The sequence below is a fragment of the Pelophylax lessonae genome, assembly GCF_965119305.1.
Source record: "Pelophylax lessonae genome assembly, chromosome: 3".
Lineage (NCBI taxonomy): Eukaryota > Metazoa > Chordata > Amphibia > Anura > Ranidae > Pelophylax > Pelophylax lessonae.
This window is the reverse complement of record NC_138770.1, coordinates 290,849,399-291,137,756: the sequence shown is the minus strand read 5'-3', so window position 1 is coordinate 291,137,756 and position 288,358 is coordinate 290,849,399. Positions and strand designations below refer to the sequence as shown.

The window sequence follows — 288,358 nt, the reverse complement described above, 5'->3', positions numbered from 1 at the left end:
AAATATACATAATCGGGGTACCTACATCCTAAAGGATATAGAGAGAGAATGTATTGAGGCATATATGGACTTTCATGGTACCGAGTACAAGCTTCACCCAGATATTGTATAAAAAGGTTTTTATTCAAAAATATGTTTTAAAAATATATACATATTAGTCTAAAAACATCAGTACAAACATTTTTGTGTCTATTTGCTCAATGAAACATGTTGAGTGTCCAGCATCCAGATGGTATCCACCACAATTGTTAATGGATATGACTTTTGGTCAGCCCATATGTGAATTAACCTTCATTGAGCAAATAGTCACGAAAAAATGTTTGTGCTGATGTTTTAAGACTAATGTGTATATATTTTTTAATCATATTTTTTAATAAAAACCTTTTTAAACAATATCTGTGTGAAGATTGTACTCGGTACCATGAAAGTGGATATATGCCTGAATACATTCTCTCTTTATAAGTCGTAATAGCTGGTATCCCAATGCGGTAGTAAATGCAGGTTAAATGAATTTCAGGGTGCGTGAAAAATTCCAATAGTACAAACACCAATACTAAGCTGTTAGATAAGAAGTAGATAATACATTAATCAAAGATTTTGGACAGAGGCATTTATTGCTTTCATTGATATCAAGATTAAAGTTCCTGAAAGAGAAGAGGTAGTATACTCACCCATGCCTCCCCTCCATCCCAGCACTGTGGCCTCTGTCACTATCTTTAGTTCCAGGAGTGTTGAATGCCTGTGTCCTCGAGGTGAGGGACATTCCCAGAAGTAACAAATATAGCACTCCAGAAGTAACAATTATATCACTGGAATGGAAGGAAGGTAAGTGACATGGGTCACCAAGGAGGTGAATATACTGCTTTTTCTTTTGCATAAATCTTTAAACTTGATATTTTGTTTTAGGCTTGCGGGGGTACTTTTAGAAATTAATTGTAAGCCTCTGAAATAAAGTCAAAGGTTTTGCCAGCATCATAACTGACCAAGGTGTTTTGGTTTTGAGCTATGAAAGAAAAATGTTTCCATGTCTACTCTTTTAGTCCCCGTTCACACTAAGGCGACCTTTGAGGCGACCTGGTCGCCTCACAGGTCGCCGTAGGTCGCCTTCCATAGGGAAGCTGTGGACCCATTCTAATAGGAGCGACACAAGTCGCTCCGACTTAGAAAAAGGGTCCGGAGCTTCTTTGGGGCGACCCGGAGCGACCGTCATAGACTTCAATGTTATGAAGTCCGTGCCGGCCGCTCCGAGGTCGCGGCGCGCTGCTCGCACCGCGACCTCGGTGGTCGCCCCCCCAAGTCGGATCGCCCCAGTGTGAACGGGGCATTAGAGTTGCACACGGTTGCTTTTGCACATTATAAAGTTCCTTGCTGTTTGCATGCATCCTTTGTGCATCCATCAAGTGTTTGTATGTGTTTGAATTTGATGTTACTACGAAAGCTGGCAATCGGGAGTCAGAAATTGTAATCATTAATTTCAGGAATGCCTTAGCTGAGTAAAAGAGAGATTCATGCAATGTTTGAGAATTCTAAAGTTTTGGGCCTGTAATGTTTTAAGGAGTTTAGATTCTTCACTAATCTAGTAGTCCTCATTGTGGGTTTTGGTGGTGGTTTACCAGGAGAATTGGTGTATACTAGAAATGTATATTTTGGGTACTAGAGAGCCATACTAGAGAGCCACCAAGTGATATAAAAGCATTTTGCATAAACAGAACCTATATGGTTACATAAAATGAAATATGACAATATATCTTACCACTGTCTTCCCTGCAAAATTTAATCACCATCTCAGGAGCTCCTTTCATATATACTACATGTTTATCTTGGCCAATCTCTTGTGTGATCACAGACATGCGCTGTAAACTAGAGGAAAATGGAAACTGGTGGATGATGGCTATTCCTTCTGCTGGACCCTAAATGATTGAAAGAAATTATGAATGATAACTATTCAAATTTTGTAGACTGCCCTACAAATATAACATTTTCATAACTAGGACCAGCTAACAAAGAACAAAAATTTTTAAACTCACAGAATTGCATGCTTGACCACGCTTTAAAACCAAGCTAGATGATGCAGTTTCATTATTTTCAGAACTTGACTGCTCAAATACCTGTAGAAAATGTAAAGTTATAATTCTAAGACTCTTTAAGAAGTTAAACAAATAATAAGTATGTCTGTCAAAGTGGTTAGTGAAGCATTATAAAAAGAAATATTGTCAGCATTGATCAGGGAAGTAACTGTGAACAAATTAGAATGAAACTTTCCTATAGTCAGATCAGCTTAAATAATATGTATAACTTGTAGAGAATATCATCTCTTTTCTCTGCCTAAAACAGAGTTGTCAAACATTTTAGGGACATATTTCCTACACTACACATGTATAATAATTGCATTTGTTTATTCTTAAAGAGTAACTAAACCCATTGATTTACCAATTTAAAAACACAGCTTCATTCCCAGCACATGCCGGGATTATAACTGTCACATAGGTTGTTCTCTCAATCAAACTGTCAACCATCAAATGGTTGGTGTCATAAGTGATCACATTTGCAGCACAATGGCAGTTGAAGATCAAACAGAGGCCAAGATGGAAGATTCCTTGGCTGAAAACGACAGAAGGGTTTAGTTCCACTTCAAGATACATACTTTAAAGAGATTTTCCAGCTTTGGAAAAAAAAATTAAAAGTCAGCAGCTACAAATACTGTAGCTGCTGACTTTTAATATATAGACACTTACCCATCCAGGGAGCCTGCAATGTCAGCACCCCAGCCGATTTTCAGATCAGCTGCTAGGTGCTGCCACCACCATTCACTCTAAGGGAAATCGGCAATGAAGCCTTTCGGCTTCAAAGCCGTTTCCCTACTGCGAATGCACAAAGCCCACTGCTCATTCTCATTGGCTCTCATTGGTGGGAACGGCGCCACAGCAAAAACAGGTACCCATTCCCCCCTCCCCCTGAAAGTTGCCAAATGTGGCACCGGAGGGGGGGAGGAAGCAGATGAGCGGAAGTTCCACTTCTGGGTGGAACTCCACTTCAACATTAATATCTTGTAAATACACTGTGCAGCAAAATAGCCACTAAATTAAAGCTGGCCATAGATGAGCCGAAAGCTGAATGAATCGAAAAACAAAAATGGTGCATACGATTGTGCCATCATTTGTTTTGTTTTTCTAAAAAACTAAAATCCAGCATGTTGGATCAGTCACTTTTGATTGTTGAACGAAAATTTCATCGCAGCTGGTAAACTAATGATGTGAAAAACAAACAATTTAGTGGGAAAAATATTTAGGGAAAAAATACACTTTATTGAATTATGAAAAAAAAAAACACAATATGTTCCCCAATTTTTTTGTAAAATGTAAAAGATGATGTTACACCGAATGAATAGATACCTAATATGTCATGCTTTAAAATTGCCCACGCTCGTGGAATGGTGAAAAACTACAGTACTTAAAAATCTCCATAGGCAACACTGAAAAAATGTTAGAGTTACAGAGAAGGTCTAGTGCTAGAATTATTGCTCTCAGTCTAACATTTGCGATGATATCTCATATGTAAAAGACCCCTAATCTCTCCTTTACCTTTAAAAGCAAAAGATCAAAAAAAAATTTTTTGATCTCTTGCTTTAAAACAAAAGTAGTTTACTTCCACCCTGTGAAGTGACATCATGACCTCGCTCTGTAGAGGCGATCAGAGACAAACTGGTCTTTGTTCACCTCTGTGACCAGCCGGCAGCACCATTGAATTGTTTCTCTGGCACGTTGGTAAGAATGATAAGCCAAAGAAGCACCAGGGAGCAGCGGGGGGATGGGGGGGGGTCGTTCCCTGGGGATCTGAAAGAGATCCATCGGCTAATGGGGTGTAGCTTCAGCCAAAACTCCTACAAACCACTTGCAAACCACAATGCATATATATGTATCGTGGTTGGCAAGTGAATAATTGAACAAGATGATTGACTACCATGCACAGCTGCACCGCAGTTTTGCACCCTTCAGTTTTGGTAAATTAACCCCTATGCGTACAGACATATGTTTGTAATGTGTATACCATATACTGCAATATTCTCCTCTCTGTAAGGAAAGAAGATACCTTGAACTTTTGCTTGACATCACTCTTAAGGCTTGTTTATTATAATTGTTCTGCTACTACTTTCTGTACATTTTTCTTCTTTCATGTATTCAAAACCCAAACAAAATGATATGGAAAAAATATCCTTACCCATTTTGTGCCTTCAAACATTTTTAGATCCAGTGGGTCTCCTTGAAGTTTTCCATCAATTGCAACTAAAGAGTGGCAGCAGCTCAGTGCTCCGAGAAGGGGACACCAAGGCAAAGTGTCATCTAAAGCAAAACTATGAAATTCCTGGAAACTTATGGAAACACATAAAAAAAAAATACGTTCAGTGTCACTATTCACTTTCAAAAAACATTTGCCAACAAGGTAATCTCTGATATTCCATTTTATCTCACTTGACCTGTTCAATATTTTTTTTTCATCCATAAGTTATCCATTGTTAGACTGACAGTAATAGCTGTTAATAAAAGAGGTTTCAGAAAAGAAAAATGTTGTCATGTGTAGTTTACTGTGGTGGCTAGTGGAGGACCGGGCATTTGGCAGTTGAATAATAGGGGCATAGCTTAACTCTGGGTTTAATAACCCTTTGGTGCAAGAGCCATTTTTTTGCACATATGTTATAATTTTCAGCCTAAAGATTACTTAAAACCACCAAAATAATATATATGTTCTGAAAAGAGGGATCCTGGTTAATAAAAAGGTGGTAGTTACAGTTTTTTTTTATGGTACATAATATTTGTGCAGTGATTTATTAAGCACTAGTATTTAATTAAAAAATACACTAAAATTAATTTTAGGGTAAACAAACGCAACCTGATCTGTGAAGGGGGAGATTCTGATCAGTCTTCATCTTCCCTAATCACAAATTGTGTTACAAGCAGTATAATCAAAGAAAGAACTTTTTCAATGGAGGAGGAGGAAGCTGAGGGTGTCCCCATCAGGCCATTAATACTAATGTTCTGTCTGAAGACCCAAAGCTGTTAACCTTGGCAGCACCTGAAGTGGAGAGACAGGAAGAAGACAGGCATTCCTGCAGTGAAGATTTCTCCAGGATCCAGCTACCTTCAAAATGTGAGCAGAGTAAGGAAGCCTGCTTAGCCTCTGAAACACGTTTTGATTAGTCGTTTCATCTTGTGGTTTGACAGGTGCCAACTGGCCCACAACTGCTCATGTTCACAGTGTCCTTTTCTATTGTTTCACAGATGCAGCAGAGACTACCCCATGATCCCGTTCAGGATCTTCACCAAAGCCCATCTGGGCACGGACTGTCATTACTGTCATCCTGTGAATTGAACCTATTACTGGTTTTATATATTTTTACCCATTAAACTGTGCTACACTATTGGTTGCCTGGCACTTCTCTCCCCTCCCTTTTTCAACTTCAAAATGTGAGACTTCTTCATTACAGGTAAATAATAAGACTATACAGTAGCTGTGGGAATTTTTTAAAAGTAAACTTTAAGTCACATTACATGTCAGAGCCACAAAAGAAGTCTAGCTGGAAGATGTCCCTCTGCCATGTGCTGTAATAGCAGGTCTGATTAGGGAGCCGATAGTTACTCTATATGTATATATAAACCCAGGCCACTAGCCCAACATTTATTATTTGAACTGTCCCAGGAAGGCAAATGCCCCCCTACCCCAAAGCCAAGCCCTTCCATGATATAAAGAATGATACCTTTTTTATATACATAATATGCAATACTTTCTGATGGTATGCCAAGTTGAATGGGAATCCAAAGTGTTAACATGATTTGAGCATAGACATATTTTTACCTCTTAGAGATTGACACCTGGGAACCTCAAGTTGTGGCAGGACATAAGAAAATTGATAGCTTATAAATATGTGGACACTGTGAATAAATGTTGCCATAGATGATTGAAATAGACGATTGGATACTGCAAATGTCTAAACAGAGCAGAGACATCTCGCAATGCACTAAGATGTCAGCTTTACCAATCTTAACACCTATCCTAACCTATCCTAACATCACGCATTGTTCTTATACTTCTGTTAGAAATGTTCATCATTGTATTGAACCTACCAGTTGCCTTTTGAAGGCAGCACTCCCCAAAGGTCTAATCCATCTTCTGTTAGGGTACCCGTCTGTTAAAAAAAAAAAAAAAATGTTGTAAAATACACAAAACAGTTTTACTATTAATATTTGATTCCTGCTATAATATTTTATTTAATTCACGCTGTTATGTGCATTGCTTTTCAATAAAGAATGAAGTTGCTTATGAAAACAATCATGAAATGATTATTGAATAACTCAAATGAACACAGTATATACTTAAAGACAACAATGTGTAATGTTGTGGAAATTGACTGCAGCCTTACCTTATCAAAACAAATAATGTTCAGCCGACCACATACATTGATCCTTTGAGGACTGATGCAGAAAATCATTTGGTTTTGAGTCTGCGTTGAGCGTACATAATTCCTGTAGACAAGGCAGCTGACAGTGCTGGAGGGACAGCGGTGGTGATAATGATCAAAGCTTTGACCACTACTTCAGTTGGAGATTCCTGAAATACAAATAGATGTAATATTCTATAATACTATATTGTATAATATTTCTAATCTGTTTTACTGTTGATCTTGTATTACTAAATATCCACATGATTCAGCATCAGTCTGATATAAATGATGCATCCCATAAAATTAGAATATCATCAAAAAGTTAATTTATTTAATTTACTAATGTAATATTCTAATTTTTGAGTGTTGGGTTTTCACTAGCTGTAAGTCATAATCATCAAAATTAAAAGAAAGAAATGCTTGAAATATATCACTCTGTGTATAACTCATCTACTGTATATACAATATATGAGTTTCACTTTTTGAATTAAATTACTGAAATAATCTAACTTTTTTTATGATATATGATATATTAATTTAATGAGATGCACATCTGTTTGTTTACCAACTGATGTGTGCTATATAGGAGACTACTGGACACACTAAACACATAAGGTAGCCATATCCATTAGCATCTCAATACTAAAATTTCATTGCAACTCTCTAATCCACAGTCATTAGGCTTTGTAATAAATACATTTTCAGATATTTTGTTATGGGATAGGCCACCTAGAATAAATAATCTTCACAAGCATTTCTTTCTTTTTTTGGGAAGGGGGTGTTTGCTCAGCAGCCACTGCATGCAACTAAATTAACTCTGCTATGCGCTAACTAAATCTGCGTGCTTTACTTTACACATTCTTCTATTTAGTTAAAAAGGAAAAAAAAGCATACGCAGGACTATTCTTTAAAGGTATTATCATTTATACAAATTTTTTCCTTGTTCAATTATTTCTATGGCAATATTGATTATTTTTAACACTAACATAAAAAACACTAACTTTCCAATAAAATTACCATTAATGTCCTTTTTTTTTTTTTTACACTAAGGTTGCAAAAACGTCATTTTATCTGACATAAGTTAATTTGTTTGATCTTATTGTTATACAGGTGCTATTGCTATCATATCTTACCCCCCATAAGACAAAAACAGCCACAGTGTAGATTGTTCCAATGACTGCAACTCCGGCTAAAATCATTAAGAATCTGAAGGCATCTCTATACAATTTGAAATTCATGGGTTTCGGGTACAAGATGGATCTGACCAAATCCCCCTTAGCGGTATTAAATCCTGCACATACAAAATAAATTATTTTAAATGAATACATTAAGAAAAAAATGTTGTATAGATCCATAGATTAATACAGACATGCAGAACATTAATACAGTATAAGGCAGAACTAAACCAATTGATTTAATTGTTTCTCAAACAGTTACATTCAAGGCATGCTGTAAATAATAACTGTCACAGGTGCTTATGCTCAAACTGTCAATCCATCACATGGCTGGTGTCATAGCTGATCAAACACTATAATACCAAGAGCATTGGGATGCCTGCCTTTACATGCACATGAACTTTAATGGCATCCCAGTCATAGTCTGTAGGGTTTAATATTTAGTTGACCCACCTTTTACAGCTATAACAGCTTCCACTCTTCTGGGAATGCTGTCCATAGGGTTTAGGAGTGTGTCTATGGGAATGTTTGACCATTCTTCCAGAAGCGTATCTGTGAGGTCAGGCACTGATGTTGGCCTGGCTTGCAGGCTGTGCTCTAATTCATCTCAAAGGTGTTCTATCGGTTTGAGGTGCAGGCCAGTCAAGCTCCACTACCCCAAACTCACTCATCCATGTCTTTATGGACCTTGCTTTGTGCACTGGTGCACATTCATGTTTGAACAGGAAGGGCCAACCCCCAAACTGTTCCCACAAAGTTGGGAGCATGAAATTGTCCAAAATGTCTTGGTATGATGACGCCTTAAGAGTTTCCTTCACAGGAACTAAGGGGCCAAGCCCAACCCCTGAAAAACAACCCCACACTATCATCCCCCCCTTCACCAAATGATTTGGACCAGTGCAAAAAGCAAGGTCCATAAATACATGGATGAGTGAGTTTGGGGTAGAGGAACTTGTCCTGACCTCAACCCGATAGAACACCTTTGGGATGAATAAGAGCACAGACTGCGAGCCACGCCTTCTTGTCCAACATCAGTGTCTGCCCTCACAAATGCGCTTCTGGAAGAATAGGCAAACATTCCCATAGACACACTCCTAAACCTTGTGGACAGCCATCCCAGAAGAGTTGAAGCTGTTATAGCTGCAAAGGGTGGGCAACCACAGATCGAAGAGAGCCTAAGATGACATCTTCCTTGGCATAAGATGTTAGGAGGGTTTAGCTCCATGTAAATGTTTAAATAAACCTAAAAAAAATCATACTTGTGAATTTCTTAATTTCAAATTTTTCAAACTCTTTACTAACCAGTTCTTAGAACAACTGCCTTAACTTGCCCGTGGCTAGCTGGCTTTGTCTGAATTACTTCTGTTCCACAGAAAAGTATATGTCTTTTGAAATCCTCTCCACTGTGCGCCTTCCATGTCATGGTATGGTTATTGTTAGGTAGAGGAGTTTTACAGACAGGAATACTTTCACCTGTTAAAAAAAAAAAAAAACAGCACTCCTGAAATATTAAATGATAAAAAAGAACAGCAATGAAATCCTCCAGTCTTGTTGACATGATCATCTGTAAGTTTCAAAGAAAATGAGGTAGATGTATGGCTTCCCATGTCCACTCTGAAGGATCAACCTTGATGGCATTTACTGTGCAGATTGCAACAATCTTTAACTGCAGCATTGTTTAAGGTCAGGAATGAGCTCTCAGTTTAGTTCAAATACAGATTAAGACCAAACTTTGCTTGTTCAGACTCCCACTGAATGTCATACATAGTAGCATTTTTTTATCACTACTATATATGACAGTTTCTTCTGTCAGTGGTTGTTAGAGAAGCAGCGGGTGCTGGCACCCCCCACATTCTTAGCATCCAATGACATCACCCTGCCTAATAATTTGTTGACTGGTATACTGGGCCTTGTAAACAAAGGCACATGGATAGCGCTGATAACACTGACCAAATATGGCCACATGGCCATATTTGAGCAATGACCATGGCCACTGCATTTTTAATGTTGCCTTTACGCATCATTTAAAGTGTTGCTCACCGCCAAATTTAATTTTTTTAATTTTTTAAATGTTTTACTTTGCACATGTTACCCAGGGCAGTGCCCATCTTCCCATGACATTTTTTTTTTTGACAATCCCTTGCCTCATAGCCTATAAAATGGGCATTAATGTTCTTTAACATTTAGCTCCCGTTGACTTCAATGGGGTTTGATTTCGGCACTTAAACTTCCTTTTTCCCGGACCCTGCTTGAAATAAACCCAGGTAAGTTTGAAACATATTATAATACCAATTTATGCACACTGGGGCTTTAATAAATGCTTTTTTAGAAACATAACTTAAAATGGCACCTAAGTTGCATTTAGGCATATTTAGACTTGTCATGTGCTTGGGCACTTACTTATTCCATTGGCCAGAATATTAATTTATTCTGGCCACTGAAATGAAAAAATGCTCAAGCGCTAAATTCACCTAGTGCTTAGGCACATTTAGACAAGTTTACCCACGCATCAGGCGGTTTTATGCTCAATAGCTCCTGTCCTGAACACAACTTTGGTGAGGGGTTTTCTCTGCCTCTAAATGCTCCTGCCTCTAAACTCCTCATAGTGTGCTTGGACATATAGGCTAACATGGAGGGATTACTGCAGCAGCATATCTATAAAGCAGTATAATCTGCAATTTACTACAGGTGAATCTTTCAAGTGCATGTGTTTTAAATGACAATATTAGATTCACCACCAGTGAATGTTTGGTGAAAGTCATATTACTGTTTAATAAATATTTCCCTTTTAGTCTAACCATACACAATACAGTCTGGCTATACGATCAGGCCCCTGCACTACATATTTCTTGGTGGATCTAAGGCCTGGCTCAGTGTGATTTTAGATCTGCAAAAAATTCACACTCATAGGCGGGCACACAGGGTGTGCCAGGTGTGCCTGGACACACCCTAATCACCCTATGTGGCACAGATTGCCCCTGTTTAGGCCCCTGATATTTTACCAAAGCGTGTTAAAGGGGCTCCTAAAAATATTGTAAAAAGAAATTGTAAAAAAAGAAAACTGTAAAAAAAGAAAATAATAATAATAAAAAAAAAAACCAACAGACTTGGTCCACTGCCCTACTGACACTGTCAGTAAATATACACAGGCACACACACATATGTGAAATATATATAGAGAAGATTCAGCGCTGAATAAACAAAGACATAAGACCAGCAGCTAACACTCAAGGGTAATCCAACACCTTCAATAAATAAGTATATAATAGTGTAGCGCAGTCTAATACCAATAAATAACAATCTTTTTTAAAAGCCAATAATAATAAAAAACATATAATGAATAAAAAGAAGTTCATAAGGTGATAAAAAGACGGTAAAAACAAAGTCCACTAGTGATCCGGTGAATAGACAATAAGTGTGACTTCAGTGCTCATAAGATCCCGTCACCCGGCATTATCTGCCTCTCACCTCCAGAACTTGACCCCACAGGGTCAAAAAGCATGAAGCAATCTCCACGATGTAAAGCCAATGAACTCAGTAAACCGGACTACAGCCTCCAGCAAACGCCTGCACTGATGACTTATGGGGTAAAGGGTACACCTTCCCAATCCACTCCGAATCATAAAAATAGAAGGAAACAATCTAGTGCTCTCTGTTGCGGCAATAACACTTTATTTTGCTCAAAAATATTGCACTTACATGAATCCCGAATATTGCAGGCATAGATAAGGAGAGCGAGCAGCGTGCTGGATGGTGCCTGGTTCCTGGTTCCCGAGTAGTTTGTTGGCCGTAGGACCGTGTGACCAATCCCCCGTACGCGTTACGTCAAGTGGGCGTAGACTTCTTCAGCGGGGAAGAAGTCTACGCCCACTTGACGTAACGCGTACGGGGGATTGGTCACACGGTCCTACGGCCAACAAACTACTCGGGAACCAGGAACCAGGCACCATCCAGCACGCTGCTCGCTCTCCTTATCTATGCCTGCAATATTCGGGATTCATGTAAGTGCAATATTTTTGAGCAAAATAAAGTGTTATTGCCGCAACAGAGAGCACTAGATTGTTTCCTTCTATTTTTATGATTCGGAGTGGATTGGGAAGGTGTACCCTTTACCCCATAAGTCATCAGTGCAGGCGTTTGCTGGAGGCTGTAGTCCGGTTTACTGAGTTCATTGGCTTTACATCGTGGAGATTGCTTCATGCTTTTTGACCCTGTGGGGTCAAGTTCTGGAGGTGAGAGGCAGATAATGCCGGGTGACGGGATCTTATGAGCACTGAAGTCACACTTATTGTCTATTCACCGGATCACTAGTGGACTTTGTTTTTACCGTCTTTTTATCACCTTATGAACTTCTTTTTATTCATTATATGTTTTTTATTATTATTGGCTTTTAAAAAAGATTGTTATTTATTGGTATTAGACTGCGCTACACTATTACACACACATATGTGTATGAGCTTTGGGGTGCACACCCTAATGTAATAGGCTGCGCGCACTTATGGTGACACTACATAATTGTAGTGAAAATCGGATCAAATTGAAGCTTCAGTAGTGTAAACCCAGCCTTAAAGAGCATGAGTTTGCAACGAGTGTGATGAGGTGATGTAATAAAACTAATCAAACAAAAAAAGAAACCACACACAAAAAAGTAATGCATAAAATAAAAGAGTTCATTTAAAAAAAATGGTAATCATCTTTTTTAAAACTTCATTTAGTTGTTATTCTGTGATTTAGTTTAAAGGTGCAGTATATGACACCTCTCTCTTGGTAAGCTACAAAAAACTTACCACCTCAAAATTTAGGTTTGCAAATTTTCAATCATTTAGATGTAGAGATATTAGAATGAAAAAATATGTTTGTTGTTTTTGATTTTTTTTTCTTTTTGATACGTGATTAAGATAATGTTATATAAAAATGAACTATCGGATGCATATCAGGTGTATCTATACACCTTAGGAAAACAACAATGTAAACTATTGTGTTTTAAAAGGATCCTTTGATCTAAATAGAACACATATCAGTCTGTCTTGCACTGTCTGTCTGTATACCTGTAAGCATGCTCTCATTCACAATACATCCTCCATTGAGAAGTATGGCATCACATGGCAAGAACTGCCTCTTTCCTGTAAGAACGAGTACATCACCGGGCACCAAGCAGTGTGATTCTATCTCTTTACATTCTGCAAGAAAATGTATAAAATGGATGTACTTCATACAGTAGGATGTAAGCAATTGTACCACGTTTTTTTTTAGTTTTTCTGTTCTTCTTTTTGTTTAACAAAGCTATGTGATCACCACGTCAGCATTGACATGGTAATTAACCTCTTGCTGACTGTGTAACACATACTGAATATGCAGTGCGGGAAAGGTGGGCTTTAACACCCAGCCGCCGCACATATACATTCATATTGGCATGAAGTTGCATGCTAAGAGCCATAGATAGCCCTTATTTAATGCTTCTGAATGGGAGCCAGCAGGATAATCTCCCGATCATATGTCCGCCGTGAAAACCACTCAAACTGGTCACATGATACAGAAGCTGTGCCACCTTCTGAGCATTACACCCTTCTTAAAGGGCCAGTAACCGCTTAAGTTCCGCCCTATAGCAATTTTACTGCTACACCGCGGCACCGGATCATGCATATATACATGATCTGGCGCTTCCGGGTAGTGGACAGGAATGCGCGCTGCCGGCTGTGATTATACACAGCAGGAGCTGAGCGGTGGGTACCGCGGACTCAATGCCCACTGGCACCTTTTTATCCTTTAGTACAGTGGTCTGCCTATGTAAACAAGGGAAGGGGAAGGCATAGATCCTGTGTTTCTGAAAAGCAGGGGCAATAATCCATGTCTTCCCCTAGTGAAAGCACCTCCGATAGTACACAGAAACACAGGCTAGGCACACAGTTAACCCTTTAATCCCCCCTGATGTTAACCCCTTCCCAGCCAGTGTCATTAGTACAGTGACAGTGCATATTTTTTAGCACTGATCACTGTATTAGTTTCACTGGTCACAAAAAAGTGTCAGCTAGTGTAAGAATATCTGCCGCAATATCGCAGTCCTGCTAAAGGTTGCTGATTGCCACCATTATTAGTAAAATAAAAATATCCCATAGTTTGTAGATGATATAACTTTTGTGCAAACCGGTCAATATACGATTAATGGGACTTTTTGTTTACCAAAAATATGTAGCAGAATACATATTGGGCTAAATTAACCACTTTACCACTGGAGGATTTTGCTGTCTTACGTCTGGGCCACTTTTTGTGATTCGGCACTGTGCAACTTTAACTGACAATTGCGCGGTCATGCAACGCCGTATCCAAACGCAATTTACTTCCTTTTTTTCCCCACAAACAGAGCTTTTTTTTTGGTGTTATTTGATCATCTCTGCGATTTTTATTTTTTGCGATATTAATAAAAAATGCGACAAATTTGAAAAAATAACAATATTTTTCTACTTTGACAGTTAAATAATATCCAATATATTCAATTTTTGTCATATATTTAGGCCAAAATGTATTTAGCTACATGTCTTTGACAAAAAAATTCTCAATGAGCATATTTTTAACCGCTTTAAGACCGGAAGATTTTACCCCATTCCTGACCAGGCCATATTTTGCGATTCGGCACTGCGTTACTTTAACGGACAATTGCGCGGTTGTGCAATGCTGTACCCAAATTAAATTGATGTCCTTTTTTCCCCCACAAATAGTGCTTTCTTTTGGTGGTATTTGATCACCTGTGCGATTTTTACTTTTTGCGCTATAAACAACAAAAGAGCGTAAATTTTGAAAAAATAACAATATTTTTCACATTTTTTTATATGAAATCCCCCCCCCCCCCCCCCAAAATGTAAAAATCAAAATTTTTTAACATTTTAGGCCAATTTGTTTTCTGCTACATATTTTTGGTAAAAAAAAATCGCAATAAGCGTATTTTGATTGGTTTGCGGAAATTTACGTCATTTTTATTGTTTTTTTTTAACTAGTAATGGCAGCGATCTGCGATTTTTTTTGCGGGACTGCGACATAGCGGCGGACAGATCGGACCCTTGACTGACATTTTTGACACTTTTGGGGGTACCAGTGACATTCCTACAGTAATCAGTGCTATAAATATGCACTGTTACTGTAAAAATGACACTGGCAGGGAAGGGGTTAACTTTTATTGGTGATCAAGGGATTAATGTATGCCTGGTGCTTACTGACGTGTGTGGGGGAGGTGACTGAGTGACACAGGGACAGATCGCAGGTTCAGCTATGCTGAACCCTGCAATCTGTCCCTGCCTGTCACTTAGGAGATCGCCCGCTTTGTTTACACAAGCGGGCGGATCTCCACACTCTATCCCCGATGATCGGGGAAGAGCAGCGGTGATCACCGCCGCTCCTCCCCTGGCCCGACTCCCGCTGTGACTGAATACAGCGGGAGCGAGCCTCCGGCGGCACGCGAGAGGGGGGAATGTCTGGTGACTTAGGTCTACGCCGCCAGACGATAACGAGCCACTGTGCCACAGTAGCAGCACAGTGAGCAGTGTTAAAGTGGTTAATGAAAATATTTGGTTTTTTCAAATTTTTTTTATTGTATATGTTTTAGTACATTTTTTTTTTTTTTTTTTTAAATTGTCGGTCTTTTTTTCTTTATAGCGCAAAAAATAAAAACCGCAGAGGTGATCAAATACCACCAAAAGAAAGCTCTATGTATGGAAAAAAATGACAAAAATGTTATTTGGGTACAGCATCGCACAACCGCACAATTTTCAGTTAAAATAACACAGTGACGTATCGCAAAAATTAGCCTTGTAATTTTCCGGAGATTAAATGGTTAAGGGTTTAAAGGCATTGTTGATAAACAAGACCATGTCATTATCAGTACTGACATGATACTTACATGATTTTGATTATAAACAAAGCCATGATATGATCACTATGTCAGCACTGAGCTTGATCATATTGCTTTGATCACAATATCAAACACTTTAATTTGTGGTTATGCTATTACATTGTTCATAATTTTTTATTACATTTGTATTCTCATTTAAAAAAGAAATCAATATTCTGAGCCTGGCTTTAAGGAATATTGTCTGGCCCCATCTTTTTCTTAGCACATGCCATTGATCTATGTGTACACCTAGATGATGGCAGATGTGGTGGAAAGTGGAAAACAGAAGCAGTGCCTGGTCCAGAGATAGGTCTCAACAGACACCCATAGCCCAGCCAGGAAGGGGAAATCTCATTTATGAGGTTGAAGACCACAGGATCCTAAGAGAGTTTCTAAACCTTCCTTCCTCTGCTAGAAAATATGTTGGGTCATTTGTCCCAGTTGGGGGATATTCTCTCACCTCCTATTTTCTATGAGACACGTAAAAAAGACAAGAAGTGAGGAAAAGCCTCTGAAAAGAGGATCCTGAGTGACAACAATACAACTTACAACTAACCCATTAGCAATCTAGAAAGAAAAGGGTATTTAAAGGTTCCTCCAATACTTTAAATGTTTTACCACTACAATATTTTTGTATTGTTATAATGTAACATGCCTCCATTTTTCTGGCGTATGGTCACCTTGACACTGTTGTTGGATTTCACCAGATTATGAAGCTTCACAGATTCCTGTAGAAGAACAGTGATATATTAATCTATATGAATGTATTATTTATCACAAATAAATATTAAAGAAAAATCCTAGATTGAGTAAAATAACATGTAGGGAAGAAGAGAATACAGATATTAAGCCTAGGTTTACACAGGTGAATTGCTTATGTATCGTACAGGACCCGCAGCACATTTTTGCACAATTCACATGTGATTCAGTGTGTTATGCAATTTTAGCCTATTCATTTTGAATGGGCTCAAATCACATCACATCTGCAGCAAAATTGTGCATGCAGCAATTTTGGGAACATATTGCAACCAGATCACATGGTCGTTTTGTACCATGTGATCCAGCGCAGGCAAAAGTAATGCATTTGCGACCTGCATTTGGGGTGCCATTAAGATTGCACTGAAACAAGAGCAGTGCAATTTGAATGTGGCAAATGAACACAGATCACAGATTTCTCGTACCGCATTCTGGTGTGAACCCTGGCTAAATCGGCGCTACAAATATAAAAAATATATAACTATAAAATGTTGTAAAGCAGTATTTGGTTTAATGATAAGATGTCACTGTAAAATTGCTAATAACTTGCCTTTCTTAGGTCATGAACTGTAAAAATTATGGAAATGAGAGTCATTATAATAACAGCAACTGAATATTCGATGAACCCCACTGCTAACCACAGCGCCAGACTGCAAGCTTCAAAGGCATAAAAGGGATTTAAAACCTAAAATAAAGGACAATGCAAAAAAAAAAAATAGAATTATAGTAAATAACAAGTAAAATGCCATCCTCCTACAAAATAAAAGCGATAGAAATTGTCCATGCAACAGTAAATGCGCACTGTCAGATCTCTTAACCTCCCTGGCGGTATGATTGTTTCCGATTTTAGGTGCTGAAAGCGGTACAATTATTTTGCTAGTAATTCTTAAGGATGAGCAGCCCAAACCAAGTATTTACATATGATTTTTTTTTTAATGTGCGTTCTTCTTTATTACATCTATATATGTATATAAATGTATATATATATATATATATAAAGTACAGTAAAACTGCAGGAAAGGGCACTGGGGGGCAAACTAATGTCAATTTATTTTATTTTGTAATGTAATCCAATAGGATTACAATATATCAGTGTGTTTGTGTGTTTTACTTTTCAAATTTGCCGCTGGTTCCACCCCGCTGCGAACGTTACGCCGCAGGAGACAGAAGCCGGGGCTCACAGCATAGAGTGGAAGATCCGGCCGTCGTATGCTGCAGTGACACTGGATCCTGGTGACAAGGTAAGTAACCCTCCACCAGGATCCAGCGATGCTCCCTGGCGGTACCCCGAGTGTGGCTCAGGGTTACCTCTAATGGCACTGAAATTCCACCCCGAGCCACACTCGGGAATACTGCCAGGGAGGTTAATTATATTTTAACTACAGCCAAACCACTTCTTTCGTTTTAGATGGAAAGCCTCTGTCAGGTTTTTATTGTTGTCTTTGCTTCTGTTGAGATGATTCACCCTCACAATGGGGTGTATTTATTAAAGGCAAATAGACTGTGCACTTTGCAAGTGCTGTTGCACTCTGCAAGGGAATTTTCTTCAGAGCTTAGTAAATGAGGGGAAGCTTCACTTTGCATAGAATACCCAATCACATGCAAGGAAAATTTAAAAAAAAGCATTTTTGCTTCTACATGATTGGATGATGGAAGTCAACAGAGCTTCCCCTCATTTACTAAGCTCTGGCCCAAATTCGCTTGCAGAGTGCAACTGCACTTGCAAAGTCTATTTGCCTTTAGTAAATCAACCCCGATATGTCCAAGAGACCATTGCTTATTGGCATAAGGTGAGGGGAAATCCAGCTTTTTACAATTATCACTGGCACAGGAGTAGGACATTGTCTAAAGAAAGGCCTGTTCTTTAGCCACATACTAATACTGTGATTTCCCCTTACTTTGCGGAGATATCATTCACTTCCTGTTGTGTATTCGGGGCAAGAAGCTAAGAAAAATCTATCCATTAGGTAGACAAGCCACAATTAGAATCTGAAAAAAATTTCTAACCTAGCTAAAATAAAAAGAGGAATAAGGAATCTCAGAACCTAAATTACTCTATAATTATTTTATTTGCCCATGGTGCCGAATAAATATATGCAGACTTGGGTTTCAATATGTGTACTGAATGTTCATGGTGTTAATTAGTTTATTCCCACTAAAGAAATAGCATAAAGCTTTGACAAAGCATTTAATTAAAAAAATAATATAAACTTAAGTATATCTATAAAAAGTTTTGTAGATGTGCTTTTGAAGTATATTTTCAATACACTAAAAGCATCTTGGTGAGCCTCCTGCTAAAAGGATAATATAGCCTCAGCATGTTATGGGATTTTTCTCAGTTAACTTTAGCTCCAGTATATAATACCTCTTTGAATAATAATTTCCAGATTGGGTCAACATCAACTTCAATAGCATTTGATCCACAAATTGTTCTTCTGCAGAAAAAAAAAAAAGTTTATATTTTACAAGATATGTATGTGTTTAATATAGGTGGTTGACAAGAGTATCACATGTGGCTCTTATGCCTTGTTTGCACTGAGTGGTACGGTTCGGTTTGGTACGGTACGCAATTTTTGCAGTTTCCATTGTCAAAAGTTGTGAATGGTACCCTAATTCCGAACCATACCGTACCACTTTTTTGGGACCCTTTCATTGGGGTACCAAGCACATTAGTACCATACCAACAGGGTGGAGCTACACTGTTGAGGTACTGTTGAGCTGAGGTACTGTTGGCAGTGGAAACGCAAGCCTGATCAAGTGTACCATTCTGAACCGTACTGAACTGTACTGAACCGAACCTTACCACTCAGTGCAAACAAGGCATTAGCATTATGAAAAGTAGTTTTCTTCTATGATATGTGTAGACATTTTTCTTCAAGTGGGTATTATCTTCTGACAAATAGAACCAAAAACCCCAAAATGCACTAAAATATTAAAGGGAACTTTTTCTTTATCGATAAAATAACTTTTCTTTACCACTTGCTAATAATAGATTACTTTTCCACATTGTGCAAAATATTACTTGTCCTGCAATATATGTAAAATCACTACACCCTCATTCAGTGTTTACATTCTTTCTGCATGTCTTACACAAGTACAACGCATATAGTTTGACACATATACAGTATGTATTTTCAAAAGGCAAATGTAAATCCACCTTGTAGGGATCTTACTAAACACTTGTTAATCTTGGACAGACGGACTAAAAAAAATATTCTTCCCTGTGTTTTTACTGAACTTTTTGTTTCTTCACTTAATTTCACAATTAATATTTTAGATATTACAGTTGTTAGCAACATCCAAAAACATACAGTGGTTCATTGCTTAAAGTGTATGTACACCGTAGCAAAAAAACTTTTATATTTGATGCCTTCTGGTGTGTTGAAAGATATTTGTTATACCTGTTCCATAATTGCAAAAAACACCTGTTGATCTTGTCAGATATTCAGAGTTGTCCTGTGTGCACACACCGGGGATTTAACTAAGCGTTCTGTGCCCTCCCTGTGTCTGTGCAGTGAATATATTGCACAAGCAGAGCTGGAAGGGATAACAACACACTTTCTACCTCCCTCTTTCAGCTGATTATGGGGCAGGGACAGGCAGAACTATCAGAGAATGTAGCTTTTAGGTGTGGCTTTCAGGTGCTCTTGCCAATGGGCTGAGTGGTGGGAGGTACCAAGCATGTGGTACCCAAATGGCTGATGTTTTTGCCATGCTTAATTTGCTTGCGGCAGAGATTGCAAATTGCAACAGTGTCCATGCTTTGGCCAATCACATAATGCACTGCCAGTACGCAGTGCATTATGGATGTGGGAACTCAAAGTTCATTTGTTTGCCATTCGGCGAACGGGCTGTGTTCGAGTCAAACTTAGGTTTGACTTGAACACGAAGCCCATCCCTATAAGTGAACACACTAACTTGCTAGTAACAAACTGAGCCCTGTTCTATCTATCTCTACTCCAACATCACACTGCAAAAGCTTAGTGTGGGAAGGAACCTTTTAAAGTGCGGGGTGGGACTATGAGCACTGATCAGTGATTGGACAAAGTCATCATCACTTTGTCCAATCAGGGCTCTGACGGTGCTCTGTGCCCTAATTGGGTCAGCGTTCAGGTGCAAGGCGTCATCCAATTGGGCCCTAGAATGCACTGTAAAGCATGCAGTGGTTTATGGGGAGAATATCCCGCCAAGCACCCCGAAAATTCCGGTGTTTGCCAAATGGGCAAAGATGTGACATTCGGGCCGAACTTTTGCTCGCCCAAACTGTTCACCCAACACTATCCAGCAGACCAGCCACTGTCTGCCCATGTACAGGCGGAAACCTGTGAAGGGAAGTTTATTATGCACTAGGTTTACATGCACTTGAATTTTTTGTCTTTCTTTCTCCCTGCAGTGAACTTTTACCTGATGTTCTGCTCTTCCCGTGTTAATCCAGATCCAAATTTTGAATGAATGTCATAGCAGGTCAGGCTGTCTTCAAGAACCCTTAAATATAAGTCATATGATTTGGTATGATGCTCAAAAAATTACTATTCAGACATTGCACATGAGTCCTTTACTTACCCAGCTCTCTGAAAGTGTTGTGCCTCTTGATCCCAAACATGAGTAACTTTTTGTACTCTTATCAATTTAACCTAAGAATGGCAATGAAGAAAATACACTGCTTTAGCATTTTCATGCAATTTTCCCACAATAATGTTGCTGCAATGCTTAAAGCTTTTTTTTTAAATTAAAAACCTGGGATTTTTAGAAATACATTTAGCACAGTTATACCGGCTACTTATTTGTACTAAAGATGCCCAGTCTGTGAGCGTCTCAAAGTGTATTAGAAGTTGAAGCAAGTCAGATAGTATCTGTCTCATTTCCTGGCTGGAGGACATCCAGCATCATCTAGCCTTTTTCTTCACAGATTTACTGTCCCTGGCCCACACCTTTCATTCACTGGATTCAAATTCTTCCAAGTTTGGAAGCTCAGCGTTACAAAGGGTGCTACCTAGGATAGTCTGCATGCAAATGCAACTTGCTTAGGAATGACTACTCCTCCACAGTGATATCCATGGCCATCAAGGCATAAAAGATATGTACAGAAAGCATAGGGCTGAAGGCTATGTATGACACCCTGTTGGCTTCTCCCATCAGCCACGATCTACATACAGAAGCACAGAGACCCAGTGATGACATTACTGGGTCTAAAATAAGGTGGTTAAGGAAAACTAAAAAATTGTATTTAAAAAGATGATATTAATATGGGGAGATAGGAGAAAGCAGGGGAGTCAAAATATGAACAGATTTATTTCAGATTTGAAGTAAATTGACCTAGATTTGGACAAAAATTTCACTAACTGGGTTGGAAACTGTTCTTCATTGTTTTCCACTGTCATTGCTGAGATAAATTGTGCACCATGATTGCCAGTTGGACTTGCAAGGGAATATTATCTAAACAGAAAGCTTGATTTAGACCATCTGTATCTTTAACTGGCCAGTGTATAGGTTACCCCAACTTTAGATGCTAAGGTTTTTCTGCTGAAAGATTGATCTCTCTGCTGAGAGACTGATGGGCAGTATGGAGCATGCTGTCATTTAATGGCTGTATTAACATGTGTGTGCAGCTCTTCAACTCAGTCAGTTCCAGTAGAGATGAACTTGGATTTGGACCTGAACTTGGGACTGGGCCCAGCTCAGAAGATAGCTGTCACTCCTGCCAAATGCCGCTCCATCAACTGTGGCCAGGGCATTCCCTACCCTGCTAATTCATGTATAAAAAGGGGCATGGATGCTTGTGACAATGATAAATAATGATGACAATCATCCCCATTGCTTTGTGCCTGTAAAGGTGCAGGGTGGGAAATGCCCTGGCCACACTTGATTCTAACCCATCTCCACTGTATATTATAGGGTTAATTTACTAAAGGCAAATAGATGTGCAGTTGCTCCAGAGCTTAGTAAATGAGGTAAAGCTTCACTTTGCAAAGAATACCCAATCACATGCAAGGAAGATAAAAAGAAACTGAATTTTTGCTTGCACATGATTGGATGATGGAAATCAGCAGAGCATGTGCTCATTTACCAAGCTCTGGGGCAACTGCACTTGCAGAGTACACAGTATATTTGCCTTTATTAAATCAACCCCTTTATGTCAGTGTCCCTGATGGAGGGATTTACCATCACTTCCTGCCTTTACAAAAGCTCCTCAATAAGGGACAATAAAAACATTTTAACTCTTGCATATTCTATCCAAAACCAAATGAAAACCTTTTGAATAGAGATGGGCATTGATTTGTTTGTCCTTTTCAGGAGTGCAAATAAAATTAGCTGGCCTGTTTATCATCAGAATATGTTTGTCCTAGCAAACAAAAAATCATGAATGGTTTCCACACAAAGAAAGTCAAAGTTCCTTGCATTGTTTCAAGCTTTTCTGTCAAATGACACAGCTTTACTTCTGACAACCCATAAAATACAGCACATGGGATAGTTTAGTACAGCTGCAGGTTAATTGATGGAATTGGTTTATTTTGTTATAGGGCCAATTGGTTTGGGTAACATTACATGCAATGGTGCGATGCAGTGCCGTTGTTTCTGAATAGCACCCCAAAGCACCCTTCTAAATAATGTGCATTGCGGTACGCTGCCAAAAATTGTACATGCTCTGTCTTTGGTACATTTGGCAGTCAGTTCAAATAAAAAATTGGGTGTACAGTGGTGCTTGGGGAGCGGCAAGGTGAGTATTGGGCAATAAATGTATATTTATTCATGGGTATAAACGGTTAAAAGGACATCTACTGTGTTCAAAATATAAAACCATTGATAAGGGTAACTGGGACCCAAAGCAAGACTGTTCAATGTAGAAAGATTATAAATAAGGGTGTCATTAACACATGAATAGACTGTTCAATAGTAAAAAGTTCAATAGTCCTGGTTTACTAAAAACTCAGTAAGCGCAGCCAGCTGTTAAAGAGGAAGTGGCTTTTTGAATATAAAACAGGAAGACACGGCAGCGCTCATCTGAGTGTAGTTGGTCATGCAAAGTGCATGGTTTATTGGAGGATAAAAAGTGACAACTCACAAAAGAGGAATGGATAAAGACGTGTCACGTGGGTGGCCTCCCAGTGTAATCCTAGTCCAGATCGCTGGCGATGTATGACGCAACTGGTGCCTCACTTGCTCCAATGGTTTTTAGGGCTCTAAGTCAATCCAGCAGTCACCTCCTCTTCAACTGTGATGTCATTGGGCATGCACCATGCCCAGTGATGTCACAGCTGATGAGGAGGTGCCATTTTTTTGTGAGTTGCCAAAAAACCATGAACTTTGTTAACCAACTACACCCAGATGAGTGCTGCAGCGTTTCCCTGCTATAAGTTCAAATGAATAGTCTGTCTTAACACATGGCACATGAACATCTGGCATAATGGATATTTACGCACATTCGTTAACACACCGCAATGGTGTGAATGAGCCCTTAAGGGTCTAAGAAAATTGTACAAAATATACAGTATTGTGTGCCATTTTTGGACAGGGGCTGTATTGCTCTGTATAAATATATCCAAGGTCACTCAACATATATGTGAACAAGTGCCATATGGTTTGAGTCAAACGCAGCATCCAGAATACTTCAGATACAGTTAAAAAAAAAAGTATAACTAAAGGCAATTTTTTTTGTTTGTTCTGGATATAGTGCAGGAATTTGAACCCATGACATTTTGTATTGCTGTCTGAGCCCCCATTAGGGAGATTCCACTTCTCTGTTTGTCCTGTTTACCATTATCATTGAAAGAGAAAGTAAAAGAAAATCCCAAATTTTGGGTTGTTCCTAGAAAAGTATTAGTGGGGAAATCTTCCAATGGGGACACTAGTTCTAGTAAATTAATCTAATTCAATTGCAAACAACTGCAACAAAGGAAAAGGGGTGCCAAAATGTGTGATAACATAACAGCCTAGTCCACTAACTCACCTAAGAAGGTGTAAATTTAAGTACCCAGTATATAGAAACTCAAAAATCTGTATCAGGTAACATACCTTCAGGTCTTTTTTATGGATGGCTTTAGTAATGATAGACTTGCCATCGGCAATCACTGGCTGTGCAGTTTTTGTGTTCATTGATATGTTTAAGTCTTGCAACTGAATCCATTCTATGCTTTTCCTTAAATAATGTTCAAATTCATCCTGGAAAAATAGTAATCACTGAATTATTCTGAAACAGATATCTAGCAGAGCATGCAGATATGTACTGGAAAAGGGGTTTTGATCTCTAGGATGCCCTATAGTAAGGTTTTGCCACCATCCCTGTGAATATGCAGATATGTACTAACATTTGTTAGTTCCCTGTATACTATTTAAATATATTTTTAAATACAGATATGTGTAATATTCGTTTTATGCAAAAAAAAAAAAATACAGTTTAGTAGAAGTATTACCATATACATCTGATTCTGTATTTTTATTAAATGTTACTTTTGTTATACTTTTATTTTGAAACACAAATATAGATTTTGCTATAATGCTCTCTTTCTCTCTGGTGCTGTCTATGTGACAAGGTGCATCTTTGTTCCTTTTCTGGATGTTCTGTTTACTCAACCCAGTTTGTGTGGGGTTAGGTTGTGAGGGACCCACCCTCTGGGGGATGTCACAGTGTCAACCTGAGCTCAGTACAATACTGTATAAAGCAGGGGTCTCCAAACTTTATGAACACAGAGCCAGTTTACTGTCCTCCAGACTTTAAGGGGGGCCAGACTGAGGCTTTAGGAGTACAAAATGTCCCAGCATCAGCAATCGTAAACAATGCCCCATCATTGGTGTCATTAGGAGGAATTGTACCCCATCATTGGTGTCATTTGGAGGAATTGTGCCCCCGTTGATGTGATTGGTAGGAGTTGTGCCCCATCGTTTGTGTCATTTGGGAGCAATTGTGCCCCATCATTGGTGTCATTGGGAGGAATTGTCCCCCATCATTGGTGTCATTTGGAGGAACTGTGCCCCACTATTAATGTGATTGGTAGGAGTTGTGCCCCATCGTTTGTGTCATTGGGAGGAATTGTGACCCCCGTTGATGTGATTGGTAGGAGTTGTGCCCCATCGTTTGTGTCATTGGGAGGAATTGTGACCCCCGTTGATGTGATTGGTAGGAGTTGTGCCCCATTCTTTGGGTCATTGGGAGGAATTGTGCCCCACCATTGCTGTGATTGGTAGGAGTTGTGCCCCATTGATTGTGTGATTGGGAGGGATTTTGCCCCACTGTTGATGTGATTGGTAGGAGTTGTTCCCCATTGTTTGTGTCATTTGGAGGAACTGTGCCCCACCGTTAATGTGATTGGTAGGAGTTGTGCCCCATTGTTTCTGTCATTTGGAGGAACTGTACCCCACCGTTAATGTGATTGGTAGGAGTTGTGCCCCATCGTTTGTGTCATTTGGAGGAACTGTGCACCACCGTTAATGTGATTGGTAGGAGTTGTGCCCCATTGTTTCTGTGATTTGGAGGAACTGTACCCCACTGTTAATGTGATTGGTAGGAGTTGTACCCCATCGTTTGTGTCATTTGGAGGAACTGTGCACCACCGTTAATGTGATTGGTAGGAGTTGTGCCCCATTGTTTGGGTCATTGGGAGGAATTGTGCCCCACCATTGATGTGATTGGTAGGAGTTGTGCCCCATTAGTTGTGTCATTTGGAGGAACTGTGCCCCACCGTTGATGTGATGGGTAGGAGTTGTGCCCCATCATTTGTGTCATTTGGAGGAACTGTGCCCCACCATTAATGTGATTGGTAGGAGTTGTGCCCCATCGTTTGTGTCATTTGGAGGAACTGTACCGCACCGTTAATGTGATTGGTAGGAAATGTGCCCCATCGTTTGTGTCATTGGGAGGAGTTGTGCCCTTCATTGGTGTCAGTGAATAAAAAAGTTCCCCAAGCCCCAGATAAAAGCAAGCAAGGGGCCGTGTCCGGCCCCTTGGCCGCAGTTTGGAGACCACTGGTATAAAGCAATGCTGTTCTCTTCAGTATTAAAAACTGGTCATCAGCTTCACGGGAAGAAGAGGACCTGTTTAAAAGGATTTTTTTGTTTTTAAATGTCAGAGAGGTATTTAGTTCTTGATAAATGGAAGATGTGCTTTAGGATTTAGCCTGTAATTAGATAATGAAATAGAAAGAAGACTGATGGGGCTATCACTCTGCCCTCTGCTACTATCAGCAGAGCTTCACTGGCTAACAGTGTTTTTCCTTCCTCTCTGGAGGCCTATGTGAACAGACAACTTAAGAATTCTACTTAAAAATTCTTTTTTATATCCTAGCAACAAGGAAATGATCAGTGTGTCATTCAATGCAACTTATTGATTTGAATAAAAATTTCTAGTCAGGGACCTTGTGTTCAATTGCATTAAAGAACTGCTGATTGAATTCAACTCTGCTACATGAATTAGCCAGTAGGAGAGTTAGTTGATTGCTTTTTATCATTTGAATAAATATCTACATGTGTGCTGTAAAATTGAACACAAAACAGGTTTTTTTTATACAATCAGTTTTAGTTGATTGGTTATATTTAATATTGTTCATATTTTCAGCTAAACATAAAGCAGACAACAAAACGTGTGTTGTTTGATATTATAATCAATGATGACTCACTTGTTTGTTATCGATTGATCAAAAATCACTATGGGGTCTATTTATAAAACATTTGTTGTATATATGTCAGAATCATTTGTGCAAGCCGAACAAAATGTCACCGTCGTTTTTTCAAGAGATTAATTCCTGTATTATCAGCTCCATCTAGTGGCCAAAACGTCCTATAGTTTTTATACTGAGGTTTTTCAGAAAACTATACCTCATTTTGGCAACTAGATGGAGCTGTTGGTTCAGGAATTAATCTCTTAAAAAAATTATAGTGACATTTTGGTTAGCTTGCAGGAATGCACTTGACAATTATGATATGATTTTTTTTTTTTTTTTTTTTTTTATAACTAGATCCCTTTGTGTATGGCTACCTTTAGTAAAAAGTTACCGGTTGAAATGTTAAAGGCTGAGTTATGTGTTTGGACTTGAATAGGGGTTTATGTATTAGGGTCAACAAAAATGTTATAGGTTAGGGGTTATGGGTTAACGTGTGTAGGCTGCTATTTATGTCACTTTTTTGGTGATAAAAGCTCCTCTTATCTCATCACTGATATCTAATGTCCTGATATTTTACAGTAAAACAATAGAATTTATAACTGTTAGCTTGGAATATATCCAATTGTTCTACATCGTGGTACAGCAATATGAGACTTACTGTGGTTTTCAGAAGTATAATGTCAGCTTCTTGCAGGCTGCATGGAATGCAGTGGGCCCATACATGCCATTCTGGCTTCCAATAAAACAAAAGCCAAAGAAATCCACAAGAAAATATATATCCAATAACACAGGCTGCTCTTTTGTAGGGCTGCTGTTTGTAGCCATATGTTTCCTATAGAAATATGAAACAATAAGCAATACACCTTGTTTGAGATCACTATGTATTATATTCTACCATTATGGAACTTCAATACTATATTCAGACTACCATTGAAACTTAGCGGTTACACCAGGATATTTGCCTATATACTTTTTAATATTGTTCATGTTGTACACACTGTTTATATGGCCATTGAGCTATGCTATGTGATATACATGCTACTATTACTCGTATTACTTGTCTATACAATGTAATTAAATTATATATTGTTTTACATTTCTTTTGTGCTATTTATTTCATCTCCAGCCACTAGCACCCACCTCATATAAAGTCCCGCGGGCCAACCCTTTGTTGTTTCTATATATATTTTGGGATGGAGGCGTGCTTGGGTGGGAATCAGACCATTGCCTTTTCTGTATACACCTTGTTTGCTAACCTTCTTCGCTGTCTCACATTCACATCCCTCTTAAAGCAAAACTTTCTGAGATTTCATATGAAGGGGGGGGGGGGATTGAAGGGTATATTAGCAAATATCTTCAATACAGAAGCCAAATAAACCTATTAATCATAAATATTTGGAATCTATTATTGTTTCAAGGACCACCAGGCATATTAACCTACCATGCTTTATGTAGGCCCATTGGGGAACTCTGGTGCCCTGGGTTGAATCTTTTGTTTGGAGATCTAGTATTGTAGACTGTAAGGGGCTTAATTAATTAAATTCTAATCAGTATTTTTAGATTAACATCAAGGAGCATGTGACACACTGGGATTTTCTGTAGCTACATCTCTTAATTAAGTTAAATTCTGGTTGTGCACAGTCTGCATAGTAATAAATGTGAAAGTATTTATATATATAGGCATTGTAAATGCTATCTATGAAAATCGAATCTGCCAGCACTACATTTGACATATAAAATTGTCCGTAAATCACATAAAGAGAAAGTGCAGTGCTCAATCAATATGCAATCAAAGAATTGTGCATATAACTGTGAAGATCGGTTAAATAAACAAAAAATTCATGTCAAAATATGTTAGTCCATAGTTCATGTAACACATGTAAGAGTGTAATAAAAAATACTGGAAAACCAAAAGTGAAGCTGAAGTTGTCCAGATTTTCAAAGTTGTCATTGAGAAAGAACCCAGCACCAACATAGAAGGCATATGCGCTCACCAGAAAATATGGACCCAGGTACCTTATAGTAAATGGGTCAACCAAACCATGTAATCCTCATAGAAGAAAGTACAATTGTGAGGGATGGCCGATCAAAGTGTATCCATATACTCCTGGGTTTTGATGGCTTTGTTTCCCGGCAGCACACCGATATATGGAAATAAGCCAAAGTGCACATACATAGTGTGAAACTGCTCAGGAGACATTGCTGGAAGTGGCAGCAGAGGAGCAGTTTCACACTATGTATGTGCACTTTGGCTTATTTCCATATATCAGTGTGCTGCCGAGAGACAAAGCCACTGTAACCCAGGAGTATATGGATACACTTTGATCGGCCATCCCTCACAATTGGACCACTTTCTCCTATGAGGATTACATGGGCTAATTGACCCATTTACTATAAGGAACCTGCTTTAACAAATTAACATGGCAAAATAAAAAAAAACTTTCCCAAAAAAATCCAAACAGTATTGTAGTGTTACTTTGCAAAGCTTGAGATCTTGAGCTTTTCCAAGATCCCTTTGAAAGGCCTAGTGACATAAGCGACAGTATGAGGCACTCCAGAGTATTTCTTGTATTTTCTTGTTTTGTTAACAGGGGATGGGGGACAGCCTTAAATGCAGATCTTGCGTTTTAGAGGCTTGCCCTAAAGTGGTTATAAACCTCCGACAAGAAATATGAACCATTCATATCCTTCTTTAGTGCTTACTTGGTTCAATTAGGAGCACTGAGTGTCATTTTTGTCTCCTGCTTGTTCCTCTGCTATCAGCATGAATCACTTCTGAAAAGTTTTCCTGACACCAGGAGAAATAAGGTGACAGTGGAGGGACCTCCAGCAGATTGACAGCCTTAGCTCTGTTCCTGTGTGCTGGGTAAAGGGGGGTGTGTCCCTTCCCTCCAATTGGCTCTCAGAGCTCTACTTGCTCAACTTCCGACCCCTGTTTTCTGACAGCTCAGACAAGCTTTATATAGCATAGACTTTGAACAGATGTAGAGAAGAAATGACAGCTGAAAAATCGGTACAACTTGTAGGAGGATTTGCTTAATATCTGGGTCTCTCCCGAGGCCAGTCACTTCACTGGATATATGTAAGGTTTTACAACCACTTTAAGGCCCCCCTTACATAACAGGCTCAACTCACAAAACTAACACTTCAGGATATTCAGTATATGCTTTTTTTCAAGTGACAGTTATTTTCAATTGAGTCCGCATGACCTTATCCTTGTGGTAAAGTGGTTGCAAACCCCTACATATACCCAGTGACTGGCCTCAGGTGATATACAGATACACAAAGATAAAACAAATACTCCTACATGAGTTGTACCTGCTTATCGGCAGTGTTCTCTTCTCTATAGCCCTTCAAATTACAGAATTTATCCAGCATTTCTGACATTTCAGAAAGCAGGGGGGAGAAGCTGAAGTTACACTCTGCAGAGCTCAGTGGGGACAGCTGACAGCTGATTGGAGAGAAGGTACACACCCCCTTTCACACAGCACACAGAAACAGAGCTGAGGCCGTCAATCACAGGCTGTGTGCTGGAGGTCCCGTCCCTGTCAATTTATTATTTCTCGGTAACAGGAAAACTTGTCAGATGTTACTCATGCAGATATCAAAAGAAGCAGGCAACAGACAGAAATCACACATACACTGTAAGGGGATATGCTTTGTTAATATTTCATATCAGAGGTTTACAACCACTTTAAAAGTTTCTTATTTTATTCTGTGAATAACACACTTCCTGTCTCTAGGTGTCTATGGTCACTCACTCCACTAAATCTGTGGAGGTAGGCATGGTGACACAGGTAGCAAATATGTCTGCCTTTTTTCCCATGTCCATTACATGGGGGAAATAGAGGTTAGCAGTATACAGGAGAAAGATCAGATTGTTTTTCTTTCTGTCCAGCTCAATGTATTCTGAAGGCAAGAATAAAAATAATGCAGCCACCACAAGGACTTGTAAGCTGCAATATATATTTTTTTTTTCTAGGATATAGTTATCCAATAAATACTGAAACCACTCTGAAGAACATACTGAGGTTGATTTACTAAAACTGCAGAGCGCAACATCTAGTGCAGCTGTGCATGGTAGCCAATCAGCTTCTAACTTCATCTTGTTCAATTAGTTCAATTAAGCTTTGTCAAAAAAAAAAAAAAAAAACTGGAAGCTGATTGGTTACTTCGCAGAGATGCACAAGATACTGCACACTCCAGTTTAAGTAAATCAGCCCCAGTGTCACACAGTTCATCATTTAATTAACACAAAGGGAACACATCCAACCCTTTTCCTGAAAGCAGCTTCTCTGAACTAAAAATGTCAAGCCCATCACTATTATTAATCCTCCGTAGAAACACTTACTATCAATTTTCTGGTCTTGCCAGCACTGTGTGTGGCTTATTGTTCTGTTAATTTACACCTCTTTAATCCACTGTCAACTCTAACCTGTCAGATTATCATTAGTTATAGCTTTATACACACAGCCAATATACTATATACATATCTACATACAAATCACAAAATACTAAGAATGACATAAACTCATCCCTCAGGCAATTCGACAGTATATTGTAAAATGCATTAGTACATTGTACTGTACTTGTAGTCATTCATATTATATTATTTATTAATAAAGGTGTGTGTTTTTAATTTGCCAATATCTATATAAATAACACGTCATCTGGACTATTATCCTTTGGATTACCTTCCCATAGAATCATGGTATACTACTAGTTATTAGTCATTATTACTAACAATATTATATTCATTCATACATTAAAAGACAAAATCTGCTAAATAAATTATCTGTAGGCAAAACTTTTTTTGGATTAAAACCCATGTCTGATTTTTTTTTTTGTCCTGTTAGATTTCAGGTGTCCCTGTGGGAAGATTATTACCCATACCTTTTGTTCTGACAACAAGTGTAAATTTTTGTTTTTAATTCTGGTGGCAGTGGTCACCTGGAGAAGTTGAGAGTATGAATCTACCTAGTAGGGAACAGAAATAAAACCTGACAGGGTTTCTAATTCTTCCCTACTCTATCCAAACATACATTCACTTTCAACCAGCTCTGATGCTTCTTACCTTTCCTGCTGGCCACACCACCGAACACCTTGCATATTGTGAAATATGTTCTGCTAAGGTCTGCAGAGAACCTAACACTTCCTGTTGAGTTGAACTCTAGGGACATTTCCTTGCAGTGCCATAATCTTTAGGTGCTGCAGAGGTTAATAGATCTGATGGACCTGTGACGGGCAATCATCAGGCGTGTAGACTATACCACCCTTTCCACCCACATCCTCCATTCACAGAAGCCATACTATGGCTTCTATGAATTAATATTGAAGGGGAACCTTTCAATTATCTGCTTATTTTCCATTCATTCTCCATTCATAGTTCACATTTCCTATATAAAAGCTATAGTGCAACTACTATGAAAGGAGGAGGTGGGTGGAAAGGGTGGGCATAGTCTTGATGAGTTTCTGTCACAACTCCCTTAGTTCTATTAACCTTAGGGCGGTGGAAGTAGAGGGCATCGGTGGATTTTAAGGAATGCAAGAGCCAGCAGCACAAGGGACACATCAGATAACAGAAATTTCCCTTGTGCTGATTTCTTTTTCTAAATTTTAAACAAACCTTGGCTTTAAGCAGATTTCTCAGAATCGAGGCAGTGTTTGCAGTATTGGCAGAAGGAAAGTATTTACACAATTCATCTATATACAGGTATAGCTTGATTACAAATGTTTACTATAGGGATAGAGTCTTTTTAAATATCTGGCTATATCACGCTCATTTAGTAAGAAGTTCAGTAATATTTAGTGTTGTAACCAATCAGATGTTAGTTTTCTAACGTTATTATAAATAATGGATACATTTATTTATGATGTGGTTTACCATTTTTTGCACATAGCAGTTTGCTTTAATAAGGCTAAAATCATGGCTATTTACTATCATATCTTAATTTCTAAGGCAGATATAAAATGTTGGTAACTGTTGGTTACTGGGCAGTGTCAGTTGAAATGCCAATGGTAATAACCATTTCTGCAACCTTTGAAAAGAAAGCTGTAGAGAAATATCAATATTGCAGCTACTGACCTTTCCTTCTAAAAATCCTGACTGCTTGGCTGTTAGGCAGATGCCTTAGCTTTAGTACTTTTTAAGATCAGGAGGCTCGACTTTACTCTAAACCCACCCTGGACTGTACTTCAGGTCAGTGATTCTAAGCATTAAAGCTAGAGGCAGCCAGGCATCAAGTATTTTCAGAAGGAGGACTGCAGCAATGACTCCTGCATTTCTTTTAGCACATGCTTCTTTTGAACTCCAGAGGAGTTTAAAGGAAGAGGAGCTCCAGGGGAAAAAAAAAAGATTTACCCTTGCGGTGGGGACTGGCCTAGCCCATAGGCTAGTTTTGCTTAGGGGATGATTAATAAGGTGATATACTTACCTTGTTACTCACTCCCACAGACTTCCTTCTCTTTATGGGATCATTTCCCAGAATCCTCTTACCTTTGCTGCCCGACCAGTCACAGTTTTCCAACGTCATTCCATACAATGGAAGGGCTATCGATCCTGCATTGTATGGGTGGATAACGAGGGCCAGCATAATTTCAGAGAGAGGTCAGTGGAGGAGATCATTGGCTGCTGTGGGAGTGAGAAATAAGTTAAGTGTACTAACCGTTCATTATCCCCTAGGCAAATTGAACAGTGGAGAGGGGGACCCACTGCAAGAGTAAATCTTTTTCGCTCTACAAGAACAAGATACATGTGACAAATTTGACTTCATAGGTAATATCAGATGAGAGTGTTATGATCCACAAATGAGAAACAAATACATAGAGAAACAAATGACAGAGCCGGATAATCATCCAAAATTAAACATAATGCCTGCAGAATATATTCCAATAATAATAAAAAATAAATAAAAAAAAAAGACCACCAGTATGTTTTCAGACAGATTATTGGTAGATCCAAAGAAATTAAATAGAAAAATATGCAGAAAGAGATATTTTTGCTATTTTTTTTCTAAGTATCTGAGCAAGTGAGTTTATCCCTTAACTTCTAAAAAGAAAAAAAATGGAAAACTGCCTCTATGATAACAGACCTGTATATATTTTACTGATGGAAATTTAGGAAAGTGAAAAACTACAGCTTACAAAATGTAAGGAATTCTATGCACAACACCCTGGGTTGGTGTTAATGAAAGCCAAACATCAGAATTTTCTTTTTTCTCGCTCTCCTTACACCATTATCCTTGAAACCAATATCTTCTTAGAAAAAGATTACACAGAATAGTCTCACCATCTCATTTTCTTCTCCCTCGTTAAGTAGCGCATGATCAACATATCTCTCCATCAATAATGAAATCTCTGTCTTCTGCCGGGTTTGCTAGAAACTAATAAAAACAAACTTTCCTGTTCTATAATGTGTGTATATATGGCATATCGACCATTTATTCCCAATGTGCTTTATGTAGCCTTTGTCCTGGGAACACACCCCTATCATCAAGTTGGCATCCAGCAAACATTGTAAATTGCTCCACAGTTTTGAAATATGTGGACTGAAATATCATTGTTGCACACTGTAGCTGTATGCAGGATATTTCCTTGTTTGTATAAACTACCTTGACATCAGCAAGTTATATGACAAACATGGCCAAAAAAAGCACGTTACACAGTGAAACAAAATCATTCACTTTTCAACACACTCTACTAACCCCAATACAACTAATTACCTACATCAGGACAGGAGATGGTAACTTAAATACTAGGAATGTTGTATTCTTTGGTGCACATCTAAAGCTGACCATAGATGGTTTTTGTCTTTTTGATCAGTAGCATATACAGTACAGCAGTCAGGTATATGTAATGTACAAATGAGGGAGCAGTCATAAGGCAAAGGTTAAGACTATGATACTACTTTAATACTACACAGCACAGATTGCATAGTGCAATGGACAGAAGTAATTGTCCCTGTTGTGTTGGTGATCAGTGTGGTCTCTTACACTGGGAGGTGGTCAACATCCCTCCTTATACTGGTGGTCAGCACTTAGTGCTTCCCCTTACATTGGTGCCCAGTGATCCACATTCCCCATTACTTTGGTGGTCAGAGATTAGTGTGCCTCCATACACTGGTGGTCGGAGTTTAGTGTGCAAAAAACATACAGGAGGGTGCAACCACCTTTTGCATTACCATTGATACATTTTATTAAATCTGCACAGACAAATTGATACTCACATGCCAATAAAAAACATCAAGCAAACATGATGTTCTCCAGCTTAAACGCAGTATTTTCAATATGAAACCAAAATCAAGAGCACGGGGACATGACCTCAAACTAACTGGAGGATGCATGGAATACACTTCCAGCAAGAGGTAGTGAGACAGTCAACAGTAAATGGCTTCAAACCTGCTTGGGACAAACTCAGATCTATACAAAAAACAAACATAAACAAAAAACAACATAAAAAAAAAAGAAAATGGGCAGACTCGATGGACTACACAGCCTTTTTCTGCTGTCACTTTTCTATGTTTCTAAAGCTGGATACACACTATCCAACTTTTGTGGATAGATTTCCTTCAGATTTACCCTTTCTACCGTATGTAGTGCAAGGGCCTGCCAGATTGCATACAAATTGAAAGTGTTTAGGTGTGACCTCATATTATCTGGTTTTGGTAAGTCTAAAGGAAAAATTCTTCAGAAAATCTTATAGTGTGTATGGCCCATAAGTGTGCCCCTTAAGTTGGTGGTCCATGTGCCCATGTATGGTCAGAATCTTTCTTTACATTGGTGGTCAGTATGTCCCTTATATTGGGGGTCAGTGTTCCCTTGAAATTGGTGGTTGGTGTGACCCTTACATTGGTAATCAGAGCATTCCTTTCCATTGGTGGTTTATGTGTCCCCTCACATTGGTGATCAGTGTGCCTTTACAATAGTGGCCAGAGCATTCCTTTACATTGGTGGTCGTTGTGTCCCCTTAAATTGGTAGTTGGTGTGCCCATTACATTGGTGGTCAGAGCATTTCTTTACATTAAGGCTCCGTTCACATGTCAGCGTATGGATCGCGGGCAGAACCGCCGCGGTTCCGCCCGCGATCCGGAGATTATTGCAAATCGTGGGACACCTGTGCGTTGCCCGTTGATTTGCAATAGCCCCCCAAACGCTGAGCGATATTGCCGCAATTTCGCCTGCCGAATCGCGGTAACATCGCGCAAAAAAAAATCGCGGGACGCATTACGCCCAAAAAAGTACAAGAGCTTCTTTGGAGCGTATTGCGTCCCGCGATTTTTTTGCGCGATGTTACCGCAATTTGGCAGGCGGAAATCGCGGCAACATCGCTCAGCGTTTGGGGGGCTATTGCAAATCAACGGGCAACGCACAGGCGTCCCGCGATTTACAATAATCTCCGGATCGCGGGTGGAACCGCGGCGGTTCTGCCCGCGATCCATACGCTGACATGTGAACGGAGCCTAAAAGTCAATGTGTCCCCTTGCATTGGTGGTCAGTGTGCCCCTTACATTGGTGGTTAAAAAATGATCTATGGCCATGCCTCATTGGTTGCTAGGAAGCCAGTGGCAGGGCTGCATAGAATCATTGTTTGTTATGGTGTAGATGGTCACCTGTACCATAAAACCAATGATTCTTCTGTGCTGACCCCACCTTTCCTCCATAGGTGCTGCTTAAGGTTGTTGCTTCAATTGGCCTCATGGGAGGCACAACTCTAGATGCAAACCACTAGCAGCTAAGAAAATAGTTAGTATTCTGTATACATAATTATAGGAATAAGAAAAATATTAGAGAGACATAGGAACCCGTAATAGTTTTGTTCTGTGGCCCTATTAAAATGGGGAGCTTATCAGTGCATATTGCTTGTGTCATAACAGAGGATTCCCCATGTGCAAACACAGTAACTAAAACTCAAGTACTGTACAACAAAATTCAGTAAACTTGCTGGTTTCTTGTTTACAAGTTTAAAAATATAAATATTTCTTCCATATTTAAATACTGTACCTCTAAGAGCCAGTTAACGTCAGAATCACACAGGAAAGCGATCGCATGTGCGACTTAGTTCGGTGCAATTTTCAGCTAATTCATCTGAATGGGTTGAAATGGCACTAGATCGCACAAAAAGTAGCCCACGCACTACTTTTCAAAAACGCAAATCTGGTGCAGGCAAACGCACTGCGTTTGCAGTCTGCGTGTGGGATGTGGTTAGGAATATACTGACACTGGCAGCAGATTGCACACCCAATGCATTTTTAACGTGGTGTGGGAAACGCACGTGGAATGCAGGTTTCTCGCTCCAGGTTCTGGTGTGAACCAGCCCTCAGACTACTGGTTCCACTTGAACAACAAACTATTCACTAACAAATTGGCAAATTGAAGCAAATTTGAAAAGGAAGCTGATTATCTGTTCAAATTATAATTTACAATTTAGCTACTGTGACTGAGGCAAGAGTCCAAATGTTGCAACAGGTCACGTTTATTCTTAATACTAGACAGTAAGGAGAATTACAACTGCCTGCATTTATAAAAAAGAAAGTCATAAAGAAGAACCATTGTATGCTTGCTATCCATTATATTGCTGTCAATAATTACATATTAATAATAATAAAAAAAAGTAATAATAATAATAATGATGAAAACGGTGCTCACACTGAATATCCGATCGTGGCCAGTAATATTAAAAAAATTGGCTTTTTTAACATGCTTTATTGTATTAAAGCCAACAAAAACAGTCTTTATTAATTACTAGTATATTAACTCTGCTAAAGAAGAATTTCTAATATGGATATTTTGACATAGTTACATTGGTCCAGCTTGGACCCAAAAACATCAAAACAATATTTTTGGTAAAAATACTCTAAAATCATTAGTGGGCACAAACACAACTTAACTTACTATTTCTGCTGAATATAAAATATAAAACTGTATTGAGTTAACCACTTCCCGCCAGGAAGATGCCCATAGACGTCCTTGGGTTTTAGTGGTTATACTGGGATGATGCTTGAACCTACAGGCATCATCATGGTATGCATCTTTTCAGCCCGTGATGCCCTTTTTAGGCAGCAGTGTTCTGAGTGGCTCAGCCACTCAATCACTTCTGCAGGTGGGGGAAGGGGGTCCCACCCCTCCCACGGCCACCTTTCCTGGACTCTACGTCCTATTGCGGAGCTCGTAAGTGATGTGGCCGGCCACGATTGCTGCCTTGAACAGAGAGAGAGGAATATACATTGTTCCTCTCTCTTTATAATCCCATAAACCGAGAGCAACAAGTAGTTTGTCACTTACAGTTCTGCCTCTTTGTTTACCTGGCAACCAGTGGCCAGGAAAGCAGCCAATCAGATCAATCTGTGTCTGATCGACTGCATGGGAGGCTAGTGGAGAAATTTTGGGTCTAATAGACCCCAGATGCCTCAGTAAAGAGGACCGATCACAGCCCATGCTGTCACAAGGGATGTTGTTCCCTTGATGATAGCAATACAGTTTTTTAACCACTTGCCGACCACCGCAAGTACATATACTGCGGCGGTCAGCCCCCCTGGGCAAAGCGACGCATGGGTACGTCACTCGCCCGCGAGCCAATAGGGGGCGAGAGCACGCCGCCAGAAGCGCGCTCCCGCCCCTGCTCGTTCACTGCCATCCCTGCGCGAGTGACCGGCCGTTCCGATGTCCGCCGGTCACTCGCGATTTACCGCTGGAGAGGGAGAAAGGCAGGCGGCTAATGTAAACAAAGCCGTCTGTCATTCCCCCTGGTGTAATTGCAGAGATTATACGATCCAGCTATGTAGGATCGTATGTCTCTGTGGTTACATCAAAAACCACACCCCTTTACAGTTAGAAACACGCCCCTAGGGACACACTTAACCCCTTGATCTCATATAAAGTTAACCCCTTCCCTGCCAGTGTCATTTTTACAGTAACAGTGCATATGTATAGCACTAATTACTGTAGTAATGTCACTGGTACCCCCAAAAGTGTCAAAAATGTCAGTCAAGGGTCTGATCTGTCCGCTGCAAAGTTGCAGTCCCGCAAAAAAAAATCGCAGACCTCCGCCATTACTAGATAAAAAAAAAACAATAAAAATGACATAAATCTTTCCCGTAGTTAGTAAACGCAATAACTTTTGCGCAAATCAATGAAAATATGCTTAATGTGATTTTTTTCACCAAAAATATGTAGCAGAAAACAAATTGGCCTAAAATTTAAAAAAAAATTTTTTTAATTTTTTTAAAAAACGGCAGATTTTTACATTTTTTGGGGGGAATTTCATATAAAAAAATGTGAAAAATATTGTTATTTTTTCAAAACTGTAGCTCTTTTTTTGTTTATAGCGCAAAAAGTAAAAATTGCACAGGTGATCAAATACCACCAAAAGAAAGCTCTGTTTGTGGGGAAAAAAAAGGACGTCAATTTCATTTGGGTACAGCATCGCACAACCGCGCAAATGTCCGTTAAAGTCACGCAGTGCCGAATCGCAAAATAGGCCCTGGTCTTTGAGCAGCCAAATCCTCCGGGGCTTAAGTGGTTAAAAAAAAAACAAGTGTAAAATAAATAATAATAATAAAAAAAAAAAATGTAACGTGTCCCTGTCCCACCGTACTTGCACACAAATGTGAACGCATACGTTACTCCTACATGTATATGTAAACGATGATCGCACCACATACAGTCAGGTCCATAAATATTGGGACATCAACACAATTCTAATCTTTTTGGCTCTATACACCACCACAATGGATTTGAAATTAAACAAATAAGATGTGCTTTAGCTGCAGACTTTCAGCTTTAATTTGAGGGTATTTACATCCAAATCAGGTGAGCGGTGTAGGAATTACAACAGTTTGTATATGTGCCTCAGACTTTTTAAGGGACCAAAAGTAATGGGACAGATTAACAATCATAAATCAAGGTTTCACTTTTTAATACTTGGTTGCAAATCCTTTGCAGTCAATTACAGCCTGAAGTCTGGAATGCATAGACATCACCAGACGCTGGGTTTCATCCCTGGTGATGCTCTGCCAGGCCTCTACTGCAACTGTCTTCAGTTCCTGCTTGTTCTTGGGGCATTTTCCCTTCAGTTTTGTCTTCAGCAAATTAATTGCATGCTCAATCAGATTCAGGTCAGGTGATTGCCTTTGCCATTGCATAACATTCCACTTCTTTCCCTTAACCCTCCTCTTATGTTAGGGTCAGAACCGACCCGTTTTCAGGTTTTGAATGTCTATAAGTATCACATAAATTTGTTTATTGCATCAAGATATTTTTACTTTGTCAGGAACCTCTATTTAAACAATGTAATAGAAAAAGAATCCTTTTTACTAAATTATAAAATACTGTGGTGAAAATTAAGACGTTCATGGTGTTAGGGTCAATTCTGACCCAGTTATAATATAGGATTTTAGGACACTAATAAGTTCCAAAACTGAAATCATAAACACTCTCTCTGCTTAGTAACACTGACAGCCAATCCCCTCTCAACCCTGTGAGCTGTAGTTAGGGAGGGGCCTATCTATTTTCCTGCTTGTCTGGTTCTCTAAATAAAGTGAAGAAACATAGGACAAATACATTTCAGAGTTGCTGACTTTATTTTACCATTTTTTAAATTTGAAAATGAGAGGTATGCTATCAAAAGAAAGGTCTAAGGGGTCACACCAAAAATATTAAAACCAATCTTTTCAAGGATAAAGAAGCCTAACAAGGTAACCAAGAGGTAAGAAACAAATTTGATGATAAATAATTATTCAGAGGGTATTTTATGGCTGATTTAAAACATGAGTCAAAACCGACCCTAAACATCATGGATAGTAACGGAATTCTAACATAAGAGGAGGGTTAAAAAGATCTTTGGTTGCTTTTCGCAGTATGCTTCGGGTCATTGTCCATCTGCACTGTGAAGCGCCGTCCAATGAGTTCTGAAGCATTTGGCTGAATATGAGCAGATAATATTGCCCGAAACGCTTCAGAATTCATCCTGCTGCTTTTGTCAGCAGTCAAATCATCAATAAATACAAGAGAATCAGTTCCATTGGCAGGCATACATGCCCACACCATGACACTACCACCACCATGCTTCACTGATGAGGTGATATGCTTTGGATCATGAGCAGTTCCTTTCCTTCAGGAAAAATTGTGGAAGGGGAGTTATGGGCCTATTGATACAAAGGATATAGTGGCACCTTCCCCCATATGTAGAAAGTGTGCAAAAAATAAAAAAGGCACAGATAAGCCCACCAAAGTCAGCAGAGCTGTGCCCTTCAAAGGGGGATTTAAGTGTGCCTCTAGAAAATATCTATATATGCATATACCTGTAGGTATCACACACAGAAATTGTAAAAAATGATATAAATTTTATTTAAACATATAATGTAAAAAAGATACACATCAATACATCTACAAAAATCAACAGGGTAGATAGATGTTAGGGATACAAGTGGTAGCCTGATGGCAGAGGAAGGCCCCACGTGTGCTGGAGGGCGGAGCTTAGACGGGACCCCCCAAGGTAAGTGACACAGGCTAACCTGAGGTGCGGAATCTAAGTATCCACCGGTTTTCGCCAGGGCCTCTAGTGGTGAGGATGGACTTTGCTGCATGTGGATACCAGGTCGCAGTCCTCAGGGTCGCCCCACCAAGGGAGAAACCGGTCAAGATCCGAAGGCAGATAAGCAGACAAGGGAGATCCGAGAGAATGGTCAAACAAGCCGGGGGTCAGGACGGGCAGCAGGTAAACAAGGTCAGGAACAAGCCAAATGTCAAACGGATATCAAACAGGTAACAGGAAGCAGGCTTCAGGAACACAGGAAGAGCTGCAGACAAGACAGCGAAGACACAGTGCTTCTGAGCTGTTTAAATAAGGCAGCCTGTTTGCCAATTACTGCAATTAGTCTGCTCTAGAGGTTAACCCTTTGCATTGCAGAATCATGACAGCACATCAGTGTGCTCAGGAAGCATTCCTAACAATAGATTTGTACAAAATTATCAAATACGAAAGGTTGCTGGAGCTACGCGTTTCGCAATGGGCGCTTCCTCAGGGTCCAGCATTTGATGTATATAATTTAGAAAATGTATCAATTTTGATTATCTAAGGATACATAATGCATTTATTAAATATATGAACATTGTACTTTTCAACAATAAAAATATCTTTAATATAATCAATCAAACATAGTATTTTTACTCTATTTATTCATTTTTTAGTCGTTGATAAAAGGTTATTACATCATATATTGTTATGAATTGCATCTCTTATTAAAGAGAAATTCTTTAAATAGGACATAAACGACAAAAATTGTAATTCATTTTACTAGTCAAATTTCCTATATGTTATCTTAACAGTACGTTACAAGGTCAAAAAGGAGACTAAAAAAGTCTCTTAGAAATTGTATGCAGATCTACAAAAAAGATAGAAAACAAAAAAAAAAAAAAGAAAAAAAGGGGAATTGATAAAAATTATCCATTAGGTTGTCCAAAAATGGTGTAGAAAATGAATCATCAGGTAGTTCAAAGGGGGGGCAGGAGAAAGGTGGACCAGTCCACTGGGCTAAAAATTAGACCAGGGAGTAGTCAACCGACATCAGGGATAGGGCAGGAAGCCAGACAGATGAAAGGTCCTTATCAAAAGTATTCAAAATCAAGGAGAAAATGAAGGAATATTCTTACCCTAGTTTGATGATATAAGTAGATGGTGTAGAAGCTACTTGTTAGGTTTAAAATCAGATAAGAACGGGGAGTAAATCATAGAACCTTTGGATTAAAAGATAAAAGAAAGGATCTTTAAATATTTATTCAAATGTGTTGGGATGTATCAGATAAGGGCAAAAAGGAAAGCCATAAGATATGTACTTACCAAAGAGTCCTTTCTAGTGAGCTTATTTAAAGTGATGTGTGCAGTATAAAGTAACCAAATTAGTGAGAATAATGTCAATGTTAATATAGAATCCACATATCATTCATAGAATGTAGATAATAGATTGTGATATGTGCAATGACATATATCAATGGGGCCAAGTATGATATATGAATTCAAGGGTTAAATATAGCAGAGTACCCAGTGTCCAGTGGATATTTATTCCGGATATAAGATCTATAGGGATAAATATTAAGAGGTGCATAGTTACTGGTGAGGTATTTCAAAAGAAAATGGTGTGTAAAGGGTCAATTAGGGATAAGTTGCTTACCAGTTACTCCAACCGTATATATCTGCAAAAGTTCGGCAGTCTAGGTGTAGCCCTGCTTAATCTTGTTCCAAAAAACTTACCTTATATACTGTTTTCATATGGGTAACATCCTCCCCCAACGTTCCCACCTGTACCTGGGGGGGTGGGAACGTTGGCTTTTCTCTCGGGAATCTATGTCTTGTTTTCTTGAACACATAGAAATCTGGAAAAGATACATTGACGATATCTTCGTTCTGTGGTCGGGTCCTCTTGACACCCTAAAAGAATTTGTGGAAAGGCTAAACATAAATGACTTTAACTTGCACTTTACATACGTTTACGATAAGTCCAAGATCTCATTTTTAGATCTTGAGATCTATAGAAATCCGGAAAATATACTAGCCACCACACTTTATAGGAAACCAACCGCTACAAACGCATTACTACATGCCAATAGTAGTCACCCCAGACATGTAATTCAAGGAATACCAGTAGGTCAAAATTACAGGATTCGTAGGAACTGTTCGGAAGATACTAAATTTGAAAATGAAGCTTTACAATTGCAAGAAAGATTCCTACAGAGAGGATATAGTAGAAAAAGCACAAAGAGAGCATATAAAAAGGCAAGGGATAGTCCGAGAGATCTCCTCCTCTTTCAGGGAGAACCTACCAGTTCCCCAAATAAAACCAGAATGATCACTACATACTGTTCACAATCGAAACAATTGAGAAATATCATAGCCAAACATTGGCATTTGTTGGCGGAGGATAAAATCCTCAGCAAGTTTGTAGATACCAAACCGAACATGATATTCAGGAGAAACAAATCCATTAAAGACATGGTGACAGCTAGTCACTATCGGAGAGACAGAAAGACGGACCCTTGTATTAAGTTACCTCATGGGACTTTTCCCTGTGGACTATGTGAATATTGTAAATTCATCGCCAATAAAAGTCAACAAACCCTTCCAAATGGTCGCCCCTTTGTATTGAAACATTTTGTAACATGTCAAACCATCGGTATTGTTTACCTTTGGAAGTGTGAATGTCCTGCTTTTTATGTAGGAAAGACAAAGCGGCATTTCTGGGAAAGGATCAAGGGCCATGTGTCATATACACGGGGCGGAGATTTGGAAAGCCCAATAGCAAGGCATATAGCCCAAACACATAGATACAAATGTCCGAAATTTAAATTCTTTGCTCTAGAAAGAATCCACCCTGGACCCAGAGGTGGACCTTTTGATAACATAATCCTACAGAGAGAGGCACGCTGGATCTTTTCCCTAAATGCTTGTGTGACCCCTGGATTAAATGAGCATTTGAGCTTTGCTCCCTTTCTGGAGGATTAATATTATTTAAACCCAGAATAGAATTTTTCAATTCCCCCCCCCCCTTCCCCTTCCCTCCCTTCCCTTTTCCCTTCAAAATATATACTACTTTGTTGTTTGTTTTGTTTTTTTTTTTTTTATATATATTTTTATATTTATCATTATTTTAATTTTCCAATTGATGTAGATATAGCCATCATGTGGTTCATTGTCCCGCATACCGAGATCCACATGGCCATAAATCAAATTTTATAACATGGCTGAGTTATTTTATCAATTTAGCCTTTGTCTGATGGGAAATAATTAGCATCTTGTCTCAATATAAAGGATAATAGTGTGAAAATCAGTGATTATATTTAAGAGGTTGCCATTACATATTATTCGCTATTTTTCCCATCTCTGTCATAATGAGCATCATTAGAGACAGATCTTCTTTATCTATGCCTCTTATCTGTGCAATAATTGCATGTGTTAATCTTTGCTTTCCACTAGATGTCGCTAGGGGTCTCCCTGCAAGTCTGGTGGTATTGGCCATGTGCGGTCTCCGTTGATGTGTCGTCACTTCTGGTTTAAGACCCGGAAGTGACGACTACTTCCGGTTTGCGGGAACATCCTCCCGCGGCGTCCACACGTGGACGCTTTTGGCGGACGGATGTGGGGGGCGGGAGACATAGGGGAGGGGGAGGATGTTACCCATATGAAAACAGTATATAAGGTAAGTTTTTTGGAACAAGATTAAGCAGGGCTACACCTAGAATGCCGAACTTTTGCAGATATATACGGTTGGAGTAACTGGTAAGCAACTTATCCCTAATTGACCCTTTACACACCATTTTCTTTTGAAATACCTCACCAGTAACTATGCACCTCTTAATATTTATCCCTATAGATCTTATATCCGGAATAAATATCCACTGGACACTGGGCACTCTGCTATATTTAACCCTTGAATTCATATATCATACTTGGCCCCATTGATATATGTCATTGCACATATCACGATCTATTATCTACATTCTATGAATGATATGTGGATTCTATATTAACATTGACATTATTCTCACTAATTTGGTTACTTTATACTGCACACATCACTTTAAATAAGCTCACTAGAAAGGACTCTTTGGTAAGTACATATCTTATGGCTTTCCTTTTTGCCCTTATCTGATACATCCCAACACATTTGAATAAATATTTAAAGATCCTTTCCTTTATCTTTTAATCCAAAGGTTCTATGATTTACTCCCCGTTCTTATCTGATTTTAAACCTAACAAGTAGCATCTACACCATCTACTTATATCATCAAACTAGGGTAAGAATATTCCTTCATTTTCTCCTTGATTTTGAATACTTTTGATAAGGACCTTTCATCTGTCTGGCTTCCTGCCCTATCCCTGATGTCGGTTGACTACTCCCTGGTCTAATTTTTAGCCCAGTGGACTGGTCCACCTTTCTCCTGCCCCCCCTTTGAACTACCTGATGATTCATTTTCTACACCATTTTTGGACAACCTAATGGATAATTTTTATCAATTCCCCTTTTTTTCTTTTTTTTTTTTTTTTTTTCTTTTCTATCTTTTTTGTAGATCTGCATACAATTTCTAAGAGACTTTTTTAGTCTCCTTTTTGACCTTGTAACGTACTGTTAAGATAATATATAGGAAATTTGACTAGTAAAATGAATTACAATTTTTGTCGTTTATGTCCTATTTAAAGAATTTCTCTTTAATAAGAGATGCAATTCATAACAATATATGATGTAATAACCTTTTATCAACGACTAAAAAATGAATAAATAGAGTAAAAATACTATGTTTGATTGATTATATTAAAGATATTTTTATTGTTGAAAAGTACAATGTTCATATATTTAATAAATGCATTATGTATCCTTAGATAATCAAAATTGATACATTTTCTAAATTATATACATCAAATGCTGGACCCTGAGGAAGCGCCCATTGCGAAACGCGTAGCTCCAGCAACCTTTCGTATTTGATAATTTTGTACAAATCTATCTACCCTGTTGATTTTTGTAGATGTATTGATGTGTATCTTTTTTACATTATATGTTTAAATAAAATTTATATCATTTTTTACAATTTCTGTGTGTGATACCTACAGGTATATGCATATATAGATATTTTCTAGAGGCACACTTAAATCCCCCTTTGAAGGGCACAGCTCTGCTGACTTTGGTGGGCTTATCTGTGCCTTTTTTATTTTTTGCACAGTTCCTTTCCTTCTCCATCTTCTCTTCTCATCACTCTGGTACAAGTTGATCTTGGTCTCATCTGTCCATAGAATGTTGTTCCAGAACTGTGAAGGCTATTTTAGATGTTGTTTGGCAAACTCTAATCTGGCCTTCCTGTTTTTGAGGCTCACCAATGGTTTACATCCTGTGGTGAACCCTCTGTATTCACTCTGGGGAAGTCTTCTCTTGATTGTTGACTTTGACACACATACACCTACCTCCTGGAGAGTGTTCTTGATCTGGCCAACTGTTGTGAAGGGTGTTTTCTTCACCAGGGAAAGAATTCTTCGGTGATCCACCACAGTTGTTTTCCGTGGTCTTCCGGGTCTTTTGGTGTTGCTGAGCTCACCGATTGATTTGGCCACAGCTAATGTTTTTGCTATCTCTCTGATGGGTTTGTTTTGTTTTTTTTCAGCCTAATGATGGCTTGCATCACTGATAGTGACAGCTCTTTGGATCTTATATTGAAAGTTGACAGCAACAGATTCCAAATGCAAATAGCACACATGAAATTAACTCTGGACCTTTTATCTGCTCCTTGTAAATGGGATAATGAGGGAATAACACACACCTGGCGATGGAACAGCTGAGCAGCCAATTGTCCCATTACTTTTGGTCCCCTAAAAAGTGGGAGGCACATATACAAACTGTTGTAATTCCTACACCTTTCACCTGATTTGGATGTACATACCCTCAAATTAAAGCTGAAAGTCTGCAGTTAAAGCATGTCTTGTTTGTTTCATTTCAAATTCATTGTGGTGGTGTATAGAGTCAAAAAGATTAGAATTGTGTCGATGTCCCAAAATGTATGGACCTGACTGTATGTGAGGTATTGTGGCAAACCTCAGAGCCAGAGAAAGAATTCTAGCACCAGACTTTCTGTACAACTCTAAACTGGTAATCTATAAAGGTGATTAAAGCATTGCCTATGGAGCATTTTAAGCGCTGTAGTTTGCCGCCATTCCACGGGCAGATGCAATATTTACTTGGAGTAACATCATCTTTTACATTATACCAAAAAATTGGGCTAACTTTAGTGTTTTTTTTTTTTAATTCATTAAATTTCTTTCTCCAAAATAATTGCATTTAAAAAAATCGCTGCGCAAATACCATGTGACATTATTGCAATGCCCACCATTTTATTCTATAGGGCCTCTGCTAAAAATATTTATATAGTATACTGTCTGGGTGTTTTAAGTAATTTCTAGCAAAAAAAAAGGTAGATTTTTATTTGTAGGAGCGAAGTGTCAGAATTGGCCCAGTTGGGAAGTGGTTAATAAACAAAGCTCTGTGTGTGAATGAGGTCTTGCGGCTTATTCACATGGGTACTGTGAGCTGTTTAATGTGGATAAGCATTTTTTATGTGGCTGGAGCTGTGTGCAGGCAGCCTGTGCTACGCAAAGCGGACGTGAAAAATGTACAAAAACAACAAACACAGGTACTAATTTGTGGCCACTCATTCACACTGTTTGGGCTAGAGAACTTATGTTAATGCCCCCCCCTAATCTTTTACATTTTTAAAAAATATTTTTTGATTTTTTTCAATTAATTTTAATTAATTTTAATTTTAAAATAATGTTTTAAATGTTTTTTTCACAACCCTGTTTGAGAGATTGAGGACATCATTTCCCAATCTTTTCTCTTTCTTCTCAGATGCACTGCAGATGTATGAACAGGGAGTCCCCTGCACAAAGGCTTCCTGCTCATTTACAAAATAAAGCATTGTAAATAATTTTTTCATGCTTCAGTCCTGAATGAACACAGTGAGTAATTGCTACTGATCACTCAATGTGTTCATTCATAAAAGGAACTGGACAGTAAATACAACATATTTATTGCCGCCCCCCCCCCCCTCGCTCTCCATCCTAAAACAAACTACCTATGTGCTTACAGCATCTGGCAGGAGGTAGAAGAGGGAAGTAGGAAGTCCTGCTGAGGCAAGGGGACACAGACCCGGGCAGCAGCAGGAATCAGATCAAGGACAGAAAGGGTGATAGGTGCTGCAGGGGGGGCAATTGCTGAAACAAATTACCCTGTGGCTCCCAATGGGAGGGAGAGGAGAAGCCAGCACTCATGGTGATTGGTTCTAGTAATTACCCCCCCCCCCCTCGCTGTGCCGATCAACCTCTCTGCCCTCGATCTGATTTCCGCTGCTGCCATGCTTCCCATTGCTGTGCTTCATGTGCGTTCATCTGCAGTGCAGCTGAGGCTACAAAGCAAGGCTTGGGGATCTATGTCCCTAAATATTTGCTCTATCTTTAAAGTCTTATAATCTTACAGGTATGGTATATGCACAGTTACATTGGTCAACGCTGAATGTAGAAATGTCTATACATGGAATTCTTCTGTAAGCGATTAGTAAACTTCACACGCAAACTGCATAAACTTTATACGCTTTATATGGGGGCACTTGGCAAAGAGGAGGAGCCAAAAGCACAAACGGGAGACACAAGAAGAGCAGGATCAGTCTGATCTTAACAATTCTATTGCACAGAGCAGTTAAGTACAAACCGGGTTGTTATTTAGAAAAAAAAAAAAAAACAAAGCATTTACCACTACTTTAAATCTAGGGGACTCTTCATCCGGTTGGACTTTTGAGACACACCTGGTTAGATTCAAGTTAGTGTGACACAAACAGCAATACAAAGTGTAGACTGCTGACCCTTGAAGACCTCAAGCCTTGAGCACTGTGCAGCAATGCTATTTTACCGTTCAGCCTTGGAATCATCCCTCAGCTTTGGAAGAGTGGAATGACATCATTACTGGTAGGATCCTGGCTCTTTACTCAAAAACTCTGGAAGAGTAGAATAATATTTTTAAAATGGAACCCAGATCAGTAAGGTCAAACTTTTGCATTTATTTCTCCAGAGGTGATGCTGCAACTGTGATTGTTCATCAGATGGTGAGCCAATATGGGTCAGAAACCTCCCAGGCAATCTTTTTATGCATGAATACAAAAGAAAAGGCAGGACATCAGTTGATAGTTCGTATTTCTAAAGGGTAAAATAGGCTAAAAATTGTGTAAATAATCAGGTGAAGATAAAACATTAAAGGTGAAGTATGGCCAAAACTCTTTTGCCATACTTCTCCTGTGAGTCACAGGACTGCATTCTAAGGTTGGAGCCTTCGGAGGTCACGGCCTTTCCAGCCGGCACCTTACCCCTGATACACTCGCGCAAGTTGGGCAGCCCTACAGGAATTGATGCCCTACTGACCAGTAGGGGTTACCTGCCCAACAGCAAATTACTTTTCTACAGGCGACTTGGATATCCTGGGGTTGTCGTGATCTATTACACATACCGAGGGAATACAGAATAACTTTTCTGGGACCTATCTGTGCTTGCATCTATGCATCACAATATTCAGCTACACCTCCCGTGACCTCATCTACACCTTTTAGGCCGAATGGATTAAGGATCGTTATCCTAAATATTCCCCCACCTCCTTTACATACACCCCTTGCCTTTGGGGTGTTATGTGGCACGCAATCGGACTTTCGCCCTTGTGTCTTCCCCACGATCACAGGCATCGGCATCTATTGAACAGAAAACAGTGCCTCTGCGCACTGTGCTACCAATATTGCTACATTGAATTGTTTCAGCCTTCATATAAACTCCTGAAGAAGCGCTAACCACGTGAAACATGTAGAGTTTGCCTATGACCGGAATATAGTACCATAATACCGAGCCTCCCCAATTTTACCGCCGATGGATTTGCTCAAAAGCTCTATTTTGCTATACCAGGAATAGCCTTAAGGCTGCCCCAGTACTTCCAGTCTTTATAGTTACATTACGGTATATTTTGTCCATTAGGTGGTTATAGAGGCTATGGTTATTTAGGTTATATATGCCTTTTAAAGTTGTGTTTTTTGATATTAGTGTAATTGTTTTTTGATGTGTTTTCATGTTTTGCACTTGTGGTGATACACATATGCATATATGTTTTTTAACAATTTCTAATAAAATATTTTTATTTTACGACGTAACTGTCTGGTTGTCAGTGCCAATAAAGTCCATTTGCTCTCACTCCTCCCATATATATGCATTCTAAGGCTGCTATTGGCTGACATGACAGAGCAGTCTAGGCTCTGCAGAGATCCTGACAATAATGACAGAATCCATAGAGATGCCTGACCAACAGATGACTCAGCCTCTCAGCGTGCCCTGAGAGCCTGAGCCAGCTGCTCCCAACCTCTGCACAGTTCAGAGCTCCACACTGACCATCGCTGCTCTGTGCTCAGAGCAGACCTGAGAACTGAGCAATCAGCAGACTTTGATTGCTCAGTTCTTGGTTTAGAATCGGCTTGGCACAGCTGCAACATCGCATTGATGCTGCATCTACATAGGTGAGTATGTATGTTTGTTATTTTTGAATCCCACACTTCTCTTTTCATGATTACGGCATTACTACATTTTAATAAGCATGCAATTTGAACAAGTATCTTCTAGATCCTATCCTGTACCTATCAAGGACAATTAGCGCCAACGCAGGTACTCTCATTCTCTGGGAGGCTATTACTGCAATTAAAATGTGTCTGAGTCCTATTCAAAGAAGGGATCATTGCCTTTAAAACATATAAACTACAGTGAGATTTATTAAAACAACTATAAGACTCCAGGGGAAATACATGTCAAGATTGGAGCAGTCAGAAACTGGAGCAGCTGTGCATGACAACCACACAGCTTCTATTTTTCATTTTCAAAGCTGAACACAGAAGCTATGTAATGCCAGTTATCCTTATCACAGTGTCCTCTGCCCTGCCAAAGGCAGGAGTCCTGTGCAGGGGAGGCAGAGATTAGAACAGGGAAGAGTGATGTTAGAGAGGAAAAAGGGGGCAGACTGCAGGGACACTGTGATGGGTAGACTGCAGGGGCACTGTGATGGGCAGACTGCAGGGGCACTGTGATGGGCAGTTGCAGGGGCACTGTGGTGGAGGAGGCTGTGATTGCTAGGGGAACTGTAATATAAAGGGCACTGCACTGTAAAGGGGCACTGTAATGATTACAGTGCCCCTTTACAGTGCAGTCCCCTTTATATCTCAGACCACCTTTACATCACAGTGCCCCCTTTATAGTGCAGTTCCCTTTACATCACAGACCCCCTTTACATCACAGTGCCCCCTTTACAGTGCAGTCACCTTTACATGGCAGCCCCCCCTTTAGACTACAGTGCCCTCTTTACAGAGCAGTCCCCGTTACATTAATGTAAAGTGGACTGTACTGTAAAGGGGCACTGTGCTGTAAAGGGGACTGCACTGTAAAGGGGCACTGTAATGTAAAGGGGCTGTCATGCTGCCACGCTCTTCAGCGCCTGTGGCGTAAGACTAAGTCATTGGAAGACTTCAACCAATATAAATCTGCCCTTCTAAAATACTATTCCAGCCTCCTCACTGGCTGCCAAGCAAACCTATTTTATCACACTCATCCAAACATTCTCTTCTAGTCCCTGTCATCTCTTCTTTACCTTTAACTCTCTACTCTGTCATGCACCAACTCCACCCTCTAACTCACTCACTGCCCAGGGGATCGCCAATCACTTCAAAAATAAGATCGATACAATTCGCGAGGAGATCTCCAATGTGCAGAAGCCTCCCCCACTGAAAAACCCATATCCACAGGTACAATCATTACTTCCCTCATTCCACTCTGCTAGTATTAATGAGGTTGCTGGACTTTTATCTAACATCCATCTAATCACCTGACCCCTGGATCCTGCTCCTTTGCACATGCTATGCTCACCCTCTGACTCTATTCTACGCTCTCTAACTCACATCTTGAATCTTTCCCTCTCTTCTGGCATCTTCCCTAATTCTCTAAAACACGTGCTAGTCACTCCCATCCTTAAAAAGCCCTCACTGGACCCCACAAATCTTCTACGCCCCATCTCCTTACTCCTCTACTCCTCCAAACTCCTTGTACGATTGGTCTACAACCAACTGAGCGACCATCTAACTAAGAACAATCTTCTTGATCCCCTTCAGTCCAGATTTCGCCCTCAACATTCCACTGAAACTGCTCTCCTTAAACTCACAAATGACCTACTAACAGCAAACACCAATGGACACTATTCTGTACTAATGCTCCTGGACCTCTTTGCTACATTTGACACAGTAGACCACACCCTTCTCCTCAAAAAAATCCTCTCCTTTGGCCTCCCTGACCGTACTCTTCACTGGTTCTCATCCTACCTATCCCAACAGACATTCAGTGCTACCTACAACTCTACTACCTCCTCTCCTCTTCCTTTTTCTGTCTGGGTCCCCCAAGGTTCTATTCTTAAACAGCTCCTTTTCTCAATCTACACCTCTTCCCTGGGTCAGCTGATTGCCTCCCATGGCTTTCAATATCATCTCTACGCTGATGACACCTAAATCTATCTCTCCATCCCTCAGCTCACTCCATCAGTCTCCTCATGCATCACCAGCTTACTAACAGACACATCAGTCTGGATGTCACATTACTTCCTCAAACTCAACCTATCTAAAACCGAGCTCATGATATTTCCTCCCCAATGTTCCTCTTCCCCTGATTTCTCTGTCAACATCAACGGCACAACTATCAACCCACCCATGCCAAGGTCCTAAGTATAATCCTGGACTCTGAACTATCCTTTCGGCCACACATCCAGTCACTGTCCAAAGCTTGCCGTCTCAACCTCCGCAACATCTCCAAGTTACGTCCCTTCCTAACCAATGATACGACAAAGCTTCTAATCCACTCCCTGGTTATCTCTCGTCTCGACTACTGCAACTCCCTTCTCATTGGCTTACCTTTAAAAAGGCTATCCCCCCTTCAGTCCATCATGAATGCTGCGGCCAGGCTCCTCCACCTTACAAACCGCTCTGTGTCTGCTACCCCTCTTTGCCAATCCCTCCATTGGCTGCCATTCAACCAACTAATTCAATTCAAGTTACTAACCATAACTTACAAAGTCATCCATAACTTTGGCGCCCAGCTACATCATTAATCTGGTCTCAAAATACCAACCAACTTGTTCTCTTCTTTCCTCCCAGGACCTCCTGCTCTCCAGCTCCCTTGTAACCACTTCCCATGCTCGCCTCTAGGACTTCTCCCAAGCTTCTCCAATCCTCTGGAATGCTCTACCCTAACCTGTCCGACTATCTCCTACTTTGTCTACTTTCAGACGATCCCTGAAAACACATCTCTTCAGAGAAACCTATCTGGCATCCACCTAAAAACTGTACTTTTATTTTCTCTATCAGCCCATCCCCCACAGTTATTATCTCTTGTATCACTTGACCCTACCTCTTAGATTGTAAGCTCTAACAAGCAGGGCCCTCCGATTCCTACTGTATTAAAGTGTATTGTATTTGTACTGTCTACCCTCTAGTTGTAAAGCGATGCGTAAACTGTCGGCGCTATATAAATCCTATATAATAATAATAGTAATAATTACAGCCATCAGTGTCAAGTGTCCAACCAGGCACCAGCAGTAAATGTTAACTGCTAACTTCTCCCTATATCACTCCACTGAGGGACAACTTGTTCACTGCTTAGGCCGGATTGACCAAAACACTGCCAGGAGCCATGTTACTTCTGATTTCTCCACCTGCTCTCAAGCATAAGAAAAGAGTCCCCTTTCTGCTCCTGGACACCCTTAAAGAACCAAAGGGGCTTAGGAAGCTTAATTTAACTTTGTGTATGTCCAGCAGCAATCACTTCCGGTAATTGCTAGCTGTGCAAACAGCCACAAATAACTGCGGCTGCCAACAACCCATCATTGAAGTGTACATGCTCAGAAGCCATAGCTAGCCGCTTAACACAAAAACAGGAATAAATAAATTAATGCCACCGCCATTTACATTGGGGCAAAGTGCCTGTGCCAAGGTAGCCTAATGGGAAAAATAATTTAATTTAATAAGGATTTTAGAATTTGAAGGCTTACAAAGTATTTGGCCCCCTTGAACTTTGCGACCTTTTGCCACATTTCAGGCTTCAAACATAAAGATATAAAACTGTAATTTTTTGTGAAGAATCAACAAGTGGGACACAATCATGAAGTGGAACGAAATTTGTTGGATATTTCAAACTTTTTTAACAAATAAAAAACTGAAAAATTGGGCGTGCAAAATTATTCAGCCCCCTTAAGTTAATACTTTGTAGCGCCACCTTTTGCTGCGATTACAGCTGTAAGTCGCTTGGGGTATGTCTCTATCAGTTTTGCACATCGAGAGACTGAAATTTTTGCCCATTCCTCCTTGCAAAAGTGAGGTTGGATGGAGAGCGTTTGTGAACAGCAGTTTTCAGTTCTTTCCACAGATTCTCGATTGGATTCAGGTCTGGACTTTGACTTGGCCATTCTAACACCTGGATATGTTTATTTGTGAACCATTCCATTGTAGATTTTGCTTTATGTTTTGGATCATTGTCTTGTTGGAAGACAAATCTCCGTCCCAGTCTCAGGTCTTTTGCAGACTCCATCAGGTTTTCTTCCAGAATGGTCCTGTATTTGTCTCCATCCATCTTCCCATCAATTTTAACTATCTTCCATGTCCCTGCTGAAGAAAAGCAGGCCCAAACCATGATGCTGCCACCACCGTTTTTGACAGTGGAGATGGTGTTTTCAGGGTGATGAATTGTGTTGTTTTTACGCCAAACATAACGTTTTGCATTGTTGCCAACAAGTTCGATTTTGGGTTCATCTGACCAGAGCACCTTCTTCCACATGTTTGGTGTGTCTCCCAGGTGGCTTGTGGCAAACTTTAAACAACACTTTTTATGGATATCTTTAAGAAATGTCTTTCTTCTGGTCACTCTTCCATAAAGGCCAGCTTTGTGCAGTATACTACTGATTGTTGTCCTATGGACAGAGTCTCCCACTTCAGCTGTAGATCTCTGCAGTTCATCCAGAGTGATCATGGGCCTCTTGGCTGCATCTCTGATCAGTCTTCTCCTTGTATGAGCTGAAAGTTTAGAGGGACGGCCAGGTCTTCGTAGATTTGCAGTGGTCTGATTATCGCTTGCACAGTGCTCCTTGGGATGTTTAAATCTTGGGAAATCTTTTTGTATCCAAATCCAGCTTTAAACTTCTCCACAACAGTATCTCAGACCTGCCTGGTGTGTTCCTTGTTCTTCATGATGCTCTCTGCGCTTTAAACGGACCTCTGAGACTATCACAGTGCAGGTGCATTTATACAGAGACTTGATTACACACAGGTGGATTCTATTTATCATCATTAGTCATTTAGGTCAACATTGGATCATTCAGAGATCCTCACTGAATTTCTGGAGAGAGTTTGCTGCACTGAAAGTAAAGGGGCTGAATAATTTTGCACGCCCAATTTTTCAGTTTTTTATTTGTTAACAAAGTTTGAAATATACAATAAATTGTGTCCCACTTGTTGTTGATTCTTCACAAAATATTACAGTTTTATATCTTTATGTTTGAAGCCTGAAATGTGGCAAAAGGTTGCAAAGTTCAAGGAGGCCGAAAACTTTCGCAAGGCACTGTATGTACTGTATACATCTATAAGGGTAAACAGTATATATATATATATATATATATATATATATATATATACATATATATATATATATATATATATATATATATATATATATATATATATATATATATATTTATATATATATATATATATATATATATATATATATATATATATATATATATATATATATATATATATATTGATATATATATATTGATATATATATTGATATAGATATACTATACATTTATACTGTATATATGTATATTTCATATAAAATGGCAGAAAAATGTCTGTTACAAAATGAAGGCAAAAGTCTTGCAAATATTCAAATTAAACACAATGTCAACCAAATGTAATGTTATATTTATTTGTATTCTTGTTACCAATGCTCATTTCTATTCATATTATTGGTTTCTATTATGCTCCACAATTTTGTAACTTAAGCAAAAGTTTGATAGCCTTTGATAATGTCCTGTGGGAGGGACGAAGCGCGCCAAGTGACCGTGGGTGGTGACGTCAGATCCGACTGGTGACACGCAAATGGCGGCGTACTTCCAGTTCCTGTTTTTTATGCTTGTTTTACCTTGTACAAATTGAGTGCAATATTGTGTTTTTAGTATTATTTTAATTAATGGAATTAAGCTATATATTCCTCCTCTCTTCGGGCATTATACTATACATGAAGGGAATCCGCACCCACAAAAAAGGAATTCCGTTGGTAGAGGTGGGGGACTTGAGTCACATGACTTGACTTAAGTCAGACTTAAGTCACCAGTTTGAGGACTTGAGACTTGCTTGACTAAAATTAATAAAAGACTTGACTTGACTTTGACTTGGTATTCATGACTTGAGACTTGACTTTGACTTGAGACATATGACTCAAAATGACTTTACTTTTTTAAGTTATTAAATATTTGCATTTTCTCAAGATGTGTTAAAGCAATGTGCCTGTTATGTTTCTGACACCACAGTCACTTAAAACACCTCAGTGTGTTCTGATTTTTAGGACACTGGCCGTTTAACAATGGAAATACTTAACATGTTTTTAGTGACTGTGGTGTTGAAACATAACCGGACGAAGGATTTTGAGCTGTTTGGACATTCAAAGTGTTTCTTTAATATGCCAAGAAAAAAGCACTTGCATTTTTGTTAATGTTGAAAATAAAACAAAACCTTTCCTGACCAATGACTTTTAACTGATTTAAAGGTGAAAATTGGGGTAGATCAGTATTTTGACTTGATTTGTGACTTGACCAAAATAAATGACTTGACTTGACTTGCTTGACTTCTAGCAGGGACTCGACTTGACTTGCTTGCTTTTTGCCACAGTAACTTGGGACTTGCTTGAGACTTGAAGGTTAAGACTTGAGACTTGCTTATGACTTGCACATGTGTGACTTACTCCCATGTCTGTCCATTGGAGAACAACTAATTCCAGCATCTGAGATGTTTTGCAAAGCGCACATTACTTCTGTTATTAGAGTATATAGCAACTGGTGAGTGAGTGGGCACAGGAGGGGAGCACGGACTGCACCAATTTTATTTACAGCATTTGGCACCTCAGCACTTTAATTATTATGGAACTGCAATAATTCTCACCTACCGTATATACTTGAGTATAAGCCGACCCGAATATAAGCCCAGACCCCTAATTTTACCACAAAAAAGTGGGGAAACTTATTGACTCGAGTATAAGCCTAGGGTGGGAAATGCAGCAGCTACTGGACCCAACTGGACCACTACAAGACACAAAACAGGGGCTGCGGGCATGGAACAGGAGATGGCGCAGTCATAGTATAGGCATTGCACAGGTCATGGTAAGGGCATGGCACAGGTCAGGGCACAGGTGATGGCACAGGCATGTCACAGGTCATGGTACAGGCATGGCACAGGTCATGGTACAGGCATGGCACAGGTCATGGTACAGGCATGGCACAGGTCATGGTATAGGCATGGCACAGGTGACGGTATAGGCATAGCACAGGTGACGCTATAGGCATGGCACAATAAGTACAGACATGGCACAGTATGTACAGGCGTTGCACAGTATGTACAGGCATGGCACAGTATGTACAGGCATGGCACAGTAGGTACAGGCATGGCACAGTAGGTATAGGCATGGCGCAGTAAGTACAGGCATGGCACAGTATGTACAGGCATGGCACAGGAGATGCAGTGCTGCGGGCATGGTACAGGAGAATGTCCTGTACCATGCACGCAGCACTGCATGAGGAAATGAAGGGGCTGCGGAGGAGTCTCACTTACCTGTCGGTGAGCCGCTTTCGATATAAAAATCGTGCTGCCCGGTGCCAATACTATGTCACCACAAATGCTCCGCCGAGGCTCAGGAAAACCCGAACACGTTCAGCTATTCCCGGGCATGCCGCACATGCGCAGTGACACGTCGGCGCAGATCGGCGCCATTTTTAAAAACACAGTGAAGCCAGTGACTCGAGTATAAGTCGAGGGGGGCATTTTCATCTTGAAAAAACATGCTGAAAAACTTGGCTTATACTCGAGTATATACAGTATATGATGGACTTTTATTGATTTTGATCTTGACTTCTATTGGCTTTGATATTGTGTATATATATATATATATATATATATATATATATATATATATGAGTTTATGATACCATTTACACATATTAGGTTTTCATAGTGGGAGCACCCTTTTTACACATATATATGATTTAAGGCACTGCACCTTTTAAAGGAGCAGCAACCTCACCTATAACATTCACTATTTCACATAGTTTATTTATTATTTCTTACCACATCCATTAGTGCGGGTATACTGTATATACACTAGGGATCGACCGATTACCGGCAAGGCCAATATATCGAGGGCCAATACGCACTTTACCCGATATATCGGAATCGGCCCCGGAGGTTACAGATATTGACAATATTGTCATGACGTCATTGCGAATGTTGTGCCATGCACCTCCGTGCACTGGGACAGCTTCTGCCTTCTTAGGCCACCTCCCTCAGCCTCATCTGGAGTCGGGGAGTTTCGGGACAGTGAGTTTACAGTGCAGTGTACAGTGCACACAGTGTGTTTAACACAGCAGCCACATACATACACCCACCCACAGCTGCCCAGTGCCAGCCAACCAGCTACCCACACACCCACAGGCCTGTACCAGCCAGCCAGCCACAGGCCCTGCCTGTACCAGCTAGCCAGCCACAGGCCCTGGGCCTGTATCAGCCAGAAAACCACCACACAGGGTGCTAGCCAGCCACCCACCCACCAAAGGGTGCCAGCCAGCCACCCACCAAAGAGTGCCAGCCAGCCAGCCACTCACCACAGGGTGCCAGCCACTCACCACAGGGTGCCAGCCAGCCACCAAAGGGTCCATGCCAACCACCAAAGGGTGCCAGTCAGCCACCCACCAAAGGGTGCCAGCCAGCCAGCCACTCACCACAGGGTGCCAGCCAGCCATTCACCACATGGTGCCAGCCAGCCACCCACCAAAGGGTCCATGCCAACCACCAAAGGGTGCCAGCTAGCCACCCACCACAGTGTGCCAGCCAGCCAGCCACCCACTACAGGGTTCCAGCCAGCTACCCACCAAAGGGGGCCAGCCAGCCAGCCACCTGCCAAAGGGTGCCAGCTAGCCAGCCACCCACCACAGGGTGCCAGCCAGACACCCACCAAAGGGTGCCAGCCACTCATCATTACAGGGTGCCAGACAGCCAGATTGTTTAAGCCTATATTCAATTTCAGTAGTGTCTTTCAAATTTCAATGGAGATGGATGCAGATAGAAAAATTAAAAGTGTGGTCTAGGACTACACTACATCTCCAGGAAAAGCAGCAGCAATGTGCAACACATGCACAAACAATGTAAGCATGGGATCAATAACTGCAAAAAACAAAAATACGTAAAATCTTTGGGCTCATCTAAGAGTTCGTCATGTTGAATTATATCATGCTGCACAGAAAAAAACAGAATGAATCACAAGGGGAAACATCACTATCCCAGGCAACAATAACAGATATGTTTCAGAAAAAAAAAACAGGTGGCTACAATCTAATGGAAGATCCCAACTGCTGGACAGAGTAATCACAGAGATGATGGTCACTGATAACCAGCCTTTTACAATGGTGTCTGACTCTGGATTTAAGCGGTTGATGTCCATAGTTTAGCCAAGGTACACACTAAAGAGTGACAAGTATTATCGAACCGAAATGCTGGGAAAGATTCACCAAAAGGTCATTGAGAAAGTAAAGGCTATGCTTAAACCAGAGAATGCTGGCAACTCACTCTCATTCACGACTGACTGCTGGTCAGGACAAACAGAATCACTAATGAGTCTTACATGCCACTTCATTGACAGCGGATGAACAAGAAGGCATTTGGCGTAGAATACAAAACTGATACAAGGATCCCACACTGGGGAGTACATTAGAGAAAGGTTTCCAGGCATGCTAGAAGAATGGGGAATCACCAAAGACTGAGTGATGCTTGTGTTTCAAGACAGCGGAGTGAACATGGTGAAAGGAATGAGACTTTCTGAAGTGTGAGACCTCAGTTGCATGGCACACACCCTCCAACTTTTGGTAAATGATGATCTGTCAATCCAGAGCGCTTTGCTTGACATAATTAGCATGCTCAAGAGGTGTGCAGGCCATTTCCACCATTCAATCCTTGCCAAGCAGCGACTGAGGTGCATTCAGGAAGACCTTGGCCTACCCAAGAAGAGAAGAGAATAAAAATGTTGTGCTTGCATGTCTTTTGGATCCTCGATACAAGAACCATCCTTTCTCTTCTGATGATGTATTAGCCAAGGCAAAACAATGGCTGACAGAAGATATTCAACAGGAGGTTCCTGCTGAAAAGAAAAGTAAAGAAGAGCAGGTTTCTAATGTGGAAGATCAGGATGCTTCAAAAAGAGAAAAATGTCCCAAAAGACAACGAACATGAAGAGAAACTTCATTGTGGTCAAATAGATGCCATGTTCAGTGTTTTATTGGGGCCTCATGCAGAGGATTCTTCTGAATCTGCAATAATGAGTCTGGATGATGAACTTCATTACTATTTGAAGGAACTAGTAATTGACAGAATAAGTGGTGATCCTCTTCAGTGGTGGAAAGAAAATGAGGCACGCTACAAAAGATTTGCTTCTCATGCTAGAAGATACCTTTCTGCTCCTCCTTCGTCGGTACCAATTGAGCGTGTTTTCAGTGAAGTGGAAGCAATTTATGAAAAAAATAGAAGCCATTTAACTGGTGAACATGCTGAAATGTAATGCTTTCTGCACCATAATAATGTTCTACTTAACTGGGAGTATTGAAAGTGTAGTAGTATAGTACTAGTGCCCACTCCATTCCAATCCATTCCACTGTCTAGCTTTTTTTCTAGCAGTTTTGCACTGACTGCACTGCGCTGCGCTGCAGAAAAAAAGCTAGACAGTGGATTGGAGTTGGTGGACTACTGCTGCAGTAGTGCGCCACTCACTGCTGCAATAATTTTAAATCACTACTGCAGTGCAGTCACTGCAGTAGTGCAGTAGTGATTTAAAATTATTGTGAGTGTACTTCTGCAGCAGTAGTCCACTGACTCCCCTCTGTCTAGCTTTTTTTCTAGCAGTTTTGCACTGACTGCAGTTAGTGATTTAAAATCATTGCAGTGAGTGCACTACTGCAGCATTAGTCCACTGACTCCTCCAATCCACTATCTAGCTGTTTGTTGTCTAGCTTTTTTATAGCAGTTTAATTTGCACTGACTGCAGTAGTGATTTAAAATCATTGCAGTCAGTGGACTACTGCGGCGGTAGTCCACTGACTCCAATCCACTGTCTAGCTGTTGCTTAGCTTTTTTCTAGCAGTTTTGCACTGACTGCACTGCAGTAGTGATTTAAAATTATTGCAGTGAATGAGTGCACTACTGCAGCAGTTTATGCATCATTCACAATCAGATGATGTGAAACTGATGTCCCTGCAAGTGTGGTTTTCCTATCAGTTTTCATGCAGTTAAGGTGTGAAGAACGAGCCCTTAATGTTAAAAAATGTTAATAAACAAACATTAACATGTTCAGCCAATACCGATATGCAATGGCTAAAATATCGGTGTCGGTATCGGCAATGAAAAACCGACCCCTAATATACACGTATATATATTTTTTTCCACTGTATATATGTATATTTGATACAATCATGGCAGATAAATGTCTGTTACAAAATGAAGGCAAAAGTCTTGCAAATCTTCAAATCCAACAAAATGTCAACCAAATGTACTGTTATATTTATTTTTCATTCTTGTTATCAATGCTCATTTCTATTCATATTATTGGTTTCTATTAATGTCCCCCCAATTTTATAATTTATGCAAAAGTTTGTCCCCCAACAGGAGAAGTTTATAAAGAAGCCTATGCTTCAACATTTATCTCCTGGTAGGTTTCCTTAACATTCTACTGTGTTTTTTTTTGGGCGGGTTTTAATTCTTTATTTAGGATATTAAATGAGGTTAAAATACAGTAATAGCAATTCACACTGTTAGGAGGAAACGCACTCAAAAGCTGAAGAATATTCACATTTCAAATAGTGTTCTAGCTGGGACTGAACCTAAGTACACCAAAGACAGGGAGCTAACCACTCAGCCACCATACAGCATTTTTTTATGTAAACATTTGCTTGGGGAAGTCTTACAAGTTATATTATAAATGTGAAATACCTTGTTTCACAATATTACATTAAAGAGATAATGATCGCCTCCTGTGGGGAAATTTGCTCTATCAACAATAGTGGAGTATTGTGAATGACCGCAGCAAAGAAGTAACTGAACTGTGTATAGGTTCAGGGTGAATTCATAAAGTACACCTAGTACATTATTCCTTCTTACCAAATTCCCTACTTAGTGTTGCAATTCTTTCTGGAGAATGAATCTAAAAAATATTGCTAAAACTTTACATGTAGATAATTCCTCAAACAAGTGTTACAATTGGTAAAATACAATTAATCAGTTAATCACATCCCAGACATAAAGCACCTCAGACTTTCCTGTCATGGTTGCGCTGTGGAACTGCACATCATACCCAGTGTCAGCAGTGCAGCTCTTTCTTTCATTTTGTGTGGGTTTAAAGAAGATAGAATTGATAGAGGACCCAATAGCCCCCCAGAGGTGTTGTGTGGTATGGGGTGGAGGGTAGAGGGTGGAGGATGTGGAGTGTTAAGGAATAAATATTTTTTTAGGGTTGGAATTGGACAGCTACTTTTCAAGTTTTACTTCAATTAATTTTTATTTGATTTTCACAAAAGGGAGACAAACATATGGGAAGCATAATAAATTAAAATAAAATAATGAAAGGAAAAAAAAAAAAAAAAAGAAAAGAGAAAATATTGATATAAATATGTTGATTACAATGCATTGTGAGATTATATATAGCAAGAACAGGAGGCGAAGAAGTCCAATACTGTATACGTTCAAAACCTAGGAGACTACCTAGGGAATATATAGGAAATACATAGGAGATACCTAGGAAGATGCCAAGAAAGATACCAGGGGAAACACCATCATGCTCTGAGTCACGCCATCCACCGGCCTCAATTTTCCGTTAAACACTGTGAAAATAGGGGCTTTGTTGCCAGAGAAGCCAAGCTGTATGAAATTTATTACTACGAAACACTGAATAGGCATATGCCTTTTCCAAAGAAAAGTGTTGGTTAACTAAACTTATTACCTCTATATGGGAAGGGGCTATAGGTTGTTTCCAACATCTAGCGATTACTGTTTTGGCTGCTATCAATATGTGTATAAATACCGTTCTGATATCAAATGGTATTTCTCTTACGTCCTCCGACAGTCGCCGCCTCTTCATATTCGTCACATATGGGGGTACTAGACTTTGCTCCGAAGGAGTAGCTAGGCAACAGAATATGTTAACAATAAAGCTTTAACATATCCCACCCTCAAGGGGTGGTCCCCTCAGTCAATACCCTCCTACTTCCTGCAACCATATCTCAGTTTTAATGTCTAGCTTGTCATGAGTGGCTGGCTCTCTCTGTGCTGGGACTTTCTGTCCCAGACTCTTTCTTCTTTTTAATATTTTGTTTGAGTTTTCTCTCTATCTTTACTTAGCTGTTATTTTTGTCAGCATTAGTTAGTTCTTCGGACGAAGAGGATCATGCGGACTGGGTCTCGGGCTGATCCCCCTGGTCGCAGGTCGTGGGTCAGTGGCTTCCCAGTCTGCCATCGAGCGTTCTGCCAGGTAACGCTCCTGGCACAGTGAACGACCCATCCCTGTTCGGTGCAGGGATGATTGGTGAGGTGGCTACCTCACCGGACGCTGTGCGGTTTCTTAACCTCCATTGTGTGCGTCTTGAATTGCGACTCTCCCTGCCTCATGTGCAGCGGCTTGTTCGCCTGTGCGGGTTCCCCACGCCATGTGAGGTAAGTGTATTTATGTGGGGACCTGTCTGTCTGGGGGGGTCTCAGTCTGGGACTGTGTAACCTGCCTTTAATCACACTGCTTGTCTCCCTATCTCTCGGCTGCATGCTGTGGGCTGCAAGGGGGGGGGGGAGCTGTATGACACTGTGTGTGTCAGGCTGGGCTGTGTGAGAAGCTGTGTGCTGTGGGGCATGTTTTTTCTTGGCATGTTTGGGCATATACAGCGATCGCTGCGGCGATCTAACATGTATCCTTATATTGGGATGTAATGTGTGTGTTTTTATGCACTGTGGAGCGGCGTTTTCGGCGCCAAACGACGCCATTTTACCGGCGCCCGCTCCGGCCGCATGGTTTACATGCACGGCGGCCATTTTCTTGTAGCCTCCATAGGCTTACATAGAGCGCCCTGGCAGCATCACTTCCTCTTTCCAGGAACACCGATCGAGGCAGCAGCAGCAGCGGGGTCTCCTCAGGTTTTATCCTTCTGTTCTTGCTATCCATTGCCTGTATTCAGTTTGTATATTCCCTGTGGGGGTCTCATTGTGCCTGAGTGTGGTGCGGTGGGCTGCGCTTGCCGCGCTTGCTAAAAGGGGGCAGTTAACCCTTGGTTGTCTGGCATTACAGGGGCAATGGATTCTCAGGAGGGCAAGTTTCCTACAGTATTGGTGGAAAGCCAGGGGACCGCTGTTTCCCCCCCAGGGGGAGATTTAGCCACTATTGTGGCTGGCCTTGCTGCCCAGGTGCAAATGCTGGTGGCTGCTCAATCTACTAAACGGCCCAGAGTTGCTCTGTCCTCTGATTCTGAGGGTGAAGGTGATGGGGCTGTTCTGGCAGGGGCCTCCTTATCGGGGTCCCGCTCCTCTCTTGATCTAGTGGGGTCTGAGGTAGAGGCTGAAGTTGAGGGGGTTGATAATTCTCCCCCTGGCTCGCCTGAAGAGCTTGCAATCATGGATGAGTTGATTGCTTCCATTAAGCAGACGCTACGTTTGCAGGACGAAGTGTGTCCCCCCGCTGCCTTGGCGGCTTATGGGACGCAGAGGAAACGCAGGACGCCGCAGGTTTTTCCCTGCAATGCTGATTTTCAGCGCGCTGTTAAGGATCAATGGCGCGATCTGCGCAAGCCTTTTGCGGTACCAAGTAAATTCAAGCTGCGTTATCCTTTCTCGCCTGCCACTGATGAACGGTGGTGTGTGCCTCCGCCAGTGGATCATGCAATTGCGGTTTTGAACAAAGCCACTGCGATTCCTGCAGAGGGTTCCCCTGTTTTCCGTGATGCCACGGATAGGAGACTGGAGTCTCTTGCCCGTCATACTTATTCTGTTACGGGTTCTATGCTTAAGGCTCTGTTTGCTTCTCTCATGGCGGCCCAGGCGATCGCAAGTTGGACGCAGATGCTTAGGCGCGTCCTAGTGGCCGATTCGGATATGGCGACCCTGGATATGGTAGATCAGATCCACCAGGGTGTCATGTATCTGTGTGATGCGGACCTGGACCTGATTCCGTTGGCTGCACGTGTGCACAGCGTGGCGGTGTTGTCTCGCCGCCTGGTTTGGTTGAAATGTTGGTCGGTGGACCAATCTTCACGTAAGACCTTAGCCAATCTGCCTTATGATGGGTCTCGCCTTTTTGGGGAGTCCCTGGATGTGTTGATTAAGGGGATCACCGGGGGTAAGAGTACTCTCTTGCCCCATTTCCCCAAGGCTAAGGGGGCTTCTGGGAAGAAGCATGCTAATTTTCGGCCCCCTCAGGGGTCCTTTCGTGCCTTTCGGCCGCACTACAAGGGCAAACCGTTCAAAGGCCAAGGCTCTCAGAAGAAGCCCTGGTCTGGGAAACAGAAGTCCGGCCAATCCGGACCTGCAGCCCATAACAGTTCGGCCTGAAGGGGCGCCCTCACCCAGTTTTGGGGTGGGGGGACGCTTGCTCGGTTTTCTTCAGCCCTGGTTGGCCCGTGGGTTCTGGAAATCGTTCGATCTGGTTACAAGATCGAGTTTCTCTCTCGGCCGGAGAGCAGATTTTTTCCCTCAAATCTTCAACTGTCTCCAGAGCGCCTGCGGGATCTGCACCTGGCGGTGCGGGACCTGAGGGCTCAGGGAGTGGTGGTTCCGGTGCCTCATCGGGACAGATTTCGGGGGTTTTATTCCAATCTGTTCACCGTGCCCAGGAAGGAGGGCAAGGTTCGTCCGATTCTGGACTTGAAGGCTCTGAACCGCTCTGTGCGGGTTCGCAAGTTCCGCATGGAATCCCTGCGCTCGGTGGTGGCTGCCCTCGTTCCGGGGGAATTCATGGCCTCCATCGATTTGAAGGATGCGTACCTTCACATCCCCATATTCGAGGGTCATCAGAGATACCTTCGATTTGCCATTGCGGAGGATCACTACCAGTTCGTGGCGTTGCCCTTTGGTCTCGCCTCGGCTCCGCGGGTCTTCACCAAGGTGCTTGCACCGGTTCTGGCATTATTGAGGGCCCAGGGCATTTCTGTCCTGGGGTATCTGGACGACATTCTGGTTCGGTCTGCGACCAGACAGGGTCTGGAGGTGGACCTGTCTGTCACAATGCAAACTCTGCAGGAGTTTGGTTGGACGATAAATGTTCCAAAGTCGACACTGAGTCCGTCGGTTCGTCTCCCCTATCTGGGAATGATACTGGACTCGGTGCAGGCGAAGGTCTTCCTGCCGGAAGACAAACTCAGGACTCTTCAGGAGGAAGTCAGGTCCCTCAGGGACGTTCCACACTCGTCTCTGCGGACGTGTATGAGATGTCTGGGATTGATGGTCTCGGCCTTCGAGGCGATTCCTTTTGCGCAGTTTCACACGCGGGGTCTCCAAGCGGAGATCCTGTCCAGGTGGGACGGGCGACCTCAATCTCTGGATCTTCAGATCTCGTTGAGTCATCGCACCAGGGAAAACCTTCTGTGGTGGCTCCAGTCCCCGTTGGTGTCCGGGGGCAAGTCGTTTCGTCCGATCTCGTGGACGGTAATCACCACGGATGCCAGCCTGTCGGGCTGGGGTGGTGTTCTGGGCGTTCTGTCCGCCCAGGGGACCTGGTCGGAGGGGGAGTCTTCCCTCCCGATCAACATTCTGGAATTGCGTGCGATAAGGCTCTGTCTTCATCGCTGGACGGACCGGCTGCAGGGCTGCCCGGTTCGGGTGCAGACGGACAATGCCACGGCGGTGGCCTACATCAACCACCAAGGGGGCACCAGGAGTGCCCGAGCGGCTCGAGAAGTGGCCGACATTCTATCTTGGGCCGAGACTCATGTCCCGGCGATAACGGCGGTTCACATTCCGGGAGTGGAGAACTGGCAGGCGGACTATCTGAGTCGCCAGACCCTGGATCAGGGGGAATGGTCTCTCCACCCGGCTGTCTTCCAGATGTTGTGCGCGAAGTGGGGTCTTCCAGATGTGGACCTGTTCGCGTCTCGCCTCAACTACAAGGTGAAGAGGTTCGTGGCACGGACGCGCGACCCTCGGGCAGACGCGTCGGACGCGTTAGTGGCCCCGTGGCATCAGTACAGGCTGATGTACGCGTTTCCACCGATTCAGTTGCTGTCCAGGTTCCTTCGCAGGTTACACTCGGAACGCAGCACGGTGATTCTTGTGGCACCGGACTGGCCTCGCCGGTCCTGGTACGCAGACCTCGTGAATCTGGCGGTCGACGCCCCTTGGCGTCTGCCTCTTCGAGACGATCTACTGTCTCAAGGACCGATTTACCATCCTGCTTTACAGTCGCTGGCTTTGACGGCCTGGCTGTTGAGACCGAGGTCCTGAAGGAGAAGGGTCTCTCTCCAGAGGTCGTTCATACTTTGATCAACGCGAGGAAGTCTTCCTCGGGGAAGGTTTATTACCGTACTTGGAAGGCCTATTTTGCCTGGTGTGAGTCCAGGGGGTTTTCACCACGCACGTACTCGGTTTCCCGTGTGCTGTCTTTCCTTCAGACGGGTGTCGATCAGCGTTTGGCGCTGGCTACGATAAAGGGTCAGGTGTCTGCGCTGGCCGTTCTGTTTCAACGTCCCGTGGCTTCCAACTCCTTGGTTGGCACCTTTATTCAGGGTGTGCGGCATCTGGTTCCTCCTAGGAGGGATCCTTTGCCCCCTTGGGACTTGAATCTCGTTCTATCTGTGTTACAACGTGCTCCTTTTGAACAGATCAGGGAGATCTCGTTGTCTATGTTGTCCAAAAAGGTCGCCTTTTTGGTGGCGATCACTTCGGCTCGCAGAGTGTCGGAACTGGCGGCTTTGTCCTGCAAGTCTCCGTACCTGGTTGTTCATTTGGATAAGGTGGTCTTGCGACCTAATCCTTCTTTTCTGCCGAAACGAGTTTCGGAATTCCATCTTAACGAGGATATTGTTTTGCCTTCGTTGTGCACGAAGCCTAAACATCCAAAGGAGATGAGATTGCACTCTCTGGATGTTGTTCGGGCGATAAGGGTTTACCTTAAATCGACTGAGTCTTTTCGTAAGACGGACTCCTTGTTTGTTCTTCCAGAGGGTCCTCGGAAGGGCATGGCGGCTTCGGCCTCTACCATCGCCAAATGGATCAGGCAGACCATTGAACAGGCCTATGCCTTGCAGGGGAAGGTTCCCCCTGTGCCTGTGAAGGCGCACTCTACTAGATCTCTGAGTACGTCTTGGGCCTGCCGTCATGGGGCTTCTGTAGCCCAGGTGTGTAAGGCGGCGACTTGGTCGACCGTGCACACTTTCACAAAATTCTACAAAGTAGATGTTCAGGCATCGGCGGATGCTTCCTTTGGCCGCAAGGTTCTTAGTGCGGCTGTTCCCTAGGGTCCCTTGTTGGGGACTCCTGGCTGTTGGGATAGTTTTTTGTATCCCCTGGGTTTTTTTGTCTTTTCCTGGGTTGTTGCTCCTGTTGAGCACTTATTTTTGCTGTTGCCCAGCTGGTTTCCTTCCTTTGGTAAGGTTCCTTTCTTTGATGTGGAGACTGCGTTGCCTTTCGGCGCGGATGCGTTTCCCACCCCTCATGTTTGCACTGCTTTGGGACGTCCCCATATGTGACGAATATGAAGAGGCGGCGACTGTCGGAGGACGTAAGAGAAAACGGAATTTTTGTAAAATCTTACCTGTAAAATTCCTTTCTCTGAGTCCTCCGACAGTCGCCGCCCCCGCCCCTCTTTTGGGGTTTGACTGTATACTCTACTGCTATTCCACTAAAACTGAGATATGGTTGCAGGAAGTAGGAGGGTATTGACTGAGGGGACCACCCCTTGAGGGTGGGATATGTTAAAGCTTTATTGTTAACATATTCTGTTGCCTAGCTACTCCTTCGGAGCAAAGTCTAATACCCCCATATGTGACGAATATGAAGAGGCGGCGACTGTCGGAGGACTCAGAGAAAGGAATTTTACAGGTAAGATTTTACAAAAATTCCGTTATTTTCAATACCCAAAAATAATAGCGCTATTGCGGGTTCAGGTTTGATCAGTATGCCCGAAACTTCAGAAAGTATTTCAAAGATTTTCCTCCAAAAACTAATAAGGCCTTTACAGGACCAGAATATATGAAAAATTGTGCCAGTTTGGTCACACTTTCGCCAACACAATGAATCATATTTAGGGTATATTGAGGACAGGCGGTAGGGGGTCAGGTACCATCTAGTAACTATTTTCTGGAATTGTTCCCAGTGTGTGACACATTGTGTTGCTTTATAAGACATGCGTATCGCCCATCTCCATTGCTCGTTGCAGAAGGACAAACCGAGGTCTCTTTCCCATTTCATCATGTAAGATGATTTAAAAAAGGTAAGTTTCTGCTGTAATTGATTATAAAACACCGATATCCCTTTAAGCTTGGAATTTGGATCTGTAAGATATTTCCAAAGTGATTGAGGAATTTCAAGTTTAGGGAGTGGGTGTTTAGATATGAAGCTCACTATACTAATGTAAGCAAAAACAGCCTGGGGGGTAAGTGAAAATTCTCGTTGAAGGGCTGCAAAAGACTTAATAGTATTATCTTGATATAATTGCGTTACTGTGTCAATACCTGCTGCCACCAATTTATTAATATGGACACTAGGGAGCAAAATGCACATTGTCGATAGGGGTATGGGGACTGATATGTTATTTGGCTGTGATTGTGACTGTAGTTGAGCAGTTAGGTGACGCCAGGACTGTAAAGAAGCTCTTATTGTTAGCGGGAGGGTTGAATTGTTATAGGTTTCCACATGTGTGCCAAAAGTAATGTATATAAATCCTGTGAGTTGGATAGTGCGATATTTTATGGGTTCTATGGGTAAACCAATACTGTAGAGGAGCCAGACGGGATGCATGGTAATAGTCCTCAAGGCTTGGTAGTCCCAATCCACCAACTGATTTGTGTCGTATCATATGTAAATATGCGCATCTTGCTCGTTTCCCCTGCCAAATGAAGGTGCGCAAGAGTTTGTTGAGCGAATTAATATAGTGTTTAGGAATATGAGTCGGAAGGGCGCGAAAGATGTACAATATCTTAGGGAGGCACGTCATTTTAAATGCAGCTATTCTTCCAGCCCATGATAATTCCGTCTTCTTTAATTTATTAGTATCATTGGAAATAGAAGTTATCAGTGATCGCAAGTTAAATGTCTGTAGCCCTGAGGTCGGAAATGTCAAAGTTATACCCAGATATTGCAAAGCTTGGGGGGTCCATGTGTAAGGTAATTTTTGCTTAAGATGGCTAAGTGAGTGGCCCTGTATACCCATATTTAGGATGACTGATTTATCAAAATTAACCTTATAGTAGGAAATATTACTAAATGTTTGCAAAATATCGTGGACAGCAGGTAAGGACACGATGGGGTTCGTCAAGCTCAAAATTATGTCATCAGCGAAAAGCGTGATGGTATGTTGTAAGTGCTGAATTTTAAAGCCAGAGACCTTAGAATTTTGTCTTAACGTTTCCGCCAAAGGTTCGATCAATAAATTAAATATCAGAGGGGAAAGTGGGCAGCCCTGGCGCGCCATTTAATATTGGAAAAGTTTTAGATAGGGTGCCCGCAGAGAGCACTCTAGCGGTTGGAGATGTATATAAGCTCATAATAGCCGAAAAGATCGGTCCAATGAAACCAAACTTTTCCAATACTACCCTCATATACCCCCAATGGACGCGATCAAACGCCTTCTCTGCATCTATAGATAAGAGCAGAGAAGGCGTTTTGGTGCGCTCAGCCTGATGGAGCAGGTTAATAACTCGCCTTGTATCGTCAGGAGCCTCCCCTTGACGAACCCCATCTGGTCCTTCTTTATCAAAGTGGGCAAAATTGATGCGATCCTATTAGCTATAAGTTTAGCGTATAACTTAATATCACTGTTCAGGAGAGATATCGGCCTATAGCCAGCGGGATCAGTAGGAGATTTACCAACTTTAGGGATTGTAATGATATTAGCTTGTAACATTTCAGTGGGTAATGTACCCAACTTAACCGTACTTGAGAAAAGATTCAACAGGTGGGGTGCTAGTTGATCTTGCATGGACCTGAGATATTCATTTGTGAATCCGTCAGGGCCTGGAGACTTATTTAAGGGCATAGTTGCAAGTGTATCAGTCACTTCTTTAATAGTGAATGGTCTTTTCAGTTGTGTTAATGTGTCAGTCATCAAGGTCGGAAAATGAAGGTTGTGTAAGAAATCGCGGATGGATGCGTCCGTCGGTTGAGGGGTATCTTTGTCTAACTTAAGACTATATAAAGTGCTGTAGTAATCAGCGAACGCATCCGCTATTTCTTGTGGGTGTAAGTGTTTGTTACCCGTATGTGGATGCACAATGCCTTCAATCCTAGTTTTAACTCTCTTTGTCTTAATCCTAGATGACAAAAATTTACCTGCTTTATTATGTGCAGAGTAATACTGCATATGAAGATGTGCTAGCATGTTTTCATGACGTTCCAACAAGAGTCTTCTAAGGTCAACACGAAGGGAACCCAGTCTAGAAGCATTGGATAAGGAAGGGGTCATTTTATTCGCAGTATCCAAAACTTGGATATCGCGAATGAGATCTTCCATTTTGCGATTGAACCTCCTCTTCAGCTTAGCCCCTAGCTGAATGAGGAGTCCTCTCGCAAAGGCCTTATGTGTAATCCACAGCATAGCCGGGTCTATATCCGGAGTATTGTTGATAGAGAAAAATTCTTCCATCTGGGCTTTCAAAAATTTAAGAGACTCAGGGTCTGATAAAATGGAATTGTTACATCGCCATAGAAATGTAGTAGGGGAGACAGGGCGGTGGGACAACGACATGTGAATTGCGGCATGGTCTGACCATGTTATGAGAGAAATAGATGTATGAGTGACATACGATAGTGTTTGTATGTCAACTAGAAACATGTCAATTCTACTGTAGGAGTTATGGCTCACGGAGAAGTAGGAATAATCCCTCTCCTCTGCGTGCTGTTAACGCCACACATCATGGAGCCCCTCAGCGTGGATGAATGTAGCTAAAGAAGGAACCGAGGAAGCGTCCATACCGTGGTTTGCCACCATATTAAAATCTCCGCAAACAATTAGTCTTCCGGATTTAAGTTTATTAATTAATTTTTACCCACGGTTTACGGAAAAACCTCAATTGGTGCGTGTTGGGAGCATACACATTTACTATGGTGTATAAACAATTATCAATGGTGCAGTTAAGTATAATATAGCGACCTTCTGTGTCCAATACCACCCTATTGGAGGTGAAGGACACTGAATCTCTAATTGCCACCAAGACTCCTCTTTTTTTTTCCCCTGCTGAGGATTGAAAAATGTGCGGGTAATCCTTGTGGGAGCATCTCGGGCTGTGGTCAAGTTGAAAATGTGTCTCTTGAATAGCGAGAATATCTGCCCTATGGGAGCATGCTTCCTTCCACATGGAGTACCTCTTAACAGGGTGGTTCAACCCTCTGACATTCAAAGATAATAGTTGTAAAGACATGATAGTACATTCTGTTTTGGAACATGGATTGTTGATATATATTAGAAGGATAATACCTTAGGTATGTATTAGATTTGATAGCCTCTGGCCAGTGCCAAGTTGCAATTGAGGTGGTTCAGTCCACATGGAGCGAGAGGTAAGGAAAAAAAAAACGTTCGTCCGGTCTTAAGTGCCGGTCCGAAGGGTAGACCAGAGCATGATGGTGTTTCATATCGATCGTGGCATAAAGCTTCGTATAATCATCGTAAACCTGTTCTGCAAGAGAAAGCAAAAGCAAAAAGGAATAAAAGGAAAAAAAAAAGAAGAAAGAAATAAAAAACCAACATATAAACATACAGACTATCATACAGACAGACAATACATATATATAAAAAAACGAGGCCCAAACAGACCAAGTGCGCAGCTGTAGCTGCATCTTCAATGAGAGAAAAAAAAGCACGATGTAGGGTGCTATTCAAAAAAAAAAAGAAAAAAGCACGATGTAGGGTGCTATTCAAAAACAGGGGGTCTCCCTCCGTCTAGCTCAAAAAGAGATGGTAGTCCTCATTTATGACGTTGAGTAGATCTGGAAGAGCGATTGGCGACTTGCCAATCAGGTTGAAGATGCTGTGATTTCTGATTGTCGCTATCTTCCGGCAAGTCGATTTTATCTGGGAGGATATTCCATTGGCGAAGGCTTCTTAGCCCTTGTTCCTTAGTAATAATCTGAAAAGTTGAACCTAGATGGGTCACACATAGCTTAGCCGGGTATTTCCACTTGTACAATATTTTATTGTCACGAAGAGCTTTAGTGATTGTATTGAGATTACGCCTCAGTTGGAGGGTGTGCTGGGAGTAATCCGGAAGGATCTGTAGTGACGCAGCCTGATCAGGAAGATGATCCTTTTTCCTAAAGGTATCCATGATTTTTTCTTTCACTTGAAAAAAATGAATTCTCACCAATACATCCCTGGGGGTCTCTTGAGATAAAAAAGAGGGTTTCGGGATGCGATGTACCCTATCTATAGTGAGATCAGTGTCCGTGAGATCAGGCATGACTTTGGAGAAGAGATCGTGTACAAACCCTGATAGTTGAGACGTTTGTATAGATTCAGGGATTCCCCTTATCTTGAGATTGTTTCGCCTCGATCTATCCTCCAAATCAGCTACTTTGGCTTGCAGGCGCAGTATGTCTTCTTGTTGTGAGAGGTGAGAATCAATTAAAGCATTGTGGGACTCGACAAATTCTCCAATCTTGGTCTCGACTACCTCCACTCTATCTCCCATCTGGTGCAATTCTTTCTGACAGTACTGAATTGATGTTAAAATGTTTTTTTGCATAGATGTATGAAATATTGATAACATTTCCTTCAGTGTCGTATCTGATACTGGTTGGCCCGTAGTTGGGAGATGTATAAAGGGATCTGGTTGTGGTGTAAAAGCCCAATCGCTCTGTGGTTTTATGACATTACTGCTCATCTCCATAGATGAGTTGCTATACTGCTGGGTACCTTTAGTAAAAAGCTGGGTGTCTTCTTGTTGTGCTTCCTCTTCCCTCCTTGGCTTAGATTTTGCAGGGCTCTGCATTGAGGGTGATGCAGGAGAAGAATCTGTTGAGCGTGCTACTCTCATAGGTGAGTTGTCTGTCGGTTGCTGGGCTGTTGTGTGTCCTGCCTCTGGTGTCATCTCTAGAGGGCGAGGTGGTTGTGAGCCGGGGACACCCCTGCCGCCATTTTGGCGGAGTCCCGCTGCTGTTTGCGGTGCCTGCGGATAAAACTCCGAAAGTTTGCGCAGTTTCACGGCGGTTATTTTCCGTCTAGGCATGACAAACAACCCCAGGAGACCACCTCCGGTATGTGACCTCTGTATATGATAAGCTACTAGCTTCAAAGGAGTAGGTAGATAGGTAGGTAGGTAGATAAGTAGGTCCATTCCCTCAATGTCCAGCCACTCTGTGCAGACCAATATGTAGCAAAAAACGGATGTATGGCAAAAGCGGATCTCCCGCGGCGAGACAGTGTGTGGCGAGGACAAGGTTCCCTATGTATCTTCTAATGACCGCCAATATCCGTAAATATTTTGTGGCTGTCAGTAATGTAGCCATAGTGTAGCCATAGCTATGGAGCAGGCTCGATATCTGTCCTTTTTGTATGCCTTTTATATGTACCCTTTACCCTTTAGCTTTATATATATGTACCCTTTATACGGGGCTGCCACTGACTGCAGAGGAGTGAAGTAAAGGAACTGCCGCTGCGTGTCCGTCTCCGTCTTCCGAGATGCCACCGTGATGTCTCCCAATGGCCAGCCGCTTCGCTCTCTGCGCTCCGTACTCTGCACGGTAGGCTCGGCAGACTGGAGTGTAGCAGGGACAGGGCTGGAGCGAGACTGGAACGAGGCTGGAACGAGGCTGGAACGAGGCTCCTGTGTTGGGCTCGTACAAGACGGTACGAGGCGGTACCTGAGATGCCCGATCCACCCTTCAGTGTCCGGGAGCATCGGGAGTAGCGGGAGCAGCGTACGGCATGCGGCTACAAGGCGGTCGGCAAGGCAGTCGGCAGCAGTCGGCGGCAGACAGCGGTGAGGCAATCTGCGGAGAGGCAGGGTAAGGCTGGGCTGGGCTGGGCTCTGTCTCGCTATGTCGGGCCGTAGCTATGGAAGAGCCGATGGAGTGAAGAGAGCTCTCTGTTCACGCGGCCATCTTAGACCGCCCTCTCGATCCTTTTCAAGTTTTGATAGACATTCAGCTCAATTTACGAAATGAATACACTAGAATAAGTAACAGTATCTTTTTTTTAAAAAGTGACTGTTATTTTCAGCCAATGAGGTTTGAAAATTACAGTTACATATATGAAAATAGAGTACCAATTTTTACCAATTTTGTGATATTTATAATGTTTTCATTTAATGAATTGTCTACTTAACTATCACATGCCATATTTCATATAAAATGGTAATGTGGAACAAATATTGAATGCAATAACTGTTAGTGAATTGAACCCTGTATGTGAAAAAAACTGAATTTTTGTAAAATCTTACCTGTAAAATTCCTTTCTCTGAGTCCTCCGACAGTCGCTGCCATCTTCATATTCGTCACAATGGGGTATTAGACTTTGCTCCGTAGGAGTAGCTAGGCAACAGAATATGTCAATATTAAAGCTTTTAACATATCCCCACCCCAGGGGGTGGTCCCCTCAGTCTATACCCTCCTGCTTCCTGATTCCTGCTTCAGTTTCAGTGGAATAGCAGTAGAGTACCTAAACCCCAAAAGAGGGGCGGGGTGGCGACTGTGAAATGAATTTTACAGGTAAGATTTTACAAAAATTCCGTTTTCTCTTACGTCCTCCGACAGTCGCCGCCATCTTCATATTCGTCACAATGGGGACGTCCCAAAGCAGTGCAAACATGAGGGATGGGAAACGCAGCCGCGCCTAAAGGCAACGCAGTCTCCACATCAAGAAAGTAACCTTACCAAAGGAAGGAAACCAGCTGGGCAACACGAGAAAAAATTTGCTCAACGGGAGCAATAACCCAGGAAAAAAACAAATAACCCAGGGATACAAAGAAATCCCAAACAGCCCAAAGGACCAAAACCAGGGACCCTAAGGGACCGCCGCACTAAGAACCTTGCGGCCAAAGGAAGCATCTGCCGATGCTTGAACATCTACTCTGTGGAACAGAGTGAAGGTGTGCACGGTCGACCAAGTCGCCGCCCTACACACCTGGGCCACAGAAGCCCCATGACGACAGGCCCAAGACGTACTCAGAGATCTGGTGAAGTGCGCCCTCACAGGCATAAGGGAAACTTTTCCCCTCAAAGCATAGGCCTGTTCAACGGCCTGTCTGAACCAATTGGCGACGGCAGAAACCGACTCCGCCACGCCTTTCCGAGGACCCCCGGAAGGACAAACAAAGAATCCGACTTGTGAAAAGACTCAGACGATTTTAGGTAAACCCTAATCGCCATGAACAGCATCCAAGGAGTGCAACACCACCTCCTCCGAATGTTTAGACTTCGCGCAAGGCGAAGGCAAGACAATGTCCTCATTGAGGTGAAATTCTGAAACCCTCTTCGGAAAAAAAGAAGGGTTAGGTCGCAAGACCACCTTAACCAAGTGATTGACCAGATACGGACAATGGCAGGACAGGCTGCAAGCTCCGACACTCTGCGAGCCGAATTGATCGCCACCAAAAAAGGTGACCTTCTAGGACAACATAGACAACGAGATCTACCCGATCCGTTCAAAAAAGAACCATGTTGTAACACGGACAGAACAAGATTCCAGTCCCAAGGAGGCAGAGGCACCCTCCTAGGAGGGACCAGATGCCCCCGAACAAAAGTGCCAATCAAGGAGATAGATGCCATAGGACGTTGAAAAAAGAACGGCCATCGCAGACACCTGACCCTTGATCATAGCCAGCGCCAAACGCTGTCAACACCCTTTCAAAGGAAGGACAACACCCCAGACACCGACCACGGGCGAGGTGAAGACCCCCTGAACTCACACCAGGCAAAATAGGCCTCCGAAATACGGTAAAAGACCTATCCCGAGGAAAAAATTCCTTGCGTCGATCAAAGTGTGAATGACCTCAGGGGAGAGACCCCTATCCCTCAGGGCCTCGGTTTCAACAGCCAGTCCGGCAAAGCCAGCGACTGCAAGACAGGATGAAATATCAGCCCTTGAGACCAGAGATCTTCCCGAAGAGGCAGACGCCACGGGGCGTCGACCGCCAAATGCACGAGGTCTGCGTACCAGGACCGGCGAGGCCAGTCCGGTGTCACAAGAATCACCGTGCTTTGGTTCCGAGACCAACCTGCGAAGGAACCTGGGCAGCAATTGAAACGGTGAAAACGCATACATCAGTCGGTACTGATGCCACGGTGCTACCAACGCGTCTGACGCGTCTGCCCGAGGATCGCGTGGCCTTGCCACGAACCTGCACACCTTGCTGTACAGACGAGACGTGAACAGGTCCACCTCCGGAAGACCCCACGTCGCGCACAACATCTGGAGAACACCCGGACGGAGGAGCCATTCCCCCTGGTCCAGGGACTGGCGGCATCAGATAATCCGCCCGCCAGTTCTCCAACCCCTGGAATGTGAACCGCCGATATCGCCGGGACATGCGTCTCGGCCCAAGACAGAATGTCGGCCACTTCCCGAGCCACCCGGGCCCTCTTGGTGTCCCCTTGGTGAATGACGTAAGCCACCGCCGTGGCAATGTCCGTCTGCACCCGAACCGGACAGCCCTGCAGCCTGTCCGGCCAACGTTGAAGGCAGAGAATCATCGCACGCAATTCCAGAATGCTGACCGGAAGGGAGGATTCCCCCTCCGACCAAGTTCCCTGGGCGGACAGAACGCCCAGAACACCACCCCAACCCGACAGGCTGGCATCCGTGGTGACCACCGTCCATGAGAGAGGACGAAAAGACTTGCCCCCTGACACCGGCGGGGACAGGAGCCACCACAGAAGAACCCTTCTGGTGCAATGGCCCAACGAAATCCGGATCCAGAGATCGCGGTCGCCCGTCCCACCTGGACAGGATCTCCGCTTGGAGACCCCGCGTGTGAAACTGGGCGAAGGGAATCGCCTCGAAAGCCGAGACCATCAATCCCAGACATCTCATGCACGTCTGAGTGGACGAGGACGGAGCGTCCCTGAGGGACCTGACTTCCTTCCTGAAGAGTCCTGAGTTTGTCGTCCGGTAGGAAGACCTTCGCCTGGACAGAGTCCAGAACCATTCCCAGGTAAGGGAGACGAACCGATGGGCACAGTGCTAACTTTGGAAAAGTTATCGTCCAACCAAACTCCTGCAGAGACTGCATTGTAACGGACAGAGCCTTCTCCAGACCCTGGCTGGTCGCAGACCGAACCAGAATATCGTCCAGATACCCTAGGACAGAGACGCCCTGGGCTCTCAACAAAGCCAAAACCGGTGCCCGCACCTTGGTGAACACCCGTGGAGCCGAGGCGAGACCAAAGGGCAACGCCACAAATTGGTAGTGATCCTCCGCTATGGCGAATCGAAGGTACCTCTGGTGACCCTCGAAATTCGGGATGTGAAGATATGCATCCTTCAAGTCGATGGAAGCCATGAACTCCCCCGGAACCAGGGCAGCCACCACCGACCGCAGAGATTCCATGCGGAACTTGCGCACCCGCACAAAGCGGTTCAGCGCCTTTAAGTCCAGAATCGGACGTACCTTGCCCTCCTTCCCGGGCACGGTGAACAGATTGGAATAGAACCCCCGAAACCTGTCCCGATGAGGCACCGGGGCCACCACTCCCTGAGCCCTCAGGTCCTGCACCGCTAGATGCAGATCCCGCAAACGCTCCGGGGACAGTAGAAGATTTGAGGGAAAAAATCTGCGCTCCGGCCTATAAAGAAACTCGATCTCGTAGCCAGATCGAACGATTTCCTGAACCCACCTGTCCCGAACACGGGACAGCCATGGCTGAAGGAAACCGAGCAAGCGTCCCCCCACCCCAGAGTCGGGTAAGGGCGCCCCTTCAGGCCGCACTGTTGTATGCCGCTGAACCGGACTGGCCGGACTTTTGCTTACCAGTCCACGGCTTCCTACCAGGAGCCGTCTTAGCCTTGTGGGATTAGGGCAAGAGCGTGCTCTTACCACCCGTGATCCCCCTAATTAACGTATCTAGGGACTCACCAAAAAAGGCGAGAACCATCATAGGGCAGATTAGCCAAGGTCTTACGCGAAGATTGGTCCACCGACCAACACTTCAACCAAACCAAAACGGCGAGACAATACCGCCACACCATGTACACGTGCAGCCAACGGAACCATATCCAGGTCCGCATCACACAAACACATGACACCCTGGTGGATTCGATCCACCATATCCAAAGTCGCCTGGAGGGCAGAATCAGCAACCAGGACGCGATTAAGCACCTGCGTCCAGCTCGCGACAGCCTGGGCCGCCATAAGTGAAGCAAATAAAGCTTTCAGCCTAGAACCCATAATAGAATAGGCATGACGGGCAAGGGACTCTGTCCGTTTGTCCGTGGCATCCCGGAACACCGGGATATCCTCAGCAGGAATCGCAGTGTGCTTATTCAGAACCGCTATCGCGTGATCCACCGGAGGTGGGACACACCAACGCCCATCAGTAGCGGGCGTAAAAGGATAGCGCAGCTTAACCTACTTGGTATAGCAAAAGGCTTGCGTATATTACGCCAATGTTCCTTTACAGCGCATTGAAAATCATCAATGCAGGGAAATACCTGCGATGTTTTGCGTCTTTTCTGCGTCCCATAAGCCGCCAAGGCAGCAGGAGGACAAGGTTCACCCTGTAAACGCAGTGTTTGCTTGATAGAAGCAACCAATTCATCCATGAGTGCAAGCTCTTCAGACGAGCCAGGGGGAGAAATATCAACCCCCTCAATCTCAGCCTCCATTTCTGACCCTACAAGGTCCAGGGAGGAACGGGACCCCGACAAGGAGACCCCAGCAACAGCAGCCCCATCACCAACACCCTCTGAATCAGAGGAAATTGAAAACTCTGGGCCTTTTTGAGGATTGAGCAGCCATCAGCAATTGCACCTGAGTCGCAAGGCTAGCCACAATCGCAGCCAAATCCCCCCCCCGAGGGGGAAAACCGCAGTCCCCTGGCTTCCCACCAATGTGACAGGAAATTTGCTTTCCTGAGAATCCATGCCCCAAAATGAGTAAAATAAAATGGGTGACCGCCCCTTTAAATAAGGCGCTGCGAACGTAGCCCACCGCCACACAAGCACACCCACACCAGGGACCCCCACAGGGAGAAGTTATACTCAGGCAAGGATACAGAGAATAGAGGGAAAAAACCTGGAGAGACCGCTGCTGCTGCTGGCCAGATCGGTGCTCCTGTAGAAAAGGAATTGCTGATATTCAGGGCGCTCCATTAAAGCCTATGGGAGGCTACAAGAAAATGGCAGCCATGCATGTGTACCATGCGGCCGGAGCGAGTACAGCCAAAATGGCGCCGTTTGGCGCCGAAACCGCCGCTCCCCCACCTCATGAAGGTGGAATAAAAATACACCACATAGTTATAAAGAACATGGTGGACCGCCGCAGCGGCGCTGTAATGTGCCCCAAACATGATAGCATCAAGTTCCACAGCACACAGCCGTTCACACACTCAGACTGACACAGAAGTGCAGCACAGCCCCCCCTCCTTGCAGCCCACAGCATGCAGTGTGAGAGATAGGGAAACATCAATAGTGTGAACACAGGGCAAGGTAACACAGTCCCAGACTGACACCCCCCAGACAGACAGGTCCCCACATGAATACACTAACCTCTTACATGGCGTGGGGGACCCGCACAGGCGAACAAGCCGCTGTATATGAGACAGGGAGAGTCGCATCCAGGACGCAGCAGAAGGTGGGTTGAGAAACCGCACAGCGTCCAGTGAGGTAGCCACCTCACCCTAGCATCCCTGCACGGAACAGGGATGGGTCATTCAGAAAACTCAGGAGCGGTACCTGACTGAACGCTCGATGGCGGGCTGAGAAGCCACTGACCCACAACCTGCGACCAGGGGAGTCAGCCCGAGACGCAGCCCGCATTATCCTCTTCATCCGAAGATCTAACTATTGCTGGTGAAAATAACAGCTAAATAAAGAAAGAGAGAAAAAACTCAAATAAAATCAAAAAAGAGAGAAGGCTGAGACAAAATGCCCCAGCATAGAGACATCCAGCTACTCCTGACAAGCTAGACATTGAAACTGAAGCAGGAATCAGGAAGCAGGAGGGTATAGACTGAGGGGACCACCCCCTGGGGTGGGGATATGTTAAAAGCTTTAATATTGACATATTCTGTTGCCTAGCTACTCCTACGGAGCAAAGTCTAATACCCCATTGTGACGAATATGAAGATGGCGGCGACTGTCGGAGGACGTAAGAGAAAAATAATTTACAATGCTGAATTTCTCAGAAGGATGCTATACCAAACAAGAAATATGGTTCTGAGTCCTGAGGATAAATAATTCATAGTCATCAATGTGAATGGCACAGGAACTGCTGGAGGCAGAGTTATTTCACAGTGGTTATATTTATCCCCAACAAACAAGGTACACGTGTTCTTATAAAGTGAACAGAGCCAGGCATTAGGGCACCTCCAGTCTACAACAATACAGCTTTCTTTACTCTTCCTGCAGTAATTACATTGGTTCCATAAAATACATGCAAGATATCCTTAAATGATCCTAAAGTGGAACTATGGGCAAAATCAAAAATTAAAGGAATTGTAAAGACAGAAGGTGTTTTTTATCCTAATGCATTCCATGGATTAACCACTACCCATCCGCGCTACAGCCTATATACGGCTGCAGCGCGGACTCGAATTTTCGGGAGGCCGTTTTTAAACGGCCTCCCAGTGACACGCCCCCAGCGCGCTCCCGCGAGCGCGCTGCGGAGAAAATCTGTGTCCAAGGGACACGGCCGATCACAGATCGTGGTGAATGGCCAATCACAGCGGCCATTCACCACGTGATCTGGCCGTCCAATGAGCGATGATCTCATATGTAAACATATGAGATCATCTCTCATCGCCGGCGCTCCTTCCTCACACGGAGCCTGCAGTGTGAGGAAGGAGGGGGAGCCTCACAGCGCCGGGGACACAGGAGAATGTAATCAGGGCACTGATCACCAGTGCCCTGATTACACAAGGTAAAAACATACACACAGTGCCCCCCCATCAGTGCCTACAGTGCCCGCCATCAGTGCCCCCCATCAATGCCCACAATCAGTGCCCATAGTGCTTCTAGTCAGTGCCCATCAGTGCCTGCTCATCTAGGCACTGATGAGCACTGACTGGCAGCACTATGGGCACTGAGTGTGGGCACTGATGGTGCTGCCCATCAGTGCCGCTCATCAGTGCCACCCGTCAGTGTCCAGTGCCATCCGCCAGTGCCCATCAGTGCCGCCCGTCAGTGCCGCCTCTCAGTGCCGCCTCTCAGTGCCCAGCAGTGCCACCTGTCAGTGCCCAGCAGTGCCACCTCTCAGTGCCCAGCAGTGCCGCCTATCAGTGCCCAGCAGTGCCGCCTATCAGTGCCCAGCAGTGCCGCCTATCAGTGCTCATCAGTGCCGACTCTCAGTGCCGCCTATCAGTGCTCATCAGTGCGGCATATTAGTACCTCCTCATCAGTGCCCATAAGTGCCACCTCATCAGTGCCCATAAGTGCCACCTCATCAGTGCCCATCAGTGCAGCCTATCAGTGCCCATCAGTGCCGCCTCATCAGTGCACATCAGTGAAGGAGAAAAATTTATTATCAAAATTTACTCGCAGAAAATAAGAAAAACTTTTTTTTTTTTCAAAATTTTTTGTCTTTATTCTTTTTTTTTTAAAAAAATAAAAAACCCAGAGATGATTAAATACCACCAAAAGAAAGCTCTATTTGTGTGAAAAAAATGATAAAAATTTCAAATGGGTACAGTGTAGCATGACCGCGCAATTGTCATTCAAAGTGTGACAGCGCTGAAAGCTGAAAATTGGCCTGGATGGGAAGGGTGTTTAAGTGCACAGAAGGCAAGTAGTTAAGATTAAAAAAAAAAACCTTCTTTGTGCAGTAGCCTCCCTTACTTACCTGACCCCATCTTTATCCAGCAATGTTGCAGGAGTTTCTTAGCTGCCCGAGACTCCCCTCCTCATTGGCTGAGAAAGCTGTCAATCAAAGACAGTCAGCCAATCAGGAGAGAGGGGTGGCTGAGTAGCGGCTCCGTGTCTGAATGGACACAAGGAGCTGTGACTCAGCTCGGGTTCCCCCATAACAAGCTGCTTGCTGTGGGGGGCACTCAACAAGTGGGAGGGTCTATGAGCACCAAAGAGGGACCAGAGAAAAGGAGGATCTGGCCCACTCTGTGCAAAACCTCAGCACAGAGCAGGTAAGCATAACATGTTTGTTGTTTTTTTTTTTGTTTTTAAAAAGAGACTTTACAATCACTTTAAATAAGATGCAGTTAGTCACTAATAAGGATGGGCTTTATGTTCGAGTCGAACAATCACTAAACACAAACACCTAGAACACTTGACAGGAAGTTTGCCTGCCGAGGAGCGACCCATAATTCACTCCGCGATCTCAGTGCATTAAGTGCTTGTGATTGGCCAAAGCATGCACCTGACCTGTATGCTTTGGCCCATCACAGCACAATGTCCTTTCAGAGCCATGATTGGCCAAAGGCAGGGTGCCTTTAGCCAATCATGGCTCGGTGGCTAAGTTCACACCCCACACTATATAAGGCTGCTTACAAGGCAGCCGTGTATAGTGTGTGATAATGAAGATTAGACAGGTAGTTAGTGGATAGTGGGTTCAGTCAGTTTAGTGCAGTCAGTGTAGTGTACGAGCATACTCCACTTTAAAAAATGTATGGATATGTTTTAGTCCTGGGACCCCTCTTGGTGCTTCCCAAGTTTGGTGTTCCTGTCACTTATGGTTTGAGAGCAATGCCATGCCAAAATGACCAAGATTTCCCATAGACACCAATGTTAAAGGCGGGGAGCAATGCCATGTCCAGCTGACCAAAATTTCCCATAGATGCCAATGCTAAAGACAGGGAGCAGTGCTATGTCAAGCTGTCCAATATTTCCCATAGAGCCCAATGTAAAAGATAGGGAGGAGTGCCATGCCAAGCTGTCCAATATTTCCTATAGATGCCAATGTTAAAGACAGGGAGCAGGGTGCGTGGCCGAGATATGAGCTTGGATGGACGTACTGCTGCAGAGCTCTGGGATCATCCGTTTCCATCCTCCTGTTTTAGGGCGATTCCGTACTCACAAGTCGGCTGGCTGGCTTTGTCTTACCTTCTGGATCCTCCTTGTACTGAGATCATGTCGGCCAAGAGTAGGGGTAAGCTGCCTAAAGACTCTAAAACTACCCGCCCGGGAAACGGGCGGGTCACATGCTCCCCCGGCGCCATCTTGCCTATCTCACATGCTGTGAGTGCAGGACGCAGCTTGGCGGCCTAGGCAGGGATGTCTTCTCCCCCTGGCTCCCAGACACCAGAAAAGGGTTCCCCTGCTCCAGTGGATGTTAATGTGGAAGCGGAGGCTATCATGGCACCTTTCCTGGCGGCCATAGAAAGCTGTAAAGCATCCCTGATGCTCTGCATTGATGGTGTGGCCTCTGAATGCACGTTAATTTGCCATGACCTGGATAAGATCAGGGGCAGGCTGACTGAGATGGAGGGGCGGATAAGTGAGGTAGAGGGCCGCTAAGGCTCCCACACAACCCAGCTTGCGGAACTGCAGTCCCTTGTCGCCACGCTCACCTATAAGGTGGATGACGCTGAAAACCGGCAACACCGTAACAATGTCCGCGTGATGAGCCTGCCCGAGGGGGTGGAGGGCGCACACCTGGAGACGTTTGCAGAGGAATTTTTCAAATCACTGCTGCAGCTGAATAATCTTCCTGCCACCTATGTAGTTGAACGGGCTGACCGGGTACTCACAGGCAAGCGCCCTTCTGGTTCTCCCCCCCCCCCCCCAGGCCATTTCTCATCTGGCTTCTCAACTACCGGGACCAAGACATGATACTGGCCAAAGCTAGGAAACATGCGGTGCTGCCCTATGAAAATGGTTTCCTTTAGGGTAGTGCAGTGGTTATTATCTTTCCTCTGTCTGGGTGCGCTTTTAGTACTGGGGTGCCTTCCCCCTTGCTTGGGGCAGGTTGATTGTTTTTTTTTACTTATGTGATGGTGGGCCCGTGGTTGAGCTGGTGTCTTGGAATGTCAGAGGCCTCAACGACAAGTTCCGTCTGGCCCTGATGTTCCAATATCTCAAATCGGTTAAACCCTATCTCATTTTTTGCAGGAGACGCACATGGATGGTAGCAGGATACTGTCTTTGTGCCGCCCCTGGATACAGCGGGCGCTGCACACTACTTACTCCACATATTCTAGAGGCATAGCTATCCTAATTAGCAAGGCATTGCCCTGCACCACACATCAGGTCATCTCTGACCCTAAAGGTTGTTATCTGATTGTAATTGCTGATATTCACTCTTGTAAAACGGTTTTGGTTAATGTCTATATACCTCCTCCCTTCCAGGGCTCTGTTTTATATGAATTGTTATATAAGCTGGCTCCTTTTATGCACCTCCCCCTGATTGTGGCCAGAGACTTCAATTATGCATGTGTCCCTGGATTCTTCCAACCCTGCTAGACCCGCCTCGGGGGACCTGGTGATGTGGGCGGATACGGCGTCCGTGACTGAGTTGCGGAGGTGGAAGAATTCAGGTACAAAATTCTTCTCTCACTTGTCTAAGACCCACCTGTCTTCTTCCAGAATTGATATGGCCTTTGCCAATGCCCCATGTTACAGCTCATCAGGGGTGGCAATTATCTGGCGGGGGTCTCTCAGACCATACACCCTTAGCGGTGCATCTGGGTGTGTCATCTGGACCTCGGGGAGGTGCATGGAGGTTGGGCCCTGGTTGGTTGGACATGGAGATGGTGGCCTCTCAGGTCTTCCTGGCTATGGAGGGATACTGGACTGATAACGAGTCCTCGGCTGATCCTGCAGTGGTCTCGGACGCCTTTAAGGCTTTTCTCAGGGGCCAGTATGTTTCGGCTATCAAACATGCCCGGAGGCAATTTAATTCTGTACTGCAGAAATTACAGGACAGGGAACGAGCATGCGAGCAAGCCCAGGCCACTAACCCTTCGGATGCTACATACGTGGCACTGCTGGAGACTCGTCGCCTCCTAGCTTTGCACTTCACCAGTCTGACGCACACGTCTTGGACTAAACAAGTGGAGAATCTGTTCGAAAGGGGGGACAAGAATGGTAGACTGTTGGCGGCACAGGTAGCTGACCAAAAGGTACAAACAAATATACTGTGTGTCAGAGATGCTGGGGGCAGGGTTGTCTCTGCCCCGGAGGAGGTCATGGATGCTTTTGTATCCTACTACAAACAAACGTACTCGCCCATTTCCCCTTACCGGCTGCGGGATCTTGAATCCCTTCTACTGACTTTGAATATTCCTACACTTTCGGAGAGGGAGAGAGACGGCCTGAAGCGGACATTTTGGTTGAGGAGATTGAATTAACGATAAAAGCCTTTCCACCACATAAGTCTCCTGGCCCGGACGGCCTCTGTGTTGAGTGGTATAGGGCTCATATGGACATGGTGGTCCCCCGGCTTCAAAGTCTGTTACATTTCTGCTGGGAGCAGGGGGTCCTCCCGGCTTCACTTATGAAGGCTCAGATTGTTCTGATACCCAAACCGGGTAAGGACCCCCTGGACTGTTCGTCTTACCAGCCTATCTCTCTCCTCAACCAGAATCTCAAAATTTTGACTAAAGTCCTGGCTACCCACCTGACTGGTGTAATCCCCTCTTTAGTGAATATCGACCAGACTGGTTTCATCCCCCAGAAATCAACAGACACTAACGTACGGAGACTGTTTACCCACTTACTGGTGGACCATGATGCTGCCGGGGCTCGGGTGGTCGTTTCCTTGGATATGGCGGCAGCCTTTAAGTCTGTTGACTGGACTTATCTTCTGACTGTCCTGCGTCTTATGGGTTTCGGGGACAATTTCCTTAAGTGGATGGCCCTGCTGTACAGTGCACCCACGGCTGCCATTCGTATTGGGATGGCGGTCTTGGTCAGTTCCGGATTGGGAGGGGGACTCATCAGGGGTGCCCCCTCTCACCATCCTTATTTGCGCTGGCTATGGAACGGTGGCCATGGCCCTGAGGGCGTTGAGGGCAGTGCGTGCTCTGGAGGGGATTAGGGAGTGTATAGCTCTTTATGCAGATGACATCTTGTTATTCTTACAGGACCCTGGACAGTCCCTTCTTGCGGTTTATGAGTTGCTCTCGGTCTTCCAGGGGTTTTCTGGCCTTTGGGTCAACTGGGAGAAGTCCTGTCTAATACTGTCTAATACCTATAGACGTCGGGCCAGGGCCCAACTTACCCCCCCGGGTGCCGATCCCTTGGGTCACTGAATTCAAATATCTGGATGTCCGAGTCTCTCCTAGGGTTACTGACTATATGCCCCTTAACCTTCTTCCGATGCTTACGAGGGTCAGGACGCAGTTAGATGCATGGAAACAGTTACCTCTCTCTCTGATTGGCCGCATAAATCTTATTAAGATGAAGATCTTTTCTTTATCTACTGCGCAACTCTCCCGTCTGGGTCCCTGACTCCTACTTTAAACGTGTACATAGCATGTTTGGCTCTTTCTTATGGTCTTCTGCTCATCCTTGAATTGGGCTTAGGGCTCTTCAGGAACTGGTGGGTCAGGGGGGTCTGGCACTCCTGGACCTCTCTAAATACTATCTGACTGGCCAGATAGTGGTGGTTCGGCAATGGCTACTTCAAGATGATAGTGATGCTGCCACGGTCCTCGAGGCGGCACTCTTGGGATCATACGAGAGCCTGCAGTATCTGGTGTAAAGAGAACCTAAAATCGCTTCCCCATTGACGAGATCGATGTGAGCTATGATTCGGGCATGGGATAGGGTGGGGTCTTTGACTAATCTCGATGCGCAGGACTACTCCCTTGCTACGCCACTCTGGAACAATCCCACCTCTGTATGATTACTGACCCTGTGATCTGGGCGAAGGTAGGTGTCAAGCAGCTGAAGCATGTTGTGGGAGGGGGGCAGTTACTTACCTTTGACCAACTCAAATCTAAACATGACTTGCCCAAAAGTTATTTTTTCCGGTTTTTGCAGTTAAGACAAGCTTTTTCGGCACAGTTTCCGTCGCGTACGGTGTCCATTGCCCAATCTCCTATGGAGGACCTACTCCTTGACGACACGCTAAAGAAACCCTTGTCAGAAGCCTAAAGGGAACTTTTTGGACAGAGGCCACCCGCATTGGTATGATGCAGGGAACGGTGGACCTCAGTGGTCCCTGACTTGCAGGGGGAAGACTGGGATGACATCTGGGAACTCCCCTTTAGTATGCTGATCTCGGCTAAAGAAAGTTATATCCAGTTAGAAATCGTACACAGGGTCTATTACACCCTGGCTAGGATGTTCACAATCTATGGATCGGGCTCTGCAGAATGCTGGCAATGCACAGCGTCCCCAGCTAACTTTGTTTTGGCTCTGCCCATTGATACAAGAATTCTTGAAGGGTGTTGTAGGATTTCTTAGTGACCTCACAACACTTGCGGTCCCCCTGTCCATCTCGGTGTGCCTACTGGGACTGGTGGAGGGCATTGCACCACAAAGGCATCAGAGGGCTTTGCTCTCGGTTGCCCTATTTTATGCAAGCAAAGCTATTCTTCTACATTGGAAAAAGAACGCTGCTACTTCCCTGTCCTTTTGGAAAGAACTGGTCAGCAAAGTGCCTCCATTGTATAAGGCTACCTACTTGAGTAGGGGATGTCCCCAAAATTTGGCAATGCTGGCTTGCTACGTCAGAGACTCTTAATTAACGTGTTGATGAGTGATTATTGAACTTAAGGCGAGGGATCTCATTCTAGGTTCTGTCTTTCTGATTGATGTCCTGCCTGCCTTTACGTCACTCCTGCTTCCTAGCGGATGCCCGGGGGGGAATGGGATGGGGGGATGGATTGTTCTGACTGTTTTTCTATGTTTGCACTGTCTGTATTGCAAAGAAATTTATAAATAAAGGTTTAAAAAAACCAAGACAGGGAGCAGTGCCATGTTAAGCTGACCAAGATTTCCCATAGACGCCAATGTTAAAAACAAGGAGCAGTGCCATGTTAGGCTGTCCAATACTTCCCATAGACGCTAATGTTAAAGACAGGGAGCAGTGCCATGTCAAGCAGACCAAGATTTACCATAGACGCCAATGAGTACTGAAAGCTGAAAATTGCTCTGGACAGGAAGGTGGTGAAAGTACCCTGTATTTAAGTGGTTAGGGGAACACTATGACAGAATTTAACAAAAAAAACAGTGTGGGGGTCCCCCCCCAAAATCTATACCAGACCCTTATCTGAGCATGCAGCTTGGCAGGCCAGGAAAGGGGAGTCGAGAGAGCACCCCCCCCCACTGAACCATACTAGGCCACTTGCCCACTTGACAGTTGAGAAAGGGTTAACAGTAAGCGAGGTGAGTCAGCACAGGAACAATACAATACAGTCAAATACAATAGCCCTCCAACTGGGAGATTACTCCCCAAGTGAAACGTGTAAGATTAACGAGGAATAAGGGCTGGCTCACTTGTAGGCCTTTAGGAGAGTCTAGATTTAAGTGCTAGAAAATCTATCAAAACTCATTCACACCAGTACTTCTGCTTGTTCAACATTTTATTGATATAGATATATAAATTATACATAACAATAGTAGCGCAAGTCACGCATGAACAAATTGGGTTATTCATAAAATACTTGGAAATACAAGGATCATAACAACAAATCATCTAGAAGAAAGACACAATGTAGAAATGTAATCCAACAATTAGCAATATATAAAAAGAGAAGAGGCTCCAAGCCTCCAAAAATGCACATAGTATTAATCCAAGGAATAGAATGTAGACAATCATTCCAGGGAATGAAAGAAAAAACAAATGTCATGCTAGGAAAGCGGAGAACCGGAAAAAGAAGAGAAAAGAATAGAAGGAGGAGAGAGAAGGGAAGTCAGCTGATCAAACCAGGCCAGGGGCACAACCATTGTTCTTGGCCGAAATTGGGGATCAAGGAGACAGAAGAAAGGAGTCAAAGCCAGGTGGGAGGAAATGATCCACCCATGGTTGCCAAACTTTAAGGTGCTTAGGAAGAGTATCCTGTAAAGTAGCCTTAATTTTACTATGTATCATAGTTTGTGTAATTTTTGGTCTCCAAAGTACAGAGTGTAGGTTCTTCCAAAGCCTTGCTATGGTTTGTTTCGAAACCATCATAACTTGCAATAAAAGTTTTAGCTGGACCCTGGTTAAATCAAGAACAGTGGTTCAAAAAAGCAAATGCAGGATCAGGCTCTGTAGACATATTAACCAGGATGAAAGCTATCTTGAAAACCTCAGCCCAGATTTGCTGCATAATTGGGAATGTGCATCAATAGTAGGCTTGCTGGGACCAGGTACAAGAACATTAGCACTTTGTGGACAGTTTCTACTGCTAACATATTCTTTGAGGAGGATTTAGTCATTGCCCAAATGTATAAATGTACTCCCTGTTCTGAATCCCAATTACTAGCATAAGAGGGTAGGGTAGGTGCTGCAGAAGTAAGATGAGAATATAGTTTAGATATTATACCTGGGGCATTTAGATCAGTACTGCAGATGCCCTCAAAAATGGTCAAACTTGTAAGGGGCACACCAGTACTTCTAAGAAAGATAGTCTTGAAATACAATCAATCCGAGGAGTTGATTCTTTTACCGGCTTAGATGGGGCCCTTATGTTGGCATGCAGTGAAAGTGCAGTCCCTTTTAGATATGGAGGAGAATAAGATGATTCTCTTTAAGAGGCAAAGGGGTTGGCATAGTTCTCCATAATATGTGAAGATGGTGGGGAGGGTCACTTTAAGACATTGGATTGTAGCCAAGAGTAACATTAGGAGAAGGGGGGGGGAGAATTGACAGGCATGTTTCCCTTTAAAGAATTAAGTTGAAACTCAGCGGCAACATTCCTTCATTAGTTGGCTGGAGCAAGACAAGGTGCAGCTACAGGGTTCTGCCTAGCAGGGAACAGAGGGGTCTAACTCAGTTCAATAACCTGCAGGCAGTGACCATGATAGCAGTTGGAGGATGGCAGTATGCAGCAATAAAAGGCACTGGCACATTAGTAACTTTTAATTCGACTATTCTTTTAACTTGAAGAACCTGAATGGCAGCAATTGTTTGTAACTAAATGAGATGCAAGTGGGTCGGGGACCCCCTCACCCTGTCCTTATGTATGGATCAGTGAAGCGATGAGTGTCCGGCATTGGGGAGCCCCCTTTTCTCTTGAAGATGTGGCTGTGATAGTTGGGGCTCTCATACTTCTGCAGAAGAACAGGTCTCCACAGGTCTGCTTCTTATACTCAGCTCGGCTTAACAGTGATCTCTGTGGCTTCTCAGCCCACGCGGCTCAACACAGCTCTCACACATGCTCCTTACACCAGCCATGTCTCTTTCCAACTCCTCTCTGTGTTCCCAGGCTTTGGCTTTTATCCGTTTTTGTCCCCTGGTGATTGCCTCTGGACTCTGTAGTTGAGTTTCAGTTCCACTGTGAAGAAAATCCTGCTTCCAGCATACAGCTCCCAGCAGCCTCTGTACACTTGTATTAAGGCTGTGATGAACAGTAATGCTAAACACTGCTATCTTGTGGTTAAATAAAAATCTGCATTCACAGTAGCAATGCACAGTGTTATATTTTCGTCCGCGATCTACTGATCAGGGGTGCAATGCTCTGCAGGCTTAATTGAAATAAAATAATTTAGTTTTTCTGTAAAAACATGTGCATTTATTATTTTATTTTAAAAAGTGAGCTTCTGGTATAAATTCACATGCCTGTGTACACGGGACCTAAAATTACCACTTTTTTTGTAGCTTTTGTTCTAACATTTATTCAGAAGGTGTATAAAATTATACTGATAATGTTCTTTCTTAGTTCAATCTTGGGCAATGTCAGTGACCTAATTTTCCTGTGAAGGCTAACATAATCCTAATTTATTGTGTAAACTTTCATATGCAGGAAACAATCCATCAGTCTTTGCCATGTCTGTTAATTACCTTGTATAAGTTACAAGATGTCATTACTTGGGTGAGTCATTACTTGGGTGATTCGCTACCATTATTTTTTTGTTTAGCACTTTCACAGTCAAATATTTATACGTTCTTTCTCTATTATGTCAAAGATGTAAATGGAATTCCAGGTATTTCTTTAACTCTTTTTTTTTAACCTTTTATTAGGATGTTTAAATGTAGTTTACAAATGATAATGAGAAATGGAGAACACAGTTATAGACAGTATATTATGTTAAATTTTACTCCACAGTCCCCTCCTAAACATTACAAAGCAGGGGGAGTATGTTTGGTAATGGCATCCTAGTCTTAGACCCTAGGGTTCAATATGGAGTTGGCACCACTCTTTGCAGCTATAACAGCTTCAGCTCCTCTGGGAAGGCTGTCCACAAGGTTTAGGAGTGTGTCTATGGGAATATTTGATCATTCTTCCAGAACCACATTTGTGAGGTAAGGCACTGATTTTGGACAAGAAGGCCTGACTCGCAGTCTCCACTCAATTCATTCCAAAGGTGTTCTGTCGGGTTGAGATCAGAACTTTGCAGGCCAGTCAAGTTCTTCCACCCCAAACTCACTCATCCATGTCTTTATGGACCTTGCTTTGTGCACTGGTCCAAATCATTTGGTGGAGGGGGGTTATGGTGTGTGGTTGTTTTTCAGGGGTTGGGCTTGGCCCCTTAGTTCCAGTGGAGGGAACTCTTAAGGCATCAGCATACCAAGGCATTATGGACAATTTCATGCTCCCAACTTTGTGGGAACAGTTTGGGGATGACCCTGTCCTGACCCAACATGACTGCGCACCAGTGCACAAAGCAAGGTTCATAAACACATGGGTTAGCAATTCCTGACCTCAACCCGATAGGACACCTTTGGGATGTATTCGAGTGGAGACTGTGAGCCATTCCTCCAACATCAGTGCCTGACAAATGCGCTTCTGGAAGAATGGTCAAACATTCCCATAAACATACTCCTAAACCTTGTGGACAGCCTTCCCAGAAGACTTGAAGCTGGTATAGCTGCAAAGGATGGGCCAACTCAATATTGAACCCTGTGAACAAAGACTGAGATGCCATTAAAGGTAATATAGTGTATATTGAGCTATCTGGAGTTAAGTTCTACACCTGCCAGGAGTTGTTGAGCTACTAAAAAATAAAACAAAAAAGAAAATACCAAACTACGGTCATCGTGACTAAGAAGCAGTATATGGTAAGGTGTACAGTATTTCACAAAAGTGAGTACACCGCTTACATTTTTATAAATATTTTAATATATCTTTTCATGTGACAACACTGAAGAAATTACACATTGCTACAATGTAAAGTAGTGAGTGTACAGCTTGTATAAAAGTGTAAATGTGCTGTCCCCTCAAAATAACTCAACACACAGCCATTATTGTATAAACCGCTGGCAACAAAAGTGAGAACACCCCTAAGTGAAAATGTAAAATTGGGCCCAATTAGCCATTTTCCCTCCCTGGTGTCACGTGACTCGTTAGTGTTACAAGGTATCAGGTGTGGATGGGGAGCAGGTGTGGTAAATTTGGTGTTATCGCTCTCACTTTCTCATACTGGTCACTGGAAGCGCAACATGGCACCTCATGGCAAAGAACTTTCTGAGGATGTGAAAAAAAAGTATTGTTGCTCTACATAAAGATGGCCTAGGCTATAAGAAGATTGCCAAGACCCTGAAACTGAGCTGCAGCATGGTGGCCAAGACCATACAGCGGTTTAACGTGACAGGTTCTATTTAGAACAGACTTTGCCATGGTCAACTAAAGAAGTTGAGTGCACGTGCTCATTTTCATATCCAGAGGTTGTCTTTGGGAAATAGACGTATGAGTGCTGTCAGCATTGCTGCAGAGGTTGAAGGGGTGGGGGGGTTAACCTGTCAGTGCTCAGATTATACACCGCACACTGCATCAAATTAGTCTGCATGGCTATCATCCCAGAAGGAAACCCTGTTCTAAAGATGATGCACAAGGAAGCCTGCAAACAGCTTGCTGAAGACAAGCAGACTAAGGACATTACTGGAACCAAGTCCTGTGGTTTGATGTGACCAAGATAAACTTATTTGGTTCAAATGGTGTCAAGTGTGTGTGGCAGCAACCAGTTGAAGAGTACAAAGACAAGTGTGTCTTGCCTACAGTCCAGCATGGTGATGGGAGTGTCATGATCTGGGGCTGCATGAGTGTTGCCGACACTGGGGAGCTACAGTTCATTGAGGGAACCATGAATGCCAACATGTACTGTGACATACTGAAGCAGAGCATGATCCCCTCCCTTTGGACATTGGGCCGCAGGGCAGTATTCCAACATGATAATGACCCCAAGCACACCTCCAAGATGACCACTGCCTTGCTAAAGAAGCTGAGGGTAAAGGTAAAGGACTGGCCAAGCAAGTCTCCAGACCTAAACCCTATTGAGCATCTCTGAGGCATCCTCAAAGGGAAGGTGGAGGAGTGCAAGGTCTCTAAAATCCACCAGCTCCGTGATGTCGTCATGGAGGAGTGGAAGAGGACTCAATATGCAACCTGTGAAGCTCTGGTGAACTCCATGCCCAAGAGGGTTAAGGCAGTGCTGGAAAATAATGGTGGCTACACAAAATATTAACACTTTGTGCCCAATTTGGACATTTCCACTTAGATGTGTACTCACTTTTGTTGCCAACGGTTTAGACATTAATGGCTGTGTGTTGAGTTATTTTGAGGGGACAGCAAATTTACACTGTTATACAAGCTGTACAGTCACTACTTTACATTATAACAAAGTGTAATTTCTTCAGTGTTGTCACATGAAAAGATATAAAAAAATTTACAAAAATGTGAGGGGTGTATTCACTTTTGTGAGATACTGTAGGTCTCATCATCAAACCAATATATACTATACATTTTTGAAAGAGAATAGAAGACACTATTATAAATGGTACATCTGTAATCAGATCTGGTACCCAAACCAGAAATACAAAAAAAAAAAAATGTAGTAATGGTTAGTTACAATATTATCCCTGAGAAAGAAATGGACTATATACTGAAGGGCTGTTGAATATGGTGAACTGGTTAGATTTAAAGTAATTGTAAATGATCACCTTGTAACACAGCCCATTGAGTTTAAAATAGAAATTAAACGCAGAACATTTGTGTATAGATATATATAAAAAAAAAAAACATTATTAATAGCTTTTTTTTCCCTTTTTTAATAAGTGATCACATTACATACACTCAGTTTTCAGCTGCTTAAGAGCTGGTGGGAGGAGAAACAGCAACACACTGATCTTCCCAGCAAAAGGCTGTGCAGGATGACTGTGTCAGGACAAGTCTGATCATTGGAGGAGAGCACACGGAGTTCCCAGCATAGCTAGGGAAATGATCATGGTTTGTTCTCCTGTTAAGTGTGGACAGTTATTAACAGGAAAGCAAAGAAACTGGTGGGAACACCAGGTATTTCACATAAAGGAAACAATATAAAGAGAACAGGAGACATTTTAATACAAGTACATGGTACATCAGGCACATATCAGGAATATGAAATGCTGGGGTAACAAACACTTTAAAATAAGGCAAGTGAAATTGAAATTAGACATCATGAAAAAGACCTGAGGTCTTTCAACCAACAGTCTAAGTTAAAAGTAAGTTTATGCTTCTCCCCCTGTATATATGCAAACATTCTTTGAAAGTTAGAAGTCCAGGTTAAGGGACTTTACCACTGAAGGGAGAAGAGGAGCACCCTTCTGTTGCCAGGCTTTTGCAATCTTTTTTTTTTTTTCATAGTTACATTGATCCAGTTTGGCCTTAGAAATAAGGCTTCCAGGGTAAAAATTACTGACGCACATGTGCTCGAACAAGGGCAAGTGGTCCAAAGAGGAACAGCTATGAATGATAGATCAATATAAATATTTGATCTGTAAGTACGGGAAGATCTCCGACCTCAAGAGCTTGTGTTTCTCATGTCATGTAAAAAAGACCAGAAACGCAGTGGGGCCAGCAAGTTGGTGTAAGCGGCTTAGGTTCAGCTTCGACCAGGTCATGAGGGAGTGTGGGAATGCACTCATGGGGTAGAAAGCGGGGTTGCGAATAAAGAACTGCAACTGGTAGTATGGGGAAAGGAGTTGGGTCTTTTGCTTGCCATGTTCCCACAGTTTTAAGCCATAAAGTAAAATATGGTTTGAGATCTTATTACGCTCTGTGAACTGAAGCTAAAGTAAATTATCAATAGGGAGGATGACACAAGCTATCGCCTACAGGCCTACCCAAAGAGAGACTTCCCAAGTAGCTTGATATTTTGTTAGTTGAACTAATTGGAAGGCCTGGTAATATGTTCCTTAATTAGGGAAGCCTAGGCCTCCTTTCAAACTGGACAAAAACTTCTCCTTGGGGAGTCTCGGACAAATAGGTCCTAGACGTAGTGTAAAATGTGTTTCTGCAATATCTGAAAATAGTATGCTGGAACTGCTATACAATTTTGGGTAAGAGGGTCATTTTGATTGCCAAGATCCTACCTAGCCATTAAAAATTCATGGTGGACCACTGGACTATAAGGGTGATACGTTTCTGAGAAAAGGGGGTGGTTAGCCGTTTGCCTGGTAGTGCGTCTCATATTCACTAGTGAGTATTCTTTTTTTTTATTTATATTTCTTTATTAAATTTTTCAGGTAAAAAAAACATATTTACAACACTCCAATCACTGGAGAATTTATCCATGCACATTATTCACATGTTACCCTTTACCCCCTTTATCCCTCCTCCTTCCCTTATCCCTCCCCCCCCCCTATCTCTTCTGTCAATCCAACTCCTATTAAATCTCTATATTCCCTTGAACCCTTAAAATCTTGCCATTCATCCCAAATTTCCTCTCCATTCTCCTGTTCCTCCTATTCCCAGGTTCTCAGTTGTTCTAACCTTCTAATTTTCTCTACTTTAATCAACCAATCTTTACTGGAGGGAGATTCTTCTTTTTGCCATTTTAGGGGAATTAGACTCTTGGCTGAATTTAATAAATGGGGGAGTAGTGTTTTTTTATATTGTTTCACTGACATATGAGTTCCATGGAATAGGCATTTCCAAGGATCCATAGGAATATCTATTTTAGTAATTTTAATTATCAAGTCTATAATTTCTCTCCAAAATATTTTAATTTTAGGGCACTCCCACCATATATGGGCTATAGGCCCTATCATCTGGCAGCCCCTCCAGCAAAGTCTTGAGCTCTCTGTCTGGATTCTGCCTACCTTATCGGGAGTATTGTACCATCTTGTGAGCAATTTATAGTTCATCTCCTCAGTGTTGGTGTCTATTGCTGATCTATGTACTAATTGAAGGCTCTTATCCCACTGTTTGTTGTTACTACAAGGGCCAAGGTCCCTTTCCCATTTTTCTTTTAATGATAGTCCTCTCTCTTTTGTTATTGTTAACAGTATTTTATACACATTTGAAATATTATTTGCTATCTTATCCAGAAGACATAGTTGCTCAAAAGGGCGGAGGTCGTTCATATCTCTCAGTGGCTGAGGTAATGTCAATGTGATGTGCCTCAACTGAAGATATCTCCACTCATTCATCTTCCAATTTCCTTTTCTTTGTTTTAACTCTGCCAAGGTTATGATTTTCCCCTTCTCTATTATGTCCCCCAATCGTGCTTCTCCTTCTTCTATCCATTTACCTAATTCCTTCTCTTCCCCTGGTGCAAAAAATGTTGTGCCCTGTAAAGGGATCAATGGTGAGTTGTGCTTCCAGTTTTCTTTTTTATGTATATTATCCCAAACTTTAATAGCATGTCGTGTGATTATGTGAGCATTAGTGTCAAAACTTCTAAACCTCGAAGGTATCCATACAACTTTTGCTAGGTGTGTACCACTCATCGTGCTTTCTATTGTTACCCAGTTTCTATCACTTTTTTTTTTTGTCCATTCTATCACCCTTGTGAGTATTGACGCAAAATAATAATTTTTAAAATCGGGTAGGGCTAGTCCCCCTTGTCCCTTTCCTTTACTAAGTGTAGCAAACTTTACCCTTGGCTTTTTATGTTTCCAAATGAAACGAGATATTAGAATTTTAAGTGTTTTAAAAAATACTTGAGGTATTGGGATTGGGATCATCTGGAATTTGTATAGGATTTTAGGCAGGATTATCATTTTTATCGTATTTATTCTCCCTATCCAGGAAAAAATTCTTGGAGATAATCTATTTAATTCTGTTCTTATTTCATTCAGAAGTTGTAGAAAATTCGCTTTATAGAGGTTTTCTGGGGTTGGGGTTAATTTAATCCCTAGATACTTAATCTCATCTTTTCTCCAGTTAAACTGAAATTCTTGTTTTAACATCTCCTCTTCTTGTTTGGGGATATTGATATTTAATATTTCTGATTTTTTTTTATTAATTTTTAAATTGGATAACTCTCCATATTGTTTCATTATTTTAATTATGTTAGGCAGGGTGATCCTCGGATTACTTATATAAAGCAGGATATCATCTGCAAAGGCAGATACCTTATGCTCCTCTTGTCCCACCCTTATACCCCCAATGTCCCCGCTGTTCCTAATGGTTGCCAGTAGGGGTTCTAAGGATAGAAAAAATAACATCGGAGACAAGGGACATCCTTGTCTTGTTCCATTGAACATTTTGAAAGAATCTGACAAAGCTCCGTTAACCTTTACTTTTGCGGTTGGTTGATTATACAAAGTTTTGATCCAGGCCAACATTCTAGATCTTATTCCCAGCTCCACTAGGGTATTTATCATAAACTCCCGGTCTACCCTGTCAAATGCTTTTTCCGCATCTATTGACAGGAGTAGACTGGGAGCTCTACTTTTTGCCATTTGGTTAATCAACAATATGGTTTTTATCCCATTATCCCGTCCCTGTCTTCCCAGGATGAATCCTACTTGATCATTGTGTATCCACTCCCTCATTAGGTTCTTCATCCTAGTGGCCAATATTTTTGTGAATAATTTTGTATCCACGTTAAGTAGGGAGATGGGTCTAAAACTAGAACATAATAACAGGTCTTTTCCCTCTTTCCGTATAACTGTGATTGATGCTGACAGGGCCTCTTTACTCATCTCGTACTGGGTACCTATTCCATTTATATATTCTTTAAATCTTGGGATTAGGATTTCCTTAAATTTTTTATAATAACTTATGGTAAACCCATCTGGTCCTGGGCTTTTACCTGAACTCGTTTCTTTAATGGCTCTCTATATTTCTTGCTCTGAGATTGGTCTTTCCAGGAATGCTAATTTTTCCTCATCTATCTTTGTCAATCCAGCGTCTACAAGGTATTTTTTGATTTTCTCCCTCCTTTCTGTTTCATTCCCCTGTATGTCACCTTTTTTTACTGCATAGAGATTTGCATAATAGTTTTGGAATTCTTTGGCTATTCCTGTCGTTGTTTGAATTATTTCCCCATTTTTATTTTTCATTTTATCTACAAAATATTTTCCTTTCTTCTTTTTCAGGATTTTTGCCAGATTTTTCCCCACCTTATTACTTTCAATGTATTTTTCTTTTATACATCTTTTCATTTCCTGCTTAATTTCCTGTTCTAACAGATCTTTCAATTCTTCCCTTTTTACCTCAAGTAAGTTATTTATTGATATATCTTGAGCATTTTTATGTTTTTGCTCTAATTGATGTACTTCTGTCATTAACCTAATCTTATCTTTTATTCTTTCTTTTTTGCTTTGGGCCCCCTTTGAGATAAATATACCCCTTATATAAGCTTTATGAGCTTCCCATACTATGTCTTTTGGTGCATCTTTTGTATTGTTTATTTGAAAGTAGAATTCCAACTCTTTCGCTATTTCTTTTTCCCACTTTTTATCTCTAAGAATCTCTTCATTTATTTTCCACGCGTCCATCTTAGGCCACTCTTTCGCTATTTTTATTTTTACCGTAATGGGGGTATGGTCTGACCAAGTCTTGACCCCAATCTCTGCCTCGCTTACCCTTTCAATCCATCTGTGTTCGATTAGAATGTAATCTAATCTCGAGTATGTTCCATGTACACTTGAATAACATGTAAAATCTCTATCTTTAGGATGAAGGATTCTCCAGATATCTGCCAATTGATTTTTAAATAATTTTTCCTTTATTTTCTTTGCCTGTACTCTATTATTCCGTAAGGTTTTTGATGTAGTATCTATTTTAGGGTCGAGGCAGAGATTGAGGTCCCCTGCCAGTATCACTCCCCCTTTTTTAAACTCCATTAATTTTCCCAGTACTTTACCTAGGAAGTCTACTTGTCTCTCATTAGGGCTATATATATATACTAGGGTCAGATCTTCGTCTCCTATTTTTCCTCTTAAAAAGAGGTATCTTCCCTCTGTGTCTACCAGTCTCGACTCTAGAGCAAATCCAAGGCCCCTGGAAATGCCGATGGCAACCCCCTTGGACTTCCTCCCGGGTGAGTCCACGTAATACCAGATAGGGTGGCTCTGAGAGTATAGCCTAATATTGGATGCGTGGGATAAATGAGTCTCTTGTAAGAATGTCAAATCTGCCTTCAAATAACTGATTTCTTTTAAAAATGTTTTCCTTTTTTCTTGAGAGTTTAAACTTCGGACATTATATGATAGTATATTAACTACAACCATTATTTCTTAATCTTCATTATTTTTTCCCCTGTCACCCATCTGATTCTAAGGTTACCAGGTAAACTATTAGACAAATCCAGAGGATCCCTATAGGAGAGCATTGAGCCTTTTAATTTCTCTTTCCTTCTATATTCTCTTAATTCTTGTACTTTCTTATAGGAGACAATTGGATCTTTTGACATCATTTTCCCTCTTTCCTTCCCTTTCCTCCTCCCACCCCTACCCTCCCCCCTTCCCCCCCTTCATTTCCCCCACCCCTCTTTTCCTCCCCTCCCGCTCTTTCCCTTGTGGGGGCATAGCTAATCCCGGTCCCTCCATCAGGGTCCTCGATTCTCCTTCCTCCCTTTCCAATCGACTTGTGGCCGAGGTCGAGCTCTGCCAGTGGTCGCCATTCCCTCCCATCTTCCCTGATATTGGGTCTGATGGTGACGGCCTGTTGATTTCCGTAGGGCCGCCCATTTTATATTCTTACTTGCTCCTCCCCTTCTTCCCCACTCCCGCCAGCCATGCCCCCTCTCCCCTCCAGGTCCCCTCAGTCCCTCCTCATCCTCTTGATTCTTTTGCTTTCGACTTTTTCTTCTGTTTCCACTGGGCCGACTCTCCTTCATCTATTTCCCCTTCTAGAGACTCCTGATTTGTCCAGCCTGGAATGTCTATGAGTGGTATGTTTACTGCTTCACAGAAATCTTGGGTTTCTTCTGGGTATCTAAGTAGTACTGTCCTCCCATCTCTTCTCACTCCTAAACCTACTGGATAATTCCAGAAGTACTGTATATCATTTTTCTTTAGTGCGTCTACCATTGGTCTAAGAATGCGTTTTCTGTTAATCGTTTCTTTTGCCAGGTCTGGGAAATCTGAATATCCTTTCCATCATATTTTAATTCAGGTCTGTCTCTCATTTTCTCCCAGATCTGGGCCCTTGTCTCATACTTATGGAATCTTGCAATCACGTCTCTTGTTTTCTCTTTTGGTAAATTAGTTGGTTTACGCAACCTATGTATTCTTTCAAATCCAATTTTGTCTGTGATCGTCTTTCCCAGTAAAGGGTTAAATAACTTTTCCAGAGTTTCTCCTAAATTTTCTGTCGACCCTTTCTCTGGTAATCCTCTTATTCTCAGATTTTTTCTTCGATTTCTGTTCTCCTGATCTTCGATTTTGTATAACATATTTCTCTGCTCCATTTTCATTTTCCTCATTTGATCTTTTAGTTTAGGTTTTTTAACTCTTTTCCATAGGACTCCACCTTCTCTTCTGTTTCTTCTACTCTACCCAAAATATGCCCAAAGTCAACGTGTAAGGTAGCCATCTCAGCTTTGATGGATCTTTCAAGGCTAGCAAACATTTCCAGCATTTCTGATTTTGATGGGGGATAATCTTTTTCACTTAATTCATCTTCTCTATTCATGTCTCCATCTCCTATTGTTAGAGTACTTTCTCTTGACACTTCTAGACTTTCTTCTCCACTTACTCCTATATGCTTTTGATTCTTGATTTTCTTAGTTCCCTCTGTATTTTGTTTGGGTCTAACGACCGGTTGTTTCTCTGGCTGTGTATTTTGCCCTTTTCCCTCAGGTGTCATGTACCTTTTAATTGTTCCAGGGCTTGCTGTAATTTTTGCAGGTTTCCCTGCTACTTCTTTTGCTGGTTTATTTTTCATTTCGGATTCAGCTCTAGGGAATAAACCCACAGTATATCCTCCTCTTATGTCTCCCCCACCGCCTCTCCAGAGTGGGATATGAGGCTATCCAAGCCGGGTCTTCCACCCTCAATACAAGGCCCGACAATTTTTAACTGTGGACCCCTGCTCTCCTCCGAGGCACCCAGCCAGTGCCCTAGCAGTCCACCAAAACCGGTATAGCAATTACAGATAGTTCCAGCTCTATGTGACTGTAACCACTTGTATATAAACCAGGGGATCAGGTAATATTTTGGGATTCCCTCCTTTTATCACCATCCTCTGTAATAAAGCATTTTTTTAGTTCTGTTCCCGTTTAACTGACCACGGGGAAGGGATTAAAAGTGTTCAGCAAAAATAGGTGGATTTTCATTTCTTTTCCCATTTTTGGCATATGGTCCTCCTCTCCCTGCCTCCAAACTGTCAGTATGAACTAGGTATAATGTGTATTATTCAGCAAATTAAGTAAGCAGAGTCCCGCACATTTTTCAAAACAGTCCCGCTAGCTCTTAAGCTGTACACTCATGGGTGATAATATGACAGTGCTTTCAGGGAAGGCTGGTATTGAGATCAAACGTAAGAAAATTCTGGGGGGTTTCCCCGCTCACTTAAGTAAGCAGAGTCCCGCACATTTTTCAAAACAGTCCCGCTATCTCTTAAGCTGTACACTCATGGATGATAATATGACAATGCTTTCAGGAAAGGCTAGTATTGAGATCAAACGTAAGAAAATTCTGGGGGGTTTCCCCTCTCACCCAAGTAAGCAGAGTCCCGCACATTTTTCAAAACAGTCCCACTAGCTCTTAAGCTATACACTCATGGATGATAATATGACAGTGCTTTCAGGAAAGGCTAGTATTGAGATCAAACGTAAGAAAATTCTGGGAGGTTTCCCATCTCACTTAAGTAAGCAGAGTCCCGTACATTTTTCAAAACAGTCCCGCTAGCTCTTAAGCTGTACACTCATGGATGATAATATGACAGTGCTTTCAAGAAAGACTGGTATTGAGATCAAACGTAAGAAAATTCTGGGGGGTTTCCCCTCTCACTTAAGTAAGCAGAGTCCCGCACATTTTTCAAAACAGTCCCGCTAGCTCTTAAGCTGTACACTCATGGATGATAATATGACAGTGCTTTCAGGGAAGGCTGGTATTGAGATCAAACGTAAGAAAATTCTGGGGGGTTTCCCCTCTCACTTAAGTAAGCAGAATCCCGCACATTTTTCAAAACAGTCCCGTTAGCTCTTAAGCTGTACACTCATGGATGATAATATGATAGTGCTTTCAGGAAAAGCTGGTATTGAGATCAAACATAAGAAAATTCTGGGGGGTTTCCCCTCTCACCAGTCCCCTTCGGCTGTTCTGTGGAGTTCCTTATGCTGTGGTATGGAGGGGGTGATTATGGTCTCCAATGCTACTGGGTCTCTCCAGACTGGATCCCTCCAGTACTAGCCACTTAGCGGTGTCCAGACCGATCAGGTCCTTCTCTCCTGGACGCCGGTTTTCCCCGAGTCGGCTGCAACTGCAGCACTCGGCGGCCGCTTTTCCAGGAGACAGCTGATCTCGGTCGGGCACGAGGGACCCGGGGAGTCCGTCCTCCTTCCTTCAAGCTTCAAGCTGGATCCACGGCTAGGACCGGGGCGGGCCGTCGGGTGAGCGAGGGGAGGCAGCGGGATCCGGCTAGGCGGGCATTCAGGCCGGGGGAACGAGCGTTTCCTCACTCATCCCTCTGGGCGGTGATCCGGAAACCGAGCAGGCCGTCGGAGTTGGCGCCACTAGCAGGCTCCTCCCTCCATGACCAAGCCCACTAGTGAGTATTCTACCTAAGTAAGGGATATGATGGGCCAGCCAGGTGAAAGGGAAGGAGGTTTGAATAGCAAGGTCAGGAGGAGCTAAAATCAAAGTTAAAGCCTTGGATTTTGAAGGGAATGCAGCCTCTGGCAGGCAGTGAGTCTGTGATGTCATGCACTAGTGAGTTGGGAGTGGGGAATGATCCCCCAGTACCTGGGACAGTCCTGTTTTTCCAATGCACTTGCAGTACAGGTCAGTGCTATTCACAAACAGAGAGAAAGAGTAATATGTATGTGTCCATGTCTAATTATAGCAATTATCACTGACAACTATACTGGTTACTGCTGGGGACACTAAGGTCTGTGCTACCCATTTCTGGGGATACTAAAATCTGTACTGTTAACTGCTGATAACACCTATAACGACCACCATTAGGAACAATGAGATCTATACTGGTCACTACTGCTGGGGACACATACCTGTACTAGTCAGTCACTGCTTGGGACACTGGGATCTATATTAATGACTGTTCGGGACACCAAAATCTATACAGGTCAGGTCACTACTGGAGACACTGAAATATTTACTGGTCACTGCTGGGAATATTGAGACCTGTATTGAACAGTTGTGATAGCTCAAGTTGCCCTGGGTTTGGTTCAAGGTTTTAGTGAACTTCAAACAAGTTTAGATGTAGAATCCAAACCCTATTGAAACCAATAAGTGCCACACATCTGACAAATAAAAAATGCCAATTTTGTGGGCTAATAGACAACGAGTTGTCAAAAAATAGCGTGAAGGGTTGAGGACTGCCCTGGGGAACATGTAGCAATGCAAAAAAAAAAAAAATAAATCTTCCTTGTGACTGGGAGCAGTGAAGTTTGTAAAGCACTGACATTTGCAAAGGAAAAACACATTTTAAATTGCCAGCAAATGACACCTCCCTTCTGCATTCTTTAAAAAGAAAAATCGACTTCCGGTTCCGGCGCCAGATGTGAGGGAGCAAGAAGTAGCCGCCCCTGGGTAAATCGGCGTAAAAAATCCTCTCCACTGCCCGATCGGCTCCACCGCAGCAGCCCCTGTACCTCCGGTCAGCTAGGGGAACCTCACATGGACAAATTCCTGGTCCACGGACCCTCCGCCGCTCACTCCCCGCTACACGCAGGCTCTTCTCCCGCCGCCTCACAGACTGACAAGATGGCGGAGGGCGCGGCTCAGTCTCTCAGCCAGCATCCGCCTGGGACCAGCTACGCTGCGGTAGCGGCCACCCCACAAATGACCAGTGCGGTATCACCTGAGCACTATACAGGCACAGCCCAAGCTGTAGCTTCGCTTCTATCCCCCACAATTACCGAGGCAGTGGACAAAGCCATGGCAGCAGGCATTGCACAGATAAGGAAGGACCTGGGAGAACACGCGCTGCGCCTCACTGACCTTGAGAGCAGGGTGTCAGAAACTGAGGAGGAAACTCAAGCCTCTTTCCACACTGAGAAGCAATTCCAGCAAACGCAGCAATACTTATTAGAAAAAGTGGATGACCTGGAAAACAGGTCTCGCAGAAATAACCTGCGCATAATAGGCCTTCCGGAGTCTTATGGAGCAGAATCCCTGATTGACCTGTGCTCTCAACGTGTCCCCCAGGCCCTGGGCCTCTCTGCTCCATGCGTGGTTGAGCGTGCGCACCGAGTGGGACTCCCATCAAATGAAAGGCGCACCCCACGCCCTGTGATTGTGAAGTTTCTCAATTTCGCTGACAGGAATAATTTGATGAAATCCTATCGCAATTCGAAAGCTCTGCAAGTTGATGGGCACAAACTATTGCTGTTCGCTGATTATTCACAAGAGGTCTCCCGCCGTCGCAAGGCCTTACAGCCGATATGCAACGCCCTCTACCAGCAGGGAATTAAATTCACACTGGCGTACCCAGCGACGCTTCGGTTTACGGATCCTTCAGGCTCCTCTAAAGCTTTCACACACCCTGACGATGCTTGGGATTATCTTAATTCCCGCCTGAGACTGCCAATGGACACTTCAGCACCGCCGGCACAACGCTCCGTCAGGCAGCAACAGTCCAGGGACCAGCGAAGCCCGCGTGGGGACCCAGCCAAAAAGCTGAGACTCACGGACCTCTCTGGAAAGTACCACTCTGCATGATCGCCAACTTAGATACACCTCCAGCTCTAGATGCGCAGCTCGTCCTCACGTCTGCAGCAGTATTGTCATGATGTTACTCCCGACCTTGAAGACCTCTCACGAACGCTATCCAGAAGGATTCTCATCAAGCTGTCCTATGCCTAGCAGCACCCCTCTACTTCTTCATTCTCGGGTTATGTATCCCCTGATCACCATCCTTCAAATGACTTCCACTGTTTGCTATGTTTACCTGACAGTTACAGGATGATTATCTGAAGTTATTTAACTAACTGTTTTATTTTATTTTACTACTCACCTCCTCACAGGGTGCTACCGAGGTTTGTCTGCTCCGACACAGCAAGATATGACCACTCTGTTGTTGGAGATGCCTGGCTGGGTTTTCATCTATACCCCATCTAATCGTGAGTGTGACTGCGGTTACGCCGCTCGGGCCTGCACCTTGACCTTCCCCGGTAGCGCTACTGTAGGTGGTTGTCACATGTGGGAAGAAGTGAAGTTCAGGCTTCCATGGGCTCGCGAGTGCCCTAACATTGCTCTGTATTGTTATATTTTCATTGTACAAGTCTTGCCAATTCACCTTCTACCCCCCCCCCCTCTATTTCCCTGCACCATCAAACATGCCCTAGCTACACATCTACACCATCGCTCGGCCGTCTGAACCGTGTCACTGCAATCGAGGTTAACACTATAAATTCCTTCCAAATAAGTCTACTTAGATCAGAATATGGTTAAATTAGTAACATGGAACGTGAAAGGCCTGCGCTCCCCCCATAAACGAATGGCGATTCTTCGTCATCTGAAACGACTCCGAACGGACATTGCGGTCCTACAGGAGTCTCATCTCTCTGAACAGGATTTTATACGCATGAAGAAACTCTGGGTTGGCAAAGTATTAGGTTCCCCCGCAGTTAAAGGTAAAGCGGGCGTTCTCATCCTTATACATAAAAACTTCCCCTGCACAGTTTTATCTTCCACCACTGATACAGATGGTAGATTCATCGCAATGACCTTGTCCTCAGGACAGCCGAAATGGACACTGGCTACCACGTATGCACCCAACTCACCATCAAATCAATACTTTCAAAAATTGGCTTCCCAACTGGCACCTTTCCTCCATGCCCCCCTAATACTTGCGGGAGATTTGAACGCGGTCATGGACGAAAGGGAGGACAGGTCCCGTCCACTACCTTACAGTTCCCCTGATCGACCTACCCATTCTAGCCACCTATCCGATTTTGCAGAACATGCCCAACTCACTGACATTTGGCGTCTTTTCCACCCCACAGACAGAGACTTTACATTCTTCTCTAATCCCCACAGCTCCCTTTCCAGGATAGACTATTTCTTTGTTAACTCCCTGTCTCAGCCTTTAATTACGGACTCCACGATTCATGATTTGGTGATTTCTGATCACGCCCCTGTATCCGTAGATCTTTTGGAAGCATTCCCCAAACCTCCTTCGAACAGCTGGCGTTTTCCCTCATTTTTGGCACAGGATGCTCGATTGGCGACCATTATAGAGGAAACTTGGAAAGAATTCCAACACACTAATGCCTCCCACGCCTCAAACCCTACCCTGTTTTGGGAGACGGGGAAAGCTGTATTAAGGGGACGCATCCTCTCTTACGCCGCTGGCCGTAAACGGGTCATAAAAAAAGCATACGCTGAAGCCAGTGCACGGCTACGCGATGCCCACTTGGCACTGTCGCAATCAAACACGCACTCTCACAGACAACTCTGGCAAGAGGCTAAACTGAATTTTGACACTTGGGCGGCAGCACAGGAGAAATTGTATTCCTCTATCCAAGATCTCCAATACCATAAGTTTGGTAATAAACCGGGTAAATTGCTATCTAAGCTATGCAAGGGATCTTACACCCCCACACACATCACAGCGTTAAAATCCAGCACAGGGGTCCTGACCACATCCCCAACTGAGATAGCTGACTCACTATCCAATTTCTTCTCTGACTTGTATAGTCTGGAGAGTCATGACGTACAAACAGCTACATCCTGGCTGGATTCCATTACCCTTCCCACTATTGCGGACGATCAACTTTCCTCCCTAAATGCTCCAATCTCGTTGGAAGAAATTAGATCCACCATAGCACGACTACCCCCCGGTAAAGCGCCCGGTCCCGACGGATTCACTTCCGATTTCTACAAAGCGTCCATTGATGTAATTGCACCGACTCTTCAGTCTCTTTATCAGCACGTTCTAGAGGGCCATCCTTATTTTCCAACGGGTCTACAGGCACACGTCAAACTGATACCAAAACCCGGTAAGGACCCAACCGAACCTGGCTCCTACCGCCCCATTTCCCTCCTAAATTTAGATGGTAAAATTTTATCAAAAATAGTTGCTAATAGGCTTGCCCCTATCATGCCCAAGTTGATTCACCCTGCCCAAGCCGGTTTCACTTCCGGTAGATCCGCCACGGCCAATATCGGAAAAGTTCTGGCGGCTCTGGAGGCATCCCAAGCTAGCCCCTCATCCGACATGGCGATTATCTCCCTTGATGCCTGAAAAGGCCTTTGATAGGGTGGACATTGCATGGCTTCAACTGGTCCTTCAACGTTTTGGGTTCCAGGGCCCCTTTGTCCACCTTATCAATCAATGTACACAAACCCTTCAGCTTGCGTGGTGGCCAATGGTCATATTTCTGCACCCTTCCTATTTACGTCGGGGAACCAGACAGGGATGCTCACTGTCCCCTCTACTCTTCAACTTAGCTCTGGAGCCCCTAGCTAGGTATATTCTAAAACACCCCGACCTTCATGGTATTCCTATAGGTAATTCCGATTTGCGCATAGCCTTATTTGCTGATGATATACTCATATTTACATCTGACCCTGTCCGAGACTCCAAATTGGTACACTAAATCTTTAATGACTTCCAACTCTGTTCAGGTCTCAAAATCAACTTCTCGAAAAGTGAACTCCTTCCTCTCCGACATGCGGCTCATAATCCTTGGCCCTTCACCCCTCCCTTCACTATAGCTAAAACCTCTATCAAATACCTGGGCATCAAGATTGGACGCACCCCGTCCTCTATATACAATTTAAACATTCCTCCCACTATATCCAAAATTATCTCCACTTTAGAAACATGGATGGGCCTCCCTCTTTCCCTCTTCGGCAGATGTCATTTATACAAAATGGTGGGCTTTCCCAAGCTGCTGTATCCTCTTCAGACGATACCGCTTTTGGTGAGGCAAAAACTGACTAAGGCTGTCACCGCCTTTCTGTGGCAAGGCAGAAGACCTCGTATTGCCCTTCAGAAATTGTATCTGCCGAGGAGGGAGGGAGGGGTGGCGCTTCCTAACGCCCGTCTTTACAACCTCGCCTGTGTGTTTAGAGTGGGGCTAGACTGGATTGGCAAAACTTCCAGATACTCTAATCTTTTGCTTGAGTCCCACCAAGCCTCTCCTTACGACCTTGCAGCCATCCTACATTGCAAGCACAGTGAACTACCACCCGCATTGAAGAACAATGTCCTTTTCAGAGACACTATTATAGCTTGGAGGGAAATTCATCGCAAAACTAAATCTTCTCACGCCATGTCTCGACATCTGCCTATCTGTGGTCATCCTCTTTTCACACAGGCACAACGTTACCTGCCGTTCCGGGACTGGTATACACGGAACCTCCGCCATTTCGCACAACTGTTTGACCCTGTCCTGGGTACACCTTTACCCACCTCAGTGATTATGGACCGTTACAACCTCCCCACAGGACACACCTTAGGCATCATGCAGGCTATCAGCTTTGTAATCAAAACGTGCCCCAACCCTCTGCATCAGTTCCCCCTCACCCTGGCGGACAAGTTTCTGGAAAAAGGCCTTCATAAAATATCGGATATCTACAAAACCCTCCTATCTTCTCCGTCTATCAGCAAATCTTCTTTCCACTCATCTACATGGGATAAAGATTTCCCTAATCCCGATGCCCACAAACTCATCCTGGCAGGATACCTGGCAACGCACAAAGCCATCACCAATGAATTCTGGAGGGAACAACAGTTCAAAATTATGCACCGCACGTATATGCCATACTCTAGGAATATTCAAAATACACAGTCATTATGCTGCCCGCTATGTAAGACTCCCAAACCTACCCTCGCCCATAGACTTTGGACCTGTTCACACATTTCTACCTTCTGGACCTCAGTGGAAAACTACGTTACAGCTGTTACAGGACTGACCCCTCTGAACGACCCATACCCCCTCCTGTTTGGAAACTTAGACTTTTCCCTTGCCAAACTTCCAAAAAGTCAGTGTCTCCTAATCAAGTCTTATAAGAAGTGGCTATTAACCTGCTACATGATTGCTAAGAGAGCCATTCTGACAAAGTGGATACGTACTTCGCCACCAACTTTGGCCGAAGTTATCTCCGGCCTGCAACAACTTCATGGCAGGGAAGCCCTTGAGCTCAAATCTTCTTCTACCCCCACTTTGGATAAATTCAATCGCAAATGGGACCCTTTTCTGCGCACATTGCCGCCTGCAAACATATGCGGACCACCAGCTGCTCCGACTTGAGCCACCACCTGCACAATCTGATTTACCACCTGCTAGAATGCAATTAACGGACTAACAACACTTGTTCTATCAATTAACTCTGTACTGCCGCAAATGGCTACGACTGTTTTCTTGCCATTCCAACATTGCTGGGAATCCTACTCATACGTGCTTCCGCAGATCGAGTCTCATCACACACCTGTTGGATCTCCAGGAACTCAGGCCTTGACAAGGGTTCATTTTTATGAAGCATTATAATAACCTCCTACACTTGACTACTATGTTTAAGATACCTGCATCTGATAGAGTTGATCAGCTTTTCATGTGATGGTGCTTCCCCCCCCCCCCCTCTCTCCCCCCCCTTCCCCCTTCCTTCACCTACCTACCCATCCTCAATCTAACCCCACATTCTTTCCTATCCTCCCCCCCCAACTTTATGTTGTATATTTGCAATCCATTGATATCTTATCTCTTGACCCGCCTCAAGAAGCTATGTCCAGTATACGCACCTGCCTCTTTGGGAACTGTGGGATATAGCTTCTGGGCATAACCTATTGAATGTTACAGTTGTTGTTAAGGATTTCAATATACTGTCTATTGTGCATTGCCTTTTTGATAACATGTTTTGTTCATCAGTAAAAAAAATCAATAAAATATGTTTAAAAAAAAAAAAAAAAGAAAAATCAGCACACGGACCCCAAAGGTCAAACAAACTATGTTTTACACAGCAAGCCACTAAGGGTCTGTACTGTATTGTGGGAGACCTTCAAAGGGGTACTGTAGATAAAAAACATTTATTTTTATCTATAGTATCTGTTACTGTAAATAAAAAGTGTAAATTTAAAGCGTTTGCTACCTAAACACTTCATATTTCTGACATGTGCCTGCTGTACCATGTACTTGTATGATAAAGTATCATGTTCTATTTGTATTGTTTCCTTTATGAGAAATCCCTGGTGTTCCTGCAAATCTCCTTGCTTTCCTGTTACAAAACTGACCACACTAAGCAGGATAGCACACCATGGTCAGTCCTCTAGCTGTGCTGGGATCTCAGTGTACTGTCCTCCAATGATTAGACTTGCCCTAACACGTGCCCGCTGCATAGCCATTCTTTGGGAAGCTCAGTGTGCTGCTCACATGGATCTCTGTCTTCCCACAGTACAAGCACCCCCACACAGTTAGAAAGCACTTCCTAGGAACACATTTAACTCTTTGATCACCCCTTCCCTGCCAGTGTCATTAGTACAGTAACATTGTATATTTTTAGCACTGATCACTGTATTAGTGTGACTGGTCCCCAAAAAGTGTCACCCAGTGTCAGATTTGTCCGCTGCCATTACTAGAAAAAACATTAAAAAAATAAATAAAAAGTCAATCAATCTATCCTATAGTTTGTAGATGCTCTAACTTTTGTGCAAACCAATCAATATACGCTTATTGGGATTTTTTTTTTTACCAAAAATATGTAGCAAAATACATATTGGCCAAAATTGATGAAGAAATTCGATTTTAAGAAGTTTTATAGCAGAAAGTAAGAAATATTTTTTTTTTTTTTAAATTGTTTGTCTTTTTTTGTTTATAGCGCAAAAAAAAAAAAAAAATCAAATACCACCAAAAGAAAGCTCTATTTGTGGGAAAAAAAGGACATAATTTATATGTGTACAGTGTCGCACAATTGTCAGTTAAAGCAACGCAGTGCCGTACTGTAGATGCTTGTTTATGCTCTTTAAATGTTGAAATGGGGGTGTGATTATGTGGGTCTGATTCAAAGTGGGCATGGTCAATAGGTTGTCCCCAAATTTCATTTTTAAAATTCAGTGACCTTATTGGTATTGTAAATATGAACTACAAGTTATGTCATGCAAGGCTGCACATTTTTCATGACTATAATATTGGAGGGGGCGACACTTTACACATTGCTTCAGGCAGCAAAAATGCTGGGATCACCCCACCCCTAACTCACATTTACTGCACCCCCCCCCCCCCCCCCCATCCCCATAATAAAAAAAAAAAAGTTTGACAAAATCTGGTTAGGCCTATTAACTGTTATTTAAATTTCCCAGCTATTGGCCAATTTTACACTACGGTATTCTAATTCTTGTAGTTAAACTCCTGTCCTAGCTCTTTGTCTCTAGTACATTTGGGCTTAGTCTTTATCATTAAAAGTGTCCTCCATCTTGCATATTTTACACTACACAATCTATTTATGATATTTTAATTCTTATAGTAAAACACATGCTTGTACGCTATGTATATTGTACATTTGGACTTAGTTCACCTTAGTTTAAAGCTGTCCTGCTGATGGCCAATTTTATACTTATTAATCATCTATATACATAGTTACATAGTTACATAGTTAGTGAGGTTGAAAAAAGACATCACTCCATCCAGTTCAGATGTGTGTGTGTGTTTGCTGTTAACCATACATTGTATACCTCTGTACGTTGTGGTCTTTAAGGTGCCCATCTAATAGTTTTTTGAAAATATTGATGCTCCCTGCTGATACGACTGTTTGCGGAAGATAATTCCACATCCTTACTGCTCTTACAGTGAAGAACCCCTTACGTATTTTAAGTGTAGCGGTGTTTAATATGCCTGAAAGATGATTGTTTGACATTTGAGAGGAACTCGGCTCCATCTAGTGGCCAAAACGACACACTGCAGCTACTATGGAATTTCTTGTGATGTGATTTTCCTTTCAGGAAGTTGAGAGACTTCATCATCCATAGGGCTCTTGGACTACCAGGATGCACTGCTTCACCGCACAGCCTTCTGGGGGAAGCTTTATAAAGGAAGGGAGGAGCCAGGCTCAGTCTCTTGGGAAAGACACAGTGAGACAAGCAGGATGCCAGTGCTGTGGGCTGATGCTGTATGCTAGGCCGAAACTCCTGGGCCTTAAGTGACTAAGTTGCAGTGTTTCATCTCCAGTAGAGGATCCCTCCTGGAGGTCCCATCGATGTTCTACAGAGACCAGACTCATCCACCCCAAATACCTAGCGCGGCTGGTGACAGAGGCCGGAGACTGAGACAGCAGCGGAGGCTTCCTGGGAGACAGTCCTGTTGGTGAGAGGGCACCTGCCCAAAAACTGACTCTATCTATCAAAGAAGTAACTTTAGTCAGGATTAGCCTTAGAGTAGTAGAAGGCAATATACCAGGTGGCCCAGTACATCTCTCACAGAAGTTTTACCGGCAATCCTGCACAGACACCCCGCGGTGATTACTAACTGTTTGCTGCCATTCTCTCTATTGATCACCCATCCTCAATGTGGATTACAAATTGCGAGTGCACCAACGTTGCTAGCGAAGATATAGAGAAGAAACAGCGGACTCAGATAGGTCTGACATTCTGATACTGTGTCTAACTGAATGCTGAGCCTTATCTCCAAAAGTATAATAGTGATTAAGATGGTGGTCCTATAGGCTCTGAGACATTTCCTGAAACAATTAATGTGCCCTTGAGGAGTGATATCACAGTATTTATCTTATCTTTGATTAATTAATTAGTATATCCTTTTACAAAGTCATATTTTACTGTATCGAAACTGTTTATTTGATTTACAGTAAATAACTTTCCTGTTTAAAAGCAAGCTTGTGTGTGGTCACCTTGTATTACCCAGAAGGACTGCAGCTGGAAAGAGGTAACAGGTCATTATTATTTATTGAAGTGTTATATTCCAATCTGTGTAGCCATTTGGTATTCCAGTCCTATTCTGGGTCAGTTGTGCCTAGGGAGGGTTCGAGCCAATTCTGTGGGTTGTTAGGCAGGACGTAGACCCAATAATCTAATCAGCAGCTCCTGCGGGGGTGGTGCTACACGTGGGGGCTCGTCCGGGATCATCTACAGTCCTGCAACACAACCCTCTCAGCCACAGAATCCCCCTCAACGCAGAAATGGATCCTACCGCTGCAGCCGAGTGGTGCAGGGAAGAGAATGTCGTAGTGGAAAATGGCCTGGTGGTTGAAATCAAGGGAGAGGTCTGGACTGAGGAAAAACTCCTCCCAGTTTTAAGGGCACTGTCCACAGACAGGAAATTCTGGGTGACTGACATAAAGACAGACACCACCGTTCCACACACGTATGCATTGTGTGAGTGGAGGAAGGGGGTCCCTGATTACTTTAAGGGAACCAGTGTAAAGACTACTGACCAAACAGAACTTTTCTTAATACATCCAGAAGTCCTTACTGAAGGTCCCTCATCCACCACTCCTGGGGTCTCCAGCAAAGAAAAAGGTGTCCAAGAAGGGAGTCCAGAGTCACCACCTTTGTCTACCTTTAGCTCAGAATTGTGTGCTGTTCTCGGGGAAATCGTAGCAAAATGTAGTAAGGACTCCCCAAACTATCTGACGACTGAATATAGGAAGCTCAGGACATTCTCTGGGAAACAGCCTGTGCCTTCGACAGAAGATGGGTTTGAAGAGTGGTTAGATACCGCCACTCAGGCTTTGGAAGAGTGGGAGGTACCAGAACAGCACAAGAAACAGAGAATCACAGAAAGTTTAAAGGGACCTGCACTAGAGGCCGTACGTAATCTCAAGCTAAGCAAAAAGAACTGTACTGCACAGGATTATCTAGACATTCTACAAGATGTATTTGGTCGGACGGAGAACGTGGCTGAACTTCTTTACCAGTTAGACCACTGTTACCAAGAAGAGGAAGAGAAGTTGTCCGAATTTATTAGACGCCTAGATAAGATCATCCACCAGATCTTGTTAAAGAAAGGGATAGACCCCCGGAAGGTAGATGAGACTCGTGCACGGCAGGTGCTGAGAGGGGCTCAACCCTTAGATCCCATTGCCATACTGTTGCGAACTCGCCAAGATGGTGGCATTCTGGAATACCCTGACCTGATCCGAATGGTCAGAGAAGAAGAGGTCATGTTGGACAACAAAAGGAAGAGTCGGCAGTTTGACTCAACTGCTCGTGTCAGAGTGATAAGTGCAAAAGAAAGTGACTCGCAAGTTGAACTCCTAAAGACCCAGGTGTCCCAGTTGATAGAAATGGTGTCCATCCTGACTAGTCAGGCATCTACTCTACCTGATGGGAACGTGTCAGAGAAGCCGGATAAACCTTCTAACCTTAGAGTAGACCCGGAACCGAGACCTAGGAGATCGCTAACTTGTTTCAACTGTGGGGGAGTAGGACATGTTAGAGGAGTATGTCCCAGCCCAGGAAATGTCGCCTCAGAACCTCGCAAGCCAGCGGAAAAACTTCAGAGGGCACCCGTGAAGGAGTCGACCGGGTGCCCGCCAGTTTCAAGGGAATCCAAGAGACTCAATGATTCAGGGAATCTGAGTCAGGGAGTCAGATCCAGGTACAACGCCCCTAGTTCTATACTCCAGGCTACTGAGAGAAGGAAAATCAATGCACACTGGGCCCAGAGGGGACTGAAGTCCAGAAGAAAAAAAAAGAAAAGAGCCTGGGTGCAGAGAACTGAATCAGACAACAAGGCCACTTCAAGAGAATTCCCAACTAACTTGGTCGGGCCTTCCCCTGTAGTCTCTGTCCAGGTAGAAGGAATTTACACAAGAGCCCTCCTTGACACTGGGGCCCAAGTGACTCTTCTGTATAGAGACTTCTATGATAAACACCTTACCCATCTACCTCTGCAGAAGTTGGAAGATCTGGAGATATGGGGTATCGGGACTCAAAGTTTTCCCTATGACGGGTATCTGCCAATCAAGTTGACCTTTGACCCATCAGTGGCTGGTGAAGCTGAAACCTTCGACACCCTAGCGGTGGTCTGTCCTCGTCCGCCAGGGGCCAACAAAAGCTCTCTCATCGTAGGGACCAACACTGACCTAGTAAGGCGCCTCCTGACACAACTGGTCCAGGGACAGGATGCTCCAGCGCCAAGGATTCACCCCATGCTACGGCAGGCCTATCAACGATTAGTATTGGAGCAAGAGACTCCTGCAGAAGGAGTTGGAAGACTCTGGAAGTTGGACAGAACAGAAAAGGTCTTGCAGCCAGGAGAGGTGGCTTGTCTGAAAGCTTCCGTTAAACTCACATGGAAACAGCCGGGCCCTTTTATCATCTTTGAATCAGGTCCACAGGAAGAGGAGAGAGGGATAGAAGTAATCCCTGAAGTGATCCCTTTGAAGGTGTTACAGAAAAACCATGGAAGGGTTTTAGTGAGTGTCAGAAACACCTCTACTACACCGGTGAAGGTACCGGCCAGAGTGCTGTTGGGCCAAGTTAACCCGGCTACCCCAGTTGTCCCATCTGATCTTAAAGAGGAGGAAAGGGGTGAAGATGTTATAGAAGAGCTCTGCTCTGGAAACGCTGCCCTCCCACCAGAATGGGTGAAGAGGGCCAAGGCACAACTTGCTCGATGGCGAGGAATATTTTCTAGGGATGAGTTTGACGTGGGATGCGCCAGGAGTGCCACTCATAAGATCCGCCTGAGTGAGGACAAACCTTTCCGAGAAAGAGTCCGGCGAGTTCCCTTAGGTGACTTAGAAGATCTACGTCAGCAGCTGGCGGAACTCAAGAAGACTGGGGTTATTCGAGAATCCAGGAGCCCATATGCTTCTCCGATAGTGGTAGTCCGGAAGAAAAACGGATCTCTGAGGCTTTGTATCGACTACCGAACCCTGAACAGAAGAACCATCCCAGACCAGTATACCACTCCTCGAATCGAAGACGCCCTACAGAGCCTGTCAGGGGCGAAGTGGTTCAGTGTGATGGACTTAAAGAGTGGGTATTATCAGATCCCCATGCACCCTGAAGATCGGGAGAAGACAGCCTTCATCACCCCTGTGGGGTTCTTTGAGTTCAATCGCATGCCTCAGGGGTTGTCAGGGGCCCCTGCTACCTTCCAAAGGCTGATGGAAAGGACCGTTGGAGATATGAATTTGATAGAGGTACTGGTATACTTGGATGATGTTATCGTGTTTGGCAGAACTTTGGAAGAACACGAGGAGAGGTTGGAAAAGGTCCTGAAGAGGCTACATGAAGAAGGCCTGAAACTTTCTCCTGAGAAGTGCCAATTCTATCAGTCCTCGGTCCATTACCTGGGCCACATTGTGTCTGAAGAAGGGGTGGCCACCGACCCGGACAAGCTGGATGCTGTCGCCTCCTGGCCGAGACCTACAAATGTGACCGAACTTCGGTCGTTCCTGGGTTTTTGCTCCTATTACAGGAGGTTTGTAGAGGGGTTCGCCAAGATTGCCCGACCCCTCAATGAGTTACTAAAGAACGAAGAAGATGACGTTCCTGAACTGGTCAAGCCAATGAAGTCCACCATGGGACCCCGGAAGGCCAAGGAGTCCATCCAGGATCAGTGGACCCCAGAATGTGAAGGGGCTTTCATTCAGTTGAAAAAGAATCTAACCACTGCCCCTGTGTTGGCCTACGCAGACCCCACGAAACCATATGAACTACATGTCGATGCCAGCCGAGATGGGCTGGGTGGGGTACTCTACCAGGAACATGAGGGCCACCTGCGACCCGTAGCCTACGTGAGCAGGAGTCTACTACCTGCTGAAAGGAATTATCCTACCCACAAACTTGAATTCTTGGCCTTGAAGTGGGCAGTGGTTGACAAATTGAAAGATTACCTGTACGGAGCTGAATTCATTGTCAAGACGGATAATAATCCCCTTACCTATCTGTTGACTACAGCCAAGCTGGATGCCACAGGACACAGATGGTTGGCTGCCCTCTCTAGCTTCAACTTCAGCCTGAAGTATCGGCCAGGAATCGGGAACAGGGATGCAGATGCCCTATCCAGAAGGTTGCATGCACCACACGAACCTGATGAAGAATGGACCCATTTGGCTCCAGAAGGGGTGCGTGCCCTATATCAGGGAACTGAACTTCGATCCAGAGGAGGATCAAGAGCCGAAGAGATTGGGGTTTCGGCTGTCGGAGTACCCAAATACTATTGCAGGGTGACCCAGGTTGAAGGGGAAGATTTACCCCGGCTGTCCAAAAGGGACTTGAGGAAGGAGCAGCTGGAAGACCCTCTGGGAAAACTTCTTTTGGAAGCCTTGGAGATCCAGCGCCCTGAGTTGCTTCTCACCGACTCTCCTCAGGGGGCCCGTCTGTTGCATAGAGAGTGGACCCGGTTACAGATCCGAGAAGGGGTGGCCTACCGAAGAGGCCCATCTGAAGATCTGGAGGAGAAGTGGCAACTGTTCTTACCAGCTAAATACAGGGAGAGAGTTCTGGCTGCTCTTCATGATAATCATGGCCATCTGGGACCTGAAAGAACTTTTCAGCTTGTCAGAGACAGGTTCTACTGGCCCTGTATGAGGGCCGAAGTTGAAGGATACTGTCATTCTTGTGTCCGATGTATACAAAGGAAGACTCTGCCACGTCAAGCAGCCCCAATGGGCCATCTGCAAAGCCAGGGACCCATGGAACTGGTGTGCATTGATTTCCTTTGCCTAGAGCCTGATCTGAGTGGCCAAGGGAATGTCCTTGTGGTAACAGACCATTTTACCAGATACGCCCAAGCATTCCCAACAAGGGATCAGAAGGCCTCTACAGTAGCCAAAGTTCTTGTAGAAAAGTTCTTTGTACACTATGGGTTACCACAACGCCTCCATTCAGATCAGGGAAGAGACTTTGAAAGCAGACTGATCAAGAGACTGTTAGATCTGTTAGGCATCCAAAAGACTAGAACTACTCCCTACCATCCACAAGGGGATCCCCAGCCAGAAAGATTTAACAGGACTCTTTTGGACATGTTGGGGACTTTGAGCTCAGAGAAAAAAACAGCATTGGGGCAAACATGTAGCTGCCATTGTGCATGCCTACAACAGTACTGTCAGTGATGCTACTGGATATTCCCCTTATCGTCTAATGTTTGGACGAGAGGCTCGATTGCCAGTGGATTTGGCCTTTGGCATCTCGCCCGATCACACCTCTTCAGCATCGCACAAGGGATATGTGGACCGACTGCGGAAGAGTCTGAAATCGGCCTATGATAAAGCTCAGGCCACATCTGATCAACGTGGACTGAGGAATAAAAGGAATTTCGACTTAAAAGTTTGGATCCAAGACTTGCAACCAGGGGACAGGGTATTGTTGAGGAACTTGGGTGTCCCGGGAAAACACAAGTTGGCAGACCGCTGGAAGTCCCAACCTTATGTTATCTGCAAGCAACTACCAAACCTCCCTGTGTATCAAATTCGGCCTGAAGGAAGTGTGGGTCCATTGAAGACTTGGCATAGGAACCATTTACTGCCTCTCTCTGAAGCAGTTCGCATGCCTCCTGTCGTAGATTCGCCAGAGACCCCTTCGACCTCTCGCCTGTCCAGACCAGTCACCAGATCTCAGTCGACACTCCCAGATGTGAGGGAGGGAAATTCTCCATCTGAAGATCTGGAAGATGAAGAGGAGGTACCTGACTGGATGTGGTCGTCTCAGTTACCAGAACCCACACCTGCCTCCCTGTCTTCATCCGAATTGGCTGACAGAGGAACCCTTCGGGCGGAAGCCCCCGAATTCATACCTTTCCACATGCTTCCAGAAGAAGTAGTTGATGATGAAGATCCTGAGGAGGAGGTTGCACCTTTCTCTGAAGAAGAACTGACCGCTCTTGAAGCATCAGATTCCTGTGTGTTGGAACATGAGGAGGAGGACATTGAAGAATCCCCAGAAGTGGCTGGTCCTAGTACCTCTGAGATCGTGCATCCCAAAGAACAGAGGGAAAGAAGAGTCATTCACCCACCCAAAAGACTGACCTATGACCAATTGGGTGAATGCTCGGAAGAGGCTATCTTTACTTCCAAACGAACTCTTGATCAGCCTAGTTCTTCCACCGCAGATTTGGTGGAGGACAACCCTAGCTCACCCCCAGGCACATCTGTACAAGCCACTCAAGTGTCAGGGGTCTGTGAACAGAATTACCTTCCCTCCCCTGACAATTGGTGGGAGGTTCCTATGTCGAACCTGTGTTGTAATATGCAGTTGTTGAGTTTGAATTCTGCTTATGAAAAGGAAGATAATTCCCTGTTATGCATATGTTAATGTTTTTGTTGTGTACTGCCAACATATGCACTGGAGTACATGCTGTTGTCCTCTTTGGGGACCAAAGTTTCTTAAGTGGGGGGAGTGTGTAGCGGTGTTTAATATGCCTGAAAGATGATTGTTTGACATTTGAGAGGAACTCGGCTCCATCTAGTGGCCAAAACGACACACTGCAGCTACTATGGAATTTCTTGTGATGTGATTTTCCTTTCAGGAAGTTGAGAGACTTCATCATCCATAGGGCTCTTGGACTACCAGGATGCACTGCTTCACCGCACAGCCTTCTGGGGGAAGCTTTATAAAGGAAGGGAGGAGCCAGGCTCAGTCTCTTGGGAAAGACACAGTGAGACAAGCAGGATGCCAGTGCTGTGGGCTGATGCTGTATGCTAGGCCGAAACTCCTGGGCCTTAAGTGACTAAGTTGCAGTGTTTCATCTCCAGTAGAGGATCCCTCCTGGAGGTCCCATCGATGTTCTACAGAGACCAGACTCATCCACCCCAAATACCTAGCGCGGCTGGTGACAGAGGCCGGAGACTGAGACAGCAGCGGAGGCTTCCTGGGAGACAGTCCTGTTGGTGAGAGGGCACCTGCCCAAAAACTGACTCTATCTATCAAAGAAGTAACTTTAGTCAGGATTAGCCTTAGAGTAGTAGAAGGCAATATACCAGGTGGCCCAGTACATCTCTCACAGAAGTTTTACCGGCAATCCTGCACAGACACCCCGCGGTGATTACTAACTGTTTGCTGCCATTCTCTCTATTGATCACCCATCCTCAATGTGGATTACAAATTGCGAGTGCACCAACATTGCTAGCGAAGATATAGAGAAGAAACAGCGGACTCAGATAGGTCTGACATTCTGATACTGTGTCTAACTGAATGCTGAGCCTTATCTCCAAAAGTATAATAGTGATTAAGATGGTGGTCCTATAGGCTCTGAGACATTTCCTGAAACAATTAATGTGCCCTTGAGGAGTGATATCACAGTATTTATCTTATCTTTGATTAATTAATTAGTATATCCTTTTACAAAGTCATATTTTACTGTATCGAAACTGTTTATTTGATTTACAGTAAATAACTTTCCTGTTTAAAAGCAAGCTTGTGTGTGGTCACCTTGTATTACCCAGAAGGACTGCAGCTGGAAAGAGGTAACAGGTCATTATTATTTATTGAAGTGTTATATTCCAATCTGTGTAGCCATTTGGTATTCCAGTCCTATTCTGGGTCAGTTGTGCCTAGGGAGGGTTCGAGCCAATTCTGTGGGTTGTTAGGCAGGACGTAGACCCAATAATCTAATCAGCAGCTCCTGCGGGGGTGGTGCTACATAAGGTTAAACCGCCTTCCTCTAGTTTGAGTGGCCACATGTCTTATTTTATTCCCTTTCTCTGAATAGTTTGTTTCTTATGCTAGGGTCGCCAGTACAGTATTTGTACATTGATATCATATCCCCCCTCAATCGTCTCTTCTCCAGAGAGAATAAGTTCAGTGCTTGTAGTCTTTCCTCATAGCTGATGTCCTCCATTCCCCTCATTATTTTTGTTGCCCTTCTCTGGACTCTTTCCAGTTCCAGCACATCCTTCCTGAGGACCGGTGCCCAGAACTGGACAGCATACTCCAGATGTGGCCGGACCAGAGTCTTGTAGAGTGGGAGAATAATCTCTCTATTTCTGGTGTAAATCCCCTTTTTTATACATCCCAGTATTCTGTTGGCTTTGCTTGCAGTGGCTTGGCATTGCATGCCACTGCCAAGCCTGTTGTCTACCAGTACCCCCAGGTCCTTTTCCATCCTAGACTCACCCAGAGCCCCCCCCCCCTAGTGAGTAGCTTGCTTTCTGGTTTCTGGCACCCAAGTGCATTACTTTACATTTTTCAACATTAAACCTCATCTGCCATGTAGTTGCCCACCCCATTATTTTGTTCAGGTCCGCTTGTAAGGTTTCCACATCCTGCATAGAAGATATTGGCATGATTAGTTTAGTATCATCCGCAAATACCGAGATTGTACTAGATATCCCCTCCTCTAGATCATTTATGAATAAATTAAACAGGATTGGTCCCAGGACTGAACCCTGGGGGACCCCACTTTCCACACCTGCCCAATCCGAGTACTCCCCATTAATCACCACCCTTTGCACTCTCCCATGGAGCCAGTTCTCTATCCAGTTACTCACCTTATGGTCCATACCTACCTTCCTTAGTTTGAACAGTAAGCATTTGTGGGGAATGGTGGAGCACTGAGCTGTGCAGGGGATGGGAACAGCTGTCTCAGGCTCTCAGCAGCTCGCTGAGAAGCCTAACCAGCTGCTGTTAAGGCATATGGGTCTACCTCAATGTTAAAGTCGGGATCCCTCCAGAGTCTGGAGAGTCACAAACAGATGAACACATATATGTGGAGCTCAGGTTTAAAATCCAGCTCCTGGATGCCGCATATATGTGTTATGCAGTTGTAAAGGGGTTAAAGAATGTGTGCTTTTTCCATGTTGTCATCATAGCCACATGGAAATTACTCTTTCCCCACTGTATGGCTTGTTTTTATAAGGTCTACCATGGCAATCACCAGCTTTTTTTGACAATAGCTTGCCTATTAGCCCTTCAAATGGACAGAATAAACCAATATGATTTGCTCCTCATAGACTTAAATGGAAATTGCTGCCTAAATTTGTTTGAAAAAAAGTTAAACAAGAATAACCGAACCCCTATCAAGTCAAACCCAGGTGGATTCATCCATTGCTATTGTAGGAACTCTGCCCTAATAGGATACCTACTTTAAATTTAGTGCCTCTAGGCTGCAGTCAGCCAAACATGGATTGATAATTCTGCATGGGATGGCAAGCATCTATATTAAAGATTTAATAAATAACTTACACCAGACAGCTTTCTTGGATAATAACTTGGCCACGGCCTTTATTTATTGGTTTATAAATTAATTAACTCATTAATCCATCAATCAATAATTTTTCACTTTTACCATTAGCATAACTTTGCAATACATAACACAACTACCCAACTTTGACGCTCGGGTTATCACTTAACCATATAAAGACACCTCCATATTTTTGTCCCCCTTTCGAAAAAGGTGACCCTACCACATAAATTTATAAGGCCGTGACTTAATAATATTTGGGCGGGCGGGAAGCTCCGCTCCGGCTGATCTTCTGAGGCGACTGACTCCACGCCCTCGCTCCCACTCCTATATATAGCCTGCCTCGGTTCCAGAAACTTCGGTCACCTGACCTTCCGCAGGCAGCTATTTTTAGCCAATCAGAATCCTCCAACCTCCGTATCTCCCGCCTAAACGCTCTATACAGGGGGGAGCTAGAAACTGCCTATCTGCAGCCCTCCCATGAGGAAAAAGTAGGAAAATGGGGTCCTTGAAACCCCTTTCCCTTTTTCCATTCATGGGATGGCAAGCATCTATATTAAAGATTTAATAAATAACTTACACCAGACAGCTTTCTTGGATAATAACTTGGCCACGGCCTTTATTTATTGGTTTATAAATTAATTAACTCATTAATCCATCAATCAATAATTTTTCACTTTTACCATTAGCATAACTTTGCAATACATAACACAACTACCCAGCTTTGACGCTCGGGTTATCACTTAACCATATAAAGACACCTCCACTAAGTCAGGAGGTACTAACCTCCTGACTACCCCACCAGCCCGCGGCCAATTCTATAGCTGTCTGTAAGCCTAAATTCATTATATCCAAACCTATATCCGAAAGATGTATCCCATCTTTCCAATACAGGCCCAGAATACCCCCTTCCAAGTCCATATGCCTAAAGGATATGCCATAACCTATACTCATGAATTTCTCTACTCTATGATTGATTTTTCTCCTCATCTTCTCAAACACCTTTCCTACGTTATCTTGCAACCAAATAAGTCGAGGGATGATCTCAGAAAATACTACAACCGTACCAGGTGAAAAGGCCTTCCATTTTTTGATAACAAAACATATTTTAAAGAATAGCCTCACTGTTTTTATTCTCCCGATGTCATTACCTCCTAGGTGGATTAACAGTATGTCTGGTAATGGCCAACCATAACTCAGTCTACCTAGCTCGGTCATCAGATTGTCCCAGATCATCCCTCCCTTACCACACCAATATAATTCAAATAAACTTGGGTCCAGATCCAGATTGGTTCCATAAATTCTTTCTGCAGCTCTTTTGTGGGCCCAGCGGACATAAGAGTGCCCAACGATCCAAACTATTAACTTCTTACCTGGAATTAGAATGCACATAGTTAGATCTGACATATCTCTGATAGACATTTGATTTCCACCTGCCAATTTTCTTTATGTTATCACCTCCCATTCCTAAGTTTGCCGCAGCCGTGGCTGCCCCAATTCTGAATGAGTGGCAAGATAAGCCTTTATTGCACAGCCCTAAGACAGCTAAAATTTTTCCGAAGATCCTTCGAAACTGAAACCCAGTCAGGGGAGACGAATCTCTATGAATAAAGAGCCGTGCCTCCTTTCCAGGCCTCACCTCCAAGTATGTCTTCAATGTTTTTATCGGGCATATGGATTCCACTGTACACTTTCCTAGTAATATCCATGTCCCCTTACCTGACTGGTCTGTCTTAGACTTGCGCAAAAATAATTTTAATTTATTCTTTTCAAAAACTACATCCTCAAATAACAAACCACCCTTATCTCTTTTCGATCTAGGAACCAATTCTGATATTCGAAAGGCTGCAAAAAAACAAACAGAAAATGCTGCTCTCAACAATTTAACTTCATATTCTGAAAAACATACTCTATCAGCATATTTACAAATATCTATTAGGTTATTCACAGAGATTGGGCCTTGATAATTTATCCTAGTTTGTTTCTTTTTGTATCCTTTTAAAGCTTGCTGTACCGAAAAGAAGGATAATATAGACTCAAAACCCTTCAGTTTCATAAAATACGATACTCCATATAAGGTTTTGTTAACATGTGACCAAGACCATTTCTTTTGAAGTAAAGATTCGAGGAAACACAATACCAATCTCTCTGAAATTGCCATCCGTCCATTATTGGTCTCATGTAAGAATGATAACCACAGTGACCAGGAGCTGCAATAGCTTTTCCATGTTGAGTACGCCAGGGAGTTACGAAAATATTCTCTTGGACTAAACTTAGTCCCATCGATGCCCGGGACATTTCATACCCACTTTGTTGGCCTCCGGCACCAGTTCGAAGAATTTGCTCATCTGTAAACGTGAGAGAGCGTCAGCAATAACATTTAGTTTACCTGGAATATAGCGAGCTTTTAACCAAATGTTATACAACAGGCACCTGGAAACTAAATATCGAATCATTGAAATAACTGGTTGTGATCTAGAATTTAAACAATTTATTGCAAATAATACTCCCTTATTATCCGTACTCAATAGGATTCTCCTGTTCTGAAACTTCCGTCCCCAAATCTCTACTGCCACTATGACTGGAAATATTTCCAACAATACAATGTTTTGTAACAGACCTTTTACTTTCCATTTTTCCGGCCATCTCTCCGCACACCACTCATTTCTCCAAATGGCCGAGAACCCGATAGAACCTGCTGCATCTGTGAACAAACAGAATTGTGAGTCTGTAATGAATTCTTCTTGGATCACTGTTCTACCATTAAATGTTTGCAAAAATTGTGTCCATATCAGCATATCCTCACGAATATCCTGAGTCAGCCTAATATGCGAAAATGGACTTTTCAATCCTGCCATTTTAAGATACATACGCCTTGAGTATATTCTCCCAACTGGCAGGATTCTAGTAGCAAAGGCCAGATTACCCAAAAGCTTTTGCAGTTCTTTCAGCAAAACCTTTTTCTTCCTAATCAATATTAAGATGAGATTGTAAATGTTATCCAACTTGTTCTTAGGTAATCTAAATTCCATGCTATTTGAATCTATCAAAATACCCAAAAATTCTAACTTTTGAGAAGGAGGTACAGTTTTTTCTTCAGCTAGTGGGATGTTGAACTGGGCACAAATATCTCTGAACGAGTTTAATAGCTGTAAACAGCCACTAGAATTTTTTGGGCCCAGAAATAAAAAATCGTCCAGATAATGCATTGTATATTTGGAACGTGATTTTTCTTTCAAAGCCCATTCCAGAAAGGTGGCAAATGTTTCAAAATATGCACACGATAATGAGCACCCCATAGGTAGAAACATGTCAAAATAAAATTTATCTTTAAACATGAAACCTAGCGAGTTGAAACAACTCGGGTGAATGGGTAACAACCTAAATGCTGACAGAATATCAGCTTTGCCCATCAATGCTCCCTTGCCCAGTTCCCTCAACAAAACTATCGCCTGTTCGAATGAAGCATATTCCACCGAACAATCGTTCGGGTCTATCTGGTCATTAAGGGAACTGCCCAAGGGAAAAGATAAGTGATGGATTAGCCTAAATTTATTCGGCTCTTTCTTCGGCAGGATACCCAAAGGAGAAATTCTAAAGTTATTAAATGGTGGATTACAGAATGGGCCTGCAACCCTACCCACTGCAATTTCTTTATTTATTTTGTCTTCTACTATATGCGGTAATTCCTCAATTGACTTTAAATTTCTCACCTTTATACAACCTTTTCCTTCAAAGATAGGTAGTCTAAAACCCTCTGCAAAACCCTCATAAAGTATGTTGGCCCTCTGTTGACCTGGGTATTTGCACAGCCATGTTTGCATTTCTTGCAGGTTCACCAGGAGTTTGCCCCTTAAGAAATGGCTCTTTTCCTGATTGAGTATTGGCTGCCATCTTTTTAAAACATTTAGACACGCTATGCGCTCCAGCGCAAAAAGCACACTCGTGTCTAAAACGGCAATTATGTAGCCACTTACAAGTAGAATCATTAAATGCAAAGCATATACCTTTCTTATAACTTGTGACCTGATTTGCTCCCATACTCACTCGTCTGGCAATTTGTGGTCTCTGTGGGATTAATAGGTTAAGCCACAGACCCACATCTTTACAACCCCAATGTAGCTCTTTATGCACAGACAACTTTTGCCGGAAAGATTCATCGTATGAAAACCAACCAACACCTCCAAAATTCTTGTATGCCTCAAGAATGATTTCCACATGATGGAAAAGGCCCACTGCTTTACTAGGCTGTTTTTCACACAATACACCTGCAAATATGGAGAAAGCCTGCAGCCAGTTACTAAAAGTTTTAGCAACCGGTCTTCGCCTATCCTCATAATTTTTCTCCGGCTTTAGGAATTCCTTGCTAGATGGAAGTAGGGATAAGATATCCACGAATTCCCCATTCCAAATCTTTTCCTTAATACCTGCACCCAGGTGAAAGCCCAGAGGAGAAGGTGAACAGGGCATACTTTCCTTCAACACAATTTCAGGTACTTTCTCTCTGAAACCTGTTGATCTCTCTGGCACCAATTTCCCCTCCCCAGGGTTCTGCCACACTGAAGATACATTCCCAGGTTGTACTTTACTGTGTAGACTATTTAAGGAATTGACTATAAGATTTAAGGACTGGTTCAAGTTTTCAAATATAGCCACATTTAACTCACCCGGCCCGGCAGTACCCGGTTCTTCCAAAACCTGCATTTCTTCTGCCGGCCAATACAAAGGGCTGTCTTCTCTATCGCTCCTCCGGCAGCTGCCACTGAGGCCAGCAGTGGACCTCCCTCCGACAGCTCCGGCCTCTGTTACTTCATGTTGCCACAACGTTGCACCCGCCTCTTCTTCTCTCGCTGCTTCTTGACTTCCCCGCCTTCTTCCAGCCTTCCGTTCTTCCACCGGTGGGCTTGTTCCAGTCCCGGTCCTGTAGCGTTCCGGTCCATCATGTTTTCTCCTGCAGTCGCCTCCTTTTTGCCCCGCCGTCCTCCGCTCGGCCTGCCTCTCTTTCCGCCTCTTCTTCCGTCACCGCTGGCTTCTCCCTCCGCTGTCCTCTTCTTTTCTTCAGGCAAGTCTCTTCTTTGCGGTCGTCCTTCTTCCGTCTCTTCTTCTGCCGTCAGCTCCAAGCAGCGCCGCAGCCACTTCTCTCCTCCCTCAGCTTCAGCCTTCTCCAGCAGCTGGCGAAGTAATGTCTTCATCCTGAAGCTCCGCTCCGGCTGATCTTCTGAGGCGACTGACTCCACGCCCTCGCTCCCACTCCTATATATAGCCTGCCTCGGTTCCAGAAACTTTGGTCACCTGACCTTCTGCAGGCAGCTATTTTTAGCCAATCAGAATCCTCCAACCTCCGTATCTCTCGCCTAAACGCTCTATACAGGGGGGAGCTAGAAACTGCCTATCTGCAGCCCTCCCATGAGGAAAAAGTAGGAAAATGGGGTCCTTGAAACCCCTTTCCCTTTTTCCATTCATTCCTCAGGTTTTTTGGAAGCTCAGGTTTTTGTTAAGCTATGAATGTTTTTGTGTTTTTAGCTCCTTGGTCAACTAGGTATATCCAGGGGAGGAATTGCAGGAAAGGGGACTACTGTATCTGGTTTGGAGCACCAGGGGTGAAACTTTCTCTGCTAAAGGGTGTCCAAAATGGGTAGGTACAAGTGTGAACTTTGCAGGGAGTTCTGGTGGCTCATCCAAGAAGTAAATGTGTTACATTAAAACTGCTTTGCAGTGTGCAGAATACAGTGTGCCGGTTCACCCTAAAGGTTCTTCTCCTGTATTGACTGTGAGCAGAGATTTGGAGTCTGCATTTTGCTCTTTTGGATATTCTGTGCTCTAACCCCTCTATCGCAGAGTTAAATAAACCCCGTTGAACCTAAGGTGACTAGCACCCAATTTCTTCCACCGCAAGGGTCAAAGATGTCACTCTGAGGTGACATGTTAGCTCTCCAAACTACCCGCGGCACCCTAATCACCTTCGTGGGGTTAACAGATGCTACATTATTTAAAACATGTACGGTAGGCTGTTCTGATGATCATGAGGGAAATTGAACTTTCCATATTTATGCTTTATTGATCTAGAACAGACCATCAATCAGCCAGAGGCATATGAAAACAAAATTCTCAATGCACCTACTTTGATGTAATTTGTAGGGTAGGGTTGCGACAATAATTATTGATATGCATTAGAATAAGCACATCCATTTGTATCTATTAAATTTAATATTTATTTTAAACCAATCAAATCAATCCAGCAAAGGCTTTTCAAAGCACACATAATGCGTTTTAAACCTTCAGGGTACTATAGAGTTCCTATGTGTTCGGTCTGTCCTAATAGGTGTACAGTTTTATTATTTATATTAAATGTACTGTAGATAATATAGATTATATATATATATATATATATATATATATATATATATATATATATATATAATGTGTGTATATACTGTAATATGGCTATGTCATGTATCTATTTCCTGAATTTAGTCCCCAAACTACCATTTTGAATTTATCATTGCCTAGTTTTCAGGCCTATTTTTGCTATTGCCTAGTTGTAATTGTTTACACATGTCTAGTGCCTATAAACATGTATTAAACATTTCCGAATGTTTAAAAAAATTTCCAAACTTTAAAATTTATTTCTTCACTAGAATAGATATTACTTAACAAGGATATTAAAACCAATTCCAGGAAGCAGCTTTACCAGAGTCTATTACATTATCCAGTGAAAAACCTTGCTCAATAGTGATCCATTGCCAAGGACGGCAAATCTGATATGTGCATGGAATAGCTTGCGTAGATGTACCCAGCATTGGAAAATTCAACATTTTCAAATAAACTTTGATGTTTTAGTTGATTATCTATTTGTATAAGTAAAATGGTAATATTATTTTAAATGTGCATTGTAAAATTGTCCATTTATAAGTCATAAACAGAAGTTTTGGGTCCATTTCATGAAGCATTGATATCACTTATTGGTATCAATCGGGATCGTAGAAACAAATCAGAATTCTTGTTTGTCCTGCAAGGTTTACTGGTTTGTGTCCTGTTTGGAAAACATAGCAAGACTTATGCTCAGTTGCACCTTTTCTTTATGGCTAGCATGCTGCAATTCTTTATTCACAGGACCAGAAGGTTCCCTAGCTATCCTTAGAAAGCAAGAGTTCACATAGAGTACTATGTCAGATAGCTTCCGATGTGGAAAGGCTCAAGGCAGGTACCCTGTGTAGTAGTGACTATGGCTAATGACTGCCTGGACACCAATTCTGCACTGGTCAGAACTGGCAGCAGGCAGAAGCAGGGTCTGTCTTTCAAACAAGAGCAATCGGTAGCATATCAATTATCCAGGCAAGGGTCAAAGTAAAAGGAAATCAGTAGCATTAACAGTATCCAGTCGGGTTGCAATCAGTAGAATAGTCCATCTGGGAAAGGGCAAGGTAAGGGGTCAAGCAACGCTAGTAATCCAAGACAAGGCAAGGCATGGGTACAGAAGCCAGGAAGTACAACACTAAAGGCTCATGTACACAGGGCAGGTAAAAACCTCTTCTGAATGCTGGAAACCCACAGCTGGAAACCGACAGTGAAAAACATCTGTTTTACAGCTTTTACATACCAAGTTTATGCACGCTTAGCAGCAGTTATTTAGGAGTATTTGAGGTTAGAAGCTTTTTTAAAGATAACCTCAGAAGACCCTCCCAAATGGCCACAATGCATGAAAAACAAGTAAATTATTAACAATTTCAGTCATTCTGTGAGAGAAGAGAGAGCAGCAGCAGTGTGCTTGTAGATAGCTGTCTTATTTTTTTGTACTTTCACTATGGATCCCATAATAAGAATGTATGAGGAAATGCTCCAGATGTTGCAGTTGCTGAAGCTCCAAAGATGAAGACAATTGCTTGAGAGGACAAGAGTTTGTTGCTTCTGGACTCATCCATTGATGCAGGCAACAGCATGTGGTGAAATTTGTGAGTTTTTTTTAACATTTTTACATGTTCAAAAAGTATCAGAAATGCTTTCCTGTTTAAAACAGTTTATGAACGCAAAAGCGCATAAACAAAGGTCACGACCTTTACACACATGGTCAAGCATTTTGGGGTTTGAAATGCTGGTAAACTACAGTTCTGAACGTAATTTTTCTGCTTTCAAAAAAGGGGCTGCTGAAAAAAAAAGCTCAACTGCTCCTAAACATCCGTTTATCAGCTGCAGTGTACATGAGGCCTAACACAAAAGATTAAAATAAAATGGCTGAGCAGTGGCTGCAGGAACTGCAGGAAAAGAGACAGGAGGAACAGCACTCCTAACAGTTTCCAATATAAAAAGAAACCTGACTGTTTGTTACTAAAAAAAAAAAAAATTATTCTTGTTTTTTTCCTGTAGTCTTACTAAATAAGCTCCCTCAGGAGACACTTTACATCAGTTAACCTTTTTGCATTGGGATCTTTCTGGGCCCATAAGCTAGCTGAAGATACTAAACACTTCCACTGGGAGGATTTCCACCTTTTTCTTCTTCATTCACCCAAGGACTCATTGCAAAACACGTTGATATTGTTTGTATATTGTACAACGCATATACATTTAGGGCCTGTGAACTCCAGGTTCTTAAGGAGACAGACCGGCCTGCAACAAGACGTCTCTGTTCCTCCTTTATGCCTGAGCACATAGGCAACGCCAAAATCATTTGAAGTGTTAAACTGTGTTATTTCGTAAACTGCATGTGCCTTTGAGATATACTTTTTATGTCGGAATTTTTAAGTTTTATTACTCAGTGTCATCATTACAGTTGTTTTTATGACCAAAGCCGCTTTGTAAAGATAATTTTTGGTATTAGGTCATGTGTGTCTATTTACTGTTGTACTGCAGTGACATTGTTTACTATGTGTGCCAGAGGGGCTGAGACTGTTCTTGGAGTTGAGAGGCAGAATAGTGAACAGCTGTGCTCATGTGCATGTTGGCGCCAGACGAGCTATTTAAGGATGCTCCTGCTTATGCTTAAGGGATAACTGCTCTTTCAGCAATTTCCTGCGTCCTGCAGCTACTCTGCTTGTTCCCTAGTTGTTGACCCGGCTTTCCTCTGACCTGAACTTAGATCCTGATTCTGCTTTATTTCCAGTTCCTGACCCCGGCTCTGTTCCCAACCATGTCTTTTCCTTATGATTCTGTACTTAATTGCCAGCCTGATGCTGACCTTGGCTATCCCTGTGACCATGTTTCTGTTCCTGGCTCTATTCCCACATCCAGTTTAAGTTGGCTGTTATCTGCATCAGCTCTGCTCACCAGAGCTTCCTGTCTTCCTGCTTCCTGTTTCAAGCCTGCTGGAATCTCTGACAAGCCTTGCATCTGGAACTTGCAGCCCATGCAGAGTGCCCCTTTAACTTCAGGTACGCCTAACATCAATAGTCTGCAAGCTATTGGAGTGGATGATAAGAGATTATATACAAGAGTTTAGTAAGGAAAATGGTATCATTAGTAGTAATCAGCAAGAATACATGAAGAATCGTTCTTGCCAGATCAATCTATTACCTTCTATGAAGAAGTGAGCTGCCATCTAGATAAAGGAAGGCCTGTAGATGTGGTGTATCTGGAATTTGCAAAGGCATTTGATACACAGTTCCCCACAAATGTTTACTGTACAATATAAGGTACATAGGTATGGACTATAGTGTGATTACCTGGATTGAAAACTGGCTTTAGGGTCGAATCCAAAGAGTTGTGATAAATGGCAATAAATGGCGAGTACTTGGAAAGGCTTGGTGTTGAAAGTGGGATCTGCTGTGAAGAAGGAGCGCGGCTGCCTCCCCCCGGCTGTATGCACGCTTGGAATTGCGTCCCATCTCCAGTGACGTCATCCACATATGACTGCTGACCAAGCCTCGTTTCCATCGACGGACTCTGAGCCTCACTCTCGCTCCTGCTCCGCCGTCATTGCTGGCCACGGTGAAGAGGAGTCAATCCCAGCAGGAGGGCAGCACAGACACAATGACACTACCTACCACCCACCTATCTTGGAACCTCCTGGAGGGTCTTTTATGCGTATCTGCTCATTTATAGATGTGAGTGTATACTTTTATTGAATAAAGTGTGTTTATAAGTCTACACTTAGAGGCGCCTCTTTTTCTCCTTATCTTCAGTTCTGTGGAACCCCTGGCTCATTGGTTTCTAGATGGCTGCCCTAAATGTTGGACACTCCTTTCCCATCTAATTTATTAAAACTTTATGGACCCATATGGACCTTGGCTAAACTGTGTGACTTATGCGCCTGTTACATGTTTTGTTTTTCCTGTGTATTTTAATTGGTTTGTGTAAACGTTATAGCATTTACAAACTACGGGATAAATTTTTGAAATTTTTATTTATTTTTTTGTTTTTATTAGTAATGGCGGTGATCAGCATTTTTTAGTGGGGCTACGACGTTGCGGCGGACAGATTGGGCCCCTAACTGACATTTTTTACACTTTTTGGGGACCAGTGACATTAATACAGTATAGTGCTAAATATTATGCACTGTTACTGTATAAATTACACTGGCAGGGAAGGAGTTAACACTGGGGGGATCAAAGGGGTTAATGTGTACCTAAATATGCTTGCTGACTGTGTGGGGGAAGGGTTCTGTGACAGGCACAGAGAGATAGGAGTTCAGCTTAGCTGAAACTTCTGATCTCTCCCTGCCTGTCTGACAGAAGACTTGCCTGCTTTGCTTACATAAGCAGGCGGGTCTTCTGTCAGTTTCAGTATCTGATGATTGCATGAGGCCGGCGGCAGTCGCCGCCACTCCTCCCGTGGCCCACCTCCTGCTGTGCCTAATGGATGGCTGGATAATACATACTTGATAATACATACTTGTGTCCCTTTACAACAGGCTACCTCCGATCCACTTTAGATCCAGAAAAACAGAAGAGGATGCAGCCCTTTTCCTTTTTGTTTTCCAGACCTGGAAGGACTTGGGGGGAAGCAGATGTAAACAGACACGATTTGCTTATTATCCACCTGCCCATAGAAGTGCATAAAGCTTCTGATCAGGTCTCCTTGGAAAACTGACAGGTGGACCCGATCCAAAAACTTGTGTGAAAGGGCCTTGCACCTATGATTCGTGATAAATGCCATCTGTTCAATATTCATCAGGGATAGGCAAACAACAAACTCCTTTCTGCTGGCAATTTGCCTAATTCATTCAATTGAGTAAAGGGCAGTGAGCCCATGCTCTGCTATGGTATGCAAGCTCCATGAGTGAAATATTCAGAAGTTGAAGTAATCTTTAACCCCTTCAAGACAGAAGGTAAAACACATCTTAACAACTGAAACTGGTTTTGAAACTTTGACATATATCAGTGTAGCAGGATTTCCAGCCTTTGTGCTGGATGTGGGTCTGCTAGGGTTACCTCTAGTAACAACAGCACATTTAACCACTTTAGCCCTGGAGGATTTGGCTGCTCAAAGACCAGGCACTATTTTGCGATTCAGCACTGTGTGACTTTAATGGACAATTGCGCTATCGTGTGATGATGTACCCAAACAAAATTGATGTCCTTTTTTTTCTCAAAAACAGAGCTTTCTTTTGGTGGTATTTGATCACCTGTACGATTTTTATTTTTTTGCGCTATAAACAAAAAAAGAGCGACAATTTTGAAAAAATAATAATATTTTTCACATTTTTTTATATGGAATTCTCAAAAATAATGTGAAAATCAATTTTTTTTAACATTTTAGGCCAATTTGCTTTCTGCTACATATTTTTGGTAAAAAAAATCGCAATAAGCGTACTTTGATTGGTTTGTGCAAAAGTTATTGCATTTACTAACTACGGGAAAGATTTATGTCATTTTTATTGTTTTTTTTTTAACTAGTAATGGCGGCGATCTGCGATTTTTTTTGTGGGACTGCAACATTGCGGTGGACAGATCGGACCCCTAACTGACATTTTTGACACTTTTGGGGGTACCAGTGACATTACTACAGTAATCAGTGCTATAAATATGCACTGTTACTGTAAAAATGACACTGGCAGGGAAGGGGTTAACTTTACTGGTGATCGAGGGGTTAATTGTGTACCTAAGGGCGTGATTCTAACTGTCAGGGGGTGTGGCTTGTGAAGTAATCACAGAGACATGTGATCCTATACAGCAGGATCACATAGCCTCTGTCATTACTTCAGTGAGAATGACAGACTTCTGTGTTTACATCAGCTGTCCGTCCTTCTCTCACTGCTGCGGGAGATCGCGAGTGGTCACACGCACTGGCTCCATAGCTGATGAGTGGGGGTGGGAGCGCCTCCGGCGGCGCACGATCGCCCCCTAGCTCCTCCCAGGCGAGCGCCGTACATGTACGACGCTTTGCCTGGGAGCGCCAGACTGCCGCCATACAACTGCGGTGGGCGGTCATCAAGCAGTTAACCGATTGCCGACCGCCGCACGACTATATACTGCGGCGGTCAGCCCCTCACAGGCAGAGTGACGTAGCGGTACGTCACTAGCCTGGGAGGGTCTGGGGAGCAAGCGCACGCCACCGGCGGCGCGCTCCCATGCAGTCACGGACCCTCCCACTCTGCGATCGGCGGGGGAGAGGGAGAAAGTCAGGCAGCTTGTGTAAACAAGCTGCCTGTCATTCTCCTCGGTGTAAAGACACTGATAACACGGATCTAGTATGTAGATCCGTTGATCAGTGTCCTTACAGCTCAAGCCACAGCCAATCACAGTAGAAAGCACGCCCCTAGGGACACACACAGCCCCTCCCTCCCAAATAAAGTTAACCCCTTCACTACCAGTGTATTTTTACAGTAACAGTGCATATGTATAGCACTGATTACTGAAGAAATGTCACTGGTAACCCCAAAAGTGTCAAAAATGTCAGTCAAGGGTCCGATCTGTCCGCCCCAATGTCGCAGTACTGCAAAAAAATCGCAGATCGCCGCCATTACGCGTTAAAAAAAAAACAACAAAAATGACAGAAATCTTTCCCTTTGTTAGTAAACGCGATAACTTTTGCGCAAACCAATAAAAATACACTTTTTGCAATTTTTTTTACCAAACATAGGTAGGATAAAACAAATTGGCCGAAAATGTTAAAAAATTTTGATTTTTACATTTTTTGGGGGGGGAATTTCATATAAAAAAATGTAAAAATATTGTTATTTTTGCAAAATTGATGCTCTTTTTTTGTTTATAGCGCGTGATCAAAAAATCGCACAGGTGATCAAATACCACCAAAAGAAAGCTCTGTTTGTGGGAAAAAAAGGACGCCAAATTCGTTTAGGTACAGCGTTGCACGACCGCGCAATTGTCCGTTAAAATCACGCAGTGCCGAATCGCAAAATACCCCCTGGTCGTTTAGCAGCCAAATCCTCCGGGGCTTAAGTGGTTAAGCATGTTCTCCAAGTGTGAGCACTGAGACAAGAAAAAGTCCAGCATCTTTGGTTTTTTTGTATTTATTTTAGGAACTTGCATGGGAGAAGGGAATGAGTGGTATACTCCTCTGGCTTGACTATACACAATGTAATGGGACAACTGAAATAAATGCTGAATGCCGGTCAACACCGGTTGGCGCTTGACACCGCTGACTTGCTGTCTTGTTAACACTGAACTGGCTTTGACACTCCCCGGTGACTCAAAATCCTTCTGCACAGCTCATTTTAGCCCTTCTGGCTGAGGTAGCTACTTGTAACACTGCTGCAACTCTTAACTCTTCAGGGCCCACACCGGTACCCTCTCTCACTGAATTCTCTTCAGGGCTTAGACTCAGGCAGCCCCTTTCTAAGCTTCCTCCAGATTAGCTGGCTCCTGGATCCCTCTGATTCACAGTACTCACGACTCTGCTTTCCTGGAAATCCAACCCCAACAGCTCCACATGGTCGTCAGCACTCTGGATCCCTCTCTGCAGCTCAGCTCAACCTTCCGTCCTCTAGGCCGACTGCCAAGGACACCTTTCCTCACACTGACAGGAGGAGAGACAGCCATCACCCTCCTCCTGGGACTCTGCTTCCCGCCAAAGAGATCCTGCCATGTGCTCCCCACAGACTTATACCCCCTCCCAGGATGCATTGTGTCAGAATCTGCCCTCTGGGATAGATACAAGCCCTGGTGTGCTATTGGTCAGGTTTCCTCCACTGTCCAATGAGAGCCCTCATTGGACACAGTGGGGAGACTCCCTAACTCAACAGTCACACCTGAGAACACATGACAGCCTAGCTGAACAATTAGACCCTGCTGATAAGCAAACAAGGTCTCCCCTATAGGTTACCTAGCACCTACCCAGGAGGGTGCTACATCAGTAAAACTGTACATATCATCACAACTACTAGGTGAATTATACATTTTTATTGTAGGACAAATTGAGCTTTCATTTGGTAGTAAATAGTAATAGATATATTCTGATTTATTTATTTATTTTTTTATAAAAGAAAAATGGCCCAAAATGCATTAAAAAAATGTTTTTGAAATTAGCTGCTCATTTCTTGCTATTACTGTAACTCACCACCACAATAGGGTGCATTTGCTTCCTTTATCCTACCTAAAACACACTTACCCTGGCATTTTACTGCAATCATTTAATTTTGACCCTAACCATGACCCTGACCAGATCAAATCTCGCTATTTATCTTTATCCTATTTATTTATTTCTTACACGTTTTTTTTGTTTGTTTGTTTATACTGTATACTTCTCTGGCAAAGAAAGAAAAATACAAAGTATCTTGTTCTTCATTCAAGAGGAGAAAGAATACCATTACTGAGCCTGTGATTGGCTATCACAGTGATCATGTGTTTGAGAGCAACTCTTCCTGGGTCTCGATCATTAGTTCAAGACCCAGAGCTGTTGGTGACAGCTTAAAGCCCAGCCAACACAGGTACGCATATATGAGACCTCACGGAAGTAGACCCACTTCAGTAAAGCTGCATATGTCCATACACTAATTTTAAAGGGGTAAATTAGTTCACATTACAGTGCATCCAGAAGGCATTCACGACGCTTCACTTTTTCCACATTATGTTATGTTACAGCCCTATTCCAAAATGGATTAAGGTCCTTATTTTCCTCAAAATTCTACAAGCAATACCACATAATGACAACGTGAAAGAAGTTTGTTTGAAATCTTTGCTAGTGTATTAAAAATAAAAAACAAAAAAATCCCACGCACATAAATATTCACAGCCTTTGCCCTTACACTCATAATTGAGCTCAGGTGCATCCTGTTTCCACTGATCATCCTTGAAATGTTTGTACAACTTGATTGGAGTCCACCTGTGGTAAATTCAGTTGATTGGACATTATCTGGAAAGGCACACACCTATCTATATAGGGTCCCACAGTTAGCAGTGCATGTCAGAGCACGGACAAAGCCATAAAGTCCAAGGAATTGGCTTTAGACCGCTGATCAGGATTGTAACGAGGTACAGATCTGGGGAAGGATATAGAAACATTTCTGCAGCATTGAAGGTCCCAATGAGCACAGTGGCCTCCATCATCCATAAATGGAAGAAGTTTGGAACCACCAGGACTCTTCCTAGGGCGGGTTGCCCGGCCAAACTGAGTGATTGAGGGAGAAGGGCCTTAGTCAGGAAGGTGATCAAGAACCCGATGGTTACTCTGACAGAGCTCCAGCATTTTTCTGTGGAGAAAGGAGAATCTTCCTAGAAGAACAACCATCTCTGCAGCACTCCTCTAATCAGTCCTGTATGGTAGAGTGGCCAGACAGAAGCCACTCCTCATTAAAAGGAACATGACAGCCCACCTAGAGTTTGCCAAAAGGCACCTGAAGGGCTCTCAGACCATGAGAAACAAAATTATCTGGTCTGAAGAAACAAATATTGAACTCTTTGGCCTGAATGGCAAGCATCATGTCTGGAGGAAACCAGGCACCACTCATCACCTGACTAATACCATCCCTACGGTGAAGCATGGTGGTGGCAGCATCATGCTGTGGGGATGTTTTTTAGCATTAGGAACTAGTTGGAATCGAGGGAAAGATGAATGCAGCAATGTACAGAGACATCCTTGATGAAAACCTGCTCTGGACCTCAGACTGGGGCAAAGGTTCATCTTCCAATAGGACAACGACCCTAAGCACACAGCCAAGAAAACAAAAGAGTGGCTATGAGACAACTCTGTGAATGTCCATGAGTGGCCCTGCCAAAGCCCACACTTGAACCCAATTGAAGATCTCTGGAGAGATCTGAAAATGGCTGTGCACCGTCACTCCCCATCCAACCTGATGAAGTTTGAGAGGTCCTACAAAGAAGAATGGGAGGAAATGCCCAAAAATAGGTGTGCCGAGCATGTAGCATCAAACTCAAAAAGACTTGAGGCTGCAAATGGTGCCAAAGGTGCTTCAACAAAGTATTGAGCAAAGGCTGTGAATACTTCTGTACATGGGATTTTTTTCATTTTTCATTTTTAATAAATTTGCCAAGATTTCAAACAAACTTCTTTCACGTTGTTATTATGGGGTATTGTTTGTAAAATTTTGCAGAAAATAATGAATTTAATCCATTTTGGAATAAAGCTGTAACATACCAAAATGTGAAAAAAGTGAAGCACTACAAATACTTTCTGGATGCACTGTATATGCTTAAGGGACCCAGGATTTACACCTAGAGGAGTGAATAACTGCATCAATGGAAACAGAATTTTTGAGTTTTACTCCTCATTGATTACACATTGTCTGACAGAGCAGCTGGTACTGGTAATCTAATAGGTGGGTTTATGTATATGGGCATTCATTTATATCACAACAGCTTCACTTTCTATATTTGTGAATGGGTTTGTAAAAGCAGCTCAAAACAGTTTAGAAGGAAAAGCACTTGAAGAAAAAAAAAAAAAAAACAGAAGGTTCTTAGAAGCATTTTAGAACTGATGTCAACGTAAAAGCTGAATGTTCCTGCATATCTTATCCTAACTGAAATACTATGTTCTGTTGTACACTCTGTACATTAGTGGACATATTGCCTCATTTTAGAACAATAAGGGCTTTATCAGTAATTGTGTCAGCTATAACACCCACTGATATTTTCCCACAATGTAAAAAGAGAAGTTGAATTTGAATGCTGGCTTTCAGAAAACAATGACATTTTATAGTATTGACAAATACATGCCTGTTTTTTTACTGAATCCGTTCTTCAGTAAGGAAATGTGCCATCAATCACTCTATTTATGACATTGACAATCACTACACATTTCATACACATGCATTTTGCACATACACCAACAGTGAACATGCTATGATCACCTACAGAGACCTCATGTAGGGATAATATTATTTGTTTTAATAAAATTTGGCACATGCCCCTACCTCCCCCAGCTAGAGACAGCGGGTAGAGGTGGGGCATGTCTTTTTAAAACTTTTTTTGTTTAATTAAAAAAAAAAAGAATGAAAAATAGAATAAAAATGAAACAAACCTCCATGTTCTGAATCTATGCTAAAAATTGCAAATATGTATTAATGTCAGCCAGGTTTAAGAGCTTATTTACTATTAATGGCTAATATGTGCAGATACTGTTGAATTCAAGATGGCGAATGTGTCTGGATTCAATGGATCTAATGTTCTGCTTTTGTTGAACAGACAGGGTTATACACAGATCAAAATTTGTTCGGTTTCTGCTGAACCAGCCAAATGTCAATATGTGTATACCTATTTTAGGCATTTAATGCTCACCCAGTAAATGTAAATGTCATTCAGATCATTCAATTTAATTACTGGGATCTATGGTTTAATTTAAGAAGGGTTTTTTTATTATAAATTGTCTCTTAATATAGCACTAGATCCAATAAATCATTTTCTTGCATTAAGATAAATTGGCATATTTTCAGAGAAATCTCCATGATTTTTTTTAAATCTATCTCTCCAATGCAGTTGTTTCACTAGGGTCATACATTGTACAATCATTTGGGGGAGATCTTATTATCAACCACCAGCTAGAGACATCCCTGCTACTTTTTTAGGTCCCAGGAGGACTGAGTTGCTTATCATGTATTGAGTGTACTAGTGTAATTACAGACTTGAACTTTAATCATCCAAACAATATTTTGCAAGCCAAAGCTCATATGTGGTATATATGATGAAATGACCATGTGGTCTATATTACAATGATGAGACCATGCAGAATCTCAAAGATAGAATTGTTGCCACTTGCTTGACATTTTGTATCTTTGAGGCACTGACTTGTCCAGTTAAGATTCGTGGTAATTGATTGATTTGTGATGGGGTCGTGACTGTAAGCTTTAACTGAAAAATTTAGAAGTCAAATGGATTCATCAAGTAAAGGAATAGTTTATGATTTTGTTTTGCATTTATTTTTGTCATACTGTAGAATTATTTTTATTTAATGATTTTTTTTATTCATTTTGTTTTCCTATTGTATCTTATTGTATTTATTTTAACATTCATATTATTGTTGTTGTTATTATGAATTGTATTATTATTATTTATTTTATTTGTAGGTTGTATATATGTGGATTATGGCTATATTTATTATTTTGTTGTTTTTACTCCCTACCGGAAATGGCTTATTCATTTGGATAGGACAATATTCATCTACAGTTCTCATCACTATTGTTATATATATATATATATATATATATATATATATATATATATATATATATATATATATATATTGTATATTTAAGGGTTAATTAAATAGGGGGTGGTTTTGGCTTCCCCCTAAATAAATTATAAATATTTTCTATGTTTTCTGTACCTATAATTAACTAGTCTATCAAAGCTCTGATAATATAAATGGGAATGATATAATAACAATATTAGCTAATAAAATAAACAAAATCCTCAAAGAAGCAAAGGTCTTATTTATTTACAAAGAAAGTAGAACACTACAGAAATCTAAATGAATATTACAGAGCATATAGAAATAAAAGAGCACAGATGAAATGTTACATAAGTATGTCCCCAGATTTTACCCCCTTCCTGACCAGGGGGTATTTTGCGATTTGGCACTGTGTGACTTTAACGGACAATTGCGTGGTCGTGCTACGCTGTACTCAAATGAAATTGATGTCCTTTTTTTCCCCACAAACAGAGCTTTCTTTTGGTGGTATTTGATCACCTGTGCGATTTTTTGATCATGCGCTATAAACAAAAAAAGAGCGACAATTTTGAAAAAATAACAATATTTTTCACATTTTTTTATATGAAATTCCCCCCCAAAAAATGTAAAAATCAAACTTTTTTAACATTTTAGGCCAATTTGTTTTCTGCTACACATGTTTGGTAAAAAAAATCACAATAAGTGTATTTTGATTGGTTTGCGCAAAAGTTATTGCGTTTACTAACTAAGGGAAAGATTTATGTAATTTTTGGTATTTTTTTTTAACGCGTAATGGCAGCGATCTGCGATTTTTTGTGCGGGACTGCGACATTGCGGCGGACAGATTGGACCCTTGACTGACATTTTTGACACTTTTGGGGGTACCAGTGACATTACTGCAGTAATCAGTGCTATATATATGCACTGTTACTGTAAAAATGACACTGGCAGGGAAGGGGTTAATTTTATTGGAGAGGGAGGGGTTAATGTATGCCTGGTGCTTACTGACATGTGGGGGGGGAGGTGGCTGAGTGACACAAGGACAGATCCAGGGTTCAACTATGCTGAACCCTGCAATCTGACCCTGCCTGTCACTTAGGAGATCCGCCCGCTTGTGTTTACACAAGCGGGTGGATCTCCACACTAGATCCCCGACGATCGGGGAAGAGCGGCGGCGATCGGCGCTGCTCCTCCCCTGGCCCGACTCCCGCTGTGACTGAATACTGCGGGAGAGGGCCTCCGGCGGCGCCCGCGCACCACCGAGAAAGGGGAGTGTCTGACGACATAGTACTATGTCGTCAGACGATAACGAGCCACTCTGCCGCAGTAATATTACTGCAGGCAGACGTAAAGTGGTTAATTGATATGTGTAGGGTTAATTCATTTGAAATATTTCTATTTCTGGTTTGACCAGCTATTGAAGAAACATGCTATGTAATTGTATCTGTTTGAACTGATGATTTGCTAACTTGAAACTGTTGCCAATTAGATGTAACAAGATAATAGATGAATTTCTTTTATTAAAGAAAAAGTTTGTGCTGCAGCCTGTGTTTGTTTCACACAAACACACACATATAACATTTTGAAAGGTGTGCATTACAACATATAGTAACACACTACTATGCATTGTGGTGCACTATAAAAAAATAGTGCAGTTGCAACTTTAGGTCCATTGAGGTGTAAGGAAAAGGAAAGGTAGTCATACTCTGCAGTACAGATGACTTTGTAAAATAATCACATAAGGTTGTGGTCTGTCTCTGCAACATGCCTTTACATTTTGAGACCAATTTGAGAACCTTCACTGAATAAATTAAATACATTTTCACTTAAATAATTTAATAATTATTTTTGAACAAACTTTCATTCATTTATCAAATAACATATAACTTTTTTTAGCACATGATTGGATATTCAGTGTGAACAGGAATTTCCTTTTCACATGATTGGATAATTAAAGCAAATATTCACACAATTTATTAAATGAAAAACTCCTTTGGTAAATCAGCCTCTATGAGTTAGTAAGAAAAGCTAATCTATAGACAGCAGACTTAAAGAGGTTGTAAAGCCAAAGGTTTCTTTTCTATGTTGTATTCAATTAATAACCATCATGCACAGAGCGGCCATGAATTTGCTCTTCTGGGGTCTCCCTCCTCTTCTCTCTACACCCCCCATAATAGTAATCCACTTCCTATGCGGGTGCAACTGTAGGCTCAGTAGGGTGAGATGCATGTTTCTGAGGGAAAGAAGATGAGAGGAGAATTCACCCAGATATGTACAGTTCATCTTACCACCATTTCAGCACTCCTAGCATGTCGCCCAGGAGGTGAGTAGGCACTGAGAGCAATGGCTTTCCTCCTTGGGCGCAGAGTCATTGGAGCTATCCCAGTGCTGCAGCGCACATCCCATCCAGCCTGTCTGGGCTTTCCCAGCACTCCTGAACCTCAGAGGGGACCTGTGGTCACTTCAGATGCCAGTACACCACACTACATGCTCTCACCTTATCCTGCTTGTTAGTGCATTAATACCTTTTTAATTGAATTAATAGTTATATATGTGATCTCTTTGTGCTAGATTTCTCAGTTTTTTTTTTTTTTTGTTTATCTACATGATCCTGAAGCGTCCCCTTCTGGTATGGATCTTTTCACCTTACAAAGAGTTCGTTTCATGGGTTTACCCAATTAGCTAATTGGCAGGGCTTCCATACAGTGTATTTTTGATAATGTACTTCATGTGCATTAGGGAGCACTATTGTAGGCCTTAGTGAGTGTGTGAATAGTAGTATTTAAAGTATAACTAAAGACAAACCTTTTTTTTTTTTAGTTTTGGATATAGTGGAGAGGGATTAGAACACTTGCCAGTGTTTATTGCTGTCTGTGCCATCGTTTGGAGATTCACCCTCTCTATTGGTCCTGTTTACCATTATCATTGAAAGTGAAAGTAAAAGAAAATCCCAAATTTTGAGTTGTCACCAGAAAAGCAAAAGAGATGAAATCTTCCAATGGGTACACTAGTTTTGGTGACCTGGGGGTCCCCAATGAATTATTTTGATTTAAAGGGCTTTCCTCTCACTTCCCGTTTGGCTATGGGACAGGAAATGAAGGGAAATCTCTGCAAAGGAACACAGATGGCGGAAAAAAAATCTGTCGCTCTATCAAAAATAAGAATAAAAAGTTTTGCCTATAGTTCTACTTTAACTGGAACTAGGGTTAAGTGCCTGTTTTATTGTATCCTTTTTATCATATGTTGGAACAAAGCCAGCCTCTCTTACTTGCTCCTAAGATGGACCGTGGACTATGGGATGTGTAGTGTGCATAGAGAAGGCAGCGGCAACTAATTCGCACTGCTCGTTCCAAACAAGTGGAGGCAGAACAATGAGGCAGAAAAACACAGTTAGAAATGATTCAATAAAAAATAGATCACAGAGCCAGTAGTAGATATGTTTGGATTTTTATTTTTTTTTTTAAGAATAAGGATAATGCTTAGTGTCACTTTAAATGAGGACTAGTTTTGAATTAAAATGGAATAAATTAAGTTTGGAGAGATAATCCATATTAGAATGCTTTTCTCAGGATTGGTGTATTTAATTTCCAGGTTCCAAGAAACTACACTGTTTAGTATTCATATATACAGTACATGTCTATATAATAAGCTAAAAAAGGTGTGATAATACAGATAACATTAATCATGTAGCGATACAGACATGAGTAAAAAACAAGCTTCCCTTCTTGTCAGTCAGATATTTCCAAGAATATGAAAGCATTCGCTGGTATTTGGAAACAATTCTACCAATCCTGTCATTTGTAAAGGCAACCAGACTATTGTGGGATATACAGATATGAGATATGAGAAAACGGTGAAAGAATTTTCCACCATGCTTGACTGATTATGCAGCGAAGCCCAGGCAATTGTGTCAAAACGCAATCATCTAAAGACCTCTATGGAAAACAGTGGGGAGCAGGTTGCAGAAAATGATCAAAGGAATCCAAGCAAGTGGATGATGGTCAGTGCAATCAGGACTAAAAGCAGTATTAAAGTGGTTGTAAACCCCATTCATTAAATTTGACCGAGGCACATATATCTGTAGTGTTTATATATCTCTCTCCAAAGCTCTAAATGCAGTGTCTTTCTGTTGCTTTGTTCCTCTGTTATCAGCATGATAACTTCTGACAAGTTCTCCGACACAGGAGATAAAAGCAACTGAAAATTAGTGTCAGGGAGAGAACTTAGAAGTAGATTAGCAGAGAGCTGGTCTATTCAGAGCATCTCTGCATGTTTCTTCATTCCTCTGTCTATGTGGAGGGGGGGTGTGTGCCTTTCCTCTAATCAGCTCACACACAGTGTATGCCCAAACTCTGCACTTACTGGTGGATTAGGAAACATGATTTCTAACACAATCTGCAATTTCTAAAGAGTGTAGAAAGCTGAAGACAGCAATAATACATGTAGAACTTACGTAGGGAGATTTGTTTCATCTTTGTGTATCATCTGAGGCTGTTCACTCACTGGATATATGTAAAGTTCTACATCCACTTTCAACCCAAAACTAAAAATGTAATATATTGCAGCTTACCAATCCTTAGATGTGGTGAATGCTACACATCTGAAAGCAGCATTATCAGTTAGGGGGGAGGGAGGTTGATAGTGTTAAGTGTAATATCAGATTTAAATACATTAACAAATTGAAGACAAACTCCAGCTAATACTTTATAATCAGTTACAGCAAACAGTTTTTTCCCCCTTTTTGGATATTGGTTTTACATGAATAAATAAAAGCTGTAAATTGTAAGCACCCCTGTCAGTATTAAATAATTTGTCTCATACCGGTAAGCTGATACATTTTGCAAGAGAACGTCTTCTTTTAAAAGTCAACATACTTACCAGCTGGATCACCAGAAAAAAATTGAAGAAAGAAATCCTAAAAAAAGAAAACTAATACAACCATTGCATCTAAGAAATGGTAAGCTGCAATATAATATGTTTGCTTTTGGGTTTAAAATTGCTTTAGCTAAACATTTACAGGATAATAAACATATTTTTGCATCTAACTAGCAAAAGTTTTGTTCTGATGAATTCACAAATTCTTTAATTCACAAATGTTGAACATATTCTTTGTTTACAGAGTTGTTGGGTATACAGTTTTTGCACATGCGTCACTTACATTGTATAACAATCACCTCTGTACACAGAGAATACATCACATTTACACAAATTCAAATCTCACAAATATCAGAATTCTCCAAGTCAATACTGAATTCTGAGTTCATGACTAGTGTTTGAAAACATTAAATAACCAAAAAAATGCACTAAGGCCGGCCATATACGGAACATATTTCTCTCCTGCAACTACAGGTTGCTGAAAAGAAATGTACCAAGTTATAAATGGTGCCTCCTTCCTGTGAAATAAAAATGTCCAGTGAGTAAAGCTGCCATCCAATTTGGTGGTGAACCAAACAATAAATATGTGTTACTTATGAGGCACTGTAACAAACAATGGTATTCCAAAAGTGCAATATATTCAATTTTTAACAAAATCAAATGAATATAATGTCCATAGTCTTCTGTGTTTCTTCCAATCACCCCGTGGCTTAAGTGCTTAGAATTCTTCTTAGTGCAAAAATAAGGTGCTCATAATTAGCGATCCGCCACCTAAATGTGAATGACCCACTCACCAGATAATCTCAGGTCACAAGGACCCAACCTGCTTAAATTATCTTCCTTATTCCCCAAGGATCGGGTATTTTCCAACATGGATCAGCAAAAGACCATCAAGCCAGTCCTGGGCTGGGTATTAGGAGGTTTGAATCTCACATACGCAACAGGAAATTTACTTGCCACAGATTTCCCAAAAATATAAAATGTGAAGCCAAATAATCGCGCAATATCGTTTTAAAATTAAAAAATAAATCAAATCGTAAAAACTCACATTTGATTGTGACTCAAAGCGGCACCCACTCAATGAACATAGATCAACAGGAAAGCCGCTCGACGCGTGCGTTCCTCCTGCTTTTCATTGGGGCGGACATGACGAAAACGGAAAATAATGTCGCTGTAATAGACCTCAATGCTTTTGGCGATATCGCATCATCAGGAAGTCCTACAGCGGCCATTTTACCGGAGTCTAATATACCCCTCAATTTGTCTTGATTGGTTAACTTGTTATGTATGAATACTATTTTCTAATTTTCCCTGGATTAGATCGCTATAATTACCAACATTTTTTAGACATTCATGTATATGTTTCTGTGATAAATAATTTGACTTTTGACAGCCTAATCAGAATTGTCCTTCCTGTTTAAAAATATATTAAAAATTAATAATCCCAACCTTAATCCTTATTAAGATTTCTTTTAATTACTACTAATATGACTGACCTATTTGTGGACATATACATTTTCTGCCTCTTACTTAGATGAATATTTAAATATAATATGTCCATCTTGTGGAATCTTAGGGGTACTGCAGGTTAATTGTATAATTTTGAATTAGTATCCCCTACCACATATAAATTCAAATTCCCTGGAATTCCTATTGATAAATTACTTCTTAAAAGCTAAATTCCAAGGTATGAAATTCTCTCTGTAGTTTTTCAAATGGAAATCCTTTAATTGTCTATGAACTAAGGGCCTCAAAATTTGACCCCCAATCCCACAGACAATGAACAGAATGGGCTCTTTACTATAAGTAGAAAAAAAATGGCATGAATGACAAGTCTAACATGTATTTGTATTAGATTGTAATTGATAAATATCCAGACTAGGAGTTTTAGAGAGCTGTTAAAGTATATTTATAATGATTTTTTCTTCTACCTCAAAAATCATTTATAAAACAATTTAGGTCTATATCTATATTAAAGCCCATGGGGGCTAAGTGTATTCAGCTGGTATATCCACTGAGCTTAATTTTAAGATATTTGTTTGGGGTTGTATTCTATATATCCCATAAAACTTCAGTTTAGATGGATCTCTATTATGTACATTTCTAAAGTGTTTGGAGACACTATGATTTTTATATCCTTGTTGGATATTATAGACATGTTCATTTATTCTTTTATATAGGTATCTTGTAAATGACAGTATTGCTGCGCTGATCTCATAAATTAAAATGAATAATAAAATGAATAATAAAAAACGAAAAGCAGCCAACACAAATCTTGAATAGAAGGCAGATCAATTAAATAGTAAAAAAAACAGTCAAGAAAACCCAACCATACAATCTCATATACACAATCCTATACCCGCTGAGATTTTTAAAAAAATCATAGCGGTAAAGACATACATAAAAGTGCTGTGATATTACAGCACTCCACACCACAGTGTTAATCCAATCTCCTTACCAGAGAAAAGGTGAGAGCAAGCATATATCAGGAACTACCGATGTAGTGCCAACATCAGTCATGCTGAAAAGACTTGCATCAATCACTTCAATGTGCAAGACTCCAATTCAATGCAGATCAACTATGTTTAAAATCCCATTGGTAGGCATGATACCACCAAGAAAAGATGAATAAAGCAGCCCATAGTGAAGCCCGTATGGGATCGCAAAAGATTTTATTTGAATAATAATTGCAAGTATATAAAAACGAGCATCAATGAGTATAAAATGAAATGCCGTGGCTCATAGCATGCTTTTGTCAGTATCACTGAAGACACGAGAATAGTATGAGCCGTGGAATTTAGTTTTGTACTCATTGAAGCTCGTTTTTATCTACTTTTGTAAGTATTATTCAAATACAATCTTCACTTTTTCCACATTTTGTTATGTTACAGCCTTATTTCAAAATGGATTCAATTAATTATTTTCCTCAAAATTCTGCAAACAATAACCCATATTGGCAACGTGAAAAAGTTTGTTTGAACTTTTGTTTGACATGATTTGGACAGGTACACCCCTGTCTATATAAGGTTCCATGGTTAACAGTGCATGTCAGAGAACAAACCAAGCCATGAAGTCCAAGGAATTGCCTGTAGACCTCAGAGACAGGATTATACAGGAGCACAGATCTGGGGAAGAGTACAGAAACATTTCTGCAGCATTGAAGGTCCCAATGAGCACAGTGGCCTCCATCTTCCATAAATGGAAGACAATTGGAACCACCAGGACTCTTCCTAGAGCGGGCTGCCCAGACAAACTGAGCGATCGGGGGAGAAGGGCCTTAGTCAGGGAGATGATCAAGAACCTGATGGTCACTCTGACAGAGCTCCATTGTTTTTCTGTAGAGAGAGGAGAACCTTACTCTGCAGTACTCCACAACCATCTCTGCAGTACTCCACCAATCAGTCCTGTATGGTAGAGTGGCCAGACAGAAGCCACTCCTCAGTAAAAGGCACATGACAGCCCGCGTGGTGTTTGCCAAAAGACACCTGAAGGACTCTCAGACCATGAGAGACAAAACTCTCTTGTCTGATGAAACAAAGATTGAACTCTTTGGCCTAAATGGCAAGTGTCATGTCTGAAGAAAACCAGGCGCTGCTCATCATCTGGCTAATACCATCTCTACAGTGAAACATGGTGGTGGCAGCATCATGCTGTTGGGGTGTTTTTCAGCGGCAGAAATTGGGAGACTAGTCATGTTTGAGGGAAAGATGAATGCAGCATTATACAGAGACATTGTTAATGAAAACTTGCTCCAGAGTTCTCCTGACCTAAGCTGGGATAAAGGCTCACCTTCCAACAGGACAACGACCCTAAGCACACAGCCAAGATAACAAAGGTTTGGCTATCAGCAACACTGTGAATTTTCTTGAGTGGCCCAGCCAGAGCCCAGACTTGATCCCAATTGAACACCTCTGGAGAGATCTGAAAATGGCTGTGCACCGACGCTCCCCATCCAACCTGATGGAGCTTGAGAGGTCCTGCCAAGAAGAAAAGGAGAAACTGCCCAAAAATAGGTGTGTATAAAGTCCAAAGAAAAACTCCAAGAATATGTGTAGCAATCAAAAATCAGTTGCCTGGCTCATTACATTCAGAACGATTCCTCCCGTGGCAGACACAGAGTGCCAGAACACTCACCAGACATAAGCCAAAAAACAGCCGTGAGATACAAAGAGTGATACATCTCGTGTGTTACCAAAGGTTTCTTCACTGTGCTCTCCCTCCACCATTCAAATACACTCACCAGATGCTGGAATGAAACAACCCCTGTAGCAATGTATTTGTTAAATATTAAAAGTACACGTACATGTAAAAAACTTGGCCATAAACTCACATGAAATCCTGCCACTCCTACCACGAGGACACGGCACCCGAGACGTCAGCATGTAAGCCCTTACCAACACGTTTTGTGCTCAAACACATTGTCATAGGGATCCGCCTGTGAGTTTATGGCCAAGTTTTTTACATGTACATGTATTTTAAATATTTAATAAATACTGCACTATATTAGAATAATTTTAGCTTCTGCTGGTGAGCTTTTTTATGCAGCACATATCATATGATTAACGACTGTGGGACCGGTAAAGCAGACCATGCTTCCAGCATTCTGAATGACAACGCTAGGCTACAGGGCTTGTTTCATTCCAGCATAATATAATGTGAATACTTATGTACATGAGATTTTTGTTGTTTCTTATTTTTAATAAATTTGCAAAGATTTCAAACAAACTTCTTTCACGTTGTCATTATGGGGTATTGTTTGTAGACTTTTAAGAAAAATAAATAATTTAATCTATAATGGAATAAGGCTGTCACATAACAAAATGTGGAAAAAGCAAAGCACTGTGAATACATTCTGGATACACTGTATACTTACTGTAAAATCTGTTTCTTGAAGTTCACTAAGGAACACAAATCCCACCCCTCTGTGTTTGTGATCAACTCCTATGTACTGCTTTTCTACAAAATTTAAGTATTCTGGGAGTGGGAGAGATCATACCTGGCTGGCCAATGGCTTTTTTGTTTGTAGAGTGCAAATCCTCTTGTTTGCAGTGTGACAGTGTGAGGCCCTGCCACTGTGAAAATGTGGGAGAATAAAGCACAGGGTTCTCACATAGGTAGATTGCAGGACTCCAGAATGTCAATTCTGAGTGGAGAAAGGTGGTTTTTCATCTTGCTCTGTGTTTTGCAATTCCGGAATCTGGGTCTGGAGCTTGGACATTTTGAAGTACCTTAGATGAGAACAATTCTCTAACCCAGTGTCCAGGTCTTGTTAAAGACCAGCAGGGTGTATGTCCAGGTGCACACAGCCCTTATAATGAAGAATAGGGCAAAACTCAAGGCTATAACCAAGAGTCAGAAGACCTCCACCCTTCCCCAAAAATCAGGGAGGCTGCACGAGGCAGCCAGAGCGTCTATGTCTGCACAGTACAGGTGCAGTTGTTGACAGAGTAGTGGGTAGTTAAAACAGAGTTGGGGTGTCAGAAGAACCCCTACCCAGAGGCCAGGAGTGGGCCTGTGCAGCAGGGTGCTGCGAAAAAGGGCTACAGTTGGGAAGGGCTGGTAAGTGGAGCAGCGTTGCTGTTGACAAGGGGGCCAGGTGGCTTGGCATTTTTCAGTTTACTGTTTGTATTGATGGTGAATACCCCTGCATGGGCAACTGATTTCTGTGTGAACTTTTCTACTCTGTTTAATAAAAGAGGGCTGCCATGCCTTAAAATACAGTTTGGACTGACAGAACACTAAAAAAATGCATCTACCACATGAGCATGTTCACCCCAATGTCACAGCAGCAGTATAACCTTATTGTCTCAGATTATCTGAACCATGTGTCCCTAATAAACTTCAAGAAACACATTTTTCAGAAACTACAAAAACTGTTATTAAACTGTGATGTGGCTTGGCGATAAATGCTGGCTGTCTAAGCATTTCAGCTCTGATTTGAGTGCAATCTTATAATCTGTTGTCAGCTTTATGATTTGATCATAGCTGTGATTCTTCCTTTTTTCATAGTCTGCTGTGACTTACTAGATGACATTAAGGAAACATCACATGATTCATTCCACAGACAGTCCTATTTTATGGTATGTTTTTAACATCTGATTTTCAATTGATATTAAAGAGGTTGTAAACTCGTTAAAAAAATTTTTTTTTCTTTTACAACCTGCAAGAGAAAGACATAATGAGCTAGTATGCATCGCATACTAGCTCATTATGAAATACTTACCTTAGAACGAGCCCCCGCCGTGCCGCTCTCTTACCTGTATGACGAGTGACATGTTCAGTCGCCCGTCTTCCGGGATCGCGGCATCCGGCCATCGGATTGGCCGGAGCCGCGGTGACGTCACTCCTGCGCACGCGCGCAGGAGCCGACGGTCACGGCACGGGGCTCTGAAGGAACGGCACGATCAGCCGTTCCTTCAGAGCGCATGCGCCAGTGACGTCACTGGCTGCATTAAAGGTAAATATCTCCTAAACCGTACATGTTTAGGAGATATTTACAGTACCTATAGGTAAGCCTTATCATAGGCTTACCTATAGGTACAACTTCCTGAGGAGGGTTTACTTCCTCTTTAAGAGTATAAAACATCAGAATTTTTTTTTTTTGCTTTCTATCTTCCACCCAGATTTTATTTGCTTTAAATCAGTTGTTTAATGTGGTGAACAGTTCAATGCCCAACTCCAAATTTAGTTTTGGAAAGAATGGAAAAGGGATTGAACCTATTTTATTTTTTTTTTTTATGTTCCACCTGTGTCCCCACTGGGGAGATATATTTAAAAACAATGCTTCACATTTCAAGATGGGTACATGACTTCCAACAGTACCACAGCACTCAATAGTGAACAGTGGCCAGCGTAGGTGTGCACAGACTATTGTATTAGGGGGTGCACCCAAAAGCTTAAACACAGAGCAATGGGGGCAGTGGCAAGGGGTGTACGCATGTCATGGTCTCGATGCTATGCCTCACAGCTATGGCAAAAATTACAGACTGCAAAGCACATGTGGACAGATCCTTAATTTTTTTAAATTATTATTATTTTTTTTTTTATTATTAATTTATTTTTTACATTCTAAACAGACCCCTAATGTCTTACATTTAAGAGAAAAGGACAGAGGACAGGATGGAGGCACGGATGCTAGAACTGATCCCTCTGGAGGGAGGGAGGAAGAGGAGGAGAAGTTGGCAGCGCTGCAGGGGGAGGAACAAGAGGATCAGTATCTGCAATTGGCAGGTGCCCGAGCCCCGCTTTTGAACTAATAGCACACAAAAAGGTTGCCGTGTAATTTAGGCCCTTACCCCTATTGAGATGCCAACCAAAAATGTAGATAGAGAAAGATGGGGCTTTACGAGCCAGTGGGAGTAGAAGGATCAGACGCAAAACCAATTTATAAAACCAAATAACATTTTATTAGTTTATAAGGTAAAAGGGCATGGACTACCATGCACATATTGCAAGAATGGACTAACATAAAGTAATTGTTAAAATCAATCAAGGTGAGTCATTCACAGTATAGAAATACATCCCGTGAGGGAAACAAAACCAAAAAGCCTGTGTAGGATGGAAGGTAGGTCTCAAGGTGGAATACGGTCAATGTAGGTCCCCAGCACCTATGGTGGCCAGATTTCCCCTCACTTGGGGGCCAAAAAGTGATGCAAAATCTTTATAGTGAAGACACAGACTTTTACTTCTGTAGAATAGGAAAGGGTTATTACCTCTATCAGGTTATTAATACTATCAATATCTTCATGTCAGCTGCTGACTACTACTTCCCTCATCTCTTATCCTGTTATCACAAGGACTTCAGAAACTTTCAAGTAAAAGAATACAGAGCTTAACGTAACCAAACCTTTTTTTTAAAACTGATCTTCTTTCACATAAAAAGCCTAATGAAATATTATCTCAGCATACTTTTAGTTTCCAATAAATAATGTCAGATAAAATGTGTTTAATCATTTTATATTCCCATTCATCTTGTCATTTATAAGAGTGCTTCTCATTCAAAAGATCATCCTGCTGGAAAACTGGATTATTGTAGGCTTCACTGTGTCCATTGGTCATCAACTCACTCTTGTTATATATTGTTTTCCCAATCAGTGGCCATTCTGTATCCTCTGTCAATGCTGTACGGAGCATTTTATACTTACTCCCAGGCTTTAAATTTAAGCACCTCTTCAAGGCTAGCCAGAGAGCTCTATTATCCAAAATAAACTCCTGAAAAGATGTAATGGAACCTTCAGATATAAAAGCTTTCATATGCAATGGCATATATTATTTCAGTCAGTAACAAGGACATATGATACAGATAGCATATGAAAAATCTTTTACACACATACAGTAGATTTAAAAAGCCTTCTCTTTACAATAACATTTTTAAACCAACAACAGAAATGCAAAGCAGGCACCGTGATGCCTCTATGTATCTCTTACTTTTTTTCTTGGGAACCCTGGGTCCCTTGAAACCCGGGGCACTCTAATATGCAAATGTGGATCTGGAGCAGGAGGTCCATTTACAAGATAGAAGAGCCTACCAAAGCATTATTTGTATATATGAGTGATTCAGGATTTAGGGAACCCTTTGTGCTCAAAAAGACATTTAGAGGTACAAGTAGGCACTGGTGTATGCCTGTTTACATCCATGTCATAGGTTTACAAGTTTTTATAATGTGGAAAGGGTTTCCTTTAAACACCTAATGTATTGTAATTCCTGTAAATGACACCTAATATATTATATTCCTATACATATTTTACGGAAATTGAACATGTTCACTTATAAATGAAAGTTGCAGAATATCTCCAGTCTAAACAGAAATATTTCCATAGCTTTTAACAGTAGATCTGTTTTTAAATCTAAATATAGCCTATTAGGTTTTTGAATGTGATGGGACTACAAGGATGCCAAGTATCAGCCAATCTACTCAGTTGGGCAGGCAATTGAAAATTTTCTTTCCATCAACAATAGGTTGAAGGGAAGAGAACTACTTGATTCCCCCATCAGCACAATCGTTCTGACAATGGGAGATCTCCTCGCTGTCAGAATACAATGATTACTGCTAACAGCTTTAGCGGCTAGCAGTGATCGCACAAAAAAAAAACAACGGTTGGTTGAACTTCAGTTGGTTGATAGATACAATCAACCTGCCCATAGATGGATCTAAATTTGGTCAGTTCCTGTTGAACCGTATGGATTTCGTTCCATTTATGGCCAGCTTTAGGCAACAAGGTAAATTGGAAGGAACTATAGTTCTTGATTCCCCCATCAACACAATCGTTCTGACAGTGGGAGGTTTCCTCCCTGTCAGAATACAATGATTACTGCTGCCAGCTTTAGCAGCCAGCAGTGATCGCACAAAAAAAACAACGGCTGGTTGCAGTGCTGTATCTTGGTCTAGGCCAACAAGGCCCAGGCCTAGGGCAGCACTTTGCAGGGGGCAGCAAAAAAGCTGCACCTCGCACGAGAAAAAAACTGCCTCCTCCCGCCTCCCCCACTAAAAAGAGTCCCTGACGGCTTGCGCTACACACTTTTAGTATAGTGCCAGTCTTATATGGTGAATTGGGCTGGAGGGCAGGGTCCAGGAGGCAAATCAGTCTGGCACCCCCATAAAGCGGTCACACTGCTACCTCCTCGTATGATATAGTATGATATGATGGTATGATGATGGGCACTGCTGAGGCTGACCTTATGGGAACTGATGAGGCTACCCTGATGGGCACTGATATAGTATATAAGGGGTAGGGAATTGGCGCTGCCCGATAGAGATATGTATATGGTATTAATATCTAATCAATCGGACGTGTGGTGTTGATATACACAGAATCATAACTACATAAATATATATAAAAAATATAAACATATATGTATAAAAATATGTATCATATAAAACCACCAATATCAATCACAATACAAAATATAAATAAATAAAGTGCTAAGTGATATAAGGTGCAGTAGAATATGTGATATTGTGCAAAGAGGTAGAGGATACCTGTAACAATATTTAGAATAAATTCTGTGTGCATATGCTTATGGGAACTGATGAGGCTACACTGATGGGCACTGATAGACTGTGGTTGTGGTTTACAGATGACAGGGCGGATCATAAACAGGAAGAGGTGTGGCCTTTACAGGAAGGGGTGCGTTATATTTAAATAAGGGGGTGCACAAGTTTAGTTAGGCCTAGGGCAGCACAAAACCTAAATACACCACTGGCTGGTTGAACTTCAGTTGGTCGATAGATGCAACCAACCTGCCCAGACATGGATCGAAATTTGATCAGTTCCTGGTGAACCAGATGAATTTCGTTCCATCTATGGCCAGCTTTAGGCAACAAGGTAAATTGGAAGGAACTATAGTTTGCTAGCTACAATAATTTACATATTTTCTTGTCTCCAGTTTTTAATCACTTAAGCCCCGGAAGATTTTACCCCCTTCCTGACCAGGCCATATTTTGTGATTCGGCACTGTGTTAATTTAAAGGACAATTGCGCGATTGTGCGACGCTGTACCCAAATTAAATTGATGTCCTTTTTTTAACCACAAATAGAGCTTTATTTTGATGGTATTTGGTCACCTGTGTGATTTTTACTTTTTGCGCTATAAACAAAAAAAGAGCGACAATTTTGAAAAAAATAACAATATTTTTCAAATTTTTTTATATGAAATCCCCCCCCCCCCCCCAAAAAAATGTAAAAATCTAAATTTTTTTAACATTTTAGGCCAATTTGTTTTCTGCTACAAATTTTTGGTAAAAAAAAATCACAATAAGCGTATTTTGATTGGTTTGCGCAAAAGTTATTGCGTTTACTAACTAAGGGAAAGATTTCTGTCATTTTTGGTGTTTTTTTTTTAAACGAGTAATGACGGCGATCTGCGATTTTTTTTGCGGGACTGCGACATTGCGGCGGACAGATGGAACCCATGACTGACATTTTTGACACTTTTTGGGGTACCAGTGACATTACTACAGTAATCAGTGCTATACATATGCACTGTTACTTTAAAAATGACACTGGCAAGGAAGGGGTTAACTTTATTGGAGAGGCAGGGGTTAAATGTGTCCCTAGGGGCGTGCTTCTTACTGTAAAGGGGCGTGTCTTTTCATGTAACCACAGAGACATACGATCCTAAATAGCAGGATCGTATGATCTCTGCAGTTACACCAGGGAGAACTCTGCAGCGGACGATCGCAGGTGGCCAGCGGACATCCGAGCCACCAGTCACTCGCGCTGGAATGTCTGTGAATGAGCGGGGGTGGGAGCGCGCCTCCGGCGGAGCGCGTTCGCCCCCTATTGGCTCGCGGGCAAGTGACGTATAGATAGGTTGCTTTGCCCAGGAGGGGCTGACCACCGCCGTAAATAGTCGTGCGGCGGTCGGCAATAGGTTAAATTGAAGTCCTAATCTTCCAGGCTTTATTGATGTAGCTTTGCACATAGATCAAATAGACACTTGTAAGAATATTGCATAATAACAACCACAAATGTAGAAATGCAGTATCTACATGCAATGGGATCTATAGTCTCAGTCTCAGTAGATATGTAATGTTGGACGTTTGGAGGCATAGTCCAAAGTCAGTAAAAACAGTTAAGTAATAAAATTTCTGAAATAGAAGTGGGGTTGGTAAGCAGTGAATACCCTTCCTAAATACACACAGTATACTGTGATAATCTTGGCATTAATACCAATACTGGTTTATTTTTCTAATGCAGTTACCTGTATGTTCTAATGAAACATTTATTTATAATTTGTAAAGGTTTTTTTTTCTTTTAATATGAAAAAACATATAAAATAGCCTCATTTACAATAATACTGACCTCCACTACGAATGTTACCACCAGATTTACAACCAGTAGTACAATGATATGTATTCTCCAGCTGGTAGGTGTACAGCAAAGCTGAAAATTAAAGAGAATGAACTAGTTATCTTGATTTTTTTGAAAGAAAGGTACACTAAATTGAAGCAATTCATCCTTATATCATTTCTACCTCCAAATGTTGTTTCATTCCCTCTTTGCTTTAGCCACTGAGAACTTCCTCTAAGTAACATCTCACATGTACACAAGTTAAAGTAATACTAAATGCTATGTGTTTTTATTATCTTACAAGTAATAGAGGAGGGCACTGAGGGTAGGGGAGTGACAAGATGCAACAGCTGTTGCAAATTGTTGCAAGATGGAGGGAAAAGGGGCAAGGCTTGCCAGATGCTGGGTGATTCAATGAATGCACACAGCTCAGCTCAGGTTGCATGGGTGTCTGTTTTGCAGCTTGCTAGGTAAATGAGATATCTGCAAACAGGAGGAAGGAGTGGTAGAGCAGTCTGGCAGTCAGGACAAACCAAACACAGATGAAAAGGGCCATTTTTAACCACATCTCTGGGGCAATTTTACATTTTTCACACATGTTAAAATCAGCTTTTTTCATAGAAAATTACTCAGAACACCCAAATATTATATTTTTTTGTTAAAGCAGAGGCCCTGGAGAAAAAAAGGGTGTCCGTTGCAAATTTTTATGTCACACAATATTTGCGCAGCCATTTATCAAACACAAGTGTTCAGGGAAAAATAAATAAAATAAAATCTATTTTAGTGCACACAAACACAATATAATACCAAAGTGTTGTTAAAATACAACAGATGAGGTCGCACTGAGTAAACAGATACTAAATATGTCAAGATTCAAACTTGTGTCCACCCTAGAAAAGGCGACAAACACTGATACCTAAAATTTTTCATAGGTGCCACTTTAAAAGCCTTCAGAGGTTATCAGTAATGTTATTTATTTTTCCAATGAACTTTATTGCCATCACAAGCAGTGGCAGCTGGTGCTCCATGGGCCGGAGGGGGGGGGGATGGCAGACTGACCGCACCATACCCCCCCAGACCACACCAGGCCGCACACCATTCCCCCCCTCCCCCTGGACCACAGCAAGACAGGAGAATGGAGAGGAGAGGACAGGCAGGACCCCCCCCCCCGCTCACTCACCCTGCCTGGATGCAGCAGCGGCTGCAGCTTCTGGTTCTTCCCCGTCTTCTGCGTCTCCTCCCTCCCTCCTCCTCCATGCCCAATGGCATGGCTTCTCCTTTTGGCCAATCGGGAAACGGGTCTCAAAACCCACTTCCTGATTGGCCAGGAGGAGGATCCGTGTAACAATAGTGAATTTTCAATCGCTATTGACACACAACTGGGTGGGCTCGGGCGCACTACTCTGCGCCCCGGACCCACCCTTTTTTTTAGCCTGTGAGAGCCTCTGACTCTAATCATATGGTTAAAAAAAAACTGCTTTGAACTCCATGCGTCTGCATGTAGATTAGGGGGCCGAACACATGGATAGGGGAGGCGGCGCCCCTGCACCCCATATGACCAGCCACCACTGATGACAAGCACCCTATGTGTAGCTTTGGCCAGTGGCAGCTACTCTTTATGAGACTTCAGGGTTCTATCAAATGTCTTCCCTGCCCTTCAAAGCGACTGATCAAGCAAATTGTGCTTAATGAGCTATTTCCCTGGCTGTAGCCGCCTGGGAATGACAGCTCTGAAACCATTAGTGACAAAATTATTGTCACTTCTGGCTTCATTTGTCACAGAGGAGATGTGGAATACATGTTCATCCACCTCCTCTGTGTAAAGGGATGCCGGTAATTTACCACAGTCCTGGGCTCTAAAGATCAGTTTTACAAGACTGCCAATCACTAGCTGAAGAAAATATTACCAAAAAACATGTCTGTAGCTATGAACTTGTGATAACCACTTGTTTATAGGCCATATATACAGTATATACCGTACGTTTGGTGGTCAGCAAATGATTAAACAAGAAGTGTAAGTAAGTAAGACATCCTGTGCTGAAATGTAAAAAAAAGGGTTTATTATGACTTTGACTTCTATGCACTGCTACCAACAATGCACGTTCATGCATGAAGGAAACGGGGTATAAAATATTTTCTAGCTAGGATTAACATCAAATGTTCCAAGATAAACTCAATTTAAAAACAAATAAATTGCCACCTGGCATTGGAATTTCTTGGACTGATTCAGTATATGTTGGACAATAACAATATTTTAGAAAGCTGACATGAGATTAGCGACAGATTCTGAATGATGTTTATAGGTCACTGCACAGTTTTCTGGCACATTTAGTATGCTCTTAAGAAAAAATAGGACAAGACAACAGTGTTGCGCAAAAGGATGAAACAATCCATAATTCAGTTGCAGTTTTATAAATATATTAGCTTGGATGAATAAAACTCCCATCCTCAGTTTTTCTTACTGTCTACTATACTGTATGTCCTTTAATAAAGTCTACGGACAAAACATGCCAGGAAGTGATGTCAGATGCTGACCCCGGAACTGGAAAAATTCTGCCATCTTGAGTATTGAAAGCCTGCATATCAGTACCTATCTGAGCAGTTTTATGGTAAATAAAGCATTTTTAACTGGGATTTTTGCACTATGAGTTTCTTTTATCTTTTTATGTCCTATAAATAATCCACCCATTGGGGATCTGGGCAATAAGAGGACCGAGAAGTGACATCTAAAAGGATTATCAGATGCAATATCACCCAACTCTGTGCCTTAGGGATTGAGTCTAGTAAGGTGTTTTGTGCACATGGGAGTGTTTGGTGCTATGTATTGATGGATTCACAGCATTTGTACTTTATGGAGCATGGTTTAATGTGAACACAATTTATTTAGTGTACATTAGTTTTGGGGATACTACACTATTTAGGCTATTTTATTTTTGAGTGACACTGAGAAGAGAAGGATTCTGGGAAGGAGAACATATATTTGGAGTGAACTGCTAAGACTTTTAAAGTGGATGTTTGGTAAGAAGATAAGCAGGAAGGCTGAGAAGTCACATATCACATATAATTGTCACAATTGATTACCATACATACATGTGAGCACAATATAGTTCCTTTTTTTTTTTTTTTTGGTAATTTTATAATTAGTGCACTATACTTTTTTACTTTTTGGGGGATGTACACATGATGAGATGAAAATGTCTGTGGAAGATGTGGAAACACTAAAGTGAAAGCACTATTGGAAGAAACAAGACACAAAGTTGAGGGTGCTGCAAAGCTTTATTAGACCCATCTTGATACAAGTGGGTCAGAATATCCAGTAAAGGTCTGGGGAAGTGAGTGGCAGGAGAGTACTCACCTTTGACAGTTAACATATTTCTGAGGAGCTGGACAGTTGGACTTTTATTAAACTTTAATTCGCCAGGGGGTGTTGGTATTTTGTTCAGTTGCTGGGGGTTGACATTGGGAGCACTTGAGCGCTGATGGATATTTTAATTACTATCTACTGCCTGTATCTGTTCCTCAATATTTATTTCTGTTTCTATCCTGAGAAAATTGGAGGCTGCTATTGCAGATCTCACCTTCTTAAAATGCTAGTTCTCTGGCAGCCATGCTAAATCAATGGCTTTAACACTGTGAGACATTGTTCTAGATATTGGTAAAATGAAATAGGTTCTGTGGCTGATTAATATGGTAATTTGATTTAACTAGTGCCATAATTAGCCACAGAGCCAGTATAATTCATATATACTCACTATTAGAGTTGTCAACTCTAACTGCAAGTCTATCCGTTCTCTTTATTGTTCTGTTTTAATTTCACCTGAGTCCTTTCCATGAGTACTTATCCAATCTGCCAGAGGCAGTTTTGAATAGAGTAGAGAGTGATTAGGCCACCTGTCAGTTTTTATTGCTGTCTGTGTCCCTGTTAGGTTGATTCACCCTCTTTATTTGTCCTGTTTACCATTATCATCAAAAGTGAAAATAATAATATTGCAAATTGTGGGTTGACACCAGAACAGGTACAGAGGGGAAATCTTCCAATGGGGACACTAGTTCTGGTGATCCTGATAACCCAGGATTCCCTCACTTTGTGTTTCAGGGGTGTGTCCTATGCCTACATACATTTTGTGGATAAATGTTCCTGTTTCCCATTTCAGCAAGTTAGGAGGTATGTTTCTACACACCGACAGACTAAAACCAGCCATAGATGGATCGAAATTCAGCTGGTTCAGCAGGAACTGGCAAAATTTTGATCCATCTATGGACAGCCTGTCAAGTTTTTTTGTGTGATCGCTGCCAGCAGATATAGCCTCCGGCAGTGATCATTATATTCTGCTGGAGGAGAAGACTCCGTCCCAGCTGACCAATGTCTTGATGGGGGAATCAAACGATTTTCTTTCATTCAATCCATGGTTTGAAAGGGTTGCTGTACCTGCGGGAAACTCAATTAAAAAGTCTTTGAGTCTTTTTCCAAAATCCCCTGCAGGGCAGCCACACGGAACAACAAATGCATTTTTCGATGTATGGGGCTACCGATAAAAATGAATGGCAACCCTGTGTGCCTGCTGAAGTACAGCAGGTCAGCGAGTCAATAACCAGTGTGATTATGCACTGGTTCCTGACCTGCATAGGTGTGAATCCAAACTAACCCAAACTGTTTACATTATAAGGAGCATAAAAAAGCTTCTCTGTTTGCCTGCAGTCAAATGGGTTTCATAGTGTTTCTGTGCTTTTTTTATGCACATTTAGGTGCGTTATTCTGCATAGATTTTCTTCAATGGCATGCTTCTTTCAACCTCATTTTTTTGGGTGAGAGGTGTATTTTGGTGCAGTGCAATTTTGTGTGTTTATGTGCATTCCTGTGTGATAAAATGCTAACACATTGCATTTTAATGCACATCCCTGTAATACATTTATACTCAGTGTTCTAGGGTGAACATCAGACATAGAAAAACTGAATTTTTGTAAAATCTTACCTGTAAAATTCCTTTCTCTGAGTCCTCCGACAGTCGCCGCCTCTTCATATTCGTCACATATGGGGTATTAGACATTGCTCCGAAGGAGTAGCTAGGCAACAGAATATGTTAACATTAAAGCTTTTAACATATCCCACCCTCAAGGGGTGGTCCCCTCAGTCAATACCCTCCTACTTCCTGCAACCATATCTCAGTTTCAGTGGAATAGCAGTAGAGTATACAACCAAACCCCAAAAGAGGGGAGGGGGCGGCGACTGTCGGAGGACTCAGAGAAAGGAATTTTACAGGTAAGATTTTACAAAAATTCCGTTTTCTCTTACGTCCTCCGACAGTCGCCGCCTCTTCATATTCGTCACATATGGGGACGTCCCAAAGCAGTGCAAACATGAGGGGTGGGAAACGCATCCGCGCCGAAAGGCAACGCAGTCTCCGCATCAAAGAAAGGAACCTTACCAAAGGAAGGAAACCAGCTGGGCTACAGGAAAAATAATTGCTCAACAGGAGCAACAACCCAGGAAAAGACAAATAACCAGGGGATAAAAAACTTATCCCAACAGCCAGAGGTCCCCAACAAGGGACCCTAGGGAATTACCGCACTAAGAACCTTGCGGCCAAAGGAAGCATCCGCCGATGCCTGAACATCTACTTTGTAGAATTTCGTGAAAGTGTGCACGGTCGACCAAGTCGCCGCCTTACACACCTGGGCTACAGAAGCCCCACGACGACAGGCCCAAGACGTACTCAGAGATCTAGTAGAGTGCGCCTTCATAGGCACAGGGGGAACCTTCCCCTGCAAAGCATAGGCCTGTTCAATGGTCTGCCTGATCCATTTGGCGATGGTAGAGGCCAACGCCGCCATGCCCTTCCGAGGACCCTCTGGAAGAACAAACAAGGAGTCCGTCTTTCGAAAAGACTCAGTCGATTTAAGGTAAACCCTTATCGCCCGAACAACATCCAAAGAATGTAATCTCACCTCCTTTGGATGTTTAGGCTTCGCGCACAGCGAAGGCAAGACAATATCCTCATTAAGATGGAATTCCGAAACTCGCTTCGGAAGAAAAGAAGGATTAGGTCGCAAGACCACCTTATCCAAATGAACAACCAGATACGGAGACTTGCAGGACAAAGCCGCCAGCTCCGACACTCTGCGAGCCGAAGTGATCGCAACCAAAAAGGCGACCTTTTTGGACAACATAGACAACGAGATCTCCCTGATCTGTTCAAAAGGAGCACGTTGTAACACAGATAGAACGAGATTCAAGTCCCAAGGGGGCAGAGGATCCCTCCTAGGAGGAACCAGATGCCGCACTCCCTGAACAAAAGTGCCAACCAAGGAGTTAGAAGCCACGGGACGTTGAAACAGAACGGCCAGCGCAGACACCTGACCCTTTATCGTAGCCAGCGCCAAACGCTGATCGACACCCGTTTGAAGGAAGGACAGCACTCGGGAAACCGAGTACGTGCGGGGTGAAAACCCCCTGGACTCACACCAGGCAAAATAGGCCTTCCAAGTACGGTAATAAACCTTCCCCGAGGAAGACTTCCTCGCATTGATCAAGGTATGAACGACCTCTGGGGAGAGACCCTTCTCCTTCAGGACCTCGGTCTCAACAGCCAGGCCGTCAAAGCCAGCGACTGTAAAGCAGGATGGTATATCGGTCCTTGAGACAGGAGATCGTCTCCAAGAGGCAGACGCCACGGGGCGTCGACCGCCAGAATCACGAGGTCTGCGTACCAGGACCGGCGAGGCCAGTCTGGTGCCACAAGAATCACCGTGCTGCGTTCCGAGTGTAACCTGCGAAGGAACCTGGACAGCAACTGAATCGGTGGAAACGCGTACATCAGCCTGTACTGATGCCACGGGGCCACTAACGCGTCCGACGCGTCTGCCCGAGGGTCGCGCGTCCTTGCCACGAACCTTCTCACCTTGTTGTTGAGACGAGACGCGAACAGGTCCACATCTGGAAGACCCCACTTCGCGCACAACATCTGGAAGACAGCCGGGTGGAGAGACCATTCCCCCTGATCCAGGGTCTGGCGACTCAGATAGTCCGCCTGCCAGTTCTCCACCCCCGGAATGTGAACCGCCTTTATCGCCGGGACATGAGTCTCGGCCCAAGACAGAATGTCGGCCACTTCTCGAGCCGCTCGGGCACTCCTGGTGCCCCCTTGGTGGTTGATGTAGGCCACCGCCGTGGCATTGTCCGTCTGCACCCGCACCGGGCAGCCCTGCAGCCGGTCCGTCCAGCGATGAAGACAGAGATTTATCGCACGCAATTCCAGAATGTTGATCGGAAGGGAAGACTCCCCCTCTGACCAAGTTCCCTGGGCGGACAGAACTCCCAGAACACCACCCCAGCCCGACAGGCTGGCATCCATGGTGATCACCGTCCATGAGATAGGACGAAACGACTTGCCCCCGGACACCATCGGGGACTGGAGCCACCACAGAAGGTCTCCTCTGGTGCGATGACTCAACGAGATTTGAAGATCCAGAGATTGAGGTCGCCCGTCCCACATGGACAGGATCTCCGCTTGGAGACCCCGCGTGTGAAACTGGGCGAAGGGAATCGCCTCGAAGGCCGAGACCATCAATCCCAGACATCTCATGCACGTCCGCAGAGACGAGTGCGGAACGTCCCTGAGGGACCTGACTTCCTCCTGAAGAGTTCTGAGTTTGTCTTCCGGCAGGAAGATCTTCGCCTGCACCGAGTCCAGAATCATTCCCAGGTAGGGAAGACGAACCGACGGACTCAGTGTCGACTTTGGAAAATTTATCGTCCAACCAAACTCCTACAGAGTTTGCATCGTGACAGACAGGTCCTTCTCCAGACCCTGGCTGGTCGCAGACCGAACCAGAATGTCGTCCAGATACCCCAGGACAGAAATGCCCTGGGCCCTCAATAATGCCAGAACCGGTGCAAGCACCTTGGTGAAGACCCGCGGAGCCGAGGCGAGACCAAAAGGCAACGCCACGAACTGGTAGTGATCCTCCGCAATGGCAAATCGAAGGTACCTCTGGTGACCCTCGAAAATGGGGATGTGAAGATACGCATCCTTCAAATCGATGGAGGCCATGAATTCCCTTGGAACCAGGGCAGCCATCCCCGACCGCAGGGATTCCATGCGGAACTTGCGAACCCGCACAGAGCGGTTCAGAGCCTTCAAGTCCAGAATTGGACGAACCTTGCCCTCCTTTCTGGGCACGGTGAACAGATTGGAATAAAACCCCCGAAATCTGTCCCGATGAGGCACCGGAACTACCACTCCCTGAGCCCTCAGGTGCAGGTCCCGTAAACGCTCTGGAGACAGTTGAAGATTTGAGGGAAAAAATCTGCTCTCCGGCCGAGAGAAAAACTCGATCTTGTAACCAGATCGAACGATCTCCTGAACCCATCTGTCCCGCACGCGGGCCAACCAGGGCTGAAGAAAACCGAGCAAGCGCCCCCCCACCCCAAAACTGGGTGAGGGCGCCCCTTCAGGCCGCACTGTTATGGACTGCGGATCCAGATTGACCGGACTTCTGTTTTCCAGACCAGGGCTTCTTCTGAGAGCCTTGACCTTTGAACGGTTTGCCCTTGTAGTGCGACCGAAAGGCACGAAAAGACCCCTGAGGGGGCCGAAAATTAGCATGCTTCTTCCCAGAAGCCCCCTTAGCCTTGGGGAAATGGGGCAAGAGAGTGCTCTTACCTCCGGTGATCCCCTTAATCAACACATCCAAGGACTCCCCAAAAAGGCGAGACCCATCATAAGGCAGATTGGCTAAGGTCTTACGTGAAGACTGGTCCACCGACCAACATTTTAACCAAACCAGGCGGCGAGACAACACCGCCACGCTGTGCACACGTGCAGCCAACGGGACTAGGTCCAAGTCCGCATCACACAGATACATGACACCCTGGTGGATTTGATCCACCATATCCAGGGTCGCCGGCGAGGCCGAATCGGCCACTAGGACGCGCCTAAGCATCTGCGTCCAACTTGCGACCGCCTGGGCCGCCATGAGAGAGGCAAACAGAGCCTTAAGCATAGAACCCGTAACAGAATAAGTATGACGGGCAAGAGACTCCAATCTCCTATCTGTGGCATCACGGAACACAGGGGAATCCCCTGCAGGAATCGCAGTGGATTTGTTTAAAACCGCAATTGCGTGATCCACTGGGGGTGGCACACACCACCTTTCATCAGTGGAAGGCGAGAAAGGATAACGCAGCTTGAACCTACTTGGTACAGCAAAAGGTTTGCGCAGATTGCGCCATTGTTCCTTAACAGCGCGCTGAAAATCATCATTGCAGGGAAAAACCTGCGGCGTCCTGCGTTTTCTCTGCGTCCCATAAGCCGCAAAGGCAGCGGGGGGACACACTTCATCCTGCAAACGCAGCGTTCGTTTTATGGAAGCAATCAATTCATCCATGATTGCAAGCTCTTCAGGCGAGCCAGGGGGAGAATTATCAACCCCTTCAACTTCAGCCTCCACCTCGGAGCCCACTAGATCCAGGGAGGAGCGGGACCCCGATAAGGAGGCCCCCGCCATAACAGCCCCATCACCTTCACCCTCAGAATCAGAGGAAAGAGAAACTCTGGGTCTTTTAGTAGATTGAGCAGCCACCAGCATCTGCACCTGAGCAGCAAGGCCAGCCACAATAGTGGCTAAATCCCCCCCTGGGGGGGAAACAGCGGTCCCCTGGCTTTCCACCAAGGCGGTAGGAAATTTGCCCTCCTGAGAATCCATTGCCCCTATTACAAATGCCGGATAAGAAAGGGTTAACTGCCCCTTTAAAAAGCGCGGCGAGCGCAGCCCACCGCACCACACACAAGCACAATGAGACCCCCACAGGGACAATAAAACTGACACAGGCAATGGATAGGAAGGATATAACCTGAGGAGACCCTCGCCGCTGCTGCTGCCTCGATCGGTGTTCCTGGAGAAGAGGAAGTGATGCTGCCAGGGCGCTCTATGAAAGCCTATGGGAGGCTACAAGAAAATGGCCGCCATGCATGTAGAACATGCGGCCGGAGCAAGTGTAGGCAAAATGGCGCCGTTTGGCGCCGAAACCGCCGCTCCACAGTACAGTAATGCACACATGTCATCCATGTATAAAAAAACATGTCAGATCGCCGCAGCGATCGCTGTATAGTGCCCAAACATGCCCAAAACATGCCCCACAGCACACAGCTTCTCACACTGACAAGGCTGACACACACAGTGTCACACAGCTTCCCCCCCCCCCCTTGCAGCCCACAGCATGCAGCCGAGTGATAGGGAGACAAACAGTGTGAACAGAGGCAGGTTACACAGTCCCAGACTGACACCCCCCCAGACAGACAGGTCCCCACATAGATACACTTACCTCACAATGGCGTGGGGGACCCGCACAGGCGAACAAGCCGCTGCACATGAGGCAGGGAGAGTCGCATACAAGACGCACAGAATGGGGGTTAAGAAACCGCACAGCGTCCAGTGAGGTAGCCACCTCACCAATCATCCCTGCACCGAACAGGGATGGGTCGTTCACTGTGCCAGGAGCGTTACCTGGCTGAACGCTCGATGGCAGGCTGGGAAGCCACTGACCCACGACCTGCGACCAGGGGGATCAGCCCGAGACCCAGCCCGCATGATCCTCTTCATCCGAAGAACTAACTAACCCTGACAAAAAGAACAGCTAAGTAAAGGTAGATAGAAAACTCAAACAAAAAATCAAAAAATAAGAAAGAGTCTGGGGCACAAAGCCCCAGCACAGAGAGAGCCAGCCACTCCTGACAAGCTAGACATTGAAACTGAGATATGGTTGCAGGAAGTAGGAGGGTATTGACTGAGGGGACCACCCCTTGAGGGTGGGATATGTTAAAAGCTTTAATGTTAACATATTCTGTTGCCTAGCTACTCCTTCGGAGCAAAGTCTAATACCCCATATGTGACGAATATGAAGAGGCGGCGACTGTCGGAGGACGTAAGAGAAACTATTGTTTTATGTGTCATTGCATCAATCCAATATAGAAAAATGCAGGTAACTGCATGTAGTATGAAGGGATCCTAAGAAGAAACATGCAACTCAGTTTCATTTGTGAATTTCTTGGTGTCCAGGTGTCTGCTTTCCTTCTATGGCAAATTATATTTGATACATGTGCTTGTAGCACCCTCCTAGTTAGGTGCTAGAAAGAGAGTATAGTTTTGGATCTTTTCTGCCTACCATAAAGATTGCTAGGTAAATCGATATTATTCTCTGCCTACCAGAGAGCAGGATTTGCTAGTGAGGTCTACTCATGGTGCTCAGGTGCAACTCAGTTTGTCTGAAGAGTGTTTCACACTGGTCCAATAGGGAGGCATATTGAACAGTGGGAGGAAACCTGACAAATGAGTTAACAGGCATTTAGTACAGCCCTGGCGATTGGCAGAGGAAAGTGCCTTGGGGCATGCTGGGGTAGTGTATAAATGTCAAGGGAACATGTGCTCGGGGTCTATCAGCTGGAGAGCGGGGTCCCAGAGGGAGGGGGCGGCTGCCTCCTCCTCTGTAGAAGTTGCCATGTGGCCTCAGGGCCTAAGTGTTAGAAAGGAACTGAACCCGGAGGTCCTGCAGAGATGACTGGAAGGGAGACACTAGAAAGGATCTGATTCTGCATACAGTGAGTACAGATCTATGTCAAGGGGGCCTGTCCTGAGGGGGGGGGCATCCCTTTAGCTAGAAGAGTTAGTGGACAGGTGTCAATAAAGGGGATGCTAAAGAGTGTCCAGAAGATAATGTAGCTCTTCAAGTCTGTTGCTGGAGAGATTGAGCAAGAGGACTTAACCCTTCCCATACAAGTGGTGGTATGGTTTAAGCAGTTTGACTGCTTCCACATGTAACCTGGTGAGGCCATGTGAGAGTTGTCCTTATCAACTGTAAATAGTTCAAGTTGGAGTATCCCGCTATTCTCTTCTACCATCCCAGTTCCATAATAAATACCAAAAATCAAACCCCTGGACTGTTTACTGAGTAGCGAGCCATTGGAAGTAAGGATGGATGTGTAAACTGTCCCTAAGTGACTGTCTGCAGGTATTCGCAGGAGGCCCAATAAGTCATCACACAGCAAGCTCTACGGGGACAGTACTACATGCTATTAAGTGATCAAGTAGAGAAAATGCTAAAGAAAGACAATCACAAATCACATTTACACTCTTATGCCAAGTTGTTTATTTGATTTGTAAATAAATACTTACCTCTAAAACAATGTAAATGTTTTCAAAGTCAGCAAATATGAAGAATATGGTAAAAGTAACTTCTATAATCAGTACAGCCACAAATAAATCTGGAATACAAAAAATGTATATATCATTTTTTTTCGAGCTAATATCCTGGAGAGAGAACATAACTGCACATTTTTGGGGTCCTAAATTATCTATTTGTCCTTCCTTTACAATTTTTTCTCTTTCGGAAATATTTATAGATATGTATATACTGTAATATTTAAATCAGTATCCAAAGAGGATTGCTTTCCTCTTTGTGATTTGGAAAAAGTGGTAAACTTGTCTATAGCATCTGGTCAGATGTTTGTGTTTTTTTCAACCCAAAATAAATTTTAGAAAGAAATTTAGTTGCCAATTGGATGAATAGCTCTAACATGTCAGGAGGAAAAATATTTTTATTTTTTTGTCTTTAAACTTTTTTGTCTGAGTATAGAGCTGTGTTTGTCCCAAGCAGATTTGAAGCCACTTACTGTTGACTCATGACAGAGGCGTAACTAAAACCCTCAGGGCCCCGGTGCAAGAAACAATGAAGGGCCCCCCGGATCACAGGCCAAGGCCCTTCCCTTCAAGCCTAGGGCTCCTCCCACTGATCCTGGGGCCCTTCACTCTCATTGCGGGGCACCTTTATTACGGTCCCGCAGCGGGACCCTTTCACAAGTTCTGCAGTGGGCCCAGTAGGGGGGGGGGGGAACAGGGGAGCACACAGGGGCCCAGAGACAGCAGAACACAAGTGAACTGGATAGGAGGAGTGGCGGGGGCAGCATACAGAGGAACCAATCTCCTCCATTTTCCTCCTGCAGCTACAGGATGAAAAAGGAGGACAGTGATTTCTCTACATGCTGCCCCCGCCGCCCCTCCTATCCAGGTATACAGTGGAGCTGCACGGGCCCCCTGGAGTATGGGGCCCGGGTTCCAATTGCAACCCCTGTAGTTACGCCCCTGACTCACGACCTCTGCTGGAAGTCTATTCCAAGCATCAAATACCCTTTCAGTAAAATAATACTTTCTAGATTAGTTTTAAAAATATCCTCCTCCTAGTTTGAGGTCATTATATCACATTTTTGCAAGAGAAGCTCAGTACATATTGGAACTAGAAGGCTATTAAATGCTCATGCTTTTAATTCTGAACAAAAGCAGAATGGGAATTAGCAAGGACATGCAAACGTACTAGCATGTGCACAAAACAGAATGTGAATATGCGCACACGCCCGATACTGGCACCAAATGGTCTATTTGAGCTGGATTATGACATGAACAGATTGCTGACTGGTCTTCAGCTACTTCCTGTTTACCCTGTGCATTGACCTGCTACACCTGCCTGCATGTGCACGACTCAGCTTGCCCCTGATCAGTCTTTGGATTCCTGCCTACCTGCTGTGATCTTGGCTTTTACTCCGTCTCCACTCCTATCTTGCGCTCCTGTACCCAGTTGCCTGGCTGTGTACCTGTCCCAGTCTGTATCCTGACTCTGCCCCTGCCTGATGTTTTTGTACCTCACTGCCTGGCTGTTGATGGCCTTTTGGCTTGTGTCTTGGCTGTATGCCAATTAAGAGTCACTATGTTCCAGTTCCTGATTCCTGCCTGGTGATCTACGGTCATCTGCTTCCTGCAAACATCAGTTGACGCTGCCTGTTACACCAGCCCTCATGCCACTCTGTGTCTTCACACCTTCTGTCATCACTGCCAGGGAAGTTAGACAAGAAAAGTAAGGGAAGCACCCTCTCCAGATCGATCTCCACCAGGTACGTGACAATTTTTTTTTTTTTTATTAGATACGCTTTAAAGAAAAGCAGCTGCCGATGACATCCAGAAAAAGCCTACTCCTGCTAATGGACAAGTATTTTAGAGTTATTAGTAATATTTTTTTGTAGGCAGCACAAGCACTAAGATGTAAAATGTAAACTTATTTACCCGGTTTAGGTCTGCTTTAAAAAGGACTGCAATGTCATATACTCACAGTTGGTATAAAATGGCTGTCGGAAGGGCTTCCCTTTAGAGAAGACAAAAGATAGGATCACCAAGTGTACACATGTTATCAGCCACAGTGTTGTAGATTCAAAGCTTAAATAGTTAATTGTCTTTCTTTCATAAATTAAAACATGCGTAAGATTCCTGTTCAAGCTTTCATTTCCAGGATGACAGGCACTAAGAGAGAAGGACAAAAAGCAACACATTAGCACATGTAATAAAGCTGTATAGTTATTCCATTTAAGCCTTTATTATAGAAAACCTTTTTTGACCACTTCAGTACTGGGCACCTTCACCCCCTTCCTGCACAGGCCATTTTTCAGCTTTCAGAGATGTTGCACTTTGAATGACAATTCAATGACAATGACAACCATGCAAAACTGTACCCAAATGAAATGTTATCATTTTTGAGACAGATAGAGCTTTCTTTTGGTGCTATTAAATCACTACTGTTTTTTGTGTGCTAAACAAACAAAAAAAGATTAAAAAAAAAACAAACAAAAAAAAAAAAACTTTTTTCTTAGTTTATTAAAAAAAAAATTGAAAATAATCAATTTTCCTTTTTTACTGTTGTGCGCCGATGTACACTGAAGAGGCTGCACTGATGTGCACTGATGTGGCTGCACTGATGGGCACTGGTAAGCTGCATTGATGGGCATTAATGAGGCTGCACTGATGGACACCGATTAGGCTGCACTGATGAGGCATCACATCATTGATGAGGCAGCACTGATAAGCTGCACCAATGGGCACTGATGAGGAGGCACTGATGAGGCGAGACTGATGAGGTGGCACTAATGGGCACTGATAAGGGGCACTGATGAGCACTGATTGGTAGCACGAATGGGCACTAGTAAGCTGCACTGATGGACACTGATAAGCTGCACTGATGAGCATGGATTGCCTCTGATGGGGCTGCACTGATCATCAGAGCACTAATGATCAGTGCCCAGATTTTCAGTGTAAATGTGCCCTGTCAGCCTTGCCGGTTATCGGCTCTTCTTTCCTTACACAGTGACAGCGCGTGAGAAAAGGAATGCCGAAAACCCACAAGTTTGTTTACGTGTGATCAGCTGTGATTGGACACAGCTGATCACATGGTAAAGGGGCGCTAGGATTGGCCCTTCACCTCAATCTGTGATCAGCTGCGTCTAAGGAACACAACGGTCACACAGAATGCCCGAAGCATTCCATGGTCATCCTCCCAGAACTAGAGAGCCACGCTGTAGCCATCTTTCAGCTATGGTGCGGTATTGAGGCAGAGATTGCATCACCAGATCATTAATTAACAACAGCAATCTTTCCATGAGGTTATATGTTAATTTAACATATTTTACACATGTTATTTATCTGTAAAAACCTCCCTTTTCTAGATATCCAAAAGCCCCAAGACTGCTTCTTGGTGCCACCATCCTGGATGTGATGTCAGCAGCTCCAGCAGACTCAGAGCTGTCACTCAAGTGATGGTCTATAGCAGTGGTCCTCAACCCTGGTCCTCAGGGCCCACTAACAGGCCAGGTTTGCAGGATAACTGAAATACATCCCAGGTGATATAATTTGCTGCTCAGTGATTGCAGTACTCTAGTCTGCATCTCCCCAAGGTAATAGGAGGACCGGAGTTGAGGACCACTGGTCTATAGCATTCCCTTGTATTCATATCCTGGCTGCTACATAAAAATGTATGCCAGCATAGATAGTAATTAGATGCTCTCCAAAGAGTAGAAGGTTATGACTTGGCAGAAGGAAGGATGCTGTGCTAGGGAACTGATTAGTCAAATTTGCTAGTAATTTCAGAGGCAAATTGCAAGTTAATAAACAATCATTTATATAAAGGAAACATATCCATAATTTTATGTGCTTTTACATTTATTTTTAGGTTGATGATAGAATTTCTTTAAAAGGAAAATCATATCTGTCATTGCTAATTTCCTCAGGTCTCTAGGTCTTCTGTTGCAGAGGCTTTGTCTGATGCATGTAATGATTCACGGAAATCCTTAGGGTGAGTATATGACGCAACATGCTATACTTATGAGGATGGGCAAGTACATACAGTACAAGTTCACGAAAAGTGAACCTGTATTTTAAGCTGTGTATTTAGTTATTTCCCCAGAGTTCAGCAAGCTTTACAAAGCAGGATCTGAGATTATTATTATATTATTATTATACAGAATGTATATAGAATCAACAGTTTACGCAGTGCTTTACAACATAGAGATGTTATGACCAATTTACCTGTATATATCATCTCTATTGTACCATGGTTGCTGCTGCACCATAAGAAATGCATAAGTCTCTGAAGCTATGCCATAGAGTACATTAAAGAGTACTGAAAAGACCATAGATGGAGATAGCATCTGTCCTGGTGGTCTGTACTTTGCCAGTTTCGGATATGCAGTAGTAGCACTCACTGAAAAAAATACCATAGTGTATGTTTAAAAGGCACATCTCTGACATTGACTTATCAAATAATATTTAAGGAATTACTGAAAACTTTAAAGCATCCAAATCCATGCATGTTTATAATATTTAACTCAAGTTGGTTATTTAATAAACAGTATTTAAGCCAGACAGAATGGTAGGGTACCACAATGTTTCTCAGCTACCCCCAACAGATATGTTTTCTGGATTTCCTAACTCCATGGTTTACACTGATGTGATTTCTGATGCATTCCAGAGCACATGTAATTGCACGACAAGTGAAATAAAATGTGTTTCTATTTAATCCAGTCAAATAAATGCAGTGCGACTTCAATACGATTTTAAAAAAGGGTCCTGTACAAGTTTAGTGTGGTGCGATTTGTAGCTGTATAGACTTGAATAGAAACTCCATGCAGATTGCTTATCTGTCCAAAAGTAACATGGTTGCAGTATGTTTTCTGACAGTCTTTGCCGTGTTCCGTGTTCCAAGGAGTAAGGGATTAGAATCCCTGTCAGTTTGTATTTCTGTATGTGTCCCTGTTAGGGAGAGTCCCCCTTTTTATTTGTCCTGTTTACCATAATCATTAAAAACTAAAATAAAAGAAAATCCAAAATTTTAGGTTGTCCCCAGAAAAGTAATTGAGGGGAAATCTTACAATGGAGACACTAGTTCTGGTGAACTGGGGGTCCCCAAGAGATTCCCTTAATTTGCAGGGATTTCCTCTCACTTCCTGTTTTGACTATGGGACAGGAAGTTAAGGTAAAACTCCCTAATGGGACAAAGAGAGAAACAAAAAGCCTACAGGGGGTTTAACCCTTCTTTACCATCTAAAACGGAAAAAAAACGAAATGTTTTGCCAATAGTTCTACTTTAATTGGCCCTTTTTCAACTACATTTGCTTTATTGTGTGTGTGTGTGTGTGTGTGTGTGTGTGTGTGTGTGGGGGGGGGGGGGGCATGGTCATTCATGTAGAAAATAGACTAACCCAGTGAATAAAACATTTAGCAACTTCTCATCTTCATGCCTTTTCCTCAGTATATCACTGAGGCTACATTCACACCTGAGCGTAGCGTTTTCGCGCGTTTTTACCGCGATTTTACTGCGATTTTTACCGCGATTTTACTGCGATTTTTACCGCGATTTACAGGCGTTTTTACAGGCGTTTTTTTGTGTAGGCGTATTTAGATTGAATAGAAACCAATGGAAAACGCCTGTAATCTGCCCAAAAAGAAGCTCATGTACTTTTTTGAGCATTGGGCATTTTGCTTACGGCGTCAGAACGCTCAGATGTGAACAGGGGCCATTGAAATGAATAGGATTTGTCTTGTTGGGCGTTTTGAGAGCTGATCCTAGAGCAGAAAAACTCCCCAAAAACGCCCCAAAACACCTACATGTGAACGGAGCCTAAAGTTAGAAAACAGAGTGGGAGAAAAGTGCAATATTGCCCAGGATTTTATATATCCCAGGAATTCCTGCATTGAAAATGACTAAACTGAAACCTGACTGTTGTTTTCTTTCATGTTCAATCGAAATAAAAAAAAAAAAATAACTGTAAAGCATTGGATAATGTTATCAACTCTTTAAAATCATAGTTTAAAACAATTTTACTTACTTGTTAAAAATATTGCAAACACAATGGCGAAGTCATGAATGAGCCACTGATTGTTTCCAAAGATGTTTCGTTGCTGAAATACAAAAAAAAGAAAATGTGATTTCCCTCCTCAGCTGTGTCTTAATTCTCTAATCTCACCACTTGTAAATTTTTTGAATTGCCATGTCAAGTGCAGTACTGCCTAATCCTTTATTATGGGACACAAATATTAGATTTTTAAGGTATCCCCACAGCTTGATTTTTTTTCCATCAAAATGATGGGGTTTTACCTAAAGTGTACCTGGATAAGGCTGTGTATACTCAAGTTCTTATGGATCCTTTAAGGAAAATGGGAACCGCAGCATGAATGTGAAACAATGCTACAGTATGTACTCTTTTTAGAATCAAACTCTGCAAAGCTAAATTGCTGACCATCTGTGTTTATGGAGTTCTTTAGCTCAGTGCTTTTCTCAAGCATCATACAACAGAGAAAAATCTAAGAGTTTTAGGAAAGCACCAAATGCTCCCTTGTGGCACTCATGCATATTATCTTTTAATCAGCCAAATATTAATTTGGAGACTCCATGTGAGTTATTATACAAGCCTTTTCTTGTTCTTTTTATCTCTGCATGTTTTTAGTAATTTCACCTTTTAACTTATTTCATTTACTCAGGTCAGATGTCCAATCTCATGTTAATCATGTCATCTTAGTGGACATTGGCATGCTCTCATTGTTGACTTCTTCCTCACAATAGTAGTTGTTGGACTGTTTTCCGCATCCAATGGATTCAATAGTTTCTGGACCAAGTATACAGATCAATAGTTCTGATTTCACAAACTGCATGCTTGGTCCAGGTCAGTGACTCAAGCCTCTTTTGCACAAACCCACATGCTTGAAACCCATGTGTAGAGACAGTGGAATGCACTGTTACACCACTATCTATTTATTTTTTACACAAAATGACACTTCATTTAAGCTTATGCACAACAGTGCGTCACAATGTGATGATGTGCTGCAGTGAGTTGTGAGTAAAACTGCAGACAAAATATTGAAGCCAACCAACTTCATCCATACATCTATCATTTTCTTGTATTAATCAGAGCGCAATTGATTAGGCAGGAAACTTGAATAAAGTGAACCACATTCATTTTAATGTAATACCTTATCTCATAAACCTTTAGTATATCTGTCATTCAACCCAATGGATACATAGAGGGATTTGTCATCATTATTATACATGTACAGTATCTCTCAAAAGTGAGTACGCCCCTCACATTTTTGTAAATATTTTATTCTTTCTTCTCATGTGACAACACTGAAGAAATTACACTTTGCTACAATGTAAAGTAGTGAAGTATTCACAGAGGCTATGTGATCCTGCTGTATAGGATCGCATGTCTCTGTGATTACTTCACAATCCACGCCCCCTGACAGTTAAAATCCCACCCCTAGGGACACACGTAACCCCTTGATCACCAGTAATGTTAACCCCTTCCCAGTGTCATTTTTACAGTAACTGTGCATATTTTTAGCACTGATTACTGTAGTAATGTCAGTGGTACCTCCAAAAGTGTCAAAAATGTCAGTCAGGACTCTGATCTGTCCGCTGCAATGTGGCAGTCCCGCAAAACAAATCATAGATCGCCACCATTACTAGTTAAAAAACAAAACAATAAAAATGACATAAATCTTTTCCGTAGTTAGTAAACGAAATAACTTTTGCGCAAACCAATCAAAATACGCTTATTGTGATTTGTTTTTACCAAAAATATGTAGCAGAAAACAAATTGGCCTAAAATGTTAAACAATTTTGATTTTTACATTTTTTTTTGAGAATTTCATATAAAAAATTTTAAAAATATTGTTATTTTTTCGAAATTGTCGCTCTTTTTTTGTTTATAGCGCAAAAAATAAAAATCGCACAGGTGACCAAATACCACCAAAAGAAAGCTCTGTTTGTGGGAAAAAAAGGACGTCAATTTCGTTTGGGTAAATCGTTGCATGACCGCGCAATTGTCCGTTAAATTCATGCAGTGCCGAATCGCAAAATAGGGCCTGGTCTTTGAGCAGCCAAATCCTCCGGGGTTAAAGTGGTGAATGGCTGTGTGTTGAGTTATTTTGAGGGATATTTACAAAAATGTGAGGGATGTACTCACTTTTGTGAGATACTGTATATCTTTAAAAACCAATACATGTTTTTGAGGTCACAAACACGTAACAAATGTACAGTATGTTTTTTTCCTATATCTCTGATAGAAATGGTAATGTTTGTGACATGCTTTGACATGAGGATAAATCTGAACTTAGTTCTTATTAACTGTCAAAGTAGTGTGGGATTCCTTCACTGCGTTATTGTCGCAAGTATGGTTTGAAGAGTTTTTATTTCTTGCGGAAATAGCATAGTGTCTTAAGAGCCATGGAATGAAAGTTTAGCTCCTTTTAAAGCCCACCCCCACTGGATCTCTATCAGGTTTTCATTTATTTCTGTCTTTATTGGGTTCACTTATGACATTGTGGTTATTGCTGTCTGTACCTTCCTGTTCCAGTAATGAGTGAACCCCTCTAATACTTGTACAAGAGCCAGAGATACAGGAAATGATGAAAAATCCCTCCAATGGGATAACAGAACAAAATTAGAAATTTGAATTTGTAATTTTTCTTTCCTATTCAAAACTAAAACAAAATGTGGTTGTAATTAGGTTTTAAGGATCTAAAACCATCTCTAATTCTTAAAGTAAAATAAAAATAAAATAATCTCACCCAATAGAGCAGTAGTGTGTTGGTATATTCAAATAACCCAAACATAGCCATGTATTTAAACATACAGAATGAAGTTACAAGAGCTGCCCGTCCTTCCCTGTAAAAGAGAGTTATATATAACACCGCTGGACAAATGTGGGCATATTTCAGTACTTACTGATGTGGAACGAGTGTATAGATCAATAAAGTCATAGAGAATTAAGAAGTTGTGGTCTACATTCTGGGTTTAGTACATTATATTGAAGTCAGAAAGACAGCATGATGAGCAATCAACATTTTCAGGATATTCATGTCCATTACAATATGGCAAAAGTCCGCAAACTGCCGCGGCATATAGTGAACTTAAAATGACTTCAGCTTTGTCTCCTACCCATGGGAGAACCCCCTCTAACATGTTTGGCCCAGTAGGGGCTTAATCATAGAGGCCTCAAGCCAATTTTCAACCCGACCAGCACCCGCAAACATTGTGGCCAGTCGGCTGGAATAACAGATTGGGACATTTAAGCAGTATCAATTTTATGTGGTTAATGGTGATGTCCATGTTTCACAAGAAACATTTAAATCACTTGGCACCTTTATATAATGGGAAGTACAGTGTGTTTTTAGTGAACACATATATTCAGATAATATATAGGTTTATACAATTAGTAGAGTAACCAATAGAGGGAGCTCTGTTTCTTATTGCAATCTCTCAGCCTGCCTGCCTAAAATATAAGTATACTTTAAAGCAGATCTTCATTCAGAAAGGAGATGGGGGGGGGGGGGGAATCATTTTTGCCATGTTGCTATGCAAAGCATCATGGCTGCAGCATGTGAACACTCCCATACACTGCCTTTGCAACTTAAGGGAGAGGGATTTTGCCACCCCCATAACTCCATGCATAAACTAGGCCTTAATGTCAATCACCTGGGTACAGGTGCACTTTTTTTCTAGTCACATTTCTCAGGTCTACCATTTCTTGGCCATTAACCGGTTCTGGACCGCCCACCGCATATTAACTGCGGCAGGCTGGCCGTCCTGCGCGCACCGACGTAGCCGGTCGCGCACCTGCAGCTAGGCGGAGTGCTCCCGCCCCCACTCGGTAGCGGAGTCTCTGATGCATGGGGCAGGCAGCTGCGATTTCCACTTGCCACTCGCTCCCCGCTGAGAGAGAACGGTCAGCCGTTGTAAACACAGTTGACCGTTCTTCTCTCTATATAGAATCACATGTCTCTATGATCATTTCACAAGCCACGCCCCCCCCACAGTTAGAATCGTTCCCCTAGGCTCACATTTAACCCCTTGATCACCCACAGTGTTAACCCCTTCCCTGCCAGTGTCATTATTACAGTAACAGTGCATATTTTTATCACTGTAGTAATGCCACTGGTCCCCCAAAAGTGTCAAAAATGTCAGTTAGGGGTCTGATCTGTCCGCCGCAATGTCGCAGTCCCGCTAAAAATCGCAAATCGCCACCATTACTAGTAAAAAAAAAAAAAAAAACAATAAAAATGACATAAATCTATGCTGTAGTTAGTAGACACATTTTTGCGCAAACCAATCAAAATACGCTTATTGCAATTTTTTTTTTACCGAAAATATGTAGCAGAAGACATATTGGCCTAAAATGTTAAAAAATCTTGACTTTTAGAATGTTATATAGCAGAAAGTGAAAAATATTGTTTTTTTTTTCAGAATTGTCGCTCTTTTTTTGTTTATAGCGCAAAAAATAAAAATCGCACAGGTGATCAAATATCACCAAAAGAAAGCTCTATTTGTGGGAAAAAAAGGACATCAATTTTATTTGGGTACAATGTCGCACGACCACGCAATTGTCCGTTAAAGTAACGCAGTGCCGAATCGCAAAATATGGCCTGGCCATTATTAAGGGGGGATAAGCAAAGTCCAAGCTGGGGAGACCGTTCCAGGTGAGGCAGGAATCAGGTGCCGGTCGGATCCGTAATCCAGAATCACGTGAAGTAAGAAGGAATGACCGCACTTCCGATAAAGTTCAAAAATGGAGTGTATTTATTCCACATCAAACGAATGGCAAATTATAAAACGTACACACTGTGAGTGCAGGACAAAACTGTAGACGCGTTTCACGACTGGATGTGTCGCTTACTCATTACCATTACCAAGTCTTGGTAATGAGTAAGCGACACATCCAGTCGTGAAACGCGTCTACAGTTTTGTCCTGCACTCACAGTGTGTACGTTTTATAATTTGCCATTCGTTTGATGTGGAATAAATACACTCCATTTTTGAACTTTATCGGAAGTGCGGTCATTCCTTCTTACTTCACATTATTAAGGGGGGAAATCCTTCCCGTCCAGAAGTGGTTAACAAAGTCTCCACTGTAATATAATACAAATCAGAATACAATCATTAAACAGCTACCTCAGAATGAAGGTATGCCCAGGCTTGTTTATTTTTCACCATGTTAAGATTACCGCTATTTACAGTATATTAAGCCTTTTGTGACTGCCTCAATTTCTAAATCTATTTCCAAGTGAAAACAAATACCCGATAAACAAATATACATGCAGAAATGTGAGATGTGCTGACGCCTTGTAACCTATAATTTGCCATTATATTGTAGACTGATATCATTCTCCATGAAACCATTACTTGGATCTTGGAACAATAATATCACCTGTTTACCTCAATAAATCTGCCACAGACATTGAGGTCTTATTCCTTTGTGATTAGGCGACTGAGGGTGAACGGATAGTTTATGGATAGTGTTGAAAGAGTTAGAACTTGCCAATTTTTTTTTAATCGTTATTTTTCTTTTTGGTACCTGTGTTGCCACTAGGAATATTTTTCCTCTGCTCAATAGGGGCCTTGACAGCAAAAATGACAAATAGAGGTTGAAACCCAACTAAATTAAACAAACCGCTAAATAAACAGTTAACAGAGAAGTTTAGGATTAAGAACAAAAACAAAAAAATATTTATAATTACCTATAGTCTTCTATAATCTGTCAGCTGCTACCTCTACATAAAGAACAAGGAGATCAAAGACAGCTGATCGCTCAGTTCTCAGTCTTCAGTGAGCAGAGAGCCAGTGACTGTCAGCCATCGGCTCTCTGCTCTGCCCCTCCAGTGCTCACTTGAACACTGAGCTGAGAAGGGGGTGGAAACAGCTGGTTCAGGTTCTCAGCAGCATGCAGAGAGGATGAGCCAACTATCAGTCAGGAAACTGGGAAGATCCCAATGTTAGAGTTGGGATCTCTCCAGAGTCTGGACCAGCTGAGTGACATCAGTGGATTTTAGCCCCACCACAAGAATGAAAGGCCAAAATTGCAGTTCCTTCAGCAGGTAAAACAGTAAAACATAGATGCATTTTACATGTATATATACAGTATATACAGGTATACATATATATATATATATATATATATATATATATATATATCTTAGAAGCTGAAAATCAATGAAGTGGGCACCACTATTACAATAATTGCTACTAGCTTTGAGGTCCTATGTCGAGCGAGTAGCTGCCCTGCTGCTTAGTGAACACAAAAGGTCACGAGCTCGGCATCGGCATTTTTCACAGAACACTTTGAATTTACTCAAAGAATGCAAAGCATTCTCTGATTGCATGAGGTGGGAATTGTAATGTCAATGCCCCACCGCTCCAACTTATCCAATCAGAGAATGCTTGGATTTATTGAGAAATGCTAAGTGTTCTCTTAATGGTGCCTATGCTAAGATAGTGACCTCCTGTGACCTCCTCCATGCAGAGCAGCCACTCGGCATGGAACCAGCAGCAGTCACTGTAGTAGTGTTGTAATAGGCATCCCTGGAATTCAGCTTTAAAGCCCAACTCCAGCTTCCAAATAAAAAAAAAAATCTTTTAGTTAGCCCCTCTGCATTGCAGGGGTTAAATGCTTGGCATGTCTAGTGGTACTTACCTAGCTCCAGCAGGGTCCCTCCAACAATCCTTTGCAGCCATTTCTCTAAGTTGCTCATGGCCCCAGTCACATGCTTGCCCCCTCCACATGCAATACAGGTTTAATAGCCCTTCATCATACATGATGAAACCAACGACAGCACCACAGTTGGCAAAAGTGGGAGATGGAGTAAATAATAATAATGCCTGTTCCTCCAACCCTTAAAATAACAAGCATTTAACCCTTCCAGTGCAGTGCACGGAGGTTAGCATTGAAAAAGTAGATTTTCTTTTTCCAATTTCTGGAGTTGGACTTTAACTTTTTGTCAGGTGTTTCTCTTGAGGTATGGTGGCCTGATTTATCATGTCCTTTATCCTGGGTCATTGGCCAAATTGTATTATTTTCATTAATACTAAGATATATTTTATATTATTAATGTTCAGCTGCCATTTTTTTTCTTTTTACTTTCTTGGTTTAAAGTGGTTGTAAAGGCAGGAGGTTTTTTTTACCTTATTGTCCCCCCCCAAAATACATATCTGAGCTCAATCTCACTGCTGTCAGTCACAAGGAGAGGTGGTAGGGCCGAGCCCATAAAACACACAGACCAGGGCTCGGGAGCAAGCATGCACAAGTCCCCCATAGCAAGCAGGTGGAGCTTAGAGTGCTAGAGGGGGACCTGAGAAGAGGAAGATCAGGATGGCTCTGTACAAAACAAGGTAAGTATAGCATGTTTGGTTATTTTAATTTAAAAACAAGCTTTACAATCATTTTAAAATAGAAGATAGAAGTTGCATTTGTCCCCTGCCGGCTCTAAGGCTGAGAACCGAGCGACCAAACACTACTAATCGCTCTCTGCTCTGACCCCCCCATGCTCACTGGAGCGCTGGGCTGTGGAGGGGTGGGAGAGAATAGCTCAGGCTCTCAGTGGCATGCTGCAAGGCTAAGACTGGTGTCAGTCCAGGCATCTGGGTGGATCCCAACTATATGGTCGTGATCTTTCCCCTAATTGAATTACTGAAATAAATTTACTTTTTGATGATTTTCTAATTTTATGAGATGCAACTGCAAATGGTGACTATTATTTAATTTGTGTTATTCCTAAATTCTGTGTTAATTCTTGCATTGTAAATGTTCCTCATTTACTGATCAATGTGAGAAATCATTACTGACTTTAGTAATTCTGGAACACAGCTAATGTTGGTAACTTGAGAGTTGAAAGGTGCAGCTACAGATGCTTCTTCTTCGGATAAAGATATCCCTGCATTAGCCATTTTCAAAGCCTGTAAAAAAAGTTTTTTTTTTTAAGGTATATACAACCACTGTTTATGATTACATCTAGCCTCAGCTATAGCCATTCTGCTGAAAAATGCTCGACTACAAATAACCTGGTAATTAGACAACATCATTTTCTAACCATTTTAAAAGAGAAGTAGGGTATCTCTAATCCCAACTTAATATGACCTGTGGCTGTTGGTCTGCGGGCTTCATTCCACCTATGTCTCCTCCTTGCACCCTCTGGCATCTCAAGTCTTGACATCTTACAGAACTGCACCAACATGTCATCCATTGCTCCCATGCCCTATAGGTGCTTAGTGAACTTCCCCCAGGGTTCCCTTGCCCACAAGAGGTACATTGTATAAAGTGGATCTTTCTACTGCAGTTCAAGAAATTAATGGACAATGCATTCTAGTATCTATTTATACATTAAAGTAGATCTAAGACCATTCACTAACATCGCATAAAAGCAAATGTCAAAAGTTTATAGTTGTCAATCATTTCAAATCTCCAACTTTAATTAAAATATTTTAATTAAAATATTTCTTGGTGGTCATACCTTCAAAGTCCTTATTGTGGTACTTCCTGTTATAAAAATTACAATTGTCTCCCAATTGTGCTACTGTATTTTCAGTTTATTACATGTCCTCCTGTGGAATCCACCACAGTCTGAGCCAAAAAGCATTGGGCATGACTGATCCATCATTGATGCTATTAGGTAGCCAGTAAGCAATGATCTACAGCCGATGCTGGAGTGAGTCAGTGTAGACAAGAAATGTCAGAAAGAGGCTTGAGATCAATAGCAAAAGGAGATTTAAAAAAGGTAAAAATGTATGAAAAAGAATTAAAAAAAAATGTTTAATGTACACAATATTTTAGCGAACTAAATATCATCTGTTTAGGGTTTAGATCTACTTTAAGTACATTTGAAACACGTGCTGTACTGATGGCATCCTATCTGTAGGTGTAGCTATGTACAAAAACAAACCAAGAAAGGCTACTTACTGCGCAGTCATTGGCTCCATCACCACACATCCCCACATAATAACTAGGAAAAAAAAAAAACTCTTATCACGTGATCAGAATCAACATGAGGGCCATATTTACCAAAAAAGTATTTGGATGTGATAAAATGCTGAAAGTAGCATGGTAAAATGGGGCAGCCCCAGAAAGGATCTACAAGTTGTGTTTTTTTTCTTTGCTTTTCATTGCTTTATCTGACCGCATTTTGACATGTTGCCTGGATTCACATAAAGTATTTTGTATTTAGCTTGTGTCAACGTGCGTGAAATGCATCTGAGTCCATTGTGACTGTTAAATGTGCAAACATTCCTGCGCCATGCTGCATGATAACATAAAATAAATATCTTTAAATTGAATACCAGACCACCTGCCACCCAACAGCTATTATTTACACTTAAAGGTGAATGATGAAAATAAAGGGGGCACTAGTAGTCATGCTAGAAGTGATTTGGGTTCATGTGTGTTGACATCATTTAAATGCAGCATTCTCCATTTTCCATAAGACTCCATTCACACTAGCGCAACTCCAAAGTTGCACAATTTCCAGTGTGATTTTGGAACCTGATTTTGATGCTACTTTGGGTGCAACTTTTATTCAACTTTACACTCTCTGGATAGAAGTTGTGTAAAAAGTTGCATCAAAGTAGTGCAGGGACCTTTCCAAAGTTTCTGCGACTTTAAGTTGCACTGATTTGAACGGGTGCCATTGAAAAGAATGGGGCGTGGCTTGTCATCTGGCAACTTTGATCTCCCACAAGTAAGACTTGAGTTGATGTAACATTGGCATCCATTTGTAATGCAGTGCATTTTGTGGTGTTGATTGATATACTATTTTTGAATGCATTGCATTGCATAGCTGTGTGACTGGATTCACACCAACTTCCATTGCGCTTAAATTGTCATGCATTGACATCCATTTTTTAAAGAATGAAAGATGCGCTAATGTTAATTTTTTACAAATTGCATTGATGTGTGCTATTTTTTCTTCATGTTCCCTAGAGTGCTCTATGATGCGTTGTAACGTTTACGGTATTGTTTGTGACTATGTGTTGTAATGTATTGCAATGCATTGGGCTAAGCAGCTTTTTCAAATTTCATCCAGTGCACATCAGCACATTGGTGTAAGCTGAGCCTATTGGAAACAATTGACTTGGGGTTGTTATTGCATTGGGTCGGCACTGAGCAATTTAGTCCAATGCAGATGGTGTAAATAGGCTTTAATTTTCGTGCAAAACCAGGTTAGCAAAAATAAAAAGCTCTGCAGATCAATGATCCGGCAAATATGCCTATAAAGGCTGGATTCACATCAGTTCCTTTGCATTTAGCTCACGTTGATGCACATTAAATACACTTGAGTTGACATCCTGATTTTACACATTGCATTAATGCACGCTTTTTAATGAATTACATTGAGAAGCAGTTTTTTTTGTTTTCAGCTGAAGGAAAAATGCATTACTTTCCAAATGCATTGGAACATGTGATGCACTGTAACACAATGCAGCTTGCTGAGCTGTGGTTGAATGCAGATAATTCCACTTCTACAAAACTCACACCATCAAACTAGGAAAGTGTTTTGGCTTGTTATTGCATTGGGCCTGCATTGAGCGACACAGCCCAACACAACCCAACACACGAGGTGGGAATGGGCTTCAAAGACAGCATTGTTTTTATTTTCAATATAATATGGTTGGCAAAAAAGAATTATAGCCTGTATAAAGCTGGTCATTTTTCCTGTGTGCTTAGGACATTATGAACGCTTATATAGCACTGTTCCACATATAGTTTGTTTTACTAAAAATTCATTTTTTGATAACGCACAAAGCAATGTGCAACCTAGAGCCTCTGCTCATTTGATGGTATAGGACCATCTGTTTCAAGTTAGCAGAGCCTTAAGAATTTAAGTGGGACCCCTACTGAACTTGACTTCTAAGTTACTGGACAGCTGGTAAATATGGTGGTTCTTATTACTGCATCACAAAAAGATTCCTAAATATGAGACTTCTTATTCTTTTTATACTATAGAATATTATACTTACTCAAGTTTCCGAAATTCATCTATTATCGTTGACTTCTGTCCTGGAGACATTCGAGCATATACCGTTCCATTCATCAGTATCTGTAAACCACCAAGATATGAATGATAATATTAAAGTCTTTGAAGGGTCCTTTTATCTCTCATCAACTGAAGGACACGTGACTTTTTACACTGTCATGGATATACATTAGCCTCCAGGAGAAATGGATACTGACAGCAAAAACAAAAAACATTAACCAGCACAGGATAACCCTTCCCATAATCATCATGGCTGTTTTTTACTATTGTCCACAGGAGAGTGGACATATGTTCTTCAGCTCTGCTGGTCTCTGTTCGATTAGGAGATTTTCTACTATCAACAGAGAGTGGAAATTGTTTATTGCTAGATTTATGCTGGCTATGTTAAATCCTGTAGGTCTCTCTAGTCAGCCAATAGGCGCGAGTTTTTTACTGGTGTTCCCTCTGCAACAGCTTTGAATTTCTGGAAATTTGCCCAGTCATCTACAGGTACTGCTTGGGTTTGGCCGGATATAGAAATCCTGGACAGCTCTCTAGTTAATCAAGCAGTGCAGGTTCCCAGTTCATAAACTATACTGCTGTTCCCTCTGTGACAGGCCTGCAGTCAGTATTGACTATCCATCCTTTTTCCAGTTCACACAGGACTAGGGATTCCTTATGGATTTATTGATCCAGAGTTGAGTCAGTTTTCTCCTCATCCTGTCTCTGGAGACTCACGTTTGTGAGCGGATGTAGTAGGCTAATGCTGTGTTGCAGATTCTTCCATTAAATTGTATCTGAGATTGTCTGAGGCAGTATTGTCATAAATAGGCTGTTGTTAGCAGAGTACTGTGTAGACATCTTTTTTTTCATTCCTTGGGTCTAAAAGTATACCTAAAGGCAAACTTTTTTTTTGTTTTGTATAGGGCAAAGGAAAATCAAAACATCTGTAGGGTTTTTATTGCTGTCTGTGCTCCAGTTACCCGTTAACATTCACACTTTCTATTTGTCCTGTTTACCGTTATCTTCAATGAAAAATGCAGACATTAGTTCTGGTGACTCTGGTGAGAACCAAAGATTCCCTCTCTTTGGAGGGATTTCCTCTCACTTCCTATAGGACAGGAAGTGAAGGGATATCTCCCTAATGGGTTATAACTAGTGTTGAGCGAACACGGACTGTATTATTCGTGTTCGTACCGAATAATTGGATTTTTTTTACCCGAACACGGACACGGACACTTTACTGTATGTTCGGGTAAAAATCCGTGTTCGGTCGTTTTATTTCCGGGTTTTGCATGCTTTGGCGCTCTTTTCATGGCGGGCTTTCAACAGCCAATCAACAATCGTTTAACTGGTGTGCCTTAAGCCATCCCAGCCATGCCTGCAAATGTCTTAGTAGCTGTGATTGGCCGTCTGAAGCATGTGACCAAGTCTTTATAAGTTCGAGGCAGCCGCCGCAGCAGCGTCATTCTGCTGCTTAGCTAAGGGACAGAGCACACATCAATGTGCTGGCTGCTGATTAGGGAAAGATAGGCAGGAAAAAACCATTTGTGTCCGGATAGAATTGAGGGACAGGTCGGAGTGTTTAGGCAGGGCGAGTTGTAGGCATTTTAGGGATAGAGTCTGCTGAATTATAGGGTCAGTGTCTTCTACAAACTACAATCGATATTGCTGTGTGGGGGGTGGGGTGAATCTGCACTCAATCCTGATCTACGATCTCTTCTCAATCCTGTTAGGGACAGAGTCTGCTGAATTTTAGGGAAACTGTGTTCTACAAACTACAATCGATATTGCTGTGTGGTGTGGGATTGGAGATAGGCAGGTGTCAGTGATCCACATCCATTTTTCTGTGTGTGAGCTGCAGTGAACACAATCTTTTTGGGCTGCAGTGAACACAATCTTTTTGGGCTGCAGTGAACACAATCTTTTTGGGCTGCAGTGAACACAATCTTTTTGGGGTGCAGTGAACAAAATCTTTTTGGGGTGCAGTGAACACAATCCTTTTTGGTGTGCAGTGAACACAATCTTTGTGGGGTGCAGTGAACAAAATCCTTTGTGGGGTGCAGTGAACACAATCTTTTTGGGGTGCAGTGAACAAAATCCTTTTTGGGGTGCAGTGAACAACATCCTTTTTGGGGTGCAGTGAACACAATCTTTTTGGGGTGCAGTGAACAAAATCCTTTGTGGGGTGCAGTGAACACAATCTTTTTGGGGTGCAGTGAACACAATCTTTTTGGGGTGGAGTGAACAACATCCTTTTTGGGGTGCAGTGAACAAAATCCTTTTTGGGGTGCAGTGAACAAAATCATTTTTGGGGTGCAGTGAACACAATCTTTTTGGGGTGCAGTGAACACAATCTTTGTGGGGTGCAGTGAACACAATCTTTTTGGGGTGGAGTGAACAACATCCTTTTTGGGGTGCAGTGAACAACATCCTTTTTGGGGTGCAGTGAACACAATCTTTTTGGGGTGCAGTGAACACAATCTTTGTGGGGTACAGTGAACAGAATCTTTGTGGGGTGCAGTGAACACAATCTTTGGGGGGTACAGTGAACACAATCTTTTTGGGGTGCAGTGAACACAATCTTTGTGGGGTGCAGTGAACACAATCTTTTTGGGGTGGAGTGAACAAAATCATTTTTGGGGTGCAGTGAACAACATCCTTTTTGGGGTGCAGTGATCAAAATCCTTTTTGGGGTGCAGTGAACACAATCTTTTTGGGGTGCAGTGAACAAAATCCTTTGTGGGGTGCAGTGAACAGAATCTTTGTGGGGTGCAGTGAACACAATCTTTGGGGGGGTACAGTGAACACAATCTTTTTGGGGTGCAGTGAACACAATCTTTGTGGGGTACAGTGAACAGAATCTTTGTGGGGTGCAGTGAACACAATCTTTGGGGGGTACAGTGAACACAATCTTTTTGGGGTGCAGTGAACACAATCTTTGGGGGGTACAGTGAACACAATCTTTTTGGGGTGCAGTGAACACAATCTTTGTGGGGTGCAGTGAACACAATCTTTGGGGGGGTACAGTGAACACAATCTTTTTGGGGTGCAGTGAACAACATCCTTTTAGGGTGCAGTGAACACAATCTTTGTGGGGTGCAGTGAACAACATCCTTTTAGGGTGCAGTGAACACAATCTTTGTGGGGTACAGTGAACAGAATCTTTGTGGGGTGCAGTGAACACAATCTTTGGGGGGTACAGTGAACACAATCTTTGTGAGGTGCAGTGAACACAATCTTTGTGGGGTGCAGTGAACACAATCATTGTGGGGTGCAGTGAACTCAATCTTTGTGGGGTACAGTGAACACAATCTCATACTTCTGAAGATTTGAGGGTGCTGCCTGTTCCATACTCCCCCTACTCCTCATCTAGCCTTTTAGGGGTACAAACAATAGTAATTGGGGCCTAGTGTGGTTGTGTACGTGTGATATACATACACTTTTTTTGGATCATATTTTCTATTCCGCTATTTAATCAAAAACCTTTGGGGATCAGTTAAATTGGGGGATAGTCTGTGTTGGTACGTGTGAGAGAGATCCACCTTTCCAAGTTGTTGGGGTTCATCTCATACTTCTGAAGGTTTGAGGGTGCTGCCTGTTCCATACTCCCCCTACTCCTAGCCTTTTAGGGGTACAAACAATAGTAATTGGGGCCTAGTGTGGTTGTGTACGTGTGATATACATACACTTTTTTTGGATCATATTTTCTATTCCGCTATTTAATCAAAAACCTTTGGGGATCAGTTAAATTGGGGGATAGTCTGTGTTGGTACGTGTGAGAGAGATCCACCTTTCCAAGTTGTTGGGGTTCATCTCATACTTCTGAAGGTTTGAGGGTGCTGCCTGTTCCATACCCCCCCTACTCCTCATCTAGCCTTTTAGGGGTACAAACAATAGTAATTGGGGCCTAGTGTGGTTGTGTACGTGTGATATACATACACTTTTTTTGGATCATATTTTCTATTCCGCTATTTAATCAAAAACCTTTGGGGATCAGTTAAATTGGGGGATAGTCTGTGTTGGTACGTGTGAGAGAGATCCACCTTTCCAAGTTGTTGGGGTTCATCTCATACTTCTGAAGGTTTGAGGGTGCTGCCTGTTCCATACTCCCCCTACTCCTCATCTAGCCTTTTAGGGGTACAAACAATAGTAATTGGGGCCCAGTGTGGTTGTGTACGTGTGATATACATACACTTTTTTTGGATCATATTTTCTATTCCGCTATTTAATCAAAAACCTTTGGGGATCAGTTAAATTGGGGGATAGTCTGTGTTGGTACGTGTGAGAGAGATCCACCTTTCCAAGTTGTTGGGGTTCATCTCATACTTCTGAAGGTTTGAGGGTGCTGCCTGTTCCATACTCCCCCTACTCCTCATCTAGCCTTTTAGGGGTACAAACAATAGTAATTGGGACCCAGTGTGGTTGTGTACGTGTGATATACATACACTTTTTTTGGATCATATTTTCTATTCCGCTATTTAATCAAAAACCTTTGGGGATCAGTTAAATTGGGGGATAGTCTGTGTTGGTACGTGTGAGAGAGATCCACCTTTCCAAGTTGTTGGGGTTCATCTCATACTTCTGAAGGTTTGAGGGTGCTGCCTGTTCCATACCCCCCCTACTCCTCATCTAGCCTTTTAGGGGTACAAACAATAGTAATTGGGGCCTAGTGTGGTTGTGTACGTGTGATATACATACACTTTTTTTGGATCATATTTTCTATTCCGCTATTTAATCAAAAACCTTTGGGGATCAGTTAAATTGGGGGATAGTCTGTGTTGGTACGTGTGAGAGAGATCCACCTTTCCAAGTTGTTGGGGTTCATCTCATACTTCTGAAGGTTTGAGGGTGCTGCCTGTTCCATACCCCCCCTACTCCTCATCTAGCCTTTTAGGGGTACAAACAATAGTAATTGGGGCCTAGTGTGGTTGTGTACGTGTGATATACATACACTTTTTTTGGATCATATTTTCTATTCCGCTATTTAATCAAAAACCTTTGGGGATCAGTTAAATTGGGGGATAGTCTGTGTTGGTACGTGTGAGAGAGATCCACCTTTCCAAGTTTTTGGGGTTCATCTCATACTTCTGAAGATTTGAGGGTGCTGCCTGTTCCATACCCCCCCTACTCCTCATCTAGCCTTTTAGGGGTACAAACAATAGTAATTGGGGCCTAGTGTGGTTGTGTACGTGTGATATACATACACTTTTTTTGGATCATATTTTCTATTCCGCTATTTAATCAAAAACCTTTGGGGATCAGTTAAATTGGGGGATAGTCTGTGTTGGTACGTGTGAGAGAGATCCACCTTTCCAAGTTGTTGGGGTTCATCTCATACTTCTGAAGGTTTGAGGGTGCTGCCTGTTCCATACCCCCCCTACTCCTCATCTAGCCTTTTAGGGGTACAAACAATAGTAATTGGGGCCTAGTGTGGTTGTGTACGTGTGATATACATACACTTTTTTTGGATCATATTTTCTATTCCGCTATTTAATCAAAAACCTTTGGGGATCAGTTAAATTGGGGGATAGTCTGTGTTGGTACGTGTGAGAGAGATCCACCTTTCCAAGTTGTTGGGGTTCATCTCATACTTCTGAAGGTTTGAGGGTGCTGCCTGTTCCATACTCCCCCTACTCCTCATCTAGCCTTTTAGGGGTACAAACATTAGTAATTGGGGCCTAGTGTGGTTGTGTACGTGTGATATACATACACTTTTTTTGGATCATATTTTCTATTCCGCTATTTAATCAAAAACCTTTGGGGATCAGTTAAATTGGGGGATAGTCTGTGTTGGTACGTGTGAGAGAGATCCACCTTTCCAAGTTGTTGGGGTTCATCTCATACTTCTGAAGGTTTGAGGGTGCTGCCTGTTCCATACTCCCCCTACTCCTCATCTAGCCTTTTAGGGGTACAAACAATAGTAATTGGGGCCCAGTGTGGTTGTGTACGTGTGATATACATACACTTTTTTTGGATCATATTTTCTATTCCGCTATTTAATCAAAAACCTTTGGGGATCAGTTAAATTGGGGGATAGTCTGTGTTGGTACGTGTGAGAGAGATCCACCTTTCCAAGTTGTTGGGGTTCATCTCATACTTCTGAAGGTTTGAGGGTGCTGCCTGTTCCATACTCCCCCTACTCCTCATCTAGCCTTTTAGGGGTACAAACAATAGTAATTGGGGCCCAGTGTGGTTGTGTACGTGTGATATACATACACTTTTTTTGGATCATATTTTCTATTCCGCTATTTAATCAAAAACCTTTGGGGATCAGTTAAATTGGGGGATAGTCTGTGTTGGTACGTGTGAGAGAGATCCACCTTTCCAAGTTGTTGGGGTTCATCTCATACTTCTGAAGGTTTGAGGGTGCTGCCTGTTCCATACTCCCCCTACTCCTCATCTAGCCTTTTAGGGGTACAAACAATAGTAATTGGGGCCTAGTGTGGTTGTGTACGTGTGATATACATACACTTTTTTTGGATCATATTTTCTATTCCGCTATTTAATCAAAAACCTTTGGGGATCAGTTAAATTGGGGGATAGTCTGTGTTGGTACGTGTGAGAGAGATCCACCTTTCCAAGTTTTTGGGGTTCATCTCATACTTCTGAAGATTTGAGGGTGCTGCCTGTTCCATACCCCCCCTACTCCTCATCTAGCCTTTTAGGGGTACAAACAATAGTAATTGGGGCCTAGTGTGGTTGTGTACGTGTGATATACATACACTTTTTTTGGATCATATTTTCTATTCCGCTATTTAATCAAAAACCTTTGGGGATCAGTTAAATTGGGGGATAGTCTGTGTTGGTACGTGTGAGAGAGATCCACCTTTCCAAGTTGTTGGGGTTCATCTCATACTTCTGAAGGTTTGAGGGTGCTGCCTGTTCCATACCCCCCCTACTCCTCATCTAGCCTTTTAGGGGTACAAACAATAGTAATTGGGGCCTAGTGTGGTTGTGTACGTGTGATATACATACACTTTTTTTGGATCATATTTTCTATTCCGCTATTTAATCAAAAACCTTTGGGGATCAGTTAAATTGGGGGATAGTCTGTGTTGGTACGTGTGAGAGAGATCCACCTTTCCAAGTTTTTGGGGTTCATCTCATACTTCTGAAGATTTGAGGGTGCTGCCTGTTCCATACTCCTCCTCCTACTGCTCAACCATCCTTTTAGGGGTACAAACAATAGTAGTTGGGGCCTAGTGTGGTGGTGTACGTGCGAGATACATACACTTTCTTTTTGATCATATTTTCTATTCCGCTATTCAATTAAAACCTTTGGGGATCAATTCAATTGCGAGATAGTCTGTGTCGGTACGTGTGAGATCCACCTTTCCAAGTTGTTGGGGTTCATCTCATACTTCTGAAGATTTGAGGGTGCTGCCTGTTCCATACTCCTGCTCCTACTGCTCAACCATCCTTTTAGGGGTACAAACAATAGTAATTGGGGCCTAGTGTGGTTGTGTACGTGCGAGATACATACACTTTTTTTGATCATATTTCCTATTCCGCTATTCAATAAAAACCTTTGAGGATCAATTGAATTGCGGGATAGTCTGTGTCGGTACGTGTGAGATCCACCTTTCCAAGTTTTTGGGGTTCATCTCATACTTCTGAAGATTTGAGGGTGCTGCCTGTTCCATACTCCTCCTCCTACTCCTCATCCATCCTTTTAGGGGTACAAACAATAGTAATTGGGGCCTAGTGTGGTTGTGTACGTGCGAGATACATACACTTTTTTTGATCATATTTCCTATTCCGCTATTCAATAAAAACCTTTGAGGATCAATTGAATTGCGGGATAGTCTGTGTCGGTACGTGTGAGATCCACCTTTCCAAGTTTTTGGGGTTCATCTCATACTTCTGAAGATTTGAGGGTGCTGTCTGTTCCATACTCCTCCTACTCCTCATCCATCCTTTTAGGGGTAGAAACAATAGTAATTGGGGCCTAGTGTGGTTTTGTACGTGCGAGATACATACACTTTTTTGGATCATATTTCCTATTCCGCTATTCAATAAAAACCTTTCTAGGGCAAGATCTTAAATTACAGAAATATGAGGAGACCGTCAAATAAGGGCCGTGGCCTGGGTCGTGGTGCTGCTGGTAGAGCTCCTGTTGCAAGGAGAGGACGTGGTCGATCTGTGCCAGCTACACGCACAAGTGAAACACCTTCCTCAAGTGTGAGTAGGCGACAGAACCTGCATCAGTATTTGGTAGGGCATCAAACGCCCCTAGAAGTGATGAGGCCAGAACAAGTTGAGGCGATAGTAGATTGGTTTGCTGCTGACAGTGCCTCCAGTTCCTTCACATTGTCTCCCACCCAGTCTACTGCAGAAAGGTCAGAGTTGGCACCTGCAGCCAATGTCCAACCGTCTTTCACCTCACCCCCTTGCAAATCAGGCCAGCAGTCTGAGCCCCAAGCCATACAGCAGTCTCTTATTCTTTTTGAGGACTCTGTCAGCAGGGTTTCCCAGGGCCATCCACCTAGCCCTGCCCCAGAAGTGGAAGAGATTGAGTGCAGCGATGCCCAACCACTTATTTCTCAAGATGAGTACATGCAAGGATCATCGCAGCACGTCTCCGATGATGACGAAACGCAGGTGCCAACTGCTGCGGCGTTCAGCATTGTGGAGACCGACAAGGAGGGCAGGGGTGAAGACTGGGTGGAAGATGATGTGGAGGACGATGAGGTCCTCGACCCCACATGGAATGAACGTCATGCAGGTGACCTGAGTAGTTTGGAGGAAGAGGCGGTGGTCGCACAGAGCCACCAGCACAGCAGAAGAGGGAGCAGGGTGCAGAAGCGGAGCGGCCGTGCCCTAGACACTACGCCCGCTACTGCCCAACGCAGCAAGGGAACGAGCGCACCAAAGTCAGCTCAAAGGAGTTCTCTAGCGTGGAAGTTCTTTAGAAAATGTGCTGATGACAGGACACGAGTGGTTTGCACCCTGTGCAATCAGAGCTTGAAGCGAGGCATAAACCTTCTCAACCTGAGCACAACCTGCATGATCAGGCATCTAAGTGCAAAGCACGAGCTGCAGTGGAGTACACACCTTCAAAACCAAGAAACGTCTCTGGCTCATCCTGCTTCCTCTTCTGCTGCAGTCTCGGCCGCTCCAGCCACATCTGTAGTGATACCGGCACCTGCCACCCCGCAAACAGACGATCTGTCAGCAACACCACCACCTGGGTCACCAACAACCATCTCCACAATGTCCCGTGGAAGCGTTCAGCTTTCCATCTCCCAAACACTTGAGAGGAAGAGGAAGTACCCCCCTACCCACCCGCGATCCCTGGCCCTGAATGCCAGCATTTCAAAATTATTGGCCTTTGAAATGCTGTCATTCCGTCTGGTGGAGACGCACAGTTTTAAAAACCTTATGTCGGTGGCTGTCCCACAGTACGTCGTGCCCAGCCGCCACTACTTTTCCAGGCAAGCCATCCCTTCCCTGCACAACCAAGTGGGGGAAAATATCAGGTGTGCACTGCGCAACGCCATCTGTGCCAAGGTCCACCTAACTACGGATACGTGGACCAGTAAGCACGGTCAGGGGCGTTATATCTCCCTAACGGCACACTGGGTAAATGCAGTGGCGGATGGGCCTGAGGCGGATAGCAATTTGGCGCATGTCCTTCCACCACCGAGGATTGCAGGGCGCTTCAGTTTGCCTCCTGTTCCTAACTCCTCCTACTCCGCTTCCTCATCCTCTACCGCCTCCTCATCCGGACAGCGTAACACCTTCCCCACCAACTTCAGCACGGCCAGGGGTAAACGACAGCAGGCAGTTTTACAACTTGCCTGTTTGGGGGACAAACCACACACCGCGCAGGAGTTGTGGAGGAGCATGGAACAGCAGACAAATGAGTGGTTGCTGCCAGCGAGCCTCAAGCCCGGCCTGGTGGTGTGCGATAACGGGCGAAATCTCATAGCAGCTCTGGGCCTAGCCGGTTTGACGCACATCCCTTGCCTGGCGCATGTGCTGAATTTGGTGGTGCAGAGGTTCCTTAAAAACTACCCCGATATGTCAGAGCTGCTGCAGAAAGTGCGGGCCGTTTGTGCGCACTTTCGGCGTTCTCACCCTGCTGCTGCTCGCCTGGCAGCGCTGCAGCGTAACTTCGGCCTTCCCGCTCACCGCCTCATATGTGACGTGCCCACAAGGTGGAACTCCACCTTGCACATGCTGGAAAGACTGTGCGAGCAGCAGCAGGCCATAGTGGAGTTTCAGCTGCAGCACGCACGCGTGAGTCGCTCTGCGGAACAGCACCACTTCACCACCAATAACTGGGCCTCCATGCGAGACCTGTGTGCCTTGTTGCGCTGTTTTGAGTACTCCACCAACATGGCCAGTGGCAATGACGCCGTTCTCAGCTTAACTATCCCACTTCTATGCCTCCTTGAAAAAACAATTCGGGCGATGATGGAAGAGGATGTGGCACAGGATGAGGAGGAGGAGGAGGATGAAGAGGTAACATTTCCAAGGCTTTCAGGGCAGTCATTCGCAAGGGGCTCCGAGGGTGGGTTCCTGCACACGCAAACGCCAGGGACGCAATTGTCCAGCAGGGGCACAGTTCTGGAGGATGAGGAGGATGAGGAGGAGGAGGAGCTGGAGGAGGAGATGGAACCATGTTCACAGCAGGGTGGCACCCAGGCCAGCTCATGGCCATCACTGGTGCGTGGCTGGGGGGATACAGAGGACACGGACGATACACCTCCCACAGAGGACAGCCTTTCGTTGCCTCTGGGCAGCCTGGCACACATGAGCGATTACATGCTGCAGTGTCTCCACAACGACCGCCGAGTTGCCCACATTCTAACTTGTGCTGATTACTGGGTGGCCACGCTGCTGGATCCCCGTTACAAGGACAACGTACCGTCCTTAATTCACTCACTGGAGCGCGATCGCAAGATGCGCGAGTACAAGCGCACGCTGGTAGACGCCATGCTGCTGGCATTCCCATCTGACAGCGGGGCCACAGTGGAAGCACAAGGCAGAGGAGGAGGAGGAGGAGGTCGCCAACGCAACCAGGGCACCGCCAGCACCTCAGAAGGCAGGGTTAGCATGGCCGAAATGTGGAAAAGCTTTGTCAGCACGCCACAACAAACAGCAGCACCAGCAGCTCAGATGGAACGTCTTAGCAGGAGGCAGCATTTTACCAACATGGTGGAGCAGTATGTGTGCACACGCCTACATGTAGTGAATGACGGGTCTGCCCCCTTCAACTTCTGGGTCTCCAAATTGGGCACATGGCCTGAGCTTGCCCTTTACGCCTTGGAGGTGCTGGCGTGCCCTGCAGCCAGTGTATTATCTGAACGGGTATTTAGCACGGCTGGGGGCGTTATAACAGACAAGCGCAGCCGCCTGTCCAGAGACAATGTGGACAAGCTCACGTTCATTAAAATGAACCAGGCATGGATCCCACGGGACTTTTCCGTACCTTATGCAGAATAGCAATGGATACCGACCTTACCCACCCATTGTTCCATTTTTGCTCTTTCTCACTCTTTTGGGGTGTACCCTCATTTAAAATTTTTGAAAAGAAGCAGTGTTGGCTACCTCGTCCTCCTCCTCAGGGCCAGATTAATGTAGGGGCTATTGGAGCTGCAGCTCCAGGCCCCTACCTTTTATATAGGCCCCGGGTTGGCCATATTCACTGTTACCGCTCTTCTGTCACTTGTAAACACAGAAGTCTGGCTTCTATGCTCGCTTCCCCAGGCAGCACCCTCAGAACCTCCCCACACAGCGTGAAGGCCGGACAAGGAGGGACAGTTGGCGATGCATGGATGTGTTTATGGGCTTCAGAGACAGCATCCCATGTTGAATTAGGCATGCATGGCTGCACCCTTCCTCCTCTGGGTGCATGGCAAGGCACGGCCCTTAAGGCCCTTCAAAATCCTCAGCACCAAGCCCATGATGCTGTTAATCCGGCCCTGGTCCTCCTCCACCGCCGCTTCCACCTACACCGCCCATAGGTGTGCGCAGCCTATTGCATTAAGGTGTGCACCCCAAAGTTGAAATACACATGCATGTGTTTGCCAGCAGGGAGAGTAATGTATCGGGGCCATGTACCTGTAGGCAAGGAGAAATAGAGCAGAGCAGGTCCCAGGGAGATCTTTCCCATCTCCTCACTGGCAATGCTATGTGCCCTAGGTGATTAGGGTGTGCCCAGGCACACCCAGCACACCCTGTGCGCACGCCTATGTCACCGCCACATCCACCACCACCTCAACCTCCCTCCTACTCCATATGGGCCTCGTCCTTCAGAGATGAAGAAGAACATTGTTTTATTTTTCTGTTTTTTTTTGTTGTTTTAAGTTATTTCCCTATCCACATTTGTTTGCAGAGCACTTGCCATGCTCTTAATTACGTTTTGCTGCCATTTGCAGCACTCTAGCCCTTTCCTTTGGTGTTTTAGAGCCATTTTAGTGCCTTAAAGTTCGGGTCCCCATTGACTTCAATGGGGTTCGGTGTCCGGGAAAAGTTCGGTAAAAGTCCGGGACACGGACCCGGACTTTTTTTTAAAGTTCGGCCGAACCCGTCGAACACGGACATCTAGGTGTCCGCTCAACCCTAGTTATAACCCTCCCTTAAGCCGGCCATACATTGGTTGAATTCTGAAATAATCTTTGTTCGCATTTCACACCATTAGTGGGCCACAGCAACAACCGGTTTTTGTGTGGCCATTGAATTTGAGTGATTGGCCACGTTGGAAATTTTTTGAAAAACACGGCCAGGAGTTTTGCATGCACTTTTCTTAACATTCCTGGAGGCAAGTACATAATGTCCTTTTTTTTCTTTCCTTTGTTTCTATTTGAAAGAGCAACTAGTAAGGAGTTCATCGGTTCAACCCGAACATTGGCTGTTCGAAATTTTAAATTTTGCGGTAAACGTTCAGAATTCGGCCACCAGAACCGCCCAAAATGCAATGGGACAGGAACTGGGCTTTAAAAGCCTGTGATTGGACCAGAAACGTGAGTAAAAGCCAATTGAGGGGCAGGAGTCTGCTAGGAATGTGATTGGAGTGACTACGGGGTCCAGAGGCCAATCAGTAGTGAATATGCCCCCCAGTATATAACATAGCCCCGTCAAATCTCTAGCACTGTAATAGAGAGGCTGTGGAATAGAGTGGAAGCATTTCTGTTACTCCTGCTGCTCCAGTGTCATTTTGCAATTATTAGTGTGAGGAAAGGGATATGCAGTGTAGTTAGGGTACTATATACCACTATAGTTAGATTCAATAATCTAGTTTCTGTAGGGAAAGTGTTAAGTGTCTGTAGTGTAGTTTAGGGTGAACTGACTCTGACTGCTATGCCAGGGTGACCGAACTCATCCATGTCAGGGTGACCGCCAGAAAAAAAAGATCATTTTTCTTAGAGTTTTTAGTAGCGCAGGGATGGGGTTCCGCTCCTTTCACGCCTGGGCGTTTTGGTTTCAGGCGTTTATTGGGCTTTTTTTCTGGACGTCTTTGGAGGCAGGCATTACATCTGAACTTCTGTATAGGGGTATATATACACACACACACACACACACATATATATATATATATATATATATATATACATATATATATATATATATATACACATACACACATATAGGTGTGAAAGGAGCGGAACCCCATCCCTGCGCTACTGAAATTATTTCAGTAGCGCAGGGTTGGGGTTCCGCTCCTTTCACATCTATATGTGTGTGTATGTGTATATATATATATATGTGTGTGTGTGTGTGTGTGTGTGTGTATATATACCCCTATACAGAAGTTCAGATGTCATGCCTGCCTCCAAAGATGCACAAAAAACGCCCAATAAATGCCTGAAACAAAAACGCCCAGGTGTGAAAGGAGCGGAACCCCATCCCTGCGCTACTAAAAATTATAAGAAAAATTATCATTTTTTTCTGGTTCTGGACATGCTACAGAGCTGAAACTTCACAGGTACACTTTTTAGACCCCCCAGACACTAAATCCAAAGAAATCTCAATAATTTTTTCAATAATTGGCTCTCTATCAAAAACGACATTTTTTAAGAACTTTTTTTTGTGTGATTAATAGTCCCTGGGGCATGATCCAGAACCCTAGGCACTTTTTAGGGGCATTTATTGGGTTTTAGGGTTTCAAAATGGTGTTTTTTGATTACCGAAGTTCGGGTCCCATTGATTTCAATGGGGTTCTGGAATCCGAACCGAACTTTCAGGAAATTCGGGTGTTCTGGCCGAACCAAACTATTCAAAAATTCGATCATCACTTACTAAGGAGCTCTCAGGTCATGTGATGCAAAGTAATGTAGTGATTTATTGCTTTATTGCCATCTAGTATTATTACTATTATTATTATTATTATACAGGATTTATATAGCACCAACAGTTTGCACAGTGCTTTACAACATAAGGGCAGACAATAAAGTTAGAATATAATTTAATACAGGAGAAATCAGGGGGCCCTGCTCGTTGAAGCTCACAATTTAGAAGGGAGTGTCAAGTGATATAAAAGGCAATAACTGAGGGAGATATGCTGATAGAGAAAATGAAAATACAGTTGCTAGGTGTGGGTAGATAGGCTTCTCTGAAGAGGAGGGTATTCAGGGATCGTCTAAAAGCTAATAAAGTTGGAGATAATTGGACAGATTGGAGTTCCATAGGATGGGAGAGGATCTGGAAAAATCCTGGAGGCAAGCATGGGAGGAGTTGACGAGAGAGAGCTAGAGAGCAGGAGGTTTTGAGAGGAACAAAGAGAACGATTACATTGGTATTTTGAGACTAGGCTAATGATGTAGCTGGGGGCTAAGTTGTGGGTGGCTTTGTAAGTGGTTAGTATTTTGAATTTAATTTGTTGGCCAGTGGAGGGATTGACAGAGAGGAGTAGCAGACATTGAGCGATTGGTAAGTGAGGATGATCGAACTTTTCAAAAGTTTGGTTCGACCAGAACACCCGAACTTCCCAAAAGTTCGGCCCGGATTTCAGAACCCCATTGAAATCAATGGGACCCGAACTTCGGAAATCAAAAAACACAATTTTGAAGCCCTAAAACCAAATAAATGCCCCTAAAAAGTGCCTAGGGTTCTGGGTCATGCCCCAGGGACTTTTAATCACACAAAAAAAAGTTCTTAAAAATTGTCATTTTTGATAGAGAGCTAATTATTGAAAAAATTATTGAAAAACAAAAAATTAGAGGTTGAATGGAGTGCATAGGTGGGAGAAAACAAGGTCAAGGGTATTGCCTTCAGAGGGAGTAGAAGCATGTATCCATTGCTTCAGGTCAAAGGAGTAGGTTAGACTGAGACATTTGGAAGTGGCAGGAGTGTTAGTATTAATAGGGATGTAGAAGTCATCGAGAATGATTGTGGAGATTTTGGAAGCGAGAAAGTAGGGTAGCCAAGCAGAGAAGTCATCAAGAAAGGTTGATACCGGTCCAGGGGGCCTGTAGATCACAGCTATCCTTAAAAAAACTGGTGAGAAAAGACGAATGCAGTGTGCCTCAAATGAGGAGAGTGACAGAGAAGGAGGTGGGTGAAGTATCTGAAAGGTGCTATGTGAGGCTAGACACCTCCTCCCTTGCATCCACTGGGTCTGAGGGAGTGAGTCCAGAGAAGACCACCATGGAATAGGGCAGCAGAAGATGCAGTGTCAGATTCATGAAGCCAGGTTTCGGTAATGGTGAGTAGATGAAATGAGTTAGCAATAAAGAGGTCATGGAGAGAGGGCGCAAGAGAAAGGGAGTCTGGTCTTGGGAAGAAGAAAAATAGGAACTAAATTGTGTGGATTGTGGCTGCAGCCAGAGGGTGTCGGGTGATGGGTGCGTTAGGTACAGTTAAATGATGAAGGTCCGGGGTTTGGAGATATATCTCCAGAGGTTATGAGAAGCAGAAGGGTGAGGGAGGTAATGTGAGAGTGCAATTTATATGAAGGGACATGCCCCAGTGTCCTGGAGTTTTTTTGTGAGAGGACAGAAGTGAGGTGATATAAATAAGCTGTGGGATGGAGAAGAGTGGTGAAGGAGAGAGAGTTAAAGGATAGCTGTCAGAAGAAGTAGTAGAGAGTGCATGTTACAAGGAGAAAGAGCTGAAGGGGTAAACAATGTGACCTGTAGTCTATGTATTGTTTTTCTAGGTATTTTGTGTGTTCATTCACTTTGTGCATTCGCTAAAGTGCTCCCACTTATAGAAATAACCCCACTTTGAGAAAGAGACCGAGCAGCAAATGTGCTCCCTGCAAATGTGCCTTTCCCCAAAAGATGCTTAGATTTATACTGATAGGGATGAGGGTGGGTGCATTCCAATTATCTAATCAGGAGTTAATAAAGGATAGCTGGCTAAACAGAGCAAAATTCTCACTTCAGAAATAGATTAACAAAAGGGCATAATTGTGGGTAAGACAAGGGAGAAATAAAGCATTGCAATGTGGACAGGTCTACAGATGGTTAAGTAAAAATAACATACCAGCATTATGCACATACAAAAGCAAAGCAGATTGCAGTTTTTCAGTTTAGGGTGGACTTGTAGCAGCAAGACATACCAGCATTATACACAAACATAAGCAAAGCAGATTGCAGTATCTAGTAGTACAGTAGCAGTGACAGGCAACCCTAAATGCCATTTATGCCTATAGCAATCTGTCCAAAGTGCTCCCCGCCCTTCTAATTCCAGCCTATTTGTGGAAACTCAGTAATGGAGTCTACCTTCACAAGCTCATGACAGTTTTCTCTGTGTACTACTGCTTACAGTCTATGCACATTCTGTGAACAAGAGTCACAACTGTTGCTCCTAGAATGCTGACTCTCATACTGTGAGATCACAGAGACATTCATGCTAATGAATGAACAACTCTGACTCAGGTCTGTGAGTATTCCTTGGGGATTGGGTAATCCTTTTTTAAAGGTGCCCTCCTTTCCCCCCCCCCCTTTTCTTTGTCGTACATTACACCAAATCAAAAGGGCAATCACCTGTGCTTGCAGGCGTATCTTCTAATTTAGTCCCAATTTGCATGATATCCATTGCTAAACATGGCTTTGAAAAAGATTGTTTTTTTTTTTTTTCACTTTTTCATTTTGTCTTTAGCTGAGGTACCTTGCAAATTCTATGACTAAGTTCATACGGCTTGTTGCTCCTCCCGATTACAAGGGCTTAAAAACCCACCACTACCTTATTCAATCAAATTGGATATAGAGATGCCTAATGTTTTAAATCTCTTGGAAAACCTCTCAAGGACTCATTCCCATCTTCCAAAATTCAGTCAGCAGTTGTTTTCCCCAAGATAGAAGGAGACTGTTCTTTTTCTGATCCACGCTGTATGTTCTGCTTTAAATTAATGGATTCCACTATTTCCTTTTCGTTCCTATGCTTGCCTGCACACTTATTTCCCAGACCTTGTCTGACTGGTCTACTTTCCTAAGCAGGGATCTGGTGGCTGCTAATGTTTACACTCAACTGTTGATTTTGTTAACCAACTGCTTGTTGCAAGAATATCATGTCGGGCTCTGGATATTAAATGGATTAGGTCACAGTTAACCCTTTCTTCTGTTCATTTCCACAGGGTGCTCTGGATTAAAGTGTTACTAAACCCACAACAGTAAAATAAGTCTGTATAGGCAGTAAAGCATGCTTGTTAAACTCACTGTGGAACCCAAGGAGTTAATCCTTTGCCTTTTGTAAAAAATGCTGCTTGATCCTGTTGCACAGATCCTCCTCTTCTTCCACTGATCCCAGAACAGGTCCGGAAAAGACAGAGTGACTGGAGTCAGGCTGCACATGCTCAGTTTGATGTGTATTGCTAGAGTTTTTTGTTTTTGTTTTTTGTTTTTTTTGGAGAGTGCATGTGATCAGCACAGGGCCAATCAGCACTGTCCAGACAGAGGGCCAGGAGTCCCAGATCCTGATAGGACAGCTCAGTGCAGTATGAAAACTTCTCCTACAAGCTTTAACCAGGAGTTGATAGAAGTCACTGTTATATACTGATTATCAGAAAAGGTATTTAGCAGTTTATATTTACTAAAATAATTGCATTTCCATGTTCTGTGTACTGTGGGAGACCAGATATAGTGAATGCAGGCTTAGTAACCCTGGATTTAGTAACCCTTCCAACCTGCACAAATTTGCCAATTTCAATTAGGCCCTCTTAGGTCTGCTCTGTTCCCGTGGCAGGACAGTTTAAGGGGTTTTACATTATTCTGTTCACTGTTTCCACACCCAAAGGGGACATTTACCCCATCTGGGATCTCAAAATTCTGAATCTCCTAACTTGAGTCAACACATTTCTCATGGAATCATGTTATCACCTATTTTCACCAAGGAGACTTTTCACCTCTGTGGACATCAAGGATGTGTGCTTACCTAAGCCCGATCTCAATCCAGCATTGTGCAATGTTGAACAATCACTTTAAATTACAAAATCCCTTGCATAGCAATTGTACATGCTATATTCGTTTTTTGGTACTCCCTATACTTTTTTATCCCCAAAAAGTGGACTTACCCTTTAAACTACCTTTCTGAATCACTGTCCTATCACTGACCTTGCAAATTACGAAATAATTAAAGTCAAGGATGTTTTCAGAGCTCCTGATGTGCATACTTGTTCTGAGTCAGCAGCAAATGGTAAAACTATTTTAGCAATGGCAGTCTTCATGCTTCTTCAGTTCAGATTTCCTATAAACTGCTTTATTCATTATCATTTTAGCACTTACTGTAACTCTCACTGCTGACTGTTACATCACTTAGCCAGCTGTGTCTACTGACATGATTCTATCATCAGATCTGCACAAAGTTGGCAACTGTCATCTAATTTGATAATGAGCAAACTAAGTGATGAAATTTGGGCTCTATGAGGACTCTGCATAATTATATTTAAAAGACTTAGGACACACCGCTTAAACTGAGCCTGCCTAACTTAGAAAGGTAACAACTGTGCTGAACTACAAATATTGTACAGTACTTAAAATGCTGGTACAGTCTTCAAATGTCTCCTTATACTCCTATAGGAGCCCCATGTTTCTAAGACTTGGGTTATATGTAGGGCCTAATTTTTATTCCAAGTCAAGAATATTCACTGCGCCCTCAGTGCTAAGGCATGCCTCCCTTGATTTAGCTGTCAAAAGTCAGCACATCATTGGGCAGTAGAGGAATTTAAAAAAAGAATGTCAGAGGAAAGTCTGTAGAAGTTAGTCAAGGTCATGTGTACACCTTGGGTTTAAGTTCCAAGGTCACCGGTACTATTGTTACTTTAAGCTCATTTTAGACCAAAGACTAAAGCCTAGTGCACACAATGAGATTATCAGACGAATGATTGTCCGTTTTTTTTTTTTTTTTTTGTTTTTGCATGCTAGTCTCTAAATTGAAAGTGAAGAGGTTACTAAAGTATACAATTCTCATACAATGAACAAAAAAAATGTAAATGATGTAATGTATTTGTATTGTATTTTCAGAGGAAAACTGTACATATTAACCGGTTGCCGACCGCCGCACGACTATATACTGCGGCGGTCAGCCCCGGCCAGGCAGAGTGACGTATCGGTACGTCACTCGCCTGTCACTGACTTGCGAGCCTATAGCGGGCGGGCGCGCGCCCGCCGAGGCGCGCGCCCGCCGCGGCTCGTTCACAGGCAAGTCAGTGCGTGTGACCGGCGGACTCGATGTCCGCCAGTCACACTGCGATCGCTCCTGTGAAGGGAGAAAGACAGAGCAGCTTGTGTAAACAAGCTGCCTGTCAGTTCTCCCTGTGTAAAAGTAAAGATCTGACCGTTCTACTATGTAGAACGGTTGATCTTTGCTTTTACACCAATAGCAACGTCCCTACACAGTAGAAAGCAGGCCCCTAGGACACACTTAACCCCTCCCTGTCCAATAAAGTTAACCCCTTCCCTGCCAGTGTCATTTTTGCAGTAACAGTGCATATGTATAGCACTGATTACTGCAGTAATGTCACTGGTAACCCCAAAAGTGTCAAAAATGTCAGTCAAGGGTCCGATCTGTCCGCCGCAATGTCGCAGTACCGAAAAAAAAATCGCAGATCGCCGCCATTACGCGTTAAAAAAAAAACACCAAAAATGACAAAAATCTTTCTCTTTGTTAGTAAACGCGATAACTTTTGCGCAAACCAATCAAAATACGCTTTTTGCGATTTTTTTTACCAAACATAGGTAGCATAAAACAAATTGGCCGAAAAATGTTAAAAAATTTTAATTTTTACTTTTTTTTTTGGGGAATTTCATATAAAAAAATGTGAAAAATATTGTTATTTTTGCAAAATTTACGCTCTTTTTTTGTTTATAGCGCGTGATCAAAAAATCGCACAGGTGATCAAATACCACCAAAAGAAAGCTCTGTTTGTGGGAAAAAAAGGACGTCAAATTCGTTTAGGTACAGCGTCGCACGACCGCGCAATTGTCCGTTAAAGTCACGCAGTAAAAAATCGCAAAAAAACCCCTGGTCCTTTAGCAGCCAAATCCTCCGGGGCTTAAGTGGTTAAACAAAAATCATACAATCTGGTAACGTAAGAGAAAGATGTGTGTGTTTGTCCCTTCGGAGAATTTCAGACAATAGCTGTGTACTAACAATTAGATTATGTTACGGTCGCGTCGAAAGCAGAATTTTTTGTCTCGTTTTCTCATCATGTGTACGAGGCTTAACTGTGAACTGTAATCTGCTTTACCAAACCCTAGCAACAGGTTTTATAGTGTGTGTGTGTGTGTGTGTGTGTGTGTGTGTGTGTGTGTGCGTGCGTGCGTGCGTGCGTGCGTGCGTGCGTGCGTGCGTGCGTGCGTGCGTGCGTGCGTGCGTGCGCGCGCGCGTGCGTGTGTGTGCCACTGTCTTTTTATACTCACATACCTTGGGTAACAAGTCATAAAAGTATTTTTCCAGATTTTCATAGGTCTTTCCACTCAGTGAGAAATGATAATCATTGTTCTGCCTTTTACCATCCAGAATGTTTTCAATTTTTATGGAGATATCCTGTTTACAGAATGATCAAATAATATAATTCAATATTTGCTTACTAGTTTTAAAAAAAAGAGTACAGGTATTAAATCCAAAACAAACAATGCAATATATTGTAGCATACAGATCCTTAGATGTGGTGGCTGCATTCGTTAGCCACACTTACTGTCTTGGGGTGTCTCCACTCCACTGAAGGAACAATAGAGAAACCTTTGGGCAGCAGCATTTTCAGAGAGAGGGTAGTGTTAGATACTATTGATTGACTGATATTGGTTTTTCTTTGCCGATATCGATACCGATATTTTGGCTAATGCATATTGGTATTGGCCGATTTTGGTAGATATTTTTGTACATTTAACCCCTTGCCGACCGCTCACATTGAGCGTACTGCGGCAAAGTGGCTCGATTCCGTCCAGCAACGTCGACCTACGTCGCTTGACACCTCCCCTTGTGGGCGCCGCGCCGCGGGAGGCTCACTCCCGCTGTATTCAGACACAGCGGGAGTCGGGCCAGGGGAGGAGGGGCGGTAATCACCAATGCTCTTCCCCGATCGCCAGGGATCGAGTGAGGAAATCGTGTAACATCGTTTACACAAGCGGGCGGATCTCCTATGTTACACGCAGGGACAGATTACAGGATTCAGCATAGCTGAACCTGCGATCTGTGCCTGTGTCACACAATCCCCTACCCCCACACACGTCAGTAAGCACCAGTCATTTAACCCCTTGATCACCAATAAAGTTAAACCCCTTCCCTGCCAGTGTCATTTTTACAGTAACAGTGCATATTTAAAGCACTGATTACTGTAGTAATGTCACTGGTCCCCCAAAAAGTGTCAAAAATGTCAGTCAAGGGTCCGATCTGTCCGCCGCAATGTCGCAGTCACGCAAAAAAAATCGCAGATCGCCGCCATTACTCGTTAAAAAAAAACAATAAAAATTACATAAATGACATAAATCTTTCCCGTAGTTAGTAGCTGCGATAACTTTTGCGCAAACCAATCAAAATACGCTTATTGTGATTTTTTTTTACCAAACATATGTAGCAGAAAACAAATTGGCCTAAAATGTTAAAAAATTTTGATTTTTACATTTTTTGGGGGGGAATTTCATATAAAAAAATGTGAAAAATATTGTTATTTTTTCAAAATTGTCACTCTTTTTTTGTTTATAGTGCAAAAAGTAAAAATCAAACAGGTGATCAAATACCACCAAAAGAAAGCTCTATTTGTGGGGAAAAAATGACATAAATTTAATTTGAGAACAGCATTGCATGACCACGCAATTGTCCGTTAAAGTAACGCAGTGCTGAATCACAAAATATGGCCTGGTCAGGAATGGGGTAAAATCTTCCAGTCTTAAAGCGGGTAAAAATACGCTCATTGAGAATTTTTTTGTCAAAGACATGTAGCTAAATACATTTTGGCCTAAATATATGACAAAAATTGAATATATTGGATATTTTTTAACTGTCAAAGTAGAAAAATATTGTTATTTTTTCAAAATTGTTGCTCTTTTTTTATTAATATCGCACAGAGGTGATCAAATACCACTAAAAGAAAGCTCTGTTTGTGGGAAAAAAAGGACGTAAATTTCGTTTGGGTACGGCATTGCATGACCGCGCAATTGTCAGTTAAAGTTGCACAGTGCCAAGTTGCCAAAAGTGGCCTGGACGTAAAGCAGGAAAATCCTCCGGTCCTAAAGTGGTAAAACATTTTTTTTTTTTTATTATATTTTTTCTACAGGTACTTTTGTGGATGGATCTGGGGGTCTAAAAGTCCCAAAACCTCTCCTCTGCACTTAAAAGCATTCAAAACGCCAAGTTTGGCTGTTTTGAATGCTGTCATTTTTTTAAATCTGGTGCCAGACCGTACCCGGAAGTGATGTCACTCATGACATCACTTCCGGGTTTTTGCATGGAGACCCGATCAGAGCCGAATTCGGCCTTGATTGGGTCTTCGGCAGCCATGCAGGCTGGTTGGCCAGGTCTCCCGGTGGGATGGGAGACCCAAGCGAGCCGAGGAAGGCGGCCGGAGGGGGGGACGTCCCCTCCGGCTCCTTGTAAAGACAGCCAAGCAGCTTCTCAGCTGCATCGGTTGTCATTACAAGACAGCCGACCGTAGGCTATGGACACTGGCTACCGTGGTGATGCCTCTAGCTGCAGGCATCACTCCGGTACATGCGCTTTCGGTAATATCGATAACCTCCGGGGCCGATTCCGATATATTGGGAAAAGTGCATAACGGCTCTCGATATATCGGCTTTGCTGATAATCGGTCGAACCTTATTATATACACTAGCAGATTTAGATGTACTTGACTAACAAATTAAAGCCAAACTTCAGCTATCACTGTTTAAGAAGTTACAGCAACATTTCCTTTCTTTCCTTTTGAGATAAAGGTTTTACACACATAAATAAAAGCTAACCATTGTTAGTGCCCCTGTCAGTGTTAAGTGGTTTTTCTCAACCCTCTAACTGCCACTTTTTCTGGACAGATTGGCCTGTTAAAATAACTGACTTTAAACTGGGAGAGGAACTTTAGCACCATGCAAACCCCTGAGACCTGCAATAAAATCTGGGAGGCACTATTCTGCCCTTGCCATAATGTCATAACTATAGAAAACAATTTTAAAGTACTATCCCGGTGGTTAGTACTTTTACAGCCTAAATTACTAAATGTCTTCCTACCTATCCTCCCACATGCTTTAGGGGATGCTCAGACCTAGGTGATATGAAGCATATATGGTGAACATGCCCAAAGGTCAACGATTGTGGATAAGGGTCTACAACATGGTCGATTCAATATACACATACATTTACTAAAAGCCCCCTGTGAGTCACTTCTACACAAGCTGATAGAAGGGGCTATCAAACGTAAACGCCTCTTGTGACCCATATATTTTTGGCCATAAAACAGACGATTGCAAAAGCATGGAAGACACTGATTCTTAACTTTGACAAAGTGAAAAGTCGAGTACACGGTACCCTGGTGAATGAAAAAATTACAGCGAACTTAACTGATACCCATGATTATTTCTATGTACCTGGCAGCCCTGGTTAGATTACTTTCCATCAACACAACCACCCATGAGCTTTCTGGGACGGTTATCTGTAATGGTGCTCTAATATTTTGTAGTGAGCCTCCGGGACAAGAATGGCCTCCCTCTTACCCTTTCTTCCCCTTTTTTCATTCCTCTTTCTGTCCCTTCTCTCCTCTACCTCTTCATCTCTTATTTCTGATGCTCTCCACTTTGGAATTGGCCCTTTTCCCACAGGCAAGAGCGGTACCCCTTATTGGAGTTTTAATACTGCTTTAACTGATAATAAAGGGTAAGAGATAAATAACTCATTATAAACTTTGAGAAGTCTCTTGAGACATTGCAAACAATTGAATTAGACAGGAACCAGTTTATATTACAACATGGAGGTATCAGATTGATTTACCTTGTTTATAACCAGGGATCCTATTTAAATGTGTTCAATGAGAACTGTAAAGTTTGTTAACAGTATATGAAAATTATGAATGACAACAATACTGTAATAAAATGTTAATGAGAAATTTACATCAGCATCTTTTTCATCTGTGGGATACTCTAGAAGTTTCCAGGTGACAGATGCTGGAGAAAAGCCCTCAGGTTCACAAGCTTCCACCAGAACTATTTTGCTGTCATCAGGAATCATGCCACATTTTTTTGCAACCGTTGTTGCTGTTTGAATGTTGTCACCTAGAATCAAGAAAGATTATTTGTTAAAATGTGTCATTTAAATATTTTGTACAGCATTTTTTATTTTTTTTTAAATTTAGAACAATAGATATGGGAATATACCTTATGGGGTATAGCCCTCGCGCCAACGGATGTGAGGCCTAGGTGTTATAAATTACTGTGGTCCAAGTTATAAGAAATATGCAGCAGCTGAGTGTTAAGGTAGTGTGTGAATGGAATGACTTCTGGATAGAGAAATCAACCTCTGCGCTTGCTTTATTGTTTAAAATGCAAAGTAAATAAATTGCTATCAGTGCACATGTAGATCAAAATGTATATTGGTATGTACAGTCAATTTTGGTGCAAATAAATAGTGCTATTTGTACCCCAAGTGAGAAAGTGCTGCCGTGCACATAAAACAAAATGAATAATATTCACTCAATATTTTACAAAATGGACAATAAATATTATACACTGGGTCCTGAATATTATAAAATAAATGTGGAAACATAAATTATATTTCAAATATAGTAGTTAGTATTAAAGTGCCTGGTGCATATAAAGCGAATATTTCATAAATCAATGCTGGAAAAGTCCAAATAATTGTGAATCAATAGAAAAAAAGTCCAAAGGAGTTGTGGACACAGTCTATTGGATAAAGTGCAGGTGCTGGAATTAAAAGTGCTCTTCCCCTTCAGCTTAAAAGTGCTCTTCCCCTTCTTTTTATTTCAGTTATTTGATTAATAACTTGGTCTGCCTGATTCTCGCTTGTATGGTCCAGTGTCCGTTAGACTTGGCCCTGGAATTCCGACCGGAGGCCAAACAGTAATTTTATGACCCGAGTTTTGCCTTATGCATCTGGAGGTCTAAACGGCTATATTGTGGGGGGATCGGTGAGCATAGATATTAACTTGTTTGCTGGAGATAACATTTTGATTCATGGTAAATTTTTGGATGTATATTATGTTCTTTTTTTCCAAATTTTATAATGATTCAGATATACATTAATGTTCCCTGAAGAAGCAGAGAAAGTGTTCTGCAAAACACGCTGGACCTTAATGTACTAATGAAGCTATCAATGCATGCAATAGAATTGTGCAATGCATGTACTGGAATCTGTGCTGTTGTTTTGTATTCATGTTTTTACATCTAATTAGAGATTTTAAATTATGTTTTTACAATCATTTCTTTTTAATATTCGTATATTGTGTATGTGCTAATCTCAGCAACAATCTCATGTCCTAAAGTCCTGTCCTTTCGTGTAGGGGTTCTCTTCTTTCCCCTTTTGATTATAATTCCATCATCAAATTATCTGCAAGCTAAATTGTTTTTTTTTTTTTTCCTTGTACGTGATTGGGTAGTCTTTGTAAAGTGAATTTCACCACATTCACTAAGCTCTGGGGAATAATCCCTTTCAAAGTGTAACTTCACTTGCCAAATGAACAATCTATTTGCCTTTAGTAGATCAGCCACTATGAGTGACTTAATACGTTTCCCACATGCCAGTGTTTCTGCAATGCCCAACTCGAAAAAGACATTGTAGTGTCCCATTAAGCACCATCCCTTTTTAACACCATGGTCAGCAGTCACACAAGGATTGCTTGATGAAAACATACCCTTATTTCTATCAGCTCTTCAAACCAGATTGATAGTCAGCACAAAATATTTTTAAAGCTTTAATGAAAGTGTGTTGCTGTAATCCCACCTGTAATCATTACAGTCCTGATGTTTGCTGCATTCAGTTCCTCCAAAACTGGCTTGGTTTCAGGTTTAAGACGATTTTCCAGGATTAACAAACCAAGAAATTCCATGTCGCATTCAACTTCTTCCCTTTATGGTCATTAGCAAAATAAAAAAAATAAAAAATCGAATTGAAGAACTACCTGACATGATAACATAGCTTACTTGACTACTTGAAAAGTATTTAATCTGATTTTATGCAAGATTCAATGTTTCAGCAGGTTCAGAGCCAACATTCTCTGACTATTCCAAAAATGTACCACTGCATTGTAATTCAAGCAGGTCAGGGAAGCAATTGCCTGCTTCTGCATTGTTCTTTTTTTAATAAAGGAAATAAATCAAAATATATACTGTCTCTTTCAGTCAAATAAATCATTTTGTGGTTGTATACTGCACAGGAAGCAACAGTGAGAAGATGCAATAGAGGACATCAACACTGGAGACAAGAAATCTTTGCAGTACATTAATACTTATAGAAGTGTTATATTTACAAGTATGAAAGAACACTCATCATTTGGATTTGAACCAGTTCTATGCAACATTATTAATGAATTTGGGTTAGAATTTGATTATAAAATAGTTAGAAATAAAGGACTATATTTGGACCCTACCTAAACTTTACAAATGCTATTAGTCACTTAGTTAAGATGAATCAGTTTTTGAGTTTCTTTAGTAGTTATTTGAACAAATCATCTCTCTGAAAAATGAATGTCAAAATAATAAAATGAGCTTTATAGATGTTTGACTTTATTGTCAGTATGCCTGGCTTTGCATATTTAAGTAATGGATATTTACCTTTCTAAGTTTTCTAGTTCATTCTGTCTTATGTTTTTGAGAGTCTTGAAAGCCACGCCAATCACTCGCAAACCTTGAAATGTGTAGCGTTCCAATTCATCTAAATATCCACTGGGGACTTTAAAGACATAATACAATAAATCAATTGTATCACAAAGTGTACCAGTCCTTATGTTATCACTAGGCAGTGATGAGTATATGTAATAAAAAAAAAGTGTATTTCAGTTTAATAGCATGTATACCATACCACAAAATTGAGAAAGGAGTGTGGCAAGGATGTATATTGTTACCCTACTTATTTAACTTATATGCAGAGTACATCATGCAAAATGCCAGGATCAATAAATCACAAGCCGGAATTAGGATCGCATGGAGAAATATCAACAACCTAAGATATGCAGATGATACCACACTAATGGCAGAAAGTGAACAAGAACTAAAGAGTCTCTTAATGAAGGTGAAAGAGGAGAAAATCTGGCCTGAAGTTGAACATTAAGAAAACTAAGATGATGACAACTGGTCCCATCACTCCTTGGCAAATAGAAGGAGAATAAATGGAAACGGTGACAGAATTTATCTTCCTAGGCTCCAAGATCATGGCAGATGGTGACTGTAGCCATGAAATTAAGAGACGCTTGCTTATTGGGAGAAAAACAATGGTAAACTTAAGGCCCGTACACACTTGACGGAAATCGGACGAAATATCCTCCGATTTTTCTCTCTCTTGCTCAGCGTTACCGTTTTTAGTTGACAGTGCATAAATGTTCACAAAATTTCTTGTCCGATCTTTTTTTTTTTTTTTTTGGGACATTTGTTCCCAGACTTGTGGGTTGTCAGCAACTTCGGATCATGCACAGTCTTTTGTATCTGATTTTTCACGGACGTACTGCATACACATTAAACGAAAATTGGTCGTCTGGGGACAGACGATAAAAATGTTGGTGTCTGTCCCTCCATTTTTTTTCGTTGAAAATGTCGGCATCGGCTGCTGAAAGTTGTGTACACACTAGCCGAAAATCGTACGATTTTACCTCGGATGGGAATTTTCGGCAGATTTTCTACTAGTGTGTACCCCACTTTAGACAATATTAGAAAAAGCAGATACATCACCCTACAGACAAAGTGCCGTATAGTCAAAGCTATGGTATTACTAGTAGTAACCTATGGCTGTGAAAGTTGGACCATAAGGAAGGCTGAACACCGAAGAATTTATGCTTTTAAACTATGGTGTTGGAGAAGACTCTTGAAAGTACCTTGGATGGCAAGAAGATCAAACCAGTCAATCCTGCAGGAAATCAACCCTGAATATTCACCAGAAGGATAAACCCTAAAGCTGAAACTCAAATACTTTGGGCACCTAATGCGAATAAAAGACTCACTGGAAAAGACCCTGATGCTGGGAAACATGTGTAGCGCTACTCCCCGCAGGAGCCTCTTGAATAATTGTGCCCGGGTCTCACTGATTAATCCACAGCCAGTCACAGGGTATTTTCACACATCCAGGTGCACACACTCTTCCGCTCATTGTCTTCAATAACCAGTCTAGGGGATGTATTTTTTTTAATTTTATATAGAGAACATACTCCAAATTAACTTTTCACAAGCGGTGACAACTTCTTATTAGGACTGTGTAGCAGACTTTCAGTAGCACTATGCAGCAGGCTGTACAGAACAAAGCAAGTCCCTTTGTAGTAGAAGGAATTTAGTGGACCTTGCTTCTTCAAGACACTAGCCAGTGTCCCCTTTAGCTTACACCCAGTATGCTGACTCCTAGCACCAAGAAGGGATTTTAGCAACAACAGTTTCTAGTATCTCTTTAGGGGGTCTGTACTCACAAGCCCCTGGCTGCAGTTCACCTTCCTCCAAGATACTGGACAGGATCCGTGGACATCCTACCTCAGTCAGCTTGCAAGAGAGCCATGGGTCTCAGCTTCAGTGTTTCAGGCCCTCAAGTCACCTACCTAAGGCCACATGGCAGCCTGTGCTGGGGAGATGCAGCAACCCCCTCCCCAGAGCCCATGTGCTCTTCAGATATAAGTACAATCACCCAGCATGCCTTGGGGCCCATCCCCTTCTAATTGGCCAGGGCTGTATAAACATCCCATACTCTCATCTGTCAGGTTTCAAGCCACTATCCAGTATAATCCATTGCTACTTGATCAGTGTGAAACATCAAGAGAGCATGAGCAGCACCAGAGCACACTAGGGAGCCTCTGCTAAACAATCACATCTATGTGTAAAGCAGACAGCATTTAAAGCGGAGTTCCGGCCACGGAAAAATGTTTTCAATAAAAATACCCCCCGGGACAGTCAGCGCTAGAACATTCCACAATGGATAGCCTCTGTACTGTCCGGGGTCACACTTACCTGAAAGGAGAAATACTTACCTTTAAAATTTCTTCTTTAGCGTTGCCATCTCGGATGTGGGCAGCTGAAGCCAGCACGATCCTCTTCTGCGTCCTCTTCCATGTCCTCCTCTCCCAGAATGCGCCTGCACCGGCCCCGCTCGTCACTTCCGGTGCGGCGCCGCATTCCTCCACAGCTTCTGGGAATGCCCAGAAGCTGTTTAGCAGGGAATGCGGCGCCGCACTGGAAGTGTTGAGTGGGGTCGGTGCCGGCGCATTGATTCCTGGGAGCGATGATGTTCAGCTCCCAGGAATCATTGCAAACCGGAAGTGACGGCGCGGTCCGTGGCCGCCGAGGGAGGAAGTGGAAGAAAGGTGAGTATATTTTTCTACAATAACAAGGTAAGTAAAAAAAAAAAAAATCGTAACTATCCATTTCTTTTTCAGGGGACAAATAGGAATCGAATGGCCACAAAATCGACTATGTCGATTTTGTGGCCAGAACTCCTCTTTAAGTTTGCCTAGCTGTCTCCCTGTTAGGCAGAGAAACCAAAAATTATATACACTCACTCTAGCACCTAACTAGGAGGGCACTACACATGGAAGGAAAAAGGGGAAGAGGACAGCAGAAAACAAGTTGGATAGATAGCATCATAAAAACAATGAACATGATGTTAAGCAAGCTCCGGGAGGCAGTGGAAGACAGAAAAGCCTGGTGCGCTATTGTCCATGAGGTCATAAAGAGTCGGACACGACTAAATGACTGAACAACATCAACAACACTACACTACAGCTGACTAGTTTCTCATTTTGCCACACCCCACCCCAGTCTGAGTGTTATTGTACAGGGAATTACAAGAAGTTGTTACTAGTTGCATTAAAAATACATTTAAAGCATAGGTAAGAAAAAAAGTACTAAGGTTGCGCCATAGAGTGACTACCAATGAGGGTCAGAGGAGGGAGGCTGGCTTGAGCCAACCACTTCCTTGCAACCAAGACACTTACCTAGGGAAACGCATCGCTGACCTATCAAAGGGGGAGGCACATCAAGCTGAGAGAGGAAAGTAGCCGCTGGCTGCAAAAGAGTGGTGACTGCAGCTTTCCTAACAATGGCTTGTTTAACAGGGAGACGACTAGCTCACAATTCTGCAGGATGCTGGTCTCCCTGTGCTTTCTTCCAGCCTGTCAATGTCCCTGCTATTTAACCAGTTACGGAGTTTTACTGCGGCAGGCAGCCCCTTGTGCGTGAACTGACGTAGGGGTACGTAGTTTGCGCACTTGGTGCTAGGGAGCAAGCGCGCGCCACCGGCGGCGCGCTCCCACCCCCATTTGGCAGTGGGGGTGCCGATGCACGGAGCCAGCGGCTGCGATTGCCGCCGGCCACCTGTGATCGCTCCCCGCTGAGAGAGAAAAACGGGCAGCTGTTGTAAACATAGCTGACCGTTCTCTCTGAAATGATCACAGAGCGCCTGTGATCCTTCTATATAGGATCACAGGTCTCTATGGTCATTTCAAAAGCCTAACCCCCCACAGTTAGTAAACACTCCCCTAGGCTTACATTTAACCCCTTGGTCACAAACTTGGTTAACCCGTTCCCTGCCAATGTCATGATTACAGTAACAGTGCATATTTTTAGCACTGATTACTGTAGTAAGGTCACTGGTACCCCCAAAAGTGTCAAAAATTTCAGTTAGGGGTCCGATCTGTCCGTCGCAATGTCGCAGTCCCGCAAAAAAATGCAGATCGCCTCCATTACTAGTAAAAAAAAAAATGACATAAATCTTTGCCGTAGTTAGTAAAAGCAAATAACTTTTGTGCAAACCAATCAAAATATGCTTATTGCGATTTTTTTTATCAAAAATATGTAGCAGAATACAAATTGGCCTACAATGTTAAAAAATGTGATGTTTACATTTTTTTGGGGAATGTTATATAGCAGAATGAGAAAAAATATTGTTTTTTTTTGTTTTTTGTTCTCTTTTCGCACTTTTTTGTTTATAGCACAAAAAATAGAAATCGTACAGGTGATCAAATACCACCAAAAGAAATCTCTCTTTGTGGGAACAAAAAGGACATCAATTTTATTTCGGTACAGCGTCGCACAACCGCACAATTTTTCGTTAAAATAATGCAGTGCCGAATCGCAAAAAATGGCCTGGTCATTAAGGGGGCAAATCCTTTTGGTCCAGAACTGGTTAACTGACAGCTGCTGTGACCATTTAGCAGCTGAGACAGGAACATCCTGCAAATGTGGCTGCTGCTTTTGCTGGACAGCTGAACTTATTAGTTAGTGAAATAAATGTGGATCTACTAGCAGGATCATCAGGTAATAAAACGATGTTACAGGGTGACCACAGAAAAATAAATTATGTTTTCCTAAGTACATAAATGGATTACTTTTCTTTATGTCTAATAATCAAAAATAAGTGCAGCACAAACAATAAGATCTTATTATAGAATTCATTAAAAAGTCATGATAAAACCCAAGAGTCCCTCATATAAAAAGTCAATAAAATAACTGAAGTCCAAAGGGTGCTGGAAAGTCCACTAGAGGGGACACTCCCTTCACCAGAAAGCATTCAGATGCCCTCACCTCATTTCAAGACCCCTGTATTACCAGTGGATCAGATAGGCTTTCATCACATTAGTAAACGGAGAGAATCTCCTAAGCGATCCACTTGACACGAGCGGTAAAGACAGCCTATGATGAATGAGGTGTAAAACCTCCGTGTCTCCAATAAAGTATCAGCAAAGCCAGGCAGACATAAATATAAAAGAAAAGATCTAAGTGTATACCGTTTTAAAACCAAATTTATTTAATAAGTAATCCCCTTAAAAACATTCCTTGAAATCAAGCAATAAGTCCAAGACATGAAGCCCATGCCGTTCTGCTCTGTCAGACAGAGAATCTCCTAAGCGATCCACTTGACACGAGCGGTAAAGACAGCCTATGATGAATGAGGTGTAAAACCTCCGTGTCTCCAATAGAGTATCAGCAAAGCCAGGCAGACATAAATATAAAAGAAAAGATCTAAGTGCATACCGTTTTAAAACCAAATTTATTTAATAAGTAATCCCCTTAAAAACATTCCAAGTCCAAGACATGAAGCCCATGCCGTTCTGCTCTGTCAGACAGCAGCTGGTGACGTGAGTCAGTAGGCTCCACCTCCCGCACGCGTTACGTCCTACGGAACTTCGTCAGCGGGGATGGAGCCAACTAGTCACCCATACACTTAAATAGTAATGCCGTTTTCTCATGACTTTTTAATTAATTCTATAATGTGAAGATCTTATTGCTTACGCTGCACTTATTTTTGATTAATATGTCTGTCTAGGCTTTAGTAATGTATCTGGGTTAGTGTTCAGCTTGCATACTTTTTATTGTAGTGGTTGATTGCGCTGATTGTTCTCTTGGTTTTTATTTTTCTTTATGTCTGCCTGGATTTCAGCTTTAAAGAATGGCTAAAAAACTGAGTTTTACAGCATTATGATGAGGGAGAATAAAAACCCTGAAACATTGTTCCTAGTAATGATATGCTTTAAATACCCAATATTTTCCCTTACGGGTCTGCCCTGTGCATTATTAATTATAGAAAAAGTCTAGAACCCTGAAGCAGCATATGTACATATTTACTGCTGATGCGCAAGCAAGAAATACCTGTTTCTGCTTTACAAAAGCTGGCCACTGTCTCAGGAGCACCCTTCATGTATACATTCATTTCATCCTTTCCTACGACTGTAGTAACAACAGACATACGCAGCATGGCTGAGGAAAATGGGTACTGGAATAAAATTTGCACTGCATCATCCATATCCTGTAATAGTGGTAAAAAATAAATAAAACTATAGGTATGTCTAGCACAAATTGTCAACAGAGTATGTTAATATTGCATATATGCATTGTTACATGCTTTTAAATGGAAAAATATAGCCATTGTGTATTTTTATTTTAATTGGAACCCGAAAAATAAAAAATATATATTTACGTTAAGTGAGTATATAATATTAATATGTATACCTTGCAGCCAGCAAGTGATATACTCAATACTGCTATGCATCTATTTTTGCAAACTGTTTTGCTGATATACTATATAGGAAACAGCTTGAACAAACTATGACGTGAACAGCACAAGAATAAATTAACACACATAACTAAAGAAATCAAAGAGTAAAGTGAGCAGACAATGCTAGACTTTCATGTTTGGAAAGTCCAGCAGACTCTGTAAACAAAGGGGTTAATTTACTAAAGGCATTTAGGCATTTCAATTTGTAACTGAAGCTGGACTATGCAAGGGAATTGGCCCCCGAGCTTAGTGAATGTGGTAGTTTCACTTTGTAGAAGATACCCAATCATATGCAAGGGGAATAAAAGAAAACAACATTTTTACTTTCACATGATTGGATGAAAGAAGTCAGCAGAGCTTTGATTCATTCACTAAGAAAATGCCCCTGCAAGTGAACAGCATGTTTTCTTTTTGTAAACAAGCTGTTCACTAAAAGAAAACAAGCTGTTCACTTTGCAGCAGACATGGGAGTAAGTCACACATGTGCAAGTCACAAGCAAGTCTCAAGTCTTAACCTTCAAGTCTCAAGCAAGTCCCAAGTTACTGTGGCAAAAAGCAAGCAAGTCAAGTCGAGTCCCTGCTAGAAGTCAAGCAAGTCAAGTCCAAGTCAAGTCATTTATTTTGGTCAAGTCACAAATCAAGTCAAAATACTGATCTACCCCAATTTTCACCTTTAATCCAGTTAAAAGTCAGTGGTCAGGAAAGGTTTTGTTTTATTTTCAACATTAACAAAACTGGTTTTTGCTTTTTTCTTGGCATATTAACCACTTTACCGCTGAGTACTGGAATAGTACTGCGGCAAAGTGGCTCGTTCCCGTCTGACGACGTAGACCTACGTCGCCAGACTCCTCCCCTGTAGGCGGCGCTCGCGCACCGCCGGAGGCGCGCTCACAGCGGGAGTCGGGCCAGGGGAGGAGCAGCGGCGATCGCCGCTGCTCTGCCCCGATCGTCGGGGATCTAGTGTGGAGATCCGCCCGCCTGTGTAAACACAAGCGGGCAGATCTCCTCAGTGACAGGGAGTGACAGATCGGAGTGTTCAGCATAGCTGGACATCCAATCTGTCCCTGTCTCACACAGTCACCTCCCCCCCCACACGTCAGTAAGCACCAGGCATACATTAACCCCTCCCTCTCCAATAAAGTTAACCCCTTCCCTGCCAGTGTCATTTTTACAGTAACAGTGCATATTTATAGCACTGATTACTGCAGTAATGTCACTGGTACCCCCAAAAGTGTCAAAAATGTCAGTCAAGGGTCCGATCTGTCCACCGCAATGTCGCAGTCCCGCAAAAAAAATCGCAGATCGCCGCCATTACTCGTTAAAAAAAAAAACACCAAAAATGACATAAATCTTTCCCTTTGTTAGTAAACGCAATAACTTTTGCGCAAACCAATCAAAATATGCTTATGGCGATTTTTTTTTACCAAACATGGGTAGCAGAAAACAAATTGGCAAAAAAATTAAAAAAAAATTGGTTTTTACATCTTTTTTGGGGGGAATTTCATATAAAAAAATGTGAAAAATATTGTTATATTTTCAAAATAAATGCTCTTTTTTTGTTTATAGCGCAAAAAGTAAAAATCGCACAGGTGATCAAATAGCACCAAAAGAAAGCTCTGTTTGTGGGTAAAAAAGAACGTCAATTTCGTTTGGGTACGGCGTCGCACGACCGCGCAATTGTCAGTTAAAGTCGCACAGCGCCAAATCGCAAAAAGTGGCCCAGACGTAAGACAGCAAAATGCTCTAGTGGTAAAGTGGTTAAAGAAACACTTTGAACGCCCAAACAGCTCAAAATCCTTCGTCCGGTCATGTTTTAACACCACAGTCACTAAAAAGTATTTCCATTGCTAAACAGCCAGTGTCCTAAAACTTTTAAGTGACTGCGGTGTCAGAAACATAACCGGCACATTAATTTTGCTTTAACCACTTGCCGACCGCTCACAGAGCTGGTACTGCGGCAAAGTGGCTCGTTATCGTCCAGCAAAGTAGACCTACATCACCAGACTCTCCCCTCTCTTGGCGGCGCGCTATTTTTTTATTAATATTGCAAAAAATGAAAAGCGCAGAGGAGATCAAATACCACCAAAAGAAAGCTCTGTTTGTGGGAAAAAAAGGACGCAAATTTCATTTGGGTAGAGGGTTGCATGACCGCTCAATTGTCAGTTAAAGTCGCGCAGTGCCAAGTTGCAAAAAGCGGCCTGGGCGTAAAGCAGGAAAATCCTCCGTTGGTAAAGTGGTTAACCCATCTTGAGAAAGTGCAAATATTTAATAACTTAAAAAAGTAAAGTCATTTCGAGTCATTTGTCTCAAGTCAAAGTCAAGTCTCAAGTCATGAATACCAAGTCAAAGTCAAGTCGAGTCTTTTTTTAATTTTATTCAAGCAAGTCTCAAGTCCTCAAACTGGTGACTTAAGTCTGACTTAAAGCGGAATTCCGGGCACAAAAACAAAATTTCAATAAACATACCCCCGGGACAGTCAGGGCTAGTACATTCCACAATGGCTAGCCTCTGATCTGTCCCAGTTCGCACTTACCTGCAAGAAGAAATACTCACTTTTAAAATTTCTTCTCCAGCGTTGCCATCTCTGTTGTGGGCAGCTGAAGCCGGCGCGATCCTCTTCTGTGTCCTCTTCCGCATCTTCTTCTCTCAGAATTCGCCTTCACCGGCTCCTCTCGTGACTTCCGGTGCGGCGCAGCATTCCTCCACAGCTTCTGGGCATGCCCAGAAGCTGTTTAGCAGGGAATGCGGCGTCGCCCCGGAAGTGACGAGCGGGGCCGGTGCCGTCGCATTGATTCCTGGGAGCGATGACATTCAGCTCCCAAGAATCATTGCAAGCCGGAAGAGGGAGGAAGTGACGAAAGGTGAGTATTTCTTTCTACAATTACAAGGTAAGTAAAAAAAAAAAAAAAAAACCTAACTAGCCAATTCCTTTTCAGGTAAAGGAGACCAAGCGGATGGGCACAAAAAAAAAAAGGTCGGAACTCCGCTTTAAGTCAAGTCATGTGACTCAAGTCCCCCACCTCTGCTTTGCTGCTTGTTTTCTTTTAGTAAATCAACCACAAAGTGTCATTAAAGTACATGCTGTAAATGTCTATTATAAAATATATTACCATATGTACCAATAATGAAAAAATATAAGCAATAAACGTTTAAATGTCAGAGTAAAATAAAATTAACTAAAGCTATTATATGGAATGTCAACTATTTACAAATTCTAAACAATCAGGCACTTGAGTCCCCAGGCCTTTTTCTTCCTATATCTCCTATATCTCCATAACCACTGTTGTAATGAATAGTAAGAAATTAGAAAATAAAATATCATTTTCCTGTAATTTTTCCTAATGCAAAATTTATAACAATGTTTTTAACATTTAGATAAGATTAGATTGGGTTAAGAAAGCACAAATTAACACAGTGGCAACTTTTTTACAGGTTTGAAAACAATAAAAAATGTATTGGCTTTGCATTCACTTATATGAGAATTTTATGTTTGCACAGTAAACACTAATGTCATTGTTGCAACCTGGGAATTCTTTTTAGGATATATATATATATATATATATATATATATATATATATATATATATATATATATATATATATATATATATATATATATATATATATATATATATAAAAATACTGAATAAAATTCTAAACGCAACACTTTTGTTTTTGCCCCCTGTTTCATGAGCTGAACTCAAAGATCTAAGACTTGTTCTATGTACACAAAAGGCCTATTTCTCTCAAATATTGTTCACAAATCTGTGTAAATCTGTGTTAGTGATCATTTCTCCTTTGCCGAGATAATCCATCCACCTCACGGGTGTGGCATATCAAGATGCTGATTAGACAGCATGATTATTGCACAGGTGTGCCTTAGGCTGGCCACAATAAAGGCCACTCTAAAATGTGCAGTATTACTGTATTAGGGGGTCCGGGGCAGGGGTCCAAAAACCAGTCAGTATCTGGTGTGACCACTGTTTGCCTCACGCAGTGCCACACATCTCCTTCACATAGAGTTGATCAGTTGGTGATTGTGGCCTGCAGAATGTTGGTCCACTCCTCTTCAATGGCTGTGCGAAGTTGCTGAGTATTGGCAGGGCCTGGTACACGCTGTCATATACTTTGATTTAGAGCATCCCAAACATGCTCAGTGGGTGACATGTCCAGTGAGTATGCTGGCCATGCAAGAACTGGGATGCTTTCAGCTTCTAGGAATTGTGTACACATCCTTGCAACATGGCGCCGTGCGTTATCATGCTGCAACATGAGGTGATGATTGTGGATGAATGGCACAACAATGGGCCTCAGGATTTAAAAATGCCATTGATAAAATGTACCTGTGTTCATTGTCCATAACATATGCCTGCCTATACCATAACCCCACCGCCACCATGGGCCCTTGATCCACAATGTTGACATTAGCAAACTGCTCATCCACACAATGCCATACAGGCTGTCTGCCCTGTACAGTGAAAACTGGGATTCAGCCATGAAGAGAACATCTCTCCAAAGTGCGAGATGCTATTGAATGTGAGAATTTGTCCACTCAAGTTGGTTACAGTGACGAACTGCAGTCAGGTCGAGACCACGATGAGGATGACGAGCATGCAGATGAGCTTCCCTGAGACGGTTTCTGATAGTTTGTGCAGAAATTCTTTGGTTATGCAAACCCATCGTTGCAGCAGCTGTCCGGGTGGCTGGTCTCAGACAATCTTGAAGGTAAGGATGATGGATGTGGAGGTCCTGGGCTGGTGTGGTTACGCATGGTCTGTGGTTGTGAGGCCGGTTGGATTTACTGCAAAATTCTTATGGTAGAGAAATGAACATTCAATTCACTGGGCAACAGCTCTGGTGGACATTCCTGTAGTCAGCAAGTCAGCATGACAATTGCACGCTCCCTCGAAATTTGCGACATCTATGGCATTGTACTGTGTGATAAAACTGCCACACCTGTGAGGTGGATGGATGGATGGATTATATCGGCAAAGGAGAAGTGCTCACTAACACAGATTTAGACAGATTTGTGAACAATATTTGAGAGGAATAGGCCTTTTGTGTACATAGAAAAAGTCTTAGAACTTTGAGATCAGTTAATGAAAAATGGGGCAAAAACAAATGTGTTGCATTTATAATTTTGTTCAGTGTATATATATATATATATATATATATATATATATATATATATATATATATACTCTCTTCTTGGTCTGTGTTTACATGATATATTAGGAGGCTGGAAGACTGCTGTGTCACTGGTAGGAGGGGAGGCAGGTTGAGCTGATAAGAATTTGTATGCTTTTGTTGTGATCTTTGAGGATGAATTGTTCCACAGTGGCTGGAGCTACAATAATCAACAAGGGCTTGTGTTAAAGCTCGTGTACTGCTTGTTAAGAATATATAATCCATATCCCATTACAAACTCACTTTAAAGTGTATGTAAAAACTAAAAAAAGATACAAAAGTGTTTAGTTACAGTATATCAGTTTGATAAATGCAGAAAAATACCCGTTGATCTTTTCAGAAATTCAGAGCTGTTCTGTGCACAGTTCATTTGTTAAGCAGACCTCCAAGTTTTTATTTTGGACCACATACTAGATAGTTTGTATATGTTATTAGTTTGTTATGAAGATGAGGAAACTGGGAGAGAGGCTCAATTGTTAAAAAAAGGCAACTGGACAAATTAGAAGGCAAATGAACAGGTCTTTTTCTGTAGGTACACAATCAAAACATGGGAAAAATGTATATATATATATATATATATATATATATATATATATACACATTTCCCTTATGCCTTGAAGCACAGGTTTAATCTAGAAAACTTACGCTTTTGAAGTCTGGTCCAGGTCGAACCATTTTATTCTGGGATGTGTTTTCATCACAAAAATCTTTGGAGGCATCTTCAAGTACCTAAAAACATATATTGGGAAATACTGTATCACTGTAAAACATTTTTTATTTGTGTCAGGGTTTTCATGTATTTAAAGTATAATGTAAGGCAAAAGTTTTTTTTTAGATTTGGATAGAGTGAAGAAAAGTTAGAACGCCTGTTAGGCTTTCTTTGCAGTTTGTTACGCCGTTAGGGAGATTCACCCTCTCTATGTGTCCTGTTTACTGTTATCACTGAAATCAAAATTAACTTGGAATTCTAGATTTTGACAAAATAGCTTTAACCACTTTAGCCCCAGAGTATTTGGCTGCTTAACCACTTAAGCCCCGGAAGATTTTACCCCCTCTCTGACCAGGGGGTATTTTGCGATTCGGCACTCCGTGACTTTAACGGACAATTGCGCGGTCATGCGATACTGTACCTAAACAAATTTGATGTCCTTTTTTTTCCCACAAACAGAGCTTTCTTTTGGTGGTATTTGATCACCTGTGCAATTTTTTGATCATGCGCCATAATCAAAAAAAGAGCGACAATTTAGCAAAAATAACAATATTTATCACATTTTTTTTATATAAAATTCCCCCCCAAAAAAATGTAAAAATCAATTTTTTTTTACATTTTTGGCCAATTTGTTTTCTGCTATCTATGTTTGGTAACAAAAATCACAATAAGCATATTTTGATTGGTTTGCGCAAAAGTTATTGCGTTTACTAACTAAGGGAAAGATTTTTGTCATTTTTGTTGTTTTTTTTTTAACGAGTAATGGCGGCGATCTGCGATTTTTTTTTGCGGGACTGCGACATTGCGGAGGACAGATCGGACCCTTGACTGACATTTTTGACACTTTTGGGGGTACCAGTGACATTACTACAGTAATCAGTGCTATACATATACACTGTTACTGTTTAAAATGACACAGGCAGGGAAGGGGTTAACTTTATTAGAGATGCAGTGACTATGTGTGTCCCTAGGGGCGTGCTTCTTACTGTGCAGGGATGTGGCTGTGTGTGTAACAGCACAGATCAACGGTCCTACATAGCCGGACCGTTAGATCAATGCTTTTACACAGGGAAGAATGACAGGCGGCTTTGTTTACACTAGCCGCCTGCCTTTCTCCCTTCACAGCGGACGATCGCGAGTGACCGGCGGACATCGGGTCCGCCGGTCACACGCACGGAGGTGTCTGTGAACAAGCCGAGGCGGGAGCGCGCCTCCGGCGCTGCGCGCCCGCCCGCCCGCTATTGGCTCCCAGGCTAGTGATGTACCGGTACGTCACTTTGCCTGGCCGTGGCTGACCGCCGCAGTATATGTACTTGCGGCGGTCAGCAACCGGTTAATGACCAGGCCACATTTTTCAACTTGGCATTGAGCGACTTTACCTGACAATTGCACGGTCATGCAAACTAAATTTATGTCCTTTTTTCCCACAAACAGAGCTTTCTTTTGGTGGTATTTGATCACCTCTGCGCTTTTTATTTTTTGCGATATTAATTAAAAAAAAGCAACAATTTTGCAAAAAAATTGACATTTTCTACTTTAACAGTTAAAAAATATATTAATTTTTTGTCATATATTTAGGCCAAAATGTATTTAGCTACATGTCTTTGACAAAAAAATTCTCAATGAGTGTATTTTTAACCACTTTAAGACCGGACGATTTTACCCCCTTCCTGACCAGGCCATATTTTGCGATTCGGCACTGCGTTACTTGAACGGACAATTGCTCGGTCGTGCGATGTTGTACCCAAATGAAATTTATGTCCTTTTTTCTTCCCCACAAATAGAGCTTTCGTTTTGTGGTATTTGATCACCTGTGCCATTTTTAATTTTTGAAAAAAAGAGTGACAATTTTGAAAAAAAAAAACTATATTTTTCACATTCTGATATATAACATTCCCCAAAAAAAATGTATAGATCAAAATTTTTTAACATTTTAGGCCAATTTGTTTTCTGCTACATATTTTGGTAAAAAAAAAATCGCAATTTTGATTGGTTTGCGCAAAAGTTACTAACTACGGGAACGATTTGTCATTTTTATTGATTTTTTTTTTTACTAGTAATGGCGGAAATCTGCGATTTTTTGCATGACTGTGACATTGCAGTGGATAGATCAGACCCCTAACTGACATTTTTGACACTTTTGGGGGGACCAGTGACATTACTACAGTAATCAGTGCTAAAAATATGCACTGTTACAGTAATAATGACACTGGCAGGGAAGGGGTTAACTTTATTAGAGATGCAGTGACTATGTGTGGGGTTACCACTGTTGGTGATCAAGGGGTTAAATGTGTGCCTCATGCTTACTGACATGTGTGGGGGGAGGGGGTTCTGTGACAGAGACACAGATCGCAGGTTCAACTATGCTAAATCCTGTGATCTGTCCCTGTCTGTCACAGAGAAGATCCGCCCGCTTTGTTTACACAAGCGGGCGCATTTTCTCACTCTTTCCCCGACGATTGCGCCCGCGAGACAGGCAGGAGTTCAGCGACGTAGGTCTACGTCACTGGACGCAGGGCTGCCACTTTGCTGCAGTAGCAGCAACATGAGCAGTCCTAAAGTGGTTAAATCACCTTTGGTGAGCTAACAATTCATGTTACCCAGAGGTACAGATAGTAAATGGTCCTTAAACAAGTTCATCAGGAAGAAAAAATTAGTGGAAAAAATGTGTCACACCCACCAACCTGGCAGTCTAAAAGGTGCCACCAATTGTAAGCTCAAACATTTCCCAATAAAACCCATAGGATTACTGGGGGACTACAAGGGGATAAAACAAGAGATGCACCAGCTTTCATTTAAAGGTAAATGACTGGGGAGATATATACTGTAGATAATCTGGTGCCAAAAGAAAACTGTAACTCCAGAAGCCCCTCTAGCCGACTCCAACATTTGGGTTTTATTGGTGGCTTTTTTGGGCTTACAATTGGTGGCATCGTCTAGGCTTCCAGGTTGGTGGAAGCAACACACCTTTTTCAGTTTTATATCTTCTTGATTAAGCCTATTGTGAAACCATTATCATCTGTACCTATGTGTAACATGAACTGTATGCTTACCAAAGATCATTTAAACCTACTGTTGAAAAATATTTGTCTGACGATCACCATCTTACAAAAATTGTATTAATACATTGAAAAAAATGTAACCTGATTTTCCTATTTTTGTGTATGCCATTTCAAAAGCCCCTTTTCTTTATATGTAAATCCTCCTTTCTTTATTCATGAGTTGGTAATGTGGTGCCTGGAGACCACCCATCAATCTTCTTTTCTGCTATCCAGTGTTCATTTTGCATCACATTTTGATTTTGTTTTAGTCATAGTCTTGTGACTAAAATGCCATTTTAATTTTGGTTGAATTTTAGTCAACTAACATCTCCAGTGCATTTTAGTCGACTAAAATCAAATGCGTTTAGTTAAATTGTAATGCTCATTATATACTCCTGGAGTAAAAACCTAATGATATGTGTGGGATTCAGCTTCAAGCGGAGAGTTCTCAGAGAGGTTATCCAAGCCACACGTAAGGTTAAAGGACTTCCTGCCCCTGTTTATTGGTCAGCAAACAAAAGGATTCCTGCCAGGGATATGAAACACTGTCCAAAAACAAAAAGTCCAATAAAAGAGTTTTAAAGTTGATGTAAACCCTCACATATACCCACTGAAGTGAACAGCCTCAGATGATACACAGAGATGAAACAAATCTCCCTACATAAGTTTTACATGCATATCTGCTGTCTTCAGCTTTATATATTCTTTAGAAAGTGCACATTGTGTTAGAGATTTTCTCTTCCTGTTCAGCACTGGGAGTGTAGTGAAACCTTACACTGTGTGACAGCTGATTGGAGGGAAGGCACACACCCCCCCTCCACATAGGCAGAGGAAGGAAGAGCTGCGCTGTGACAAGACCAGCTGTTTGCTAATCTATTTATAGCAATCTCCCACAACACTAATTTCAGCCTGGTTTTATCTAAGTTGACGAGAACTTGACAGAAGTTATTATACTGATAACAGAAGAACGGAACAGGAGAAAGCTAAAGGACTTCGCTTTGGAGAGAGATAAGAAAACACTGCAGATAGATGAGGTCAAATTTAATGAATCAGGTTTACATCCACTTTAATCCCCTTGGCTAGTAAATAGACCATACTGGGTCTGCTCTTCTCCTGCAGACATGTTCCCCCACAGCCTGCTGGTTTCCTTTCTCAGCAAATCTTTATAAATAAAACCAAGTTTCAGAAACAAAGAAAAATATTGCTTTTTGATAAGTGCAACTTTAAAAAAAAAAAAAAATATATATATATATATATATATATATATATATATATATATAAATGTAAACTCTATTGGCTATAAGGCCATTGCACATATTACCTGAATATATTACTAAAAAATAAGAAAGGCCTTTTTCTTATTTTTTTTTTCTTTCAGCAGCTTAGTCTATGCTCCCTATTTATTCTTATGTGGTAGTGCAGTGTTAATTCTGACGTGAAATTTCAATTTAGTTTTAGTCATAGTCTTTTGACTAAAGTTCCATTTTAATTTCAGTGGTATTTTAGTCATCTGAATTGTTTTAGTTTTAGTCGTATTTTAGTCGACTAAAATAGTGTTAACACTAAATAGGTAATTAACCGGTTCCCGCCTGGTGTATAGCATAATGACACTGGCTAGATCCTCTCGTCGATTCATGCGGACGTCATATGACATCCTCCCAGATGATGCCCTGTGTGAGGTGTGTGAGGCAGTGGAGCAGCGCAGCGGCGCAATCTGTCACCAGCTTTGCGGATGACTGATCACTGTACTGGCCCGCTTTCGGTACCATGTGACCACTGTAACCAATCACAGCAGGTCACTTGACAGTTGTTTACAATGGATGGCTTCCTTTAAGACATCCATTGTATACAATTACAATATCTCACAAATGTGAGTACACCGCTCACATTTTTGTAAAATATTTTATTATACCTTTTCATGTGACAACACTGAAGAAATGACATTTTGTTACAATGTAAAGTAGTGAGTGTACAGCTTGTATAACACTGTAAATTAGCTGTCCCCTCAAAATAACTCAACACACAGCCATTAATGTTTAAACCGCTGGCAACAAAAGTGAGTACGCCCAAATTGGGCCAAAAGTGTCAATATTTTGTGTGGCCACCATTATTTTCCAGCACTGCCTTTAACCTTCTTGGGCATGGAGTTAACCAGAGCTTCACAGATTGCCACTGGAGTCCTCTTCCACTCCTCCATGATGACATCACAGAGCTGGTGGATGTTAGAGACCTTGCGATCCTCCCCCGTCTGTTTGAGGATGCCCCACAGATGCTCAATAGGGTTTAGGTCTGGAGACATGCTTGGCCAGTCCATCACCTTTACCCTCAGCTTCTTTATCAAGGCAGTGGTTGTCTTGGAGGTGTGTTTGGGGTCATTATCATGTTGGAATATTGCCCTGCGGCCCAGTCTCCGAAGGGAGGGGATCATGCTCTGTTTCAGTATGTCACAGTACATGTTGGCATTCATGGTTCCCTCAATGAACTGTAGCTCCCCAGTGCCGGCAGCACTCATGCAGCCCAGAACATGATACTCCCACCACCATGCTTAACTCTAGGCAAGACACACTTTTCATTGTACTCCTCACCTGGTTGCTGCCACACACGCTTGACACCATCTGAACCAAATAAGTTTATCTTGGTATCATCAGACCACAGGACATGGTTCCAGTAATCCATGTCCTTAGCCTGCTTGTCTTCAGCAAACTGTTTGCAGGCTTTCTTGTGCATAATCTTTAGAAGAGGCTTCCTTCTGGGACGACAGCCATGCAAACCAATTTGATGCAGTGTGCGGCGTATGGTCTAAACACTAAGAGACTGATCCCCCACCCCTTCAACCTCTGCAACAATGCTGGCAGTACTTATACGTCTATTTCCCAAAGACAACCTCTGGATATGACATTGAGCACATGCACTCAACTTCTTTGGTCAACCATGGTGAGGCCTGTTCTGAGTGGAACCTGTCCTGTTAGACCGCTGTATGGTATTGGCAGCTCAGTTTCAGGTTCTTGGCAATCTTCTTATAGCCTGGGCCATCTTTATGTAGAGCAACAATTCTTTTTTTCAGATCCTTAGAGAGTTCTTTGCCATGAGGTGCCATGTTGAACTTCCAGTGACCAGTATGAGAGAGTGAGAGCGATAACACCAAATTAAACACACCTGCTCCCCATTCACACCTGAGACTTTGTAACATTAAGGAGTCACATGACACCTGGGAGGGAAAATGGCTAATTGGGCCCAATTTGGACATTTTAACTTCGGGGTGTACTCACTTTTGTTGCCAGCAGTTTAGACATGAATTGCTGTGTGTTGAGTTATTTTTAGGGAACAGCAAATTTACACTGTTATACAAGCTGTAAACTCACTACTTTACATTGTAGGAAAGTGTAATTTCTTCAGTGTTGTCACATGTAAAGATATAATAAAATATTTACAAAAATGTGAGGGGAGTACTCACTTTTGTGAGATATTGTATGTTGCTAGCTGTTATTGGTCAGTGTGATCACATGGTACAGACTGTCACAGCCCATCTATAGCACGTGATTAGCTCTTACCGATCACAGCTAATCACAACAAAGGAAAACTGAATAAATCAATTTTATTCAGTAAAATCCTTGCATATACAGTACTGTAGCAATGTAATGAACTGCTATATGCAAACATAATGTGTGAAAAAAAAATCCTGATCACTTCCCCAGAGTATTACAATGTTACTATGGTAACATTATATTACTTTGGTAAAAAAAAATAAAAATAAAAGTAAAAAGGGAAAAAAAATGTATTATTTTTTTTTTTTTTAATGACCATGCAATTGTCATTTAACGCGCGACAGCGCTGAAAGCTTAAAATTGGCATGGCCAGGAAGAGGGTAAAAGTGCCCAGTATTGGAGTGTTTAACACTGCTGCTAACAGTTTTTTATTTTTTATTTAGAAGAGCAAGGAAACATATTTGTAGTAGTACATGTGTGCTTCAATATTAGAGCAATCATAAAAAAGGGGTGTGAAACTATTACCCAGGCAGTGGATTCAAACATTTTCACATCCAATGGATCACCTTGTAGTTTTCCATCCACCATGATCAGAGAATGACAGCTTGTCATTGCAGTAAATAGTGGCTCCCCAGAGAGATCGGTAATATGTTCATGAGTTAACATTTCCTGAAAGCTTAAGATGAAAAGTGAAATAAATTAATAGAAATAATCAAATCTTTGTAAAAAGAAAGAAATACTGTATCTTATAAATAGGAAGCATTTTAGTGGGCAGACATACCATGCATTTTTAGATGGTATTACTCCCAATAAATCAAGGCCATCTTCAGTTAAAGTTCCAGTCTAGAAATCAAATGAATAAAAATAATAATTCATATTCACATAAATAACATTGTGTGTGTGTGAAACAAGGACTGAGAACAAAGTGAAGCTTAAAACTCAATCACCCAGCGCTCTGCACTACCAATGAAATGATGTATGGTATAGTTTTACACAGGGGGAAGTTTAAAGACTCTTACTTGCTATTAAAACATTATGAAAAGATGAATTATCTGTTTACATCATATTTCCATTTTTTGTTACATAATATGTTTTAAAAATGTAAATGGACAAACCCCAAGCAAGTATTTGGGACTGCACTGTATAATTGAAATAATAATGTTTGTAGTTAAGATTATTTCCTTTTTAAACTGGAAAAAAAACTTGCCTTATCAAAGCAGAAAAGATTGATCTGGCCGCACATGTTAATTCTGTCTGGACTGACACAGTATACCCGTTTCTTTCTTAGTCTCCTTTTAGCATAGAGAATCCCAACCATCAAGGCTGCTGGAATAACTGGAGATATAGCACAGATTATGAGAACCAAAGACTCCACAATAATTCTCCATGCAGGTACCTAATAACAAAAAAATGGCACATTAGGTAAATCTTGTTGTCATTTACCCAACAGAAATAAAATTACTATAACGTCAAGAAAACATTGTACCCCTACTCATTTACAAAAAAAAGTGTTTAAAAAATAAAAAAAACAATGGCCCCTGATGTATTCCATTGTCAGTCATGACAACGACCGCCACTGTCGGACCAGAAAAAAGAAATAAAAAAACGTCTGCAACGAAGGATAACTGCCCTGTGCCTACTCCGCCATCTGACAGTTCTTAAATAGGTAAGGGGCAGGGCCACCTGGTGATATCACCTGGTGGCATGCCCCATGTCACATCACTGACTCAGCACGCACTGATCGGTGACATCACACAGGGGTGGTGCCACAAGCTGACATCATCAGATGGCTCCCCATCTTACCTATTTAAGAACTGTCAGATGGCGGAGCAGGCACACGGTGATTAGCCTTCATTGTGTGAGCAGAATTTTATTTTTATTTTTTAAGTCCAGTGGTGTTGGCAGTTATCGCCAAAAAGGGATTGGCAAAAACTGTGTGTGTGTTTATGGGATGATATGCGGACATACGGACCGGATGACACAAGTGTCATCCGTGTCTGTAAAAAAAAAGTGCCGGAGCGGATCGAAATATGGTCCCCTCCGTGTGAAAGAGGCCTAACTGTTAAAAGCGTTGCCTATGGAGATTTTTAAGTACCGTAGTTTGTCACCATTCCATGAGTGTGCGCAATTTTAAACCATAACATGTTAGGTATCTACTTACTTGGCGTGACATAATCTTTCACAATATACAAAAAAAATTGGGCTAACTTTACTGTTTAGTTTTTTTTTTAATTCAGTGAAATGTATTTTTTCCCAAAAAATTGCATTTGAAAGACGGCTGCTCGATTACCGCGTGACAAAAAAATATTGCAACAACCGTCATTTTATTCTCCAGAGTCTTTGCTAAAAATATATATAATGTTTGGGGGTTCTAAGTAATTTTCTAGGAAGAAATACTGATTTTAACTTTGGTCCTTAAGTGGTTAATCTTTTTACCTGTTAGCCCTATAAAAAAAGGCCAGAAATGAGTTTAAAGATTGACTTCAATGGAGTTTAGGTTTATGTTCAGAACTTTGGGACAGTTTATAGAACCTTCTACAAATCAAATTCAGGTATGTTTAGCTTAGCCCTATAAAATTAAACTTATATGACATCTTTTTAATCAGCAGACTTTAACTGTTATATTATGGGGTACATATTGGGGAGGATTTACTAAAACAGGTGCACACAGAATCTGGTACAGCTCTGAATAGAAACCAGATAGAAAGCTTAATTGAACAAACTAAAGTAAGAAGCTGATTGGTCATTATGCACCGCTGCACTAAATTCTGTGTGCACCAGTTTTAGTAAATCTCCCCCATTGTGTCTGTGGATGTGGATTTCTTCCCAATTAAAACATGTATGTATTCAATTCAGCTATTGTCTGTCCAAAGAAGCACAATGTATAATACGTTAAGGTCGATTACAAACCTAAAAAGACAAGGTTACATTGCTGAAGCAAAAAAAACACACACACACACACATTCTATACTTGAGGGTGTTATGTAGAGAAAAAAAAAGCCCATTCAGTGCCCAAGGCAAAGATGTCAAACTGCGTCCCCCGTTTGTGATGTGCAAGCTTAGGGGATCCTACACCCAGCAGTCATTCGCTTGTCAAAATCACTGCCAGTGTCTTTACTCCTGTCAGCCTTGTAACAGAAAAAAGGCGCCCCCATCCCTACAGTAAACCATTGCACCCAGGGCGACCATCCCTCTTGCCCACCCCTTCTCCCAGCCCTGAGTGTTAGACTCGATTACACTAGCGCGACTTGTCAGGCGACTTGTCAGCCTGACAAGTTGCGCTCCCTCACGGTCCATTGACTGCTACAGGACCCGTTCTAATAGGAGTGACACAAGTCGCTCCGACTTAGAAAAAGGGTCCTGTACTACTTCGGGGCGACCTCGGAGCGACCTGCATAGACTTCCATTATGTGAAGTCTATGCAAGTCACTCCAAAGTCGTGGTGCATGGGAATGCACAAGTCGCCCCCGAAGTAGTAAGGAGTCATGCCGCCCCAGTGTGAACCGAGCCTTAGTGTTAATTTTAGCACCTAGATTTAGTTTTGTAACATGTTTTGAGGTTGGGTTAACTAGACTTTCCTTCTTCTCCAGCTTCTGGATTGGAAGTTAGGGCATTTTGACTCAGAAACAATTTTAACGATGCAGGGACCTCTGGGAAAGTGGCTGTCTGGATTTTTTACCTCTAGAGAAAAAGGCCATGTTAGGTGTAATACAGAATACAGCACTATATGCAGTAGATCTGGAATATGAACTTTACAATTGGGAAAAATTTGTGTCAAAACTATTTAGTATCATATTTTGTGTGATGATCTCTTTTTTTATTTCCACCCAACACAACAGTCACAGTGTAAACCTTTTCCGATGTTGACTCAGTGTATTTTATTCTGGAATTTCAGAAGTGGAATTCTTGAAAATCTGATTGCACAGCAGAAAATACAACATCTTTTTCTTAGACCTAATTTATATTGTAATCTTTAAGCGAGCCGAATGCTTTGCAGTATGACTGTATAATCACCTTTACTTATAAAATGTAATGTGGCCACCTAGATTTATCAAAAACCTAAAGCTGAACTCCAGGCAAACAGCCAAATACACATATAAAATACATATAGGAGATCTGTTTTACCTATCAAAGGATTTGTTTTTCAGTCCTAAGATTTGCACTGCTCTGCCACACAACAGAGCCCTACCCAAGGTAGTGGCTTAATCTTTTGCTGCTTTCTGCAGTTTTACTTTCTGTTAACGGTCCCCCCCACTAAGTGAATGAAAAGTGAAGGGAAAAACGTCACATTGATCTGTTAGAATGCTCCTTACACTACAGCATATTGGAGAAGTTCTTTGTGTTTCTTCTCCCTTCCCATTTCTGAGCACTGATATACAAACTATACAGTGCACTGCAAGAGGCTGATACAAAGTCAAAATTAAGTACTTGCTGTATGTTGCTTGTATTTAAAAATACATATAATGATGTATATATAATGATGTATTACTGAAAACCAAGCTGCTTTAATTTGTGCCTTTAATATTTGCCTGGAGTACAACTTTGACTGTGGCACAATAAGTAGAAAAAATAAAAATGACAATTTTATGGGTTATATTACCTTCCTCTGTACATATATTGTAACTGCATAGATGATTCCAATGATGGCCAAACATGTCAGAAATATATAGAACCATCTTACGTCTCTGTCTAATTTAAAGTTTAATGGTTTTGGATATAATATGGATCTCACCATGTCCCCTTTAGTTGTATTAAATCCTATGATAAAAGAAAAAAAAAACTTGTTTTTCACAAAATGTATTATTGTGAAAAGAAAATCATTATTTTTTTTTGGAGAATATACATTTCCATACTTAGCTCACCTGTGCTTAAAACTACAGCTTTGGCTGGCCCCTGTGCAGTGGATTCAGTCTGTATTATTTCAGTTCCACAAAACAGAATATGGCGTTTATAATCTTCTCCACTGTATTGTTTCCACGGCATGGTTTTGTCTAGATGTGGCAGCTGAGTTTTTGTCACAGGAATAGATTCTCCTATTTGAAATCAAACATAACAAAATTCAAGTGTAGTATTAAAACCCTGGAGGTGCACAATGGGTCTAAAGTCTTGTTCACAGAATGGTCCTTACTATCAGCAGCTGCAATTGTGACACTGCCTGCACAAAATAATTTGTCCACAAGCAGTGAACCTTACATGCATAAAAAGTTAAACATTTTCTTTAGAGGAGATCTGTAAAGTGTGCCTGCTCCAGAACAGGTAAAGTTGGGAATATTACAACCAATGCTATAAAACTGTAGTATTTATGTAATTTAAGTAATGATGGAGCTCACCTTCTTCTCTTAGGAACCTTCAAGAGAGGGATTGAAGCAAGACTTGCAGTAGAGGTCTTAGACTTTGAGAAGTGGAAGATACTGTAAGCCCAGGAAGATGTGCAAGTCTGGCAGGCAGGAGGACTAGGGATGGTGGAATATGAGCTGTGGCAGTATGGAATGGGGGACTAAGAACACTTGTGTATAAGTCAAAATTTCCGCGCTAATGGGTAAAAGAGAAAAATGTAGGAATGGCTGCTGCCTACCTCAAAATATAGTGTAAACTATACTCATAAGTAAGGTGAATGGGGAGGTAATTTGGCGCTGCCAGATGTAATCACACAATAAATAAAGGGAAATAAATAGGGTGTAGAATGTCATATAAATATAATGAACCAATATTTAAAACTAGTATTGGTGCAATGCACAAATGCCCAAAAATAAATATTAATAAATAAAATTGTGAATTAATATAGTGAATAGGTGCAAATGTGGTGGCAGTGACCTTATAAATAAATAAATAATTATATCCTATAAATATAATAAACCAATATTCCGAAAGCCAATATATGGTACAATGCACAAATAACCAATAATAAATATTAATAATAAATAATTATGCAGTAATGAATAAGTGCAAATTAGTGACAGTGACCTTATAGGTATGCGTAACTACTAGTATGGAAAATGTGACCAAAAAAGTGAATAATAAATAAACAAATTGGTAAACAAATGGAAAAATTAGTGAACAAGAATGCACGTGAAAACTAGCCAATATGCTAGATGTGACCAATTACAGTGATCTCAGGAGGGGTTATATATATATATATATATATATATATATATATATATATATATATATATATATATATATATATATAAATAAATAAGTGAAAAAGGTGAATAAGTAAAATTAAGATATTGGGCTGTATGTTCTAAAACTTCAATACAGATTGGTAAAAAATGTTTCAAATATAAAAAGACATCCTATGAAAAGTCCATAAATAAGTGAATAAAATCCATGGAGAATGGAGAAAAGAGGTGAGTCACGAGGTGATCCGAAAAACGTGGGTGCTGGGTGAGGAAATCAGTGCTCCCCTCTTATCACTTCCCGCACTCACCAGAGGGCCACACCCCTACAGGGGTAACCAGCATTTCAAATATTTCGGATGAGCCCCTCAATCAGCTGACCGGATCGCGTATCTCCAATATGGAAGCTGTCTCCAAACTTTGGCTCCCAGTTTGGAGACAGCTTCCATATTGGAGACAGGTGGTTTCAACCAGGGGTGAGAGCTACCCCAGCCAGTAGCCAGGAGATCTCTTCCCAGGAGTCATTTGGGCTTCTATGGAGGTGTCAGAAGAACCCCTATCCAAAAGCCATGAGTAGGCCATACAGCAGGGTGCTGCAACAAAAGGCTAAGTAAGCCAAGTGAACCAGGAGAGCTGGGCAACGCAGTAAGAGGAACTGCACCCACCTGTGTCCTCTGCAACCTCCTCCACAGCGAACCCATAGCTGACAGCGCAGCTAGGGATCGGACCGGATCGGCTTCAAAAAGGTTCATTAAATTGCCCTAACTTGATGGATATGCTATGTACCTGAGGATCTATCTTCCATAATATATTTCTATGGGAGAGTGTAAACCTGTCTAATCAGATGAGAGTGACTCACCTCTTTTCTCCATTCTCCTTGGATTTTATTCACTTATTTATGGACTTTTTATAGGATGTCTTTTTATATTTGAAACATTTTTTACCAATATGTTTTGAAGTTTTAGAACATACAGCCCAATATCTTAATTTTACTTATTCATCTTTTTTCACTTATTTATTTATATATTACCCCTCCTGAGATCACAGTAATTGGTCACATCTAGCATATTGGCTAGTTTTCACGTGCATTCTTGTTCACTAATTTTTCCATTTGTTTACCAATTGGTTTATTTATTATTCACCTTTTTGGTCACATTTTCCATACTAGTAGTTACTTATACCTATAAGGTCACTGTCACTAATTTGCACTTATTCAATACTGCATAATTATTTATTATTAATATTTATTATTGGTTATCTGTGCATTGTACCATATATTGGCTTTTGGAATATTGGTTTATTATATTTATAGGATATACTTATTTATTTATTTATAAGGTCACGGCCACCACATTTGCACCTATTCACTATATTAATTAACAATTTTATTTATTTATTAATATTTATTTTTGGGCATTTGTGCATTGCACCAAAACTAGTTTTAAATATTGGTTCATTATATTTATATGACATACTACACCCTATTTATTTCCCTTTATTTATTGTGTGATTACATCTAGCAGCGCCAAATTACCTCCCCATTCACCTTAAGAACACTTGTGACACAGTTAATTTACGCTAGTAGTTTTCACTTGGGTTCCACAGTAAAAAGTTAAAAGGACAAATACAGTTTTAAGCTGGCCATAGACAATTTAATTTTATTCCTGTCTGAACAAAAAAAAAAGCAAACAGATTCCTCCATTCACACAGACAAGGTGGATGTGGATGAAGGAATCCCCCCCCCTCCCCCACCTGCTGGGACAATGTATTCTGATAGCGGTTCCCACTGCTGTCAGAATACACTGATCAATGGCTGCCTTTGTTTTTGATGCCATGACTAAATGCAAAAGAATAGTAATTTGCATTGTATTCAAAAACAACATCTTGCAAATATAATCATACAAATGGCATGTCTGATTTCTTAATGCGTGTACTCAAAGAATCCTAAACTAATGTCATTGCATAAAAAAATATTGTAAGTTTGTGGCGCGCTTCAGAAGTGAAAATACAAATGTCTTATAAACTGATGTGAATATGTATATAATCCTTGAATAAAACTGTGTTCTTTTTTAGCTGGAAAATAGTTGGTCACTTAAAATTATACCGTGATTAAATATATTGCAAAATATAAATAAATAATTAAATAGTTCCAATATGCCTCTATATTGTGTTGATTATGTATCAAAAAGTGCTGGGTGCTTGTGTTCCAATAAATAAAATAAATAAATATCCAATTGACTCAATATAAATATTTCTTCAAAATCAATCAAAAGTGCTATGTGCTTTCTTCAATTAAAAATTAATACAGTGCTGTGTTTCATAATGTCCATATACATGAATCCAAACGATAAGGTGCAATTCTATTCAATATCTTCAAAAGTGCTCTCATGCAAAGGAAAAGTGTTGTGACTTTCTGCCTCCACCAGGTGTCACATCTAGGTGCTCTGGACTCTCACCTTAATAAGGTGTATATTGCGCCTATTATATACAACTTAGCCTCCGGATAGATAGTTGAGGGCTTTTTAATCGTTCCGATATCCTGTTATGACCACTGGTGTTTCCTGTCTTGTCCGTATCTGGGGGGTTTTACGCTTTCTGGCGTCCTTAACTCCTTATCGTACCTCGGGCAGATGCAGAGTGCTGGGCTCAAACAGCCACTTCACATAGTGCAAGTCAGAGAATGGAAGAGCTGCCAATCAGCTGAAGCATGGCCTGCACCTGTGTAATCTCCTTACTGAGTCCTTCAGAAAATCATGAGAGACAGTGATGTGATAGTACACAATTATGTTCCAGAGGGAGGTAGTTGAGAGAATATTTTGCAATATATTTAATCACGGTATAATTTTAAGTGACCAACTATTTTCCAGCTAAAAAAGAACACAGTTTTATTCAAGGATTATATACATATTCACATCAGTTTATAAGGCATTTGTATTTTCACTTCTGAAGCGCGCCACAAACTTACAATATTTTTTCCTGTATAAACTGGTTTCTGGTACCAGTACCGTGGGGCTGCAGTAAGAAGGAAAATATACACCACCTCAGATAGCGCAGGAACCACTCATACATATTATAATGTCATTGCATGTCTCTTATGCAATAAAAAGCCCGCATGTATGTGGTTTTTGAAAGTGCACCTCAGCATTACCAGTACAGAAGTGAATGACTGATCGCCAGGGTCTCCAAATAAATAATACCATAGTTAGGGTCCTTTCACACGGGCGATCCGATCCGCCTGTCAGTTTTTCAGATGCTCCATGCATCCTGTTTGGGCAGCGGATGTCAGCGGAGACATCTCTGCTGACACCCGCTGCTATCCAATTCTGATCCTGTCCGTGAAATCCGGACGGATGGAAACCCTATTTTCCATCTGTCTGGAGGATCAGATCGCATGAGAACGGACAGGTGGTCCGCTCTTATCCGATCTCCCCATAGAGTACAGCGGGGATCTGACAGCTCCCTCTCCACACAGAGAGCGGAGACGGAGCTGTCATCCGCCTGCTCAATGGGGATCGGCGGATCGATCCCTCGCTGAGCAGAGAACGGACCTCGTCGGACAGCGCACCGTATGAAAGGACCCTAACTGTTCAATGCAATTTAGTGTTTTAAATTTTAGTCAGTCATGTATTCAGATTTGATTACGATTTTTTCTGGCTCACTTGATAAACAAGATGGCTGCCCGCCCAAATCCCAGCAAATAGTATTTCCAGTCAAGTCTAGAAGTGACTGACATCCCCCAAAAATTAGACCATTTTTACTGCCCCAGGATATAGTATTTCAATTTCTAGTCAGTTAAATATTTAGAATAATTTAGACTTTTCTGGTTCACTTGATAAACAAGATAGTGGTCAGGCACCTGCCCAGTTCCCAGCAAACCAAACAGCATATGCCCCTAAAAATTTAGGTCACTGTAGCCCAATGGGATATTTATTGTTCATTTTATTTTATTTATTCAATGTTTCAACTTTAGGCTTTTAGTGTCTCCACTTACAGAAGAAGATGGCTATCCGCTGCCATGTGTCTCTTCTTCCTGGATGCCCAGCCTATACTGTTATTTATATAGGATGGTGGTGGCGCTCAGAGGTAGTGCTGAGGGGGTAATCAGCTGCTAATGGGGATAGGATGATAAGTGATGTATCCGGGATGTGTGGCCGAGATGCAATGGGCATCATGCGATGGACTTTAAATAATATGCACAAGGGGGGATAGGAAAGTCCCAGGAAGAAAAAGGTATGGGTTAACCTGAAATCCAGTACAGGATGAGAGGGTCCAGGGTGGATTGGATGGATGGGTAAGCACTCAGGGCTGCTGACCGGAAGAGTGAAGCCAACTCTGTGTAGACAAGAAAAGGAAAGGGAAAGCGCTTCTTGAGTGTGGTAAAAAGTTTTTATTACAGTAAATGCAGTAGCAACTTACATGGAGGTAAGTGAATTCTCATGGACACTGCCTGGATGCTGTGAATATCCACATCTGGCCCCGGAATGTGACATGCTGTACACGAGAATTCACTTACCTCCATGTAAGTTGCTACTGTATTTACTGTAATAAAAACTTTTTACCACACTCAAGAGGCGCTTTACCTTTCCTCTACTATACTGTTATTTAACTCAGCTGCATAGTCTTCAGCAATTCTCAGGGAACACCTGAGCGGGCTGCATTTTATTTAGGTTGTGGAATAATTATCTCTTTCCCCTAGGGGCTAGTCCACTCCTGTACACATATTGGGGGAGGAGAGGCTGAACAACTTCATCCGAGAGTCTGCTATCTTATTCAGCGCAAAAAGCACTTCCTTCCAATCTGAACTCAAGTTTGAAAAACTTGCTAAGCTATTGCTAGACTTTCCAAGATTGACAAGTTTGTTGCACAATTGCAGCAAGTCCCCTTTGCATGACTCCAGATCAACTTTCTTTGCAAACATTCTGCAAGTCTGCTGCCAGTTCTGGTTCAGTTATGTTGTGCAATAGTCATCACACCACAGGGGTCAGTGTGGCTGGATTTGGAAAAGTGCTTCAAGTGCTCTGCAAGTGTACAACTTGCCAGTGAAAAGGTGCAGCAAGTTACCAAGACTTACAATTCAACACTGCTACACATGTGTGGCAAATTATCCTTGCTATCTGGGTACAAGGGAAGATGCACTGTTGATGTTTGATGAACCCATTTAATCATAGTTTTAAGGTGGCCACTCTGTTCAGTGATGTCAATACTTACAAGTTACTTAAAGTGATTGAAGGGTCTCATTTTTTTTCCTTTTTTTAAAAAATAACAAACATGGTATACTTACCTGCTCTGTGCACAGAGTGGCCCCAATCCTCCTCTTTTTGGGTCTCTCTTCTGTGCTTCAGGCCCCTCCCTCCTGTTGAGTGCCCACACAGCAAACAGCTTTATGTGGGGGCATCCAAGCTGAGTCACAGCTCTCTGTGTCCATCCAGACATGGAGCCAAGACCTGCCTCCCTCTCTCCTAATTGGCTGACTAAGTTTGATTGACAGCAGCGGGATACAATCACGCTGTGCTGCTGTCTCAACCAATGAGGAGGGGAGTCCGGGGCAGCTAAGATACTCCTGCAACATCAGTGGATAAAGATGGGCTCAGGTAAGTATTAGGAGGACTGAGGGGGGCTGCTGAACACCAAAGGTTTTTTTTTTGTTTTATCTTAACGCATAGAATACATTAAGATAAAAAAAAACCTTCTGCTTTTACAATCCCTTTAAAAGAGACCACACTAGCTGTAAAAACATAAAAGGGACAGACTGCCTACAATAGCAACAAAAGGTAAATGCCTTTGATCAGACATTGTACTGCCAACCCTAGCTAGAATTTAAAGAAAGAAGTAAAGCTACCCATAGTCTAGCAGATTTTTTTAACAAACATTCGTATGAACATTTATATGAAAATCTTCAGTACATTCAATGACTTGAAGTATGTCGTTCAAAGGTACTTCAATATTTTATTTGCTTTTAACATTCCGTTTTGGAATGAATGTATTTTCGGAAATGAAAACCAAATTTACTATTAAATTCATTTGTTCGTTCAGGAAAAATTTTCCATCTTGCTCCTTCATATTTTCTCCTTGCTGGGTAGAAAACTAACGTTGATTTGACCCTACTAGAAGATCAAATGAACTTTCCAAAAATAAAAAATGTCTAACAAAATTCTACTAGTGCATTTCTAACTTTAAAATCAGAAGAGACAATGGTGTCCCATAAGCTTTCATCACTTTTCACTCGTATACCAACTGCAGAGGCTATTGAGACTCTAAGGCAGGCCATATATGATGTGATTTTCTTTCCTGCAACCACGGGTTTCAGGAAGGAAAATCGCTCAATTCCCTCTTTAAAACAGTCAGTGTTGATGGGGGAATCGCTCCCATGGAGCTATTGTGTTCTCCTTGCACAGGGGGCACGGGGAGTCACCCCTGCTGGGAGAACACAGTGATTAATTGCATGCAAATGTATGCTCTGCTGGTTGTACCCAATTCAAACAATGAATAAACCTAGACGAGATTCAAGCCATCTATGACTGGCTTTAGTAAACATATAAAATGAGATTACTCACAGCCAAACAAAGCTCAAGATAGGCAAACTATATCCTACTTCAAGTAGAAGAATAATTTCTACAGACTGAAACATGGATGCACAATGGCATTGCCAGAGTCCCCCATTGTATGGAGAGTGGTATTGTTAGAGCAGATATTTAGATTGGCTGCAGCAGGATGTGTAAGCAGATCAGTTAATTATTTAAATGGAAGATACACTTTGTTGAATGTGCTATAATTATCCACCTGTCGACATAAAACGTGTCAACACTTTCTTTCATTGTATGCTGTGTTACTTGGATTTTGTTTTTGTTTTTTTTTAAATAAATCTTATGGATTTTATCAGTACCAGCTTCTGCTTCTGATGCCCTGCACTGCAGTTAACCTGTATATGGAAGAGATGATTGTGAACTTATTCAGGGGAACATCACCAAGTCATTGGTTTAGTTGAATGATACATGCATTAAGATTAGAACATTTGCAGTACATTCTTTTAGTGAGTATAAAAACCTCAATTCATGAAAACATCAAGTGCCACAGGAAGATACACAGAGTAACAAATTACTATTTATGTACTGTTTGTTTCATGTCAAGGATGGTAGTGACTTGGACACTAAAATCTAAATTAAATCTAAGCACACAGAACAGTATCTACTTATTAACTTTCTCCATACAATCAAACACAAATTTACTTTTAGAACTCTGCAACACTGAGCTAGCTGAGATAGCAACAACAAACACAGAGTCATAAAACAAGAGAAAGAACATAGACATCTCAGGAGTTCCTTTGAAAGTGTATGGGTACTAAGACTGGGCTTTCATTAAACCATTGACAAGGTCAAGCAAAAGCACATGACAATTAGACAGGGGGTGAAGCAGAATACAGAATAATAAAGCAATCCCATATGTAGCTGGAGTGTCAGAAAATACTAAAGATTTATTTTGCTTTGTCTTTAAAGCCCAGTAATACACTTAGATTTAACCTTGAACAACAGAAAGGCCCATCACCCAAACACAAGCAGAGCAACATGTTTAATATAATGCATTGTAGTGAGGAATGCAAAAACCTGTACAATGGCGGGGATAAAACAACTTGTTTAACAAACAGATGGGCAAATTTAGGAGGATGAACTCTGTAGGTCAGGAATTAGCAGTATTCCTATGTCTCAAAAATAATAGCTACATTCTTTTGAGGGTAGAGAGGTGCACATTTTGGACAGAGAAGGACATTGGTTTGCAAGAGGCATGAAAGTGGCCATCTACGTCAAAATGGATACATGTCATATCTGGAAACAGTGTACATATGGCTGTGTTTTCACTTGCAGTCTACTTTCAATATATAAAGGATGGGATATAACTTACCTGTTAACATTCCCTCATTCACAACGCATGTCCCATTGAATAAAATTGCATCACATGACATAAAAAAGTTCTTGCCAGTTAAAACAACAATGTCTCCTGGAACCAAATGGCGAGATTCAACTTCGCTGTAGTCTGTAAGAAAATACATGGGATGAAAGTTATTAAGCTATTTATTAATTACAGGCATGACTTTTCATAAGCGTTAATTTTTGTTTTTACCATAAAAAAAATGTTGGAGTCCATTGATGGACAAAAAAATTGTTGGGCATCTAGGGCCATACACCCACTAGGGTTACCACCTCATCCCTTTAAACCAGGACACATACTAATTACACAGGTTTTGTGGCTGATTAAGGTGGTAATTAAACTCAATTAGTGCCTTAAGTGCATTATATTAGCCTCATAATCTGTGTAATTAATGGGATTAGGTGGCAACCCTAAAACCCACACCTGCACGGATGTCACATTGGGAGCAGTGGCTGTGTCTGCGCAGCTGCTGTATCCCAATTGATATTTTTGGGACTGCCTGCATAGAGTACACATTCAGCTCAACAGACAGGTGATGCCAGGAACTTCTTGGTCTGGAGAGATCATCAAGTTGTTTCATCCCATGTCCAGGCTCCCAGACATAGGATGGGAGGCTGGCAAGGACTGGGAGGCAACAGAAAAGGATAATACTGTGCTGGGAGAGTGTTCTCTGAGCATACGTTAAGCCCCAAAAGAAGAAGGAGGAAGAATGTTTCTGACAGATGAGAAAGGGATTAATGGACCGCAAGCAGAGGTCTTTATAAGCAAAAGCCTTGACCTGAGTAACCTTGCCAGAGAACCACAGTCACCAAACTGACCCCTTGAGAAGCCTGAGCCAAGTGAAGTTAACAGTAAATAAGCCATTGCAAAGAGTGTGGACAGGGAGAAGCCAGAAAACTGACCCTTTTCTTGGAGGGGTGAAAGTCATTTGAATTCTGCACAGTGAGAATGCCACAGAAAAATGACCGGAAGGGCATGAGAACCAGTCCTGCATTAACCGATCCTTGTTAGAGAAGGGAACAGAAGCAGCTCACCCCTGTTGACCTAAAAAACCAGGAGGCATCTCAGAGGCTGCATGGTAGGTACCAAGCACACTGAGAGGTGTAACCTCAGTAATGCAACTAGGCCAAAGTGAGGTAAGGCCCCAAGTAGTTAAAAATCTGAGCAGCTGATGCTGACAAGGGCTTCAGGCAGCTTGAGGTGACAAGGTCACTATATGCAGACAGTAGAACTAACCAGAAACAGGAGATTCAAGTGATGCTTCAAAAGCAGATGCAGCAGTGTAATGATGTCCCCTCCAGACTGAGTGGGGGGAAAGAGAGAATTGCGTGTGCACAAACTAACCTCCCCCAAAAGATTATGTCAGCACTTGATCCCTCAACCGTAAAGTGGTTGCAAAGGGCGAAGGTTTTTCACCTTCATGCATTCTATGCATGAAGGTAAAATACCTTCAGTGTATAGGTTCCCCCATAGCCGCTCTAATACTTACCTGAGCCCCTGCTTGATGCAGAGTTGTAGGTAAGAGCAGCAGCTCTCCCAGGTCTCTCCCTCCTTTTTTGCCTGAGACACAGCAATGGGAGCCGTTGGCTCCTACTGCTGTCAATCACAGCCAGTGACGAGGGAGCTGGGAGCGGGACTGAGCCACACTATGTATGTCCCTTAGACACACAGAGGTTGCTCAGGAGCGAGCATGCACTAGTGCCCCCAGAGCAAGCAGCTTGCTATGGGAACATTAGGAAAGGGGGAGAAGCTAGGTGCAGCGGCAGGGGGCCAGAGAAGAGGAGGATCAGGCTGCTCTGTGCAAAACCATTGCACAGAGCAGGTAAGTATGATGTATTTATTATTTTTAAAGGAAAAAATAAATAAACCTTTAGAACCATTTTAATCCTTACCACAGTAAACTGGTTGTGTTGGGATTTTCAAAAAAGTGCCCAATAGTACAACAGTAGCAATAGCTCCCAGTGCTTCAGCCTAACTGACCATACTCATTAAGTGAGTCTTCAGAAACTTGGTCACACCTGGGGCCTGGGTAATGACTCTGGACCCCCAACAGCACCCTGCTGCTAACACGGTACTTAAGGGTCTGCCACAATGCTGAGCCCAGTTCCTGAAAGTCACATTTCAGGCAAGTCATGTTCATTCAGTTCAGCAGGATCTGGGTAAAGCTTCCACAGTTAGTGCTTAAGGAGGGGTGTTTTAAGGAATTTTTTATTGACGTCACCAAGAGAAAAACACCAATAGTGTAGCAAGGATCTTGGTTAAAGCCATCAAGAACTCCTCCGTGATGAGACGCTGAAAAAGCCTCTCTCTTCCCTATATAACTCCCTGCTCCCCAGTGTGCATTCTGGCCTGGAGGCTCTGCAGGCCTTCTGGGTTGCGGAGGTGCCAGAGCTGGAAACGGAAGACTGGGAGGTTGTCTGGGATTACCCCTTCCGGCACCTCGTGGCCTCCAGAGACCGACTAGTACAGTTCAAAATATTGCATAGGTTTCACCTGACGCCAACTAGACTGAGCAGAGCCTTCCCTGGTACTCCTGGGATCTGCTGGCGCTGCCGTGCTGATGCCCCCACTTATACGCATATGATATGGCATTGTCAGTCTCTACTTGCGTACTGGACTGAGGTTCTGGACTTTATAGATCAAGTGACGACCACCCGTGTGCCTCCTAAAATTGAGTTTTGCATCCTGGGACTTGTGAATACCCTGGCCCATTCGGTGGCAGCCCGCACTCTACTGGGTCTTTTGCTGTTCTACGCAAGGAAATTGGTGGTTCTCAGGTGGCGGACACCTGATGCACCCACCCTTTCATCGTGGAAGGCGTTTGTGAATTCTATAATCCCTCTTTATAAAGTGGCATACACTAGCAGAGGTTGTCCTCAGAAGTTCACGAAGGTCTGGAAAATATGGTTGGAAATGGGGGAAACTGCTAATGATTGTGAGGGCCCTGATACTGTAGCTCAGTAATCTCTCTTGTTGCTTGTCATCTGTACTAATGGGGGGGGGGGGCCTGTGCCACTTTCTCCACATCCTCGGTTGTTCCACAGTAAACAATCTCCACCTTCAGTCACTGCCTTTTATTGGTAAAGCATGACTTTGCAAATTTTATAGCTGCAGCCCTGTTCAGGGTTTTTGTTTGTTTTTTGTTTTATAGTAGTTATACTTGTAGTGTATGTTCTCTTTGTGTTATCTTGAGTCAGGGTATGCCCAGTGGCTCAGTTTTTGTATGTTTTTTCAAAACAATAAAAAGAATTAAAAGAAAAAAAAGCCATCAAGAAAAAAAATACTATGAAGTTAGAAGGCTAGCAAAAAGTAATAAGACGTTTTTGAACAGAGCTGAGCAAAAGGAGCCCAACCTCCTAGGACACTAGCAAAAATGTGGCTTGCTGTGTAGAGTAGGGGTTATATAGTAGCTGTGTTACGTTTTTTCTATTTACCAGTGTACCAACCCCATGTGGGGGACAGTATTAACCAACTGTTTCTGAATTTACTTTTGTCCCTTAATAGACAAAAATAGAATTGACAAATACATTTACAAATATATAAGGATAATGTGATCTTTACTGATTCCTACATCATGCATAATAATGATACATTTATACATACAATTACATTTACAATTTTAATTAAACCTATCTAAGTATCAATATTAGTATTGATATCATAACATATGATAAGTTTAGGTAATATATGGATATATTCATTAGGAAGCTAAAATGGCGCTTATGAGTCTGTTACAAAGATGTTATCATACTAGTACTAATGCCTCGTATCAATGTATCATTCTGTAAGTGTGTGTTGTGTGAAAGGAAAACCTTATAAAAAGGGGAATTTGAAATGTAGCAGACCAGAGCATGCTGGGTGGCTTTAAAGGGGCGTGCTCTTGCGTAGCTACATATCTGTTTTTAATAAACCTTTTTAATTTGGAACTTTCTCAGTCTAGAGGTTGTTTCCTTACAAGTTCAATTGAAATAAGCTTTTTCTATACAGTTTGGTGCCACTTAACTCGGATGTGCAACTGGCTGATTGCTTGATACTATACCCTTCCTGATCATTAACAGCAGACAAATGGGGCCCAGGTGAGTGCATTTTAGCTCACAAACTAAGTTTGCCTGTGCTTAGGGATTGAGGAGGATATGGTGATATGGTACTTGCCTAAGACACTCAAAAAGAACCTAGATGAGAAAGTGTAGATATGTTTTGTTTCGTAACTGTTAATTGTCTGTTAATTTGTTCATAGATGTCATATGCTGCTGTATCTCTCTTCTATCTTGTACTAACTTCCGCTGTGAGAATGGGAAGGGCTTGTTGGTCTCAAATTACTTTGGGGCTCAAGAAGAATTAAGGCTGTGCTGGCTTAATGCCTGGCCAGTTCAACGGAGGGGTTATGAGAGTGTGAGAGAGTGGAAGCAGGGGCAGTTTTGTGGTAGGTGAAACCCCTTGCTGAGCGAAAGAAGTGTTAGTGCTAGTAATGTATAGAAAATTAGTATGTAAGCAGAGAACTACTGAGAACCTTCTCTCTCTATCTCTCTCTCCCCTGCTGTACTGTCCTTTCATTTTAATTCCTTACATTGATCCTTTTGGGTCTCCGCTGGGTCTTGACAGAATCCAGTGTCTGTGTAATAGCACATTCTGTCCTGAGAAATCTTGTGATAAAAACCTCAAAAGGAGGGACTGGATGTGCATGGCGGTTTCAGCTTTAGGAGGCTGGCCAGGGAAGGTTCGCTGTCCATTGATTCATTTATGTTTGAGGTTACTCTAAGATAAAGAAAGTGGATACGTCCTCTCAGGAACTTCTTAACTGACACGGTGCAGAAAGACATTGAGACTGATCAATGGCAGCAGGAATATTACTTTAAGCCCTAGCTGGTGTGTTTCTATCTAAAACTTTGTGAAAATTTTTATTCCTTCTGTTTCCTCTGTGTTAACAACCTAACAGTGCTAAGCATTTCCGTGTTGGGCGGACCTCGCCAAGAGCCATGGTGGAGGTCAGACATCTGTACCGTGCTGATACGAGGAATGCTGGCTGCTTGCTTAGATAGTGGAACCAATTAACTAACACGGCTTAACTAAGACTTCTGGATGTGCTAAAGTTATATAAGAGCTTTGGAATTTATATAATGCAAAGGTCTTGATATATGTTCTATTGACAGGGAAAGTAAGTAGTGAAACATATAACCTGCAGTAAATGTTCAAATGAACAATACACCAAATAAATGCCATACACCTTAATTAATTTATTTATTTTTTAATATTGGTGGTAGTGTCGGGGGCTATTGCCTGGAATTTATTGACATTAGCTGTATTTAAGCGAAAAATAATATCATTCCGCATATCTGATCCTCAAGAAGTTATTGAGCCAGAATGTGGGGAATATGTAGCATTCAGATACATTGTCCATGAATCCAGCCAATTTGACCGAGAGTTGTGACCCACTAGTAATCCACAATACATGTGATAAATTGGGAGTAATAATTGACACTGTCTTTATATGTTTTGCATTTTATTTGTTTTAATAGTGGTGTTAAAAATTTGGAGAGATAGGCAAAGGGGGTTTGTTATCTGTGATCTCTAATTTCTTATATAGGTATGAAGTGTGAATCTGTGCTGAGTTGAGGAATTTAGAGTGCAGGTGCATCAGTGATAAAGAAGGCTACCATCTTATTGTGTGTGATAATCACAGTACATTAGAAGGGGTAACTGTGAATGCACAATACTGCCCTAGGAAAAGGCAGCAGCAAGGGAAGATTGAGATTCCTGGTGAGCATAGCCACCTACTAGGTGAGCAGGGAAATCTAGGTAATCTAAGTAGCCAACCCTTTTAGTTTCACCTTCCGGGGGTGGAAGTGTGCCTTTTTCAAGTGGGTTGTGAAAGAGGTGCAAAATAAATGAGTGTCCTTTCTTGGGGGCAAAAAGGAGTCACCTTCTGGAGGAGGTGTGTTATAAATAAGGGGAAGCTTTGGCCAAGCTTTTCCTACTCAATTCTGGCAGAAAAGGGGTAAATAAGGTGCGCAGGGGTTTCCAAAATGGAAAATCTATTGGGAGGAGGTGCAAAAATTAAGGGACCACCTTTGACCCCTTGCCAAGAATTAAAAGCACGTTATGGCAAGTGGGTGGTTAAGTATTTAAAAAAATAGCACAGATTGACACAGATCACAGACTACCCTGTACCTATTCAGGGGACCTATGATATCAGGATTTGGACTGCCCACCACAATTTTAAAAGTAAAATGATAGGCCCAAATTAACTAGTGGCCTGGGCGAGGTGGACGAATGAAGCCTATTCAAAAACCTCAAAAATCCTGATGGCGGTATTGCCAAAGGATTCAGAAGTAGAGGGGGACATATCAGAAGAGATGGCTATGAGCACTTACATTCGTCAGGTGCTGAAGTGCACCAAACATAAAAAGCCTCTGACAATTTTAGGTATTCTGTGATGGCAACGGAGAAGGACCCCCTACCCCATTGCAATCACAGAATACCTACTATTGTCAGAAGCTTTTTATGTTTGATACACTCCAGCACCTGAATAATGTGAGTACATTTTATTTGAATAAATTAGAATTTTTTAAAAATTTATGAGCACTATTGGAGTTCCTTTCTTTTTATGGTACATCAATTGATCGCTGTAAGGGGAATCTGTCCAGAGTGGGACCCTCAGCTGAGGGAATTGATCAACTATCTTTGGCCCCAAGAAGGGTGATCCCAAAAGGGTACACTGCGTTGTGAGACTAAGCTTAACTGCTGGGTCACTGGAGGTGAGGACCCATTCACATAGGGTGTTGAGGCGCAATTCACCATGGAGGATTCGTTTGGACACACTTTTTGTCACATTTTGAAAGTGGATTACTCCTTTGATCACATTTCGCTGGAAAGTGTATTATTTAAACAGTCACGGAAGAGATTGCTTTCAGCACTAGAGTCACTTTGTATGAGTGGATATTGTTTACCAGATGTTTTTTTTTAAACACTTGGACTTATTACATCTATTTATTGATTTTATATATTTATACACTAATTTTTGGTCACTGTTTTGCATGCTTTTATCACCTTGGTAATTGTGATAATTGTCATTTATATTTAATTAATTATCTATATATTTATTCACATATGCTTTTATCACCTTGGTAATTTTAACAATTGTCATTTAATTAATTATCCATAAATGTATTTATTTATTCACATATTTATATTCATTTATATATATATATATATATATATATATATATATATATATATATATATATATATATAGTTTGGAGCACTGCTATTTTGGAGCAACAATTGTGCGGCATTATTTATCTATTTATACAGGAACTATGATAAGTTTAGGTAATATATGGATATATTCATTAGGAAGCTAAAATAGCGCTAATGAGTCTGTTACAAAGATGTTGTCATACTAGTGCCAATACCAACGCAAATGCCAATGCCTCCTACCAATGTATCATTCTGTAAGTGAGTGTTGTTTGATAAGAAGCCCTATAAAAAGGGGAATTTGGAATGTATCAGACCAGGGCATGCTGGGTGGCTCTATAGGGGCGTGTTCTCACGTAGCTACATTTCTGTTTTTAATAAACCTTTTTAATTTGGAACTTTCTCAGTCTAGAGGTTGTTTCCTTACAGGTTCAATTGAAATAAGCTTTTCCTATACAACAATACAACTAAATCAGCTGGTAAAATCATAAAGCATTAGGACAGGAACCACAAATGACACTGTATTGTTTGTAATATGATTGTCTCCTGTGATCGTCATCTTCATCATAGGATCATAGCTTCCATTAATAAAACTCGATATATAAATGGAGGACCTTTTCATTCATCCACCCATCCTCCATTCATAGATCATGTTTTATTTATGGAGGCTGTAGTACATCTTCTACAAATCTTCTACGAATTGAGGAGGTGGGTGGAAAGGACAGACATAGTCAGCACTACTATGCACAGCAGCAAAAGGGACACTTCTCTTTAACTGTAAGCAATGTTCCTTGTGATGATTTTTTTTTAAACTATTTGACTAAACTTAGACTTTAAAGAGGTTGTAAACTCGTTAAAAGTTTTTTTTTTTCTTTTGCAACCTGCAAGAGAAAGACATAATGAGCTAGTATGCATCACATACTAGCTCATTATGAAATACTTACCTTAGAACGAGCCCCCGCCGTGCCGCTCTCTTACCTGTATGACGAGCGACATGTTCAGTCGCCCGTCTTCCGGGATCGCGGCATCCGGCCATCTGATTGGCCGGAGCCGCGGTGACGTCACTCCTGCGCACGCGAGCGGGAGCCGACGGTCACGGCACGGGGCTCTGAAGGAACGGCACGATCAGTCGTTCCTTCAGAGCGCATGCGCCAGTGACGTCACTGGCTGCATTAAAGGTAAATATCTCCTAAACCGTACATGTTTAGGAGATATTTACAGTACCTATAGGTAAGCCTTATCATAGGCTTACCTATAGGTACAACTTCCTGAGGAGGGTTTACTTCCTCTTTAAGTTTGTGCTAATCTCTAAAAGTATGGATAGATCCAATACCTGAGTCTGTAAAGGGATGTTTTATTAGGTAAAGATATGGCAAGGCCAGCTTTTAAGGGCAAGTGGATTATTGTAACCTAGGTTGGAACAAAATAATACCCATGATCGACAGTAAGGAGGTTTGAGCCAAAATTAGCTTGTGAGAAGTTTAGCACAATCCTAAATTTCTAGGTATTATTTTATGATAGGACAAGAAACCAGCCTACAATGCTTTGTGGGTAACCAGAGAATAATATTAAATGAGATAGGGCTCTTTAGATATGCTTTGAGTGGGGTTTTGTGTGTGAACTGCCATTGTGCCATTTGGGCTAACTGAGCAGCCTGATGGTAATGAAGTTCAGTTCTGTATAAGACTTTTCAACTCAGTGAGAAGAGCTTGTCCACACAAGTTGTAACATTTGCATTGTAGCGCTTGAAATTTGGGCACAGTACATAAATTCGGACGGTAAGGTAATTTTTATAGACATAATCTGTCCTTGCCAGGAGATGGTGTGTCTTCCCAAGAGGTCAATAAAGAGTACAGATAGGTGAATAGTTTGGAATATTAGGCTTAGCGTAGGGCACATACAATGATTTTAGATTGTCTATCGAAAGGCTTATTAAGGGACATTTCTATGTAATATGAAGAAGAAGAGAGATGCAATGGATTTTGTCCTCTGTTAATATACGCAGTACTTAGGCTTTAGAAATTAGGTTGGTGAATATTAACCACTTTAAGACCGGGCATTTTTCTGACACTTGTTGTTTACAAGTTAGAATCATTTTTTTTGCTAGAAAATTAATTAGAACCACCAAACATTATATATTTTTTTTAGCAGAAACCCTAGAGAATACAATGGAGATTGTTGCACTGTATTTGTGCAGCGGTCTTACAAACACAATTTTTGGGGAAAAATTCACTTTTTTAAATTAAAAAATAAGAAAACAGTAAAGTTTGCCGTATTTTTTTTATAATGTGAAAGATAATGTTACATCGAGTAAATAGATACCCAACATGTCATAATGAGGTGGCACTGATGGGCACTGATAGGTGGCACCGATATGCAACATTGATGGGCCCTCATAGGCAGCACTAATGGACACTGTTAGCGGCACTGATGGGTACTTATAGGTGGCACTGATGGGCACTGATAGACAGCACTGTGGCACTGATATGCAGCACTGATGGGAACTGATGGGTGGCACTGATGGGCACTGATAGATGGCACTAATAGGCAGCACTGATTAGGCACTGACAAGCATTACTAATGAGCACTGATTGAAATCCCTAATAGGCACTGATTGGCATCTTTAATTAGCACTGGTTGGCATTCCTGGTGGCCACGGGTTGGCATCCCTAGTGGCATGGGTCGGCATCCCTAGTGGGCTCTAGTGGGCATCCCTGGTGGGCTCTAGTGGGCATCCCTGATGAGTCTGAACAGATAATCAATGTGCTGATTATCAGCGCAGACCTATCAGCGCAGACCCCCCCCCCCCCAGTCAGGAGAGCCCCCGATCAGCTCTCCTCTACACGCGCCTTGTCAGCGCGAATGGAGGAAAGCCAATAAACGTCACTTCCTGGTTACGATGTGGCCAGCTGCGGTTAGTCACAGCTGAACACATGGTAAAGAGCCTATGTCATAGGCTCTTTAGCAGGATCGGAGATGCGGTGTGTCAGAGTGATGCACCACACCACAGATCACCGCTCTGCGCGCCCTCCCGGGTGCCCGCAAACTGCTTATCCTGCTGGACGTCAAATGATGCCCAGTCAGGATAACTTAACCACTTTCCAGCCGTCATTCTGCTATATGGCGGTCGGGAAGTGGTTAAATCCGTTGTTAGGAAACTATGTTTGTTGTCACCCCAGTCCTCCAAGGCCATTTTGCCCTCACTCGACTTCCTGACTGTGAGGAGAATGGGCCCAATCATTTTCCCCGCTACCGGCCGGTCTGGTAAGTGGGAAAAACCTCTCCCGCTGCCCATAAGGGTGATCCTGCATGAATCCGCTGCTGGGACCACCCCTATGTGAAGGAGGACCTCCGGCAGTTTAAAAAAATACCAGGGCTATGGCAGCTATCTGCTGTCACAACCCCGGTATTTAACGTCAAAGTACTGACGTAAAACTGCGGTGGGAGGTCCGGAAGTGGTTAAAGTGGTTGTGAAAAAAAGGACGCCAAATTTGTTTAGGTACACGACCGTGCAATTGTCCGTTAAAGTCACGCAGTGCCGAATCGCAAAATACCCCCTGGTCGGAATGGGGGTAAAATCTTCCGGGGCTTAAGTGGTTAATCCAAAACAATGTTATGTATTGTAGCTTATTGTTATTTAGATGTGTTGGCTGCATTCATTTTCATTTTTCAGGCGAAGGACATTTTCAGAAAGTACAGAAAATAAATGTTGATCCTTTCAGAAATGCAGTATCCTTGACACTTTGAAGCTGTGAGATGAACTGGAAGCAAAAGCAATTTTACCTTTTAATATCCTCATGCTTTGCAAATAAGCAAACCTAGTCTTTTAGCAATGGACAGTGCTGATACACCAGCATACATCAAGCATAGCAGGAATAAGTAAATAGCATTCATAAAATGTTAATGTAACCACATATAGGTCAAAATATAGAAAAAGAAAAGGAAAAGCAGTTCGCACAATATTCTGACACACAATATCCACAAAACGCGTAAGTGCAGGTGCAGTGCTAATCCCCAATCAAATACAACGAATAAGTGCAAACATAATAAGTGACAACATGTGTTTGACCAAAGCTTATATAAATCAAAATAAGTGCAAAAGTCCAACTTAATACAACTGTGAAATAAAAACATTCCCAATTCTTGTGCAGGTGTAACCAAAATCCATTCTTCCAAAGTGTGAATTCCTCCAAATAATGTCCACACCATTTCTGTGATAAAAGGTGAACACTTACCAAATGGTAATGAACCCAATTTCCTAAGTGGTCATAAACAGCATACAAAGTTTTTCATCATAAGGGACCCACAGGAGAAATATAAGATTCTGTCAGTATCCACAATACCTGCACAAGAATTGTGAATGTTTTGTTTGAATTTTCTTTCATAGTTGTATTAATTTGGACTTTTCACTTATTTGGATTTATAACAGCTTTGGTCTAGTATATATTGTCACTTATTATGTTTGCACCTATTGTTTGTATTTGATTGGGGGTTAGAGCTGCAATTGCACTAACATATAATTAGCATTGTATGATGCTAAAATGTGTTCTAAACTTCATAATGAGAACACAGAAACACTAGAGTTAAAAAAAAAACAATGTGTTTGTTAAAGACAATTAAGCCATTGTGTAAAGAGTCAGTCACACAAAGCTGGTATTTGAATTTGTTGAGAATCCCTGATTAATACGTTTCCAAAAGAATGCAATACTACAAAAGAAGGGCCATGAACTAGAATATTGACATGAGAAGATAAGTTATTTGAAAATATTTCAAATGTAAAACCTCTATGCCCTGGGACACATCTAGTAGTGTTGGGATTTTATACCACCAATTTATAGCAAAGAGTGCAACACTATCATTAAAATAATAAAAACGTGCATTTAAATATATATATTGTAGTGAATCACGATAAAAGAAATACAAAACACGCATGTGGATACCTAAAATATCCTATTCATACAATAAATAATAAGTGTCCATATCAAAAATGTGATGAAAGTCCACTCCAGTAATGAAAAAAATGGCTATCCTTAAAGGAAGAACCACAAATCCCAGCATGCATAAAGAGACAAGCTTCCTGATTTTGGATAGTGAGGAATCCCCAACAAGTGAAACAAGAAGACTGGTCGCTTACTGGATGGTTCTTCCTTCAAGGATAGCCATTTTTTTCATCCCTGGAGTTTACTTTCATAACATTTTTGGACACTTATTTATTGTAGGAATAGGATATTTTAGGTATCCGCATGCACGTTTTTGTATTTCATTTATTGTGATTCACTACAATATTTATATTTAACCACATATTTTTATTATTTTAATGATAGCGCTGCCATCTTTGCTATATTGTATGTTAGGTTTTTTCTATTGACCTGTGCAAGCTGCTGATTCATTCATTTTTTTCACTGACTCACTCAGTGATGTTTTATTTATTATTAGTGCAGAATTTTTTGTGTTTTGATTCTTTGTATACCACCACTATGTATTTAAAAATTCTAATCACAATGTCATATACTTATATATAATATGTTTTCTGTATAATATGATTACATTTTATGTATAATAAAGAAGACTTTTTCTTAATAAACATGACAATTATACTCAATATACATCATTATCCCTAGGAAGGAATCAAATGACATACCTCCATTTCTTTGATAGACTGTGCATTTCATGCTGTTATGAGTTTTAACAAGATTGTGAAGCTTTGTAGATAGCTGTAACAATATTAAAAAATAATATTTGTAACAAATACATTGTATAATTATTACTTTTGGTTTTCAGGTATTTCTAGTGAAGAGCACATTTTAGAAAAGCTGCCAGCAACCTACCTATAGCCTTGTGATCTATTTTTCAAGGCTGGATAGTTTTAGTTTGCTTTTGTCTCTGTTTTGTGTACTATTATACATAAGTCCCGCCCATCTCTAAAGCTAACTTGACACATGGGTTCAGTTTATACCTATAAACCCACTCTTTGGCCATCTCCTTGCCCCCTGACTCTCTAACCCAAATGTCAAAAAATAAGGAAACCAAAGAGGTAATTGATATTTAAATGATCAATAAAGGAGGATTATGGGTTGAGAATGCACTCTAGATCTTTCATGATGATGCAATGTATCCATTAATAAAGTAGCATATCTATTTACTGAGTAATTATGTTATGACTTCTTTGTTATAACATAATCTACTCATTAATGAAGTATACTAAGTTCTTACTGTGCAAATTATGCATTAAATAATGACAAGGACAGCGAGTCTTCCTCCATAATACCTCTGAACCTCTAACATTCATTTAAATAAGAAATCCTCATTGGTTTCCACACTCTATGACTGGTCTCCAAGAGAACAAGAGCTAGTGGAGGTAATAAAGGATTTTCTTAGCATATCAGGCAATACTGGCAAAGATTTGGGTACTTCTGAACAGGGGCAAGGATGCAGATCATAGGGGGCCCCATATCATTTTCGGTTGTGTTATTACTGCAATGCAGGCTTGTCTAAATCAAAGTTAGATAGCAAGAAAGCTGTCAGCATGGTCAAAACACTACTAGGGACCAGTGCTGTGGATATTAGGTGTGTCAGGAGAGATGGGCCAGCAGTGCTGGAAATTTACTTTTAACCTTCATTTTATTGCCATCTACTTTGTGTTTAGTGGTTTATCAGATTTCTTTTTAGCAAGCAAGTGCTGAAATAGGTGGTCTAGTAGCCAGTACAGGGAAAAAATAGCTGTAGTAGCAGTAATAACAACTATTATATTCATTTATATAATTACATAATTGTTTGTGCTCATGCACACAATCACCCTATAACCGAAAGCAAACATCTTTAAAGTTGAAATTTATGTATGGATATTTTTTGAAGTGTTACATTGGCCAAGCCTGGAGCAACATTGGTCCAAGCTTGACGAATGTAACACTGCAAAAATGAATGTGTCAAACCTGGCCAATCCCTTTGGAAGCTAGAAATCACTATAGTATGTATTACAGTGATCGCCACTAGCTTTCAGGTCTCATACAGAGGGGCTGCCCTGCTATGTAGGGAACACATTCCATTATCTCAATAATTGCAAAGCAATCTCTAAATGGAGGTTGTGACTTCACTGTCCTGCCTAGCAACCGCGTTTACTGAGAAAATGCAAAGTGTTCTATAAATGGCATCCGTGCCAAGCAGGCAACCACTTGCATTTAATAAGCCGCAGGGCAGCTCCTCAGCCCAGGACTCGGATACTAGAGGTGACCACTGTAGTAGCAATGCATACTACAGTGATTCCAGCTTCCTTGGGGATCAGCCAGGTACGACACTTACATACTTACAATACCATACCAATACCAATGTAACCATGCAAAAAAAAACCATACATATTCAACTTCAGCCATAAATTCCTAACATCGACCTCTACAGGTCTATATTACAGACAAGTTCTGGCATTATTTATTTTTACAGAGGTCAGTTGTCTTATCAGTTTTTAGCTGAGGGAACATACTGGCATTTTGTTTACTGCCTTAAAAAGCCTTAGGCATACAGTGTTAATTTCAGAGTGGGGACAATATATCTAGAGTGCTAAGACAACCAAGCAAATGCTCCTTACTGCTCAGAGAAAGAAAGTGAGATTTAGAACTAGCAAAATCCTGAAAATGTTGTTGTTGGCTCTATTTGGCTGTTGATCTCACAGGGTACAGGGTCAGTGTCAAACCCCAAACCCTTAATTATGCAGTGCTGGGTCTGTGTTATTTTCACCAGAGCACAGTCTATCAATATTACCAGTCTAGGTCGGGCAAACTGTCACTCATCGCTAGTTAACGATGATGACAATATTTGTTACAGCATAAAATATTATTTTATAAGTGGATCATTTCGTAAGTATTTACACAACTTACCTTTCGGAGTTCAACAAGTGATAAAGTTATATTACAAGCACATAAAACCAGAATGGCTACAGCATAACCCAGATATCCTTCTACTAGCATAAGGGTAATAGCAAAAAACTGGTATATATACAGCATATCCAACACCTGTCAATAAAAACAACAGAATAAAATAATATGTCAATTATAGTCAAAGAAATTATTTTACCACATATCATTTTTTTTTTTTTTTTTTTTTTACAATTTGTCATATTTATTATGGCAGGACTTTTATTACAAAAAACAATTACAAGATTACGCTAATAAGGGAAAAAAAAACTTTCTGTTAAAAATAATAAATTATTTAGAGTTTTCCTTTTTACTTTCCCCAGTGACAGTCTAAATGTGCATGTCTAGATGTGGGTTGCAGATACATAAAAATAGGAGTTTGACAGGCCGATTAGGGCAATACCCATGGCTTGCTCTTTGCTTTAAACCTCAACAAGACACTATCTGCATTCATTTTGTTGTTCTGTTCATAAGCTAGATTTGTGGAAATACCTAGGGTTGCAAAATACATGGGAGATGGTGAGACATTTCTTGTTTTTATTTTTTATTGCCTTTTTTACTAATATTTTCCAGCAAAGAGGATGAGTAAATAACAATATATGGGATTATTACCCCTAGTGAAGATATTTTTAAAATGTGCGACTATTATTTATATAATGAAAAGCTACCTCTTTTCATGTCCTGCCTAATTGTAAATCTGGCCCTTACCTTGTCTTTACCTTTCCCAATTTGCACTGCTAATACTGTTTCTGTCTGTTTTTTTTTAATCATAATTGGATGGATATTTCCTTGCATATCAGTTTAATGTGTGAATCTGTCAACAGTGTAGTTTTTTTTATATTTTATTACCTTATATAAAAATAGTTTCCATAGTGGAGCAACTTCCACTTCAATTGTGTTGTAGCCACACACTAATCTCCTAGAATAAATAATACAAAATTAGTATCATAATATCTAAAATATCTCATAGAACAACAGACTGTAATTACCAGTATTTATTTAGTGTTATGGTTTCTATACACTAATTATTTTAGAGGGCAACTACTGGTGATGTGCTGGTTTATTCTAACTACCCTCTGGCACCTCTGTCTTTTGTTTTTTTTTTTTCTATGTGGATGGAAGCTGGGAATAAGAAGTGTGGAAAGATACTGCCAGTGCAAATTACCTTAAACGGGAACAATGCCATTTAGAACTGGTTTTCTAACCTGTCTGATATAGTAGATGTTTCCTATGAAGATTCCTGCACATTGTTTCAATATTTTCCTTTGGTATTTTGCTCTATGAAATAGTTTGCAGCATTTATACATGGCAATACAATCATTTTCAAACTATTTATTCAAGATGAACTGAACAGGAAATATTCTGAAAAGTTAGACAGTTTTTATGTACTGTATTTTTAGCATGCTGTTTAAGAGCATGAAAAATCCAGGGAACATTTTAATGAAACTAATGGAAGTTTGGGTCGCTTTAGATGTAATTTGGAATGAATAAAACGAAACACCAAGCATGATTGAGTATGATATCAGAATAAGAAAATAGTTGCAAATCCTATCATAAATTCTGACTGAATCCAATCTTGGTGTAAAGATGATACATGTGTGGCCAATGTATGTCAAGTGACCTACTGACATTGCCTGACCCATAGATATCAGTTCAATCAGATTGGGTGATTTTATGTATGTTGGCAGGATTATTACATTTTTTTGAATGCCATGTATTCCATTTGTCATTCATCTAGTGTAAGTCACAAATTAAGAAGCAAAGTCTATTGGCTATGCACGACACCATACTATAATTTTACACAGTTAAGGTATGAGGCACAGAATACATTCCAATTGTACCTATGCACATTCCAAACATTCCAGTAAATACAGCAATGACATGATCACAACTGAAAAGTAATTTTCAGCATCTTTTCTTGACTGATATTCTGCTAATAATGGCATTCTGTAATAATGAATCTATTAATATTAGACAGAATGGATATTGGAGTATGCTAGTAGATGTATTGTGGAAGTTTTACTAAAAAAGACAATTACTCTGTTCACTTTGCAAGAGAATTTGCAATTTGCAAGGGCATTTGCCCCCAGATTTTTTTTTACATTGCAACGACATAAAAAAAAAAAAAATCAGCATTTTAGCATGCACATGATTGGCTTCACTTTATTCACTAATTCTCTTTCAAAGTACCACTTCTCTTGCAAAGTGAACACCCTATTTGCCCTTAGTAAAGCAACCCAAATTAGTTGAGAATATTCACTCAAAACTGTGTGAATTTTAACATGTAAAAAGCATCTGCACAGGATTGGGTATTCAAATTGAACAAGGATTTGCTTTTCACATGATTGGGTAATTAAAATGAATAGTTACTCGTTTAAGTAACAATTCTTAGCATCTTTAGCAAATCAATCTTATTGTTTTGACAAATACCAATGGATACTTCCTACTTAAGAGAACGTCGCAAATACCAAAGTTGAAGTGCAAAATGGGGTAATCCAAAACAATCTAATTTAATTTTTCTTATATCATCTCAGTAAAATATGGATTCTGATCATTATAAACTACCAATGTTGTACTGAGGAGTACTCAAAAGTTGATCTTCTAAAGGATTACAGAATGTTCACCTGAAAGGTGCATGCTCACTAAGTTTAATAAACAAGATTTGATTCTATTCATATTCATATTCGTAACCCATTAATTGGGAATTTAGTGTGAACAAAGCTCTACTTTATGTGTGAAAGTAAAGTTAAATGCAAAACTTTTTTTTTTTATTTAGCTTTGAACAGAGTGGGGAGAGATTTTATATTACTGTCTGTGTCCCCATAGGAGATTCACCCTTTCTATTTGTCCTGTTCATTGTTATAATCAAAATTTAAAGTAAAGAAAAATCCCAAACTTTGGGGAAATCTTGCAATGGAGATACAACTTATGGTGATCCTGGTGACAGCCAGGAATTCTCTCACTTTGAAGAGATTTCCTCTCACTTATTGTTTTGACTAAAGGACAGGAAATTAAGAGAAATATCCCCAGTGTGACACAGATAACAGAAACAAGACAGAGGGTTTAACCCTACTCTATCTATAATGAAATAAACATTTGTTTTACTTTAAGTTCTGTTTCACAGAATGTGTTATCACAGGGGCGTGCTAGTGTAAGATGTCTATGACACAACTGTTACACAAACAGCAAGAATAATGTACAGATGACCTCAACAAGAAGTAGCGATAAAGATTTTAACCACTTGCCGACCGCTCACCTTGAGCCTACTGCGGCAAAGTGGTTCGTTATCGTCCAGCGACGTAGACCTACGTCGAAGGACTCCTTCCCTTGTGAGCGGCGCGCGCGCGCACCGCCGGAGGCTCGCTCCCGCTGTATTCAGTCACAATGGGAGTCGGGCCAGGGGAGGAGTGGCGGTGATCACTGCCGCTCTTCCCCGATCGTCGGGGATCGAGAGTGGAGATCTGCTCGCTTTGTTTACTCCTAAGTGACAGGCAGGGACAGATTGCAGGATTCAGCATAGCTGAACCTGCGATCTGTGCCTGTGTCACACAGTCTCCTCCCCCCACACACATCAGTAAGCACCAGGCATACATTAACCCCTTGTTTACCAATAAAAGTTAACCCCTTCCTTGCCAGTGTCATCTTTACAGGAACAGTGCATATTTATAGCACTGATTACTGTAGTAATGTCACTGGTACCCCCAAAACTGTCAAAAATGTCAGTTAAGGGTCCGATCTGTCCGCTGCAATGTCGCAGTCCCGCAAAAAAAATCGCAGATCGCCGCCATTACTAGTTAAAAAAAAAACAATAAAAAATGACATAAATTTCTCGGAGTTAGTAGCTGCGATAACTTTTGCGCAAACCAATCAAAATACACTTATTGCGATTTTTTTTTAACCAAAAATATGTAGCAGAAAACAAATTGGCCAAAAATGTTAAAAAATGTTGATTTTTAAATTTTTTTTGGGGGGGGGGATTTCATATCAAAAAATGTGAAAAATATTGTTATTTTTCAAAATTGTCGCTCTTTTTTTGTTTATAGCGCAAAAAGTAAAAATCACACAGGTGATCAAATACCACCAAAAGAAAGCTCTATTTGTGGGGAAAAAAGGACATCAATTTAATTTGGGTACAGCATCGCACGACCGCGCAATTGTCCGCTAAAGTAATGCAGTGCCGAATCGCAAAATATGGCCTGGTCAGGAATGGGGTAAAATCTTCCGGTCTTAAAGCGGTTAAAAATTCGCTCATTGAGAATTTTTTTGTCAAAGACATGTAGCTAAATACATTTTGGCCTAAATATATGACACAAATTGAATATATTTGATATGTTTTAACTATCAAAGTAGAAAAATATTGTTATTTTTTCAAAATTGTCGCTTTTTTTTATTAATATCGCAAAAAATGAAAAGCGCAGAGGTGATCAAATACCACCAAAAGAAAGCTCTGTTTGTGGGAAAAAAGGACGTAAATTTAGTTTGGGTACGGCGTTGTATGACCGCGCAATTTAAAGTCGTCAGTTAAAGTCGCACAGTGCTGAATCGCAAAAAGTGTCCTGGACGTAAAGCAGGAAAATCCTGCTATATATATATATATATATATATATATATATATATATATATATATGTATATATATATACAGTATCTCACAAAAATGAGTACACCCCTCACATTTTTTTAATATTTTATTATATCTTTTCATGTGACAACACTGAAGAAATTACACTTTGCTACAATGTAAAGTAGTGAGTGTACAGCTTGTATAACAGTGTAAATTTGCTTTCCTCTCAAAACAATTTAAAACATAGCCATTAATTTCTAAACTGCTGGTAACAAAAGTGAGTACACCGCTAATTAAAAATGTGCAAATTGGGCCCAATTAGTCATTTTCCCTCCCCGGTGTCACGTGACTCGTTAGTGTTACAAGGTCTAAGGGTGAATGGGGAGCAGGTGTGTTAAATTTGGTGTTATTGCTCTCATTCTCTCGTACTGGTCACTGGAAGTTCAACATGGCACCTCATGGCAAAGAACTCTCTGAGGATCTGAAAAAAGAAATGTTGCTCTACATAAAGATGGCCTAGGCTATAAGAAGATTGCCAAGACCCTGAAACTGAGCTGCACCACGGTGGCCAAGATCATACAGTGGTTTAACAGGACAGGTTCCACTCAGAACAGGCCTCGCCATGGTCGACCAAAGAAGTTGAGTGCACGTGCTCATCATCATATCCAGAGGTTGTCTTTGGGAAATAGACGTATGAGTACTGCCAGCATTGCTGCAGAGGTTGAGGGGTGGGGGGTCAGCCTGTCAGTGCTCAGACCATACGCCGTACACTGCAACAAATTGGTCTGCATGGCTGTCGTCTCAGAAGGAAGCCTTTTGTAAATGTGATGATGATGATGCACAAGAAAGCCCGCAAACAGTTTGCTGAAGACAAGCAGACTATGATGAGACCAAGATAAACGTATTTGGATCAGATGGTGCTAAGTGTGTTTGGCGGCAACCAGGTGAAGAGTATAAAGACAAGTGTGTCTTGCCTACAGTCAAGCATGGTGATGAGAGTGTCATGGTCTGATGCTGCATGAGTGCTGTCAGCACTGGGGAGCTACAGTTTAATAAGGGAACCAAGAATGCCATGTACTGTGACATACTGAAGCAGAGCATGATCCCCTCCCTTCAGATACTGGGCCACAGGGCAGTATTCCAACATGATAAGGAGCCCAAACACACCTCCAAGATGACCACTACCTTGCTAAAGAAGCTGAGGGTAAAGGTGTTGAACTGGCCAAGCATATTTCTAGACCTAAACCTTATTGAGCATCTGTGGGGCATTCTCAAACGGAAGGTGGAGGAGTGCAAGGTCTCTAACATCCACCAGCTCTGTGATGTTGTCATGGAGGAGTGGAAGAGGACTCCAGTGGCAACCCTGTGAAGCTCTGGTGAACTCCATGCCCAAGATGGTTAAGGCAGTGCTGGAAAATAATGGTGGCCACACAAAATATTGACACTTTGGGCCCAATTTTGACATTTCCACTTAGGGGTGTACTCATTTTTGTTGCCAGTGGTTTAGACATTAATAGCTGTGTGTTTAGTTATTTTGAGGGGACAACAAACTTATACTGTTATACAAGCTGTACACTTACTACTTTACATTGTAACAAAGTGTTATTTCTTCAGTGTTGTCACATGAAAAGGTATACTAAAATATTCACAAAAATGTGAGGGGTGTACTCACTTTTGTGAGATACTGTACTTGCAAGAAGATTTTAAAATGTAAATAATTTCATAAAGATACCAAGAGTGGAATCTTGTAATTCATCACGTCTAAATGTGTTCTCACATCCAAACACTCATATTAAGTTAAAAAATAAAATATTAAACCTCCTCCATAGCTAGGAATTATGCAGACAATTGATGTTCCATTTTACATTCAGTCCATAATGGGCCTGAATTTTAAGCTCATAAACCCACCGTGTTTTTTTTTCCTAGAGATTTTTTTAAGCTTAATTCAACCTCTGCAACAAAGCTTTAGTTTTTTTTATTCCTGTAAGCGTAACCCCTTCAGGATTTTTATTTTGTTCTGGGCAAAATCCAATAAATTGTGGGCTTTTAACTCTTTTCTGATGTTATTAGGATGCTTAAATAAGGTCATCCGCATTATAATTTACTGAAGAATTCATTATCTGCAACCCCCTAAAGATGCTCATTTGAACAAAACATGACAAATAAACTGTATTGCAGACTTTTTTTTATAGGCTGAATCGGAGGAGTATTCACATACAATTGTAGTCTGTGAAGTAAACATTTTTATTGATGGCAAATGTGAATACATTCCCAACCTCTGTAGTGTGTACAGGTGTGTACAGGTAGAGGCGGAGATCAAATCTTGCCTAGAGAGAGTAGAGTGCAGTACACCCATTAAAGCAGAAGTTACCCTGAAAAGGTAAGTTTTGCTCACCACCCCCCCCCCCCTCCCTTAACCCCCACTCTCCTACTAGTTTTGGATTTTTTTTCTTCCTGAGAGCGGGTACCTCTTTCTGACAGGTACCTACTCCTACTTTGGCTCCCTCTCTGCCTGCAACCACTGAGAAAGTGCAGCACATCTTGCACACGCACAGTGGAAAGGCAGCTGTGAAACACCTGGAAGTTAAAGTCACAGCTGGCTTCCCACAAGCAAAATGGTGCCGGGAACCCTAAGACTAGCGAAGACCCGGTCTGGGGGATGACAACTCTGGAGCCCTGGGCTGGTAGGTGTCTTGTATATTAAAAGTCAGCAGCTACTATTTTTTTGAGAAATGACCGCAGCTCCCCTTCAAGGGTTGGGTGAAACAAACTTGACCTCTGTGCACTATGGGGTCAGTACATCTGGTGAGCACTTTTTTTATTAGTGGAGAATCAGTAGAAGATAAAATGTGACATTAGGATGTTATTTTGTATTAACTTTGAATAAAAGTTCACAGTCTTGCATACTTTTCTTGATGAACTAAGAACGACTGACTAGTTGCTATGGATTATGAGCCTGCATTGCTGCGTTACATCATTTTATCATTTTATTCTTCCCTAAAGAATATGTTGAAATATTACTTTAAAAAGGGCATAAATCTTAGGATTATTTTTAGTTCAGCAGTAGAAAATCACTTTGAAAAATATTCACCTGATGGCTTGTTCCTCCTTCTTCAGACCAGACCCATAAAATAAGTGCATGTTGTGACAAGAAAGATTCTCCTCCAGAGTTCTAAAATCACAAAAAGCAAACTTTGTCATGGTTGCTGAAGAGGGTCCTTTGCACCCCAAGAAACCATGCCTCTACTTAAATTGCAAAAGAAGAACAGCAGGGCACCAAATTAAAACAGATAAAATCACCACTTTAATGTGTAGCTCAATTACATGTAAAATATTTGTATATAACTCCAATGGCTGAGGCGGAAGGTGCACAATACCGCAAAAAAGCAGTCTGCAGTGACCGATGATTAGCAATTCCACCTGTTACTGCTTCCAGTACATGGTGTCCATTCACACAAAGAGCACGGCTAGCCACCCACTCTGGCCTCATTGGCTCACTGGGTGGGATTTCCAGTAGAAGGAGCCAATGGCTGCCGCTGCAGTGTGAGCCAAGAGGAGAGAGAGTCCCAGGAGAGACACTGCTCTCATGCACATCACTGGCTCACAATGGGGTTCAGGTAGGAATAAAAGAGAGTTGTGGGGGAAGCTGCACCAAGAAGGTTTTGATAAAAAAAAGTAAAAAAAAAAAAAAACTTCTGCCTTTAAAACCACTTTGGAACAAAATGGATGAAACATTAAATGATGAGAATATTGAGACAAAATAATGGATGAAGTAAAGAGAGGAATGCGGCTAAAATAAGCTCTACACCTTTGTGAATTAGCCCTTATGTATCACAAATTTGTGAGTTGCTTTGTATCCAAGTTTTTTTTTTTTTTTTCTGGTGGTATATTCCTATTGAGCAAAGTTTATAAATTAGGCATTCACCTATTTATATACTCACCCAATGTTTTCAAACTTTTTCTCAGCATAGTTCCATACAAACCGAATTTTTTGAACTCTAATAAATTTAACCTGTAAAAAAATATCAATAATGTGTTATCCTACAGTTATATTCTGTGCTTTCTGAAATTATAGTAAATTTTAATCACAAATGATAACACACTAGAAAAAAAGTAATTATTTTTTTAATTGTAGGCAAGGAAGTGCTGGCAGTGATAGCAACCAAGTGCTTTGGGTTGCAAAGATTAGGGGGGAGTACCCGTCTCAAAATGTACAAATGTGATAAATGTATTATTATTATTATTTATTTTTTTCCTTTTTTACACCTGACATTTATATATATGTGACTAAATTTAGCTAGGAAACAGTAGGTGGGAAGGAGTGCAGGGGATGTTGAGACGTGTCAGAAGGCTCTTTACAGCTCAGGATACATTAAACCATCTCTCCTTAGTATAGTTTGGAGGCATCCTGTATTATATGCAGGTGGATTTTATAGTCATGTGTTAAAGAAGTTTCATAGCTTATCCAAACTGCTTATTAAGCAGATGTCGATAGTTGAAGAATAGGATGGAAGATGTGAAAGTTGTGGAACCACCCTGTTCTAGTTAAATCATCCCATCCTTGTTGTCATAGGACAGGTGCTAAATTGCTGTCAATCTATGTAGATTTCCTGATGCCAGAGATGGAATTAGGTAACTAGAACAGGGTGATTGCACAACTTTCACACTTTCCATCCTGTTTTTGGACAACCAACATTTGCCTTTCCATGGTGATTGAATTAAAGTGTCTGTGCTACTGTATCTGTGTGGATATTAATGCTGGGGAATTTTCCGGACACTCATTAGAACTAAAGAAGTGGCTTGGATAAAGCTATAAAATATCTTCATAATTACAGAACAAGTCCAGCTGAATGTGACTACTCTTTACGTATACATGACCTTTATAACTTTTACAGGCATTCTAGCATTCGTTTTTACTAAAATAGCACTAAAAGAGCAGTGTGATTCCTCATTTCAAATACCAATTACATGTTATTAGAGGCTGTTTTGGAAAGATATAAGAAAAATAAATGAGAGTTTTCTTTTTTTAAATATTTTTTAGTCTATAAAATAGCTACAGGGGAGTACACATGTCATTGACAGTACACAAAAAAACAGCCCAAAACTGTACATACTGTATATAGTAATAAAATCAACATACAAATAACTGTATGAACTGTATTAAAAATAACTCTCCCAGAGACTCTTTTTTTTTTAGTAACAATTTTCCAAAGGGAACTTTTAAACAAAGGTAAAGATTTAAGATAAAGGAGCTTGGAAACAAAGAACAAGTGTGACCTGGGCCAGGAGCCCTATGGTTTCTCTCTTATATTTGAGGAGCTCAACAGTGCATAATAAATTAGGAAGTAGGGAAAGATAAACAGGGTATATAGGCAGAGGAATCTGGAGGTATTAGGTATATAGAGGTATGTAGACAGGAATGGAGGTGTGGAAGTATGAGTATGAGTTTCCAATTTTTAAACATGGTAAATAACATATTAGATTGTTTCAAAAGCATCAGTTTCAATGCAATTCCACTGTGCCTAGAGATTAGATTGAATTAGACTCTAGGAATATTGTTGTTAAAAATAGCACCATAATCCATAGGGGTAACTAGAATCTTCAGGGCCCTGGTGAAAGAAACCTTGAAAGGCACCTCTGACTGTTGGTCTGGAGTTGAGTTCCATAGACTGCATTGTTAAATCACAAAAGCTGCAAGCAAGATCGTGAGGAAGTTGCAAGACTTTGGGGTCACAGCAGTCTGAACCAAGCCTTACAGTCCATCAGCTGTCTTGGGGTCCCCCCATGGTGGCAAAACGCCAGGGCACAGGTGCGACTTTTGCAACCCTGGTAGTTACACCACTGGCATAACCTAAGGTGCAAGTCAGTTTTAGTTGGTTGTTAACTCAAAGAGACCACCAGATCACTTTTTAAATTAATTTATTAACAACAGTTTAGGTTTTTTGCTCTTTATTTATTTTTTTTCTCTTCATGATTTTTTTATGAATCAAAGTTTCAGAGGAATAAGACTTAGGCCCCTTTCACACATACGGTCTGATCAGATCCGCCTGTCAGTTTTTCAGGCGGGGATCAGCGGATTGATCCCCCGCTGAGCAGAACGGAGTCCGTCGGCGGAATGGACAGGTGTGAAAGGACCCTTATGCAGCTACTCTTTCCATATCCTGTTTCACATGTCACTACATTTTATGCGCAGGCTCCCATTGAGGCACAGTTCATGCATAGGAGACCAGCAAGAAGAAGTAGCTGCTATTTCTACACTGCCACTTGCAGCTCCTCTCTGAGTGTTCCTCAGTAAGGGCTGTCAGTGTTGGATTATAAGAAAAGGCCACTGCAAGCTGTAAGTGTAAAGTAGAAATAGCAGTAGCTGGTTGCTGTGTAGGGTTGACACTTTTTCTTCAAGCCAAACCCCAACACAGTCATTTTTTTCTTTTTTAGTATACACTCTAGGATTGTAACAGCCCTCAGGCACCTTTGGGCACTCCAAAGAGAATAGTAATGTGGCGCACATAGTGCTCCCTCACCCTCCTGTCAGGCCCTGTTCAGAGCCACGTTCCTGTCTGAATAATAACAGCTCAGACAGTATTACCAGCCCAGCCAGTAACAGTAGCTGCTACTTGTAAACCAACACTGACAGCTCCTTCATTACTGAGGAATACACTGAAAGAAACTGTCATCACCATCGTAGAAATGCCAGCTGCTAAATGCTACATGGTCTGGATGCACTCTATGGCAATCTGAATCAGCAGGAGGCTGTGCTTGGAACCTAGTGACATACCGACAAAGATTTGGGTAAGAACAGCGGCAGGGAGAAGGGTAGCACATATAGGGAATTGACACTTCTGCAAGTGTCAAATACCTGTAAATCTTTGATTCATGAAATCTTTGTGACAAAGAAAAAAAATTGAAGAATAATAAATGAAGGCCAGACTGTTGCTACTAAACTTGCTCTACTGCTACGGGATTTTAATTTAAAAAAAAAAAAAAAAGGTCAGGTAACAGGTTCTTTATAAATCAAAACTTAAAGCTAAAGAAAACTTTTAGAAAGTAGAGCTTTTTGGCAAAATATCCTTCTGCAAAAAAAAAAAAAAAATCTTCATTCTCTTTCCCCATTCCCTGTGCAATACGGTGTACACTCTTGGCTCACTCTGTAACGCATAATAAAATGGAGCGCTATGCACATGGGCAGGAGTTACATCATTAGCGGCCATTCAATAACTGACAAAAGATGTCCAATGATATAGAAGCAGCAGGGAAGCTGGTAGTAGCCCAATAGCAACAACCCGAGATGTCAGTATCCCCACAGGTGCTCCAGCTGTCAAGGGTTTCAAAATTCACACTTTTCTCCCTCTTCTCTGTTAGCATTTCAGGATGGACCAGGTGAATTCTGATTACTCAGTGCCCTCACATTGCACTGCATGGGTGCTGATATCTCCGGAACCCCAGAGATAAGTACAGCAGGGACCAGGGGTGGACATGGCGTATGGTGTTAGTTAGCCTTTTCATTTTTTCTGTAACATTGAACTATCCCTTTAAACATCTAACAGTATAAACACGTTCAACCAGAAGAATTTATTCGCATTTCTGTGCTAATTTAATATGAATTGCACTTAAAATGAATAAAAATAAATAAATAAATGTGCAACGTTACTTACTTTAAGATCCGGCCTTCTTATAGCTTTATTTAAAATAGAATTCTCATCAGAGATGACAGAACAATTTGAATTCCTTAATGTTTCTTTAAATTCATCAAGGGTAATCCAGCGCACCTTTTTTCTGGTATATTTCTTTCTTTCATCCTAGCCAAAATGAAAGGCATTTACAAGGACTGCAATATTATCACTATCTTCTGTTTATTGACTATAATACATTTTCCTAATGTGCTCAGTGTGCAGCAGTTTTCACTTTATTTCAGTAATGTTATGCAGCAGTTTGTGCCTGATGTAAGTATTGGTGTGCAGCAGTAGACACAGAGGTTGATTTGCTAAAACTGGCGAGTGCAAAATCTGGTGCAGCTCTGCACAGTAGCCATTCAGCTTCTAACTTCAGCTTGTTCAAACAGTTGTCAGTTTTTAGTTCAGAAAAAACTGTGGGGTTGATTTACTAAAACCGGAGGGTGCAAAATCTGGGGCAGATGTGCATGTTAACCAATCAGCTTCTAACTTCAGCTTTGACAATAAAACCTGGAAGCTCATTGGTTTCTCTGCAGAGCTACACCAGATATTGCGCTCTCCAGTTTTAGTAAATCAACTCCACCGTGTCCTCATAAATAAACAGACAGCAGTACACACAGACTGAAAGTTCTGATTTTCAGTTCTTTTGTATCCTACTTAACAGAGCCCAGGATATGAATAAAAAAAAAAAAAAAACTTACAAGCGCTCTAATGCTTCCCCATTATATCCAAAACTAAGAAAAAAGTTTTAGTGGTACAAACAGTTTAACCGCTTTAGCACAGTACTATAGCTAAAAGACAGCTTCAGCATGGTGCACAAGTTCTGGGAGGGCGTCCATAGGCATCCTCAAAGAACTACATCCCCTGTGCATCCCCTGGGCGGTGCATCGGGTGCACTCTGTGATCGCTGTATCTTTCGGACACAGATGATCACAGATCGGGCTAAAGGGCTTATCACAGTGCTTTCCTTACGTTCTGTGTGTGTGTGTGAGGAAAGTAGTGCTGATAACTAGCATGGCTGCCAGCACACTGTTTACACTGATAATCAGTGCCCTGATTATGCCCTGATTATCAGAGCAGGACCATCAGTGCCTATCAATGCCGCCCTATCAATGCCACCTATCGATGTGCATCAGTGCTGTCTATCAGTGCCTATCAGTGCAGCTCATCAGTGCCTATCAAGACAACCTCATCAGGGCAGCCTCATCAGTGTACACCAGTGTAGCCTCATCAGTGCCCCTTAGTGCAGCCTCATGAATGCCCATCAGTACGGGCCTCATCAGTGCAGCCTATTAGTGCCCATCAGTGCAGCCTATCAATGCCCATCAGTGAAGCCTATCAGTGCCCATCAGTGAAGCCTCATCAGCATACATAATAAATGCCCAGGGAACAAGAAATTAGCTATTGCATTGCCCAACATAGGTTAAGGATGAATCAAGCTGTATTAATTACTGTACAGGTATAACAGTGTGTGAAATATGCCCACCACAAGAAACTTTTTAAGGATCATTTACATCCCACAAGCAGAAAACAGGCTGTTTGCAAGTAATGTTTAGGCACCCTATTGTAGAACACTGCCATAGACAGAAACTTTGGATTTAAATATACTGACCATCTCGTGCTTACAGATAACATTATGTTCAATTGTACTACTCCTATGGGGTAAGGGTTTAATTTATTACATAAAAAAGGGAAGTTGTAATTTGCAAGGGAATTTTCGCCAGAGCTTAGTGTATGTGGTGAAATTTCACTTTGCAAACAATAATCAATCACATACAATAAAAATGAACAAAGAACATCTGCATTTTTGCTTGCACATGATTTGATAATGTAAGTCAACAGTGCTATTCTCTAAGTTCTGGGGAAAATTCCCTTGCAAAGTGCAATTTTGCCCTGTAAAGGTCTATTTGCCTTTAGTAAATCAACCCCTAAGAGTACTACTTATCTCAGCTGATTAGGAAATGGTGTTTTTTTGGGGGGGCTTTTGGTATAACATGATATAATTGTACCCATTGACTCTAGTTGTGTTTTTTTCAATATTGTGCCCCTTATAGTTTTATTGGGTGGTTTTATCAACTACCTAATGAGTCACAGAGCTGAAACAAGCATGTGCATATACACAACTGAAACACAATTTTTGTTACACATCAAGTAGAGAAGAATAAAGTTAGCTAAATTCTAGTGCAATTTTTTCCAACTTGTTTAAGAACATTAATTTCATTTTCTAATCATTAATGGGGTCAAAAATACCATACATTCTTTTCAAACTATAGTGACAAGAAAATTTGAAAGAGCAGAATTTCCTTCCTCACGCCGGCTCCATGGCTCCTTCCCACACACGCTGCATACATCGGTGCTGGTTACAGGGACCATTATATGTGAGTTGTAAAAAAGGGTTTGAACACCTTTGGTCAGTGTACATTCAGTGCCGGTTCACACTTGTGCAATGCAGGAACGCTGCGAATATGCAGCGTGTTCCCGCATCGCATCCGCACATCTGGCAGTTCACACTGCCATATGCGATACACAGGGGGTGTCAATTAAAAGTTAACGACACCCCCAGTTGCGATCGCATATCGCAGTGCGATCTGCAAGTACGCACAGAATCCGATCGTAACAAGTGTGAACCACTGTGCGATCCGATTCTACTGCGGCTCAAAAAAAGCCTCATGTGTGTGTTTGGTGCAGATACAGTGCGAATTCAGCCATACAAAGTGTATGGCTGAACTCGCATCCGCACATCAGATCGCATGTAATTAGGAGCAGTGCGCTCCGAATTACATGCGATCTCCGCAAACGCGGAAGTGTGAACCGGCACTCATACTTTGAGCACAATCGGTGAAGATTTGAGTTGAAAAAATGTTTTGCGTGTTGGGAATATGTCACACTGGACTAACTGATTTATTTACTTGATTTATTCACTGTATTACTTAATACTGATATGTTATCAAATTTTTAAAAGCAAGCCACACACTTTTTAGTATTTTTTTATTCTTATCAGAAGTGGATCCTTTCCAATTAGATCCTGTTCACATAGGGGTGACGCTACTTGCCGGGGTGACCTGCACTTCATATCATTGAAGTCAATGCAGGTCGCTCCAGGTCGCCCCAAAGAAGCTCAGGACCCTTTTTCTAAGTCGGAGCGACTTGTGTCGCTCCTATTAGAACAGGTCCTGTGCTAATCTATGGGCAGGCGACCTGTCAGGCGACCAGGTCGCCTGACAGGTCGCCCCAGTGTGAGGCACAGCTACTTTTTTTTGTTTGTTTGTTTATTTGGTTTATGTGTAACACTAAGCTGCATTTTTTAACCTCCCTAAGCTGCAAAGGCAGCCATATGTGGGTATACACATGCCACAGATGTGATGTTGTGCAGTGACCCCCTGTAAAAAGGGCTGTGTTGCAACTGTTTTGCATACACATGCAATGCAGACAGCTGCAGCACAATGTCGTGGGTTTTCAGGGATTAGAATAGGTGGTAAGGAGGCACCTCCGCCTGTCATTCATCCTCTGAAACACAATCGACCATGGATTGCTCTTCAGAAGGGCTAACACTACTGTTAACAAACCCCTAAAGAGGACAATGTCAGGAGGCATGGGTGATGACCACACCTCCTGGCACAGCTGGAAGCTACAAATCCCACAAGAAAACACATCAGTAGAATGCAAACAAGCTCACTGGAAGAGTTCATTAAGATCTGTGTTTAAAGTGGAAATAAAATTACATTTTTTTTTAACCGCAGACATGTGGGGTTTTCATGACAAAGGAGACCCAAGTAGTCTCTTCTGTCATAAATGCTTCTCCCAGCCTATCAACAGTAATGTACATTTAGAGTGAATTTATGACACCAATCTGCGCCATGATGAAGTGACTCCTGTCCCCTTTCATGGGAGTGATGTCATTGCGGCTCCGCCATTCAAATGGATGAACAGAGGAAGCCTGGAAGGCAGAACAGGAGAAGATCTGAGTACCTGGGACTATCTGGAGTGCTGACAGCTGGATGGCTTCATTTGACAGGTAGGTCCAACATAATATGCTAATATGTGGTACATACACATTATGGCATTAATCTCCTGGGGGCCATTAGAAAAACATGTGGTTGAGTTTAATTCTGCTTTAACATTCCCAAAATGAAGCTGGTCGGTACCATAAAGGCTTCACCAAAGCAGATTGAAAATAAATATAAACATACACCACATCAAGACTAGCATGGTGCCCTAATTTGTTGAGTGTTAAATAAAATTATTTTGTTGAGAAAATAAATATAAACATTCACCACATCAAGAATAGCCTGGTGCCCTAATTCGTTAAGAGTTATGCATCTAAAAAACTATATTTGATAACAGCAATTGTTTAAAACACAATTGTTTGCCATTATCCAGTAAATGCTAGATCAAAAAATACTCATTGTTGCCTATAATTCATAAATAGCATTAATTTATAAAATGCTATTAATGTCAAATTACAGAATGTTATACTGTTATTTAATTACTTGATTACTTACAGTTGTTCTAAGTAAAACCACATTGGCTTTCTCCAAAGAGGATTGGACACAGTTTGCCCATATGCTCCACTCTGGCTTCCAATAAAAGAACAGCAAAAGAATTCCACCTGATAAACAATAGCCAATCACACAGAGGACAATCCAAGGAATGCTCAACCTGTAGCCAAAGATTTCCTATCGAGAAAGTAAAAAAAAACATGATTTTTGTCAGCATTTGTTTAAATTGACCATGAGGTCATCTTGTTTATTCAGTTAAAATTCCTGTCTCCTTTCCTCTAGTAAACCAACCATTTTTACACACATTTTTATTTTTTGGCCACCTGTAAATTTACATTCATGTATTAAATCTAAGTTGGTTATTAAAACAGAATGTTAGGTTGTATTAAGAAAGCAGTTAAAGTGATGGTAAATCCAAAACTTTTTTAAAGTCTTGGCTAGAATGTGAAGACGTTAGAGAACCTCTGTAAGTTTTTTCTGCTGTCAGTGTTTGTGCAGGGAAAATTAGCCCTTACTATTGTCCTGGCTTTCCACTCTTTCCTGTACAAAAAGTCATGGGAAATAGGATACAAAGGTTTTTCTGCACATGATCAGTATGCCTGGGTATGTGCGTATTATTTAGTAATTAAGGCACCAGTGAGTGGTGCTGTCTGCAATTGAATGCATTCTGGTAACTGTACGTTGCTAACACTAATAATCATAGCATTCCATTTATGACTTCCTTTTTTATTCTAAATATAGTTACTTTCTAAATATTTTTTATTCTCCCATTACACTCAGGCCAAGTTTTCCAACAAAAGTGACAGTTAGAGCAGCTGGGACAAACTATAATGCTGACAGGGGTGCTTACAACAGTCAACTTTTATTCATATGGTTTAAACCTTTCTTTTTTTTTGTAATAAAAAAATACTGCTGTAAACTGTAAGTGTGTTAGCTTGAGATGAGCTTTAACTTGTTTGAATCTAATAGACCCCTAATTTTTCATTAAAGACAACTTGTCGCTATAAGTGTTCTATCGCATAGGGGCCTTTGCCCCTATGTGACAGCAAATATTTTAAGTGAAAAATCTATTAAAGGTACACCTAACTACCTAAAATGCACCCCCCACCCAAAAAAATCGGAGCACCCCCACATACACATTATTCACATTCATTTCTAAACTGCATGACCTGTTAGTGCTTTTAATCCCCCTCAGCTCCGGAAGGGTTTACCCCCTTCATCACCAGTCTATTTTTCGCTTTTCAGCACTGCAGTATTTGAAACTATCAATGCTCCCTGCTGATACCACTGCTTGTGGAAGAGAATTCCACATCCTTACTGCTCTTACAGTGAAGAACCCCCTGCGTATTTTAAGGTTAAACCGCCTTTCCTCTAGTTTTAGTGAGTGGCCACATGTCTTATTGTATCTCCTTTCTCTGAATAGTTTGTTTCTTATGCTAGGGTCGCCAGTACAGTATTTGTACATTGATATCATATCCCCTCTCAAGCGTCTCTTCTCCAGAGAGAATAAGTTCAGTGCTTGTAGTCTTTCCTCATAGCTGATGTCCTCCATTCCCCTAATTATTTTTGTTGCCCTTCTCTGGACTCTTTCCAGTTCCAGCATATCCTTCCTGAGGACCGGTGCCCAGAACTGGACAGCATACTCTAGATGTGGCCGGACCAGAGTCTTGTAGAGCGGGAGAATAATCTCTTTATTTCTAGAGTGAATCCCCTTTTTTATACATCCCAGTATTCTGTTGGCTTTGCTTGCAGTGGCTTGGCATTGCATGCCGCTGCCAAGCCTGTTGTCTACCAGTACCGCCAAGTCCTTTTCCATCCTAGACTCACCCAGAGGTTCCCCCCCTAGTGAGTAGCTTGCTTTCTGGTTTCTGGCCCCCAAGTGCATTACTTTACATTTTTCAACATTAAACCTCATCTGCCATGTAGTTGCCCACCCCGTTATTTTGTTCAGGTCCGCTTGTAAGGTTTCCACATCCTGCATAGAAGATATTGGCATGCTTAGTTTAGTATCATCCGCAAATACTGAGATTGTACTAGATATCCCCTCCTCTAGATCATTTATGAATAAATTAAACATTTATGCAAAAATTATATACCATTTAGATGTTTTAACTAACCTTCAGGCCTTAAATTTTTATTTTTTAACATGTGTGCAAAATAAAAAAAATAAAAAACAGGCAGTGAAAGAAATAAATCCACCTAAACTATAGGATTTACTTAAAAAAAAAACAAAACAAAAAAAACATAGGGTTCACAGCAGGTTTTCTAACTGTCTGACTGAGCAGTCAGCCGTCAGTCGATCAGGAAAAAAGTAGCCTGGTTCCCAATCACATTAACAATATAAAAAAAAAAAAAAAACAGTCAACGTGATCATGTGGCTCAGCTTTCAGGGTGCTTTGCTCAAAGAGAAGCACTTTGACAGCATCAGCCAACAGGTCCCAGCTGTTAGGCTGGCATGTCATTTGTAAAAAGAAAAAATAAGAAAATTTCACTGTTTGGGAGCAGGCCATTTAATAAAACATTTTAACAAAAATCAGCAATATATATACTCTAAAAACATCAGAAAAATATTTAAAGATAAGGTCATATTTATAAAGCAGTGTGACATTCACCAAGCATTCAATGTAGGGAAACCTTCCTGATGCATTTTAAATCACAGGCAATGATTAGCCACATGTGCATGTTTGGTAAATGTCACATTCACTGCTTTAAACATATTCCCTATAGAAACATAGTTAACAAGTGTAGACATTTTAAACACACACTGTACCTGCAGGTCATTTTGGGGATTTTACAATTACTTATATTTATGATCATGTTTATAAAGCAGTGAATGTGACATTCATAAAATAGTTACGACATTTGAAACTTCCTTGGCACATGTGTTTTAAATTAGAGAGAATGGGAAACAACCTGTAATCGTTTGATGAATGTCACACTCACTGCTTTATCAATGTGGCCCATTGTTTTCTATGAACAGCATGAGAATGTCTACGTATAGTATATTACAGGATTTACACAGTACCTAAAAAGCAAGAAATATTCACCATCTCATTGTCCTCCCCTTCATTGATTATTGCACAGTGGTCATTCCTTTCTTTGGTCTTCATGTTTCAAGGAATCTTCTGTGAGTGTTGTAAGCTTGTTCTTAGACTGATGATATAGAAATAGTTCAGTGCAGCATTTTGAAATTGTTCCAGTTCTGAGAAATAAGCTGTTCTGCTCCCTGCAGAGTGCACACACCTCTTTAATAGATACTAAACTAGCATCTAGTTTCTAATTGTTAACGTCACTATACTTTAGATGTCTACTCTGATTAAAACTCCCTGCTTCGTTAAAGCACATATTTGGATCTTTAGGTCCATTTTCTTTTTTTACCTCATTTCAATCAAATAAATAACTGCAGATATCACACAGTTGTAGCTTAAAAAAATTGACCTTGCCAGGGACCCTGATCTTCAATCCTGTACCTGCCTCTACAAAATTCATATCTCCCCCAGTAGCTAACATGTCCACCTGCATCCAAACCTCATAAACTCCCCTATGCACCTACCCACTCCATATTGTACAGTAGGTCCCTTCTCTATGAACTGATTAAGCTGGATACTTGTTTAAAATGAAGGTGATGGAAAGGGCATTTTTATATTGCTAGGCAGGTGTGAAAGCCCCAGGTCCACTGGCCATTACTAGGTCAAATGGCAGCATCATGCTCTCTAATGGATTCTTCTTAATGTAGACTAATGTACATCACAGGAAAGTCCAGATGCAAGAGACCACTGTGGGCCCAATGACTTTCTTTGCATCCCAGGGGAAGACACCCTGTAAGGAAAGCAATAGTGTAAGCTGCCTGAGACAATGGTAATGCTATATAAACAGTAGTTGTGTCATATGAAGAGGAGCAGGAGAGGTAACATTAAGACTACTACTGTGCTGGTTTTAGAGAATCAAACAATTAGACAAGGTTTTCCAATATATCTTTCTGCCCTAAAACGCCTAAGCTGGTGATGTCTCTGCTGGCACCCTTGGAACCATTTACCAATTTGGATCATCCAAATACCATCTAGTATCTGTAGGCACCGTGTTGCCTGCCATAAAAAAGGGATGTTTTATTTTTTATAGGCTTCATTAATTTGCACTTTAAAGCCAGTTGCAATTATAGAAAATAAATTATAGTTAACGTAATGGTTATGAGTAATCAGAATAACACTGTTGCAAATATAATAAACAACCTTAGTCTACTTTGAGTGTCCATAAATAGTTCCACATTTTCAAGGGACAAATTCAGGTATTGCTTGAAGTAATTAGGCTGTGTAGGGCTTACTCCTGGAGGTTCTTCCTATTGTAATAGGATGAGTAACTGACTCCAGCCAGACAAGTAGGTTTTAGGACCAAACAACTCTTGATAGATGCAAGCGCACAGACAGAATTGCCCCTGTCCTTGCACTGCTAATGCCTCCTTGACTTACTATTGTATCTTCTATTTCATAGTGACAAAGGTCCCTCTGTGCTTTTTGCTTTCAAAACTAGTGGATCAACCTATCAACTGTTATCCCAACACCAAGATACTCCAACATATTGGAAAACCTTATGAAAATGTAACCGTTGGCAGTAAAGCGGTGAGAACAAAGATAGGTAGATCTATCATAAGTGTATATCGTCCTCTGTAAAAAAAAAAAAAAAACTGTTTAGGTATTGCCACCTTTATATAGTAATTTTATAGGAAACTTTCTACTGTGATATTCAGGATTATACATGCCATGTAAATATGTCTTTCTACCACTGTCACTGATGTGTAACAGTATTATCAAGGCTGAAACGTTGTTACTTGTTCAATTGACATTAAAAAAAGGCTTCATGCTCCTCAGTAGCCTCCATTCACACTGCATTCACGTATTAAGCACCAATCCAATACCACTGGCAAAAAAGCCTAGTATACACGATGAGAAAATCGGATGAAAAATACAGCTTTACGTTTGATAATCTGATTGTTAGTACACAGCTTTTAACCTCCCTGGCGGTATGATTATGTCAGGAATTATGTACCAAAAACGGTACAATTTTTTGCATGGAAATTTGGCGTTATGTATTGTAGGCCTACAATTCTTAGTAACTACTTCCTTAAACCTGACCAAAACAAGACTCTAGCAGATGTGATAAATTTGAAACACAAACACATGAATTATAATCTAATCAATAATATAATTTTTTTCAATAATGCAATGAAAAATAATGAAATTTATCAAACAAAGAAATTCCATACACATCCTGAGTGTGAAACAGTTTGAAGCATGGAACTAGACAAAGTCCGACGTTGCAATCAGGACAATAGTACTTTGTTTCTTTTCTGACTTTTTTTCCATTGCCATCTCTCTTGGAACAGCAAACGACATCCTGGTAGGCGCTAACTTTCTTGCGGTTGGCGGTATGAAGTCTACAAAATGACGGCCTGTCAGGCGTTCTGGATTGCCAACACCAACAGCGCGTCGTCCGGGTCTGTTAGTAGATACTGATGGCGTCGGGTGGTTGACAAAAATCTGCTCAGCCACCTTCCAGATAAAGTCAGAGGAACAAGAGGTATGTTAGTGTTTTCTTTATAAAGGAAATAGGCGTTCCAAAGGCATTGTTCAAGGAGATGCCTGAAAATCTTTTTGTAATATTTCTTCTGTTGTTTCCGCATCGCCGGGTAAAATGTCATTGCCTGATCGGCTCGGTCGACACCTCCCATTGTGTGATTATAGTCGATCACGACTTGCGGCTTCAGCACATCTGTTCCGTGTTTTGTGCGGACCATGGCAGTGGAGGTGCTGTGCACGGTGCTCATGAGACACACATCCTTTTTGTCTCACCATCGCATTGCCATCATTTTACCCTTTTGAAAGGCAACCATCTCTCCTTTTTTTAGTTTTTTCCTGCCAAACATTGATGGCATGTCACGCCGGTTTGGCCTAACGGTACCATACCCATCAGTTTTGTTTAGGAGCAAAACCTCATAAAGTTCCGGAGATGTGTAAAAATTGTCCGTTGTCACGCAATATCCCTGATTCAGCAATGGGTCCAGCAGTGAAAGGACAGATGATGTGGCCATCCCATAGCCGTTGTACCTGGGATTGAACATGGTACCTTTCCCGGTGTAAATGATAGCATTCCAGATATATCCGGTGGATGACTCACAAAGCATATACAATTTGATGCCAAACCGTGCTCTTTTGGATGCAATAAACTGTATCCAGCTCAGGCGTCCCTTGTAGGCCATCAGACTTTCGTCCACACTGACATCCCTTTCTGGCACGTAGGTCCGCTGGAAGTTGGTGACAATCATTTGGCACACCTCCTAGATTTTTTTGAGTTTGGGCGCAGGATGCATGGCCTCATCAAACTCTTCGTTGTTGGCGAAGTGTAAATTCTTCATGATGAGTGAAAAACGGTATTCGGACATCACAGTGCCAAAAAATGGAGTGGCCAGTATCTTATTGGTGGTCCAATACCATTTCTGGAGCGGTTTCCCCACCACCCCCTGAAGGATGATGTGTCCCAGAAACTGCCAGACGTCCTCTTTAGTGACCGGTTCCCATTTTCTTGATCTGAAAAATCTGGCACACAGCGGTTGGTTTCTGTGACGATTTTTAAAATTACCTCCTCAGTAAGAAATAATTTCAGGTACGCCAGAGAGTTGTCACTCTCCACATCAACCTTCATCCCAGGAGATCCAGTGAATCGGAATCTCAGGGGCGCTGCCTGGTCCGCATCGCTGTTTAGAGGGCACCAAGTGTGCACATCGCTTAGGTCAGGTGCGGGATCATCAGCGTTGTCACTTTCTGGATCAGTGTCGGTGTCAGAGTCAGATGACAAATCTCCCCAGGACTCACTGTCGCTCTGTTCTGCGAGCACCTCCGTGTCACTGCCACTTTTGCAGTCGCTCAGCTGATCCAAAAGCGCATTTGTAGGACAGCGCTTTTTTGATGCAATTTTCAAAGGGTTTTATTTGTCACAAATGACAATGGCAAGGGGCACTGAAAGGGCACTGTGTCTGATACTAAGGTGATACAGTGTAATCCTCTCAGATTACACTGTATCACCTCCTTTTTATGTGTTTGTGTTTTGTACAACATTTGAACTTCCCTCCCAGTTCCGCTCCCATGCACCATTGCCGCTGCAGGGAACGGAACCAGGAAGTCATCAGAGCGACGGACGGCGTGGCGGGGATCTTGGCGGCGATCACAGCAATGGGAGATCATCGCTGGATCGCCAGGAGAAGGTAAGGAACCCCGCTGCAGGCTCTGCATATCTACCCCGAGCGTGACTCAGGGATGCCGATCCTTGCATGAAAAAAACACCCCGAGTCATGCTCGGGGTTACCGCTAAGGGGGTTAAGAGCCAATTAGGACAGGTTGTGCAAAATTATCTGATGGGATGACCACAAAAAATGTTTCTTGTACAATAACAGAATAAATGTTTTTTGTTTGCCCACAACAACTCCGGAAGGTTTACCCCCCTTCATGACCAGGCCGTTTTTTGCAATACGGCACAGCGTTACTTTAACTGACAATTGCGCGGCCGTGCAACACTGTACACAAATAAAATTGATGTCCCTTTTTTCCCACAAATAGAGCTCTCTTTTGGTGGTATTTGT

The 288,358-nt window shown here is 41.9% G+C and overlaps 2 protein-coding genes across 2 annotated transcripts in view; both read right to left on the bottom strand.

The window, feature by feature from the left end:
- Positions 1 to 34,266, bottom strand: part of LOC309551105 (putative cation-transporting ATPase 13A4) — a 75,831-nt gene extending 41,565 nt beyond the window's left edge. Inside the window, 17 exon segments of the mRNA XM_082251551.1 lie at positions 1,754 to 1,910; positions 2,028 to 2,108; positions 4,219 to 4,369; positions 6,120 to 6,181; positions 6,416 to 6,483; positions 6,486 to 6,603; positions 7,570 to 7,727; positions 8,914 to 9,084; positions 12,660 to 12,791; positions 16,149 to 16,221; positions 16,800 to 16,934; positions 18,615 to 18,684; positions 20,654 to 20,734; positions 20,813 to 20,883; positions 24,263 to 24,409; positions 27,503 to 27,676; positions 34,133 to 34,266. Coding sequence (XP_082107677.1) covers positions 1,754 to 1,910; positions 2,028 to 2,108; positions 4,219 to 4,369; positions 6,120 to 6,181; positions 6,416 to 6,483; positions 6,486 to 6,603; positions 7,570 to 7,727; positions 8,914 to 9,084; positions 12,660 to 12,791; positions 16,149 to 16,221; positions 16,800 to 16,934; positions 18,615 to 18,684; positions 20,654 to 20,734; positions 20,813 to 20,883; positions 24,263 to 24,409; positions 27,503 to 27,676; positions 34,133 to 34,186 — 1,903 coding nt within the window. The 5' untranslated portion in view covers positions 34,187 to 34,266.
- A 121,525-nt stretch (positions 34,267 to 155,791) lies between these two features.
- LOC309551113 (putative cation-transporting ATPase 13A5) lies at positions 155,792 to 283,938 on the bottom strand. The gene is made up of 30 exons (XM_082251559.1): positions 283,776 to 283,938; positions 280,732 to 280,905; positions 276,212 to 276,355; positions 272,501 to 272,571; positions 271,651 to 271,731; positions 264,847 to 264,916; positions 263,962 to 264,096; positions 261,732 to 261,804; positions 248,870 to 249,001; positions 239,717 to 239,887; positions 239,455 to 239,612; positions 236,062 to 236,250; positions 235,636 to 235,697; positions 235,380 to 235,530; positions 228,265 to 228,348; positions 222,027 to 222,183; positions 216,024 to 216,141; positions 215,194 to 215,318; positions 213,349 to 213,509; positions 209,677 to 209,799; positions 188,864 to 188,943; positions 186,810 to 186,852; positions 185,700 to 185,809; positions 180,652 to 180,748; positions 177,912 to 177,984; positions 176,113 to 176,287; positions 173,870 to 174,057; positions 171,886 to 171,974; positions 159,727 to 159,807; positions 155,792 to 156,132 (listed from the first exon to the last, which is right to left on the bottom strand). The coding sequence occupies exons 1-30, from the start codon at positions 283,836 to 283,838 to the stop codon at positions 155,896 to 155,898; spliced, it is 3,615 nt and encodes a 1,204-aa protein (XP_082107685.1). The 5' UTR covers positions 283,839 to 283,938; the 3' UTR covers positions 155,792 to 155,895.
- Positions 283,939 to 288,358: the final 4,420 nt, after the last annotated feature.

Excerpts from the sequence above, each read along its gene's own strand:
- LOC309551113 (XM_082251559.1), bottom strand. The coding sequence starts at position 283,838 with ATGAAGACCAAAGAAAGGAATGACCACTGTGCAATAATCAATGAAGGG. Across the intron at positions 213,510-215,193 it reads CAGGACTGTAATGATTACAG|GTGACAACATTCAAACAGCA; the intron begins GTGGGATTACAG and ends TCTTGATTCTAG. Across the intron at positions 209,800-213,348 it reads CAGATGAAAAAGATGCTGAT|GATATCTCCATAAAAATTGA; the intron begins GTAAATTTCTCA and ends TTCTGTAAACAG.